The 288,358-nt window shown below is 44.5% G+C and overlaps 6 protein-coding genes and 1 long non-coding RNA gene across 44 annotated transcripts in view; 3 read left to right on the top strand and 4 right to left on the bottom strand.

The window, feature by feature from the left end:
• Positions 1 to 9,377, bottom strand: part of LOC118369862 (E3 ubiquitin-protein ligase MARCHF8-like) — a 196,065-nt gene extending 186,688 nt beyond the window's left edge. For 3 of the 7 annotated variants that reach the window (XM_052498748.1, XM_052498750.1, XM_052498751.1), the window contains exon 1: positions 9,004 to 9,267. The gene's annotated coding sequence lies outside the window, so the exon portion shown is untranslated. The other 4 variants (XM_052498749.1, XM_052498756.1, XM_052498754.1 and 1 more) reach the window with 4 other exon arrangements.
• A 19,929-nt stretch (positions 9,378 to 29,306) lies between these two features.
• LOC118369861 (AN1-type zinc finger protein 4-like) lies at positions 29,307 to 92,804 on the bottom strand. Of its 12 annotated transcripts, none has more exons than XM_035754625.2 (13): positions 92,767 to 92,804; positions 92,567 to 92,666; positions 92,332 to 92,391; positions 90,874 to 91,183; positions 81,159 to 81,234; positions 80,132 to 80,199; positions 53,548 to 53,737; positions 52,962 to 53,115; positions 49,968 to 51,245; positions 49,561 to 49,612; positions 47,876 to 48,018; positions 35,281 to 35,398; positions 29,307 to 32,273 (listed from the first exon to the last, which is right to left on the bottom strand). In XM_035754625.2, exons 4-13 carry the CDS (start codon positions 91,055 to 91,057, stop codon positions 32,089 to 32,091), a joined length of 2,448 nt encoding a protein of 815 aa, XP_035610518.1. In that variant the 5' UTR covers positions 91,058 to 91,183; positions 92,332 to 92,391; positions 92,567 to 92,666; positions 92,767 to 92,804; the 3' UTR covers positions 29,307 to 32,088. The 12 variants fall into 12 exon arrangements, with proteins under 12 accessions (XP_035610518.1, XP_035610514.1, XP_035610516.1 ...); XM_035754621.2 differs by having other exon boundaries at positions 92,332 to 92,417; positions 92,767 to 92,783; XM_035754623.2 differs by having other exon boundaries at positions 92,332 to 92,413; positions 92,767 to 92,782.
• A 3,506-nt stretch (positions 92,805 to 96,310) lies between these two features.
• LOC118369859 (WASH complex subunit 2C-like) lies at positions 96,311 to 120,502 on the bottom strand. Of its 12 annotated transcripts, none has more exons than XM_035754616.2 (28): positions 120,126 to 120,502; positions 119,538 to 119,681; positions 119,080 to 119,244; positions 118,519 to 118,596; positions 118,243 to 118,413; positions 117,837 to 117,930; positions 117,602 to 117,663; positions 117,018 to 117,110; positions 116,660 to 116,762; positions 111,168 to 111,301; positions 110,893 to 110,947; positions 110,600 to 110,653; positions 109,916 to 110,095; positions 108,835 to 108,974; positions 107,377 to 107,475; positions 105,860 to 105,952; positions 105,665 to 105,766; positions 104,653 to 104,804; positions 104,388 to 104,511; positions 102,500 to 102,736; positions 102,128 to 102,307; positions 101,904 to 102,035; positions 101,597 to 101,731; positions 101,429 to 101,512; positions 99,909 to 100,064; positions 99,112 to 99,786; positions 97,271 to 97,399; positions 96,311 to 97,057 (listed from the first exon to the last, which is right to left on the bottom strand). In XM_035754616.2, the coding sequence occupies exons 1-28, from the start codon at positions 120,183 to 120,185 to the stop codon at positions 97,031 to 97,033; spliced, it is 3,858 nt and encodes a 1,285-aa protein (XP_035610509.1). In that variant the 5' UTR covers positions 120,186 to 120,502; the 3' UTR covers positions 96,311 to 97,030. The 12 variants fall into 12 exon arrangements, with proteins under 12 accessions (XP_035610509.1, XP_035610501.1, XP_035610498.1 ...); XM_035754608.2 differs by having other exon boundaries at positions 97,237 to 97,399; positions 117,018 to 117,107; positions 120,126 to 120,501; XM_035754605.2 differs by having other exon boundaries at positions 97,237 to 97,399; positions 120,126 to 120,500.
• Positions 120,503 to 134,015: 13,513 nt separating this feature from the next.
• LOC118369858 (annexin A11-like) lies at positions 134,016 to 155,442 on the top strand. Of its 3 annotated transcripts, none has more exons than XM_035754601.2 (15): positions 134,016 to 134,180; positions 137,102 to 137,406; positions 138,116 to 138,204; positions 138,720 to 139,064; positions 139,338 to 139,425; positions 144,069 to 144,163; positions 145,449 to 145,562; positions 145,849 to 145,939; positions 146,065 to 146,144; positions 146,258 to 146,314; positions 146,515 to 146,608; positions 146,883 to 146,978; positions 153,660 to 153,718; positions 153,946 to 154,068; positions 154,353 to 155,442. In XM_035754601.2, the coding sequence occupies exons 2-15, from the start codon at positions 137,112 to 137,114 to the stop codon at positions 154,410 to 154,412; spliced, it is 1,686 nt and encodes a 561-aa protein (XP_035610494.1). In that variant the 5' UTR covers positions 134,016 to 134,180; positions 137,102 to 137,111; the 3' UTR covers positions 154,413 to 155,442. The 3 variants fall into 3 exon arrangements, with proteins under 3 accessions (XP_035610494.1, XP_035610495.1, XP_035610493.1); XM_035754602.2 differs by lacking the exon at positions 134,016 to 134,180 and adding an exon at positions 134,284 to 134,607 and having other exon boundaries at positions 137,087 to 137,406; XM_035754600.2 differs by lacking the exon at positions 134,016 to 134,180 and adding an exon at positions 134,285 to 134,607.
• Positions 155,443 to 162,412: 6,970 nt separating this feature from the next.
• On the top strand, positions 162,413 to 254,430 carry LOC118369857 (disks large homolog 5-like). Its single transcript, XM_035754599.2, has 34 exons — positions 162,413 to 163,180; positions 186,321 to 186,389; positions 193,804 to 193,981; positions 195,017 to 195,160; positions 201,699 to 201,882; positions 203,566 to 203,825; positions 203,910 to 204,108; positions 204,269 to 204,382; positions 216,570 to 216,800; positions 220,620 to 220,804; positions 221,069 to 221,194; positions 223,642 to 223,774; positions 223,958 to 224,085; positions 224,196 to 224,371; positions 224,533 to 224,636; positions 225,969 to 226,061; positions 227,596 to 228,642; positions 229,137 to 229,257; positions 229,664 to 229,817; positions 230,324 to 230,460; positions 230,569 to 230,658; positions 231,311 to 231,479; positions 232,906 to 233,068; positions 235,095 to 235,228; positions 235,633 to 235,797; positions 235,944 to 236,130; positions 236,798 to 236,946; positions 243,825 to 243,995; positions 244,123 to 244,313; positions 244,408 to 244,551; positions 246,201 to 246,328; positions 246,778 to 246,887; positions 251,552 to 251,661; positions 251,805 to 254,430. Exons 1-34 carry the CDS (start codon positions 162,880 to 162,882, stop codon positions 251,906 to 251,908), a joined length of 6,099 nt encoding a protein of 2,032 aa, XP_035610492.1. The 5' UTR covers positions 162,413 to 162,879; the 3' UTR covers positions 251,909 to 254,430.
• On the bottom strand, positions 210,118 to 216,574 carry LOC127916547 (uncharacterized). Its single transcript, XR_008095263.1, has 2 exons — positions 215,839 to 216,574; positions 210,118 to 210,418 (listed from the first exon to the last, which is right to left on the bottom strand). It is a non-coding gene; the product is annotated as an uncharacterized LOC127916547 (long non-coding RNA).
• Positions 254,431 to 261,905: 7,475 nt separating the features above from the next.
• LOC118369425 (calcium-activated potassium channel subunit alpha-1) overlaps positions 261,906 to 288,358 on the top strand; it is a 388,748-nt gene continuing 362,295 nt past the window's right edge. For 6 of the 8 annotated variants that reach the window (XM_052498740.1, XM_052498739.1, XM_052498737.1 and 3 more), the window contains exon 1: positions 261,907 to 263,042. In XM_052498740.1, coding sequence (XP_052354700.1) covers positions 262,755 to 263,042 — 288 coding nt within the window. In that variant the 5' untranslated portion in view covers positions 261,907 to 262,754. Of the gene's footprint in view, positions 263,043 to 288,358 lie in introns of all 8 variants that reach the window. The other 2 variants (XM_052498738.1, XM_052498744.1) reach the window with 1 other exon arrangement.

The following is a 288,358-nucleotide window of genomic DNA, read 5'->3' as shown; positions in this document are numbered from 1 at the left end:
ATCTCTCCTTTCTCCTGAAGTTTGCACTCGTTCACTACTCCCCAAAAATGTCAAGGATTTAGATTGGTGTAGGCATGGGCTTGAGGGAGTTCCCACCATATTTCTTACATAGTACCAGTCATTTCCTTTCAAATCCATGAAGGGAAGTGAACAAGTGCACACTTCGGGAGATTATCGGGACACAACCACACAGAGGGGTAAGAGGCTGTGTGTGTGTGTGTGTGTGTGTGTGTGTGTGTGTGTGTGTGTGTGTGTGTGTGTGTGTGTGTGTGTGTGTGTGTGTGTGTGTGTGTGTGTGTGTGTGTGTGTGTGTGTGTGTCTGAATCAATATTTCTCTCATTGTCCCCCTAAATGAAATCATGGGAGGGGACTGTGGATCGGTCTTCATTTGACTCACGATATCTCAGACAGCACTGGCCTGATTTTGACTAAACTTGGGTGAAAGATGTCTCTTGCCATAGAGATCCGGCATTTACTAAATTACATTGATTGGACCGAGGTGTGAGCTATAGTAATTTACTGAAATGTGTGAGTCACACCAGAGAGGAAGAGGCAAAGCAGCAGGAGGCGTTTTTTCGCTCACTAAGCAAGGAGTTTTTATGGAGGTCAATGAAGTGTCGAATTTGATTAACAAGAAATGTAATGGCTTATTTGCTACGTGTGGCTTATTTGATTGAATAGAAGTTTCGTAGTTCTTAAGTTGTTTTGAGTGTACTGATGAGTAGGACACGTGACATCAAGGCAACTTTGACAAAAAACACTGTATCGGACTTGTGCCTGTTGTTCACACGCGTACAGTTGAAGTCGGAAGTTTACATACACCATAGCAAAATACATTTAAACTCAGTTTTTTACATTTCCTGACATTTAATCCAAGTAAACATCTCCTGTCTTAGGTCAGTTAGGATCACCACTTTATTTTAAGAATGTGAAATGTCAGAATAATAGTAGAGAGAATAATTTATTTCATCTTTTATTTCTTTCATCACATGGGGGTCAGAAGTTTACATACACTCAATTAGTAGTTGGTAGCATTGCTTTTAAATTGTTTCACTTGGGTCAAACATTTCAGGTAGCCTTCCACAAGCTTCCCACAATAAATTAGGTGAATTTTGTCCCATTCCTCCTGACAGAGCTGGTGTAACTGAGTCAGGTTTGAAAGCCTCCTTGGTCGCAAACGCTTTTTCAGTTCTGCCCACAAATTTTCTATGGGATTGAGGTCAGGGCTTTGTGATGGCCACTCCAATACCTTGACTTTGTTGTCCTTAAGCCATTTTGCCACAACTTTGGAAGTATGCTTGGGGTCATTGTCCATTTGGAAGATCCATTTGCGACCAAGCTTTAACTTCCTGACTGATGTCTTGAGATGTTGCTTCAATATATCCACATCATTTTCCTCCCTCATGACGCCATCTATTTTGTGAAGTGCACCAGTCCCTCCTGAGCAAAGCACCCCCACAACATGATGCTGCCACCCCTATGCTTCCCGGTTGGGGTGGTGTTCTTCGGCTTAAAAGCCTCCCCCTTTTTTCTCCAAACATAACGATGGTCATTATGGCCAAACAGTTCTATTTTTGTTTCATCAGAGCAGAGGACATTTCTCCAAAAAGTACAATCTTCATCCCCATGTGCAGTTGCAAACCATAGATTGGTGGTTTTGGAGCAGTGGCTTCTTCCGAGCTGAGCGGACTTTCAGGTTATGTCGAACCTGTTTCCTCCAGCATCTTCACAAGATCCTTTGCTGTTATTCTGGGATTGATTTGCACTTTTCGCACCAAAGTACGTTCATCTCTAAAGTGTCTCCTTCCTGAGAGGTATGACGGTTGCGTGGTCCCATGGTGTTTATACTTGCGTACTATTGTTTGTACAGATGAACGTGGTACCTTCAGGCATTTGGAAATTGCTCCCAATGATGAACCAGACTTGTGGAGGTCTACATTTTTTTTTCTGAGGTCTTGGCTGATTTCTTCTGATTTTCCCATGATGTCAAGCAAATAGACACTGCGTTTGAAGGTAGGCCCTTCTTTGGACACTGTGTTAACTAACCTCCAGACGAGCATCAATGACATATACAACTCTCCTTCCGTGGCCTCCAACTGCTCTTAAATGCAAGTAAAACTAAATGCATGCTATTCAACCGATCACTGCCCGCACCTGCCCGCCCGTCCAGCATCACTTCTCTGGACGGTTCTGACTTAGAATATGTGGACAATTACAAATACCTAGGTGTCTGGTTAGACTGTAAACTCTCCTTCCAGGCTCATATTAAGCAACTCCATTCCAAAATTAAATCTAGAATCAGCTTCATATTTCCCAACGAAGCGTCCTTCACTCATGCTGCCAAACATACCCTGGTAAATCTAACTATCCTACCGATCCTTATCTTCGGCGATGTCATTTACAAAATAGCCTCCAACACTCTATTCAACAAACTGGATGCAGTCTATCACAGTGCCATCCGTTTTGTCACCAAAGCCCCATATACTACCCACCACTGTGACCTGTATGCTCTCGTTGGCTGGCACTCGCTTCATATTCGTCGCCAAACCCACTGGCTCCAAGTCATCTATAAGTCTTTGCTAGGTAAAGCCCCGCCTTATCTCAGCTCACTGGTTACCATAGCAGCACCCACCCGTAGCACGTGCTCCAGCAGGTATATTTCACTGGTCACCCCCAAAGCCTATTCATCCTTTGGTCGCCTTTCCTTCCAGTTCTCTGCTGCCAATGACTGGAATGCAAAAATCTGAAGCTGGAGACTCATATCTCCCTCACAAATTTTAAGTATCAGCTGTCAGAGCAGCTCACAGATCACTGCACCTGTACATAGCCCATCTGTAAATAGCCCATCCAACTACCGCGTCCCCATATTGATTTAGTTTTTTTTTCTCCTTTGCACCCCAGTATCTCTACTTGCACATTCATCCTCTGCACATCTATCACTCCAGTGTTTAATTGCTAAATTGTAATTACTTCGCCACTACGGCCTATTTATTGCCTTACCTCCCTAATCTTACCTCATTTGCACACACTGTTTATAGATGTTTTCTATTGTGTTACTGACTGTATGTTTGTTTATTCCATGTGTAACTCTGTGTTGTTGTTTGTGTTGCACTGCTTTGCTTTATCTTGGCCAGGTTGCAGTTGTAAATGAGAACTTGTTCTCAACTGGCCTACCTGGTTAAATAAAGGTGAAATAAATAAATAAATAAAAAATGCATCCACAGGTACACCTCCAATTTTTTTCTGAGGTCTTGCCTGATTTCTTTAGATTTTCCCATGATGTCAAGCAAAGAGGCACAAGCAAAGTGTTTGAAGGTTGGCCTTGAAATACATCCACAGGTACACCTCCAATTGACTCAAACGATGTCAATTTGCCTATCAGAAGATTCTAAAGCCATGACATAATTGTCTGGAATTTTCCAAGCTGTTTAAAGGCACAGTCAACTTAGTGTATATAAACTTCTGACCCACTGGAATTGTGATTCAGTGAATTATAAGTGAAATAATCTGTCTGTAAACAATTGTTGGAAAAATGACTTGTGCCATGCAAAGTAGATGTCCTAACCGACTTGCCAAAACTATAGTTTGTTAACAAGAAATTTGTGGAGTGGCTGAAGAAGGGGTTTTAATGACTCCAACCTAAGTGTATGTAAACTTCCGACTTCAACTGTATCTGCCCTCTCATTGGCTAGAAAGGTCCCACCTGATCTTGCCTCCTCACGAATGCCTTCCAGTCTGAGCACCAATCTCTTTATCTAACATTCCAGTCCTTAGCACTTCTTGTCATTGCCTTTCACACTTGATATGGAGTACAGGGAGTGGATTATCTAAAGAGACTGGTACCCAGGCAAACTGACTTTCAATTCAGAATAGATGTATTATTATTATTTTAATTGTTAGAGTAGCCACTTGAGTATCTGGTCAATATAATGGATACTCTGGTCACACGATGGGGGGGGGGGTCACACGATTGTTTCAATCGACATATTTTTCTTGAACAATCAAAAAGGACTGGCTTGAAAGACTAATAGGAGGAATTTGCCCTTGTGTGCACAACTAAGCTTCTTTAGACGGGTGATGAGACACCAGTCTACAGAAAGATGGACAGCGAGAGAGAGCAAGGAGAAAAAAGAGAATGACTTTGAAAGTGGAAAATGAGGAGAGAGAGAGAGAGAGAGAGAGAGAGAGAGAGAGAGAGAGAGAGAGAGAGAACACCCACACAGTAAAACATCTTGTTAACTCAGTTATAAAGACTCATTGACTTTATTAGAGCCTCGGAAAACCCACTGCAAAGTTTTATAGTGTACAACATCCTGCCCTGGCCATGACTTCTGATAAGAGTAAATTCTCTTGATTAGACAAAAATTTCATCAGAGCCTTTGAAACCCCTGGAATGTTTCATAAACAAACCTCTCCTGACTAGAGAGGATATTTTATAGTCTTCACCTGACTAGATTTAATACAGTCCTCTGCTGACCACATTTTATACAGTCCTCTCCTGACTACATTTTATACAGTCCTCTCCTGACCACATTTAATACAGTCCTCTCCTGATTACATTTCATACAGTCCTCTCCTGACCACATTTTATACAGTCCTCTCCTGACCACATTTCATACAGTCCTCTCCTGACTACATTTCATACAGTCCTCTCCTGACCACATTTTATACAGTCCTCTCCTGACCACATTTCATACAGTCCTCTCCTGACCACATTTCATACAGTCCTCTCCTGACTACATTTCATACAGTCCTCTCCTGACTACATTTCATACAGTCCTCTCCTGACCACATTTCATACAGTCCTCTCCTGACTACATTTCATACAGTCCTCTCCTGACTACATTTCATACAGTCCTCTCCTGACTACATTTTATACAGTCCTTTTTTATACAGTCCTCTCCTGACTACATTTCATACAGTCCTCTCCTGACTACATTTTATACAGTCCTCTCCTGACCACATTTTATACAGTCCTCTCCTGACTACATTTTATACAGTCCTCTCCTGACTACATTTTATACAGTCCTCTCCTGACCACATTTTATACAGTCCTCTCCTGACTACATTTTATACAGTCCTCTCCTGACTACATTTTATACAGTCCTCTCCTGACTACATTTTATACAGTCCTCTCCTGACCACATTTTATACAGTCCTCTCCTGACTACATTTTATACAGTCCTCTCCTGACTACATTTTATACAGTCCTCTCCTGACCACATTTTATACAGTCCTCTCCTGACTACATTTTATACAGTCCTCTCCTGACTACATTTTATACAGTCCTCTCCTGACCACATTTTATACAGTCCTCTCCTGACCACATTTTATACAGTCCTCTCCTGACCACATTTTATACAGTCCTCTCCTGACCACATTTTATACAGTCCTCTCCTGACCACATTTTATACAGTCCTCTCCTGACTACATTTTATACAGTCCTCTCCTGACCACATTTAATACAGTCCTCTCCTGACTACATTTTATACAGTCCTCTCCTGACCACATTTTATACAGTCCTCTCCTGACTACATTTTATACAGTCCTCTCCTGACCACATTTAATACAGTCCTCTCCTGACCACATTTAATACAGTCCTCTCCTGACCACATTTAATACAGTCCTCTCCTGACTACATTTTTACAGTCCTCTCCTGACTACATTTTTACAGTCCTCTCCTGACTACATTTTATACAGTCCTCTCCTGACTACATTTCATACAGTCCTCTCCTGACCACATTTTATACAGTCCTCTCCTGACCACATTTTATACAGTCCTCTCCTGACTACATTTTATATGATTGCATTATAATGCCAGGCAGCCATTTCAAATGTACCCCCATGAGTTTACCAGTCAAATTGCCATACAAATGTACCCCCATGAGTTTACCAGTCAAATTGCCATACAAATGCCCGGCCACCCATCTTCAGTCAGCTATTCATTTTTATTTTAACCATTACGATATTTTTGTTTTTTTCATGACGGTATTCATCCATAACTATCAGTTACACAGTTATATGGTAATTGTGCCAACCCTAGAGACAGAGTAAAAAAAAGAAGATTAATAGTTAATTGGATAAAATTACTCTCCTCAAAATGCACCTCTAAGAGAACAAATTATGAATTGATTTCATAGCAGACAGTAGAAGGTCGCTTGGCTTTCTCTCTTCTCCCCTGTCGTTTTTTCACCACGTTCATTGACAGATGTGACAGGACTTTCTCCTGATTTAGCTTCTTAATTGGGAAGCTTAAATATAATTTCTCTCTCTGTCTCTTGACAGGTCTCTCTCCTCTTACGTTTGTAAGGAGGACTGACAGCTTTAACAAAGATAGTCAATTACCAAGATGTCTACCCAATGGAAACCCCTCTCTGATCACACAAGTGTCATGGCAGCTGCACTCATGGACAAACTGCTGCCTGAATACAAACAAATACAATACAAAACAACTGCCTGAGTTGACTTTACTCTATGTTTCTTATGGAAGTACTGGCTTGTTGGACCACTTGGTTTGACTTAAAACCCCTCTGACTATACGGACTGTTGACAATCCATCCCAGAATAGATTAGCTTTAACACAAAGACAGCAAGCTGATACTGTATGGAGAGAACACACAGCTGAAGAGAACAGCAGAGCAAAGCCAGGCCAGATGGGCTGTTCGCCACCCTTTAAGACCAATGGAATAGTCTCAAATAAATAATGCTATGACCCATTATATAACCATCTGCTTTCTGTAAATAGACACAGGACTACATATCCCCACTGCACATTCACACATTCGGTCAAATACATCTTTTTAACCAACAGAAAGCAATCAGAAACTCCACAGTGACGGTGTCCACAGTGACGGTGTCCACAGTGTTTTGAGAAAGCCAACTACAGTATAGCAGGTATTCCCATGATGACAGATAGCAGCAGTACTAGTTACAGTAAGGCCCCACCACAGGAGACATTGTGTTATGCAGGTGTATGGCTGCATGCTACTCAAGATACAAGAGAGCAATAAGAAAAAGAAAGAGGAATGACACCCACCATCTCAGATTGTTCTGAAATCATTTCTGTAGCTAGAAACAGATCGGATTAACATTCCTGAAACATTATTTTGTTGAAATGTAATTTGATCTCAGAGAAATTAAGCTAATTGATTGCACTCAAATTCAACCTTTAAATGTTTAGGATTCACATAATATTCAATAAATATAGTACCCAACATCCGATATTGACCAAACGTCTTCCTACCATTGAGTAAGAGGAATCCAATCAAATGGTCAAAGCCACGGACCCCGACATCAACCCCACCCCAACCACCAGTATACACTATCAGCTCTGTTTGACAAGTAGTATGGAGCTGTGGCTTATAGTATTGCTTCTTCATCATTTGCAATCTATTCCCTGTGAATCTGGTGATGTTTTGAAGCAGCTTGCATTATTTTACCATAAATTAGTGTGAAAGTACCACGGTTTTCCCACTAGATGCCGCTGTTCCTGTTACTGCCGTCACGATGTAACCTGTTGCTGGTGCGATGTAACACACACATACCCTGCCCGTTAAAGTACTGGACTATACTGTACACAGAACACATCATGCTTGTTTATTAGCCTGTTGCAGTACTGTACACAAAACACAGCACACACAAGATTGCCCGCTGGCACACACTTACACATTACATTCACATTTAAGTAATTTAGTAGATGCTCTTATACAGAGCAGCGACTTACACAGGCACACATGGATGCATAGCCTACACGCGAGCAAACACACCTACCTATCTAAAATACAAGGAGTCTGAGAAATTTGTTCAAGAATAAGGATCCAATTGAGGTTGATGAAGTCCAGAGCACTGCAATAAATGCATTGGTGGAAAATTGAGTTATAGGCGGCAGCAAAGAAGAAACACGGATCCAACCGTTCATCATGATGAAGTAATACTGAAGTGAAGAGGAACGAAAACTTGAGAGAGAAGATGATGAGTCCATTTGAGGACATACAGAGAGAGAGAAAGATCTGCTCAGAATAATGATGCCAGATCATAAATGTATCTGCAACATTCACTATTTCCTCTCTCACCATTATCGCTCAAATTAAACCATAAACTAGTTCCTAAACCTGCCCATTCATTGCGTGCTGCGGTAGCATATTCTGCATAAATACTTATCAATGCAATCCAATAGGCTCCTAGGATGTCTAGCAATCCACACACAAATCAAATCACTCTGTGCCCATGAGTCAAGATGGGCTACTACAGCTGCACCCTATCGATCGCATCTCTCTCTCTCCCTGTTCATTACCTACCGGGGACCCGCTCTATGTTTATTACCTACTGGGGACCGGGCAGTTTCGAAAGAGACCGGATGGTGACCAGAATGTCTATGCTGGAACCACATGACCAAGAAAAGAAACACACTCATTAGGCTTTTGTCTATTAATTACATAAGGTACACGATTCGCTATAAACATAATAATTGGAGATATGCTAGGTAAAACGTCAGATCTATACAATGAAACAAACCTTCCCTTTGTAGGCTTGGCTATCGCTCAACAGCAGCGCAGTTTAGGCTCGCGCAGTTTGTGAAGGTTTGATTACAGATAATTAAATATGAAAATGAAAGCTACATTCTCATCCTTTCACCGACCCATAGTTTATCTAATATACTTCTATTTTTATTAATGCGCACGATCCACGAATATGTGATGATAGACTAAAGAACAGCGCAATATTATTCATGTTCTCCTATCCGAGAATATTTCATCTGGATTATCTCACGTTATCACAAATAAAACATTATTCGTGTCAACACTGGAATACATAGTGGTTGCATTCCCAAAGAGGAAATGAATGTGTGACGGAATTATTGTGCAAATTAAATGAAAAACAGCAAGAATACCTATGTAGCCTGGCGCTAGTTGAAATGAATAGCCTATTATGCAGAATAAAGCAGCTGATTCGCTCTGCGTCCACATATCGCTCATATAATATTTTAAGTGATATCACACCCACCGTATTTTTAATACTTCCGTATGTTGTAGAATTGCTGACAGTTATGTATTTCTGTAGGCTACAGCAGCGGTCGTGAAATGCAGATATTAACACAATTTGATGGTTCAAACTAGTCCATCAAGCCACGCGTCGTCTCAGGAAGAATTATTTTATAAAAGGTTACAAGTTACAATGTAGCCAGATAATTTACTGAAGTGCTCCGCGGTGATCAAATGCTCAAATCCCAGTTCAACATGTACGCAACGTGCAGAACAAAACAATGAACACTCACCGCCGCTTTCTCCCGTACTAAATGGCGATGATATTTTGTTTATTTCATAGCCCCCATCTGCATCTGAATGTACAGTACACTATATGCGTCACTGACTTCCGCGTTAAAATGGAGTGAAAAAAATGTGACGGGTAGAAAAAAAACGTCGTTAAAGGGCAGGCGCTTCAGCAGAGAAGGCGTCAACTCATGTTGCATTGATTGATAAGGGCTGGTCATATTAATGATGAGATATTTTCATGATGATGATGATAAGGATGATTTTCGTTGACTGTTAAAATGTACATACACCTGAAAACTATCCACACTGACTAAGCAAGATATTATTTATTCATTATACAGTATGTTTCTTATATATATAATAATATATGCCATTTAGCAGACGCTTTTATCCAAAGCGACTTACAGTCATGTGTGCATATGTAACAGTATAATTTTAAACCGTCCCCTCGCCCATACCCGGGCGCGAACCAGGGACCTTCTGCACACAACGACAACAGTCACCCTCCGTTACACATACATTCTACGTATGGGTGGTCCCAGGAATCGAACCCACTACCCTGGCGTTACAAGCGCCATGCTCTACCAACTGTGCTTCTTCTTCTAAGACATAATGAATACAGACCATGACTAACCTGACAATGTCACATTTTATTGTAAACCTATCCACCTAAAGAGAGTAGCTATACTGAATAGTGAGTGAATAACCCTCATCTAAAACTTTATCCCCTGTTGACAGAGAGCTCTTGCTCCATCTCTGTGAGGCCTGTCACTGTGTTTGATGTGATTACTGATTCCCAGTCTGTCTTTGTGTGGTTGGGGGCTGGGGCAGGACAACAGGGCCTCTGTGTGTGTCTGGAGTGTGTGGGCACCTCACTGGGACCGGCGGATGCCAAAGGGACGCGCGTGTCTGGGCCACTGAGTGAGTGTGTGTGTACGTGTGGAGTGTGTGTGTGTGTGTGTGGAGTGAGTGTCTGGGCCACTGAGTGAGTGTGTGTGTACATGTGTACGTGTGGAGTGTGTGTGTGTGTGTGTGTGTGGAGTGAGTGTGAGAGAGAGAGAGCTTGAGGGAGAGGGGGGAATAGAGAGAGAAGGAGAGAGGGAAAATTAGGGAGAGTGAGTGAGAGTCATAATGACAGAGAGAATGAGAAGGAGAGAGAGACAGCATGATTAAAAACAGTTATTGTTAAGAACAGAAACAGTGAAATCCAAAGATTTTATTTCAACAAGCTATCTTTCCATTGAGGGCCTCTTACCTCTCTCTCTCTCTCTCTCTCTCTCTCTCTCTCTCTCTCTCTCTCTCTCTCTCTCTCTCTCTCTCTCTCTCTCTCTCTCTCTCTCTCTCTCTCAATTCAATTCAATTCAAGGGCTTTATTGGCATGGGAAACATGTGTTAACATTGCCAAAGCAAGTGAGGTAGACAACATATAAAGTGAAAAACAACAAAAATGAACAGTAAACATTACACATACAGAAGTTTCAAAACAGTAAAGACATTACAAATGTCATATTATATATATATTCAATGTACAAATTCTTTGTGGATCTGTGTGATCTGGGGGAAATATGTATCTCTAATATGGTCATACATTGGGCAGGAGGTTAGGAAGTGCAGCTCTCTCTCTCTCTCTCTCTCTCTCAGACCAAATTAATAACTGCTGTGGCATAGCACACTGTTGTGGTACACAGTATGACTGTGGTATGCCAATGCTCTTATGTGCTTATAAATCCAGTGCACTTTGAGATGGACTGAGGCATGGATTCTTCTGAGTGTTTCCTTGTTTTTCCCTGTTGAATGAATCTGGCAGAGGCATAACACAGTCATGTGTACCACAACAATTTGATATGCCACAGTAGTCATCCATTTGGTCTGAAGGGCAATGGGGGAGAGAGGGAACAGGAGAGGGACAGGGGGAATGAGAGGGGGAGAGAGGGAGAGGGAAAGGGGGAGCGATAACAGTTTGAAATAAGAGTATATACTCTATATACTATAGTGTCTTGTGATTATGTTGAGTTGTCAACCATCTACACACACACACATCTACCCACCCATCTACACACACACGTATCTACACACACGTATCTACACACACGGAAACCTTCACTTTGTCTTTGGGTATTGTTGTGATGTGGTTAGGCTAGGATAAACCTGTCAGACAGGTTGTGCTTAATCATCTTGTTGTCGTCCCCAGACCCCCCTCCCCCACATTTCACTTCCTCCTCACGTTAATATTTGACTCAGCAGAGCACATTCATTCCACAGAGACACATTATCAGGGTGACACACACACACTGCCACATTATCCCGGTGTCATTGTACATTTCTAATTCACCGTTAAAAGGAAGGAAGACAGCTTTTACAGTCTTTGTTTGTTCCGTCTGTTACAGCCAGTTAAGAGGAACTTGACACAGTCATACGGTTGAACAATTCAGAAACAGAAAGTAGAATCGAACAAATTCCTGTTTGTCAGTAAATAAACACTGCATTTCCCAGGCGTGGGTCAGCAGCAGGGGACTCTGGGAATGTTGATACGTAAAGGGAGACTCATTGACAGTATTTTGCCTTTTGGCACTTGGACGAGTTAAATCACTTATGGCTGTCCGTGGCCTACTCCAGCCAAGCACTCCTATCTGCCTGGCCGTGCCAAACCTGGGTGCACTTCTCTTGACTTCAATTCTCTTGACTTCATTTAGCTGGCTATTGACTTGATGTCAAACAATGCATGTATTGCTTTATTCTCAGGAATAGATTTCTATCAAACTTGTTGGTCTTTTGAGAGGTATGATCAATACACTACGTTGGAGGATATTTCTGGCTGTGATTGTTCAATTTTCTCCAAAAGTTGGAGGGAATTTGAAAGTGTGATGATATAATTACAGAATTCTCCTGAACAATAGTAGTAACTAGAACACCAATTGTTAACACTATACTGAAAGCCTGCAGGTATAATGCATTATAATGCAGATACATTATAAGTCTTTCATGAGCCTTTTATAATGTCTTATTACCATCTGATAATGATCCTTTTTTACCAAATCAATACATTAAAGTCGCCCCCACAGAATGTTCTCTATGCAGGTGGAAGGGGCCAAGAAATAGGTAGAGGGAATAGGATGAGGGGTAGGGAGGGACAGTTGTCTCAAATTACAGCTGCCCTGTTTGAGGATATGTGATTCAACACATTAAAGATTCTGAGTGTCGGAACGAGGCGCTAAATGAGGAAAATAGGACAGCAAATTCCAATGTTATGGCTGAATTACCCATTTCAAGTCCCCGGCCAGAGTTGAGCTCTTCATACAGGAGGAGGATGTTAGGCAGGGACAAGAGATTGGTGTCCGTCCATGTGTGTGTGTGTGTGTGTGTGTGTGTGTGTGTGTGTGTGTGTGTGTGTGTGTGTGCGTGCGTGCGTGCGTGCAAGGGACAAGAAGGAGAGACTGGTCCATTGTCACAGCTGATGCCTTTTAAAGGCCACTGATTCTGAGGTCCAATACTAATGAGCACCTCACTTTCTTCCTGCTGGACATGTAGACTATAAGAGCTGGTTCTGTGAACTACGCTGGGATGGTGATTAACCTTTGTTCCACACCTGAACATTGTGTTGCTCATGTTAGCTCCCACTCAGAGCTGACATCTAGGTTTTAGCTCAGTGGGCTAGCATGATCTTGAATTCTGCAGAAAACCTTGGCCAAAATGGAGAAACAACTGAATTGTCCAGATCTTTCATATCAGTGTGGGTGAAATGGAGTAGACAATAGGAGACTAGAGGAAACAAGCAGAGGAGACAAACAGAGGAGATGAGCAGAGGAGACAATAAGAGGAGATGAGGAGAGGAGACAATGAGAGGAGATGAGAAGATGAGGAGAGGAGATGAGTAGAGTAGATAATGAGAGGAGATGAGGAGAGGAGACAATAAAATTACATGAAGAAAGGAGATGAGGCAAGTAGACAAAGAGAGGAGATGAGGAGAGTAGACCATAAGAGGAGATAAGGAGAGTAGATAATGAGAGGAGATGAGGAGAGGAGACAATGAAAGGAAAGGCCTAGAGGAGGCAAATCATTGCTTCTCGATTGCCAATGCAGTCAGTTAACAGTGAATTGAATGCACTTGTGCTCCACTTCTCCTTTCCTGGTGTGTTCTAATATGACTCATTACAACACAGACAATATACCAGAGAATAGTCTAGTTTAATAATTCTAGTCACCATATAAAAGGTAGATAACTGGCTGTTAGACTGTAACAAATGAAAGGATTTTCTAAATTATCATAAAATGAAGAAAAGTAGCCTACTCACTCACATAACAAATGTGGTACATACCTTATGTGCATACCGTGGTACATTTACATTTACATTTAAGTAATTTAGCAGACGCTCTTATCCAGAGCGACTTACAAATTGGTGCATTCACCTTATGACATCCAGTGGAACAGCCACTTTACAATAGTGCATCTAAATATTTTAAGGGGGGAGGGAGGATTACTTTATCCTATCCTAGGTATTCCTTAAAGAGGTGGGGTTTCAGGTGTCTCCGGAAGGTGGTGATTGACTCCGCTGTCCTGGCGTCGTGAGGGAGTTTGTTCCACCATTGGGGAACAAACTGGGGGAACAGATTGTCTATCTGTGAGAAGCTACCCAGGAAAGGGCTGAAAATAGCCCATATTAATATATTGTATGTAGCCTTAGAAAAAAGGTTAATGAACTCAATAACTTGTTAACATCAGATAATATTCTTATATTAGCCATTTCTGAGACTCACTAAGATAATTCCTTTGATCATACAGCAGTAGCAATACAAGGATTTAGCATCTATAGAAGAGACAGAAATGCTTATGGGGGAGGTGTTGCTATTGTCGTGTCTTTGGCTATTTTTTAAAACATTTTTTAACTAGGCAAGTCAGTTAAGAACAAATTCTTATTTTCAATGACGGCCTAGGAACAGTGGGTTAACTGCCTGTTCAGGGGCAGAACGACAGATTTGTACCTTGTCAGCTCGGGGGTTTGAACTTGCAACCTTCTGGTTACTAGTCCAACGCTCTAACCACTAGGCTACCCTGCCGCCCCCAGCTATGCCGGATTATGTGATATGACTTGCTATTCTATAAAATCATTTCTCCGTAATTAATATCACCTGATTGAGCTAATCATGTAAATGTAATTAACTAGAGAGTCGAGCACCACAAAATAATATTTATAGAGCTGATATCTTCCGAATAAACTCTTAAAGACCTAGTAATATTTTACATCCACAGCAGTAAACATTAATCTTCATATTACTTCAGTCTCATCTGAAAGTTGTAAATTCTTGGTTATCTGCAAGAACCCTGGCTAACAATTTGAATCAGCAATACAAAATTGAGATTAATAATTTATTTACTAAATACCTAACTAATCACACAGAATTACACATACACAATTAAATCATCACTTGATTACAAATTACGTTATAAAGGAAAACGTCCCTAGCGGGCGGAAAAGATATGACAGCTTGTTACACAAAGGAAAAGGGCTGGGTTTGAGTGAAAGAGCGGGAAGACTGAGGAACAAAGGTGAAGCTGTGCTATCGTAAATACAGTATCTTTTGCATTCTAAATTACCGCCCATTTGGAAAAGGAAAATGCAATAAATATTTACTCTGAGCTGCGCTTCAGCAGGTTGGTGGTAGATGGAAGGCCGTGGTGCCAAACCGAGTCCTTTGAAGAATGTCTCTGGTTGTCAATTGGATACGTTGTAGTAACATCGTTGTGCGATAGACGGGATACTATGTCTGTTCCTTCCTAACCTGCGTTTGCAGCTGCGGTCGCTAACTCAACAGCTAGGAGCTATCACTTCTGTAGTGAATAAGAGTTCAAAGTTCATACCATTCGCAACCAAAGCATGCTGATGTTGGCTTCGTTCTGAACCATTCTGACATAGGATCATCATCCTACCTCATCGGAACAGGAAGTTCTATTGTCGTCAAGGCTTTATATAGGAAGGGAGAATAGGGAGTGTTTGAAAATTTTTTTCGCCCATGTCTTTTCACAGAGGCGGGCCACTCAGTGAACAGCCCTAACTTGTGAAAACCCACATCTCACATTTTAGAAGCTAAAATCACATTTCATCCCATCACAAATAATTTCATATTCAAACATTTAAATTGAACAACAATTCCATGTGAATCCGATAACTCTGATGTGTAGACTTTCCACTGTAGAGTTTATGTCATCTTATCATTGATGAGAATGTCTTAGATGACAACCGAACTGACATCATATTCATTAAGTACCACCGCATATGTTCAATTGTTCGGATTACCAGAATATAGTTCATTTCCCCCCACCTACTGATGTTCCCAGAATCTCTATGTTAACCAAGGTTTTTTTTATATATAACCTCAGTAGGTTAGAGAGAGGAAAAAGGGGGGAAGAGGTATTTATGACTGTCACAAACCTATCCCCCCAGGCCAACGTCATGACACTATATATACTGTACAAAAATATAAACGCAACATGCAACAATTTCAAAAATTTTAGTGAGTTACAATTCACATAAGGAAATCATTCAATTGAAATAAATAAATTAGGCCCTAATCTATGGATTTCACATGACTGGGCAGGGGTGCAGCCATGGGTGGACCTGAAAGGGCATAGGCCCATCCACTTGGAAGCCAGGACCACCCACTGGGGAGCCAGGCTCAGCCAATCAGAATTAGTTTTTTCCCCACAAAAGAGCTTTATTACAGACAAAAATGTTCCTCAACATTTCTGGGATCTTTTATTTTAGCTCATGAAACAGGGGACCAACACTTTAGATGTTCTGTTTATATTTTTGTTCAGTGTTTATTCAGAGCCATTTCCCTGTAATGCTTAGAGAAGATCTCAAGTCAAGTGTTATTGAAGTGCTGTGGTTGTGGGTTCATCTGCCTCATCTAAAGCCTATTCTTTTGGGGTGTTGCTATAGGCCACCAAGTGCTAACAATCAGTATCTAAATAATGTGTGTATCAAGGCACAAGGCGAGACCCAAATAAAGACACAGGAGGCAGATGGTTGGAGTCTTACAATGTTTATTAATCCAAAGGGGTCGGCAAGAGAATGCTTGTGGACAGGCAAAAAGGTCAAAACCAGATCAGAGTCCAGGAGTGGCAGACAGGCTCATGGTCAAGGCAGGCAGAATGGTCAGGCAGGTGGGTACAAAGTCCAGAAACAGGCAAGGATCAAAACCGGGAGGACTAGAAAACGGAGAATGCAAAAAGCAGGAGAACGGGAAAACGCTGGTTGACTTGGAAACATACAAGACGAACTGGCACAGAGAGACAGGAAACACAGGGATAAATACACTGGGGAAAACAAGAGACACCTGGAGGGGGTGGAGACAATAACGAGGACAGGTAAAACTGATCAGGGTGTGAAAGTGTGTGAAATGCTTGATACTGTTTCCACATACACTACCGTTCAAAAGTTGGTCTTCACTTAGAAATGTCCTTGTTTTGAAAGAAAAGCTTTTTTTGTCCTTTAAAATAACATAAAATTGATCAGAAATACAGTGTAGTCATTGTTAATGTTGTAAATGACTATTGTAGCTGGAAACGGCAGGTTTTTTATGGAATATCTACATAGGCGTACAGAGGCCCATTATCAGCAACCATCACTCCGGTGTTCCAATGGCACATTGTGTTAGCTAATCCAAGTTTATAATTTTAAAAGGCTAATTGGTCATTAGAAAACCATTTTGCAATTATGTTAGCACAGCTGAAAACTGTTGTCCTGATTAAAGAAGCAATAGAACTGGCCTTCTTTAGACTAGTTGAGTGTCTGGAGCATCAGCATTTGTGGGTTCGATTACGGGCTCAAAATGGCCAGAAACAAGTAACTTTCTTCTGAAACTCACCAGTCTATTCTTGTTCTGTGAAATGAAGGCTATTCCATGCGAGAAATTGCCAAGAAACTGAAGATCTCGTACAGCGCTGTGTACTACTCCATTCACAGAACAGCGCAAATTGGCCCTAACCAGAATAGAAAGAGGAGTGGGAGGCCCTGGTGCACAACTGAGCAAGAGGACAAGTACATTAGAGTGTCTAGTTTGAGAAACAGACGCCTCACAGGTCCTCAACTGGCAGCTTCATTAAATAATACCTGCAAAACACCAGTCTCAACGTCAAGAGTGAAAACGTGACTCCAGGATGCTGACCAGAAAAACGAAATCAACTCCATCTTTCATTGAATCAGATGGCTTATTCATCACAAAACCCTTTGATGTTGCCTATTTTTTTAATGATTACTTCATGGCCAAAGTGGGCAAACTTAGGCAGGAAATGCCAACAATGAACAGTGAGCCATTTTATTCATGAATAAGTAAAACAATAATGAAAGAAGTGTTGTAAGTTTGAATTTTATAAAGTTAGTGTGTGAGAGATGGAAAAATTATTGTTATCGATCAATAATGACATATTTTATATTTGAGATTGTTCAAATAGCCACCCATTGCCTTTAAGGCAGCTTTGCACACTCTTAGCATTCTATCAACCAGCTTCACCTGTAATGCTTTTCCAACAGTCTTGAAGTAGTTCCCACATCTGCTGAGCACTTGTTGGCTGCTTTTCCTTCACTTTCGGTCCGTCTCATCCCAAACCATCTCAATTTGGTGGAAGTCGGGGGATTGTGGAGGCCAGGTCATCTGATGCAGCACTCCATTACTCTCCTTCTTGGTAAAATAGCCCTTACACAGCCTGGAGGTGTGTTGGGTCATTGTCCTGTTGAAAAACAAATGATAGTTCCACTAAGCCCAAACCAGATGGGATGGCGCATCACACAGAATGCTGTGGTAGCCATGCTGGTTAATTGTGCCTTGAATTCTAAATAAATCCCAGAGTCACCAGCAAAGCACCCCCACACCATAACACATCCTCATCCATGCTTTACGGTGAGAAATATACATGCAGAGATCATCTGCTCACCCACACCGCGTCTCACAAAAACGCATGGAACTAAAAATCTACAATTTAGACACCAGACCAAAGGACAAATTTCTACTGGTCTGATGTCCACTGCTCGTGTTTTTTTTGGCACAAGCAAGTCTCGTCTTCTTATTGGTGTCCTTTAGTAGTGGTTTCTTTGCAGCAATTTGACCATGAAGGCCTGATTCACACAGTCTCCTCTGAACAGTTGATGTTGAGATGTGTCTGTTACTTCAACTCTGAAGCATTTATTTGGGCTGCAATTTCTGAGGCTGGTAACTCAAATGAACTTATCCTCTGCAGCAGAGGTAACTCTGGGTCTTCCATTCCTGACGCGGTCCTCATCCAGTTTCATCATAGCGCTTGATGGTTTTTTAGGACTGCACTTGAGGCAACTTTCAGAGTTCAGAGAATAGGTCTATCTTCTGTATACTCCCCCCCCCTACCTTATCACAACACAACTGATGGACTCAAATGCATTAACTTCTTCGATATAGGGGGCACTCTTAATTTTTGGATGAAAAACGTTCCCATTTTAAACAAGATATTTTGTCACGAAAAGATGCTCGACTATGCATATAATTGACAGCTTTGGAAAGAAAACACTCTTGATGTTTCCAAAATTGCAAAGATATTGTCTGTGAGTGCCACAGAACTGATGTTACAGAAAAAACCCAGATAAAAATACAACCAGGAAGTGCCGCATTTTTTAAAACCGCCTCATGGCAATGACTCCTTATATAGCTGTGGAGGAGCTAGGAGTCAGCTTAGCCTTTTCCACGTTTTCCCCGAGGTGTCTGCAGCATTGTGACGTATTTGTAGGCATATCATTGGAAGATTGACCCTAAGAGACTACATTTACCAGGTGGTCGCTTGGTGTCCTCCGTTGCAATTATTGCGTAATCTCCAGCTGCAAGTACTTTTCCGTTTGCTACTGAGGAGAAACCCAACTGCCAAGAAGGATTTATCATCGAATAGATATGTGAAAAACACCTTGAGGATGATTCTAAACAACATTTGCCATGTTTCTGTCGATATTATGGAGTTAATTTGGAAAAAAAGTTTGGTGTTGTAGTGAATTAATTTTCATATTTTTTTCTTACATTTACATTTAAGTCATTTAGCAGACGCTCTTATCCAGAGCGACTTACAAAAGTGATGAACAAAACGGAGCGATTTCTCCTGCACAAATAATATTTTTGGAAAAAATGAACATTTGCTATCTAACTGAGAGTCTCCTCATTGAAAAAATCTGAAGTTCTTCAAAAGGTAAATTATTTTATTTGAATGCTTTTCTTAATGATCTGCAGAGAAGAATGGGAGAAACTCCCCAAATACAGGTCTGCCAAGCTTGTAGCGTCATACCCAAGAAGACTCGAGGCTGTAATTGCTGCCAAAGGTGCTTCAACAAAGTACAGAGTAAAGGGTCTGAATACTTATGTGAATGTGATATTTCAGTGTTTTATTATGATTAAATAAGCAAACATTTCTACAAAACAGTTTTTGCCTTGTCATTATGGGGTATTGTGTGTAGATTCATGAGGGGAAAAAAACAATTTAATCAATTTTAGAATAAGCCTGTAACCTAACAAAATGTGGAAAAAGTCAAGAGATCAGAATAATTTACAAAGGCCCTGTTTCTGTCAGCAACCACAGCTAATGAAGTCACTGAAACCCTAAACAAGGAGTTGCAGTCAGTTCTGGAATGGGTGGCCAGTAATAAACTGGTCCTGAACATTCTAAATCTAAGAGAATTGTATTTGGTACAAATCATTCCCTAAGCACTAGACTTCAGCTGAATCTGGTAATGAATGGTGTGGCTGTTGAACAAGTTGAAGAGACTAAATTACTTGGTGTTACCTTAGATTGTAAACTGTTATGGTCAAAACACAGATTCAATGGTTGTAAATCTGGGGAGAGGTCTGTCTATAATAAAGAGATGCTCTGCTTTTTTTGACACCACACTCCACAACGCAAGTCCTTCAGGCTCTAATTTGGTCTCATCTAAATTATTATGGTCAAGTGTTACAAAGAAAAAACAAGTTCAGCTGCAGCTGGTCCAGAACAGATCGGAACGTATTGCTCTTCATTGTAATCAGAGGGCTCATATAAATACAACGCTGCCAGTCTCCCTTGCCTAAGAGTTGAGAGACTGACTGCATCACTTCTTCTTCTTATAAGAAACATTCATGTGTTGAAAATGCCATATTGTTAGCATAGTCAGCTTACAGACAGCTCTGACACACTTACCCCACCAGCCATGCCACTAGGGGTCTTTTCACAGTCCCCAAATACAGAGCAAATTCAAGAAAGCGTACAGTACTATATAGAGCCATGATTGCATGGAAATTGCATATTGCTCAAAAAGGAACAGCAAACCATATACAAAAAAACTGATAAAGCAACACCTCACGGCACAATGCCTCTCCCCCATTTGACCTAGATAGTATGTATCTATTGATACTGTAATGTAGGCTGTGTGTGCTGTTTTTAAAGGTATGTAGTTCTGTCCTTGAGCTGTTCTTGTCTATTAATGTTCTGTAATATGTCATGTTTCATGTTTTGTGTGGACCCCAGGAAGAGTAGCTGCTGCTATCGCAACAGCTAATGGGGATCCTAATAAAAAACTGAAAACTCAACATCAACTAGATTTCAATCGATAGAGAATGTTTCCTACTTTATCTGATATTTTGGAATTCTCCTGGCTTACCTTTTCCTTTGCAAATGCACACATACACGATACACGATACAACATCTAAATTCTGAACTCATGCCAGTAATTAATATGAAACCACTCCAAACAAAGCTCACTTAGGTCACTGGAGGTAATTTATCTATGGTCTTCCTATCGATCTTAGCACAAATTATGGTTAGTCACTTTTCAGTCACAAACCATTGTGCTGGAGGTTGGACATCTTTTATAGTGATGCGTCTCAAATGGCACCCTATTCCCTTTATAGTGCATTACTTTTGACTAGGGCCCATAGGACTCTGGACAAAAGTAGGCCATTATACAGGTAATAGGGTGTTATTTGAGATGCATCATTCTGAAAGACGTGCTTGAGGTTGGACAATGGTTTGTGACTAAAAAGTGACAGTCCAGGGCTGTTCTGACCCGGAGTCCTATTAGAAACAGATTGCCTGCACCCTGCTCTGCATCTGGGGGGGTCGATCAGCCATGTGAATCCATTTATGGAAATAAATGGCCTTTCCCTCATTTTCCCATGAGTGAGATTTGGAGCGGTGTTCTACCTTTCCCACGGTAATCCCGCCTATTTAAATAATGATTTTGTAACAATAGTAAGTTATATGATGTGAGGTTCACAGGTCCTTTCCTTTTCTCTTGCCTAAAATCGACTTGATTCTATTTCTCTTACAGACAGACACACACGGCTGTGACAAGTCATTGAGGTCAAGAGTGTATTACGGAGTTCTTATATCCGCAGATAAGCTCTAGACCCTGTAATGAGATGGAGTTCCCAGCCACTGTATCTCTACTCCAAGCCAAAGGGCATATTGCTGAAATCAGTTTCCTGAATGAGTTGGGACTTATTCCACTTTGGGTAAAAGTTTCCCATAATCACAGATCTAGGATTATTTTACCCATCTCAAATCTTAACCTCAATCATTAGGTGGTAAACACATAACTGAGTTTGGATTACGATGTCCTCCTGTCCTCTTGGATCACGACATTACTCCTGATCTGGGTCAGTGCTAAAAACTGACCCAGATCTAATCTGATTTCAGATTAGAAATATATAATTGCTTATGGATCTCAGTTCAAGACAGTGTGGCAAAATAATGGTCATTAGTCTAATCAAATTGTATTTGTCACATGTGCCGGATACTGTACTTAGCATACCTCCTTATCACTACTGTACTTAGCATACCTCCTTATCACTACTGTACTTAGCATACCTCCTTATCACTACTGTACTTAGCATACCTCCTTATCACTACTGTACTTAGCATACCTCCTTATCACTACTGTAGTTAGCATACCTCCTTATCACTACTGTACTTAGCATACCTCCTTATCACTACTGTACTTAGCATACCTCCTTATCACTACTGTACTTAGCATACCCCCTTATCACTACTGTACTTAGCAAACCTCTTTCCCTCAGCCTACTCTTATCACCCTCATTCGAGTGGTCTTGTAAGTATTTTGTTTTGTACTCAGTACAATCCAGAGGCATCCTGTTCTTCAAGCACAACAGTACTAAAGGGATCTTCTGTCCACATGCCTCTTCTCTTCTAAAAATGTCTCTCTGAACGTTCTGGGATATAAGAGGATGATTGCCTATGCAATGGGCTCTGACAGGTATTATCCAGTTATCCTAGTTCACTAGCTACTAGGTGACCAACTCAGTGGCCTTGTTAGTGTCTGCTCTGAGATTGAAAAGTTGGTGTTTCGATCCCTGGTCAAGTCATACCAAAGACTAAAAATGGGACCTGATTCTTCTGCTTGGCACTCGGCATTAGGGATATTGATTGGGGTTAATGCCCTGCAACAGACTAGCATCATTATCCAGGGGGGGCACTTGTACATCCAGCTGCCACACGCTACAGAAACAGGATATAGGCTCCTTCCTTATGGGTCGTTCTGACTCAGTCAAGGCTTAGTTACTAGGGTACTTGTCAAAAGATGTGAACGATGGGGAACAGGGTGTTGGGCTCTGGTCTTTAATAGTGCAGTACTTAGTAGTATTGCAGTAGAACCTAAATGTTCCCAATGAAGGAAGTTGATATCACCAGTCCACAAGCATCAACAAAACACAATGTATAGGAACTATATAGCGAACAGGGTGACAGAAGTAGTACTCTACATTTCAGACATTGACAGTAGGCCAGGGAGATCCTATATTCTGTGAATTATAGGATATTTAAGCAAATTTGAAATGGTTCCCTATTCCCTATGTAGTACACTCCTTTTCAGAGACTGGAAATGTATTTTATTGTTAAATAGAATACAAAATCATTAACTGATTCATGCCACATAGAACTTCCCCTGCCCAGACCCACCCAGACCCACTTCCTCTGCCCAGACCCACCTGATGTGCAACAAGCTGGCTTTTATTACAGGGTTACTTTGTGATTTTGGCAATGCAGCCCTTTCTCTACTACCCCAGAGTCTGATGAATTCATGGATACCATTTTTATGTCTCTGCATCCAGTATGAAATAAGTTAAAGCTAGTTTTGAAAGCCAATATTAACTAGCGTTAGCGCAAAGACTGGAAATCTGGGATCTATCAGCATGCTAGCAGTTACCAAAAACCTCAAGTCATTGCGCTAATGCTAGCTAGCAACTTCCTTCATACTGCACGCAGACATAAAAATAGTATCAATGAGTTAATCTGTTTGGGAAAGTAGATAAATGGAGAACATCCTAAATGATCCCTTAAACATGAGGAATTTAAGACCTCGCTCTATTATTCATTCTGATGAGGGAAGAGAAGTCAAAAGGAGAACATATTACAGCACACCTTGATATGGAGATGGTGTTTCTTAACTTCTCTAGGGTAGGGGGCTGTATTTGGAATTTTGTATGAAAAGCGTGCCCAAATTAAACTGCCTTCCACTCAGGTCCAGAAGATAGGATATGCATATCATTGGTAGATTTGGATAGAAAACACTTGAAAGTTTCCAAAACTGTTAAATATAGTGTCAATCCTAGCTTTGCAAGTGCCATGCTCTCCCAACCGAGAAAGTACAGCAGATATATGGACGGATATTACAATTCACGTGCCGTTATCATGTAAAATGAACATGTGAAGGTCTTGAGCTACGTCCAAACGTATGTTAACTGCTGAACTTGTAATGGTTACGTTCACATTAGGCATTTATATGTTCCAGTCATTTCTCTTCACAGACAGACAACTGACCAGTTCTTGTATAAAAAAAAAAAACACAACTCATTCAAACATGTTAGCAAACACATGACTGTTTACTGTTACGTTTTCTGCAACAGTTGTGCAATTAGTAAATTATACAAAATCATGTTTTTTTATGGCAATTGGCAGCCACAAAGTGGAATTCTATATGACCGCCGCCCTCCTGCATTACCATAATGTATAGCTGACAAACGTCCATAAATTATACAATTTGCATACTTATGTGAAAGCTGCACTTGTGAAGATGGTAAATTACATTTTAATGGCATCAGACCGAGGCTCTGCATCTGTCCTTGTGCTCCTAGACCTTAGTGCTGATTTTGATACCATCGATCACCACATTCTTTTGGAGAGATTGGAAACCCAAATTGGTCTACACGGACAAGTTCTGGCCTGGTTTAGATCTTATCTGTCAGAAAGATATCAGTTTGTCTCTGTGAATGGTTTGACCTCTGACAAATCAACTGTAAATTTCGGTGTTCCTCAAAGTTCCGTTTTAGGACCACTATTGTTTTCACTATATATTTGACCTCTTGGGGATGTCATTCGAAAACATAATGTTAACTTTCACTGCTATGCGAATGACACACAGCTGTACATTTCAATGAAACATGGTGAAGCCCCAAAATTGCCCTCGCTAGAAGCCTGTGTTTCAGACATAAGGAAGTGGATGGCTGCAAACGTTCTACTTTTAAATTCGGACAAAACAGAGATGCTTGTTCTAGGTCCCGAGAAACAAAGAGATCTTCTGTTGAATCTGACAATTAATCTTGATGGTTGTACAGTCGTCTCAAATAAAACTGTGAAGGACCTTGGCGTTACTCTGGACCCTGATCTCTCTTTTGACAAACATATCAAGACTGTTTCAAGGACAGCTTTTTTTTCCCTACGTAACATTGCAAAAATCAGAAGCTTTCTGTCCAAAAATGATGCAGAAATAGTAATCCATGCTTTTGTTACTTCTAGGTTAGACTACTGCAATGCTCTACTTTCCGGCTACCCGGATAAAGCACTAAATAAACTTCAGTTAGTGCTAAATACGGCTGCTAGAATCCTGACTAGAACCCAAAAATGTGATCATATTACTCCAGTGTTAGCCTCCCTACACTGGCGTCCTGTTAATGCAAGGGCTGATTTCAAGGTTTTACTGCTAACCTACAAAGCATTACATGGGCTTGCGCCTACCTATCTTTCTGATTTGGTCCTGCCGTACATACCTACACGTACGCTACGGTCACAAGATGCAGGCCTCCTCATTGTCCCTAGAATTTCTAAGCAAACAGCTGGAGGCAGGGCTTTCTCCTATAGAGCTTCATTTTTATGGAATGGTCTGCCTACCTATGTGAGAGACGCAGACTCGTTCTCAACCTTTAAGTCTTTACTGAAGACTCATCTCTTCAGTGGGTCATATGATTGAGTGTAGTCTGGCCCAGGAGTGTGAAGGTGAACGGAAAGGCTCTGGAGCAACGAACCGCCCTTGCTGTCTCTGCCTGGCCGGTTCCCCTCTCTTCACTGGAATTCTCTGCCTCTAACCCTATTACAGGGGCTGAGTCACTGGCTTAGTGGTGCTCTTTCATGCCGTTCATTCTCTCTTTCTCTCCGAGGACCTGAGCCCTAGGACCATGCCTCAGGACTACCTGGCATGATGACTACTTGCTGTCCCCAGTCCACCTGGCCGTGCTGCTGCTCCAGTTTCAACTGTTCTGCCTGCGGCTATGGAATCCTGACCTGTTCACCGGACGTGCTACCTGTCCCAGACCTGCTGTTTTCAACTCTCTAGAGACAGTAGGAGTGATAGAGATAGTCTTAATGATCAGCTATGAAAAGCCAACTGACATTTACTCCTGAGGTGCTGACTTGTTGCACCCTCTAAAACCACTGTGATTATTATTATTTGACTATGCTGGTCATCTATGAACATTTGAACATCTTGGCCATGTTCTGTTATAATCTCCACCCGGCAGAGCCAGAAGAGGACTGGCCACCCTTCATAGCCTGGTTCCTCTCTAGGTTTCTTCCTAGGTTTTGGTCTTTCTCTGGAGTTTTTCCTAGTCATTGTGCTTCTACACCTGCATTGCTTGCTGTTTGAGATTTTAGGCTGGGTTTCTGTACAGCACTTTGAGATATCAGGTGATGTACGAAGGGCTATATAAATACATTTGATTTAATAGCTAATCTTGAATTAACATGTAAGTAATTTGTTTTCTACACTGAACAAAAATAAACGCAACATGCAAGATTTTACTGAGTTACAGTTCACAAGGAAATCAGCCAATTAAAATACATTTGTTAGGTCCTAATCTATGGATTTTACATGACTGGGAATACAGATATGAATCTGTTGGCCAGAGATATCATTTTTTTTAAAGTAGGGGCTGGATCAGAAAACCAGTCCGTATCTGATGTGACCACCATTTGCCTCATCCTTCGCATAGAGTTGATCAGGCCTGTGGAATCTTGTCCCACTCCTCAATGGCTGTGCGAAGTTGCTGGATATTGGCGGGAACTAGAACACACTGCCGTACACGTCAATCCAGAGCATCCCAAACATGTTCAATGGGTGACATGTCTGGTGAGTATGCAGGCCAACAATTGTGTACAGATCAGGGGACGCAAACGGCTGAGGGCTCAAAAAGGTGACACGCAAAACATGCAAAAAAATCCATGCTAGGGGGAAATGCAGCTTAACTAATTAAACAAAGAATATGATCTACATGATCAGTCTCTGTGTGTAAAATAACAAGTGGTTAATGTGAACCTAACTCACAGCTAAACAATGTAAAGAAAGCAATCCAATGTTATTTGTTGTTATTTGTTGTCTAGACTTTACTGCAAATGACACTCAAGTCTTGAGAAAAAAACTATACACTAATATTTCAGTTAGCCATGACAGCCTTTATAATAGAACACTTGTGACCTCACACATAAGTATTGCACTTGGGGGAAAAAAAACAAAGTAGAAATAGAATGAAACAGGCATTCTATTTTTGCTCTATTATAGTGTCCACTATAGACGATCATGTTCGCAAGGTACGTGTGCAAAAACTACGTTCACTGAATTAAAAGAAAGTATTGTAGCGACCCGCACAGACAGCTGTGTGTTATGTGTTAGGCTAGGAGGTGGTTGTGTTGTACTGACCAGTACCCGGTGTTCGCGGGGTCCGACCTGTCAATCAACCTGCTATCTGCCAATCACGGGAATGCCTGGAATGTTCTGATGCCGGGCATCCTGGTGGTTGGGCGTGGAGGGGTGGGCAGGGGGTGGAAGTTAAGACCAGGTTCAGCCTTTGTTCTCTCTCTCTTACGACTGGGTTTCACAAGAGAAGGTCACGATTGGCTTGTGGGTTATCTGTCATCTATTTGGCGTGTGCTACGGACCAAACAGTAGCCTGTGTAAAGTTGGTGTAATAAACCGTCAATTCGTTAACTCAAGCCTCTGTCTGGACAATTGTTCATTTATGATCTAGTCAGGTCATTACAGTATAATCCCCATCACACACACGTGTTACTGTCAAATTCAACACAACAAAAACTTTGTCTTTGGGCAACACTGCACATTATTAAAATGGGACACTTTCTGCCTGTGGACATCTGTTCTGCAATGTGCCAGCAAAAGTGAGAAAGAGGGAAAGTGTGTGGTGTTCCTTTCAGCTCTATACTGGCACCAGCTTAAGCCAGGCCCAGCACCAGCTACACTTGATCCCTGAATCCACTTGTTTAAAAAGCAACGCCCAATTTCACCTAATTCTCTCAAGTCTAAAAAAATTCACCATATACGGTAGAGGGAAAACATTAGTTAACAGCTAGTGGTTAGTTCGTTAACATTTCACACAGATTGCCGTGGTCCGTAAGCAACTTGAGTCGTATACCAGTTAATACTATGGTGAATTGGTGAGGTTACTAATGTTCGCTCATCTGATGTTGTAACGTTAGCCATCTGACTTTATTAGCAAGCTAATTTTCACACCATAAACTAAATTATTTGATCTGATAAATTGGCAAATTATGCTCAACATTTATCTGGCTATCTAACAGGGAATTCAATCCAGCTAGCAAGATACTTAAAAATGCTAATACTTGTTCAACCATACTTTCTCCCTCAACTCAAACTTTCCAAATGCCAGTAGTTTTTTGGTTACAGCTCATGAGGTACACTTCCATCACCTTCTCATCCCCGTCTCCGTGGTCAGGCTTCTCACCTAACGTTACCTCTTCGTTATTGTTCATGGGACGCCCTGCTGTAACTGGCAAGCTGACTTTCCAGAATGCGCACTGATGCTGTAGTAAATTGGTTGTCTCTTCTTTCTTCAGGTCACGTGTAGCGCTGCATTCTATTATGTTAATGAATGGCTGAGCCTTGGATACAGCCAGTATTGCTCCAAACTCGCAGCACTCGTTCACTTACAGCCAGTATTAATCCAAACCCCTTGTGTTTGTTGTCCATAGCTTTTGCCTGCTCATGCCATAACCTTGCCGCCAACATGGGGCGCTCTGTTCACAATGTTGACATCAGCAAACAGCTCATCCACATGGATTAATCCCAGTTGAAACTAGGATTCATCCGTGAAGAACACCCTTCTCCAGTGTACCAGTGACCATCGAAGGTGAGCAGTTGCCCACTGAAGTCAGTTACGACACCAAACTGCAGTCAGGTCAAAACCCTGGTGAGGAAGACGAGCATGCTGATGAGCTTCCCTGAAACGATTTCTGACAGTTTGTGCATAAAATCTTTCGGTTGTGCAAACCCACAGTTTCATCAATTGTCTGCGTGGCTGATCTCAGATGATCCTGCAGGTGACGAAGCCGGATGTTGGAGGTCCTGGGCTGGCGTGTTCTACGATTGTGAAGCTGGTCGGACATACTGCCAAATTCTCAAAAAAAAACATTTGTGGCAGCTTATGGTAGAGAAATTAATTCCTCTGGCAACATTTCTGGTGGACATTCCTGCAGTCAGCATGCCAATTGCAAGCTCCCTCAAAACGTGAGACATCTGTGGCATTGTGTGACCAAACTGCACAATTTAGTGTGTCCTTTTATTGTCCCCAGCACAAGGTGCACCTGTGTAATGATCATGCTGTTTAATCAGCTTCTTGATATGCCACACCTGTCAGGTAGATGGATTATCCTTGCAAATGAAAAATGCTCACAAACAGGGATTTAAACAAATATGTGTGCGCAATAAGAGAAATAATATTTTTTTGCATATGAAAAATTTCTGGGATCTTTTATTTCAGCTCATGAAACATGGGACCAACATTTTACATGTTGCGTTTACATTTTTGTTCAGTGTAGTTTCTCATCAACGGGAAGTGTTATACCCTTTAGTAAAATACGTGTTGTAAAGGTGATGCCAGTATGTACAGTTCCAGTCACAAGTTCACACAAGGGTATTTCTTAATGTTTTACAATTTTCAACATTGTAGAATAATTGAGTTTTGATGGCTATGCTGAATCAACACATATGGAATCATGTAGTAACCAAAAAAGTGTTAATAAGGATAGGGGTCAGTATTCGGAAGTTCGGATGACTGACGTGCCCAAAGTAAACTGCCTGTTAGTCAGGCCCAGAAGCTAATATAGGCATATAATTGGATAGAAAACTCTGAAGTTTCTAAAACTGTTAAAATAAGGTCAGAAAGTGTAACAGACAGGGCGCGCTCCTCGTTATTTATCTCCGGTATTGAACACACTATTCTCAGTCTTAAATTGTATAGATTATTTACATATTCGGGTACCTGCGGATTGATTAGAAACGTTGTTTGACTTTACACTAAGTTTATTGGTAACCTTTGGGATTCCTTTGTATGCATTTTGAACGAGTGGAACAGGTGGATTACTCAATCAAACAAGCCAACGAAACTGACTTTTTTGGGATATAAAAGGACTTGATCGAACAAAACGACCATTTGTTGTGTAGCTGGGACACTTGGGATTGCAAACAGAGGAAGATCTTCAAAAGGTAAGTGATTTATTTTAAATGCTATTTCTGACTTTTGTGACGCCTCTGCTGGTTTGGAAAATGTTTTTAATGCTTTTGTATGTGGGGCGATGTCCTCAGAATATTATTATTTATTAGATAATCGCATGGTATGCTTTTGCCGTAAAACCTTTTTGAAATCTGACAAAGCGGCTGGATTAAGAAGTAGTTAAGCTTTTAAATGATGTATGACACTTGTATTTTCATGAATGTTTAATATTACTATTTTTGTATTTTGAATTTCATGCTCTGCAATTTCACCGGATGTTGTCGAAGGGGGCACTAGCGGCACGTCAAGCTCAAAGTTAAACAAATCAAAATATATTTTAAGTAGCCACACTTTTGGCATTCTCTCAACCAGCTTCATGAGGTAGTCACCTGGAATGCATTTCAATTAACATGTGTGCCTTGTTAAAAGTTCATTTGTGGAATTTCTTTCCTTCTTAATGTGTTTGAGACAATCAGTTGTGTTCTGACAAGGTAGGGTTGGTATACAGAAGATAGTATGGACTTTTACCATATTTCAGCTGTTATTGCCATAGTCATATGAAAAGATAAACAACATGGTCAGTCAATCCTGAAAATGTCAAGAACTTTTAAAGTTCAAGTGCAGTCGCAAAAACCATCAAGCGCTATGATGAAACTGGCTCTCGAGGATTGCCACAGGAATGGAAGACCCAGAGTTCCCTCTGCTGCAGAGGATAAGTTCATCAGCGATACCAGTCTCAGAAGTTACAGCCCAAATAAATGCTTCAGAGTTGAAGTAACAGACACATCTCAACATCAACTGTTCAGAGGAGGCTGTGTGAATCAGGCCTTCATGGTCAAATTGCTGCCAATAAAACACTACTAGGAGACAAATAAAAGCAAGACTGGCTTGGGCCAAGAAACACGAGCAATGGACATTTGACTGGTGGAAATCTGTCCATCGAGTCCAAATTGGAGATTTTGGTTCCAACCGCTGTGTCTTTGTAGGTGAACGGATGCATGTGTGGTTCCCTCCATGAAGCATGGAGGAGTTGGTGTGGTGGTGCATTGCTGGAGACCGTGTCAGTGATTTATTGTGGCCTCCATATTCACCCAACCGCAACACAATTGAGATGATTTGGGATGAGTTGGACTGCAGAGTGAAGGAAAAGCAGTCAACAAATGCTCAGCATAATGTGGGAACTCCTTCAAGGCTGTTGGAAAAGCAATCCAGGTGTAGCTGGTTGAGAGAATGCAAAGCTGCCATCAAGGGAAAGGGGGGCTATTTAAAGAATCTAAAATATAGTTTGATTTGTTTAACACTTTTTTGGTGACTACATGATTCCATATGTGATATTTCATAGCTTTGATGTCTTCACTATTATTCTACAATGTAGAAAATAGTACAAATAAAGAAAAACCCTTGAATGAGTAGGTGTGTCCAACCTTTTGACTGGTACTGTATGTGCCCATAGAAGCAGGGGAAAGGAGAGATAGGTACTGGATATAAAAACATTATGATACAGTAAGACAACAAAAACACTTCATTACAAAAAGAAAAACAGCAGCTTTCCCTCAAAAAACGTCAAAGTCAAATATTGGTATATAAATATGATAATTCTAAAGTGCATCTCTCAGAGACTGATCTGCAGTCCTATGTTTAGAAACAATCTGATAAAGCAAAAAATATAAAGATATAACATTATACGCTTGGAGTCATGCACTTCTGTTAAAACATGAAATAGACAGACATTCTGCTTTAAAAACTACAAATGTAATACTGTAATACTACATGCAATACTTTCCTGCTATGGAAAACGATCAAGGTTACTGTATGAGGAAAAGCGGATGAACAGTTCGTTCACATTGTCCAGAGCGAAGGAAACAGCTAGCTACTAAAGTCAATTTGCTAATATTCTGTGTTCTCCGTTTTGTTCACACTTGGCGTTTTGAAGTCGTTAAGTCCATTTAAAAGCACACAGTGGTGATTATGTTCCTTCTTTCTTTTTGTTTTTAAATCATTCAGGTACATCTGTTATTTTCCATCACAGAGGAAGGAGGAGTGCAGGGATAGAGGGGGACATGGGGAGGGGCTCAGATCTTGGGCAACTTGGGAGCGTTGACGATGGGGTTGGTTTCCTGGAGGAAGCGGCGTCCGGCGCTCTTGTAGTTGTACGTGCAGTCATGGGTCTCTGCATAGCGGTGGGTGGCGCAGAAGTTGTTACCACACCTGAGAAAAATAACACAACAGCCCTATTCAGACAGTATGGCTGTGACTGTTCCATTTTAAACCTCCCGAAGTTGGAGGGGATTTGAAAGTGTGATGATATAACAGATTTCTACTGAACAATAGTAATAAGTAGAACACCAATTGGTAACACTATACTGAAAGCCTGCAGCTACAGTGCATTTGGAAAGTATTCAAACCCCTTGATTGTCCACATTTTCATATGTCACAGCCTTATTGTAAAATTGATTAAATTGTTTTCCCCTCAATCTACACACAACACCCCATAATAACAAAACACTTTACAAATGCAGTGTATATCTAGCTTTATTCAGACCTCTATCCCTTCTCCATCGCAGAGGAACTGAAATAGAGACAAAAAAAAGTGTGTGTGATGGTTCGTGCTAGGCAGCTAGGGCTAAGGAGTCATCCAAGGGCACAGTATTGAAAGTTGTTGCATCATCATTTCCAGTATTCCCCTTGACTGCTCTATAGTCCTCTCCTCATCTCCTTTCCTTCATCCTAACTCATAACACCATGGGTGCACCAACTCCTTTCCTTCATCCTAACCCATAACACCATGGGTGCACCATCTCCTTTCCTTCATCCTAACCCATAACACCATGGGTGCACCATCTCCTTTCCTTCATCCTAACCCATAACACCATGGGTGCACCATCTCCTTTCCTTCATCCTAACTCATAACACCATGGGTGCACCATCTCCTTTCCTTCATCCTAACCCATAACACCATGGGTGCACCATCTCCTTTCCTTCATCCTAACTCATAACACCATGGGTGCACCATCTCCTTTCCTTCATCCTAACTCATAACACCATGGGTGCACCATCTCCTTTCCTTCATCCTAACTCATAACACCATGGGTGCACCATCTCCTTTCCTTCATCCTAACTCATAACACCATGGGTGCACCATCTCCTTTCCTTCATCCTAACTCATAACACCATGGGTGCACCATCTCCTTTCCTTCATCCTAACTCATAACACCATGGGTGCACCATCTCCTTTCCTTCATCCTAACTCATAACACCATGGGTGCACCATCTCCTTTCCTTCATCCTAACTCATAACACCATGGGATGGTGCATCTCATTGGTCTAAACTGGATTCCTCCCCTCAAGTTTAAAGTTTTAATGTCACATGCACAAGAACAGTGAAATGCCTTTCTTGCAAGAACTAAACCCAATGCAGTAATCAATATAGTACTAAAAATAACACAAGGTAGAACAAAAACACACAAAGAAAAATAAGAACTAGAGAAAGTAAGCATACTATATACAGGGACCCCTTGCCTTTGTCTTAACGCCTGGAGAAAAAAATTGGGCACCCTCCACATTTAACTATAACTAGCTATATTTTCAGATCAGTTTTCAGATGAAGGGGAAACTACAGACTAGGGGCGTGTTACAACGCAACTGTCCTACTTTCAACCACACACACCAAGTGTAACACTATCACAGTTAGCGCCCAAGTACAATTAGAATCTTTAGCACACAACGTGACTCCAACATCAGACGGTTAAGCGTTATGCCCAGGAGTTTACACAGCTCCAGTTACTCTGTTGCGTCACCACCACACACTGTGTTCTCTAAGCAAGGACAAGGAGCGGGGAGAGGAAGGGAGGAGGAAAAGGAAGAGGGGAGATGGGGAAGAGATAATGGAGTTGTGGTGGTGGAGACTTAAGCCAGCATGTGATATGATGTTGATGACAAACTCCTAGACATGAACAATCCCCCTTCCCCAAAACATGTGTAAATATTGGACTATATATTGTGCCTTCCTGTATTATACTTATGCTAAAACGTTTATTTTATTCCACTGAGACATTATCTTTATGTTCATATTATTATTATCGCATTGTCGAGAAGGAACCTGCAACTAAGCATTTTGTTGGACGGTAAATACCATGTGTATCCTGTACATGCTAGGAATGTACACGGCTACATTTTTTCAGAAAGACGTTAGTATTCATATGCCTCTAACACTGAAAAGACTGTCATTAAATTCAAATATCCATGTGACATACAAGGATATACAATGACATTTCAAATAATGCATTTACTAAAACAAACATTTACATTTTTATGACGTGCATGGTGTGCCCTATAAAAAAAAGACTGGTAGCCAACTGGTAGCCTTCACAGTGTGTAGCTTGTTGTTAATGTTGGCCAATCAAAGTGGCAAAGAGGCTCAATGTGGAGCAAGTGGAGAAGGATGTTCACTAATGCAATCTAATAGATTTTTGGAATAAAAAGTTTCCAATTTGAAGCAGTAGGAGACAATGAGCAACCAGCAGGTAGGCTGTTTAATATGACTGGGGCTGAGAGAAAGCGCAGGATGTGCGCCTGGCTAGCTTGGCTGGCTGGCTAGCTAGCTATAGCTTCTCTAGGTTACAAGACATGCACTATTATATGGGATGATAAATAACATTGTGGCTGCTACTAGTCAGCAAGTCTTGGCTGTAGCCAAATTGCGATGGTGTCTCTCCCCATGCTACACACACACCTCCCAAATATAACATCCGGAGCCAGCTGCAGCAATAGCGCACCATCCTCTCTCCCTCACGCAGCAATTCTCAGGTTAAAAAGTACTTAAAAAATAAATAAACCTATTTTGAATATCCGAATATCTGAAGAATGATACTATACAATGTGAAATTATTTCAAACCCCCCAGCCCTAGTAAATACAACTAATAAAACATCAGTTTCATTCCTGGCATACCTAGTAGAAGGACACACACACACAATTGTTTTATGAAGTGGTTTGTGTGAGAAGTACATTTTATTCATTTGGAAGTATAAATGTCCTTTTAAAAGTCACCAGAACTGAGCTTCTCAATCCTAGTACATACGACTAATGAAACTAACTCCTGGCATACCTAGGACTGGACAGACACACACAAAACAGACAAGTTTGAAATACAATGATTAATGAGGGAGAGAGAGGCAGGTAGGGAGGGAGAATGATAGAAGAATTGAGAGGTGAACCTGCACTCGTAGCTGGTGGCCAGACCAGTCTTCTTGCCACAGAGGAAGCAGTGTTTAGATTTCTTCTTCTTCTTTGCCAGTGGAACCTTGACTGAAGGCAGGTGATATGCAGGGGGGCCTGGAGGGAGGAGACCAGAATAAAAAGATAGAAAGAAAATAACTGAGTAATCAAAATAAAGTAAGCCAAGATCACTGCGGTGATATTAACATCAAATATGTCACTCTTAAATTATGGTGATAGTTAGGAAACTAAACAAGGTAACACATAAAAGAGGCTCTCTCAACTGAATGTCCTCCCTTGGGTCCAGTGAGGGAATTGTGATCACAATCTTACACTCCTCGCAGCAGATAGAAATGATTCCCATGTTAATTAAGTTTACGAGGGCCTCCCGAGTGGAGCAGGCACTGCATCTAAGGCACTGCATCGTGTCAAGAAGCAGTGCAGCTCGGTTGGGATTCAGAGGACGCATGGCTCTCGACCTTCGCCTCTACGAGAACGTACGGGAGTTGCAGCGATGAGACAAGACTAACTACCAATTGGATACCACTAAATTAGGACGAAAAAGGGGTAATATATATAATATATAATATAATAATATAATAATATATGCCATTTAGCAGACGCTTTTATCCAAAGCGACTTACAGTCATGTGTGCATACATTCTACGTATGGGTGGTCCCGGGAATCGAACCCACTACCCTGGCGTTACAAGCGCCATGCTCTACCATCTGAGCTACAGAAGGACCACATATACACACACACAGTTGAAGTAATAAGTTGCCAAATACATTTAAACTCAGGATTTCCACAATTCCTGACACTTAATCCTCGTAAAAATTCCCAGTCTTAGGTCATTTTGGGTCACCAATTCATTTTAATGTGAAATGTCAAAATTATAGGAGAGAGAATGATTTAGTTCAGTTTTTACTTCTTTCATCACATTCACAGTGGGTCAGAAGTTCACATACATTCAATTAGTATTTAGCAGCATTGCCTTTAAATTGTTTAACTTGGGTCAACCATTTTGGGTAGCCTTCCACAAGCTTCCCATAATAAATTGGGTGAAATGTTGGCCCATTCCTCCTGACAGAGCTGGTGTATCTGAGTCAGGTTTGTAGGCCACTCCAATACCTTGACTTTGTTGTCCTTAAGCCATTCATCCCTAAAGCCAACACCTCATTTGGCCGCCTTACGTTCCAGTACTCTGCTGCCTGTGACTGGAACGAATTGCAAAAATCACTGAAGTTGGAGACTTATCTCCCTCACCAACTTCAAACATCTGCTATCTGAGCAGCTAACCGATCGCTGCAGCTGTACATAGTCTATTGGTAAATAGCCCACCCATTTTCACCTATCTCATCCCCATACTGTTTTTATTTATTTACTCTTCTGCACACCAATATCTCTACCTGTACATGACCATCTGATCATTTATCACTCCAGTGTTAATCTGCAAAATTGTAATTATTCGCCTACCTCCTCATGCCTTTTGCACACAATGTATATAGACTCCCCTTTTTTTCTACTGTGTTATTGACTTGTTAATTGTTTACTCCATGTGTAACTCTGTGTTGTCTGTTCACACTGCTATGCTTTATCTTGGCCAGGTCGCAGTTGCAAATGAGAACTTGTTCTCAACTAGCCTACCTGGTTAAATAAAGGTGAAATAAAAATAAATATACATTTTGCCACAACTTTGGACGTATGCTTGGGGTCATTGTCCATTTGGAAGACCCATTTGCGACCAAGCTTTAACTTCCTGACTGATGTCTTGAGATGTTGCTTCAATATATCCACCTAATTTCCTCCCTCATGATGCCATCTATTTTGTGAAGTGCACCAGTCCCTCCTGCAGCAAAGCACCCCCACAACATGGTGCTGCCACCCCCATGCTTCACGGTTGGGATGGTGTTCTTCGGCTTGCAAGCATCCCCCTTTTTCCTCCAGACATAACGATGGTCATTATGGCCAAACAGTTCTATTTTTGTTTCATCAGACCAGAGGGAAAAAATACGATCTTTGTCCCCATGTGCAGTTGCAAACCGTAGTCTGGCTTTTTTTTTATGGTGGATTTGGAGCTGTGGCTTCTTCCTTGCTGAGCGGCCTTTCAGGTTATGTCAATATAGGACTAATTTTACTGTGAATATAGATTATTTTGTACCTTTTTCCTCCACCATCTTCACAGGGTCCTTTGCTGTTGTTTGTGGTGGTTGAAAAACGAGTTTGAATGATTCCAACCTAAGTGTATGTAAACTTCCGACCTCAACTGTACACAAAATGTGCGGTTAAAATAGGCAAAGAACAAACACATACATACATTTCTTTCCACAGGGCCGTGGGGTGAGACAGAGATACAGCTTAAACCCTACCCTCTTCAAAATATATATCAACGAATTGGAGAGGGCACTAGAAAAGTCGGCAGCACCCGGCCTCACCCTACTAGAATCTGAAGTCAAATGTCCACCGTTTGCTGATGAGCTGGTGCTTGTGTCACAAACCAAGGAGGGCCTACAGCAGCACCTAGATCTTCTGCACAGATTCAGTCAGACCTGGGCGATGACAGTTAATCTCAGTAAGACCAAAATAATGGTGTTCCAAAAAAGGTCCAGTTGCCAGGACCACAAATACAAATTCCATCTAGACACCATTGCCCTAGAGCACACAAACTATACATACCTTGGCCTAAACATCAAGTACCACAAGTAACTTCCAAAGCTGTGAACGATCTGAGAGACAAGGCAAGAAGGACATTCTATGCCATCAAAAGGAACATCAATTTGACATACCAATTAGGATATGGCTAAAAAAAATACTTGAATCAGTTATAGAACCCATTGCCCTTTAGGGTTGTGAGGTCTGGGGTCAGGTCACCAACCAAGACTTCACAAAATGGGACAAACACCAAATTGAGACTCTGCATGCAGAATTCAGCAAAAATATCAGTGTACAACTTATCAAAATCCAGAAAAGATACGTTAAATTCTATAACCACCTAAAAGGAAGCGATTCCCAAACCTTCCATAACAAAGCCATCACCTACAGAGAGATGCACCTGGAGAAGAGTCCCCTAAGCAAGCTGGTCCCGGGGCTCTGTTCACAAACACAACCCACAGAGCCCCAGGACAGCAACACAATTAGACCCAACCAAATCATGAGAAAACCAACAAATTATTACTTGACACATTGGAAAGTTTTTACTTTTTTTGAGCAAACTAGAATGCTATTTGGCCCTAAACAGAGAGTACACCGTGGCAGAATACCAGACCACTGTGACTGACCCAAACTTAAGGAAAGCTTTGACTATGTACAGACTCAGCGAGCATAGCCTTGCTATTGAGAAAGGCCGACGGAGGCAGACATAGCTCTCAAGAGAAGACAGGCTATGTGCACACTGCTCACAAAATGAGGTGGAAACTGAGCTGCACTTCCTAACCTCCTGCCCAATGTACGACCATATTAGAGACACATATTTCCTTCAGATTACATAGATCCACAAAGAACTCGAAAATAAACCTGATTTTGATAAACTCCCATATATACTGGGTGAAATTCCAGTGTGCCATCGCAGCAGCAAGACTGGTGACCTGTTGCCACAAGAAAGGGGCAACCAGTGAAGAACACCCACCCTTGTAAATACAACCCATATTCATGTTTATTTATTTTCCCTTGTGTACCCTTAACCATTTGTACACTGTTACAACACTGTATATATACATAATATCACATTTGTAATGTCTTTATTGTTTTGAACGTTCTGTATGTGTAATGTTTACAGTTTATTTTTATATCATCTACCTCACTTGCATTGGCAATTTTAACACGTTTCAGACAGACAGACAGTGCCAGAGAAAGTGAGAGCGCAAGACCAGGATAGAGCAAGAATGAGAGAGAGACAGACCGAGATATAGGGGTGAAGCCCAGGCGTAACAGGACCGATATAAACAGAGGTTAGTGTGACACAGCAGACGGGAGAATCTCCCAACCAGGTAGGCAATGGGCCATGAGATTGGATGTTATGTCCTCCTCACTAATCTGCTCTGATATACTATTACAGTATGTACTACACTGTTTCTGCTGCAGTCATTTAGCTGTGGCGGTGTGCCACAGCAAAATCACTGCTGCCACGCTCCCCAAAAAAATGGAATATGAAAAAATGAATTTGTTGAGGCGCACTTTGAAGATGCTAGAACGGTCCACATTTACTTTCCCTCTGCAAACACAAGTAATGACTAGAAAAACCACCCTACTACGGAGTTGTCTGGTGTATCTATTGTCTGGTTTATCTATTTAGTTCAACCACAATATTTGTTGTATTATTTGTTATTTCTTTTCAGGTGGATTAAACTGAAATTGCAAACAACTTTCGATGGCTTGTTAAAAAAAATAACTACACTTTGGAAATTATTTAGTTTTCAAATACCTGAAAGTGAACAGTTGTAATCTGACTAAAGGGACAAAGGCCATTCTTGAACATGGGGTTTCACCTCAAGTTACTCTACAGGTACATTATATTCACTGTGTTAATGCCGAAAAAAAAAAAAAAATGGGACATGCTTACTAAATACAGATACTATAGGCAAGCCCATGCTTCAGACTATTTATTTATAGCCACCATGCTGCAAGCATTTCACTACACCCACAATAACATCTGATTAAATATGTGTATGCAGCCAATAAAATGTGATTGCATCAGTTGGGCTACATGTGATAATGCTTATTGCTAATAGCATACCTAATAATATGGACAATCTATTGGCTATATGCATGGTCCAATATGTTAAAATTGCACTAAGAAGAAGAAATCGCTCTGCAACCATTTAGCAACCATTTCCTGGTTGCTAAAACTATAATAGTTTATGTGACAAAATAAGCTGGTATAGTGTAGAGAATCAATGTACCATCATTGACAAACAGTTGTTTCAGCAGGTTTGTCAAAACTGAAAGTAAAAGATGCAAAAACAACACTTAACAGGAAGCACAGAAATAGCAACACAGAAAAGATCTACCGCTTCGTAGACTTGCTCAAAAGTAGAAAGATAGATCTATAACTCACATTTTTATGTGAATTTGGTCAGGTCGCCCAACAACTTACACATTGCTACTTTAACATAATTTATTGGGATCATTTCTATAGGTGGAAATTCTATTTTAGATGGTGTCAGCATCCTTTTAAATTCACCAGAACTGAGCTTCTCAGTCCTACATAAAATTACTCTGGGGGAGACCCCAGACCACCAAAACAAGGGGAGATGGACCCCTCCTTGAACCGCACCTCGATGACCTTTTCCCCCACTGCTACAAATGTTTCAAGAGGAAACACTGGTACGTTCTCAAAGGCCAGCCACACGAAATGAGCTATTTGAAGAGAATCAGTTTGAGCAAAGTGAGACATAGAATCGCTCATCTTGATTACATAATGAGTTGTTATTTCGGATGCAAGGTCATTTGCAGATTAGTGATCTGTGCAGGCCAACTGCAATGTAGCCGATCTCAAAGATGTACTGCAAGCCTGTCCTTGGCTCATTGCATGGTGTGTATATGTCATTGTGTGTGCACAAACGTGTGTGAACATGATAATTCTCATTTACGTAAGTTCACACACCCCTGAGTTAATACTTTATCGAAGCACCTTTGGCGGCGATGACAGCTTTGATTCTTCTTGGGTATGTCTGTATCAGCTTTGCACATCTGGATTTGGGAATTTTCTCCCATTCTTCCTTGCAGATTTCCTCAAGCTCTGTTAAGTTAATTTTTTTATTTCACCTTTATTTAACCAGATAGGCTCGTTGGGAACAAGTTCTCATTTGCAACAGCAACCTGGCCAAGATAAAGCAAAGCAGTTCGACATAAACAACACCACAGAGTTACACATGAAATAAACACACATACAATCAATAATACAGTAGGAAAATCTATATACAGCATGTGCAAATGAGGTAGGATAAGAGAGCTAAGTCAATAAATAGGCCATGGTGGTGAAGTAATTACAATATAGCAATTAAACAGTGGAATGGTAGAATGTGCAGAAGATGAATGTGCAAGTTGAGATACTGGGGTGCAAAGGAGCAAGATAAATAAATACAGTATGGGGATAAGGTAGATTGGATGGGCTATTTACAGATGAGCTATGTACAGGTGCAGTGATCTGTGAGCTGCTCTGACAGCTGGTGCTTAAAGCTAGTGAAGGAGGTAAGAGTCTCCAGCTTCAAAGATTTTTGCAGATCGTTCCAGTCATTGGCAGCAGAGAACTGGAAGGAAAGGTGGCCAAAGAAAGAATTGGCTTTGGGGTTGACCAGTGATATATACCTGCTGGAGCGCATGCTACGGGTGGGTGCTGCTATGGTGACCAGTGGGCTGAGATAAGGTGAGGTTTTACCTAGCAGAGACTTGTAGATAACCTGGAGCCAGTGGGTTTGGCGACGAGTATGAAACGAGTGCCAGCCAATGAGAGCGTACAGGTCGCAGTGGTGGGTAGTATATGGGGCTTTGTAGACAAAACAGATGGCACTGTGATAGACTGCATCCAATTTGCTGAGTAGAGTGTTGGAGGCTATTTTGTAAATGACATCGCCAAAGTTGAGGATCGGTAGGATGGTCAGTTTTACGAGGGTGTTTGGCAGCATGAGTGAAGGATGCTTTGTTGCAAAATAGAAAGCCAATTCTAGATTTAATTTTGGATTGGAGATGCTTAATACGAGTCTGGAAGGAGAGTTTACAGTCTAGCCAGACACCTAGGTATTTGTAGTTGTCCAGATATTCTTAGTCAGAACCGTCCAGAGTAGTGATGCTGGACGAGCGAGCAGGTGCTGGCAGCGATCGGTTGAAGAGCATGCATTTAGTTTTACTTGCATTTAAGAGCAGTTGGAGGCCACGGAAGGAGAGTTGTATGGCATTGAAGCTCGTCTGGAGGTTAGTTAACACAGTGTCCAATCAAGTACCAGAGGTATACAGAATGGTGTCGTCTGTATAGAGGTGAATCAAAGAATCACCAGCAGCAAGAGCGACATCATTGATGTATACAAAGAAGAGTCGGCCCGAGAATTGAACCCTGTGGCACCCCCATTGAGACTGCCATAGGTCCGGACAACAGGCCCTCCGATTTGACATACTGAACTCTATCGGACAAGTAGTTGGTGAACCAGGCGAGGCAATCATTTGAAAAACCAAGGCTGTTGAATCTGCCAATAAGAATGTTGTGATTTACAGAATCGAAAGCCTTAGCCAGGTCGATGAATACGGCTGCACATTAATGTCTCTTATCGATGGCGGTTTTGATATCGTCTAGGACCTTCAGCGTGGCTGAGGTGCACCCATGACCAAGTTAAATGGGGAGCGGTGGTGAACAGCAATCTTCAAATCTTTTCACACATTTTCAACGGGATTCAAGTTTGGGCTTTGGCTGGGCCACTCAAGGACTTTCACATTCTTGTTCTGAAGCCATTCCAGCGTTGCTTTGGCTGTATGCTTGAGGTCATTGTCCTGTTGGAACATAAATCGTCACCCCAGTCTGAAGTCATTTGCACTCCGAAGCAGGTTCTCATCAAGGATTTTCCTTCATTCATTCATTGTTCCCTCTATCCTTACCTGTCTCCCAGTCCCTGAAAAGCATCCCCATAGCATGATGCTGCCACCACTATGCTTTACGGTATGGATGGTGTTAACCAGGCACAACTCACCACCTGTCTTTCTCCAGACATAGCGCTTTGCATTCAGGATAAAGAGTTACATTTTAGTCTCATCAAGCCACAGAATCTTTCAAAGTCTTTCACATGCCTTTTTGCAAACTCCAGGTGTACTGTTTTGTGCCTTTTTCTCAGGAGTGGCTTCCGTCTGGCCACTCTCCCATAAAGTCCAGATTGGTGATAGGCTGTAGAGACTTGTCTTTCTGGCAGGTTCTCCCATCTCAGCCAAGGAACTCTTGTTCTGTCAGGGTGGTCATTGGGTTCTTGGTCATCTCCCTGACCAATGTGCTTCTTGCCAGGTTGGTCAGTTTGGTCGGACGGCCAGCAATTCCAAACAATGGAATTGGCAACAGTTGGACTTCAAATCGAGTTGTAGAGACATCTCATGGATGATCATGAGCGCAATTTGGAGTGTCATTGCAAATGGTCTGAAAACTTATGTACTGTAAATGCAATATTTCTGGATTTCATTTCACTAAATTTGAAAACATTTCTAAAAACATGTTTTCACGTTGTCATTATGGGTTACTGTGTGTAGTTGGGTTAGGGTAAAATAATATTGAATCCAATTTGAATTCAGGATGTAACACGGCGGCGTGTAACTGGCAGCCCGCAGGCCGCCCACCTTTGGAAGGATCTCAGATCTAGATTTTTTTTAAATATATAAATTTACCAACTCAGTCGGGGTCTCAATTTACTGTTTCCAGTTAGTACATAAGGTGCAACTTCATAATTAGATTTTGCGTTCACTGATACGCAAAACATTTCAAAATAATTAACTACCTTTAATTAGGCAAGTCAGTTAACAACTAATTATTATTTACAATGACAGCCTACCGGAGAACAGTGGGTTAACTGCCTTGTTCAGAGGTAGAACGAAAGATTTTTTTTAACCTTTTCAGCTCGGGGATTCGATCCAGCAACCTTTCAGCTATTGACCAAACGCTCTAACCACCAGACTACCTGGTGTCCCAATTAGCCCATGTCAACTAAAAATGTTTAAATTGCCAAGTTAGTCAGTCTCACTCAGATATTAAAACCGGCAAACATTTCTCTCCGCCCCATCGCAAATTTTTTTTTTTCTTTTTTGGGGGCGGCAGCGTAGCCTAGTGGTTAGAGTGTTGGACTAGTAACTGGAAGGTTGCGAGTTCAAACCCCCGAGCTGACAAGGTACAAATCTGTCGTTCTGCCCCTGAACAGGCAGTTAACCCACTGTTCCCAGGCCGCAAAATGAGTAGAATTGCATGAAATTAGTTAAAAATGGCTAAATATTCTCTCCGCCCCATGTCAAAATGTGTAGAATTGCAGCAAACTGGCTTTAAAATTGCAACACTTTCTCTACACCCCATGGCAAAATGTAGATAATTGCATTAAAATGTACTTGCTGTATGTGTGTGTTCTCAATGGCACTAATCCTAGGTCAGTGAGCTGCTTTGTTACTGTGTACATGCATATACATGTATGTGTGGTGTGTGTCTATGCGCCAATGTATCTGTCTGTAAGCATGCGCCCTCAGTTTGAGACTACCCCTGGGTCGGTCAGAGTGCGGTTCTCTGTCTCTCTGACACTGTGTGTGTGTGTGTGTGTGTGTGTGTGTGTGTGTCCCCGCTCTGTGGCAGTGTGTTGATTGTGGCCACCCACCCTGCCTCACCAGGCCAGAGACACAAAGACAACTGTCTACAGGACAGCATTATACTGCATACTACAGACCCTGTGCTGGGCTACTCGGATACACATGTTGCTTTCACAAAGACTTGGGTTGAAAACGCACCAGCAACCAGCAGCCTTTTCATCTCAATAAAGAGGGTATACATAGTTTTGCCCGACTGGGTGATTCAAGAAATTTGGATGTTCGGATTCTCATGAAATTTGGAATTTCCCTTCCAGATATCTTCCACCAGATTTCCTCATGGATTCAATGAGATTATGATCTGAGAAAGTCTCATTCTGTCTTATTACAGGACAAATAGATATTTCTATTAAGGGATAGATTTTCACTCAAACACCAGTTGTAAATAACCTGATTCAGCTTATCAACAAGCAAATTATTAGAATTAGGTGCACTAGATTAGAGTTGGACCTAGATCCTACATAACGGTAGCTTTCCAGGAACAGGGATGGAGGTTAAATCTAAAGAATGGTAGCTCTCTAGGAACAGGGTTGGAGGGAAAACCTACAGAACGGTACAGTGGTTTGTCCTTTAAAAGGTTTCAGCGTACTGCAGCACAGCTTGCGTGGTGCAGCAGAATTCTATGGCACATTATTTAAGTGCCAACCACTGGTTAGCTAGTTAGTGCTAGTTTGACCACCAGAGGGCATCTTTGAGACACATATGATAGCCTTAAATAGTGGCTGTACTCAAATTTAAAACCTTTTTTTGTAAGAACATGGTATGAGACTGATTTTAAGAAATGTTACTTAATTTGATTAATATTATAGTGTTTCTATTGAAAAAAATATATATGATGCTGTACAACGTGACGGTCAGGAGTAGGCTACAGTACTGGGTTATTTAGCTAAACAAATCCCCGTGTCGTGCGGGCCCGCAGGAGACCGGGGTTCAATTCCCCGACAGGGAGGAAGGAATAGGCTGTCCTTGTAAATAAGACATTGTTCTTAACTGACTTGCCTTGTTAAATAAAGGTTACACAAGAGCATAACATTTCTACACCCTAATTGTAGTCTAACCAATAACCAAACGGAGATTCAGTCTAAATAAAATCTCATTGATTTATCAAGACCAGTCCCCATGCTCGTCTCAGAGCTGCGCGAAATGGTGTTAAAATAGTTTTAGGCTATTGCTTCAAATCCGATTGCTTCTAACTTCAATATGCTCTTTAAATAAATAAGACCTACACCACATTACTCAACACTAGAGAGACTCATGTCGCCTATGGTAGGCCTACTGTATATTGAAAAATATGACGTGACTCTCGCCAATAATTACATTTAGAGGACTGGAGGATTCTTAATTAAAACCAAAAGCTGCCTCATGGGTCTCCCGGTGGCAGCCGGCACGGGTATCTGTAGCAACGCATTTTGCATTGCAATGCAGTGACTTACAAAGCTGCGCCACTGGGGAGGCCCCATCCACAAAGCATCAAAATACAGAGAGGTGTTGGTAAAGGTATTGTCATGACTGCCCTGATCAGGTCAGGTTACAGGAGACCACAACCCTACAGATTATCTCTCAACCCCAACAGAGGAGAAGCGATCTAGGGGTCTGAAGAAATGGGGTGTTTTATGGCCCCTCACGCCCCTGGTAAATCTCAGGCCACAGACAAATTCCTTTGTCCTGTTACTATGAAGAACCAGCCTCAGAACATTAAACAAGAACTAAAGGGACTTTGCAACAATGGTTTTCGTCAGCCACAATGGTGGGCATGACGATAGATGGAATATGAAAATGTATGTCATTTTTGTTTTGTTATTAAAGATTAATAGATTACGTTATTACGAAAACATTGTAATGTGAAGGGTTTTCCTAGTATATGTTTGATGTTTATACATTGTACGTTGTATGGAATGTATCCAAATCAAAGAGAATGTTTTGGGTAATATGAAATGTTAAGTTAGTGGTCTAAAATTGGATTTGAGTCAAATCTGGGCCTTGCCTCATTAACTTGGTACGCCCAGATAATTGCCCTAAAGGCGGCTACGCCCACTTCTGACCCAAGGGTATAAAACCTGTGAGTATAGAATTTACAGAAGGACTACGTGACCCCAGCTGCAGCGAGGTCTAAAAAAGTCAACGAACCCAGAACGCAACGCAAGTTTGAGGACAAAGAGATCCTTTTCTACCCAAGCTACGGATGAGTAGCTGTGTCTAAGCGGGTGAATTCAAGTCGAACCACCTAGCCTCCATCTCCCATCGAATCGTGGTATCTAAAGGGTTTTGTAAAATCGATATTCTGATATTCTTTGAGTTAATTTGGGAAATAGAAAATCAATAAAAACTAGTTTTCCCATGGTGACCCAGATTAACGAGTTAACAATTGCTTGATTCAGTTTATCACGTAATTAGAAACTTGTAATCATTCGATGAGCAACAGTCGTCACATTAACTAATACAACGTCACGACAGTATATTGTCCTGCTAATAGCCCATAATGGGCTATTATAATACTGTACATGGTGTCCAGGTCAGGATAACTAAAACATTTCTTTATTAAAGACTATTAGAAAGAATGTTGGTACTTATTGATTTTGATCCAAAGCCATGAATGAGTGAGTCACTCAGCTTTATGTAGGTGCCGCTAACTGTGCCATCAACTTGATAATATGTAACGATAATTGAGGTTATTTTGTTAAAAAAAAGGAAAAGAAAGTGATAGAAACACTGGGCCAATTGTGCGCCGCCCTATGGGACTCCCAATCACGGTTGGATGCGATACAAAATTATAATACTTTTTGTTGTATTATTTGTTTTGTCTTTAATGGTGGAATAAACTGAAATAGCAAACAATCACGGCCTGGTTGTGATACAGCCAACTTAACTAAGAAATACATTTGACGATAGAATTCTCCCCCTACCCTCCTTCTAGGCAAGTCTATTGTTCAGCTACCTGCTAATAGCCATAAATGCGCTGTACAACGTGACCGTGTGTTTAAAATAGTATTTTCCAGTAAGCAACAATTTATTTACCTTCATTAGGCAACTTCGATCCAATATTTCTGTAAGTCAGTGATATTTATTGCCATAGTAATTCATTGTGGATCCATAACTAAATGAACTTCGGCATTTTGGAAAAGTATTTGTATCATTATTTTATTAACGAAAGCATAAAGATACCATTATTAGTTACATTGTTTTAGTTTGAACGTGCAGACTGGCACTAGGAACAGCGGAAATGTTTCCCAAGTCTGCACCATTATTAGTGCAATGCCCTTTAAAGTGTTGCTCTGTGTTACCGAGTGTGGCGGGGTTGGGGTCCACCGCCTCCCCCTTCCCCATGGGCTAGGTCCGTCTTCTGTGCGCGGCTCTGCGGCCTGTCCCGTGCCCCGTGCCCTCGTGCCTTGAACCTCGTGCGCTTTCAGTGGATACAGCTGGAGAACTGCAAGGCAATCCCATTGTGAGCCACTCGGGAGCCATGACCAATATATATTGTCCTGCTAATAACAGGGTTAATAATATATTCCTGAGAATATCCAAGGAGCTTTATACACTGCTCAAAAAAATAAAGGGAACACTTAAACAACACAATGTAACTCCAAGTCAATCACACTTCTGTGAAATCAAACTGTCCACTTAGGAAGCAACACTGATTGACAATACACTTCACATGCTGTTGTGCAAATGGAGTAGACAACAGGTGGAAATTATAGGCAATTAGCAAGACACCCCCAATAAAGGAGTGGTTCTGTAGGTGGGGACCACAGACCACTTCTCAGTTCCTATGCTTCCTGGCTGATGTTTTGGTCACTTTTGAATGCTGGCGGTGCTTTCACTCTAGTGGTAGCATGAGACAGAGTCTACAACTCACACAAGTGGCTCAGGTAGTGCAGCTCATCCAGGATAACACATCAATGCGAGCTGTGGCAAGGTTTGCTGTGTCTTGTCAGCGTAATGTCCAGGGCATGGAGGCGCTACCAGGAGACAGGCCAGAACATCAGGAGACGTGGGGGAGGCCGTAGGAGGGCAACAACCCAACAGCAGGACCGCTACCTCTGCCTTTGTGCAAGGAGGAGCACTGCCAGAGCCCTGCAAAATGACCTCCAGCAGGCCACAAATGTGCATGTGTCTGCTCAAACGGTCAGAAACAGACTCCAATTCCAGACCTCCATGGGTTGATAAATTTGATTTCCAATGAGAATTTGTGTGTGATTTTGTTGTCAGCACATTCAACTATGTAAAGAAAAAAGTATTTAATAAGAATATTTAATTCATTCAGATCTAGGATGTGTTATTTTAGTGTTCCCTTCATTTTTTGGGGCAGTGTATACTTCTAAATTATTAATAAATCACTGTTTATTTTGGAGAGGATTTCATTTTCAAATAACGTAAAATGAGTGACAAAAAGGCCGTTCTTGAACGTGGAGTGAGACATTGTTAATCATTTGTAAATACAGCCCGTTTGTTGTTTAGAATTTTTGTTCTGTTTGGAGAGGGAGAGAAACTAAAAACCTACAGTCATCTCATGGGTCTTCCAGTTGGTACTACAGTAAGAAGAGTAATCCTAACAAAATAAAATAAAAACCTTAGCGTCACAACAGTTTTAGTAAGTAATACTGAAGTTGTGCACAATTATCAGTTTATATTTAGGTTTATATCACTCTTTCATTGTCAGTTAGAGACACAGTAGCACCCAAAAGCATAATCAGTGCTCTACCTCCCCCTTGCACTGGTTTGGAGCAATGAAGTACTGACACAGGGTACCGTCCTAACCCACAAATGACCTCTAAGTACCACAGCATAATCACACAACTTTTAGTGGAGCAACCACTGTAGCTCTCTAGGAACAGAGTTGGAGAGGCCTACCCTAGTATATAATGCACTACTTCTAATTGGGGCCTCATTTGAAAATGGCATGCTATTCTCTAGTGCAGTACTTGGGACTCCTTTTGAGCAGACCTGGATCCCTGGTTTTACCACTCACCTGGTCTCCTTATTGAACTGGAGCCTCCAGCTGATCCCAGGCTGTTGGGTGCCTGGAACAATGAGAGGTTTCAGACCAAGTCAATATAAGGATATTGACAACGCCTGGGTATCAGTCTGTTTAGCCATCATTCCACTCCTTATCATGCTAAACATTGTTTGGCAATAACACAGTAGGAGTGGAATGTTAGCAAACAAATGTTAGCAAACAGGTTAAATTTCAGACTACGCACAAACTATATAGTGAACAAGTACCTTGTACTGTACCTCACAATACAACACACTATCATTGTGCTGCTTTGATTTGCTCATTTCTATTTAGGCAGTTCATCAAGTCCTTATTTGTGGATAGTAACCATTTTCCTGCCTAGCTGGGTTGCATATCAATAGTCTGTCCTCATGACTCACCATGTAAGAGGCGGTCGCTCTGTGTAGTGGGGACATCCGTCGGATAAGGTCCTCCTGGAGCAGCTGGATGTTGGCTTGTAGGGAGGGGGCCGTAGAGTCTAGCATGCCCAGCCTGGAGGCCCCAACAGCGGGCAGATCCAACCCAAATCCCAGGCTCTGACCCAGGCCTTCCCTGCTGCTGCTGACTGGGGTCCTGGAGGAAGAGGACAGGGAGGCCAGGAGCTCTGTGTTGCTGAGGGACTCGAGAGGATTCATACAGGCCTGGTTGGCCAGCTTGGTGATGCCCCGTGCCTCACTTTTACTCATCTCCGGCCGCTTGCCTGGGGAGTCCATCTTGATGCCTCGCAGATGAGAGCCATGTGGAAGAGAGGAGGGGAGAGGTGGAGCAGGGGAGAAGAGAGTGGTGGGGCGGGAGGAGGGGGGATTGGATTGTAGGGTTGGCGTTACTGAGCCTGTGAATTCAAAGGGTTGTGGTAGTTTCCATCTACTAGAGGGGGAAGATGAAGAGGGGGAAGGAGAGTCAGGTAAATGATCAAGGGTGTTGCCTAGTAACTGTGTCCTCTGACCTTTGCAGGCTAACCTATCAGAACCACCCATAGCCCAGTTGTTTAAAGAGTTCATCCCCTCAGCTTGGGAGAGGAGAGAGGGGGTGGAGGAGAGCTGGCGCTCTGCTCCAAACCCCAGGGCTCCTAGCCCATCCAACCCACCTAAACCCTCCTCTGGCTGGGTAGAGATGTCCAGGATGAGGGGGTCTGTGAGCAGGTTTCTGTACAGAGCTCCAGGCGGTGTGGGCTCCAGCAGGCTTGCAACCTCCTCCAGCAACTCCAGCTCCAGTGCCTCTCCTCTGGAGTCAGGCAGCTCCACTGTCCCCTCTGCCTGCCCCCTGCTGGGGAGTGAGGGGAGCTGCGGATACACACAGTCCCTCATGAGCCTGGTGCTGCCGATGTCCAATCGGGACACTTTAGGAGGGGGCCGGATCGACTTGGGGCTGGTCTCCCATGGCTCCTCTTCCTGAAGCATGTAACAGGACGAGGAAGAGAAATAGGGCGGCGCCTGGCCGTTGATTGACAGGTGGGTGGCGGAGGTAGTAGCAACGGGAGTCGAGGGATTTGCGGATCCCTGGTCCCTGATTGGAGTTAAGTATGAGGTGGAGTGATGGGATTGGTTGATGTGGGGCAGGACACGGAAGAGGCGGTGGTGTCTGGGGAGCCCCAGAAAGTTGCTGCAGGGCCGGGCACTGACAGGTGACAGAGGTTTCAACTTGGCAGACCTCTTAGGCTGGGGGAAGACAGAGAAAGTCATACAGCCCGTTTGAAGGGATCAGTTCGAGCAAGGGGAGGCAGAGAATTACTCATTTTGATAACAAAATGAGTAATTATTTGAGATGCAAGTTGATTTGTAAATCACTGAGTCGTCACCTGGACTTGCATTTAAGGTTTAGGTTGCCGTTAAGCACTTTGCCAATAAAATGTTGGATAATAAAGACTTCCATTCTCTTCTATCCTAACCATGTGTCATGACGTTGGCCTGGGGGGTAGGTTTATGACAGTCATAAATTCCTCTTCCCCCGTTTTTCCTCTCTCTACCCTACTGATGTGACATTTGAAAACCCCTTGGTTAACATAGAGATTCTGGGAACATCAGAAGGTGGGGGGAAATGAACTATATTCTGGTAATCCGACCAATTGAACATATGTGGTGGTACTTAATGAATATGATGTCAGTTCGGTTGTCATCTGAGACATTCTCATCAATGATAAGATGACAAACACTACAGTGGAAAGTCTACACAGAGTTATTGGATTCACATGGAATTGTTGTTCAATTTAAACGTTTGAATATGAAATTATTTGTGATGGGATGAAATGTGATTTTAGCTTCTAAAATGTGAGATTTGGGTTTTCATAAGGTTAGGGCTATGCTCAATCAGTGGCCCGGCCCTGTGAAGGGACATGGGCTAAACGTTTCAGACACCCTTCTTGCTCCACTATATAAAGCCTTGACGAAAATGTAACTATCTGTTCCAAGTCCGTGAGGTCTACAGCCTCTGCGTTAAAAGGACTAACATGTCAACTACAGAACTAAGCCAACCTCAGCGTGAGCTTTGTTTGCGAATGGTATGAACTTTGAACTCTTATTCACTACAGAAGTGATACCTCCTAGCCGTTGAGTTAGCAACAGCAGCTGCAAACGAGGATTAGGAAAGAACAGACAGAGTATCCCGTCTACCACACAACAACGTTACTACAATGTATCCAATTTACTTCCAGAGACATTCTTCAAAGAACAAAAGGACTCGGTTTGGCAACACGGCCTTCCATCTACCACCAACCTACCGAAGGGCAGCTCAAAGAAAATATTTATTGCATTTTCCTTTTCCAAATGGGCAGTAATGTAGAATGCATAAGATACTGTATTTACGATAGCACAGCTTCTCCCTTTGTTACTCAGTCTTCCCGCTCTTTCACTCAAACCCAGACCCTTTTCTTTTGTGTAACCAGCTGTCGTATCTTTTCCGCCCGCTAGGGACGTTTTCCTTTATGACGTAATTTGTAATTAAGGTATGATTCATTCTTTGTTTTTGTATTTCTGTGTGATTAGTTAGGTATTTAGTAAATAAATAATTCAACCCAATTTTGTATTGCTGATTCAACTTGTTAGCCAGGGTTTGTGAAGATAACCAAGAATTTACAACTTTCAGATGAGACTGAATTAAGGTGACGATTAATATTGACTGCTATTGATGTAAAATATTACTAGGTCTTTTTGTTTGGAAGATAACAGCTCTATAAATATTATTTTGTGGTGCCCCGACTCTCTAGTTAATTAAATTTACATGATTAGCTCAATCAGGTAATATTAATTACGGAGAAAGGATTTTATAGAATAGCATGTCATATCACTTAATCCGGCAGAGCCAAAGACACAACACATGTTAATGGATAGAGAGTAATGACATCCTAAGGAAAGAACTAAGAAGTCAAATCCATCTACCTTCTTGTTGATGTTCATGTCCTCCATCTTGGCTTTGAGCAGCTTCATCTTGTTCATGGTGATAGAGTTCTCCAGGGATGGCTGTCCCAGAGCCAAGCCCCCCGTTTCATCGTCGTCGTCCTCCTCTGTGTACATGTTGAACACTGAGCCACCACTGGAACACACATGGACACATATATTAACAACTTGGACAGAAAATGCAAAGATCACACATAGACAGGCCTTTTACGGGGGAATAGATCAACAGCTAACAGATAAATATATCCTGTTCTGAACTGTCCTAAACTACTTTAGTCCACAATGTCGTCACGCATTTACCCATCCTGACATTGACCAGAAATTTGAGGAAGAATATAAACCAGGCCTATTTTTAGACTGTCTCTGTGTAGAACTGTCATTTTAATGACATATTGTTGACATGCTGGCCCTAACCCTAAACAATTTAATTCCCTATGCTTAACCTTTGGACCTGCCACCGACTCTTCCGAATAAAGCACACAGATCTAAGATCTGAGTGGAAAATTATGAAATTGAATTGGAACTGGGAAATTGGTATTGCACTATTCTGAAAGTGGACTGTGCTCACCTGAGTGATTCTGAGACAGGGGTCAGAGTTCCGTCCCCTCGGTCGACGACCCGGAAGAAGCTGAGCTGGTCTCCCTCTCGGTACACCAGAAAAGTGACCTGCTTGCTGCCAGGCAGACTCTTATCCCAGCCCTCCTCCCTGCCTCCCTCCATTACCTCCACCATATCCTTCAATGGGTCCTCAACAGGCACTGAAGGAGAGAGAAATATGCTACATCTGCATTTCTTGCTGTAAGGGGTTTTAGACTGGGTTTCTGTACAACAGTTTGTGACATCGGCTGATGTAAAAAGGGCTTAATAAATCAATTTGATTGAACAAGTCAGCCAGGCAGGCAGCCAGCCACTCAGACACTCAGTCACTCAGCCAGACACTCAGCCAGCCAGCCACTCAGACAGCCAGCCAGCCACTCAGACAGCCAGCCAGCCACTCAGACAGCCAGCCAGCCACCAGACAGCCAGCCAGCCACTCAGACAGCCAGCCAGCCACTCAGACAGCCAGCCAGCCACAGTCAGACAGTCAGCAGTCACTCAGTCAGTCAGCCACTCAGTCAGTCAGTCACAGCCACTCAGTCAGTCAGCCACTCAGTCAGTCAGCCACTCAGTCAGTCAGTCAGTCAGTCAGCCACTCAGTCAGTCAGCCACTCAGTCAGTCAGCCACTCACACTCAGACAGCCAGCCACTCACACTCAGTCAGCCAGCCAGCCACTCAGTCAGCCAGCCAGCCAGCCACTCAGACAGCCAGCCAGCCAGCCACTCAGACAGCCAGCCAGCCACTCAGACAGCCAGCCAGCCACTCAGTCAGCCAGCCAGCCACTCAGTCAGTCAGCCAGCCACTCAGTCAGTCAGCCAGCCACTCAGTCAGTCAGCCAGCCAGCCACTCAGTCAGGCAGCCACTCAGCCACTCAGTCAGACAGCCAGCCAGCCACTCAGCCAGACAGCCAGCCAGCCACTCAGCCAGACAGCCAGCCAGCCACTCAGCCAGCCAGCCACTCAGCCAGCCAGCCACTCAGCCACTCAGCCAGCCAGCCACTCAGCCAGCCAGCCACTCAGCCAGCCAGCCACTCAGCCAGCCAGCCACTCAGCCAGCCAGCCAGCCACTCAGCCAGCCAGCCACTCAGCCAGCCAGCCAGCCACTCAGCCAGCCAGCCAGCCACTCAGCCAGCCAGCCACTCAGTCAGACAGCCACTCAGTCAGACAGCCACTCAGTCAGACAGCCACTCAGTCAGACAGCCACTCAGTCAGACAGCCACTCAGTCAGACAGCCACTCAGTCAGACAGCCAGCCAGCCACCCAGTCAGACAGCCAGCCAGCCACTCAGACAGACAGCCAGCCAGCCACTCAGACAGACAGCCAGCCAGCCACTCAGACAGACAGCCAGCCAGCCACTCAGACAGACAGACAGCCAGCCACTCAGACAGACAGACAGCCAGCCACTCAGACAGACAGCCAGCCAGCCACTCAGACAGACAGTCAGCCAGCCACTCAGACAGACAGTCAGCCAGCCAGTCAGCCAGCCACTCAGACAGACAGTCAGCCAGCCACTCAGACAGACAGTCAGCCAGCCACTCAGACAGACAGACAGCCAGCCACTCAGACAGACAGACAGAGTCAGCCAGCCACTCAGACAGACAGCCAGCCACTCAGACAGACAGCCAGCCACTCAGACAGACAGCCAGCCACTCAGACAGACAGCCAGCCACTCAGACAGACAGCCAGCCACTCAGACAGACAGCCAGCCACTCAGACAGACAGCCAGCCACTCAGACAGACAGCCAGCCACTCAGACAGACAGCCAGCCACTCAGACAGACAGCCAGCCACTCAGACAGCCACAGACAGACAGCCAGCCACTCAGACAGACAGACAGCCACTCAGACAGACAGACAGCCACTCAGACAGACAGACAGCCAGCCAGCCACTCAGACAGACAGACAGCCAGCCAGCCACTCAGACAGACAGTCAGCCAGCCACTCAGACAGACAGTCAGCCAGCCACTCAGACAGACAGTCAGCCAGCCACTCAGACAGACAGTCAGCCAGCCACTCAGACAGACAGTCAGCCAGCCACTCAGACAGACAGTCAGCCAGCCACTCAGACAGACAGACAGACAGTCAGCCAGCCACTCAGACAGACAGACAGACAGTCAGCCAGCCACTCAGACAGACAGACAGCCAGCCACTCAGACAGAGTCAGTCAGCCACTCAGTCAGTCAGTCAGCCAGCCACTCAGTCAGTCAGTCAGCCAGCCACTCAGACAGTCAGTCAGCCAGCCACTCAGACAGTCAGTCAGCCAGCCACTCAGACAGACAGTCAGCCAGCCACTCAGACAGACAGTCAGCCAGCCACTCAGACAGTCAGTCAGCCAGCCACTCAGACAGTCAGTCAGCCAGCCACTCAGACAGACAGACAGAGTCAGCCACTCAGACAGACAGTCAGCCACTCAGACAGACAGCCAGCCACTCAGACAGACAGCCAGCCACTCAGACAGACAGACAGCCAGACAGTCAGCCAGACAGACAGACAGACAGTCAGCCAGCCACTCAGACAGACAGACAGTCAGCCAGCCACTCAGACAGACAGACAGACAGTCAGCCAGCCACTCAGACAGACAGCCAGCCAGCCACTCAGACAGACAGCCAGCCAGCCACTCAGACAGACAGCCAGCCACTCAGACAGACAGCCAGCCACTCAGACAGACAGCCAGTCACTCAGACAGACAGCCAGTCACTCAGACAGACAGACAGCCAGACAGTCAGCCAGCCACTCAGACAGACAGACAGTCAGCCAGCCACTCAGACAGACATACAGTCAGCCAGCCACTCAGACAGACAGACAGTCAGCCAGCCACTCAGACAGACAGCCAGCCAGCCACTCAGACAGACAGCCAGCCAGCCACTCAGACAGACAGCCAGCCACTCAGACAGACAGCCAGCCAGCCACTCAGACAGACAGTCAGCCAGCCACTCAGACAGACAGTCAGCCAGCCACTCAGACAGACAGTCAGCCAGCCACTCAGACAGACAGACAGCCAGCCACTCAGACAGACAGACAGTCAGCCACTCAGACAGACAGTCAGCCAGCCACTCAGACAGACAGTCAGCCAGCCACTCAGACAGACAGTCAGCCAGCCACTCAGACAGACAGTCAGCCAGCCACTCAGACAGTCAGCCAGCCAGCCACTCAGACAGTCAGCCAGTCAGCCACTCAGACAGTCAGCCAGCCAGCCACTCAGACAGTCAGTCAGCCAGCCACTCAGACAGTCCGTCAGCCAGCCACTCAGACAGTCAGTCAGTCAGCCACTGACAGTCAGTCAGCCAGCCACTCAGACAGTCAGTCAGTCAGCCAGCCACTCAGTCAGTCAGCCAGCCACTCAGACAGTCAGTCAGTCAGCCAGCCACTCAGTCAGTCAGTCAGCCAGCCACTCAGTCAGTCAGTCAGTCAGTCAGTCAGTCAGCCAGCCACTCAGTCAGTCAGCCACTCAGTCAGTCAGTCAGCCACTCAGTCAGTCAGTCAGTCAGCCACTCAGTCAGCCACTCAGTCAGCCACTCAGTCAGCCACTCAGTCAGCCAGCCACTCAGTCAGCCAGTCAGCCACTCAGTCAGCCAGCCACTCAGTCAGTCAGCCAGCCACTCAGTCAGCCAGCCAGCCACTCAGTCAGCCAGCCAGCCACTCAGTCAGCCAGCCAGCCACTCAGTCAGCCAGCCAGCCACTCAGTCAGTCAGTCAGTCAGCCACCCAGTCAGTCAGCCAGCCACCCAGTCAGTCAGCCAGCCACTCAGTCAGTCAGCCATTCAGTCAGCCAGACACTCAGACAGTCAGTCAGCCAGCCACTCAGTCAGTCAGCCAGCCAGCCACTCAGTCAGTCAGCCAGCCAGCCAGCCACTCAGTCAGCCAGCCAGCCACTCAGTCAGCCAGCCAGCCACTCAGTCAGCCAGCCAGCCACTCAGTCAGTCAGTCAGCCACTCAGTCAGTCAGTCAGCCAGCCACTCAGTCAGTCAGCCATTCAGACAGTCAGTCAGCCAGCCACTCAGACAGTCAGTCAGTCAGCCACTCAGACAGTCAGTCAGCCAGCCACTCAGTCAGCCAGTCAGCCACTCAGTCAGTCAGCCAGCCACTCAGTCAGTCAGACAGTCAGCCAGCCACTCAGACAGACAGTCAGCCAGCCACTCAGACAGACAGTCAGCCAGCCACTCAGACAGACAGTCAGCCAGCCACTCAGACAGACAGACAGTCAGCCACCAGACAGACAGACAGTCAGCCACTCAGACAGACAGTCAGCCACTCAGACAGACAGCCAGCCACTCAGACAGACAGCCAGCCACTCAGACAGACAGTCAGCCAGCCACTCAGACAGACAGACAGTCAGCCACTCAGACAGACAGTCAGCCAGCCACTCAGACAGACAGTCAGCCAGCCACTCAGACAGACAGTCAGCCAGCCACTCAGACAGTCAGCCAGCCAGCCACTCAGACAGTCAGCCAGCCACTCAGACAGTCAGCCAGCCACTCAGACAGTCAGCCAGCCACTCAGACAGTCAGCCAGCCACTCAGACAGTCAGCCAGCCACTCAGACAGTCAGCCAGCCACTCAGACAGTCAGCCACTCAGACAGTCAGCCACTCAGTCAGCCAGCCACTCAGTCAGCCAGCCACTCAGTCAGCCAGCCACTCAGACAGTCAGTCAGCCAGCCACTCAGACAGTCAGTCAGCCAGCCACTCAGACAGTCAGTCAGCCAGCCACTCAGACAGTCAGTCAGTCAGCCAGCCACTCAGACAGTCAGTCAGCCAGCCACTCAGACAGTCAGTCAGTCAGCCAGCCACTCAGACAGTCAGTCAGTCAGCCAGCCACTCAGTCAGTCAGTCAGTCAGTCAGCCAGCCACTCAGTCAGTCAGTCAGTCAGTCAGCCAGCCACTCAGTCAGCCAGCCACTCAGTCAGCCAGCCACTCAGTCAGCCAGCCACTCAGTCAGCCAGCCACTCAGTCAGCCAGCCACTCAGTCAGCCAGCCACTCAGTCAGCCAGCCACTCAGTCAGCCAGCCACTCAGTCAGCCAGCCACTCAGTCAGCCAGCCACTCAGTCAGCCAGCCACTCAGTCAGCCAGCCAGCCACTCAGTCAGCCAGCCAGCCAGCCAGCCACTCAGTCAGTCAGTCAGTCAGCCACCCAGTCAGTCAGTCAGCCAGTCAGTCAGTCAGCCACCCAGTCAGTCAGTCAGCCATTCAGACATTCAGTCAGCCAGACACTCAGACAGTCAGTCAGCCAGCCACTCAGTCAGTCAGCCATTCAGACAGTCAGTCAGCCAGACACTCAGACAGTCAGTCAGCCAGCCACTCAGTCAGTCAGCCACTCAGTCAGTCAGCCAGCCAGCCACTCACTCCAGTCAGCCAGCCAGCCACTCAGTCAGCCAGCCAGCCACTCAGTCAGCCAGCCAGCCACTCAGTCAGCCAGCCACTCAGTCAGCCAGCCAGCCACTCAGTCAGTCAGTCAGCCAGCCATCCAGTCAGTCAGCCAGCCACTCAGTCAGTCAGCCATTCAGACAGTCAGTCAGCCAGCCACTCAGACAGTCAGTCAGCCAGCCACTCAGACAGTCAGTCAGCCAGCCACTCAGACAGTCAGTCAGTCAGCCAGCCACTCAGTCAGCCAGCCAGCCACTCAGTCAGTCAGTCAGCCAGCCACCCAGTCAGTCAGCCAGCCACTCAGTCAGTCAGCCATTCAGACAGTCAGTCAGTCAGCCACCAGACAGTCAGTCAGCCAGCCACTCAGACAGTCAGTCAGCCAGCCACCAGACAGTCAGTCAGCCAGCCACTCAGACAGTCAGTCAGCCAGCCAGCCAGCCACTCAGTCAGTCAGCCACTCAGTCAGTCAGCCACTCACTCAGACAGACAGTCAGCCAGCCACTCAGACAGACAGTCAGCCAGCCACTCAGACAGACAGTCAGCCAGCCACTCAGACAGTCAGCCAGCCACTCAGACAGTCAGCCAGCCACTCAGACAGTCAGCCAGCCACTCAGACAGACAGCCAGCCACTCAGACAGACAGCCAGCCACTCAGACAGACAGCCAGCCACTCAGACAGACAGCCAGCCACTCAGACAGACAGCCAGCCACTCAGACAGACAGCCAGCCACTCAGACAGACAGCCAGCCACTCAGACAGACAGCCAGCCACTCAGACAGACAGCCAGCCACTCAGACAGACAGCCAGCCACTCAGACAGACAGCCAGCCACTCAGACAGACAGCCAGCCACTCAGACAGACAGCCAGCCACTCAGACAGACAGCCAGCCACTCAGACAGACAGACAGTCAGCCAGCCACTCAGACAGACAGACAGTCAGCCAGCCACTCAGACAGACAGACAGTCAGCCAGCCACTCAGACAGACAGAGTCAGCCAGCCACTCAGTCAGACAGAGTCAGCCAGCCACTCAGACAGAGTCAGCCAGCCACTCAGACAGTCAGCCAGCCACTCAGACAGTCAGCCAGCCACTCAGACAGTCAGCCAGCCACTCAGACAGTCAGCCAGCCACTCAGACAGTCAGCCAGCCACTCAGACAGTCAGCCAGCCACTCAGACAGTCAGCCAGCCACTCAGACAGTCAGTCAGCCACTCAGACAGTCAGCCACTCAGACAGCCAGCCACTCAGACAGTCAGTCAGCCAGCCACTCAGCCAGTCAGTCAGCCAGCCACTCAGCCAGTCAGTCAGCCAGCCACTCAGACAGTCAGTCAGCCAGCCACTCAGCCAGTCAGTCAGTCAGTCAGCCAGCCAGTCAGCCAGCCACTCAGACAGTCAGTCAGTCAGCCAGCCACTCAGACAGTCAGTCAGTCAGCCAGCCACTCAGACAGTCAGTCAGTCAGCCAGCCACTCAGACAGTCAGTCAGTCAGCCAGCCACTCAGTCAGTCAGTCAGTCAGCCAGCCAGTCAGTCAGCCAGCCACTCAGTCAGCCAGCCAGTCAGTCAGCCAGCCACTCAGTCAGCCAGCCAGTCAGTCAGCCAGCCACTCAGTCAGCCAGCCACTCAGTCAGTCAGCCAGCCACTCAGTCAGTCAGTCAGCCACTCAGTCAGTCAGCCAGCCACTCAGTCAGTCAGTCAGCCACTCAGTCAGTCAGTCAGCCACTCAGTCAGTCAGTCAGCCACTCAGTCAGTCAGCCAGCCACTCAGTCAGTCAGCCAGCCACTCAGTCAGCCAGCCAGCCACTCAGTCAGTCAGCCAGCCACTCAGTCAGCCAGTCAGTCAGTCAGCCAGACAGTCAGTCAGCCAGCCACTCAGACAGTCAGTCAGCCAGCCACTCAGACAGTCAGTCAGCCAGCCACTCAGACAGTCAGTCAGCCAGCCACTCAGTCAGTCAGTCAGCCAGCCACTCAGTCAGTCAGCCACTCAGTCAGTCAGCCACTCAGTCAGTCAGCCACTCAGTCAGTCAGCCAGCCAGCCACTCACTCAGTCAGCCAGCCAGCCACTCAGTCAGCCAGCCAGCCAGCCACTCAGTCAGCCAGCCAGCCAGCCACTCAGTCAGCCAGCCAGCCACTCAGTCAGCCAGCCAGCCACTCAGTCAGCCACTCAGTCAGTCAGCCAGCCACTCAGTCAGTCAGCCATTCAGACAGTCAGTCAGCCAGCCACTCAGACAGTCAGTCAGTCAGCCAGCCACTCAGACAGTCAGTCAGTCAGCCAGCCACTCAGACAGTCAGTCAGTCAGCCAGCCACTCAGACAGTCAGTCAGTCAGCCAGCCACTCAGACAGTCAGTCAGCCAGCCACTCAGACAGTCAGTCAGTCAGCCAGCCACTCAGTCAGTCAGTCAGTCAGTCAGCCAGCCACTCAGTCAGTCAGACAGTCAGCCAGCCAGCCACTCAGACAGTCAGTCAGCCAGCCACCCAGTCAGTCAGCCAGCCAGCCAGACAGTCAGTCAGCCAGCCACCAGACAGTCAGTCAGTCAGTCAGCCAGCCACTCAGTCAGCCAGCCACCCAGTCAGTCAGCCAGCCACTCAGTCAGCCAGCCAGCCACTCAGTCAGTCAGCCATTCAGACAGTCAGTCAGCCAGCCACTCAGACAGTCAGTCAGCCAGCCACTCAGACAGTCAGTCAGCCAGCCACTCAGACAGTCAGCCAGCCACTCAGACAGTCAGCCAGCCACTCAGACAGTCAGCCAGCCACTCAGACAGTCAGCCAGCCACTCAGACAGTCAGCCAGCCACTCAGACAGTCAGCCAGCCACTCAGACAGTCAGCCAGCCACTCAGTCAGCCAGCCACTCAGTCAGCCAGCCACTCAGTCAGCCAGCCACTCAGTCAGCCAGCCACTCAGACAGTCAGTCAGCCAGCCACTCAGACAGTCAGTCAGCCAGCCACTCAGACAGTCAGTCAGTCAGCTAGCCAGTCAGTCAGTCAGCCAGCCACTCAGACAGTCAGTCAGTCAGCCAGCCACTCAGACAGTCAGTCAGTCAGCCAGCCACTCAGACAGTCAGTCAGCCAGCCACTCAGACAGTCAGTCAGTCAGCCAGCCACTCAGTCAGTCAGTCAGTCAGTCAGCCAGCCACTCAGTCAGCCAGCCACTCAGTCAGCCAGCCACCAGTCAGCCACTCAGTCAGTCAGCCACTCAGTCAGCCAGCCAGTCAGTCAGCCAGCCACTCAGTCAGCCAGCCACTCAGTCAGCCAGCCACTCAGTCAGCCAGCCACTCAGTCAGCCAGCCACTCAGTCAGCCAGCCACTCAGTCAGCCAGCCACTCAGTCAGCCAGCCACTCAGTCAGCCAGCCACTCAGTCAGCCACTCAGTCAGCCAGCCACTCAGTCAGCCAGCCAGCCAGCCACTCAGTCAGTCAGTCAGTCAGCCACCCAGTCAGTCAGTCAGTCAGTCAGTCAGCCACCCAGTCAGTCAGCCAGCCACTCAGTCAGTCAGCCATTCAGACAGTCAGTCAGCCAGACACTCAGACAGTCAGTCAGCCAGCCACTCAGTCAGTCAGCCATTCAGACAGTCAGTCAGCCAGACACTCAGACAGTCAGTCAGCCAGCCACTCAGTCAGTCAGCCACTCAGTCAGTCAGCCACTCAGTCAGTCAGCCAGCCAGCCAGCCACTCAGTCAGCCAGCCAGCCACTCAGTCAGCCAGCCAGCCACTCAGTCAGCCAGCCAGCCACTCAGTCAGTCAGTCAGCCAGCCACCCAGTCAGTCAGCCAGCCACTCAGACAGTCAGTCAGCCAGCCACTCAGTCAGTCAGCCAGCCACTCAGTCAGCCAGCCAGCCACTCAGTCAGTCAGTCAGCCAGCCACAGACAGTCAGCCAGCCACTCAGACAGTCAGCCATTCAGACAGTCAGTCAGTCAGTCAGCCAGCCACTCAGACAGTCAGTCAGCCAGCCACTCAGACAGTCAGTCAGCCAGCCACTCAGACAGTCAGCCAGCCAGCCACTCAGTCAGTCAGCCACTCAGTCAGACAGCCAGCCAGCCACTCAGACAGACAGTCAGCCAGCCACTCAGACAGACAGTCAGCCAGCCACTCAGACAGACAGTCAGCCAGCCACTCAGACAGACAGTCAGCCAGCCACTCAGACAGACAGTCAGCCAGCCACTCAGACAGACAGTCAGCCAGCCACTCAGACAGACAGTCAGCCAGCCACTCAGACAGACAGTCAGCCAGCCACTCAGACAGACAGTCAGCCAGCCACTCAGACAGACAGTCAGCCAGCCACTCAGACAGACAGCCAGCCACTCAGACAGACAGTCAGCCACTCAGACAGACAGCCAGCCACTCAGCCAGCCACTCAGACAGACAGACAGACAGCCAGCCACTCAGACAGACAGACAGTCAGCCAGCCACTCAGACAGACAGACAGTCAGCCAGCCACTCAGACAGACAGACAGTCAGCCAGCCACTCAGACAGACAGTCAGCCAGCCACTCAGACAGACAGAGTCAGCCAGCCACTCAGACAGACAGAGTCAGCCAGCCACTCAGACAGTCAGCCAGCCACTCAGACAGTCAGCCAGCCACTCAGTCAGTCAGCCAGCCACTCAGTCAGTCAGCCAGCCACTCAGTCAGTCAGCCAGCCACTCAGTCAGTCAGCCAGCCACTCAGTCAGTCAGTCAGCCAGCCACTCAGTCAGTCAGCCAGCCAGCCACCAGCCACTCAGTCAGTCAGCCAGCCACTCAGTCAGTCAGCCAGCCACTCAGTCAGTCAGCCAGCCACTCAGACAGTCAGCCAGCCAGCCACTCAGACAGTCAGCCAGCCACTCAGACAGCCAGCCAGCCACTCAGTCAGCCAGCCAGCCACTCAGTCAGCCAGCCAGCCACTCAGTCAGCCAGCCAGCCACTCAGTCAGCCAGCCAGACAGTCAGTCAGCCAGCCACTCAGACAGTCAGCCACCAGCCACTCAGACAGTCAGCAGCCAGCCACTCAGACAGTCAGCCAGCCACTCAGACAGTCAGTCAGCCAGCCACTCAGTCAGTCAGCCAGCCACTCAGTCAGCCAGCCAGCCACTCAGTCAGTCAGTCCAGCCACTCAGTCAGTCAGCCAGCCACTCAGTCAGCAGCCAGCCACTCAGACAGTCAGCCAGCCACTCAGACAGTCAGCCAGCCACTCAGACAGTCAGCCAGCCACTCAGAGTCAGCCAGCCACTCAGACAGTCAGCCAGCCACTCAGACAGTCAGCCAGCCACTCAGACAGTCAGCCACTCAGACAGTCAGACAGTCCAGCCAGCCACTCAGACAGTCAGTCAGCCAGCCACTCAGACAGTCAGTCAGCCAGCCACTCAGACAGTCAGTCAGTCAGCCAGCCACTCAGCCAGTCAGTCAGCCAGCCAGTCAGTCAGCCAGCCACTCAGACAGTCAGTCAGTCAGCCAGCCACTCAGACAGTCAGTCAGCCAGCCACCACAGTCAGTCAGTCAGCAGTCAGTCAGTCAGCCAGCCAGCCACTCAGTCAGCCAGCCAGCCAGCCAGCCACTCAGTCAGTCAGTCAGTCAGTCAGCCAGCCAGCCACTCAGTCAGCCAGCCAGCCAGCCACTCAGTCAGCCAGCCACTCAGTCAGCCAGCCACTCAGCCAGCCAGCCACTCAGTCAGCCAGCCACTCAGTCAGCCACTCAGCCAGCCACTCAGTCAGTCAGCCAGCCACTCAGTCAGTCAGCCAGCCACTCAGTCAGTCAGCCAGCCACTCAGTCAGTCAGCCAGCCACTCAGTCAGTCAGCCAGCCAGACAGTCAGTCAGCCAGCCACTCAGTCAGTCAGCCAGCCACTCAGACAGTCAGTCAGCCAGCCACTCAGACAGTCAGTCAGCCAGCCACTCAGACAGTCAGTCAGCCAGCCACTCAGACAGTCAGTCAGCCAGCCACTCAGACAGTCAGTCAGTCAGCCAGCCACTCAGACAGTCAGCCAGCCACTCAGACAGTCAGCCAGCCACTCAGACAGTCAGCCAGCCACTCAGACAGTCAGCCAGCCAGCCACTCAGACAGTCAGCCAGCCAGCCACTCAGACAGTCAGTCAGCCAGCCACTCAGACAGTCAGCCAGCCAGCCACTCAGACAGTCAGCCAGCCAGACAGTCAGCCAGCCAGACAGTCAGCCAGCCAGACACTCAGTCAGCCAGCCACTCAGTCAGCCAGCCAGCCACTCAGCCAGCCACTCAGCCAGCCACTCAGTCAGCCAGCCACTCAGTCAGCCAGCCACCAGTCAGCCAGCCACTCAGTCAGCCAGCCACTCAGTCAGCCAGCCACTCAGTCAGCCAGCCACTCAGCCAGCCAGCCAATCAGTCAGTCAGCCACTCAGTCAGTCAGCCACTCAGTCAGTCAGCCAGTCAGTCAGCCACTCAGTCAGTCAGCCACTCAGTCAGTCAGCCACTCAGTCAGTCAGCCAGCAGTCACTCAGTCAGTCAGCCAGCCACTCAGACAGTCAGCCAGCCAGCCACTCAGTCAGTCAGTCAGCCAGCCAGCCACTCAGTCAGAGTCAGTCAGTCAGCCAGCCAGCCACTCAGTCAGTCAGTCAGCCAGCCAGCCACTCAGTCAGTCAGTCAGTCAGCCAGCCACTCAGTCAGTCAGTCAGTCATTCAGTCAGTCAGTCAGCCACTCAGTCACTCAGTCAGTCAGCCACTCAGTCAGTCAGCCACTCAGACACTCAGTCAGCCAGCCAGCCACTCAGTCAGCCAGCCAGCCAGTCAGTCAGCCAGCCAGCCAGCCAGCCAGTCAGTCAGTCAGCCAGCCAGCCACTCAGTCAGTCAGCCAGCCAGCCACTCAGTCAGTCAGCCAGCCAGCCACTCAGTCAGTCAGTCAGTCAGCCACCCAGTCAGTCAGCCAGCCACTCAGTCAGTCAGTCAGTCAGCCACTCAGATGGTCAGTCAGTCAGCCACTCAGACAGTCAGTCAGCCAGCCACTCAGACAGTCAGTCAGCCAGCCACTCAGACAGACAGCCAGCCACTCAGACAGACAGCCAGCCACTCAGACAGACAGCCAGCCACTCAGACAGTCAGCCAGCCACTCAGACAGTCAGCCAGCCACTCAGACAGTCAGCCAGCCACTCAGACAGTCAGCCAGCCACTCAGACAGTCAGCCAGCCACTCAGACAGTCAGCCAGCCACTCAGACAGTCAGCCACTCAGACAGTCAGCCACTCAGACAGCCAGCCACTCAGACAGTCAGTCAGCCAGCCACTCAGACAGTCAGTCAGCCAGCCACTCAGACAGTCAGTCAGCCAGCCACTCAGACAGTCAGTCAGCCAGCCACTCAGACAGTCAGTCAGTCAGCCAGCCACTCAGACAGTCAGCCAGTCAGCCAGACAGCAGTCAGCCAGCCACTCAGACAGTCAGTCAGCAGCCAGCCACTCAGTCAGTCAGCCAGTCAGCCAGCCACTCAGACAGTCAGTCAGCCCAGCCACTCAGTCAGCCAGCCACTCAGTCAGCCAGCCACTCAGACAGCCACTCAGTCAGCCAGCCACTCAGTCAGCCAGCCAGCCACTCAGTCAGCCAGCCACTCAGTCAGCCAGCCACTCAGTCAGCCAGCCACCAGTCACTCAGAGCCAGCCACTCAGTCAGCAGCCAGCCACTCAGTCAGTCAGCCAGCCACTCAGTCAGTCAGCCAGCCACTCAGTCAGTCAGCCAGCCACTCAGTCAGTCAGCCAGCCACTCAGTCAGTCAGCCAGCCACTCAGTCAGTCAGCCAGCCACTCAGTCAGTCAGCCAGCCACTCAGTCAGTCAGTCAGCCAGCCACTCAGTCAGTCAGTCAGCCAGCCACTCAGTCAGTCAGTCAGCCAGCCACTCAGTCAGCCAGTCAGCAGTCAGCCAGCCAGCCAGTCAGTCAGCCAGCCAGCCACTCAGTCAGCCAGCCAGCCAGCCACTCAGTCAGCCAGCCAGCCACTCAGTCAGCCAGCCAGCCACTCAGTCAGCCAGCCAGCCACTCAGTCAGCCAGCCAGCCACTCAGTCAGCCAGCCAGCCAGCCACTCAGTCAGCCAGCCAGCCACTCAGTCAGCCAGCCAGCCACTCAGTCAGCCAGCCAGCCACTCAGTCAGTCAGCCACCCAGTCAGTCAGCCAGCCACTCAGTCAGTTAGCCATTCAGACAGCCAGCCACTCAGACAGTCAGTCAGCCAGCCACTCAGACAGTCAGTCAGCCAGCCACTCAGACAGTCAGTCAGTCAGCCAGCCACTCAGTCAGCCAGCCAGCCACTCAGTCAGTCAGTCAGCCAGCCACCCAGTCAGTCAGCCAGCCACTCAGTCAGTCAGCCATTCAGACAGTCAGTCAGCCAGCCACTCAGACAGTCAGTCAGCCAGCCACTCAGACAGTCAGTCAGCCAGCCACTCAGACAGTCAGTCAGCCAGCCAGCCACAGTCAGTCAGCCAGCCAGCCACTCAGTCAGTCAGCCAGCCAGTCAGCCAGCCACTCAGACAGACAGTCAGCCACTCAGACAGTCAGCCAGCCACTCAGACAGACAGCCAGCCACTCAGACAGACAGCCAGCCACTCAGACAGTCAGCCAGCCACTCAGACAGCAGTCAGCCAGCCACTCAGACAGTCAGCCAGCCACTCAGACAGTCAGCCAGCCACTCAGTCAGTCAGCCAGCCACTCAGACAGTCAGCCAGCCACTCAGACAGACAGCCAGCCACTCAGACAGACAGCCAGCCACTCAGACAGACAGCCAGCCACTCAGACAGACAGCCAGCCACTCAGACAGACAGCCAGCCACTCAGACAGACAGCCAGCCACTCAGACAGACAGACAGTCAGCCAGCCACTCAGACAGACAGACAGTCAGCCAGCCACTCAGACAGACAGCCAGCCACTCAGACAGACAGCCAGCCACTCAGACAGACAGACAGTCAGCCAGCCACTCAGACAGTCAGCCAGCCACTCAGACAGTCAGCCAGCCACTCAGACAGTCAGCCAGCCACTCAGACAGCAGCAGCCACTCAGACAGTCAGCCAGCCACTCAGACAGTCAGTCAGCCAGCCACTCAGACAGTCAGTCAGCCAGCCACTCAGACAGTCAGTCAGCCAGCCACTCAGACAGTCAGTCAGCCAGCCACTCAGACAGTCAGTCAGCCAGCCACTCAGACAGTCAGTCAGTCAGCCAGCCAGTCAGTCAGCCAGCCACTCAGACAGTCAGTCAGTCAGCCAGCCACTCAGACAGTCAGTCAGCCAGCCACTCAGACAGTCAGTCAGCCCAGCCACTCAGACAGTCAGCCAGCCAGCCACTCAGTCAGTCAGTCAGTCAGCCAGCCAGCCAGCCACTCAGTCAGTCAGTCAGTCAGTCAGTCAGCCAGCCAGCCACCAGTCAGTCAGTCAGTCAGCCAGCCAGCCAGCCACTCAGTCAGCCAGCCACTCAGTCAGCCAGCCACTCAGTCAGCCAGCCACTCAGTCAGTCAGCCACTCAGTCAGTCAGCCAGCCACTCAGTCAGTCAGCCAGCCACTCAGTCAGTCAGCCAGCCACTCAGTCAGTCAGCCAGCCACTCAGTCAGTCAGCCAGCCACTCAGTCAGTCAGCCAGCCACTCAGTCAGTCAGCCATTCAGACAGTCAGTCAGCCAGCCACTCAGACAGTCAGTCAGCCACTCAGTCAGTCAGCCACTCAGTCAGTCAGTCAGTCAGCCACTCAGACAGTCAGTCAGTCAGTCAGCCACTCAGACAGTCAGTCAGTCAGTCAGCCAGCAGACAGTCAGTCAGTCAGCCAGCCACTCAGACAGTCAGCCAGCCACTCAGACAGTCAGCCAGCCACTCAGACAGTCAGCCAGCCAGCCACTCAGACAGTCAGCCAGCCAGCCACTCAGACAGTCAGCCAGCCAGCCACTCAGACAGTCAGCCAGCCAGCCACTCAGACAGTCAGCCAGCCAGACAGTCAGCCAGCCACTCAGACAGTCAGCCAGCCACTCAGACAGTCAGCCAGCCACTCAGACAGTCAGCCACTCAGACAGTCAGCCACTCAGACAGCCAGCCACTCAGACAGTCAGCAGCCAGCCACTCAGACAGTCAGTCAGCCAGCCACTCAGACAGTCAGTCAGCCAGCCACTCAGACAGTCAGTCAGCCAGCCACTCAGACAGTCAGTCAGCCAGCCACTCAGACAGTCAGTCAGCCAGCCACTCAGACAGTCAGTCAGTCAGCCAGCCACTCAGCCAGCCACTCAGTCAGCCAGCCACTCAGTCAGTCAGTCAGTCAGCCAGCCACTCAGTCAGCCAGCCACCAGTCAGCCAGCCACTCAGTCAGCCAGCCACTCAGTCAGCCAGCCACTCAGTCAGCCAGCCACTCAGTCAGCCAGCCACTCAGTCAGCCAGCCACTCAGTCAGCCAGCCACTCAGTCAGCCAGCCACTCAGCCACTCAGTCAGCCAGCCACTCAGTCAGTCAGTCAGCCAGCCACTCAGTCAGTCAGCCAGCCACCAGTCAGTCAGCCAGCCACTCAGTCAGTCAGCCAGCCACTCAGTCAGTCAGCCAGCCACTCAGTCAGTCAGCCAGACACTCAGTCAGTCAGCCAGACACTCAGACAGTCAGCCAGACACTCAGTCAGTCAGTCAGCCAGCCACTCAGACAGTCAGTCAGCCAGCCACTCAGTCAGTCAGCCAGCCAGCCACTCAGTCAGTCAGCCACTCAGTCAGCCAGCCACTCAGCCACTCACTCAGCCAGCCAGCCAGCCACAGTCAGCCAGCCAGCCACTCAGTCAGCCAGCCAGCCACTCAGACAGACAGCCAGCCACTCAGTCAGCCAGCCAGCCACTCAGTCAGCCAGCCAGCCAGCCACTCAGTCAGCCAGCCAGCCACTCAGTCAGCCAGCCAGCCACTCAGTCAGCCAGCCAGCCACTCAGTCAGTCAGCCACCCAGTCAGTCAGCCAGCCACCCAGTCAGTCAGACAGTCAGTCAGCCAGCCACTCAGACAGTCAGTCAGCCAGCCACTCAGACAGTCAGTCAGCCAGCCAGCCACTCAGACAGTCAGTCAGTCAGCCAGCCACTCAGACAGCCAGCCAGCCACTCAGTCAGCCACTCAGACAGTCAGTCAGCCAGCCACTCAGACAGTCAGTCAGCCAGCCACTCAGACAGTCAGCCAGCCAGCCACTCAGACAGTCAGCCAGCCACTCAGACAGTCAGCCAGCCACTCAGACAGTCAGCCAGCCACTCAGACAGTCAGCCAGCCACTCAGACAGTCAGCCAGCCACTCAGACCAGCCACTCAGACAGTCAGACAGTCAATCAGCCAGCCACTCAGACAGTCAGTCAGCCAGCCACTCAGACAGTCAGTCAGCCAGCCACTCAGACAGTCAGTCAGCCAGCCACTCAGACAGTCAGTCAGTCAGCCAGCCAGTCAGTCAGCCAGCCACTCAGACAGTCAGTCAGTCAGCCAGCCACTCAGACAGTCAGTCAGCCAGCCACTCAGACAGTCAGTCAGTCAGCCAGCCACTCAGTCAGTCAGTCAGCCAGCCAGCCACTCAGTCAGTCAGTCAGTCAGCCAGCCAGCCACTCAGTCAGTCAGTCAGTCAGTCAGCCAGCCAGCCACTCAGTCAGCCAGCCAGCCACCACTCAGTCAGCCAGCCACTCAGTCAGCCAGCCACTCAGTCAGCCAGCCACTCAGAGCCAGCCACTCAGTCAGTCAGCCACTCAGTCAGTCAGCCACTCAGTCAGTCAGCCAGCCACTCAGTCAGTCAGCCAGCCACTCAGTCAGTCAGCCAGCCACTCAGTCAGTCAGCCAGCCACTCAGTCAGTCAGCCATTCAGACAGTCAGTCAGCCAGCCACTCAGACAGTCAGTCAGCCAGCCACTCAGACAGTCAGTCAGCCACTCAGTCAGTCAGCCAGCCACTCAGTCAGTCAGCCAGCCACTCAGACAGTCAGTCAGTCAGCCAGCCACTCAGACAGTCAGTCAGTCAGCCACTCAGCCACAGTCAGTCAGCCAGCCACTCAGACAGTCAGCCAGCCACTCAGACAGTCAGCCAGCCACTCAGACAGTCAGTCAGCCAGCCACTCAGACAGTCAGCCAGCCAGCCACTCAGACAGTCAGCCAGCCAGCCACTCAGACAGTCAGCCAGCCAGCCACTCAGACAGTCAGTCAGCCAGCCACTCAGACAGTCAGCCAGCCAGACAGTCAGCCAGCCAGACACTCAGTCAGCCAGCCAGACTCACTCAGTCAGCCAGCCAGACACTCAGTCAGCCAGCCACTCAGTCAGCCAGCCACTCAGTCAGCCAGCCACTCAGTCAGCCAGCCACTCAGTCAGCCAGCCACTCAGTCAGTCAGCCAGCCACTCAGTCAGCCAGCCACTCCAGCCAGCCACAGTCAGCCAGCCACTCAGACAGCCAGCCACTCAGTCAGCCAGCCACTCAGTCAGTCAGCCACTCAGTCAGTCAGCCACTCAGACAGTCAGTCAGTCAGTCAGCCACTCAGACAGTCAGCCACTCAGTCAGTCAGTCAGCCACTCAGTCAGTCAGCCAGCCACTCAGACAGTCAGCCAGCCAGCCAGCCACTCAGTCAGTCAGTCAGCCAGCCAGCCACTCAGCCACTCAGTCAGTCAGCCAGCCAGCCAGCCACTCAGTCAGACAGTCAGCCAGCCAGCCACTCAGACAGTCAGCCAGCCAGCCACTCAGACAGTCAGTCAGTCAGCCACTCAGACTCAGTCAGCCAGCCACTCAGACAGTCAGCCAGCCACTCAGTCAGCCAGCCAGCCACTCAGTCAGCCAGCCAGCCACTCAGTCAGCCAGCCAGCCAGCCAGCCACTCAGTCAGTCAGCCAGCCAGCCACTCAGTCAGTCAGTCAGCCAGCCACTCAGTCAGTCAGCCAGCCAGCCACTCAGTCAGTCAGTCAGCCAGCCACACAGTCAGTCAGCCAGCCACTCAGTCAGTCAGTCAGTCAGCCACTCAGATGGTCAGTCAGTCAGCCACTCAGACAGTCAGTCAGCCAGCCACTCAGACAGTCAGTCAGCCAGCCACTCAGACAGTCAGTCAGCCAGCCACTCAGACAGTCAGTCAGTCAGCCAGCCACTCAGACAGTCAGTCAGTCAGCCAGCCAGCCACTCAGACAGTCAGTCAGCCAGCCAGTCAGTCAGTCAGTCAGCCAGTCAGTCAGTCAGTCAGTCAGTCAGCCAGCCAGCCAGTCAGTCAGCCACTCAGCCAGCCAGCCACTCAGTCAGCCAGCCACTCAGTCAGTCAGCCAGCCACTCAGTCAGCCAGCCAGCCACTCAGTCAGCCAGCCACTCAGTCAGCCAGCCACTCAGTCAGTCAGCCACTCAGTCAGTCAGCCAGCCAGCCACTCAGTCAGCCAGCCAGCCACTCAGTCAGCCAGCCAGCCACTCAGTCAGCCAGCCAGCCACTCAGCCAGCCAGCCAGCCACTCAGTCAGCCAGCCACTCAGTCAGCCAGCCAGCCACTCAGTCAGCCAGCCAGCCACTCAGCCAGCCAGCCAGCCAGTCAGCCAGCCAGCCACTCAGTCAGCCAGCCAGCCAGACAGTCAGCCAGCCAGCCACTCAGTCAGTCAGCCAGCCACTCAGTCAGCCAGCCACCCAGTCAGTCAGCCATTCCAGCCAGCCAGCCACTCAGACAGTCAGTCAGCCAGCCACTCAGACAGTCAGTCAGCCAGCCACTCAGACAGTCAGTCAGTCAGCCAGCCACTCAGTCAGCCAGCCAGCCACTCAGTCAGTCAGTCAGTCAGCCACCCAGTCAGTCAGCCAGCCACTCAGTCAGTCAGCCATTCAGACAGTCAGTCAGCCAGCCACTCAGACAGTCAGTCAGCCAGCCACTCAGACAGTCAGTCAGCCAGCCACCACTCAGACAGTCAGTCAGCCAGCCACTCAGACAGTCAGTCAGCCAGCCAGCCACTCAGTCAGTCAGCCAGCCAGCCACAGTCAGTCAGCCAGCCAGTCAGCCAGCCACTCAGTCAGACAGTCAGCCACTCAGACAGTCAGCCAGCCACTCAGACAGACAGCCAGCCACTCAGACAGACAGCCAGCCACTCAGACAGTCAGCCAGCCAGCCACTCAGACAGTCAGCCAGCCACTCAGACAGTCAGCCACTCAGACAGTCAGACAGCCACAGCCAGTCAGCCAGCCACTCAGACAGTCAGCCAGCCACTCAGACAGACAGCCAGCCACTCAGACAGACAGCCAGCCACTCAGACAGACAGCCAGCCACTCAGACAGACAGACCAGCCACTCAGACAGCCAGCCAGCCACTCAGACAGACAGCCAGACAGACAGACAGCCAGCCACTCAGACAGACAGACAGTCAGCCAGCCACTCAGACAGACAGACAGTCAGCCAGCCACTCAGACAGACAGACCAGCCACCACTCAGACAGACAGTCAGCCAGCCACTCAGACAGACAGTCAGCCAGCCACTCAGACAGTCAGCCAGCCAGCCACTCAGACAGTCAGCCAGCCAGCCACTCAGACAGTCAGCCAGCCACTCAGACAGCCAGCCAGCCAGCCACTCAGACAGACAGCCAGCCACTCAGACAGTCAGCCAGCCACTCAGACAGTCAGCCAGCCACTCAGACAGTCAGCCACTCAGACAGCCAGCCACTCAGACAGTCAGTCAGCCAGCCACTCAGACAGTCAGTCAGCCAGCCACTCAGACAGTCAGTCAGCCAGCCACTCAGACAGTCAGTCAGCCAGCCACTCAGACAGTCAGTCAGCCAGCCACTCAGACAGTCAGTCAGTCAGCCAGCCAGTCAGCCAGCCACAGACAGTCAGCCAGCCACTCAGACAGTCAGTCAGCCAGCCACTCAGTCAGTCAGTCAGCCAGCCACTCAGTCAGTCAGTCAGCCAGCCAGCCAGTCAGTCAGTCAGCCAGCCAGCCACTCAGTCAGTCAGTCAGTCAGTCAGCCAGCCATTCAGTCAGCCAGCCAGTCAGTCAGTCAGCCACTCAGTCAGTCAGCCACTCAGTCACTCAGTCAGTCAGTCAGTCACTCAGTCAGTCAGCCAGCCACTCAGTCAGTCAGCCAGCCACTCAGTCAGTCAGCCAGCCACTCAGTCAGTCAGCCAGCCACTCAGTCAGTCAGCCAGCCACTCAGTCAGTCAGCCAGCCACTCAGTCAGTCAGCCAGCCACTCAGTCAGTCAGCCATTCAGACAGTCAGTCAGCCAGCCACTCAGACAGTCAGTCAGCCAGCCACTCAGACAGTCAGTCAGCCAGCCACTCAGACAGTCAGTCAGCCACTCAGTCAGTCAGCCACTCAGACAGTCAGTCAGTCAGCCAGCCACTCAGACAGTCAGTCAGTCAGCCAGCCACTCAGTCAGTCAGTCAGTCAGTCAGCCACTCAGACAGTCAGCCAGCCACTCAGACAGTCAGCCAGCCACTCAGACAGTCAGCCAGCCAGCCACTCAGCCAGTCAGCCAGCCAGCCACTCAGACAGTCAGCCAGCCACTCAGACAGTCAGCCAGCCAGCCACTCAGACAGTCAGCCAGCCAGCCACTCAGACAGTCAGCCAGCCAGCCACTCAGACAGTCAGCCAGCCAGCCACTCAGACAGTCAGCCAGCCAGCCACTCAGACAGTCAGCCAGCCAGCCAGACAGTCAGCCAGCCACTCAGTCAGCCAGCCACTCAGTCAGCCAGCCACTCCAGTCAGAGCCACTCAGTCAGCCAGCCACTCAGTCAGCCAGCCACTCAGTCAGCCAGCCACTCAGTCAGCCAGCCACTCAGTCAGCCAGCCACTCAGTCAGCCAGCCACTCAGTCAGCCAGCCACTCAGTCAGTCAGCCAGCCACTCAGTCAGTCAGCCAGCCACTCAGTCAGTCAGCCAGCCACTCAGTCAGCAGCCAGCCACTCAGTCAGTCAGCCAGCCACTCAGTCAGTCACCAGCCACTCAGTCAGTCAGCCAGCCACTCAGTCAGTCAGCCAGCCACTCAGTCAGTCAGCCAGCCACTCAGTCAGCCAGCCACTCAGTCAGTCAGCCAGCCACTCAGACAGTCAGTCAGCCAGCCAGCCACAGTCAGTCAGTCAGCCAGCCAGCCACTCAGTCAGTCAGTCAGCCAGCCACTCAGTCAGTCAGTCAGTCAGCCAGCCAGCTCAGTCAGTCAGTCAGCCAGCCAGCCACTCAGTCAGTCAGTCAGTCAGCCAGCCACTCAGTCAGTCAGTCAGTCAGTCAGTCAGCCACTCAGTCAGTCAGTCAGTCAGTCAGTCAGTCAGTCCACTCAGTCACTCAGTCAGTCAGCCACTCAGTCAGTCAGCCACTCAGTCACTCAGTCAGCCAGCCAGCCACTCAGTCAGCCAGCCAGCCACTCAGTCAGCCAGCCAGCCAGCCAGCCACTCAGTCAGTCAGCCAGCCAGCCACTCAGTCAGTCAGCCAGCCAGCCACTCAGTCAGCAGCCAGCCAGCCACTCAGTCAGTCAGTCAGTCAGCCACCCAGTCAGTCAGCCAGCCACTCAGTCAGTCAGTCAGCAGCACTCAGATGGTCAGTCAGTCAGCCACTCAGACAGTCAGTCAGCCAGCCACTCAGACAGTCAGTCAGCCAGCCACTCAGACAGTCAGTCAGTCAGCCAGCCACTCAGACAGTCAGTCAGCCAGCCAGCCACTCAGACAGTCAGTCAGCCAGCCAGTCAGTCAGACAGTCAGTCAGTCAGTCAGTCAGCCAGTCAGTCAGTCAGTCAGTCAGTCAGTCAGCCAGCCAGCCAGTCAGCCAGTCAGTCAGTCAGCCACTCAGCCAGCCAGCCACTCAGTCAGCCAGCCACTCAGAGCCAGCCACTCAGTCAGCCAGCCACTCAGTCAGCCAGCCACTCAGTCAGCCAGCCACTCAGTCAGTCAGCCACTCACCAGTCAGCCAGCCAGCCACTCAGTCAGTCAGTCAGCCACTCAGTCAGCCACTCAGTCAGTCAGTCAGCCACTCAGTCAGGCAGCCAGCCAGCCACCCACCAGTCAGCCAGCCAGCCACTCAGTCAGCCAGCCAGCCACTCAGTCAGCCAGCCAGCCACTCAGTCAGCCAGCCAGCCAGTCAGTCAGCCAGCCAGCCACTCAGTCAGCCAGCCAGCCACTCAGTCAGCCAGCCAGCCACTCAGTCAGCCAGCCAGCCACTCAGTCAGCCAGCCACTCAGTCAGTCAGCCATTCAGTCAGTCAGCCACTCAGACAGTCAGTCAGCCAGCCACTCAGACAGTCAGCCACTCAGACAGTCAGTCAGTCAGCCAGCCACTCAGTCAGCCAGCCAGCCACTCAGTCAGTCAGTCAGCCAGCCACTCCAGTCAGTCAGCCAGCCACTCAGTCAGTCAGCCATTCAGACAGTCAGTCAGTCAGCCACTCAGACAGTCAGTCAGCCAGCCACTCAGACAGTCAGTCAGCCAGCCACTCAGACAGTCAGTCAGCCAGCCACTCAGACAGTCAGTCAGCCAGCCAGCCACTCAGTCAGTCAGCCAGCCAGCCACTCAGTCAGTCAGCCAGCCAGTCAGCCAGCCACTCAGACAGACAGTCAGCCACTCAGACAGTCAGCCAGCCACTCAGACAGACAGCCAGCCACTCAGACAGACAGCCAGCCACTCAGACAGTCAGCCAGCCAGCCACTCAGACAGTCAGCCAGCCACTCAGACAGTCAGCCAGCCACTCAGACAGTCAGTCAGTCAGTCAGTCAGTCAGCCAGCCACTCAGACAGACAGCCAGCCACTCAGACAGACAGCCAGCCACTCAGACAGCCAGCCAGCCACTCAGACAGCCAGCCAGCCACTCAGACAGACAGCCAGCCACTCAGACAGACAGCCAGCCACTCAGACAGACAGCCAGCCACTCAGACAGACAGACAGTCAGCCAGCCACTCAGACAGACAGACAGTCAGCCAGCCACTCAGACAGACAGACAGTCAGCCAGCCACTCAGACAGACAGTCAGCCAGCCACTCAGACAGACAGTCAGCCAGCCACTCAGACAGTCAGCCAGCCAGCCACTCAGACAGTCAGCCAGCCACTCAGACAGTCAGCCAGCCAGCCAGCCACTCAGACAGTCAGCCAGCCACTCAGACAGTCAGCCAGCCACTCAGACAGTCAGCCAGCCACTCAGACAGTCAGCCACCAGACAGCCAGCCACTCAGACAGTCAGTCAGCCAGCCACTCAGACAGTCAGTCAGCCAGCCACTCAGACAGTCAGTCAGCCAGCCACTCAGACAGAAGTCAGTCAGCCAGCCACTCAGACAGTCAGTCAGCCAGCCACCAGACAGTCAGTCAGTCAGTCAGTCAGTCAGCCAGCCACTCAGACAGTCAGCCAGCCACTCAGACAGTCAGTCAGCCAGCCACTCAGACAGTCAGTCAGTCAGCCAGCCACTCAGTCAGTCAGTCAGCCAGCCAGCCACTCAGTCAGTCAGTCAGTCAGCCAGCCAGCCACCAGTCAGTCAGTCAGTCAGTCAGCCAGCCAGCCAGCCACTCAGTCAGCCAGCCACTCAGTCAGCCAGCCACTCAGTCAGTCAGCCAGCCACTCAGTCAGTCAGCCAGCCACTCAGTCAGTCAGCCAGCCACTCAGTCAGTCAGCCAGCCACTCAGTCAGTCAGCCAGCCACTCAGTCAGTCAGCCAGCCACTCAGTCAGTCAGCCAGCCACTCAGTCAGTCAGCCATTCAGACAGTCAGTCAGCCAGCCACTCAGACAGTCAGTCAGCCAGCCACTCAGACAGTCAGTCAGCCAGCCACTCAGACAGTCAGTCAGCCAGCCACTCAGACAGTCAGTCAGCCACTCAGTCAGTCAGCCACTCAGACAGTCAGTCAGTCAGTCAGCCACTCAGACAGTCAGTCAGTCAGTCAGCCACTCAGTCAGTCAGTCAGTCAGTCAGCCACTCAGACAGTCAGTCAGTCAGCCAGCCACTCAGACAGTCAGCCAGCCACTCAGACAGTCAGCCAGCCACTCAGACAGTCAGCCAGCCAGCCACTCAGACAGTCAGCCAGCCAGCCACTCAGACAGTCAGCCAGCCAGCCACTCAGACAGTCAGCCAGCCAGCCACTCAGACAGTCAGCCAGCCAGCCACTCAGACAGTCAGCCAGCCAGCCACTCAGACAGTCAGCCAGCCAGCCACTCAGACAGTCAGCCAGCCAGCCACTCAGACAGTCAGCCAGCCAGCCAGACAGTCAGCCAGCCACTCAGTCAGCCAGCCACTCAGTCAGCCAGCCACTCAGTCAGCCAGCCACTCAGTCAGCCAGCCACTCAGTCAGCCAGCCACTCAGTCAGCCAGCCACTCAGTCAGCCAGCCACTCAGTCAGCCAGCCACTCAGTCAGCCAGCCACTCAGTCAGCCAGCCACTCAGTCAGCCAGCCACTCAGTCAGCCAGCCACTCAGTCAGTCAGCCAGCCACTCAGTCAGTCAGCCAGCCACTCAGTCAGTCAGCCAGCCACTCAGTCAGTCAGCCAGCCACTCAGTCAGTCAGCCAGCCACTCAGTCAGTCAGCCAGCCACTCAGTCAGTCAGCCAGCCACTCAGTCAGTCAGCCAGCCACTCAGTCAGTCAGCCAGCCACTCAGTCAGTCAGCCAGCCACTCAGACAGTCAGCCAGCCAGCCAGCCACTCAGTCAGTCAGTCAGCCAGCCAGCCACTCAGTCATTCAGTCAGCCAGCCAGCCACTCAGTCAGTCAGTCAGTCAGTCAGCCAGCCAGCCACTCAGTCAGTCAGTCAGCCAGCCAGCCACTCAGTCAGTCAGTCAGTCAGCCAGCCACTCAGTCAGTCAGTCAGTCAGTCAGTCAGTCAGTCAGCCAGCCAGTCAGCCAGTCAGTCAGTCACTCAGTCACTCAGTCACTCAGTCACTCAGTCAGTCAGCCACTCAGTCACTCAGTCAGTCAGCCACTCAGTCACTCAGTCAGTCAGCCACTCAGTCACTCAGTCAGCCAGCCAGCCACTCAGTCAGCCAGCCAGCCACTCAGTCAGCCAGCCAGCCACTCAGTCAGCCAGCCAGCCACTCAGTCAGTCAGCCAGCCAGCCACTCAGTCAGTCAGCCAGCCAGCCACTCAGTCAGTCAGCCAGCCAGCCACTCAGTCAGTCAGCCAGCCAGCCACTCAGTCAGTCAGCCAGCCAGCCACTCCAGTCAGCCAGCCAGCCAGCCACTCAGTCAGTCAGTCAGTCAGCCACCCAGACAGTCAGTCAGTCAGCCAGACAGTCAGTCAGTCAGCCACTCAGACAGTCAGTCAGTCAGCCACTCAGACAGTCAGTCAGCCAGCCAGTCAGTCAGTCAGCCAGTCAGTCAGTCAGTCAGTCAGTCAGTCAGTCAGTCAGCCAGTCAGTCAGTCAGCCAGTCAGTCAGTCAGCCACTCAGCCAGCCAGCCACTCAGCCAGCCAGCCACTCAGCCAGCCAGCCACTCAGTCAGCCAGCCACTCAGTCAGCCAGCCACTCAGTCAGCCAGCCACTCAGTCAGCCAGCCACTCAGTCAGCCAGCCACTCAGTCAGCCAGCCACTCAGTCAGCCAGCCACTCAGTCAGCCAGCCACTCAGTCAGCCAGCCACTCAGTCAGCCAGCCACTCAGTCAGCCAGCCAGCCACTCAGTCAGCCAGCCAGCCACTCAGTCAGCCAGCCAGCCACTCAGCCAGCCAGCCACTCAGTCAGCCAGCCAGCCACTCAGTCAGCCAGCCAGCCACTCAGTCAGCCAGCCAGCCACTCAGTCAGCCAGCCACTCAGTCAGCCAGCCAGCCACTCAGTCAGCCAGCCACTCAGTCAGCCAGCCAGCCACTCAGTCAGCCAGCCACTCAGTCAGCCAGCCACTCAGTCAGCCAGCCACTCAGTCAGCCAGCCACTCAGTCAGCCAGCCACTCAGTCAGCCAGCCACTCAGTCAGCCAGCCACTCAGTCAGCCAGCCACTCAGTCAGCCAGCCACTCAGTCAGCCAGCCACTCAGTCAGCCAGCCACTCAGTCAGCCAGCCACTCAGTCAGCCAGCCACTCAGTCAGCCAGCCACTCAGTCAGCCAGCCACTCAGTCAGCCAGCCACTCAGTCAGCCAGCCACTCAGTCAGTCAGCCACCAAGTCAGTCAGCCACCAAGTCAGTCAGCCACCAAGTCAGTCAGCCACCAAGTCAGTCAGCCACCAAGTCTTTCATGGACACTGACCAAGATAAAAAAAATAACCAAACACTTCATGGACATTAGGTGTGAGAGTCGAGACTGTTAGGGTAGTGTTCATCAAATCAACATGTTGCTTTAGAGGCTTACAGGACTAGAATAGGTGAATTTACTGTGTGTGAATACTTATGGGTGTACAGTAGTGAAGGCAGAGAAATCCCAACACATCTCCCCCTAGCTACCTACCTCTCCTGGTGTTGATTGGTCCTCCTCTCATGGCTAGCACCAGCTTCAGAGTACAGCCCTCAGCAATACTGCAGAAACACAAATAGACAGACCACAAGATAAATGTCAGCAATGTTGAAGCTGTCCCAAGTCCCTTGGAAGGATCGGTTAAGCTATCATCTTATTGCTTTGCCTTACAGCTAGCTTGATCGTTCAGGCACGGGTGGTGTTCATTAGGGCACGCAGCAGAAAACGTATCATTATCAAAAAACAAATGTGCATTTCCAGGTAGTCTTTCCCTGTTTCAGTTGGTTTTCTTAAGTTTGGTGCCCAATAAACATTGACTGGGAAAACGATAATTATTCCGGAACAAACATCGTTCCTCAATCAGTCAGTCTGCGCTCCAGATGAACTTATGCACACATCTGGGAATTCCATTGGAATTCAAACGGAACGTCCGTTTTATACAAATCCACCCGCTCTCGCCCTCCATTTCTCAGACTTCAAAAGGATGTTTTGTTGTTACTCAGACCTAACTAAACCTCACCGGGGACAGATCATGTGGAAAATTAAGCGACAAGCATTCATGACGCAACCACCATCTGCAATCTGTAGACTGGGTCTGTATCTAATAAAACTGACAACTCACAAACACATTCAATATGTGACTGTAGCCAATTCGGCATCTTTGGTTCATTGATATCAGGGCTTGGGGAGAAAATGTATTCAATACAAGGAGAGTTCATTTCAAAGCATATAGTCAAGTCCTCCACTTCACTAAGTTCAATTAACCACTAATTACAAGATCAAAGTTGATGGTTTGTTTACAGGGCATTACTATATATGAAAATAGGTCCCAGTTAACTGACCAGAGTTGAATTATTATATATATATTTTTTAAGGGTTATGTTAATTAGGGCATGTAACAGGAAACATTTTTAAATGCTTTGGAACATAAAGTTAAAATAACTACTTTTACTTGGTCCAAGTAGACCCTCCCAGTTTCATTCAGTCTGGTGCCATATGAACACGACCTAGTTAAACTCACCTGTAATCATGCAGACAGTACTCATCCTCCAGCTCCAAGTTGTTCCAGATCAGGTGTTGCTGGGCAACAGGGATACCTGGGGGTGGGGGGCACGAGAGAGCGAGCAAGACGACAGAACAGAGAGGTGAGTTTACACAAGATCTCCCTCCAACCTCATAACCAAGTAAGGAATTACCGTACAGAACACCCCTCTCATTTCCACCAACCTTTTAGGCTAACCACACAGGAAGAACTCCAGTACAGAACATCCATGAACAAAAGTACTACAAGACACTGAGAAATCAACTAACTTATGTGGTTAGAAAGTAAAGCAGAGAAAGAAGGTTGTCACCTCATACAAGTACTTGGGAATATGGCTAGACAGTACACTGTCCTTCTCTCAGCACAAAGATGCAGGCTTAAATCTAGACTATCGTAAATCGCTCCTCTTTTACTCCTTCTGCCAAACTAACCCTGATTCAGATAATCATCCAACCTAATCTAGATTACAGAGATGTAATTTATAGATTGGCAGGTAAGGGTGCTCTTGAGCGGCTAGATGTTCTTTATTGTAGTCTCTACCTTCTTGCCCTTTGTGCTGTTGTCTGTGCCCAATCATGTTAAACCATGTTTTGTGTTGCTGCCATGCTGTGTTGTCATGTGTTGCTGCCATGCTGGGTTGTCTTAGGTCTCTTTTTATGTAATCTTGTCTCTTGTCGTGATGTGTGTTTTGTCCTATATTTTCATTTTATTTTAAATCCCAGCCTCCATCCCCGCAGGAGGCCTTTTGGTAGGACGTCATTGTAAAGAAGAATTTGTCCTTAACTGACTTGCCTAGTTAAATAAAGGTTACATAAAAAAAACTATTTAAAAAAGAAGAGCCATAGCCTGACAACTCAATTTGTCCGCTGCTCTGTCAATCGCATCATTGAAGTAGTCTGTGGTGACGAGGGGCATAGTACAAAACAAAGGCCACCAGCTGTTGGATCGTCTAACCAATCAAGAGTATCAAAGCCAATGACATTTTAAAACCACCGCAATACCCACACGTGTTCTGGCCCAACCCATCAGTTTGTGGACCAATCAGAAGGTCCCGAATGTGTTCGCATTTGGTGAAATCGTGGAGGTACTCTGCTCCAGACTCATTGCGGAGAAGAAACTAACGTCTGTAGGCGTGGTGTAATTTTGGACCGTAGCAAGGAGTGTGGGTAGCCAGGCAACAAGAAACATACTTCATTTCTAGTATGGCCAGAAAGTGACGACACTATATTCACAAAGCATTTCAGAGTAGGAGGGCTGAACTTGGATCAGGTACCCCGTCAATATAATCTTATTCAGTATCTTCATAAGATTACATTGCCCAATTTCAGGCACTAGATTTCCTGATAATATGTTCACATTACTTGTTTTATGAATTTCCCACCGTCAGAACACAGAAAAAGTCAGAACACAAAAAAAGACAGTTCTTGGACACTCAGAGGCTTCTCTGTTGAATAAACGTGTCTCTGGCTCCATCCAGTGGGAGGCTGAGTCATTACAATCCATTTTGTCAGGTCAAATAGGCGAGACCCTAAGAAAAGCAGTTCTAACTTCACTGAACAAAAATATAAACGCATAGAGGCACAGAATAAGTTTGAGGAAAAACAAAAAGAAACGAAGGAACTTATTCAAGAAAGATCAAGTGTAATATATTATAAAATAAAGCGAACTGGATGGAATATGGGGAAAAATGCCAATTATTTTTCAATCTTCAATATAGAAATGCTACCAAAAAAAAAAAATGTATTGAAACTTGTTACAAATGGAGTCACGCACAATTCACCGAATGATATTTTGAAAGAGGAAGTAAAGTACTTTAAATAGGTTTTCGTTTAGTTTTGTATGGATTTTTTCCCCCTCCTAATAATAATGTAAAATTAACATCTGTACAGAAAGATACATGTGAAGGCCAAATTGCAGAGGAGAAACTTCTTGATGCAATTAAAGCATTTAAAGCTGGGAAAACTCCAGGGCTGGATGGCATAACAGTGTAAGTATACAAAACTTTGATTTATTTATTATACTCAGAGGACCATTATTAGCATGTTTTAACCACTCCTATATAAATGGTAGATTATCAGACATGCTACAGGGTCTGATATCCTTACTATTGAAACAGGACCCAAGTGGTATATATAAAGATCCAGTCCATTTAAAAAAAATTGGAGACCTCTTTCACTTCAGTGTTGTGATGCAAAAATCCTAGCAAAATTCTTGGCACATAGAATTAAAAAACTATTGTCGGATATTATTCATCCTAATCAGACAGGTTTTTTACATGGACAATAATATAAGCGAAGTACTGGAAACAATAGAACACTATGAAATATCGAGGACACCAGCCCTGGTTTTCATGGCTGATTTTGAAAAGGCTTTTGATAAAGTATGACTGGAGTTTATATATAAATGCCTAGAATATTTACATTATGGGGAATCTCTTATAAAATGGGTTAAAGTTATGTAAAGTAACCCTAGGTGTAAAATAGTAAATAATGGCTACATCTCAGAAAGTGTGAACTATCTAGAGTAAAACAAGGTTGTCCACTATCGGCATATCTATTTATTATTGCCATCGAAATGTTAGCGGTTAAAATTAGATCAAACAATAAAATTAAGGGATTAGAAATCTGTGGCTTAAAAACTAAGGTGTCATTGTACGCTGATGATTAATATTTTCTTTTAAAACCACAATTAGAATCTCTCCACAGACTCAGAGGATCTAGATACTTTTGCTATCCTCTCTGGATTAAAACCAAATGATGATAAGTATTGGATCACAAAAAAATGCAAATGTTACATTACCGTGTAGTTTACCAATTAAATGGTCTGACGGAGATGTGGACATACTCGGTATACAAATCCCAAAAGAAAGAAATTCTCACTCCAATAAATTTTTACAGAAAGTTAGCAAAAATAGATACGATCTTGCTACCATGGAAAGGAAAAACCCTGTCTATTTGTGGTGAAATCACCCTGATTAACTCCTTAGTTATATCACAGTTTACCTATTTGCTTATGGTTTTGCCTACACCTAGTGACCTGCTTTTTAAATTATATGAACAAAAAAAATATTCAATTTGATTTGGAATGGCAAGCCAGACAAAAATTAAAAGGGCCTATTTATATAATGAATATGAATTCGGAGGGCAGAAATGATTAAATATTAAAGCATTAGACCTCTCACTAAAGGCATCAGTTATATTTAAATCCAAACTGGTTCTCTAGTAAATTGGTAGGAATGTCTCATCCTATGTTCAAGAAGGGCCTTTTCCCTTTATTCAGATAACACCTGCTCACTTTCAGGTTGTGTGAAAAGGAAATAATATCGTTATTTTTTAAACAAGCCTTAGAAAGTTGAAAAGACAGAACAAATAATACAACCAATAGTGGATAAACTCAAATATACTAATTGATTTTTTTAAAAACATATTTTTCAAAGAAATGTTTAATAAAGGTATAATTTGTGAATGATATCATAAAAGGATTGATGGAGTTGTCACACATGCAGCTAACACAGACATATGGAAATGTCTGCTCTACCCAAAATTACAACCAACTAATTGCAGCATTACCACAAAAATGGAAGAGGCAAGTAGAAGGGGAAAAAAGTAAGGAACTTGTAGGTCGGCCCTGTATTAAAGAACATAAATGGTTAAAGAAAAGTGTGATAAATAAAAACATATACCAATTTAATTTAAGGACCAAAAAAAAAAAACTGACAGCTGTGCCATATAAATTGCAAAATAGTTGGGAAGAGATGAGCGATGTAGCCATTCCATGGCACATGGTTTATGAATTGATACATAAAACAGCTCCGGATTCACAACTTTTAATTTTTAAATTACTATACAAATTTCTTGCAACCAATAGAATGTTATACATCTGGGGGATTCATTCTTCCCGGCTCTGCAGATTTTGCTGTGAGGAGGCAGAGTCATTAGATCATTTATTTTGGTATTGTCCATATGTAGCTCATTTTTGGTCACAGGTCCAGGAATGGCTGAAGAACTGCAACATGTACCTGCAGCCAACGCCGCATATAGCAATACTGGGTTATTTGAAAAGCCATAATCAAGCAATCAATAATATAATAATTATTTTGGCAAAAATCTTCATTTTTAATTTAAAATCTGTAGAAGCTATGAGAATAGAAAGGTTCGATACTTTTTTCAAGCATCACATCACAGTTAGAAAATAGATGGCAAATAGAAATCCAAAATGGATGGTGTTGAGATAGATGGGAGGGGTTGAATGGAGCTGAAGGAAGGACTAATATAACAAGAATCAATGTAAAACATACGGGGTCTGTAAAATGTATATAGGTTCAGAAATGTTGCGAAATAGCATTTACAAATAGATCTCAAACTGGATGGACAAAAAAACAAACAAAATATAACTACTGTAAAAAAAATAGTCTGTAAAATGTGTATATGTAGAAACTGAAGATAAAAGCCTAAGTGTTATTGTTTATGTGTTTACTCCAATTGGGGGAAGGGTGGTAGGGTTTGCGGGGAATAATAAAGGTATATTCTAAAATAATGTATATATATATATAAGTATGTGTATGTATGCATGTGTATGTATATGGATATATCTAATTACCAAAAAAATATATGGGGGATGGGAAATGATACAGACAATTACATTGATGGAAGCAACATTAAGCTGATCCACCCCTTAAGAATTAAAAAATATATATATATGCGCAATGTGTTGGTCCCATGTTTCAGGAGCTGAAATGGTCCATATGGACAAAATGCTTATTTCTCTCAAATGTGTTTACATCTGTTAGTGAGCATTTCTCCTTTGCAAAAATGATCCATTCACCTGACAGGTGTGGCATATCAATAAGCTGATTAAACAGCATTATCATTGCACCTTGTGCTGGGGACAATAAAAGGCCACTATAAAATGTGCAGTCAGCATGCTGACTGCAGAAAATGTTCACCAGAGCCGTTTCCAGAGAATTGAACGTACATTTTTCTACCATCAGCCGCCTCCAACTTTGTTTTAGAGAATTTGGCAGTACGTCCAACCGGCCTCACATCAACGTGTATGGCGTCGTGTGGGCTAGCGGTTTGCTGATGTCAACGTTGTGAACAGAATGTCCCAGGCCCATTGTTGTGCCATTCATCCGCCGCCATCACCTCATGTCTCAGCCTGATAATGCACAGCCCCATGTCGCAAGGATATGTACACAGTTCCTGGATGCTGAAAATGTCCCAGTTCTTCCTTGGCCTGCATACTCACCAGACACCCATTGAGCATGTGGGATACTCTGGATCGACGTGTACGACAGCGTTTTCCAGTTCCCGAAAATATCCAGAATCTTCACACAGCCATTGAAGAGGAGTGGGACAACATTCAAATCAAATCAAAGTTTGTCACATGCGCCAAATACAACAGGGTGAAAATGCTTATTCCACAGGCCACAATCAACATAATGATCAACTCTATGCGAAGGAGATGTGTCACGATGCATGAGACAAATGGTGGTCACACCAGATACTGACTGGTTTTCTGATTCAGGCACCTACTTTTCTTTTAAGCTATCTGTTACCAACAGCTGCATATGTGTATTCCCAGTCATGTGAAATCCATAGATTAGGGCCTAATGAATTTATTTCAATTGACTGGTTTCCTTCTATGAACGGTAACTCAGTAAAATATTTGAAATTGTTGCATTTATATTTTTGTTCAGTATATACAATTACATTTGCTGTACGATAAATAATGCGACCTACAGGACTCCCTTTTCTTTTTTTTTTTTTTTTTTTTTTGTTACATCGAGCGATAAAGGACATCAGAAGAACTGAGAAAAAGCACCCTTTTCACAGCATGTGAAATCCAAAGGCCATAGCTTTCTGGGTGAGGGAAGAATAACCTAAAAGGCTAAACTGATCTTAGATCAGCACCCATACTCTGCCACTTTATAAATATGGGTCCAGATGTATTATTTGGAGGGAAAACATTGTGGTTATTTGTTGAGAGGTCAGTTTCACACAGTCAACATGTTCCGCTCTAGCAGACAGCCAGGCTAGGATAAACTCTTTCCAGCAGCACCATCACCAAAGACCAGAAAGACGACTCACTCATGCCCCCTACAGGACATAGCATGTTAAAGACAGACTCAGGCCACAATGCAAACTTTACTCTGAAGACCATGAGAGACTAGCACTTGACTTGAGTGTGAAAACACTCACACATTGACATCTCACGAAAGATAAGCTGGGCATAACTAGAGAGCATGACACTTGCAGTGCATAAACAGGCAAGAGTACTCTTCTCTCACTCTACAACCATACTATGGTACTTGAGTTGTGACTTATTTTCCTTCTCTCTACAGCAGAGATTGGAACCTTTGATGGGGTGGTGGCCACTAAAAATACAAACTCATGAGGTGCCGCAGTTAAATCCCCCAGAGAGAAATTAATAAAGTACATTTTGTGCAATTCAACACATTTCACCATGGGGTATGGAGAAAATGTTGCTGTTTAAAAGCTAGTTTGGTACAATTACACACATTTTGCCATAGAGGCAGAGAGAAGATTTAGAATTTTATAACTAATTTTACGCACATTTTTTGATTTTAGTGTTAATTTTTGGCAATTCTACACGTTTTGCCATAGGGTGGAGGGAAATGTTTGCAGTTTTTAATATGATACCCGAGTGAGACTGACTAACAACGTCAATGGGGGCCCTGTCTCTATTTCAACCATGATTAATACAAGTTTACATAGCTGGCCGTTAGACTAATGTTTGCTGACATGGGCTAATTGAGTGGCTATCAGTGACTAACATACTGTAAGAGAAACTGTTTGTGCACAACCAAATTTCTAAATTTCACCTTGTGTATTCTACCTCGCAAAAGTAAGTTTAGAACCCCCAAAGAGTCCCCCACCCCCCAAACAAAAAAATGCCATCCAAGGGCCTTCAAAAAGGGGGCCACATGCCCCCCCCCCGACAGCATATCCCATATGGCACCATACTCCCTATACCGTATAGGGAGTATGATGTAATTTGGGACACAGCCTCTCTCCCTCTTTCCAGCTCTTCTCCCTACACTGAATACACTCGTTGGCCCAGTGAGTGCTGGAGGGAACCCAGTGTTTGTGAGTGGGCCAGAGCAGTGCCATACTACTCTATTGTGAAGAGGCATGCCCAGTCACGCAGCCCTGACTAACACACCCCCCACTGACTGACTGCAAGAGAGCACAACACAGAGAGAGAGGTAGAAATAAAATGAGTAGAACCACAAACATCCTCAGATAGGGAGCAAGACAAAGAAATACAACAAATTGAACACGTTAGCCCAGGGAATCTCAGCATGGTTGCATCGCTATGGAAATGATAGGCATCTACTATCTAATGACAGTCGACATCCAACCTATTTTCAGATGAGTATGAGTAGGATGAGGAGACAAGCAGGAGGCTACTGTAGACTACATGACTGTAAGTCGCTTTGGATAAAAGCGTCTGCTAAATGGCATATATTATTATTATTATTATATTACTGAGATGCATCCAGAGTAGTTCAAAGAGTCTGTCTCCTGACAGAATTGTTTGTCAATCTCAGCTAGAGACTTTCACCTCTCTGTTGTCAGCACTAGTGCCTGTTAGCTATCTCGAACCTGAGCTTCCTGTAAATCAAACTGCAGTTGAAAGGATCTAAATGGCTGTAATTAAAGGATAAAAATTTAAGCAAGGCTTGGGAGGTAGGCCTACCACTGAAGCAAGTGGTAAGCAAGAGCTGCAAGGGACTTACACTTTTACCAAGCTGTGCGTCATTTTGAACTGTACAAAGCCAATTTGTGGTGATCAATATTGTAAGATATGGCATGATCCTGTCAATTATCTTAGAGCATTAGTCAAATAATGGCTATTGCAGATAACTAAATAAAAGATTGAACATATGTGGACAGAAACTACAAAGATTCTTAAAGAGCATTATGTATAAATAGCCATATCAATAGTATTAAATAAGAACATGATTTGTGAGGCGAATCAGTGTCCACAGATTCAGTTACTGGTACCATTTACCACACCACTGACAACCGTAGAGAACATATTGACTCCCCTCTGCCTCTTCTGATAGGCTGTCGTACAATATTAAAACCTGAGGAAGAACATGCATAGCTGCATCATAAACGCCTACTTTATTTTTTACAACCGCCATCACTCTACACACAATCTACATCCCAAACGGCACCCTATTACCCTATGGGCCCTGGTAAAAAAAAAAGTAGTGTACTATGTAGGGAATAGGATGCCATTTGGGACGCAGCTGATGTTCCTCTCCCGAACGCCTCCATCTCCCCGGCTGTACTTCTTCACTACTAAACACACTGGCTCCCAGAGCCTCCCACCTCACCAGGCCCAGCTCAGCTCAGCCGTGGCTGGATTGATGAGGACGTTTGGGGCCTTTAATATCCCAAACGTGCAGTGCTCTATCGAGCTCTCAAGGAAGACGGATGGAGGATGAGGCCGAATAAATGATGAAAGTGAAGTGCTTGGATTAAATAAGGTTTAACGTGTGTGGAAAGCCAACTAGCCAGAGCCCTTGTCTGCTTGGCCGGAGGAGCAGGGTGATATACTAAGTCTGATGCTGTGAGGATATAAATGTTTCTACTAAAACAGAAAGCCATTCTTTGCAATGGAATACATTTGTATCCATCCCTCTTCTTGGCTTAGAAATGTATTTTGCATTGCTTAGCTCATCTTCTGTGCAAGAAGAAGGTGAACATCAACATACCTATTATTCTAGGCAGCCAAGATTAGTATTGCATTGAGTCTATGCTAATTCATAGATAATTTTCAATTGGCCATTTTTCAGGTTGCATTTCACCAGACAGTGTTAGACAGGGAGGGAGCCTATCCTGCTTAAGTAAAGGAAGGGGAAACAGTACAGCCTTGTAGCCTACATGCTGGGTTAGTAAGAGTCACTACTGTACTCCGTGGCGGAGATCTTTGTGGGCTATACTCAGCCTTGTCTCAGGATGGTAAGTTGGTGGTTGAAGATATCCCTCTAGTGGTGTGGGGGCTGTGCTTTGGCAAAGTGGGTGGGGTTATATCCTTCCTGTTTGGCCCTGTCCGGGGGTGTCCTCGGATGGGGCCACAGTGTCTCCTGACCCCTCCTGTCTCAGCCTCCAGTATTTATGCTGCCGTAGTTTGTGTCGGGGGGCTAGGGTCAGTTTGTTATATCTGGAGTAATTCTCCTGTCCTATTCGGTGTCCTGTGTGAATCTAAGTGTGCGTTCTCTAATTCTCTCCTTCTTTCTTTCTCTCTCTCGGAGGACCTGAGCCCTAGGACCATGCCCCAGGACTACCTGACATGATGACTCCTTGCTGTCCCCAGTCCACCTGGCCATGCTGCTGCTCCAGTTTCAACTGTTCTGCCGTACTATTATTTGACCATGCTGGTCATTTATGAACATTTGAACATCTTGGCCATGTTCTGTTATAATCTCCACCCGGCACAGCCAGAAGAGGCCACCCCACATAGCCTGGTTCCTCTCTAGGTTTCTTCCTAGGTTTTGGCCTTTCTAGGGAGTTTTTCCTAGCCACCGTGCTTCTACACCTGCATTGCTTGCTGTTTGGGGTTTTAGGCTGGGTTTCTGTACAGCACTTTGAGATATCAGCTGATGTACGAAGGGCTATATAAATCAAATTTGATTGATTGATACTGTTATATACCGTACCTTCCAGCCTCTGGATCTTGGCCTTGACAGAGATGACAGTCTCGATGGGCGAGACACGCAGCTCAAAGCAGGTCCCCGTCAAAGTTTCGATGAACAGCTCCATGGTCTCGTTGAACGGCAACTTGTACTGGAAGGTCCCCACACTGTCGTCGTTATAGATAGGCGGCTCCTTTCTGTTCGGCATCTTGGTGAGGTCAGGACTGCTTTAGGGGGAGGGGGGGGTGAGAGGGGCGGCGGACCAGGGGAAGGGAGAGGGGGATGGGTGTTCTCCGTTGTCACCACGGTAACACATCATGCAGGAAGCCCCAAGCTGTGGAGAGAGAGAGGTCTCAGTACCTTGACCTTTCTTCTAAGTCCAAGGTCATCCGTTCTGCTCCTCATACAGACACCATGAGGCAAGAGACAAAAACAGTGATTTGTAGCAGTCTAAGGCACTGCATCTCAGTGTTATAGGCGTCACTACAGACCCTGGTTCGATTCCAAGCTGTATCACAACCGGCCGTGATTGGGAGTCGTACAATTGGCCCAGCGTGGTCCGAGTTAGGGTTGGCCATCATTGTAAATAAGAACTGTCTTGCCTAGTTAAATAAAGGGTCAATAAAAATGTAAGTAGGGAAGGAGGGGTGGAGTTGGACATGCCTGTATGAACCTCGTAGGTAAGGAGTCCTTTACTTCCCTGACAACAAACAATCAACTATCAACATGAAACATCTAGGTCCTACATTATGCAAGGAGACCTAACTCCTCTGTTAATACGAGTGAGCAGAATGCAAAGCATTCCATTATGTCATTCGGAAGAAATGCGTATTAAAATATTATCACACCAAGACACACACTGAAATGTCACAAACTCTGTCACCTTAAATAGGCATAGGTCTATATGAGAGCAATAGTTAAGATCAAGAAATTACAGTAAAATTTTAGTGACAGGTGTAAATCTTTATAAGCACCTTCATGAAACATTCTGCAGAGAACAAGGCCCAGGCCACAGCTCCTGGCTGCAATATAGTCAGCTGTTAGCCTATATAAAGCCATTGGGAGGAGTATGTGGTGTCAAACACAGACAACTCTCTGCAGGCACTGTGGCAGGCCTCTTGACAGTTAACCCGTATGTTATGTGACTGCAGTAACATTTACATTTTAAAAGCATGCAAATGCAAAGTTGTGGGCTGATTGATAGGCAAACAACCAGAGATCCCTTTCACACCAACACTGTAAAGACCATGTAAACTGTATTCCCAATGTTTAAGGCTATATTATACCATTTTAACAGTCAGCTGCCCTAAATGTGTGTCAATCGTGAAAACAAAGGGTCTTAATATTTCCTTTATCAGTGGCTTGCTTGTTACACATGGCAAATACTTGACAAAGGATGTTAACTTGAAAGCTATCTAGTTAATACACGACCAGACAGCAAGGTTCTCTGTCTCACCAGAAACCCTAGCGTTTTGAACTCACCTTAGCAGCATCCCAAGACCAGCTGGCAAGAGTACACCGGCGATGGCTGTCGTCCCAAGACTACAAATACTCCATATGTTAGCTAGCTTGACACAATAAAATAGCACAAATGAAAGACAGTAGTAGCGAACTAAATGCATTCATTATTTAGCTAGCGAGCAAGTTCGTTAATCTAACTAAATATGTTGCCGCTAGCTAGCGAGCTAACCAGTTTAGCAACCCAAACAATGGCTACCTTGCTTGGGTCGATGGCTGGCTAGCAAGCTGCTTCGCCTACTCTCCTCTTCAGATTCGACATTGTAGATTAGAATCAAAAGGGTCTGCTTATCTTCATGCTTAAATAGAAAAAGAAACGCTTGAAAGCTTCCCTTATTGCCCATGAACTGTGATAGATTGGTGAACCTTTTAGGTTTTCGTGAACTCTACTCATCTCACCTGTCAAAAAACAGGAGGCTCCTGAACCAGCCCATTGTGACTCTCTTGATTGACAACAAAGGCATCCAATAACGCAACGTGAAAAGTCGAGGTGAACCAATGAGGAGTACACAGACACGGGACCAATATTGTTTAGTCTACTGACCCTTTCTGCTTCAACAGGAACACTGGCTTCAGAGTTACAAATAATGGAATAATGCAAACGGTTGTCTCTCTACATTTCAACAACTGGAAGTGTAAACTTTATATATATATATATATAAACTCTAAGGCTTCATGCCACAATGACTAACACCACAATGACTAACGCCCTGTAGCACTCACATCTGTAATCATGAAGTGCTTTGAACTTGACACACTCCAATTTGCATACCGCCCCAACAGATCAATAGACAACAATGTCAACACTGCTCTCACCTACCTAGATAAGGCGAATATCAATGTGAGAATGCTTTACATTGACTACAGCCCAGCGTTCAGCACCATTGTCCCCTCCAAGCTCATCACCAATCTTAGGACCATGGGACTGATCACCTCCCTCTGCAGCTGGATCCTGGACTTCCAGATGGCCGACCCCAGGTGGTGAGGGTAGGCAACATCACCTCTGCCACGCTGACCCTAGGCACCGGGGCCCACCTGAGGTGTGTGCTTAGTCCACTCTTATCATCACCCAGTGCCTGGGCTTACCTCCGCTGTACCCGCACCCCACCATACCCCTGTCTGTGCATTATGCCCTGAATATATTCTACCATGCCCAGAAATCTGCTCCTTTTATTCTTTGTCCCCAACGCTCTAGGCGACCAGTCTTGATAGCCTTTAGCCGCACCCTCATACTACTCCTCCTCTGTTCCGCGGCTGATGTGGAGGTAAACCCAGGCCCTGCATGTCCCCAGGCACCCTCATTTGTTGACTTCTGTGATCGAAAAAGCCTTTCAAGCCTTTCATGCAGGTCAACATCAGAAGCCTCCTCCCTAAGTTTGTTTTACCCACTGCTTTAGCACACTCTGCCAACCCTGATGTCCTTGCTGTGTCTGAATCCTGGCTTAGGAAGGCCACCAAAAATTCTGAGATTTCCATACCCAACTATAACATTTCCAGGTCCATACCCAAACAGTTCGAACTACTAATTTTTAAAATGACTCTCTCCAGAAATAAGTCTCTCACTGTGGCCGCCTGCTATACCGACCCCCCTCAGCTCCCAGCTGAGCCCTGGACACCATTTGTGAATTGATCGCCCCCCATCTAGCTTCAGCGTTTGTTCTGTTAGGTGACCTAAACTGGGATATGCTTAACACCCTGGCAGTCCTATAATCTAAACTAGATGCCCCCAATCTCACACAAATCATCAAGGAACCCACCATATACAACCCTAAATCTGTAAACAAGGGCACCCTCATAGACGTTATTCTGACCAACTGGCCCTCCAAATACACCTCCGCTGTCTTCAACCAGGATCTCAGCGATCACTGCCTCATTGCTTGTATCCGCTACGGGTCCGCAGTCAAACGACCACCCCTCATCACTGTCAAACACTCCCTAAAACACTTCTGCGAGCAGGCCTTTCTAATCGACCTGGCCCAGGGGGAGGAGTATGTCTTCCCTGTAACGTACAGCGTTGAGACTGCCTGCAATGACACCAAGCTCAGTCCGATGATGCTGTGACACACCGCCCCAGACCTTGACGGACCCTCCACCTCCAAATTGATCCCGCTCCAGAGTACAGGCCTCGGTGTAACGCTCATTCCTTCGACGATAAACGCGAATCCGACCATCACCCCAGGTGAGACAAAACTATGACTCGTCAGTGAGAGCACTTTTTACCAGTCCTGTCTGGTCCAGCGATGGTGGGGTTTGTGCCCATAGCGACGTTGTTGCCGGTGATGTCTGGTGAGGACCTGCCTTACAACAAGCCTACAAGCCCGCAGTCCAGCCTCTCTCAGCCTATTGTGGACAGTCTGAGCACTGATGGAGGAATTTTGCGTTCCTGGTGTAATTCGGACCGTTGTTGTTGCCATCCTGTACCTGTCCCACATGTGTGATGTTCAGATGTGCAGGTGTTGTTACACGTGGCCTGCCACTGCGAGGACGATCAGCTGTCTGCCCTGTTTCCCTGTAGTGCTGTCTTAGCCGTCTCACAGTACAGACATCTGCAGTCCTCATACCTCCTTGCAGCGTGCCTAAGGTTCGTTCACACAGATGAGCAGGGACCCTGTGCATCTTTCTTTTGGGGTTTTCAGTCATTAGAAATGCCTCTTTAAAGTCTTTAAACATGCAAAACAGGAAAGCACCCCTCCCGCCCCCCCCCCCAAAAAAAACTTTTTTTTCCTAAGAATGCGTGTGGCAGAGCCCTGCATGATGGCACTACTGGTTCTCTATCAGGCGGTGTGAATCGAAGTTCCGGAAAATCGCTTCCACATGCCAAGGGGTACTGGTGCATCAATTCTGACACCAACAGACTGCTGAACAGCTTCTATCTATCCCCATGCCACAAGACTGTTAAATAGCTAACAAAATGGCTAGAAGGACTGAGTTGACCCCTGTATTTAATTCTTATTTTGCACTCTCTCTATACACACACTCACAGGGCCCTACACAGTTACACTCCAACACACATACACTCACACACAATATGCACATACATTTATAGACTCTACACACGAACACCCACTCAAATAAAATCATCATATACTGTATGCTGCTGCTACTGTTTATCATATATCCAAATGCCTAGTCACCTTGGCCATATATATATATATGTTTTAACCTTTATTTAACTAAGAAAGTCAGTTAAGAACAAATTCTTATTTTCAATGAGTGCCTAGGAACTGGGGGTTAACTGCCTTGTTCAGGGGCAGAATGACAGATTTTTACCTTGTCAGCTCGTGAATTTGATCGTGGAACCTTTTGGTTACTAGGCCAACGCTCTAACCACTAGGCTACCTGCCTACATCCAGCATCCCTGCACATTATAAATATGGTACTGGTACTGGTACTGACCCTGGGGCGGCAGGGTAGCCTAGTGGTTAGAGTGTTGGACTAGTAACCAAAAGGTTGCAAGTTCAAATCCCCGAGCTGACAAGGTACAAATCTGTCGTTCTGCCCCTGAACAGGCAGTTAACCCACTGTTCCTTGGCCGTCATTGAGAATAAGAATTTGTTCTTAACTGACTTGCCTAGTAAAATAGTCTGCCGACATATTTAATCTTGTTTTTCTTATACGAATTTTTTTTTTTTTTTGTTTCACCTTATTTGTATTACATTATTATTGCATTTTGAGTTTTCAATTAAGGCATGTCACTGTACTTGAGCATGACATTGAAACTTAAATACCATCCGTGATAGATTTTAATTGATCAAGACATAGATGTTCCTTATTATTCTAAAATGTAGCAGAATCCTCTAAATGCACCAGTGCAGTTCGTCAACATTTAAAAGTTGATTAGAGATGGCAGTGAATCTTATGTATTAGTAGAATTGTTATAAAAGGATAGGAACCGTGGAAATGAAGTGCAGATCTTAGAAACAAACTTAGCACACATTTTAAATTTAGCAAAATATAATTGAATTCTTTAAAAAAATAATCTATTGTTATTTATCACAGGCAAAGTTAACAAATGTAACAATTCCATATTAATTGAAAAACAAAAACAATGATTTCATAACGGTGATATGGCACAGCCCGATGGTGACATGTAATCTCAGAATGGCAATGTTAAACCACATACCCAGAACTCAACTACATGTATAAATCATTGACTATTTCTTTATTAGCAGCTGGCCTAATGATGGCAAAGCCCTGCTACCATGGACATTAAATAAAGGCAAATAGTTACAATTCAATCAATCAGAGATGGGTTTAAATTTCCATCCGAGGTTATGCCGATCGATGGATTGCTTTATAGAAATAGTCTCAACATAGAAATAGTCTCTATAAGAACAGTGTTAATATCTCCAACCCCTTTTTCAGTCCTCCAAAACAACAACGTTTTCTGCACAATTGTACAGTTAGTGACAGCATCCCAAATGGCACCCTATTCCCCACATAGTGCACACCCTATGAGCCCTGGTCAAAAGTAATGAACCATCTAGTGAATACGGTGCCATTTGGGACACAGAGTTAGTTAATCAGGAACAGTCCACGGTTCAGTTCCCACCCAGAGCATCGAGAGGGTCATCGAAGATGTTGCCCAAGCCGTCCGTTGCACTGGTGTCCTGGGAGGGAGGGCTTTTCCTGAACTTGGATGGAGGCTGCTTGGCCATTGGCTTCACAGTGCAGGGAGAGAAGACATCATCTGTACAGAGAGAGCATGTCCAGTAGATGTTTCAGTTCAACCTGGTGGCAATGGCATTGTAAGAATGTGTGTGTAAGTATACCCATGTCTGTCGTAAATTTCAACGTGCATGTTGAAAGTTATTGAGGAACAACAAACAATGCAAGATATTCTGAAATATGTGCTCTGCAAACACCCACCCATATCATCATGAAATATGGATTTAGTCTCCACCTTCTTGAACTTCTTCTCTTTTGGTTTTGAAGTGGCCGTCAAATCAGCAAAGATGTCAACTTTGTCGTCAAACAGGCTGGAATCCAGAGATTTGTCTTTGTGAGCTTTGGGGGTCGTCTCCCCTTCATCCTGGACAACAGAATAAGACACATTCAGAAAAAAAAGCAGACACACTTTCCAAGGAATACATGGATTTCCCTCCACCTACTGTTCCAGAGATCGTGACTCTTGGATAAACTGAGGCATAAAACATTAAGAACACCTGCTCTTTCCATGACATACTAACCAGGTGAAAACTATGATCCCTTATTGATGTCACTTGTTAAATCCACTTCAATCAGTGTAGATGAAGGGGAGGAGACGGGTTAAAGAAGGATTTTTAAGCCTTGAGACAATAGAGACATGGATTGTGTATGTGTGCTATTCAGAGGGTGAATGGGTAAGACAAAACATTTAAGTGCCTTTGAACGTGGTATGCTAGTAAATTCCAGGCACACCAGTTCTTGTCAAGAACTGCAACGCTACTGTCTTTACAGTCAACAGTTTCCCATGTGTCTCAAGAATGGTCCACTACCCAAAGGACATCCAGCCAACTTGACCTAACCGTGGGAAGCGCATGTCGACTAAACATTTAAAAAGAAGATGGAAAACTTGCTATAGGATGAAAAATACCTGAGTTTCAGCACAGACACCACCGATTAGTGCTGGCTGACCGAATGCTACCCAGCAATAAAAAAATACTTGCGAATCAAAGTATCGATATAATACCGTTTTCATAACAATCGGAAATCGGTCATTTTGGACGCCGATTTTGTAAACATTTTTTTTTTTTTACACCTTTATTTAATCTTTATTTAACTAGGCAAGTCAGTTAAGAACACATTCTTATTTTCAATGACGGTTAACTACCTTGTTCAGGGGCAGAATGACAGAATTTTACCTTGTCAGCTCAGGGATTCAATGTTAACTAGTCCAACGCTCTAACCACCTGCCTCACGAGGATCCCGCCTGTTCCGCGAATGCAGTAAGAAGCTGGTGTAATGATGTGATGTGAAATGGCTAGCTAGTTAGCGGGGTACACGCTAATAGCGTTTCAAACGTCACTCGTTCTGAGACTTGGAGTAGTTGTTCCCCTTGCTCTGCATGGGTAACGCTGCGTCGAGGGTGGCTGTTGTCATTGAGTTCCTGGTTCGAGCCCAGGTAGGAGCGAGGAGAGGGATGGAAGCTATACTGTTACACTGGCAATACTAAAGTGCCTATAAGAATATCCAATAGTCAAAGGTATATGAAATACAAATGGTAGAGAGCAAAATAGACCTATAATAACTACAACCTAAAACGTCTTACCTGAGAATATTGAAGACTCATGTTAAAAGGAACCACCAGCTTTCAAATGTTCTCATGTACTGAGCAAGGAACTTAAAAATGTTAGCTTTCTTAAATAGCACATATTGCACTTCTAATTTCTTCTCCAACACTTTGTTTTTGCATTATTTAAACCAAATTGAACATGTTTCATTATTTATTTGAGGCTAAATTGATTTTATTGATGTATTATATTAAGTTAAATAAGTGTTCATTCAGTATTGTTGCAATTGTCATTATTACGAATACATTTAATACATTTAAAAAAAATTGTCCGATTAATCGGTATCGGTGTTGAAAAATCATAATCGGTTGACCTCTAAACTGTATCGATATTTCCTCCAACTAGTACGATGAAAAATAAAACTAACATTTCAATGATTGTAAGATATTGTAAATTCCTGGCTGCACAATAAATAAAAAATACAGACAAATTGATTGTTCAAATGACTGACAATATTGATCATGACCAATACCTGGAAGAGGTCCTGTTTGGGTGTAGGGTTGCTCCCTGCAGTAATTCTAGTAGTGGGAGTAGAACTATTTCCCAGCACAAAGATATCCTCTTCATCCTCCTCCTCCAGGAAGGTCTTCGCCGACCTCGGCTTGACCTTCTGGAACAAGTCACCCATGGGGTCGTCAAAGACGGACGGAGGGGTCGCTTCTTTCTCTTCCTTCGGCGTCAACTCACCCTCCGTAGTCTTTGTGGCGAGTTTGGGGACTGGGGCTAGGACAGGGACAGACCCAAACCGGTCAGCCTCGTCGGGAGAGGGCAGCACCTTCACCTTGCTTCCCATAGAAAAGTCTCTCTTTAGAGGGGTGTTGGACACCGGTAGTGTTAGAACTGATGGTGTGACAGAGACATAAGTGAGCGGCGGTTGGGAGGGTAAGGAGGCAGGTAAGAAGGAGGGTAAGCCAGTGGTTGGGGCTTGGTTGGGTAGACTAGGCCGGGGCAGGGTTAAGTTAGATAGTGCAAGGCTAGGCTCGATTGGGTTAAGTAGTGCCAAACTGGGCTGGGTTGGATGAGGTAGGGTTGGGCTGTGTCCGGCCGGGTCCTCTCCCTGGTTTTTCTGGTCCACGGAGCTCTGTGCTGACATCTGCCGTGCTGCCCTGGTCTGGGGCCTGCGGCGGATGGAGCCTTTAGCTCGACCCTACAGGAAGAGAAGACGCATGAAGTCATAACAGGGGCTGATTAAGGAAGGTACAAGGTTTAGCTTTAGGTGTGCTTTGTTTCCCCTACACCACTGTGCCTGACCTCTGACCCTTAACCAACCTTGTTGGCACACTGTAGCACAGACACCTGGACAGGGCGGTCGAAGCTAAGCCCTCCGTTGCTGAGGGACTGGGTCCATGCTGGACTGGGGCTGAGGCCTGAGGAGCTGGGGCTCAGGCCTAGTAGGAGGGCATCAGGGTTGATCACCAGGTTGGTCTGAGAGTGGGGAGGAGGAACACACTTGTTCATCAACTAAAGTCCTTTATAAGAGAGTGTTTATAGCACAGTGAGGTTGTCACATTATAGAATTGGATTTACAAGTAATTTTGTTCATGCAGTTCCTCATGATCATCAGAACAAAGTGGTAGACAGAGGAAAGAGAGAGCCCAAGAATAAAGCAAAAATGTAGACATAGGAATGACATCTATTCATGCAATTTCAGGAAGAAGAAAGGCTGAGCAATCGCTTTCAGTCTGATGGTAAAAAACCAAAACATTATGCGAATCAATCTGACAGTCACGCTGTCGCAGTTTAGCTTTTATACCAGCAGTGGAAAAGACGACATGATTCATGTCAAAGGCTGAGGTTCAAAGATGTCTGGCAGAGAACACATGTTGGACGAATAAACTCTCACTCAGAAAGAATAAAGATAGAGTAAAACATTGAGTGATTTAAAAGAAGAGGTTGTTTACTTGGAGTTTTCCTATCCATGACAAAGGCTCTTTAGATTTTACAGGGCTTCTGTGCAGTTGAACAACATAGATCAGGTAAAAAGCTCCAATGCAGCTGTTTCTCAATATGTCTCAAGTCTCAATATCAAATCATTTATTGGTAACAATTAAATAACTTATTTTTGACCATTTTAATTGAAAAACAAGGAACAAAAAGTGTCTTAGCGAAGAGCAATTTTTCAACAAAGAATTTTGCCAAGACTGTCAGTGCTCCGAGTGTGGAGGGGATAACTAGCTGTTATTGGCAGAGAGGTGTGGAACTCTTTCTCATTGGTCTATTAACTAATTTACCGCCTGGCGATGTCTTCACACCAAAACAGGCTGACATTTCAGGCAGTCTTTTCAAACAGCTCAACACTGAAAGGGCGTTATCATTTTCACAATGTTATGCCAAACGCAGTGTGGAAATATATCTAAAACATAGGAAAAATCACATTTTTGACCTTTAAGTAATCTTGACACAGACAGGAATACCTCAAAGAAATGTAACAGCCTGGATAACATTCCCTTGAAATATACCACAGTGTAACAAGTCTCAACTGAGAGGAGAGAGCATTACTGTCTGTAGATATCCTTCAAATTCTGAAACACTTCAATCATAAACACATTGGCAATCACAGACTGCAGAGCACTAAGGCTGCATTTACACAGGCAGCCCAAATCTGATCCTTAAAATGTTTTTTTTAAATTTTTTTATGTCTTTTCACCAATCAGATCAGCTCTGAAAAAAATCGAGTGTGAAAAGATATGATGCGATTGATCAAAATACCAATTAGTTGAAAAACAAATATTAGAATTGGGTTGCCTTTGTAAACCAGCCTTTGTAAGACTTTGTTTCATCAGCCTTACCTCACTCCCTGTGACTGGTTCTGTGACAGAAGGTTGTGGGGATGGCTCGTCTTTAACGGGTTTACTGGGCTTCGCCGATACTTTCTGAGGTCAAATGAAAGACAAGGACTGAGGGTGAAGTCATGAGTAAATTAATCAAGTTGTTAATGTATTGATTGAATAGGATACCGGCCGAAGAGCTTTGGGATTGACAGAGCTGAAGAGGTCATCTTCATCCTCATCACTAAAAGGTGTTGGGGCTGCCGACCTCACTGAGCTGGGCCTGGACTTCACTGAGCTACTAGCATTACTGGGCCTGAACCTCTGAGACAGGAACACAGCACTTTATCACAAGTACAAGTAATTTATCACTAAAAGTAATAGCAGGTAGTACGCGTCAATGTGCATCCACCCTGGTCCTGGTGAGTGCAGGCTTTTGCTCTCGCCCAACACTAACACCTTTCCCATCTCACCGAGTGCGGTCCCTAGAACTCACCACAAACTTGTCAGGCGTGGCGAAGATGTCAACGTCGGGGTGGTTGTCTCTCTGCTGAGTGTGACTGAAGAGCAGTTCCTCATCCTGGAACACCCCGGTACTGCTCTTGGTATGAGGACGCTCCTCTGCAGGCTAACGCACAGACATAGGATTTACACACATATACAGACAGACGCACGCACACAGGAATTGTAAGTAGTATGAATAAACAAACCGAGACAAACCTTTAGTGTGTTTATGGTAGCTGTTTTGCTAGGTATGTAGATAGGGTCAGTCCAGTCAGCACCCTCCTCATCATCAAACAGACTGACGGTGTTGTTCTTTTTGGACCCCTTTTCCATGGGGGGCGGGCCCTCAGACAGAAAGTCATCACCATCCGTCTCGTCCAATGGGCTCTTAGTCTGCTTGTTAAGTGACAGGAAGATATAAAGAGAGTCTGAGTATAGCACCTTACACTTAGGAGCAGGGCTCCATCTCAATTCACCTTTCCTCTCTCCTTACCTCAATCTCAACCATACTGGAAGAGAATGTCCAAGGTCCGTCCTAGATTTGAGCTTAGGGGGAACTTCTACCCTCAGCCTTATGTAGCGTCTCACCTTGGCTGCTCCCAGTCGGTCTCCCAGCACGTTGATCCCTCCAAACAGACTGACGGCCCCTACTGGCTTCTTCTTACTCTCACTGCACTCTAATAGAGAGGACAGGGGCTGTACCTCAGGACCCTTCGCTGCCCTCTCCTCTGCACGCCTCTTCTCCACTGGGGGAGGAGGTGCCGTCACATCCTCAGGTTTATCTGTGTGGACCCGTGAGGGGCCTGGGGAGGCCACAGCAGCAGCCTAGAGAACAGGGCAAGGGCACAGGAGACAAGGGTATGAACTAAGGGGTGAATGACAAGTTGTTTAAAATTCAATAATACATACATATCACTGCAGGGATGTTACCACACATACATTTCCATGAAGAGTACAACACAAACATGAATTAAAAAAATAGTACTTTACCAAAGAAAGTATGAATAAAAACATTTATTCTATATTTTAATTGTTTGGAATAATAATAGAAAGTAATCAGAACCCTAGACTTATTCCACATTTTGTTAAGTAACAGCCGTATTCTAAAATGTATTACATTGAGAGGATTTTCCTCATCAATCTACACAATATCCCATAATGACAAAGCAAAAACGTTAAGAAAAAAAAAAACTGAAAAATGACATGTACAGAAGTATTCAGACCCTAAGTACTTTGTAAAAACACCTTTGGCAGCGATTACAGCCTTGCGTCTTCTGGGGTATGACGCTACAAGTTCGGCACACCTGTATTTGGGGAGTTTCTCCCATTCTTCTCTGCAGATCCTCTCAAGCTCTGTCAGGTTGGATGGGGAGCGTTGCTGCACAGCTATTTCCAGGTCTCTCCAGAGAAGTTCAATTGGGTTCAAATCCGGGCTCTGGCTGGGCCACTCAAGGACAATCAGAGACTTGTCCTGAAGACACTTCTGCATTGTCTTGGCTGTGTGCTTTGGGTGGTTGTCCTATTGGAAGGAGAACCATCTCACCAGTCTGAGGTCCTTAGCGATATGGAGCGTGTTTTCATGAAGGATCTCTGTGCTTTTTTCCGTTCATCTTTCCCTTGATCCTGACTAGTCTCCCAGTCTGTCGCTGAAAAACATCCACACAGCATGATGCTGCCACCACCATGTTTCACAGTAGGCATGGTACCAGGTTTCCTCCAGACTTGACGCTTGGCATTCAGGCCAAAGAGTTCAATCTTGGTTTCATCAGACAAGATAATCTTGTTTCTCATTGTCTGAGAGTCTTTAGATGTCTTTTGGCAAACTCCAAGCGGGCTGTCATATTCCTTTTACTGAGGTGTGGCTTCAGTCTGGCCACTCTACCATAAAGGCTTGATTGGTAGAGTGCTGCAGATGGTTGTCCTTCTGGAAGGTGCTCCTATTTCCAGAGGTACTCTGGAGCTCTGTCAGTGTGGTGAGTGTCTTTCCAAATCATCTCCAATCAATTGAACTCCAATCAAGTTGCAGACACATCTCAAGGATGATCAATGAAACAGGATGCACCTGAGCTCAATTTCAAGACTCATAGTAAAGGGTCTGAATACTTAAGTAAATGAGGTATTTCTGATTATTTTTATATAAATTATAAAATTATTAAAACAAAACATTTCTAAAAACCTGTTATCACTTTCTCATCTAGGGGTATTGTGTGTAGATTGATTATGGTTTTTATTGACTTAATTCATTTTAGAATAAGGCTGTAACATAACAAAATGTGGAAAAGGGGAAGGGGTCTGAACACTTTGCGAATGCACGGTATTACTGAATTCCATTGTTGCCTCGAAGGCTTTTCATCTTTATGTTATTATTCATGTCAGTGGCTACTTCCCAAAATGGCAACCTATTCCCTATATAGTGCACTATATAGGGAACAGGGTGCCATTTATGACACAGACAGAATCTGTAACCCAGGCTTACTTTAGGGTCAGCTAGAGTAGAGCTGTTGTTGATGGCAGGTTTGAAGACGAAGAGGGATCCCTTATCTTCACCATCCTCAGTCTCATCTTCAAACAGGAGAGACGCTCTCTGTGGCTTCTTCGAACTGCATCAACACAGACATTTACACCCATCAAACCACCACCAAGACCCTAACTAGAGATAGTGATTTCACTTCTTTTTTTAAAATTCTAACGCAACACCTTTTTTAGCACAGTGTCTCTTTTGTTGGGGATATAAAGTTTACCTAAACTCCTTGGTAGCAGCAAAGAGATCGTCATCATCGAACAGGCTGTCGAAAGGATCTGCTTTGACACTGGGTAGACGATAAGGGTTGCTATCACTGGACTTCATCCCTCCAGTCTTTCCTGCACTATGCTTGGAGCTCATCCAATGGTCCTGATACAGACAGAATACAAAGGGTTAAATAGATAGCATGTGTTGAAGTATTAGCGACAACCTTCACTATCAAGCCCGGTTCAAAATCTACCCCTTGCCCCCTACCCGTCTGGTGTTTGCAGATTTGTAGGAATAGGATGGTTGTAAGATATATCTGAAGCTGTGCTGATTGGATGGAGTTGCCATCACCATATTGGCTATGGGAAATTCCACAGTTAGAGTGATGCAGAAACTCAGATCTTACACTTTAAAATATATGTCAAACAAAAACCAATGATTGAAAAGTTACGCAAACCATACAACCCTAAGCCCAAGGACTGTTCTTCAAGTAAATGTGTTTTTGTAAAATGTTCTGTGGAAACTGCTAAAAGTAGTCTTTGTGCATAGAGTTGTATGGTTTATAAAAATAAATATTTACACTACTGGTCAAAAGTTTTAGAACACCTACTATGCCAAGAGTGTGCAAAGCTGCCAAGGCAAAGGGTGGCTACTTTGAAGAATCTTAAATATGAAATATAGTTTGATTTGTTGAACACTTTTTTTGGTCACTACACAATTCCATGTGTTATTTCATAGTTTATGTCTTCACTATTATTCTACAATGTAGAAAATAGTAAAAAATAAAGAAATAGCCTTGAATGAGTAGGTGTTGTAAAACCTTTGACCGGTAGTGTATATATATATATACTTGTTTTACAGAAATTATCACTCAGATAATGTGCAATTGCCCACACACCTGTCCAGTTATTTCAGATCTGTTAATACAAAAATGGGTAGTGGCTACAGAAGGAGGCATTCTTTTCTGAAAGGCTGATGCTACATAAACTTCAGTTCAATAAGGTTCCGTTCCCTCCCATTACCTCGTCATCACTGAAGACGGCACGAGAGACAGGTTTCTTGACTTGTGGTGTGGCATCTTCAGTTTGGCTTGATTTAGACTTCTTCGCAGACACAAACAGATCCTGCATAATGAAAGAAAGTGGTTAGATATGAAGAGGAAGGTACCAATTCATTATATTTTATGGGCCGATATCAGTCATAGCTCATTTTCTCACCTCATCCTCCTCGTCAACAAATATGGACAGAAGAGCTTTGCTCTGAAGTGTCGGTTCAAGCTTGGACTGACTCTTAGGGATGGTTGGACATATCTGTAGAAAGACAGGGACAGAAAGTTGAGGTAAAATCTGTGAAACAAAGTGTGCTCCATGATCACCCTGAAAAATCTACAGGGTTCATACAGTGGCAAGTCAAATTCAAGGACTTAAGTACTTTTTCAATCACTAATATTTATTTTCAAGGACCATCAATCTGTAACTGTTCATATTATGTCATTGTTTCTAGACGCCACCAGATGGCAGTAAATTGAGGAACCCAATGAAGGGAGGGAAAAAGTAGTTTCATCACTACCTTACAAGTTCTACTCAATAATACATTGTTTCACTACATACATGAGTGGTATGTCAGTACTGATGAGGTTCTAATTTGAGTTGTGATGAGCAGAGTTGTGACATGCCTACTGGTGAACACACATTACTACACAACTCCAGCTTAATGACTGTGCTTTTATTCTGCATTTGGGAATCTATTACTTAATAGCTACGAAAAGCGTCTCGTTTCCGACTGGCAGCTTCAGTGTCGCCGGCCGGGAAAAGGGTGGGCTGTGTGAGGAAGACGGCACCTTAACAGCCACCAGAAGGGCAGGAGCACAGCCGTCACGCGATAAAGCGGAATATCGCGAGCACCCCGTGAATGAGGCGATGGGCAAAAAAGCTCTGGAGGAAGTTGCAGAGAAAGTCACAAATGTAGAACTGGCACCAGCGCAGGATGCAGCGTTGTCATGCCCCCTTCATGTGGCTCTTCAGGGGCGATTCACCCATGCTCGCAATGTCAAAGTCTGATGCAGTTTTTTGCACCTTACATGGTGTGGGTTGGTTGGTTCCACTGATGTAGTGGTAAAAAGGTGGGTAAACTAAACAAAAATATAAAATGCAACATGTAAAGTGTTGTTCTCATGTTGAAATAAAAAAAAATAAAAAAATAATAATAAAAAAAAAAAATCCCAGAAATGTTCCATATGGACAAAAGGCAGGATCGAATTTTACCGGCAATTTTGGGGTGGCAGGGTAGCCTAGTGGTTAGAGCGTTGGACTAGTAACTGAAAGGTTGCAAGTTCGAATCCCTGAGCTGACAAGGTACAAATCTGTCGTTCTGCCCCTGAACAGGCACTTAACCCACTGTTCCTAGGCCGTCATTGAAAATAAGAATTTGTTCTTCACTGACTTGCCTAGTAAAATAAAGGTAAAATAAAAAGGTATCAATGTGATGTTTGAGGAAACAAAACTCAGTAGTCTGCCTGGAAAATAATTTGCAAGACCAATAGAATTTTCATGTTGACATATTTTATCATTATCTGTTCTCATCTAATTCAACTACATTCAAGTAATGGACCCTTACTTGAGAATAAGTGTTGAAAAGAAGCACACCTGTGAGTGAGTGAGTTAGAGAGAAAGAGAGAAAAAGAGAAAGAGATATTGCATATAGAGATGATGGATGGATAAAAGAGGATTCCCACCTCCTCTGACTCTTCACTGGTGGAGGGCCGTTGCTTCTTTAGTGTCTCAGTCAGCAGGGTCTTGGTAACAGGACCAAACATGGAGACATCTGCTGGCATCTAAACACAACCAACAACCTCAACCATCATCCTCATCACTGAAACCAACAACCATCATCAGTGCAACATGTAATCATGATACCCAAGTCCACTAAATCAATGATCATGATCACGTATCCCACTTAATATGTAGGGTGTTCACCCATAAAAGTATTAATTAATTCAAGGTTTATACAAATATGTCCATTCAACAGAGAATTGCATCAGAAAAACAGTAGTCTCACCCCCATGTCGCTACCATAGATGGTTTAAAAGTTAGACAATTTACTCTGAGAATTTAGCATGTTTACAGTGAATGGAATGTCATCACAGGCATGATCAACGTGGCCATTGCTCCATAGAACTCTGCTCCGCAGCAGAACATCACTAACAGGCCTCCCGAGCGGCACAGCGGTCTAAAGCACTGCTTCGAAGTGCTAGTGCATACAGATCCGGGTTTGATCCCGGGCTGTGACACAGCCGGCTACGACCAGGAGACCCATGAGGCGTCCGCCGTCGTCCGGGATGTCCTTGTCCCATCCCGCTCTAGTGACTCCTTGTGGCAGGCCGGGCATATGCACGCTGACTTTGGTCGCCAGTTGTACGGCATTTCCTCTGACACATTGGTGCAGCTGGCTTCCAGGTTAAGGGAGCAGTGTGTCAAGAAGCAGTGCGGCTTGGCAGGTTGTGTTTCGGAAGATGCATGGCTCTTGACCTTGGCCTCTCACGAGTCCGTACGAGAGTTGCAGCGATAGGACAATTGGATACCATGAAATTGTGGAGAAAAAGAGGTAAAAAGTCAACTAGTGGCTGCAGGTCAAACGAGTTGAGAAAAAAATGGGCTTTTTCTAAATGAAATCTGCAGTATAAAAACAAAATAGGGACTAAATATGTATTTATTTACAAAGCTAACCTTCCTCCATGAAGACAATATGTTCATGTTTTCGTTGTGTATTTCTGAATCTTTCCCTTTAAAATCGGCATAGAAATGGCACCTCTCAACGTAGATTGGTATCAAGTTGATTTTGATTGGTCTAACCTGCAAAAACACCTCCAAATGGTATCTCCCAATGCTAAATATGGAAGAGATAGACCCAAGAGCAGCGCAGTCAAAACTAGCAACGGTCACAACAAACGAACATTCTTATCTAATCAACAACGTCAAGTATAAGTATACTGAAGTTAAATTGCAGAGAACAATGTAATGATTCATTGTGTGTGATTTATAATGACATGGGACAAAGAAAACAACGTTTTGACACAACTTTCATAGCATCCTCTTGAATTGCCCCATTTTTCTCTACATTCTAAGGTAGTGAGCGGAGTCCCTATGATACAGTATAGGTAAAAACAATGCTCTGTACACGTGTGTATATTCACCTGTTCTTCCTCCTCCACCACCTCCCTCCTGCTCTGTAGAGGGGGCAGAACACCGGAGCTCTCACTGAAGATGTCACCATCCTCATCACCTCCTCCAAACAGATCCACTGTCTTCTTCTGCTTGGATTCCTCCTGTCCAGCTGAACACAGGTAACAACACATTATGAGTGCTTGTGCTAAAGACAGTTATAGTGTGGCAAGATCTAAGATGTGAAACTTACTGCATGAATAAAAATAAGGTGAACACTTGATTCACATACCTAACTGATGTATTGGCGTGATGTCAAAGTAAGATTTTCACTGATATTTTACATTTACATTACATTTACATTTAAGTCATTTAGCAGACGCTCTTATCCAGAGCGACTTACAAATTGGTGCATTCACCTTATGACATCCAGTGGAACAGCCACTTTACAATAGTGCATCTAAATCTTTTAAGGGGGGGGAAGGATTACTTTATCCTATCCTAGGTATTCCTTAAAGAGGTGGGGTTTCAGGTGTCTCCGGAAGGTGGTGATTGACTCCGCTGTCCTGGCGGTGAGGGAGTTTGTTCCACCATTGGGGGCCAGAGCAGCGAACAGTTTTGACTGGGCTGAGCGGGAACTGTACTTCCTCAGTGGTGGGAGGCGAGCAGGCCAGAGGTGGATGAACGCAGTGCCCTTGTTTGGGTGTAGGGCCTGATCAGAGCCTGGAGGTACTGAGGTGCCGTTCCCCTCACAGCTCCGTAGGCAAGCACCATGGTCTTGTAGCGGATGCGAGCTTCAACTGGAAGCCAGTGGAGAGAGCGGAGGAGCGGGGTGACGTGAGAGAACTTGGGAAGGTTGAACACCAGACGGGCTGCGGCGTTCTGGATGAGTTGTAGGGGTTTAATGGCACAGGCAGGGAGCCCAGCCAACAGCGAGTTGCAGTAATCCAGACGGGAGATGACAAGTGCCTGGATTAGGACCTGCGCCGCTTCCTGTGTGAGGCAGGGTCGTACTCTGCGGATGTTGTAGAGCATTTTACGATCATTGATCTCAAGATGGGATCTCGCCCACCATGCTAGCGAGAGAGAGAGGTTACGGTTTGATTGACTTACCAGAGCTGGATTTATTTAGGCTTTCGCCGGTGAAGAAGTGATCCTCCTCATCGTCAAACAGCCCCCCTAAAGCGGTCTTTCTAGGGGCTGATGTCTGAGTCTTGATGGGTTTGGCTGGACTGCCGTTCTCTCTACCCTCCACTGAGTCAGAGTCATTAGGTGTGCCAAACAGGCTGTTCTCTATGGGGAAAGAAGAGGACAGGATAGACTCGTCAAATAAAATCTGGAGAGGATAAAATTGTCAATACCATCACAGAATTGTCAACATAGTACAGTAGACTGTCTGTGGTCATGTATTGTAATATTATTTAGTATGACTAATAAATCCATTTCAGAAAGGCAGAACGGTATCTTCAGAGGCATTATGTTCACAAGCCACAGAAAACTGTCTATCATTTGAGTAACACTGTTATTACGGTTTAATCTTTGAAAGGCCTTGGTTGTCCTTAGGACATGTTTCTATGCGCCCGAATGGCGCAGCGGTCTAAGACAATGCATCTCAGTGCAAGTCCCTGGTTCGAATCCAGGCCGCATCACATCCTGGCTTGATTGGGAGTCCCATAGGGCGGCGTACAGCGTCGTCCAGGTTTGGCCGGTGCAGGCAGTCATTGTAAATAAGATTTTGTTCTTAACTCACTTGCCTAGTTAAATAAAGGTTAAATAAATACATACAAATTGTATTACCTGGGAAAATTGGCACAGCCCCTGAAGGAATCTTCTTAGCAGGCTTGACAGGTTCTGGCAGGAACAAAGGTCAAATTAATAAGGTAACCCACGACAAATAAATTATAAACAGTGACCACAGCCATTACACAAAAGAAACAACATTCTCAATTCACTTAGAAGAAAACATCCTGAAAAGGAAAGCAACCATCTAAACTTGCAGAACAAAAAGAAATGTTGATTGCAAAACATCTAGTGTGTCCTAATGAAAACATCCTTGGTGTTTCAACAGATAGTTGTATGGCTATTATTACCTGTGGTCTTCTTCTCTGCTACAGGCTGTTTAGGTGGATCAGAGAACAGATCCCCCTGGACAACAAACATCATATTATCAGGGTCGCTATGGTTTCAGACAAAACTCATTTAATGTACTCTTCAGGAGCTTTTAAAAGGCTGTAAATTGATTTTGTTTTCTTTGAACGGTTCACTTATTGATTTCTATCCATCATATTATGTGAAACAACAATGGGTAAGTAACATGTAAAAAGTAATACATGGAAGCGACAAAATGGCGTTCATGTGAGCCGACCTCATCATCAAACAGTCCTCTCCCTCGACTGAAGTGACCCCCTTTTCCTCCAAACGGAGAGAAGTCCTCGTCCTCCATCTTGGATGGCCCCAATAACTCCTCGCTGTCATCTTCATCAGCTACAACACAAACAGCTGTCAACAACAAGTCAAAACAAATACTGGTAAACACTGCAATGTCATGACTGCTTGTCAAATGACATTAATTCAGTCACTTTGGAGCGAGACCAACTCCACTAATGCTCTTCTGACTGAAGTGTTATGAATTAACAGTTAGCTTAGCAGGTACAATATAATTGGATACATAGTGTGAGAGATTAGGTGCTTGTACACAATGCGCAGTAAAGAAAACTCTTTTAGATGAGTGCACTGCTGTCCTACCCAGTGGCCTCTCAGCCTTGGGCTCTTTCTTTGCTTTACTGTTCTTCTTACAGGATTCAGAGAAGTGACACGGGGAAGGAAACATGAGCATGCAGAAAGAACAATGACATGTAGTGAAACATGCACATGCAGAAAGAACAATGACATGTAGTGAAACATGAGCATGCAGACAGAACAATGACACGTAGTGAAACATGCACATGCAGACAGAACAATGACATGTAGTGAAACATGAGCATGCAGACAGAACAATGACATGTAGTGAAACATGCACATGCAGACAGAACAATGACATGTAGTGAAACATGAGCATGCAGAAAGAACAATGACATGTAGTGAAACATGAGCATGCAGAAAGAACAATGACATGTATTGAAACATGCACATGCAGAAAGAACAATGACATGTAGTGAAACATGCACATGCAGAAAGAACAATGACATGTAGTGAAACATGAGCATGCAGAAAGAACAATGACATGTAGTGAAACATGCACATGGAGACAGAACAATGACATGTAGTGAAACATGAGCATGCAGAAAGAACAATGACATGTAGTGAAACATGCACATGGAGACAGAACAATGACATGTAGTGAAACATGCACATGGAGACAGAACAATGACATGTAGTGAAACATGCACATGCAGAAAGAACAATGACATGTAGTGAAACATGCACATGCAGACAGAACAATGACATGTAGTGAAACATGCACATGCAGACAGAACAATGACATGTAGTGAAACATGAGCATGCAGAAAGAACAATGACATGTAGTGAAACATGCACATGCAGAAAGAACAATGACATGTAGTGAAACATGCAGACAGAACAATGACATGTAGTGAAACATGCACATGCAGAAAGAACAATGACATGTAGTGAAACATGAGCATGCAGAAAGAACAATGACATGTAGTGAAACATGCACATGCAGAAAGAACAATGACATGTAGTGAAACATGCAGACAGAACAATGACATGTAGTGAAACATGCACATGCAGAAAGAACAATGACATGTAGTGAAACATGAGCATGCAGAAAGAACAATGACATGTAGTGAAACATGAGCATGCAGAAAGAACAATGACATGTAGTGAAACATGCACATGCAGACAGAACAATGACATGTAGTGAAACATGCACATGCAGAAAGAACAATGACATGTAGTGAAACATGCACATGCAGACAGAACAATGACATGTAGTGAAACATGCACATGCAGAAAGAATAATGACATGTAGTGAAACATGCAGACAGAACAATGACATGTAGTGAAACATGCACATGGAGACAGAACAATGACATGTAGTGAAACATGCACATGCAGACAGAACAATGACATGTAGTGAAACATGAGCATGCAGAAAGAACAATGACATGTAGTGAAACATGAGCATGCAGAAAGAACAATGACATGTAGTGAAACATGCACATGCAGAAAGAACAATGACATGTAGTGAAACACGCAGACAGAACAATGACATGTAGTGAAACATGCACATGCAGAAAGAATAATGACATGTAGTGAAACATGCACATGCAGACAGAACAATGACATGTAGTGAAACATGAGCATGCAGAAAGAACAATGACATGTAGTGAAACATGAGCATGCAGAAAGAACAATGACATGTAGTGAAACATGAGCATGCAGAAAGAACAATGACATGTAGTGAAACATGCACATGCAGACAGAACAATGACATGTAGTGAAACATGCACATGCAGACAGAACAATGACATGTAGTGAAACATGCACATGCAGACAGAACAATGACATGTAGTGAAACATGCACATGCAGACAGAACAATGACATGTAGTGAAACATGCACATGCAGAAAGAATAATGACATGTAGTGAAACATGCACATGCAGACAGAACAATGACACGTAGTGAAACATGCACATGCAGAAAGAACAATGACATGTAGTGAAACATGAGCATGCAGAAAGAACAATGACATGTAGTGAAACATGCACATGCAGAAAGAACAATGACATGTAGTGAAACATGCATACAGAACAATGACATGTAGTGAAACATGAGCATGCAGAAAGAACAATGACATGTAGTGAAACATGCACATGGAGACAGAACAATGACATGTAGTGAAACATGCACATGCAGACAGAACAATGACATGTAGTGAAACATGAGCATGCAGAAAGAACAATGACATGTAGTGAAACATGCACATGCAGACAGAACAATGACATGTAGTGAAACATGAGCATGCAGAAAGAACAATGACATGTAGTGAAACATGCAGACAGAACAATGACATGTAGTGAAACATGCACATGCAGACAGAACAATGACATGTAGTGAAACATGCACATGCAGACAGAACAATGACATGTAGTGAAACATGCACATGCAGAAAGAACAATGACATGTAGTGAAACATGAGCATGCAGAAAGAACAATGACATGTAGTGAAACATGCACATGCAGAAAGAACAATGACATGTAGTGAAACATGCACATGCAGAAAGAACAATGACATGTAGTGAAACATGCAGACAGAACAATGACATGTAGTGAAACATGCACATGCAGAAAGAAGAATGACAAGTAGTGAAACATGAGCATGCAGAAAGAACAATGACATGTAGTGAAACATGAGCATGCAGAAAGAACAATGACATGTAGTGAAACATGCACATGCAGACAGAACAATGACATGTAGTGAAACATGCACATGCAGAAAGAACAATGACATGTAGTGAAACATGCACATGCAGACAGAACAATGACATGTAGTGAAACATGCACATGCAGAAAGAATAATGACATGTAGTGAAACATGCAGACAGAACAATGACATGTAGTGAAACATGCACATGCAGAAAGAACAATGACATGTAGTGAAACATGAGCATGCAGAAAGAACAATGACATGTAGTGAAACATGCACATGCAGAAAGAACAATGACATGTAGTGAAACATGAGCATGCAGAAAGAACAATGACATGTAGTGAAACATGAGCATGCAGAAAGAACAATGACATGTAGTGAAACATGAGCATGCAGAAAGAACAATGACATGTAGTGAAACATGAGCATGCAGAAAGAACAATGACATGTAGTGAAACATGCATGCATGCAGACAGAAGACAATGACATGTAGTGAAACATGCACATGCAGAAAGAACAATGACATGTAGTGAAACATGCACATGCAGACAGAACAATGACATGTAGTGAAACATGCACATGCAGACAGAACAATGACACGTAGTGAAACATGCACATGCAGACAGAACAATGACATGTAGTGAAACATGCACATGCAGACAGAACAATGACATGTAGTGAAACATGAGCATGCAGACAGAACAATGACATGTAGTGAAACATGCACATGCAGACAGAACAATGACATGTAGTGAAACATGAGCATGCAGAAAGAACAATGACATGTAGTGAAACATGAGCATGCAGAAAGAACAATGACATGTAGTGAAACATGAGCATGCAGAAAGAACAATGACATGTAGTGAAACATGCACATGCAGACAGAACAATGACATGTAGTGAAACATGCACATGCAGAAAGAATAATGACATGTAGTGAAACATGCACATGCAGACAGAACAATGACACGTAGTGAAACATGAGCATGCAGAAAGAACAATGACATGTAGTGAAACATGAGCATGCAGAAAGAACACTGACATATAGTGAAACATGTGCTGGTGTAATTTGCCAACATTATTTGCATTATGAAATCACATGTAGTATGGCCTACATCATGTGCAAATGTACCAACTGAAAACACATCTTGGAACGTGTATGGAGCAAATAGTGGCCATAATAATAAAAAGAGAGGACAGATACATGAATTTAGGTAGATTGTTATTGAGTGAAGTGTATGATGATTAGTCTGGGTGCCAGACTGTGTTCTGCACAGTCATATGGCATATCAAGATGTTATCCTATATTTTAAGCCTGAATTGAGAATTACAGTGGCCAGAAAAAAGTATGTGAACCCTTCGGAATTACCTGGATTTCTGCATACATTGGTCATCAAATTTGATCAAATCTTCATCTAAGTCACAACAGACAAACATAGTGTGCTTAAACTAATAAGAAAGGAGAAAAAAAGGCACAGCACACCAACATCAAAACCTCACCCATCTGTAAAGTATTGTGGAAGGAGCATCATGGTTTGGGGCTGCTTTGCTGACTCAGGCCTGGACTGCTTGCCATCATTGACGGAAAAAGGAATTCAAGTTTATCAAGACATTCTGCAGGAGAATGTTAGGCTGTCTGCCAATTGAAGCTCAACAGGACAACGACCCAAAACGCAATTCAATCTTCAACAGAAGAAAATACGCCTTCTGGAGTGGCCCAGTCAGAGTACTGACCTCACCCCGATTGAGATGCTGTGGCATGACCTCAAGAGCGGTTCACAAACATCCCCAAGAATATTGCTTAAATGAAAGCGTTTTGTAAAGAGGAATGGTCCTAAATTCCTCCTGATCGTTGTGGAGGTCTGATCCGCAACTACAGAAAACGTTTGTTTGAGGTTACTGCTGCCAAAGGAGGGTCAACCAGTTATTAAATCCAAGGGTTCACATACTTTTTCCAGCCTGCACTGTGAGTGTTTACACAGTGTGTTCAATAAAGACATGAACATGTATCATTGTTTGAGTGTTATTAGTTTAAGCAGACTGTGTTTGTATATTGTTGTGACCTAGATGAAGATCAGATCAAATTTTTTGACCAATTTATGCAGAAATCCAGGTATTTCCAAAGGGTTCACATCCCTTTTCTTGCCACTGTAGATAAAAAAGGCAAGCAATTGTCTGAGGATGGTACTGGACCATCTGACATAAGAAGAAAGGATATTTTGATGAAAAGGCTTTAAATAAAAAGGGTAAAAATCCAGGCATGTCACATTACTGCAAAAGACACAGGGCCATACGATCATAAGTTAGCTAAAGCAGAAACACACTGGTACCCAGGCTAGCATATGAGCTCATACAGTTAACCTTCATAGAAACCATGATATGTTTAACATAAACCAAAACATGGTGGAGGTGATAATGGACGTGCTGAATAGTTTGTAATTCAGGTCATATCAACCCAACATACATGTGCGATCTCCCTCTGGCTTGCTGATAGGTTCCCCTTTGATTCTGGCGGCCAGCTCATCAGCAAAGGATGATGGTCTTGGGTTCTGAATGTGACACAAAGACTTCCGTAAAAGAGAGGTGGAATAGAACATCAATATTCATGTAAGGGGACATGCAATTATCTACAACAAATATTTCACATTTATGTGTACATTCAATAGCGGAGACATGACACAATCATTATGCTCCCTCAAGTCATAAAACAGATGTATTAGCAATGTTGTCTTAGCTGGATAAAGGCTACTTATATTTAATAAATTATCTGTCCATCATATTATTAGTACCAGTCTCCACCAGCAAACCATAATCAAACATACCTTTCTGTCATCATCATCATCATCATCATCTTCGTCCGATTCTCCGAATATGTCTGAATCTCCCTCCTCGTCATCACTCAGCATAGACAACTTCTGAAGGGGAAATCATTCAATGTCATCCATGAGGTTGCAAATAAAATCACAATCCTCACTAAGGTGTATTCATTACCATCATCGCCATAAACAGCAGCATGCTTATGGCCAGTGTCTAGAGTGTAGGTAGGATTCAATCAATCACAATTTTCTGTTGTGTTTCATCATTGATTAAATTGGCAAATACCTCAATCATCCCTTGTCAGAATTGTGCACACAGCGATACAATCCTGTACGTTTGTTATTGTTATCACAGAGATATCAACTAACTGAGTTTGATCCTCAACCCTGACAGTCACAGTGAAATTGACCTTCACCTTCTTCTTAATGGTGCCTGGCCCCTCATTCTGCTCAAAGTCATTGTCTGACTGCTGTTCACATAACTGTATTATCCCTGTGGTGTTTATCTAAATCAAATTGTCAGTATTCTCAACTTATTTTGAGGATAATAATAATGCCAACTTCACACTTCTGGATGAAAAAAGACTTACGTTAGCATCTTTGCCATCTTCGCTCACAATGACGGTGTCGCGATCACTGTCGACTGACATTTCTGTGAAGTAAAGAATGACATCAGTTTCACTTTCTCTCTGAGAAACACGGCTAATGTTAGACGAGAAACACTATGCTTGGAAGAGTGTTGAACACGAACAATATAAACACATGCCAAGAATACACACACTTTCATTCAGTAGAAAGAGTACATGAAGAACAGAGGTGATCTACCTTCACTGGAGAGGTCTCCCAGTCCAACGTCTTCTTGCCCCATAAAGAGCTGAGAGCCAATCAGATATGGTAAAGGCCTGTCCACATACAGGTCCTTCAAACAGAGAGAGGTGGGTTAGAGAAGGAAAGAAGGGGAGGAAGCGGTCAGAGAAAACGTGATTGGTCAATACGGGCAGAATCATTCAAATCAAATGTTAGTCAACAAAAAATAAAAGTGTACATCAGTTGTCAAAGTGCTTAACCTGTCCTACACCCCAAATACAAATCAAAAACAGTGGCATGGAAACATTGGCCATCCTCCCTAGACTAGACTGGGCAGGTACTAATCCTAACGTGATATCTGGAGGCGTGAATAACTTGAATTCTCTCTCTAATCCTGTATGTTTCCAGATGATTCCAAACTCACCTTGGGCTCCAGTATGGGCTCCACTCTGTCTGTGGCCTCCTCGTCCTCCGAGTCAGAGTTTCCTGCCTTGATGTCTAGCTGCTCAAATGCAGAGTCCAGCACCATCAGACCGTAGTTCACTGCTTCCTGGACCTTAGGAATCAGCTGGGCTTCCTTCTGCTCACGAGTCTTCTAATGCGGGGTAATTTAATTTAACTATCCCCGGGGAGGAACTCGCGTTGTCACAGTGCTATACATGCTACAGCACATCAAGGAAGGAGTAGGTAGATTATTTACCTGCTCAGGCAGTCTCTCTAAGGCCTCAGGCTTTGGCACCGCCTCCTCCACCTCCTCATCATCATCATCATACACTCTCTGATGAGGTCAACAGACTCAAATATCAATAACACATCCCACAATCAATACAAGAAGAATGAGTTAGAATCTATCAATGTAACACAGCACCTTGTGATAGTGAACAAAAAGAGGCAGCACCATGAGCAAGCAGATCATTAAACACAAGAGTCATCAGTTCCTCATAGTTCTGTACCGTGTAGCACGATTAATCTTTTCTTCATTTTGTTAAAAGCTTGTGAAGTTTCAAAATATCTGGGAAATGTAAAATACGGCACAACCATCCTCTAAAGAAGAGGGGCACAAAGCTCAACAGAGGAACAAGACATTGGTCGTGTTCTTTTGGGCACACTGTAGTAAAACAAATTTGAAGAAAAAGAAAGTACATCTGGATTACTTATTAGACAAGTCAAGGACAGGTAGTCCTTCCCCTGTTTCAGTCCGTTGTCTTGCATTAAAATGCTCTAATGAAGACGACCATTGTATTTCCAGTCCACAACGTACGTTTTCAATGAATTGTGTGTTGGAGAGCATGAGGAAGTCGTTGAAGACTGTGTGCATGCAACAGTCTGTGGCCTTGGTGTCTCTGATCAGTCCATCCAGCTGCTTCTCTATCTCATGAGTCTTTGACAGCATCCTCTGGGAGAATTCTTGCAGGAAAAGGAAGAGCTGTGGAGGAGGGGATACCAACAACTGTTTAATCTTCATCTATTCGACAGTGTATCTGATTGTTCAGTAGCGGACGTTGTCTTTGCCACAGCGAAAAGGATAGTTAATCTGTTGCATTGCTGTTTACAACGCTATGTGAATGCTCTACCCATAACATGTAGAGTTAGAGGCTGAGAGCCTGCCTGCCAGTCTGTTTCTGCTTCAGCCACCAGATGATACACTGTTAAATGCATTAGAAACAGCTGGGTATTCAGAAACTGAATAATAACTTGGAGATAATAACCAAAGCATACTCCTGAGTCTGCAGCCAGGGACCAGTTGGCACTGGTCTGTCGCATCTCTTCCAAGGTCCAGAGTCTCTCCCACACCTGGCCATCCTTCCCTGTGTGATTGCTCTTGCTGGGGACATTTGCCATGCCAACCAGCAACCCGCTCATCTGAAACAATATTGAAGGATTTATTCAGTGTGAATAACCTGGAGAAAACATTTCATACGAGAGTTCAGCATGGACAATAACAATTTAAAAGTGATCTACTGTTTAGTGCAAACTGAACGCCATCCATTATCTGATTTGTCAAAAATAAACCCAAATTATATCATTTAGGTAACACAGGCATGGGGTTGGCAAATGCCAGCCAGATTAGCTAGCTAGTTTGGTACCCTAGTTAGCAAGCAAACTAGTTTTCGAACATTGTAGATGCAATGCTTCATTGGGAAGTCGCAAACTTTAGCTAAATGTCATTTGGAATGTTAGCTAGGTATAGGACATTAGTTAGTTGAATAAATGTTGATGCACTGCCAGAGACTGGCTGGCTAGCTAGGCAATGATTCATTGAGAGCATACTCTCGCACTTTAAGGGATATTTTTTACTAAACTCACCTTAGTAACTGTTGTAAAAACTGTTGTCCACGTTAGTGAAATATGAGCCCCAAAAGTCATAAAAAGAAACTCGATTATGCTAAACTCAGCCGTTCCTCATTGAGCTTCTGACAGGTCGGCCATATTCTGGCTGGAGGCAATCAGCTGACGGCAGTCACCTGACTCAATGCAACGTTACCACATCAAATTGGCAATAGTAATCAATACATAACAGGTCTTTGTTTGTATGGTATGTAATGTGTATGTTGAATGCATTGTCATGTTATTGAATTGCATGCAGTTTTCCTTAGCTGGAATTATATATTTATTTACTCTAGGCCTCGTCTTATCTTTTGAGAAACACTGCAGTTCATTCATTTTTGTGGACTTTCTACCTCTGACGTCACCCCATTGAAGTTGACGATTCAAACGGTCCAAGGTTAAGGTTAGATAAGGGTTACGGGTAAGGGTAGGGGTTTGTGTAGAGACGTCCCAATGATAACGTCTCAAGGTTAAATAAAAGTTAAATTAAATAAAAAATAACATTGGGTTGTCACTAGTTATCACAGCCACAATGTCGAAATTGGCTATATGGTTCAAATGTATGAATTAAAAAATGAGATTTTTGGCTAGGCATTTTTATTTATTTATTTCCCCTTTATTTAACCAGGTAGGCTAGTTGAGAACAAGTTCTCATTTGCAACTGCGACCTGGCCAAGATAAAGCAACGTAGTTCGACACAACTGATCGAAGAGTGGTACTCAGTGATGTGTTACATTAGCCCCAAACATAATGCTATATATTCAGAACATAAAGTTCTGAACATAAAGTGAATTTCTTTGCCAAATTTTTGGAATTTTACTTTAGTGCCTTATTTTATTTAACCTTTATTTAACCAGGAAGGGCTCATTGAGATTTGACATCGCTTTTTCAATAGCGTCTTGGCCAAGATAGGCAGCACAAAGTCATTACACAATCACAGACAGACAACATGCAAAACTACAAGTAATCGAGTAAAAACAATAGAATTTACAAGAGTATAACAAAATCATAAAACAGCAAATTAAAAACATTGATAGGTCAGGGAATCAGTCTCAAAATCCTTCATCGGTGATTTAAAAACACCAATGGGGACAAGTTCTTCCAGTTGAAAAGTATTTTGTAAGGCGTTCCAAGACGATGGCGCAGAGTACATAAAAGCCCTTTTACCAAATTCAGTTGGGACATTTGGAACAGTTAGCAGGGTAAATTCCAGCAAACAGAGAGAGTACCCACCACATTTCTGAACAGTAAAAATGGCCAAAAATAATGGTAGTTAACCCAAAATGGCTTTGTAAATAAAAATATACCAGTGACAGCCTACGAGTGACTAGAGAAGGCCAGCCAACCCCAGTATACAAAGTGCAGTGGTGCTTAAGGGTTTTGCCGTTTCAAATAAATCTCAAAGCGCCATGGTAAAGGGTGTCAATTGATCTCAAACACTGAGCGGAAGCATTCATATATAAAATATCCCCAGTCGAGTTAAGGCATAAATGTAGCTGATAATAGCCTCCTTCTGGCTTCAAAAGAAAAACAGGTCTTATTCCTAAAATAAAATCCCAACTTCCGTTTATTTTCTTTTGTAAGTTGTTGAATATGCAATTTAAAAGAGAATTTTAACTTCTAAAAATTCCAAGATATTTATATGAGGTTACATTCTCAATCTCATTTCCCTGACAGGTTGTAATAGGAGAAAAGTTCAGAGATCTATTTCTTGCTTTAGAAAACCACATTAGTTTAGTTTTGTCAGTATTGAGGATAAGCTTCAACTGACACAAGGTATGTTGAACAGTATAAAAAGCAGTTTGCAAGTTCTGGAAAGCTTTTGCAAGAGACGAGGCACAACAATAAATAACATTATCATCAGCATAAAAGTGAAGTTGTGCATTTTGCACATTTTTGTCTTAATTATTTATATAAATAGTGAATAAGAGGGGACCAAGTACAGAGCCCTGGGGCACACCATTACAGACAGACAATTTAACAGACATGAGCCCATCAAATTGAGTGCACGTAGTTCTATCAGACAGATAGTTAGCAAACCATGCAACTGCATGCTCCAAAAGACCTACAGTCGACAATCTCTGCCTCAGTATAGCATGATCAACTGTATCAAAAGCCTTAGAGAGATCAATAAAAAGTGAGACACAGTGCTGTTTTTTGTCAAGGGCTTCAGTGATATAATTTACAACCTTCATGGCTGCTGTAATTGTGCTATGCTTCTTCCTGAAGCCTTATTGGCAGATTGCTAAAATAGAGTTAGTATATAAAACATATTTTATTGCAAAAAGGGTGCATGTTTTGGAATACTGTTATTCCGTACAGACTTCCTTCTTTTTACTCTGTCTTTTAGATTAGTATTGTGGAGTAACTGCAATGTTGTTGATCCATCCTCAGTTTTCTCCTATCACAGCCATTAAAAAAGGATCTGACCCTTTTTTTCCAATTTTCGCCTAAAATGACATGACTCAAAATGACCCAAATCTAACTGCCTGTAGCTCAGAACATGAAGCAAGGATATGCACATTCTTGATACCATTTGAAAGGAAACACTTTGAAGTTTGTGGAAATGTGAAGTTATGTAGGAGAATATGACACATTTAATCTGGTAAAAGACAATACAAAGAAAAAACACGTGTTTTTTAAAACCATAATCTTTGAAATGCAAGAGAAAGGCCATAATGTATTATTCCAGCCCAGGCGCACATTTAGATTTTGGCCACTAGATGGCAGCAGGGTATGTTCAAAGGTTTAGACTGATCCAATGAAACATTGCATATTTGTTCAAAATGTTGTATCAAAATCACCCAAATGTGCCTAATTTGTTTATTAATACATTTTCAAGTTCATAATAGTGCACTCTTATCAAACAATAGCATGTTATTCTTTCTTATTTATTGACTCAAGAGATATCATTTCTAAAAACATAATTCCACTTTGACATTATTGTCACGCCTACTCGTGCTCCCCGCTCCAGCGCTCGATGTCGCCGATCTACTAACCACCTGTCACGTTTGTTGTAAGGAAGAGACCAAGGTGCAGCGTTGTACGCTAACCCTAACCCTACATTCTTTATTTAAGAATGAACACTGAACAAACTAACAAAATAACAAAACGAACCGTGACGAACCGTGACGCTAATATGAGTAGTGCAGACAGGCAACTAAACACAAACAAAAAAGGGCAAATGGCCACCTAAATATAATCCCCAATCAGAAACAACGATAAAGAGCTGCGTCTGATTGGGAACCATATCAGGCCACCATAGACATATAACCTAGACCTACAAAAACCCCTAGACAATACAAAAACGACCATACCCACCCTCATCACACCCTGATCTAACCAAAATATAAAGAAAACAGAGATATTAAAGGTCAGAGTGTGACATCACCGGTCCTTACAATCATCATTACGCACACCTGCTCCCCATCGTTACGCACACCGGGACCTCATTATCACCTTGATTACTCTACCTTTATTTAGCCCTCAGTAGCCTCAGTCATCAAGCAGTATTGGTTTTGTTCACGTTCTGTACACTTCTCCTGTTTTGTTTATCTTCATGATTCTCATTATTAAACTCACCTGCATCCTGACTCCCAGCGTATACGTCACAATTATGGGAGTTTGTGTCGAGATCAGAGACCCAAAATCTCAATTTAATGTGGAAAAAGTACTTGCTTTTATTTTTTTGTGGTATCCGATTGGTAGTTACAGTCTTGTCTCATCACTGTAAATCCCGTACGGACTCGGGAGAGGCGAAGGTCGAGAGCCATGAGTCCTCCGAAACACAACCCAACCAAGCCAAGCCACATTGCATCTTGACACAATGCCCACTTAGACCAGAAGCCAGCCGCACCAATATGAGATAGAACAAGGTCATCCCTTCCGGCCAAACCCTCCACTAACCCGGACGATGCTGGGACAGAGCCTGAACTCGAACCCAGAATCTCTAGTGGGACAGCTAGCACTGCGATGCAGTGATTTAGACCACTGCGCCACTCGAGAGGCCCAAGTGTGAATAGAAAGTATTCACACTCGGCACTGAAGGCACTATAGCAGCAAGAGGCAAGGGTTACCTAGCGGTGTATGCACCCACTCCACTAGGGGCTTGGCAGTGTTTTGGGCATTGTTTAAAGGGTTGACTATAGGAGATATTTGTGCTGCGGCGAGTTGGGCATCATTTTTGTGATGTTTTATCGCTCGGATGTCACTGCTCCAAGTGTGCATACAGCTGGTACAGGAGAAAGTCACGAGGCAGTGTGCCGCAATACCCAGACTGCCGCATCTGGCGGGGTCAGGTCTGGGCAGTCTGCCATGGGCTGCCTCATTTAGTATCAGTTAGGGTTGGCTTGGGCAGGATTATATTTCCCCTTAGTATGTTGTACCCAAGTCGACTGACTGAAAGGGAACGTAACGTTATGACTATAACTACTGTTCCCTGAAGAAGAGAAATGAGGTACAACACCTGTTTGGCCCCGAGCCGCCTCTTCCTGGGCTCGGTGAAGAGCGGTATTAAATTGAAGGAATGAATCCGAACCTCGCGCTTATCACCTGTGCAAGGTGGGGCTTCCAGCGAGACGCTGATTTCATTGGCTGCTTCTACTTTTCCAGCACCATTTCTACTTCAACATTTCAACATAAACTAATCAACTATGCTTAGTCTAATACAGTGACAACTAAAGTATACCAAAAACGATCTAGTCCAATCAACCTAAGCTAAATATGATGTGACTTCCTTTCATGGGTAACGATACGCCAGGCCAGCTAGTTAAAATTAGCATAGTACATCTAGCTACATGTTGACATCCATCCTCTCAGGCCAGGGGCACAATGATTGTATGAATTTATGGTTGGATCAGAATTGTCGTTATAATAATTGGCCAGTACTAAGAATGAAGTAAAACCAGAAGTCCAAATCCTTATCTCCATCCATGGCAAATTTTTTGCTAGTTGGCCACCGGAGGACAACAACAAAACTAGATGCAACAATTCAAGTTTTTTTCTGTCAATAATGGTGTTTGGCTTGTGATCTGATTTGCCGGAAGCCAAATCCAAACTAACTTCCCTTGACACTTTCTTTTGGTGCACCAGGACCATTCACAGCTGAGCTCACTCTGTTTAGCTCAACGCTGATTGGCTATTATTTTATTTTTAAAATTGTTGTCACGACACCACACTGCCAGGTCACTGACCTCCTCCCTGTAGGCTGTCCAATCATTGCCAGTGATCAGGGTCCTAAGCTTGGTGAAGCATTAGAGTTCTTGGGAACAGGAATGACGGTGGTCAGCTTAAGACGTGGGGATTATAGACTGGGACAAGGAGAGACTGAAAATGACCGTGAATACGTCTGCCAGCTGATCTGCGCATGTTCTGAGAATGTACCCTGGAATACTGTGAGGCCCCACACAATTCAGCCTCAGAGAGCGAGATCACCCAGTCCTCTGGGTTGGTGGGGGCCCTTACCCTCAGTGGTGTAGAGTACTTAAGCAAAAATACTTTAAAGTACTACTTGCAATAAGTCGTTTTTTGGGGGTATCTGTACTTTACTATTCATATTTTTGACAACGTTTACTTTTACTTCACTACATTCCAAAAGAAAATTTGTACTTTGTATTCCAATTTCATTGACACCCAAAAGAACTTGTTACATTTCGCATGCTTAGCAGGACAGTAAAATGTTCCAATTCCATCAAGAGAACAACCCTTGTCATCTCTACTGCATCTGATCTGGCAGACTCACTAAACACAAATGCTTCATTTTTAAATGATGTCTGTGTGTTGGAGATAGCCCCTGACTAGCCGTAAAAAAAAATTATGGCGTCTGGTTTGCTTAATATAAGGTATTTGAAATTATTTAAACTTTTACTTTTGATACTTAAGTATATTTCAAACCAAATACTTTTAGATTTTTACTCAAGTAGTATTTTACTGGATGACTCACTAACTTGAGTCATTTTCTATTAAGGTATCTTTACTTTTAGTCAAGTATGACAATTAGGTCCTTTTTCCACCAATGCTTGTGCATGGCACGGCGTTGTTGTTGTAGAAGCGTGCATAAAATGTATTGAGTTCGTCTGGTAGAGGAATCTTTGGGCAGATTAAGGCTGGGTTTTCCTTTGTAATCTGTAATGGACTGTATTCCCTGCCTTATGTTGCGGGCTTCTTAGCCTGTGTAATATGATTCCACCTTATTCCTATATTGTCCTTTTGCTCATTTGATGACCCTGCAGAGGTTGTAGTGGGACTTCTTGTACTTATTCCTGTCTTCGGCTGTAGCCTCAGGGTTGACTGTGAAAGCTTTGTGTGCCGTAGCACTGTCCTTGTCACGATCGAGTGTAGAGACGGACCAAGGCGTAGTGTGAATGGAGTTCCACATCTTTATTATGCGAAACTTAAAACAAAACAAGAAACAAACAACGACCGTGCAGTACTGAGGTGCAACATGCACTGACTCAAAAACAAGATCCCACAAATAACCAGTGGGGAAATGGCTGCCTAAATATGATCCCCAATCAGAGACAACGATAAACAGCTGCCTCTGATTGGGAACCATACCAGGCCAACATAGACATGAAACAATCTAGATAACCCACCTTAGTCACACCCTAACCTAACCAACATAGAGAATAAAAGGCTCTCTATGGTCAGGGCGTGACAGTCCCCTCCCCCCCAAAAGATTGGGGCTGTCTTTTGGGCTTTCCATGTGGCCGCGAACCCCGGCATCGTTGCTGTCTTCCCTTCTCTCCTTGCGTCTGTTTCCACGGAAGGCTTTCGTCTCCTGCCATAATTTCTCCCAAGTCCAGGATGTCTTCTCCTCCTTTATCTCCTCCCAAGCCCAGGATACCTTCTCCACCTGGGCACGCTGCTTGGTCCAGTTGTGGTGGGATCTTCTTTCACATTCGTTTGAAGCATACTCGAACCAATGTGCAGCGTGCTGAGTTCCACATCTTTATTTTTGTGAAACTTACAAAACAAAAAGAAAACAAACAACGACCGTGCAGTACTGAGGTGCAACATGCACTGACTCAAAAACAAGATCCCACAAAAAAACAGTGGGGAAATGGCTGCCTAAATATGATCCCCAATCAGAGACAATGATAAACAGCTGCCTCTGATTGGGAACCATACCATGCCAACATAGACATAAAACAACCTAGATAACCCACCCTAGTCACACCCTGACCTAACCAACATATAGAATAAAAGGCTCTCTATGGTCAGGGCGTGACAATCCTTTAGTTTAGTGCCAGCCTCTGTGTTAATCCAGGGCTTTTGATTGGGGAAGCAGCAAACCTTCACTGTGGGGCCAACTTCACCGATACATTTCCTTATGAAGCCAGCGACAGTGGTGGTTAGCTCATCAATATTATCGGCGGAGTCTCTGAACATATTTCAATTAGCGCTAGCAAAGCAGTCCTGTAGAGTAATTTCTGATTCTGATGACCATTTCTCAATGTAGCGAATCACGGGTACTTCCTGTTTGAGCTTCTGCTTGGAAACAGGAAGCAGGAGTACGGAGTCATGATCTGATTTGCAGAATGGTGGACGAGAGAGGGCCCCGTTTGCTTGATTGTGGGTAGAGTCTCAGTGGTGTAGGACTTTATTGTCCCTAGTGGCGAAGGAGATGTGTTGGGCATCACGTGTCTTAATGACACAGAATTAAAACCACCAGCAACAAGAAAAGCAGCCTCTGGGTGCAAGTTTTCCTGCTTGTTTACAGCCTTGTACCGTTTGTTAATTTGCCAGCTTGTTATTTTTATTGTCCTGAGGTGGAACGTATACAACAGTCACAATAACAGCTGAAAACTTCCTTGAGAAGTAGAAGGGTTGGCATTTGACTATCAGGTATTCCAAGATGGGTGAACAATGGGTCGACTGCGCTCGAGTCAGTACACCATTTGTTGTTGATGAAGAGGCAAACCCCTTCCTCTCTTGATTTCCCTGACTCCACTGTCCAGTCTGCTCGGTGAATGGAGAATCCATCCAGTTGGATAGCCATTGTCCAAAAGCCATGTTTCAGAGAAGCAGAGAATATACAGTATTTTGGCGTTACAGTTATGAGAATATACACTTAATATCAAACAGAACATACCCAGAACATGGTTACCATGTTCTCAGAATATACAATATTAATGTTCTAGACACGTTTCATTCAATGTTTCAAGAACACCTTGTCACAGCTATGATTCTGACTCAGATGAGGAGACATGCTCTTGGAACCAACCCCTCTCATCCGAAGACATCAGCACTGCCTGCAGGGTTTTCACTGACAGAGACAGCCATGACCGAGGATGAAAGTCTGCCCTTGTCTCCATTGCTTCCTGCCAGAGAAGTGGTGGTCAACCTGGTCACCAACCTTCTGAAATCAATCCCAGAACAACGGCAAAAGACCTTGTGAAGATGCTGGAGGAAACAGGTACAAAAGTATTTATATCCACAGTAAAACAAGTCCTATATCAACATATAAAAAAAAGCCAGACTACGGTTTGTAACTGCACATGGGGATAACGATCGTACTTTTTGGAGAAATGTCCTCTGGTCTAATGAAACAAAAATAGAACTGTTTGGCCATAATGACCACCGTTATGTTTGGAGGAAAAAGGGAGAGGTTTGCAAGCCGAAGAACACCATCCCAACCATGAAGCACAGGGGTGGCAGCATCATGTTGTGGGGGTGCTTTGCTGCAGGAGGGACTGGTGCACTTCACAAAATAGATGGCATCATGAGGAATATTATGTGGATATATTGAAGCAACATCTCAATACAATAAGTTAATTGGTCGCAAATGGGTCTTCCAAATGGGTCTTCCAAATGGACAATGACCCCAAGCATACTTCCAAAGTTGTGGCAAAATAGCTTAAGGACAACAAAGTCAAGGTATTGGAGTGGCCATCACAAAGCCCTGACCTCAATCCTATAGAAAATTTGTGGGCAGAACTGAAAAGCGTCTGCGAGCAAGGAGGCCTACAAACCTGACTCAATTACACCAGCTCTGTCAGGAGGAATGGAACAAAATTCACCCAACTTATTGTGGGAAGCTTGTGGAAGGCTACCCGAAACATTTGACCCAAGTTAAACAATTTAAAGGCAATGCTACCAAATACTAATTGAGTGTATGTAAACTTCTGACCCACTGGGACTGTGATGAAAGAAATAAAAAGCTGAAATAAATCATTCTCTCTACTATTATTCTGACATTTCACATTCTTAAAATAAAGTGGTGATCCTAACTGACCTACGACAGGGAAATTGTACTAGGATTAAATATCAAGAATTGTGAAAGACTGAGTTTAAATGTATTTGGTGTGAGGTGAATGTAAACGTCCGACTTCAACTGTACATGATGAACTTTAGAAAAACCATGTGATCAAGTCTCCTTCAAGTCGGCTTCTCACCAACTATGCAGCCATCGCCTAGCTAGTGGGAGCATTATTTGTCAACCAATCATTCCGTCTTAACCCCCAAAATATATACACTATATAGCACTTGACAAAATTGTGTTTGGTATGCAGTGGCAACCTATAAAACTGTTCAGTCTTAATATGCTCTAGCCTGGGTGCGTGCTTGTGTGTGTGTGTGTGTGTGTGTGTGTGTGTGTGTGTGTGTGTGTGTGTGTGTGTGTGTGTGTGTGAGAGAGAGAATGAGTGAGATTGTCAACTAAATTAAATGCAAATGGCTTTCAGAACAATTCAAATAAACCCCAAACTATATCCAGTCCTTGAACCTTACATTTACATTTAAGTCATTTAGCAGACGCTCTTATCCAGAGCGACTTACAAATTGGTGCATTCACCTTATGACATCCAGTGGAACAGCCACTTTACAATAGTGCATCTAAATCTTTTAAGGGGGGGTGAGAAGGATTACTTTATCCTATCCTAGGTATTCCTTAAAGAGGTGGGGTTTCAGGTATTCTCACCGGAAGGTGGTGATTGACTCCGCTGTCCTGGCGTCGTGAGGGAGTTTGTTCCACCATTGGGGGGCCAGAGCAGCGAACAGTTTTGACTGGGCTGAGCGGGAACTGTACTTCCTCAGTGGTAGGGAGGCGAGCAGGCCAGAGGTGGATGAACGCAGTGCCCTTGTTTGGGTGTAGGGCCTGATCAGAGCCTGGAGGTACTGAGGTGCCGTTCCCCTCACAGCTCCGTAGGCAAGCACCTTCATAACAATGGCAACTTTGTCTTTATTTACATTGAAGATCAGCCCAAGGTATCTGAATATTGGGAAAAGATGGTTCCCAATTTTACAGACACACCTTTACATCGCCGATAATAATCTTTTGTGGTGACATTTCTTTACAAGAAATGCATACCGCCTATAGCGAGTGCCAAACACTAGTCGCACATTCTGCAAGATTTATTGTCTATTGAACAATTTACAATTAAATACTTCCTACTTACAAAAACAGCAGTAGGAAGTCAGTTAAAGACAGTCATCATAGTTTAGCTCCAGACAAAAAACATATCCTGTTATGCAAGTTCCTTGGTTCCAAAGACGCTGTAGTAGAGACTAGACCGAAGATGGTGGATAAACAAAGATGTACCGTTCAGACCTTTTACCATTGGAAAAACAATTTCACTGTTCAAGTCTGCTTAAAACCTCTTAAGGATCGGACTCTTTTTTTCAATTTCCGCCTAAAATGACATACCCAAATCTAACTGCCTGTAGCTCAGGACCTGAAGCAAGGATATGCATATTCTTGATACCATTTGAAAGGAAACCCTTTGAAGTTTGTGGAAATGTGAAATTAATGTAGGAGAATATTTCGTCTTTGAAATGCAAGAGAAAGGCCACAATGTATTACTCCAGTTTAGGCGCAATTTAGATTTTGTGTATGTGCAACATTTTAGACTGATCAAATGAACCATTGCATTTCTGTTCAAAATGTTGTATCAAGTCTGCCCAAACTGCCTAATTGGTTTATTGATACATTTTCTCGTTCATAACTGTGCGCTCCCCAAAAACAATAGCATTGTATTATGCATTAGCAGCTTGGTCTAGTCTGCTTAGTTCATTATCTGCATTCATTCACCCATTTTTGTGTAATCAGTACTATGTTCCAGCAGAGGGCAGCAGTTCAGCAGTCTTTGGTTAAACTAGTCCATAATTTGTCAGTCACTGTCTGCCACAGAGAGGCATGTTTACATAAACAGCCGTAGGAAGTCAGTTAAAGACAGTCTTATTTAGATTTGATTGGAAAGAAAGCAGATAATGGGCAGGATGTTCATCCAGCGAGAGAGACTACCCCTGACCTAGTCTATAGAGACTACCCCTGACCTAGTCAAAAGAGACTACCCCTGTCCTAGTCTATAGAGACTACCCCTGACAGAGTCGATAGAGACTACCCTTGCCCTAGCCTATAGAGACTCCCTCTTACCTAGTCTACAGACTAACCCTGACCTAGTCCACAGACTAACCCTGACCAAGTCTATAGAGACTACCCCTGACCTAGTCTATAGAGACTACCCATGACCTAGTCTACAGACTACCCCTGACCTAGTCTACAGACTAACCCTGACAAAGTCTATAGACTACCCCTGACCTAGTCTACAGACTAACCCTTCTAACCCTGACCTAGTCTAAAGACATTAACCCTGACCTAGTCTACAGAGACTAACCCTGATCTAGTCTACAGAGACTAACTCTGAGCTAGTCTACAGAGACTAACCTTGACCTCCTAACAAACAGCAGCACATATTCACACTCCCTCTTGTGACATCACAGGGGAATAAGGTAATAGTAAAAGACAATAATAATAATAATAATAAAATAATAATAATAATAATAATAATAATAAAAGACATCACTAAAGATGGTGGATAAATTGTCAGGATTTGGCCAGGGTTGTTCCGGTTTTTGGTCACTAGATGCCCCCATTGTGCCTTTTGACCTTTTGTTTTCCCTTGATCCCCATTATTATTTGCACCTGTGCCTCGTTTCCCCTGATTGTATTTAAACCCTTTGTTTTACTCAGTTCTTTGCTCTGTGTTTGTATGTTAGCACCCAGCCCTAGTACTCTGTGAGCTCTTGTTGATCCCGGTGGACTCTCTGTTTGTTTGTTTGTTTGTTTTTGAGTATCTTTTGAGGCTTTTTGTGCTGTGCCTTCCACCTTGTGGATTTGCCTTTTTGTCTTGGAGGATTGCCTTTGTTCTTGTGGAGTTCCTTTTGAGGTTGTGAAGTTACATGTTTTCCTGAAGATCTTCACTTTTTACTTCATTAAATACACCGTCTCAAGTACTGCTGTGTCTGCCTCATCTTCTGGGTTCTGCTGACTATTCGTGGCTCAGTTGGTTTAGTGACTGTTTCTCACTCCGGAGACCGGGGTTCGTAACCGGGTCCTGACATAAATCAAGATAGTTCACTCAGGCCTTTTACCACTGGGGGAAAAATGTCATTTCCTTTCTGCTTAACGAGGTGGCTCTCCCTTAGACATCAATGTCTGAGTCTGGTCTGCTTAGTTCATTGACTTCAACTGATCCACTGTAAATGAGATATGACTATTCCAGAGTAAATAAAATAGTTCACAATGCTGTGAATGCTGTAATGAAATTTAGGCAGGTCATTCATTATAGGCTAGTGTGGTAATTGGCTAAAGCACATAATGATGCAACTCTGCCTATCCAATTGTACTGTTTTGTGAAAGAACCCAAACTTGTCACACCTTCCACAAGCTTCCAATAATAGATGGGCTAAATAAAATATAGAATATTCGTTACTGTCAAATATTTCTGTGGCTTGAAGGCACAGCAAATTCTGCCCCATGTGGTCGTAGGCCTATTGAAGAACATGGTCGTATATTCATTAGTGCACCTGGTAAAAAATGTTTTGCAACGAAAACGAAAACAAGGATTTCTTATTGGACAAATTCAGGTAGATCCCTCCCCTTTTCGTCCCGTTTGCTTCAGTTTGTTTCCAAGTGAATACGCAGCTCTCCCAGCATGGCTGTCATTATTATTATGTCACAGACACACCCATTGATACGTTATTAGTCAGTGGTGTAAAGTACTTTAGTAAAAATACTTAAAAGTACTACTTAAGTCGCTTTTTTGGGTATCTGTACTTCACTTAACTATTTAAATTTTAGACAAATTTTACTATTACTTCACTACATTCCTGAAGAAAATATTGTACTTTTTACTCCATAAATATTTTCTGACAACGCAAAGTACTCATTTTGAATGCTTAGCAAAACATGACAATTGTGAAATTCACGCACTTTTCAGGAGAACACGTGGTCATCGCTTCTGCCTTAGGTTCTGGCGGGCTCACTAAACATAAATGCAGCTTTTGTAAATCATGTCTAAGTTTTGGATTGTGCCTCTGGCTATCCGTACATTTTAAAAACAAGAAAATGGTGCCGTTTGCTTTGCTTAATTAATGTAAGGAATTTAAAATTATTTATACTTTTACTTCTATTTTTGATACTTAAGTATATTTTAGCAATTTCGTGTACTTTTGATACTTAAGTATATTTACAACCAAATACTTTTAGACTTTTACTCAAGTAGTATTTTACTGGGTGACTTTAACATTTACTTGAGTAACTTTCTATTAAGGTATCTGTCCTTTTATTCAAGTATGACAATTGGGTACATTTTCCACCACTGGTATTAGTAGGCCGGGTAAAGTCTAAAAGTACACCCTGTTAACAAAAATCAACAGCAATTATTGAAGACAAATTAACAGTTGCCAGTTGAATAGAAAAAAAAACGTAAGCCTAAGAGTGTATCATTGTGCTAGCATAGATAACCATAAACTATACTCAATCGATTGCACCATTTTCCCTATGACTAGGTGAATTCTGTCATCATTTGTCACTTTTTCCCTAACATGTCACTGTCATACGTTGGTCCACTCAATCGTGCTCGAGTGTTAGCACTGTGCTGACTGTGGTGTGTCAATTACTGTATGGTGTGTGCCCATGGGTGTTTCTCAATGGAAAATATGAGTCCCACCCACCTTCCTTATATACATACAGGGGTTGTAGCTTGAAAAAGAGCGCAGCGCAGCCAGGACAAGGCGTCTCACGAACCAAAAGTAAGTGGCAAACGAAATGCACTTTTCGGTTAAATGTGACCTAGCCTTGTAGATCAAACATTTCCAATAGCGATCGTGCGCGACTAAGTTTCTTGTAGATGTGTTATTGACACGTCGCTTTCCTCAGAAATATTTAATTTACTAGCGAGCCTTCTTCCTCGAAGGATATGATACGCAATAACAAAATGTCTCACAGAGAACATGATAAACGTAGGCCAAGCTTCTAGGCCTATCGTTATAGACCTATTTGAAACTATGTTTGCGTAATTTGCCTGACAACGCGAAAGGCGGTCTTCCAGAGCTTCGGTAAATTGGCTTGTCTTCTTCTGATTAGTAGGCCTAGTGCAGAAAACCTTTACAACGCAAAATTACAACGAGGAAATACAGAATTTAACGTTTAGCTGGCGCCTGAAAGTCGAACAAAAAGGTACTGATATATTTACATTTTTTACCTTGGTTCGATGTTGACTGATGCACAATATTTTGCTTCTGTCTATTTTGACAGTTACTGTGCTGTCATTTGGTGTAGAGGCAGTCAGTGTAAGGCTATTCCGATAACGTTAGTATAAGCGGCGGCCTATGGCTATTCTCTCATTAATTCAATGTCGAAAATGACATTTAGAATAAGGATGTTTAACTGCCTACAATTATTTATTTCTTCAAATATTGTGTAATAGGCCAATCATGTGGATGGAAGTAAGACTTATTTTTCTTTGGGGTCTACTACATACAGCAAAATAGTTGTTTGAACTTTTGGATAGGCCTGCCTTTACACATTTGAGTCACTCGGTAGTTATTTTCAAACTATCTATTTTTGTATGAGTTCAAGGCCTCAACAGCCAACACCCATCATGTGTATTGTATTGAACACTCCCATCCGCCCAGCAAACATGGTTGGTGTACACAAGGAACCCGAATGGCTACTTATATTTATACAGTCCTTTATAAATGTGTACCGTTCCTCACATTTATCAATAGAACAGGGTCGTTGTAATCGATCAAAGCGATTGTGTCAGTTGGTAGCCTAGTTCTTAAATTAGCCTCTATTTGCCACTGATTTGAGGTTTGGTTATTATACAGTAATAGCCTTTATCGGCTTTAGTGAGTAGGCCGAGCAGGGGTCCTAATCAAATGCTATTTTTGTGTAGATGAGATTTCGTCAGTCACAATTTCACTCCAGTATTACACATGCTTAACGTTAGTTAAAATCTGTAAGCCTCAGGACAAAGATAGAAGGGGAAATACATTGTGTTGAAATTAATATTTTGTACATGGGTTAGATGAGAATCATTCATACGTCTTACTCGTTTCGACAGCGTGGTTGATTCCTGTTTGGACTTTGGCTTTTCCGTAAAAACAGTACGATTTATTATTTCGACATTTTGTGACGTTCGAGCACACATTTTTTTTAGGCTTGTCTACTGCCGCGTTCCCGAGGTAGTCGGAACTAGGAAACTCGAACATTTCCGACTTGTTAACTGGTTGAAGTTAATCACGGGTCGTGTTCAACCAGTTAGCTATAGTTATACAAATCTTTGCCATTGACCCTTCGTCCGTGATTAGGCAACAGTGGGGATTTTTCAAGTGTTTGTCATTCAACGACAGACGACTAGTTTTCATGCAGTTTTCCACTTGAGAAGATATCTAAGATATTGCATAACTAAGACCTCTTCACATCTACTGGCTACAGCGTCTCAAGAGGGACAAACAGTAGTATTGCAGCTTTTTTCTCGTTTTTCAAGCTAAGGTATTTTAAGGTAATATGCGAAAGTCTACTCGAGTTCTGCAAGGAGTAAACCGAATCTATGGATGGATGCCTTTAGGCTGTAGTCTTATACGCATGCACAGTACATTAAATAGGGGGTGACGGTGTAATACCATTGTAGTAAGTCTTTACATCATAAATATTATACTGTATCATCTAAAAGTTAACTTTTTGCTGAGGTGTAGTCGGTGATAAAACATGGTCTGAAACATAATTCATATTTCTCACATGTTCCCTATTCAATCTGAGAGAGAAGCATATCTGTTCTACACTATACATATCTATCTGAACATGTTCTAGCCTAACCTTACATCCTTCTGAACAGGCCACTGATGTAGAACTGTGTTCCTATTCAAATACAGCAGCAGTCTGTCATTCTTTCCCCTGTCCTTAAAATGCAAATTATGAGAAGGGATTATGTACATGGAGCCATGCATGGAACAAGTTGGCATATGAAATGGGAGTATGGGTTTTTCACACAAGGCAGCATAATCATTGTCAAATAACAAGCAGTTGTACTGCCAACACCAAAAGTAACAAAAGCAAAGGTTGGGTCATTTGAAATGTAGTATTTCAGTGTACAGTAAGGCTTTAAATAGGTATTCTCCCATTTTAATACATTATTTCTCAATTACTATTCGAGATACACACTGTATGTATTTCTTCTTCCAGATGGCATTTCTTTGTTCTAGATTTCAGGAAAATACTCAATTTCATGAACATAGTAGTTCCATTTCACACAGTATTACCCAACCCATAAATTGTCCATGTTAACAATTAAGCCATCAGCTTAGGGAACCCAGATTCCCTAAACCTTGGGTCATCCTGAGGAATTCAGCCTTATTTCTCCTCCACAGCTTAACTTCATTGAGGGTGGAGGGGCCCACTGTGTATATGGGCGTGTTTCTAGCTCTGTAGTTGCTATGGACACCACAACACCAACCTGTGTGTTCACGCCACAATTTGAGTCATAAAACTTTGTTTTACAACAAACAGATGAGTGGCACTGACTGTGTGTCCAACTGGCATATTGTGTGTCTGTAAGGCAGGAGGTGTACCTGTCATGACCTGACCAGGAACAGAAAAACTCCTGGCTTTATAAAATGCATTTACACATTAAACAGGCCTTATATTTTGATAGTTTTCCTTATTTCAGACCATAAACCATGAGCTATCCAGGATACCCTCCTCAAGCCGGTGGCTACCCACCCCAAGCTGGAGGCTACCCACCCCAAGCCGGAGGCTACCCACCCCAAGCCGGAGGCTACCCACCCCAAGCCGGAGGCTACCCACCCCAAGCTGGAGGCTACCCACCCCAGGCTGGAGGATACCCACCTCAGGCAGGTGGCTATCCCCCTCAAGCAGGGGGTTACCCCTCTCAGGCTGGAGGTTACCCCCCTCAGGCTGGTGGCTATCCTCCACAGCCTGGAGCTGGAGGGTACCCAGCCATGCCCCCAGCAGGTAAGGCCTCAGCTCAACAGATCATGATTGTCCTAAAATATGCAGACACGTCCAGTATTTCTTACAGGTACAAGGTATATGAAATGTAATGTAATCTAAGGGAGACACAGACAGACAGAAACATAAAGACATGGTCAAGAAAAGAGAATAGGGTACTGCTGGACAGACTCAGAGACTGAGTCCTTCTGTCATCCTGTTTCTCAGGGCCAGAGATCATCATGAGGTTTAGATGTAATGTTGTGATGCATGCGTTGTGTTTTCTAAACAACCTCTGCTGTGCTGAGAGACAACACTCACAGACCAACTAGTGTCTGACACAGTCCTCCCATTCTGTGTGCCCTGAGAATCATTCCATATCTGCTGACTAGAAGCCGAGGTTAGTCACATACATTGGCAAGTGTGAACAGTTCATTGCTAGTCCTGGTGTCTCATTCCAAAGTCAATGTATTTACCTCTCTGGCCTAGCACAATCACCAGACATTTATTGAAACCTTCCTATGAAATCTTAGCACTTCCTATGTTGTTTCTATGTTGTTTTTGGTAACATAATTGATCGATTGATTGTTTAAAAGCATATACAGCCACAACATCATAGCAAACATCACATACTGCATACGTACTATTATAATAATAATCCTATATCAGTTTGTCAGTGATATGCCATAAACTGTTTAGTGACATATTCACCCATCTATGTCACCTGTTGCAGGTAGTTGGGGAGGTGGTGCTGGTTTCCCCACCATAGGTGTTGATAATCTGTCCAACCCTGGATTCAACGCAGGCAATCTTCCAGGCATGGTAAGTTTGGCATGAAAATACATCCATCAAATCACACAGAGAATATTCTCAACATGCCTGTACTTCATCCCCCTTCAGATCATTGCGTTAAATATTTCAGTTAGCATGAATTGCATGGCCAATATTGGAAATCACAACCCAATTATTGACTGGTAAGACTTTTATAAAAAATAATCTGTTGCAGCTTTCTTGTTAACTTTTCTTCAAAATCTCTCTTGCATGACGAAAATAATATGGCTCGTAATTAGCTAAGATACTGCTTCAAAAATGTTATAATTTTCTGCAACCTCCTCTTTCACTGTTGTAATCCTTCATAATTACATGTTTTGTATAATTTCTTTATGTTGCATTGTCTTTGATTTCCTTTGTAATCAAAACACAACAGCAGATGCTGTATTACCAATAATACATGATTGATCATCTGCAAAACAGCTTTTCGTGCATAATAGTTTAAACCAATCAGCGTACTGTCTGTGCAAATTTTTATTGGATGACCATTTCTCTTCCAATCACAGGCCAACCAGATCTCATCATCCATGGGGGGCTTTAACCCCAACCCTGCCATGTTCACCCCTGGTGGGTACCCCCAACATTCCCCCCAGGCCCCTAACCAACAGCCCCATGGCCTGTACCCACAGCCAGGTGGGCAGATGCCCCAGACTCAAGGCCCAGGCATGGGCTACCCAGGCCAGCCCATGCCTGGCTACCCACAGGCACCCTCACCCAACCCCTCCATGCCTGGTTACGGAGGAGGACCAGCGCCTAACCAGCCCATGCCAGGGTACCCTCGTGCCCCGTCGCCCAACCCGTCCATGCCAGGATACGGAGGTGGAGCCATGCCCGTCGCTCCTGCCATCAACGTAAGAGACACTGGGAAGATTTTATCCAATTGTGACAATAGTACTTCAAAAGACTATTTAGGACAGGTATACATCCTGTTAAGTGTCCATACTTCACCCATGGGTTTCAATTTGGATATCTGAGTGCTCTGCAATAATATTGGTATGTTTCTATAGTTTTCTGTTTCTTCTTGAGATATCAATGATTAGAGATTTGACAGGAGTTTTACTGGCAGCTAACACCGAAAGGGTAAAGCAATCTGGAAAATGCCCTCTTCTTCTCTGTTCCTCCAGAGAGGATTCAGGGGAAGCATCAAGGATTATCCAGGAGCAGACCCCCTGAGAGATGTGGAGGTTCTGAGGAAAGCCATGAAGGGCTTTGGTGAGTTGGTTACATAGGCCCAATCAAGAAACAGCTCCTTATACACTATAGGGGTCTAGTGAGTGAGTTAGACCCTCTTCAGAAACAACCCCTGTACCCTTCTATAGGGGTCTAGCGAGTGAGAGACTGTGTCCGAATACCCATACTAGTGTACAACATGCTTAAAGTGCACAATATGTACTCCTAACTGGCTCGAGGTGGGGCAGGGCTGAGTGCGGGTGCATTTTCCAAATGCAACGGACATGTCTCGTATTAACCAGCCTGATAATCTCATTTCCAATTCAATTAATTTCTCTAAACCCTGAATATAATAGGAATGTAGTTTTAGGCCTACTCAGGCTGGTTATAGTCAGACTATTCACACTATACTGTAGACCATATAGCCAATCTATGCTATCTAAAAAAGACTAAAGACAGAAACAGATCATTTGGTTTCATGTCAACATATTCATTAGTTAATAGGCAGAATCTACCACATACCCAAAACTGGAAATGCAAAACTGGAGAAACAGGAAAAAGTGATTAGTGAAACCAAAGTGCTGTAACATATATAAATTACATCAAATAGCCAAGTTCACACCAAAACTTTTCAAATGTTGTAATCAATAGGCTATTGCAAAGAAAACGTGGACAGTCGGGTATATCGCAAATTCTGAACCGCTGGACAGCAGCATAAAACCACTGATCATAGGGAAGGAGATCAGAATGACTGCTAAGGCTTGATCAATAAATTAAATCATTGAAGGTTCAATATGCAGAAATCCCTCCGCCATTTCCTGGTTGCTAAAATTTAAATACAGTGCCTTGCGAAAGTATTCGGCCCCCTTGAACTTTGCGACCTTTTGCCACATTTCAGGCTTCAAACATAAAGATATAAAACTGTATTTTTTTGTGAAGAATCAACAACAAGTGGGACACAATCATGAAGTGGAATGACATTTATTGGATATTTCAAACTTTTTAACAAATCAAAAACGGAAAATTTGGGCGTGCAAAATTATTCAGCCCCCTTAAGTTAATACTTTGTAGCGCCACATTTTGCTGTGATTACAGCTGTAAGTCGCTTGGGGTATGTCTCTATCAGTTTTGCACATCGAGAGACTGAATTTTTTTCCCATTCCTCCTTGCAAAACAGCTCAAGCTCAGTGAGGTTGGATGGAGAGCATTTGTGAACAGCAGTTTTCAGTTCTTTCCACAGATTCTCGATTGGATTCAGGTCTGGACTTTGACTTGGCCATTCTAACACCTGGATATGTTTATTTTTGAACCATTCCATTGTAGATTTTGCTTTATATTTTGGATCATTGTCTTGTTGGAAGACAAATCTCCGTCCCAGTCTCAGGTCTTTTGCAGACTCCATCAGGTTTTCTTCCTGTATTTGGATCCATCCATCTTCCCATCAATTTTAACCATCTTCCCTGTCCCTGCTGAAGAAAAGCAGGCCCAAACCATGATGCTGCCACCACCATGTTTGACAGTGGGGATGGTATGTTCAGGGTGATGAGCTGTGTTGCTTTTACGCCAAACATAACATTTTGCATTGTTGCCAAAAAGTTCAATTTTGGTTTCATCTGACCAGAGCACCTTCTTCCACATGTTTGGTGTGTCTCCCAGGTGGCTTGTGGCAAACTTTAAACGACACTTTTTATGGCTCTCTTCTTGCCGCTCTTCCATAAAGGCCAGATTTGTGCAATATACGACTGATTGTTGTCCTATGGACAGAGTCTCCCACCTCAGCTGTAGATCTCTGCAGTTCATCCAGAGTGATCAGTCTTCTCCTTGTATGAGCTGAAAGTTTAGAGGGACGGCCAGGTCTTGGTAGATTTGCAGTGGTCTGATACTCCTTCCATTTCAATATTATCGCTTGCACAGTGCTCCTTGGGATGTTTAATGCTTGGGAAATCTTTTTGTATCCAAATCCGGCTTTAAACTTCTTCACAACAGTATCTCGGACCTGCCTGGTGTGTTCCTTGTTCTTCATGATGCTCTCTGCGCTTTTAACGGACCTCTGAAACTATCACAGTGCAGGTGCATTTTTACGGAGACTTGATTACACACAGATGGATTGTATTTATCATCATTAGTCATTTAGGTCGACATTGGATCATTCAGAGATCCTCACTGAACTTCTGGAGAGAGTTTGCTGCACTGAACGTAAAGGGGCTGAATAATTTTGCACGCCCAATTTTTCAGTTTTTTATTTGTTAAAAAAGTTTGAAATATCCAATAAATGTCGTTCCACTTCATGATTGTGTCCCACTTATTGTTGATTCTTCACAAAAAACATACAGTTTTATATCTTTATGTTTGATGCCTGAAATGTGGCAAAAGGTCGCAAAGTTCAAGGGGGCCGGATACTTTCGCAAGGCACTGTAATTTCACCTAATTTCAGTTTGTTACAAAACAAGCACTCCGTGTAGAGAATCATTGTACCATCTAAACCTAATATTGTATTTTCAACTGTTTGAAGCTGGTGTACAAAACCCGAAAGGAGAAGACGCAAAAACTAAACTTAAGAACCCTCCTTAGACATTCTTTCAATGCGAAAGACAGATCTATAACTTGGTTGGGTCGCCCAAAAAGTTACATGTTGCAGCTTTAAATAGGTAGCCTAGCCTACAAAACTAAAACAATTAATATGCTCAAATCAAAAGGCGTGATTAACATGACATCAATAACGCAGCCACATCCTGAATCCCTGTGCCGACACATTCAGAAATCAAAAGATGGCTTTTGTATTTAGTTTAAAAGCTCTGACAAAAACCAAGACAAAAAATTAAAAAAACACTTCCCAATTAGAAAACAGAAATACTTCTGTTTTCAAAGATGTAGCCTACCATGCAATACTTGCGATCATTTTAAGAAGAACAAAAACTACATAGCCTACAGTTGAACAAAACCTCAGAAGCTTCTGTCACAGCATTCATTGGAAGAAGAGGAATCGCCAGACCAAAATGCAGCGGGTACGTGTTCATCTTTAATATACTGAACACTAAGATAGAAAATAGGACTCGCCAAAACAGTTCTGCAAGGTGCAACCAACACTAAACAGAAAATAACCACCCACGACTAACAGTGGGAAAACAGGCTACCTAAGTATGGTTCTCAATCAGAGACAACGATAGACAGCTGTCCCTGATTGAGAACCATACCCGGCCAAAACATAGAAATACAAAACCTAGACATACAAACATAGAATGCCCACCCACATCACACCCTGACCAAACAAAAAATAGAAACATACAAAGCAATCTACGGTCAGGGCGTGACAGCTTCGCTATTCGGCATCTTCCCAATTAACATTTTAATGCAATGGTCTAAATCAGCGTCACTCAGTGTTTCTTGGTAGTCTTAAACAAATCTACTTTGAAACAAAAGTTTACACCTCACACACGTGGTTATGGGCCCGGAAGACACATTTCAAGATGAATGCATTCAATTGTACAACTGACTAGGTACCCCTTTCCATGTCACACATAGAGTTGAGATGTATTACATTTGGAGTTTGCATTCCAATATTACACTATAAACTGTACATCACAGAAGGGCGATTTGGTCATTCCACTGCAGGAACGGGTTTTAAGTAGCCTAGTTTAGTTTTTTGGCCACTTGTAGAGAACTAGGGCCTATCACACGCAGCCCACCTCTTCCAATGCATTGTGGAATAGTGTGCATTGCATTTTACTTGATGAAGCTCAGAAATTAGTATACCATCCTGGCATTTAGGGATCCTGAGTGGCGCAGCGGTCTAAGGCACTGCATCGTAATGCAAGAGCCGTCACTGCAAACCCGGCTTAGATCCCGGGCTGTATCACAACCGGCCGTGATCGGGAGTCCCATAGGGCGGCGCACAATTGTCCCAGCATTGTTTGGGTTAGGGGAGGGTTTGGCCGGGGGCTTTACTTGGTCATCAGGGTATGCCGTCATTGTAAATAAGAATTTGTTCTTAACTGACTTGCCTAGTTAAATAAAGGTAAAGTAAAATAAATACATTTAAACCATACTCGATTTTCAAAAATGAACTTACTATAAAACATTCTATTTTCTCATAGTGAAAATGAGCAATGCAGGATTGCGTTGTTTTGCATTATTGGTTGATTTCGAGAGCACATCCCCATATCTGATTATCAACTGTTGTCAAAGCAGAAATTACTATGACATCTGGGCATTTAAAGTATACTCAAAGTTTTTGAAATACATACTATAAAACATTTTTTTTTGCATGCTCAAACAGCCTACTATTTAGGATGCAAGTACACAGCCAGTTAAACCCCATTCAGAAACAACCCCTAGCCCCTTATATAGGGATCTAGTGAGTGAGTTAGATCCAGTCTAATATTGGAACCAGAAACAAAAATTGCATACGTAATGGCCAGCTGTTAGAATAGGCCCTGTCCTGAAACAACCCCTTGCCAGTCCCTTATACAATACACACTAGATTTGAACAGTTTGCATAGGTATAATCAACACTAGCAGTTAAGTTGTCTTCTATTAATGATCATCGATCTTTGAATGAGTTAATTATGTATAAGGACCTGGTAATGTTGTGTGCTCAGATACACTACTTAAAAATGATGTTATAAATCCAAGGGAAATGGATGGGCTGTTTGAATATGTGTTCTGGCTATGGACTTGTCCTACAGGTACTGATGAACAGGCCATCATAGACCTGCTAGGAAGTCGCTCCAACAGACAGCGTGTCCCCATGCTCATGGCCTTCAAAACCTCCTACGGAAAGGTAGCTAATACAGTCATACTGACATTATACTATATTATACTATGTAAGTACAATATACATGTTCTTATAGCTTATTTCTTATTATAGAAAGACAATACAGTGATCATGACCATCATTTTTTTTCTTGTGCATTCTTTTTTGGAAGGTATATGAAAGGAATAGGCATGACTCTCACTCCCATTTAAAAACGTGATACCTTATTTATCTAATTAAGTTTTTAGGGAACAATAAAATAATTGTTGCAGTGTCATAGAATGGTCTGAATATGTTGCCTTGAAGTGAGAGTCAGAGTATATTCTCTAGTGTGTGCCAGTGATATCTAAACAGCAGCTGTTGGCTCTGCCAGTAAACGACTCGCTGAGGGATCTGATACACTCAGACTTTATTAGCTACAGCCATACCCAGAACACAGATGGCACAGCAGTTGAACACAGATGGCACAGCAGTTGAACACACATGGCACAGCAGTTGAACACAGATGGCACAGCAGTTGAACACAGATGGCACAGCAGTTGAACACAGATGGCACAGCAGTTGAACACAGATGGCACAGCAGTTGAACACAGATGGCACAGCAGTTGAACACACATGGCACAGCAGTTGAACACAGATGGCACAGCAGTTGAACACAGATGGCACAGCAGTTGAACACAGATGACATCAGTACTTGAAGTGGACTGAAATAAGTACCTCTACTCATTTGGCCTCTCTAACCCTGTTCTTGGAGAGCCACCCTCCTGGAGATTGTAACTCCAACCCTGTTCCTAGAGAGCCAGCCTCCTGGTGGTTTTCACTCCAACACTGTTCCTAGAGAGCCAGCCTCCTGGTGGTTTTCACTCCAACCCTGTTCCTAGAGAGCCAGCCTCCTGGTGGTTCACTCCAACACTGTTCCTAGAGAGCCAGCCTCCTGGTGGTTTTCACTCCAACCCTGTTCCTAGAGAGCCAGCCTCCTGGTGGTTTTCACTCCAACCCTGTTCCTAGAGAGCCAGCCTCCTGGTGGTTCACTCCAACACTGTTCCTAGAGAGCCAGCCTCCTGGTGGTTCACTCCAACCCTGTTCCTAGAGAGCCAGCCTCCTGGTGGTTCACTGCACTGTACTATATAGACTTACTACCAATATTGTAAAAGAAGTGCCAGTTCTCAAGCAGTACAGAAAATGACGGTGTCTGTATTCAAGTCAGAAAATTCAAGGGGCTTGTTTGCTGTATTGCTGAGCACCGGCCCAACTCAAAGACTGCTTGGATAGCATTGAATTATACCAAGCTTGTATCCCCTTACCTTCCCAGGATCTGGTTAAGGATCTTAAGTCCGAGCTGTCAGGGAACTTTGAGAAGCTGGTGCTAGCCATGTTGAAGACTCCATCCCAGCTTGATGCCTACGAACTGAAGGAAGCCATTAAGGTTTGTGAAAGGGTTTTTATAATCACTGACATATTCCCTCTTCTTAACATGTGTGTGTGTGTGTGTGTGTGTGTGTGTGTGTGTGTGTGTGTGTGTGCGTGCGTGCGTGCGTGCGTGCGTGCGTGCGTGTGTGTGCATGAAAACGAGTAATATTTTGTTTTGTGTTATTTTTGTGTTATTAACTAGCTAAACTAAATTGAAGAACAGAGAAAGACAAATCATACTTGGTATATAATAATATCCCTGTTATAATCACCCAGCCATTCTCTGCTGTATGTTCTGACAGGGCGCAGGGACGGACGAGGCCTGTCTGATAGAGATCCTGTCCTCTCGCTCCAATGCAGAGATCAAAGAGCTCAACCAGGTCTACAAGACAGGTGAGTTACATACAAACACTGTTCAGGGAGACAATGTTAACCAGGAAGTTGTATATTTCCTTTCACAAACACACCACGCCTCTGTTGTATTGGATTGTGGAAGTGGACTGTGTGTGTTATTTCAGAGTATAAGAAGACTCTGGAAGATGCCATCAGTGGGGACACCTCAGGACATTTCCGTAGACTCCTCATCTCTCTGGCCCAGGTACAGCCTATGGCCCATCGATATAGAATAGTGTATACATTCTAAATGCATATACATCTAGGAACAGTACATATAGATGGATGATTCATTATGTATTGTGTTTGTGCTCTCAGGGTAATCGAGATGAAAGAGAGACAGTGGACATCTCTGTAGCTAAACAAGATGCTCAGGTACCGTGTATTGCCATTTCTTATCTATTACGAACCTTGTGACGTCTAATCTACATACTGTAGTATGTCTTCAGCATACGTCGGGCCATGAGTTTTTCATGACCACGTGATTTGGGCAGGAAACCCTGGACTCTACACAACATATTAGAAATCTCTACCTACTCATTGAAAGATGTGTGTATTGTGTGCTCTCTGTCCAGGCTCTGTATGCTGCTGGGGAGAACAAGGTGGGAACTGATGAGTCCAAGTTCAACGCCATCCTGTGTTCTAGGAGCAAACCCCACCTCAGAGCAGGTAACTACAGGGGAGAGGAATAGTACTGTGACGACAGAAGTTAAATATCTATGAAATATAAATTAAATGTATATAAAGTATCAATTACATGTATATGAAATATAAATTAAATGTATATAAAATATCAATTACATGTATATGAAATATAAATTTAATGTATATGACATATCAATTTAAGGTATATGAAATGTCAGTCCTCTTGTGCTCTCCGCTCACCTTGACTCGTAGCTAGAACCTTTGCCGCTACCTTATCCGTATGTGTGTGTGTGTGTAGTGTTCCATGAGTATCAGCAGATGTGTGGCAGAGACCTAGAGAAGAGCATTGACAGAGAAATGTCTGGCGACCTGGAGAGTGGAATGGTGGCCGTGGGTAAGGAAAAACCTTTTGGTTAATAAACACACATGCACTGCCATGCCTATACAGGTCTATCTGGTGTCACACCTACACGTTTCTACACAGGCACATTAACACTACATAGCACCCATAACAACGCACACCACCCACCCACACAACTATGTCTTACTATACTTGTGAGGACATTTTTGGAGCAACAATTGATTCCCATTCAAAGTCATATTTTGGCCTCCCGAGTTGCGCAGCGGTCTAAGGCATTGCATCGCAGTGATAGAGGCGTCACTACAGACCCGGGTTCGATCCCAGGCTGCATCACAACCCGGCCATGATCGGGAGTCCCATAGAGTGCCGCACAATTGGCCCAGCGTCGTCCGGGTTAGGGGAGGGTTTGGCCGGAGGGGGCATTACTTGGCTCATCGCACTCTAGCGACTCCTTGTGGTGCGCCGGACACCTGCAGGCTGACCTCGGTCATCAGGTGAACGGTGTTTCCTCCGACACATTGGTGCGGCTGGCTTCCGGGTTAAGCGGGCGGGTGTTAAGAAGTGCGGTTTGGCGGGTCATGTTTCGGAGGACGCGTGACTCGACCTTTCGCCTCCGGAGCCCGTTGGGGAGTTCCAGCGATGAGACAAGATCGAGAAAAGGGGGGTAAAATATAAATAATAATAATAATTTCCTAACCCTTACCTTAACCCCGAAGCCTAAAATTGCCTTTTTACAAGTGAGGACTGGCAAAATGTCCTCACTTCTCAGAATTTTTGTTGGTTTACTATTCTTGTGACTTCTGGCACTCACAGGTATAGTAAAATGTGTACACACACACACGCACCTACAGTACCAGTCAAAAGTTTGAGTTTTTCATTTTTAAACAAAACTATTTTCTACATTGTAGAATAAAAGTGAAGACACCAAAACTATGAAATAACACATAAGGAAGCATGTAGTAATCAAAAAGTTTTAAACAAATCAAAATATTTTTTATATTTGAGATTCTTCAAAGTAGCCACCCTTTGTCTTGATGACAGCTTTGCACACTCTTGGCATTCTCTCAACCAGCTTCACCTGGAATGCTTTTCCAACATTCTTGAAGGAGTTCCCACATATGCTGACCACTTGTTGGCTGCTTTTCCTTCACTATGTGGTCAAACTCATCCCAAGCCATCTCAATTGGGTTGAGGCCAAATTTATTGAATGTGTTAACACCAATGAGCTTGAAAAGTATTGGGACAGTGATAAATGTTGTGTTGTTTTGGCCCTTTACTCCAGCACTTTGGATTTGAAATGATACAATGACTATGAAGTTCCTGTCCGCTTTAATTTGGGGGCATTTTCATCCATATCGGGTGAACTGTTTAGAAATTACAGCACTTTGTTTACGTAGTCCCCTAATTTTAGGGAATCAAAAGTATAGGGACAAATTCACTTATATGTGTATTAAAGTAGTGAAAAATGTACTATTTAGTCCCATATTCCTAGCACGCAAGGATTACATGGAGTTTGGGACTCTACAAACGTGTTAAATGCATTTGCTGTTTGTTTTGGTTGTGTTTCAGAGTATTTTGTGCCCAATAGAAATTAATGGTAAATAATTTATTGTGTCATTTTGTCACTTTTATTGTAAATAACAATTGAATATGTTTCTCAACACTTCTACATGAATGTGGATGCTACCATGACTACAGATAATCCTTAATGAATCGTGAATAAGTGAGTGAGAAAGTTAAGTGGCATAAATATCATACCACCCCAAAATGCTAACCTCCCCTGTTATTGTAATAGTGAGAGGTTAGCATGTCTTATGGGTATGATATTTGTGCATCTGTAACTTTCTCACTCATACAGGCAAGTGATTTTTTTTGGTCAAAGACTGTAAAATCACCAGAAATTCAGCAAAAAAATGTGTTTAATTTAGGAAATCTGTTCCCAAATCTGTTCCCAAGTCTTCCCACGAAAAAAAAGATGTGATTGGGTCAAATCAAATCAGATTTTATTAGTCGTTATTAGTTGAATACAACAGTTAAATGCTTACTTACAAGTCCCTAACCAACAATGCAGTTTAAAAAATACAAATAAGAATAAGAAATAAAATGAACAAGTAATTAAAGATCAGCAGTGAAATTACAATAGTGAGACTATATACAGGGTGTACTGGTACAGAGTCAATGTGTGGGGGAACCAGTTAGTCGAGGTAATATGTAAGTTATTAAAGTGACAATGCATAGATAATAACAGAGAGTAGCAGTGGTGTAAAAGAGGGGGTGGGGTGGGCAATGCAAATAGTCTGGGTGGCCATTTGATTAGATGTTCAGGAGTCTTATGGCTTGGGGGTAGAAGCTGTTTAGAAGCCTCTTGGACCTAGACTTGGCGCTCCGGTACCGCTTGGTGGTAGCAGTGAAAACAGTCTATGACTTGGGTGGCTGGAGTCTTTGACAATTGTTAGGGCCTTCCTCTGACAACGCCTGGTATAGAGGTCCTGGATGGCAGGAAGCTTGGCCCCAGTGATGTGCTGGGCCGTTCGCACTACCCTCTGTAGTGCTTTGCGGTCAGAGGCCGAGCAGTTGCCATACCAGGCAGTGATGGAACCAGTCAGGATGCTCTCGATGGTGCAGCTGTAGAACCTTTTGAACCTTTAGAACCTTTGTCTTGATCACGTTGAGGGCGAAGGTTGTCCTGGCACCACACGGCCAGGTCTCTGACCTCCTCCCTATAGGCTGTCTTGTCGTTGTCGGTGATCAGGCCTACCACTGTTGTGTCATCGGCAAACTTAATGATGGTGTTGGAGTCATGCCAGGCCGTGCAGGAGGGGATGAGCACACACCCCTTCGGGGCCACAGTGTTGAGGATCAGCGTGGTGGATGTGTTGTTATCTACCCTTACCACCTTGGGCGACCTGTTAGGAAGTCCAGGATCCATTTGCAGAGGGAGGTGTTTAGTCCCAGGGTCCTTAGCTTAGTGATGAGCTTTGAGGGCACTATGGTGTTGAATGCTGAGTTGTAGTCAATGAATAGCATTCTCACATAGGTGTTCCTTTTGTCCAGGTGGGAAAGGGCAGTGTGGAGTGCAATAGAGATGGCATCATCTGTGGATCTGTTAGGGCTGTATGCAAATTGGAGTGGGTCTTGGGTTTCTGGGATGATGGTGTTGATGTGAGCCATGACACCAGCCTTTCAAAGCACTTCATGGCTACTGACGTGTGTATTACGGGTTGGTCGTCATTTAGGCTGGTTACCTTAGTATTCTTGGGCACAGGGACTATGGTGGTCTGCTTAAAACATGTTGGTATTACAGACTCGGACAAGGAGAGGTTGAAAATGTCAGTGAAGACACTTGCCAGTTGGTCAGCGCATGCTCACAGTACACGTCCTGGTAATCCGTCTGTCCCTGCGACCTTGTGAATGTTGACCTGTTTAAAGGTCTTACTCACATCGGCTGTGGAGAGTGTGATCACACAGTCGCCCAGAACAGCTGGTGCTCTCGTGCATGTTTCAGAGTTATTTGCCTCAAAGTGAGCATAGAAGTAGTTTAGCTCGTCTGGTAGGCTTGTGTCACTCGGCAGCTCTCGGCTGTGTTTCCCTTTGTAGTCTGTAATGGTTTGCAAGCCCTGCCACATCAGACGAGCGTCGGAGCCGGTGTAGTACGATTCGATCTTAGTCCTGTATTGACGCTTTGCCTGTTTGATGGTTTGTCGGAGGGCATAGCGGGATTTCTTATAAGCTTCCGGGTTAGAGTCCCGCCCCTTGAAAAAGGCATCTCTAGCCTTTAGCTCAGTGCGGATGTTGTCTGTAATCCATGGCTTCTGGTTGGGGAATGTACGTACGGTCACTGTGGGGACGACGTCATCGATGCACTTATTGATGAAGCCAATGACTGATCTGGTGTACTTCTCAGTGCCATTAATATATTCAATCTGTGCTAGCAAAACTGTAGCTTAGCCTCTGCATCATCTGACCACTTTTTTAATTGACCGAGTCACTGGTCTTTCCTGCTTTAATTGTTGCTTGTTAGCAGGAATCAGGAGGATAGAATTATGGTCAGATTTGCCAAATGGAGAGCGAGGGAGAGCTGTTTGTACACATCTCTGTGTGTGGAGTAAAGGTGGTCTAGAGTTTTGCACATTTAACATTTTGGTCAATTTGGTCAAACAGATTTAAGTTTCCCTGCATTAAAGTCAATGGCCACTAGAAGCGCCGCCTCTGAATGAGTGTTTTCCTGTTTGCTTATGGCAAAATACAGCTCATTGAGTGCGGCCTTAGTGCCAGCATCAGTCTGTGGTGGTATGTTGACAGCTATGAACAATGATGAGTATCTCTAGGTAGATAGTGTGGTCTACAGCTTATCAAGAGATACTCTACCTCAGGCGAGCAAAACCTCGAGACTTCCTTAGATACCAGCTGTTGTTTACAAAAATACATAGTCCGCCGCCCCTTGTCTTACCAGACGCCGCTGTTCTATCCTGCTGATACAGCGTATAACCAACCAGCTGTCTGTTGATAATGCCGTCATTCAGCCACGACTCCGTGAAGCATAAGATATTACAGTAGTTGGTAGTTGTCACGATCGTGACCAAAGCGCAGCGTGGTGTGAATGCATCATTTTAATGGATGATGAAAACAAAGTAAACTGAACAAAACAATAAATGAACAACGACCGTGAAGCTATATACGAAATGTGCTGACACAAGCAACTAACATAGACAATCACCCACAACCCACAATGACAAAACAGGCTACCTAAATATGGTTCCCAATCAGAGACAACGACTAACACCTGCCTCTGATTGAGAACCATATCAGGCCAAACACAGAAACAGACAAACTAGACATCTAACATAGAATGCCCACTCAGATCACACCCTGACCAAACAAAACCTATAAACATACAAAGTAAATTATGGTCAGGGCGTGACAGTAGTTTAATCTTCCTTTTGGGTCGTCAATTTAATTTTCCAATGATTGCATGTTATCTAGTAGAATGGAAGGTAATGGGGGATTATTCGATTGCCTACGGATTCTCTGAGGGCAGCCCGACCTCCGTCCTCTTTTTCTCTGTCTTCTCTTCACGCAAATGACGGGGATTTGGGCCTGTTCCCAGGAAAGCAGTATGTCCTTCATGTCGGGCTCGTTGGACTCGTTAAGGCAAAAAAAAGCTTCTGCTAGTTCGTAGTGAGTAATCGCTGTTCTGATGTCCAGAAGTTATTTTCAGTCATAAGAGACGATAGCAGCAACATTATGTACAGAATAATTGTAAAAAAATAACACTATTTTTAAAAATAAAAACACTTAAAACATCAGCCATCTTCTACGGTGCCATGATACATGTCTCATTGTAATCAAGGTATGAAATTATTGTATTTGAATATGATCTATTTTTGAGCTTAGTAGTGGGAAATTTGCAGTGTACAAATTCTTATAATTCTCTTCTGCCCCCCCGACCATCGTCTCTGACAAAAATCATCCTGCAGCTGAATCTAGTTGTCTACCCCTGCCTTAAGACACTGCATCTAAGTGCAAGAGGCGTCACTGCAGTACCTGGTTGGAATCCAGGCTGCATCACATCCGGCCGTGATGGGGAATCCCATAGGGCGGCATACAATTGGTCCAGCGTCGTCCGGGTTTGGCGGTGTAGGCCGTCATTGTAAATAAGAATTTGTTCTTAACTGACTTGCCTAGTTAAATAAAGGTTAAAAAATACAAAATAAACATAAAAAAATATTAATGCATACGTTTAAATTATATTATGTAAGTTAAACATAAAAATATTTTAAAACAGTTTTATTCAAGTATATATTTTTACAGATTACTAACATTACTGCCCCCACTACAAGAATGAAATACTTAAATAAATACATGCAATTTTGTCCTTGAAACATTTAATTGAAATACTGTAGAATTCCATTCATTCCTATGGAGGACTGCTCCTACTGGGAGTGGCAATATGGCTGACCAGTGACTTCAAAGCCTCTCAATGATCAATACATAGCATCAGCAATCTAGGGTTTATATACATCATTGGTTAACACCCATAACTTACTCATTGTTATTGTTGAAAATGTTATAGAAGATGCTTTAACAATATGTGTTGCCACACTGTTGCTGCCTGAATTAGTAATTGTTGTTGTGTTTTTCCCCACTTGGCTATCATTGCTCAGGTTAATGGTACAGTAACATGCTTTTAGATTCATTTGACTGGATGACATTGTTATCTGACTGTGTATGAAGAGAATATCTCAACCTTACACCCTTGTGATGATGTGGTGTGACGTGTTGTGTGCTTCTTCCATTACGCATGTTCGTCCATACAGAAGTCAGGTTGATGTGATGTTTGAAAATGTATTTCACCGCTCAAACTACAGTCATATTTTCTCTTGTTTTCTTCAACTCTCAAGTTCAGGTTTCAGATAGTACTTTATATACAATATTTTCAGTTGATTCCCTCCCTATCATTTTAAAATGTTTGGTTCGTTTGAGAGTTTCCCTCCCCTCTAATCTGTTTGTGCTCTTGCCAGTTCCATTGCTTTCATCGTCAACCCAAACGTTAGCCATGGCAATGACTGACCTGGAGTTGGCATGCTAGCACTAACAGACTGGTAATCGGGCTGTTATCAGTCCCTCCCTCCATGTAGTTGGGGCTGGTCTAAGGTTTAGTAGGTGATCAGTACATGCTGGGCATTCTAACCCTCTGCTCTCTCCGCGTTCCAGTCAAGTGTATTAAGAACACACCCGCCTACTTTGCAGAGAGACTCTACAAGTCCATGAAGGTAAGACACACTCCCTTGCGGTCTGTCTGTCTGGGCTGATTACGACATACTGTACACAGTACAACAGAAATGTTCACGACTGATAAGTGCACATTGTTTAAGTTCATTACATTTCTACTTTCCCAGTTACAATGAAATGACATTGTTATTACTGTAATTGCTTCTGATAATTGTACTCTTCAAATAAGTTATTAGGTCCAGCCTGACCTGTGTGTTCGTGTTCTCAGGGGGCCGGGACCAAAGACAAAACCCTGATTCGGATCATGGTGACGCGTTCTGAGGTGGACATGCTGGATATCCGTCAGGAATACGTCAAGAACTACGGCAAGTCGCTCTACACAGACATCTCTGTAAGTATCTGTTCTCCTCACCACACACACACACACACACACACACACACACACACACACACACACACACACACACACACACACACACACACACACACACACACACACACACACACACACACACACACACACACACACACACACACACACACACACACACACACACACACACACACACACATACACCTCCAACAATGCTACTGTTATAGAGCAGGTTAGGTATTCTAGCATGATGTTCTCATTTGTTGATGTGTTTGTGTGGTTGTTTTTGTTGTCTATGACAGGGAGACACCTCAGGGGACTATAAGAAACTGCTGTTAAAGCTGTGTGGAGGGAGCGACTAGAGGGAACCCTCAGCTCTCTACGGGATCTCCTCCACACTATATCCATTTACTGACTGGCCTATAATATAATCATTATCATAATATGTGCCATTCTGCCACTCTGTCTGACTTGTCTTCCTCTGCACCACAATCAGCAGTTCTGCATGCCATGCCATCCATTTTTTCAATGCAACTGTTGTCACATGTTATGATATGAGAACATCATGTCCTAAAGCTGTTCCTTTTCTATATTTTTATGAGCAACAAAGTATATATTTTTCAATAAGTTTTCCTTTGGTTGGTATTATATCTTAGTCTATCTGAAAATGCCCTTAAAGGTAGAATGTGCAACATTGATTAGATTTGGAATTTAAATCAATATATATATATTTTTTAAAGATATATTTTATTTTAACCAGCCTGTGCCAATATTATGCGTATCTAATTGTACAAGTTAATTCAGTACTAATTGATTTAGCGTGTTGAATACGTTACTCTGATGAGAATAATTAGCAGCTAAAATACCAAAGTGGTCAGTTTATATTTAAGCAGTTAATGCCCGAGTGGGTGTGATATATGGCCAATATACCACGGCTAAGGGATGTTCTGAAGCAGTACCTGGCTACAGCCCATGATATTTTGGCCATATACCACAAATCCCTGAGATGCCTTATTGCTATTATAAACTTGTTACCAATGTAATTAGAGCAGTGAAAATAAATGTTTTGTCATACACGTGGTATATGGTCTGATATACCACGTCTGTCAGCCAATCTGCATTCGGGGCTTGAACCGCCCAGTTTATAATTGTGTTTATATGGTGTGTGTACACTATCACTGTTGTTTACTTTCCTTTACACTCACTCATGTGTTTTCTGCTGTTTGCTACAAGCATACGTTTCAAGTTTTTAATGGTGCACAAGTACAGTGAAATGTATTTTTCTTTGAGCGTATCTGTCAATATAACTCCAAACGTAAACCTCATTGCATCACAATTCAGTAACGATGCTCTGATGATGACTACATCTGAAAATAAATGTTGAGAAGCACGGCTGCTGTTTCCCCTAGTAATTCCATCCATGCTAATGTTGTGTTGTGTCATACTGTGTTTTAGTCTTGAGGCAAGAAAGAGTACTATTTCCTGTTTCTGCTGCTGTCATGACCCCAGCCCCCTGACATTTTCAACCAATGGCTAGCAAGTAGCTAGCAGGCTTACTTAATTATACACAGAGTATACAAAAAAATTAAGAACACCTGCTCTTTACATGACAGACTGACCAGGTGAAAGATATGATCCCTTATTGATGTCACTTGTTAAATCCACATCAATCAGTGTAGATGAAGGGGAGGAGACGGGTTAAAGAAGGATGTTTAAGCCTTGAGACTCATGAGACATGGATTGTGTATGTGTGCCATTCAGAGGGTGAATGTGCAAGACAACATATTGAAGTGCCTTTGAACGGGTTATGGTAGTAGGTGCCAGGCGCACCGGTTTGTGTCAAGAACTGCAACACTGCAGGGTTTTTTATGCTCAACAGTTTCCTGTGTGTATCAAGAACGGTCCACCACCCAAAAGACATCCAGCCAACTTGACAACTGTGGGAAGCATTGGAGTCAACATGGGCCAGTATTCCTGTGCTTTCGACATCTTGTAGAGTCCATGTCCTGAAGAATTGAGGCTGTTGTGAGGGCTAAACTGGGAGAGGGTTAAAGTCGATATTAGAAAGATGTTCTTAATGTTTTGTACATTCATTGTGAAGGCAACAATATCAACACTGACCTGAATAGGAGAACGTCTGCCATTTATTTGTGACTTGTCAGTGGTTTTGGTTGTTTGCTTTGTTTGAGTCAGGTGGCAGTAGGAGCAGTTAGAGACCTTCCGTTTCCTCTCACTCCACTGGCCCAGATTTATCAGAAAGGCGCACCTTTCCTGTGGCTGGGCCAGTCCCCCATGTTTGTAGTTCAAACTCTTATCTATTCTCTCTCACAACATAAGCAGGGGGGTGGCTACTGATGTGAAAAGCAACAATGGATCCAGGCTTTGAAGGGAAATGTCTCAACTTCATATTCATCATCTCCAGCAACACCCCAACATCAACATATGCGAAAAAATGTGTGTTTCCATGTTTTGCAGTCAAAAAGATAGAGGAAGATAAGTGTTTATGAGGACATCATCTGGTGTGCGTCAGCTGATTTTATTATCCAACTATGAGTAGGCAAAGGTAACTAAAGGTCATAGTTAAGTGAAATCACATGATACACACCGGATGTTGTCATCGGAAACACGTGCTGTTTTCACATATGTTGGGGTGATGCTGGAGATGATAAATATGAAGTAAAACTAATTTAAATTTCTCTTTGACCCTTTTCTTCACACTGGTCTATAAACCCTGTTCCAATACAGAAGACACTGGGACTGGAGTTCAGATAGTCATGAGGCCAATAGTAAAGAAAAAGTGATCAATGTTAATTGGGTGTATTTTTGATTAGAATAATGTTTACAAGATACAATATCCAACAATATCTCAACCTGTCATATATGTTATTTTCATTCTAGCCCTTAGAGGGCAGTAATGTCTTGAAGTTCAGAACATTTCCCAGATTGTGTCCACTGGTTGTATTTTTATTTATAACATTTTTATTAAAACTTTATTTAACTAGGCTAGTAAGTTAAGAAAACACGCTTCTTGCGTTTAGATGCAGTGCCTTAGACCGCTGCGCCACTCGGGAGCCCTAACAAAAAATTGACCCCGGCAGGATTAATTGTTGATAAAAAAGGCTACATGTGTAACTACATTGTAATTACACCGTCTGCATATACACTGAGTTTACAAAACTTTTCCATGATAGACTGACCAGATGAATCCAGGTAAAATCTATGAATCTTTATTGATGTCACTTATTTTATTAACAAGAGGAAAAACATGCGACTGACCTTAACATCAACAACAGCCACATGCACAACAACAGGCAACTGCAGGATAAGTGCGCGTTCGCCTACAGGGAGTTGCCATGAAGGATGGTCTCCCTATAACAACTATTTGTATAGAATCTAAATATATATTTTTGTTTATTAACAGGCAGATGCCGAGCTACCGCAAGCCTATATCTGAGATGTGAGCAGACCCGGGTGCCAGAAGCTCTACGCGCATAGTATCCGTTTTATACAGTTTATTTGCCGGAGAACAAACCGGTTTAAAGCTGTTTTTGCTGGTCGGGCTTTATACGCCCGCTACCTACGTTGAGGAACTCTGCTGCCTCTTCATCATGCGCGACTGTTTGAAGAACAATGCGCACTGCTCCCCACTGCCACAGAGTACACACAACTGAGAAGCCCTATCAATTGTTGATAAAACTGGTCATAGGTGGGTTAAATGCACTTCAATCAGTGTAGATGAATGGAAGGAGACAGGCTAAAGAAGGATTTTTACACCTTGAGACAATTGAAACATGGATTGTGTATTTGTGCTATTCAGAGGGTGAATGGGCAAGACAAAATATTTATGTGCCTTTGAACGAGGTATGGTAGTAGGTGCCAGGCACACCGGTTAGAGTGTGTCAAGGACTGCACCACTGCTGGGTTTTTCACACTCAACAGTTTCACGTGAGTATCAAGAATGGTCCACAACCCAAAGGACATCCAGCCAACTAGAAAAAACCTTGGGAAGCATTGGAGTCAACATGGGCCAGCATAAGTACCTTATGGAGTCCATGCCCTGATGTGTTGAGGCTGTTCTGAGGGCAAAGGGGGTGGTGCAGCGCCATATTAGGAAGGTGTTCTTAATGTTTTGTACACTCAGTGTGTATAGACAGCAGTGCAATTTCCTTTTTCCCCTATTTCCTATTTCCCTTTTTTTTTTGTGAACAAATGTTCTGTGCACTTTCCAAACTGTGAAAGGCAGCAATATGCAACATACCGTCTAGTCTGCCGGAAAGCCACACTAAGTGAAGTGTTTTCTGATTGCCTTATGATTAGGCTAAAGCAATGCATTGAGTGAGTTGTGTAGTTCTGAAAGGATTGGAGGTGTAAGCAATATTGTGAAAATCCCACATAACCAATCGGAGGACAAGGTGGAGTTATTATCATAATGCTATCAAATCCTCTCAGATTTCCACAAGTGTAGGGACTAAGGGTTGTTTCTGGACAGGCTGAATTGCCTCCATAGTTCTTTTAGACAGGCAGCTCAATTCTGATATTCTTTCCACTAATTGGTCTTTTGACCAATCAGATCAGCTCTGAAAAACCTCTGATGTGAAAGATCTGATATGATTGGTCAAAAGACCAATTAGTGGAAAGAATATCAGAATTGGGCTGCCCATCTAAACGCAGCCGTAGTGATTAGTACGTTGAAATTGTATTGAAGCATGAGGACCAGTAGGGGGAACCTCTCCCCCCCTGTAAATAAATGAAACATCTCCACTCTGAGCTGTTGTCAAGTAGAGGCAATACCGAGCTAAAAGAGAACAAATTGAGTCGTCACCAGTCAACACACCAGTCAAGAGATGGCAAAAGTATTTTTTATTAAATAAAGAATAAATTACTATAAACAATACACAAATATATAAATAGTCACCTGAAATGCATTCCAGGTGACTACTTCGGGAAGCTGGTTGAGCCTGAGAGCCTGAGAGTTTGCAAAGCTGTCATCAAGGCAAAGGGTGGCTACTTTGAAGAATCTCAAGTATAAAATATAGTTTGATTTGTTTAAAACTTTTTTGGTTATTACATGATTCCATATGTGTTATTTCATAGTTTTGATGTCTTCCCTATTATTCTACAATGTAGAAAATAGTACAAATAAAGAAAAACCCTTGAATGAGTAGGTGTGTCAAAACCTTTGACTGGTAGTGTTATAAAGTGTTTTGTGTGCTCGAGGGCAACGGTGTCTCGATTAAATTTGTAGTCCTTTTTTGGAACACCATGTCTTTTATTTGTCTTTCTGAGATGTATTGTCAGGGCCCAGGTCTGACAGAATCTGAGCAGAAGATCTAGGTGATACTGTAGGCCCTCCTTGGTTGGTGACAGAAGCACCAGATCATCAGCAAACAGTAGACATTTGACTTCAGATTCTAGTAGGGTGAGACCGGGTGCTGCAGACTATTCTAGTGCCCTCGCCAATTCGTTGATACAGTGCCTTGCGAAAGTATTCGGCCCCCTTGAACTTTGTGACCTTTTGCCACATTTCAGGCTTCAAACATAAAGATATAAAACTGTATTTTTTTGTGAAGAATCAACAACAAGTGGGACACAATCATGAAGTGGAACGACATTTATTGGATATTTCAAACTTTTTTAACAAATCAAAAACTGAAAAATTGGCCGTGCAAAATTATTCAGCCCCTTTACGTTCAGTGCAGCAAACTCTCTCCAGAAGTTCAGTGAGGATCTCTGAATGATCCAATGTCGACCTAAATGACTAATGATGATAAATACAATCCATCTGTGTGTAATCAAGTCTCCGTATAAATGCACCTGCACTGTGATAGTTTCAGAGGTCCGTTAAAAGCGCAGAGAGCATCACGAAGAACAAGGAACACACCAGGCAGGTCCGAGATACTGTTGTGAAGAAGTTTAAAGCCGGATTTGGATACAAAAAGATTTCCCAAAAAACATCCCAAGGAGCACTGTGCAAGTGATAATATTGAAATGGAAGGAGTATCAGACCACTGCAAATCTACCAAGACCTGGCCGTCCCTCTAAACTTTCAGCTCATACAAGGAGAAGACTGATCAGAGATGCAGTCAAGAGGCCCATGATCACTCTGGATGAACTGCAGAGATCTACAGCTGAGGTGGGAGACTCTGTCCATAGGACAACAATCAGTCGTATATTGCACAAATCTGGCCTTTATGGAAGAGTGCCAAGAAGAAAGCCATTTCTTAAAGATATCCATAAAAAGTGTTGTTTAAAGTTTGCCACAAGCCACCTGGGAGACACACCAAACATGTGGAAGAAGGTGCTCTGGTCAGATGAAACCAAAATTGAACTTTTTGGCAACAATGCAAAATGTTATGTTTGGCGTAAAAGCAACACAGCTCATCACCCTGAACACACCACCCCCACTGTCAAACATGGTGGTGGCAGCATCATGGTTTGGGCCTGCTTTTCTTCAGCAGGGACAGGGAAGATGGTTAAAATTGATGGGAAGATGGATGGAGCCAAATACAGGACCATTCTGGAAGAAAACCTGATGGAGTCTGCAAAAGACCTGAGACTGGGACGGAGATTTGTCTTCCAACAAGACAATAATCCAAAACATAAAGCAAAATCTACAATGGAATGGTTAAAAAATAAACATATCCAGGTATTAGAATGGCCAAGTCAAAGTCCAGACCTGAATCCAATCGAGAATCTGTGGAAAGAACTGAAAACTGCTGTTCACAAATGCTCTCCATCCAACCTCACTGAGCTCGAGCTGTTTTGCAAGGAGGAATGGGAAAACATTTCAGTCTCTCGATGTGCAAAACTGATAGAGACATACCCCAAGCGACTTACAGCTGTAATCGCAGCAAAAGGTGACGCTACAAAGTATTAACTTAAGGGGGCTGAATAATTTTGCACTGCCAATTTTTCAGTTTTTGATTTGTTAAAAAAGTTTGAAATATCCAATAAATGTCGTTCCACTTCATGATTGTGTCCCACTTGTTGTTGATTCTTCACAAAAAAATACAGTTTTATATCTTTATGTTTGAAGCCTGAAATGTGGCAAAAGGTCGCAAAGTTCAAGGGGGACGAATACTTTCGCAAGGGACTGTACATATGGGATGAGTAATGCTAGACATGTTAACATCATTATTAAAGTGGCAATATTAATAAAGTGACGAGTGATCCATTAGTGGCCAATGATTTCAAGTCTGTATGAAGGCAGCAGCCTCTCTGTGTAAGTGATGGCATTATTCATCTTCTTGGTTGCTGCCTCCCTTCAATTAATTTTGGCTGCACAACAATGTGTCAGAGACTGAGAAATGTCTCAGTACAGTTGGCACACTGGTAAGAATGGTTCATTCAGTATCACATGTATACATATGTTGACAAAACATTAGAAACACCTTCCTAATATTGATTGCACCCCTTTTGCCCTCAGAACAGCCTCAATTTGTTGGTGCATGGACTCTACAAGGTGTCAAAAACATTCCACACGGATACTGGCCCATGTTGACTCCAATGCTTCCCACAGTTGTGTCAAGTTGGCTGGATGTCCTTTGGGTGGTGGACCATTCTTGATATGCACGTGAAACTGTTGAGCATGAAAAACCCAGCAGCGTTGCAATTCTTGACACACTCAAACCGGTGCGCCTGGCACCTACTACCATACCCAGTTCAAAGGCACTTAAATATTTTGTCTTGCCCATTCACCCTCTGAATGGCACACATCCACAATCCATATGTCTCAAGACTTAAAAATATATTTTTAACCTGTCTCCTTCCCTTCATCTACACCGATTGAAGTGTATGTAACAGGTGACATCAATAAGTGATCATAGCTTTCACCTGGATTCACCTGGTTCGTCTATGTCATGGAAAGAGCAGGTGTTCCTAATGTTTTGTGCGCTGTGTATATTGCTATGTAATTAACCATATTTTTTTTCACAACAAAACCATATGAATTAATATATTCAACGATTTTAATTAATCTAAACATGGTAATTTATATTCATATAAACATTATAAAACATCTCTTCAGTTTCAATTTTAAGTTGTAATGTCACGTGCACAAGTACAGTGAAAATCTCCTCTTCATCTCACCAAAATTGATATATGTTGGATACCAAAAATATTTTCATTGGCTACAACAATGTTTGCTAAGTTGGTTGTCATTACTGCCTCTTCTACAATTTATTTATGCTACAATATATGTATCACAGCAACATTTTTATGCATTTTTTTTAACCCATTCTCATCTTTTCCGCCTTGGTTTTCAGAACGTACGCCCATTGAAAAATCAGGTGTGTCTTGGGGTAAGGCCCGCCCCGTTTTACTTTACATGGCATTGTATGGGAATTTGATTGACAGCAGGCAGCAGCTGCTGAACAGCCCAGACATTGCGCAGGATACAGTATAGCTGGGGAACGGCGAGAGAGTTACGGTAGTTTTCCTAGCACTTGAGTTGGTTTAGTGCATGAAATAAATGACTCTTTGGAAAAAGCTCATGTGTTAGAGCAGGGTTTTTGTCGGAATACGCAAAACTGGATGAAGTTGCCAAACGTAAGTAACCTGGGAAAATGTATGGCTGTTTAGTGCAGTCAACAGTAGGCAACAAATATGGCTTCGTGTGCCTTTTCCTATTTGTTATAAAAAATTGCGGTCCCATGCCATTCTATGTCATGGCTGTTCTGCTGAATTCATACAAGTGACAATTAGGAAGTTAGTTCCTTGTTCGCTTATCGGGCAGGAGGGGGGTCATTTTGGAGAAATAAAGCCAAGGATACGTTAGCTAACCAGTCTGCTAACGTTAGCTAGTTAGCTACCGAACTAAAGCGAACGGCAATGGAGCCAAAGCACAAAGAGTTGTTAGACCAATGCCACCAAAACTTGCTGGACTCAATAACTGACGCAGACCGGCTGATAGAGTTGCTGATACTCTCCGGTACTCTAAGCCAGCTCGACCGCTTCGAACTGGACCAAAACTGCTCTTCCAGCGCGGAGAAAGTGGACCAGCTTTTGAAGATGCTTGTGAACAAGGAAAGCGACCATTTCCTCGAACTGTGTGTGGCCTTGGAGAAGACGTACCCTGAGCTGTATTCTGCACTCTTTACTAACGGCGGTGGACCCGTTGACCATTCGTCTGGTAAGATACCATGCAACACTTTTGCACATCAAAACGTATGATGCTTTCTTGCTACATTCCTCGACACAACATTAGAGATATTGAAGTGCTACTACCTATACCCAAGTCTCATAGTGCACTTACCGGGTGGTCTGCTGTGCAATACTTCTAAAAGCTATTCTACATAAGATAAAACTGTTTCCTTCCAACCCTAGCCACACGATCCTATGACTAGCTATGTCATTCTCATGTTGACATTAGGGGTGTTGATGTGCAGCATTCAAAGCCATATTCAAAGCTATAATACCAGAACTCCAGGTCCTTGTGTGGCCCTTGTGGTTTCTTTCAGGATGGATTTTTTTTGAAGGAGAAATATTGCTGTGGAATGTAAAATGTGATGCTGAAAAGAATGGAACTTTGTTAACATTTTAGGTTGTTACCAAAGTTTGGTTCTGTTTCATCATCACATTGTTCATTACACAGCAACATTTTACCTTCAAATAAGCAAATGATCACCAGCAGAGACATAGAGGCCACAGGCTCTATAACCAAACTCTTATCGCTATTTATTATAGTCCATGTGGACTCTGCTACTGTTTGGCTAGGCAGTAGATGCTAAATGAACACACTTGCCATTCCTCCTTTTGAATGAGGAGCATGAAATATGTATTCCAGAATAACACTTCAGGGACCACCCATATATAGGTAACAACATATCTTCATTACAGTTGCAATGCACATATCATAGCCGCCTTCAAAGTGGGCATATTCTACAATGTATAGGATACAGATGGGGCTGTATCACTGTAGGTATGCTTCCCCCCCCATCAAACTATACTGAACAAAGAGAGTTACAGCTCATATGAGGAAGTAAATTCATTTTGCCCGAATCTATGGATTTCACATGACTGGGAATACAGATATGCATCTGTAGGTCACAGATACCTTTAAAAAAAAGTAGAGGCATGGATCAGAACCAGTATCATTATCTGGTGTGACCACTGTTTTTCCTCATGCAGTGTGACATATCTTCTTCACATAGAGTTGATCAGGCTGTTGATTGTGACCTGTGGAATGTTGTCCCACTGCTCTGTTATGAGGATTAGGGCCTAATGAATTGACTTCTTCATGGATTTTGGCCGGAACTGTAACATGTCATACACTTCAATCCAGAGCATCCTAAACATGCTCAATGGGTGACATGTCTGGTGACAATGCAGGCCATGGACGAACTGGGACATTTTGGGGCAGTGCATTATCATGCTGAAACATGAGGTGATGGAAGTAGATGAATGGCACGACAATGGGCCTGAGTTCCTCGTTACGGTATCTCTGTGCATTCAAATTGCCCTGGGTAAAATACGTTTGTGTTCGTTGTCTGTAGCTTATGCCTGCCTATACCATAACTCCATCGCCAACATGGGGAACTCTGTTCACAACGTTGACATCAGCTAACCGGTTGCCCACACAACACCATAGATGTGGTCTGCGGTTGTGAGGTCTGTGGGACATCCTGCCAAATTCTTAAAATGTATGTTGGGTCGCGGCTTATGGTAAAGCAATGAACATACAATGTTCTTGCAACAGCTCTGGTGGAAATTCCTGCAGTCAGCATGCCAATTGCACGCTCCCTCAACTTGAGAAATCTGTGGCATTCTGTTGTGACAAAACTGTAAAATTTAGTGGCCTTTTATTGTCCACAGCACAAGGTTAACCTGTGTATGACCATGCTGTTTAATCAGCTTCTTGATATGCCATACCTGTCAGGATTATCTTGGCAAAGGAGAATGCTCACTAACAGGGACGTAAACACATTTGTGCACAAAATAGAGAAATAAGCTTTTTGTGAGTATGGAACCTTTCTGGGGTCTTTTCAGCTCATGAAACATAGGACCAACAGTTTACATGTTGCATTTATATTTTTGTTCAGTGTAATTCAAGTGTCCTTTTACTTTAGGTTTATTAAGGGAAATGAAATGCAGTAGCCTATTCTGTGTAGGGCTAAATGTGCACGTAATTTCCCAAGTTGTCATCAATATATTAATATAATGTAATTTGCATTTACTTTTAAATACAAGTGCTTCCTGTCTTTTATATTATACGCTCACAGCCTGACTTGTTTCCATGGATATGCTCTTGTGGCTGACGTGCCCTTTCATATGGACCCTAGCATGATGTGCATGCCTATAACTATGCTTATAAAACCATAACATGGTGTCAGTCGTATTCTCTATTTTCCATTGTACAGTAGATTGCATATAGCCAGTACTATACACCCAGTTATTGTCCTACTAGACCAGTGGTCCCCAGTTACATTCAGTCGTAGTCTGTTTTCAAAAAATATATTGGTGAACCCTGTACTAGACCATTTTTAAAATGTTCAATCTGAATGACAGTCATTCATTCAGCCTGTATGCACTTTCTCTAATGGAGGCTGAAACCAACCGTTCCCAGACAGTTTGAAGGTGGACTACAGTTGACTCTTGATGAATGCACATTGTATATTTGCAAGGGCCCTCAGAGTGTGTTGTCAGGAAAATAACCTCACACTCAACATCAACAAAACAAAGGAGATGATTGTGGACTTCAGGAAACAGCAGAGGGAGCACCCCCCTATCCACATCGATGGGACAGTAGTGGAGAGGGTAGTAAGTTTTAAGTTCCTCGGCGTACACATCACAGAAAAACTGAAATGGTCCATCCACACAGACCGCGTCGTGAAGAAGGCGCAGCAGCGCCTTTTCAACCTCAGGGGGCTGAAGAAATTTGGCTTGTCACCAAAAGCACTCACAAACGTCTACAGATGCACAATCGAGAGCATTGTCTCGGGCTGTATCACCGCCTGGTACGGCAACTGCTCCGCCCACAACCGTAAGGCTCTCCAGAGGGTAGTGAGGTCTGCACAACGCATCACCGGGGGCAAACTACCTGTTCTCCAGGACACCTACACCACCCGATGTCACAGGAAGGCCATAAAGATCATCAAGGACAACAACCACCCGAGCCACTGCCTGTTCACCCCGCTATCTTCCAGAAGGCGAGGTCACTACAGGTGCATCAAAGCAGGGACCGAGAGACTGAAAAACAGCTTCTATCTCAAGGCCATCAGACTGTAAACTGTTACAGACTGTTACATACCCTACATTACTCATCTCAAATGTATATACTGTACTCTATATCATCTACTGCATCTTGCCATCTTTATGTAATACATGTATCACTAGCCACTTTAAACTATGCCACTTTATGTTTATATACCCTACATTACTCAGCTCATATGTATATACTGTACTCGATACCATCTACTGTATCTTGCCTATGCCGTTCTGTACCATCACTCATTCATATATCTTTATGTACATATTCTTCATCCCTTTACACTTGTGTCTATAAGGTAGTAGTTGTGGAATTGTTAGATTACTCATTGGTTATTACTGCATTGTCGGAACTAGAAGCACAAGCATTTCCCTACACTCGCATTAACATCTGCTAACCATGTGACAAATAAAATGTCATTTGATTTGGGATGTGTGTCTTTCCCTTTCTAGAGGATACGTATCTCGATACACTACCGTTCATTTGGGGACACTTAGAAATGTCCTTGATATTGAAAGAAAAGCAAAAAAATTGTCCATTAAAATAACATCAAATTGATCAGAAATACAGTGTAGACATTGTTAATGTTGTAAATTACTATTGTAGCTGGAAACGGCAGAGTTGTTTTAATGGAATATCTACATAGGTGTACAGAGGTCCATTATCAGCAACCATCACTCCTGTGTTCCAATGGCACGTTGTGTTAGCCTTTCAAAATTATAAACTTGGATTAGCTAATTGATCATTAGAAACCCTTTTGCAATTATGTTTGCATAGCTGAAAACTGTTGTCCTGATTTTAAAGAAGCAATAAAATTGGCCGCCTTTAGACTAGCTGAGTATCTGGTGCATTTGTAGGTTCGATTACAAGCTCAAAATGGCCAGAAACAAAAAACTTTCTTCTCAAACTTGTCAGTCTATTCTTGTTCTGAGAAATGAAGGCTATTCCATGTGAGAAATTGCCAAGAAACTGAAGATCTCGTACAACGCTGTGTACTACTCCCTTCACAGAACGGCGCAAACAGGCCCTAACCAGAATAGAAAGAGGAGTGGAAGGACCCGGTGACCAACTTAGCAAGAGGGCAAGTACATTAGAGTGTCTAGTTTGAGAAACAAGACACCTCACAAGTCCTCAACTGGCAGCTTCATTAAATAATACCTGCAAAACACCAGTCTCAACGTCAACAGTGAAGAGGCGACTCCGGGATGCTGGCCTTCTAGGCAGAGTTGCAAAGAAAAAGCCATATCGCAGACTGGCCAATAAAAATGATTAAGATGGGCGAAAGAACAGACACTGGACAGAGGAACTCTGCCTAGAAGGCCAGCATCCCGGAGTCGCCTCTTCACTGTTGACGTTGAGACTGGTGTTTTGCGGTTACTGTTTTAATGTGCAAGATCAGGAACAGGCTGCCTACCTTGCATCGGTCAGCGCTCAAACATGGGCATAGTGACGTTACCCTGTGTATCTGAAAAGGACCATATACAGTTGAAGTCGGAAGTTTACATACACCTTAGCCAAATACATTGAAACTCAGTTGTTCACAATTCCTGACATTTAATCCTAGTAAAAATGCAATGTCTTAGGTCAGTTAGGATCACCACTTTATTTTAAGAATGTGAAATGTCAGAATAATAGTAGAGAGAATAATTTATTTCAGCTTTTATTTCTTTCATCACATTCCCAGTGGGTCAGACGTTCACATACACTCAATTAGTATTTGGTAGCATTGCCTTTAAATTGTTTAACTTGGGTCAAATGTTTTGGGTAGCCTTCCACTAGCTTCCCACAATAAGTTGGGTGAATTTTGTCCCATTCCTCCTAACAGAGCTGGTGTAACTGAGTCAGGTTTGTAGGTCTCCTTGCTCGCACACGCTTTTTCAGTTCTACCCACATATTTTCTATTGGATTGAGGTTAGGGCTTTGTGATGGCCACTCCAATACCTTGACTTTGTTGTTGTCGTTAAGCCATTTTGCCAAAACTTTGGATTTTGATTTTCCCTTGATGTCAAGCAAAGAGGCACTGAGTTTGAAAGTAGGCCTTGAAATACATCCACAGGTACACCTCCAATTGACACAAATTATGTGAAACAGCTTGGAAAATTCCAGAAAATGATGTCATGGCTTGTATGTATGTAAATGAGATGTAGATGTCCTAACTGACTTGCCAAAACTATAGTTTGTGAACAAGACATTTGTTGAGTTGTTGAAAAATAAGTTTTAATGACTCCAACCTAAGTGTATGTAAACTTCCGACTTCAACTGTAGGTCTACTGTTTTGACTACCAAAACTATTGCTGATGGTGAACCTGAACCATCGAACTAGTGCACACTTTGCCAAGGCTACTAATATTCCCTAGGGTTGTTAGGCATGCAAAATCTCTTGTAGATCAATGACTTACAACACAGTTCCATGCTTAGTTTGACACTGAAGGAGAGGTATTTTCGGAAGAACGGGTGATTCTTAACGTTTGAATGGGTTTTCCAGACCTATGCATGCTCCATTTGGCTCGGTTTAGGGTCCGTACACCAATGCTGTTGTATCATTAAACATTTGAATCGGGGACCAATGTGTCTGTGAATTGTTACGTTCCTAATATGCATGCATATACTTTAGTGCATACTCCCTTTTTAGTGTATTGCAGTTCACCGGTATCAAAATGCACTTTTGAATGGTTCATTTAGTCAGTGGCTGTGTGGAGAGAGGGGTCGAGGCGGAGAGGGATGTTTACTTATGGGCCCTTCCCAACAATGCAGAGGGGTGGGGGGAAATAATTATAACACAAGGAATGAGTAACTATAACTCATCACACAGGTGTGTTTCACTCACTGAACCATCTCTGTTAAACTTGCAACATTGGCAATTTGCACATTGCCACCTTTGTTTAATGCTGTAGATGAGCAGTAGCTGGACTGTACGTATGGAACTTCGACTGCGTCACACAAGGCACCCTCTTCCCTTATTTAGTGCACTACTTTTGGCCAAATCCCTATGGGCCCTAGTCAGAAGTAGTGCACTAATATGGGCCCTAGTCAGAAGTAGTGCACTACATAGAGGATATGGTTGCATGTTGTACGCAGTCCGAGTGGGTCCATGGTGGTTATTGACCAGAGCACTAGCTCTACTCTTAACTGCCTGTTGTAAGGTGTCTCTGTGTGACGTGTATTATCATGCCTCTACTGCCCTCTGTATTAACTCCTGCTCCCTCCCGGCTGCTGCTGCCTCAGCACACACACACACGCACACACACACAGGGTGAGCTGTAGTTGAGAGGTATTTTTGAATTCTTTTCATTAAGTGCAGCGATTCAGGCTGACTCGATTCCTGCGTTTAACCAGGCTGGCTGGTGAGAGAACGGAGACGAGTCTCCTAGTTGCTTCAGGCAGAGAAAGAAAGGGAGCGTAGAGAGGATACTTAGCTCGTGTGTGATAGCAACCTGCTCTCAAGCCATCCTCTCATATTCTCATTTCCTCACTGGCAGACTCTCTCCTCCTTTCACTGAGACACACACACAGTGCATGCATCACACCACTGTACAAACACACACAAGACACACCCCTTTGACTTCAAGGCACACACACACTTGCAAGCACGTAGACCGTGAAGGCAGTGGAGGAAGAGCAGCGTTTTGGTTTTCCCTTCTCCAACCCTCCCAATATGGCTGCTGTGGGAAACCGAGAGAAATGTACCTTCATTTAATGCACCGTTACACTAATGGGTTCTCAGATTATGAAAAGCTTTAATAAAGGTTCAAATCCAGGCATGTCACTTTGTGCAAAATGCGGGGCCCTAATGCCACATTTAGTTTATTATGGGAATTCTTTCAATGGGGGTTTTAAATAAATCTGTCAAAACTGCCAATATGACAATTGTATTTTGTCAATTAGAGAATATATAGGCTAAGTAGACCACCGGTATCTTTGCCTTGTATAATAAACTATGCTATAGTATTTCAAGCTGATTTCATTCGCACACATTTGGTGCAATAGGGCTAATCAAAACCAATTTCATGCCTTCTAGTCCCCTGCAGTGCTTTGTGGAGAGACTTCTCCCAGTCCCCGGCAGTGCTTTGTGGAGAGACTTCTCCCAGTCCCCGGCAGTGCTTTGTGGAGAGACTTCTCCCAGTCCCCTGCAGTGCTTTGTGGAGAGACTTCTCCCAGTCCCCTGCAGTGCTTTGTGGAGAGACTTCTCCCTGTCCCCTGCAGTGCTTTGTGGAGAGACTTCTCCCAGTCCCCTGCAGTGCTTTGTGGAGAGACTTCTCCCAGTCCCCTGCAGTGCTTTGTGGAGAGACTTCTCCCAGTCCCCTGCAGTGCTTTGTGGAGAGACTTCTCCCAGTCCCCTGCAGTGCTTTGTGGAGACTTCTCCCAGTCCCCTGCAGTGCTTTGTGGAGAGACTTCTCCCAGTCCCCTGCAGTGCTTTGTGGAGAGACTTCTCCCAGTCCCCTGCAGTGCTTTGTGGAGAGACTTCTCCCAGTCCCCTGCAGTGCTTTGTGGAGAGACTTCTCCCAGTCCCCTGCAGTGCTTTGTGGAGAGACTTCTCCCAGTCCCCTGCAGTGCTTTGTGGAGAGACTTCTCCCAGTCCCCTGCAGTGCTTTGTGGAGAGACTTCTCCCAGTCCCCTGCAGTGCTTTGTGGAGAGACTTCTCCCAGTCCCCTGCAGTGCTTTGTGGAGAGACTTCTCCCAGTCCCCTGCAGTGCTTTGTGGAGAGACTTCTCCCAGTCCCCTGCAGTGCTTTGTGGAGAGACTTCTCCCAGTCCCCTGCAGTGCTTTGTGGAGAGACTTCTCCCAGTCCCCTGCAGTGCTTTGTGGAGAGACTTCTCCCAGTCCCCTGCAGTGCTTTGTGGAGAGACTTCTCCCAGTCCCCTGCAGTGCTTTGTGGAGAGACTTCTCCCAGTCCCTGGCAGTGCTTTGTGGAGAGACTTCTCCCAGTCCCCGGCAGTGCTTTGTGGAGAGACTTCTCCCAGTCCCCGGCAGTGCTTTGTGGAGAGACTTCTCCCAGTCCCCGGCAGTGCTTTGTGGAGAGACTTCTCCCAGTCCCCTGCAGTGCTTTGTGGAGAGACTTCTCCCAGTCCCCTGCAGTGCTTTGTGGAGAGACTTCTCCCAGTCCCCTGCAGTGCTTTGTGGAGAGACTTCTCCCAGTCCCCTGCAGTGCTTTGTGGAGAGACTTCTCCCAGTCCCCTGCAGTGCTTTGTGGAGAGACTTCTCCCAGTCCCCTGCAGTGCTTTGTGGAGAGACTTCTCCCAGTCCCCTGCAGTGCTTTGTGGAGAGACTTCTCCCAGTCCCTGGCAGTGCTTTGTGGAGAGACTTCTCCCAGTGCTTTGTGGAGAGACTTCCCCAGTGCAGTGCTTTGTGGAGAGACTTCTCCCAGTCCCCTGCAGTGCTTTGTGGAGAGACTTGGAGAGACTCCCAGTCCTTTGTGGAGAGACCTGCAGTGCTTTGTGGAGAGACTTCTCCCAGTCCCCTGCAGTGCTTTGTGGAGAGACTTCTCCCAGTCCCCTGCAGTGCTTTGTGGAGAGACTTCTCCCAGTCCCCTGCAGTGCTTTGTGGAGAGACTTCTCCCAGTCCCCTGCAGTGCTTTGTGGAGAGACTTCTCCCAGTCCCTGGCAGTGCTTTGTGGAGATACTTCTCCCAGTCCCCGGCAGTGCTTTGGTGTTTCACCTATAGAGTAGTTCTACCTGTATAGGCCTTTCTCTCCTGACTGACTGACAGACATTGATTTAAACAGACACAAAGAGGAATGAGTTATGCACTGCTCCCTGATAGGAGCTCTCTCTGTGTATTGAAGATGGACCATTGCCTCTGGGCAACTGGGCTACACCTCAACTCTGCTCAGGTGTGTGCAGTGTACTCTGAAAACACCTCTGTTTTTACGCTCTACTGATTTGTGGTGAGCTGAGAGGCAGTCGTTAAGAGAAGGCCTCTCTTTCTGTCTTCTTTTTTCTCTAAGTCCTCTAGCTATCTCACCCACCCTCCCTGTTTCTCTCTTTCTATGCCTTTTATCTCTCAATTTTTAGTCTCTTCCTCAGACTTTGCATCTGTTTTGAAGTGTAGCAGGCCCAAAGTTCCCAATTAGCAGCTTGCTGGTGTGTGTGTGTGTGTGTGTGTGTGTGTGTGTGTGTGTGTGTGTGTGTGTGCGTGCGTGCGTGTGCGTGTGCGTGTGCGTGCGTGTGTGCGTGTGCGTGTGTGTGTGTGCGTGTGTGTGCGTGCGTGCGGACTAGGACAGGACCAGTGGGTCTGTCTGCCTGTCGACCAGTGTCCAACTCCCAGAAGCACATAACTCATTGTGTCCCCATGGTTTATGTCCTGAAACTTTATCACTGCTACTCACTACTCCCAACCCAGTGCTCTTATCTCTCTCCTGGGATCTGACTACTGTAGCGCCAAGCTACAATCGCTCTCTTTCTCCCTCTTTCTCTCACAGCATGTCTCTAGATTAGGCCATCAATCCATCCATCGTACACCCAGCCTGTCTGCTGGATATGATGTAATTTCATAGTCCTTATGTTATACTACATGTCACTGGGCATTTTATTATTGTCTATTGTACTGCCGTGGTGTATCCACTCCAGCATAACGGGTTACAACTAGGGGTGTGAAGTTGGGGTCCTTAACGGTAAGAAAAATGCATAAACAATTCCCCCCCACATAGTTTAAATCTCAGTGAAGTTATCACAGTTAGTGAAGTACCGATATGACATTTTTGGCCAATTCCGATATTTTCTTTGCCCCAAAAAACGATACTGATAACCCATATTTAACATTTTAGCTGCCTTTTAAGCATTCTAGTACAGTTTAATAGTTAACACACACACATGGACACAGCGTTCTAAGTCACTGCATCTCTGTGCAAGAGGCGTCACTACAGTCCCTGGTTGGAATCCAGGCTGTATTACATCCGGCCGTGAATAGGGCGACGCACAATTGTCCCAGAGTTGTCCAGGTTTGGCTGGTGTAGGCCGTCATTGTAAACTGACTTGCCAAGTTAAATAAAGGTTACACACACACACAAACCACAGTGACTAAAAAGTTATTTTGTTGGAATTTACGTATGTCCCCATTACCAGTAAAACATCATCAAAACCAATTTCTTTCACTTACTTCCTGTTCTGTTTCGTTGTTAATTTTCAGTCGTTTCATTCTCAATCAGGGTTTCTTATACTATGGAACGCCTTTTGGGTCTTTGCGTGTCAAATAAGCTTGTTGACCAATCTGGACCTGAATATGACTGCACGTCACATAATAATTTAACACGTTTATACATTTTTTTACCTAGTTATTACACATTGATTACACTCACTCGTATTTCATATGTCACAACGATTCATCAACGTATGCTATGATGCTGGTAAATTTGTCAGTGCTGGTCATAAATAAAAGCTAGCTAGCTCATGGATGCAAACAATGTTTTTCACCATAAACACAGCAAAAATACATCTGTTCCAGTAGCAATAGTTTGCTAGTTAACTCGATAGCAGGTGTCATAATCTAAAATAACCCTAATATATTAGACGGTTCTTATTTGATTAATGGTGGTTGGCCCCATCTATGTGAAGCTAGCCACAATAAAGATTAGCCACAACAGTGGTCTTTGACAGTGATGCAAATGAATAAAAATAGTAGAATTATGCCATAATTGAATAGATCATGCTAAATGAGGTTGGAATGTTATATAAAATCAACAATAGACGATTTGTTAATTTGACAAAAACCTGAACTCACACTGGATGTATTATACTTTACAATTGCGTTGGGGGCATCGTTATTTCACTGAACAGCCTTCCCTATGGATTGTGGATCAATGACATCGGGTATCAGTCTACTCGGTGACACCCAGAGAACATTGTCGTAGCTCTTATTGCGGGACTCTGAAACAACTGTGAATTGAGCCACATTTATTGTCAACCTATGTGTATTGAACACTATTCCAGAGGAAAAACAATACCGTGTGAATGTTTTGAAGTCTGATAACTCAGAGGAGGACTTTGGGGGAAAAAATGTATTGAGTAGACTGATACCCCATTTCATTGATCCCAAATCCTTAGGTAAAGCTGTACAGCGCAATATGAATGTCAATGCACACAATAGGCTGACTGGGGAGGTGATTTCACACAGTCACAGTCCTGCCATAAGAGCTAAAACGCAAATATTTGCATAAACTCTTCAGTTGTGTTCTGTGGGTGTCACCGAGTAGCCTGATACCCCAATTTCATTGCTTCACATTCCAACCTTGTTTAACATCATCTAGTCTAAATATGGCATGATAACACCAATTTGTAACCATCTGCATCACTTTCAAAGAGGTACTTTTTTATTTTGAAGGCAAACTGAAAATTCCACTACTGTGGCAAATCTTATTGTGGCTAGCTTCACAACATAACCCTGTCCGGTCGAGCCTCACTACTGTAGACAGAATAAGTTAGCTGGCTGCTTATAACGTTAGCTTTTGGCAACAGGGTTAAGTAGCTGGCTGGCTATTTATTTTCATGAAATTATCAACTTTTAATAAACAAACAAGTGGCTACTCAGCTAATATTTACTCACAAGGATTCCTAAATCATTGCTGAGAATAATGAAAATGACTGCAGGTTCTACTGGTCATTGTTTTCAGACTGGTTGTATTGGTGCTAGCTACTGGTCCAGCAAGCTAGCTACCGGTCGACGTTGAGGTCGAGCAAATAATGCTTTATTACCAACGCAGTATTGTAAACACATCATTCGTGGTCGGTGTTTGCTTGTTTGCAGACTTTTTGTACAGCTTTGACAGTGCTACTGCACGTGCAAATTTAATGGATTTCATCTTTGAGTTGTCTCGCTGAAATGTTATTATTCTTTAAAATGACTGCTGGAATTGTTGACTGCTCGATCCACACAGCAGACATTGTGGACTAGGTTAGGAATGCTGTGTTGCACGTATAGCACGTATGGCGTCATTACGTCATGTACCTACATTTTATATAGGTATGCACGTCAGCTTTGACATCAGTTATGCACATCGGCGTTCAACTAGACATTGGGCCGATAATGATTTTGGTATCTTTAGTGAATATCGGCCAATTCCGATATCGCGCATCCCTAATCACAATACATTATCTTCTGTGTTATAGCCTAACTAGACTATATGGCTATAAAGTCCTGGGGAAAGATCTGTAATTTAAATAAAGCCAGAGAGGAACAGGCAAACTTTAATCTACTTTGGTAAATTTGTGAGGCATGCTAGACAATTAAAACATGATGAAATGCAGATTACCAAGACGTATGTGCACGGTTCTGCCTGCCCCTCCTTTCTCGCCCTGGCCTGCCCCTCCTTTCTCGCCCTGGCCTGCCCCTCCTTTCTCGCCCTGGCCTGCCCCTCCTTTCTCGCCCTGGCCTGCCCTTCCTTTCTCGCCCTGGCCTGCCCCTCCTTTCTCGCCCTGGCCTGCCCCTCCTTTCTCGCCCTGGCCTGCCCCTCCTTTCTCGCCCTGGCCTGCCCCTCCTTTCTCACCCTGGCCTGCCCCTCCTCTCTCGCCCTGGCCTGCCCCTCCTTCTCGCCCTGGCCTGCCCCTCCTCTCTCGCCCCTGGCCTGCCCCTCCTTTCTCGCCCTGGCCTGCCCCTCCTCTCTCGCCCTGGCCTGCCCCTCCTCCGCCCTGGCCTGCCCCTCCTCTCTCGCCCTGGCCTGCTCCTCCTCTCTCGCCCTGGCCTGCCCCTCTCTCGCCCTGGTTTGCCCCTCCTCTCTCGCCCTGGCCTGCCCCTCCTCTCTCGCCCTGGCCTGCCCCTCCTCTCTCGCCCTGGCCTGCCCCTCCTCTCTCGCCCTGGCCTGCCCCTCCTCTCTCGCCCTGGCCTGCCCCTCTCTCGCCCTGGTTTGCCCCTCCTCTCTCGCCCTGGCCTGCCCCTCCTCTCTCGCCCTGGCCTGCCCCTCCTCTCTCGCCCTGGCCTGCCCCTCCTCTCTCGCCCTGGCCTGCCCCTCCTCTCTCGCCCTGGCCTGCCCCTCCTCTCTCGCCCTGGCCTGCCCCTCCTCTCTCGCCCTGGCCTGCCCCTCCTCTCTCGCCCTGGCCTGCTCCTCCTCTCTCGCCCTGGCCTGCCCCTCCTCTCTCGCCCTGGCCTGCTCCTCCTTTCTCGCCCTGGCCTGCCCCTCCTCTCTCACTCTCTCTCGCTCCCTCTCGCTATCGCTTTGTCCTGCCCCCCCCCTCTCCCTCGCACTGGCCTGCCTGCTCTTTCTTTTTGCTAATGACGGGGCCAGTCTTTCGAGCACACAGGGTAGACTACTCTTCGTTGCGGAGTGGGTGGGGGTGTTTTTGTCTCATAATATGAAATGACAGTAGGCTACTGATTTTATAGCCTATATCGATTCTCTTCACATATAATGGTATATGTCCCCTTGAAAGCGTCTTTGGCTACGGCATGTTTGTTTTTCTGTTTGGGTAGGATCACTACACTTTTTAAACGCAGACACTAAACCTTCTCTGGAGACATGAACAGCATTTTACTTGTCTGTAAAATAATGCCAATTCTGAAGCGGGATTAACTTCCATCACTCGGTAACCAGATCTGTCAGTCCTTGCCTACCTGCGTGCAGACCACTATTTCCTAAAAAAGTTAGTTTAATATCACAACTTACCAAACCATTTAGTGGAAAGAAAGCACATCTAGCTACCCTACCATTAAAAAACTGCATAAACAACACAGCTGGACATCAATCAGCAGTGTTTGTTGTCAGGGAAACAATAGAATATTATATGCCGGAGCACAGTTCTAGGCTGGGGGCCCAAATTCAAAATAGACAGCCCTTTGCCCTAAACCCTCAGCCTTTTGAATGACGTTTTACCTCGCCACGTCCAAGTGTACCTTAGATGTCCCTTGTCCTAGCGGGGGAAGAGTGGTGATCGGAAGGCAATGTCCTTGGTGGTAATCTTGAAATGGAGCTTAAAAACAACCGACCTAAAGCTATTAATATACCTATACCTCTTCACTCGCTAAATCGAGGGCTGAGGGGGCAGCGTTAGTGAATGGTACCGTCTTAAGATTACAATCAAATTGCATCTGGTTTCGACTGGGATTCCCCCATAGGAAAGTGGCTGGTGCTGAGGGGGTAAAAATAACATGTTTGGACTGCAGCCCTACTGTCTGAAAAGGTACAGATGATTCTCATACCGCACTTTTTGAAATTGTCTAAAGTTATCAATTATCCACATGTTTCTTCACTGGGTTCTATTTCTGTAAAGGGTAGATATACAGTTGAAGTCGGAAGTTTACATACACTTAGGTTGGAGTCATTTAAAACTCATTTTTCAACCTCTCCACAAATTTCTTGTTCACAAACTATAGTTTTGGCAAGTTGGTTAGGACATCTACTTTGTGCATGACACAAGTAATTTTCCCAACCATTGTTTACAGACAGATTATTTCACTTCCAGTGGGTCAGAAGTTTACATACACTAAGTTGACTGCCTTGAAACAGCTTGGAAAATTCCAGAAAATGTCATGGCTTTAGAAGCTTCTGATAGGATATTTGAGTCAATTGGTGGTGTACCTATGGATGTATTTCAAGGCCTACCTTCAAACTCAGTGCCTTTTTGCTTGACATCATGGGAAAATCAAAAGAAATCAGCCAAGACTTCAGAAAAAAAGATTGTAGACCTCCAGAAGTCTGGTTCATCCTTGGGAGGAATTTACAAACGTATAAAGGTAACGCGTTCATCTGTACAAACAATAGTACGCAAGTGTAAACACCATGGGACCACGCAGCCGTCATACCGCTCAGGAAGGAGATGCGTTCTGTCTTCTAGAGATGAATGTACTTTGGTGCGAATGGTGCAAATCAATCCCAGAACAACAGCAAATGACCATGTGAAGATGCTGAAGGAAACGGGTACAAAAGTATCTATATCCACATTAAAACGAGTCTTATATCGACATAACCTGAAAGCCCGCTAAGCAAGGAAGAAGCCACTGCTCCAAGACCGCCATTAAAAAAGCCAGACTACGGTTTGCAACTGCACATGGGGACAAAGACTGTACTTTTTGGAGAAATGTCCTCTGGTCTGATGGAACAAAGATGGAACTGTTTGGCCATAATGACCATTGTTAAGTTTGGAGGGCAAAGGGGGAGGCTTGCAAGTAGAAGAACACCATCCCAACCGTGAATCACGGCATCATGTTGTGGGGATGCTTTGCTGCAGGAAGGACTGGTGCACTTCACAAAATAGATGGCATCATGAAGAAGAAAAATGTTGTGGATATATTGAAGCAACATCTCAAGACATCAGTCAGGAACTTAAAGCTTGGTTGCAAATGGGTCTTCCAAATGGGCAATGACCCCAAGCATACTTCCAAAGTTGTGGCAAAATAGCGTAAGGACAACAAAGTCAAGGTATTGGAGTGGCCATCACAAAGCCCTAACCTCAATCCCATAGAATATTTGTGGGCAGAACTGAAAAAGCGTGTGCGAGCAAGGAGGCCTACAAACCTGACTCAGTTACACCAGCTCTGGCAGGAGGAATGGGCCAAGAATTCCCCCCACTTATTGTGGGAAGCTTGTGGAAGGCTACCTGAAACGTTTGACCCAAGTTAAACAATTTAAAGGCAATGCTACCAAATACTAATTGAGTGTATGTAAACTTCTGACCGGGAAGTTTACATACTCACTGGGAATGTGATGAAGAAAGAAATCATTCTTTCTACTATTATTCTGACATTTCACATTCTTAAAATAAAGTGGTGATCCTAACTTACCTAAGACAGGGAATTTTTACTAGGATTAAATGTCAGGAATTGTGAACAACTGAGTTTAAATGTATTTGGCTAAGATGTATGTATACTTCCGACTTCAACTGTACATACCCAGCGTCCGACAGAGCTGCAGGAATGACCCATTATGACCCATTTATGTTGGTTATGTTGTCTTAGTTGTGTCAAGGGGGGCTTATTGGGGAGGGAAGCTGTCCCCTCCAGGTAGGTGGTTGTCCCCCTGTGTGCTGAGGTTGTTGTGCTCTTGTTTAGTTCTGGCATTTAGGTCACCACAAATGAGTACAGTACATTTCCCTGAGACTGGAAATGGTTGATCTCCCCCTCTAGGATGGAGAAGCTGTCATTGTTAAAGCATGGGGATTCTATTGGGGGAATATAGGTAGCACGCGAGGATGTTTTTCTCTAAGATCGTTTCATTATGAATTTCTAGCGAGATGTAAAAATGTTCCTCTCAATCATCTACCACCCCCCCATATCTCTCTGTCGTCTACCGTCCGTCCGTCCCCTTCTCTGTCACTATTCCAATGCAGTCTCTGATGCATGACCAAAGGCCTGTGTTTTCCTCTACTATGTTATGTCATGATAATATGTAGTCTAGACAGGGTGTGTATTAACATTTACCTACCTTGTTCATAAAGGGGTTCTGCTCTCGGCGATAACTCAAGATTATTCAGGATGTACAGATATCATCTGATCACAGTATATTACACAACTTCATGCCCAAGACAAGCTATAGCCTAATGATGACTGTACGCTTGCCAAGTGGTCACAGCATTCTGCTGGTTTCCCTGTCTCCCTGGAAGTCGAGGCTACAGATTGGCTGGAGAATTCACACACCTGGAGAAATTAGTCCGTTGTCAAAAGCCAACGGTGATGTAATCAGCAGGACTGCGGCCCCAGAGGAGCCGAGCAATGCACCTCCGCTATCGAGATTTATGAGCTGCTATCATAGTTGTTTTTAAAAAACTTTGTCTCACTTATGCTGACTTCTAATATTCTTCTGGGTTAAAGCACCACTAGCTTGGCAGATAATAGGCTGTGTGTTCGCTGTAATGCATGTAGTAGCATTACTGGACCAGCTAGACTGCTGCTGTTCAGCATTTCTGCTAGAGGGACAGCGAGCAGCTCCTCTCATTGCGTCCAATATTCAGACTCTTTACCCCAGCCTAGTACCAGATCTATACTTGGTCATTGTTGCGCTCTGAGGCGGCTGATGTTGGATTTGGAGGATAATGGAGGCAACGGGAAAGAGCCTCAGATCCACAAAGTCCCTTCCACCAGGTGGCGGATGAGATATGTTGGCACGATTGCCATATTGCATCTCTATGCCAAAGCCCTTGCTTGGAAGTGTACTTCGCCAGACTGCCAAGAACCTTGCCCTCATCCAGGTCAAGGTGGTGAGACATGGCAGTGATGACACGGTAGTGATGACACCATAGGCCTTGTTGATCTCTGCACCAGACAGGATGCTCTTGCCAGCATACTTGGGGTCCAACATGTATGCTGCGGCGTGTATGGGCTTAAGATAGAAGTCTTCACACTTTTTGATGTATTTCAGAACTGCAGTTTCCTTTGCTTGGAGCAACAGTGAAGTGGGCAGGGCAGTACGGATTTCTTCTCTTACATCTGCAAGCAGAGTCTGAACATCAGACAGGATGGCATTGTCTCCCTCAATCCGTGCAATGGCTACTGCTATAGGTTTCAGGAGTTTCGGACTGCTTACCGCTCTCTCCAAAAATACTTCATCCGGGAGGATCCTCTTGATGGGGCTGTCCATATCGGCAGACTGATATGGCCATTTCTTGGAGAGACTCCTTCCCCTCCAGGAGACTGTTAAACATGATGACAACATCACCCCAACGGGTTTTGCTGGGCAGCTTCAATGTGGTGCCCTTATTCTTCTGTTTGCTAGGTGAGGTAGATTGCTGCTGTAACTTGATGACCCTTCACATAACAAACCATTTCCTTGGCTCTCTTGTAGATTGTATCCGTTGTTTTCAGTGCCATGACGTCCTTGAGGAGCAGATTCAATACTTGAGCAGCACAGCCAATGGGTGTGATGTGAGGGTCGGACTCCTCCCCAGTGACCAAGCAGCCTTCATGTTTCGCAGCATTGTCTGTCACTAGTGCACATACCTTCTCTGGTCCAAGGTCATTGCAGATAAGCTGAAGTCAGTCAATGTAGAGACCGGTGTGTCCATTATCCCTTGTGTCTGTGCTCTTGTAGAATACTGGTTGAGGGGTGGAGATGGTGTAGTTAATTATTCCTTGCCCACAAGCTTTCGGCCACCCATCAGAGATGATTGCAATACAGTCTGCCAACTCTATGATTTGCTTGACCTTCACTTGAACTCTGTTGAACTCTGCATCCAGCAAATGAGTAGATAACGCATGTCTGGTTGGAGGGGTGTATGCTGGGCAAATAACATTCAGAAATCTCTTCCAATACACATTGCCTGTGATCATCAGAGGTGAACCAGTTGCATACACACCTTGAGCAAGACATTCATCATAATTTCTCTGAATACGTTCCTCCATTGAGTAAAAAAAACAAATGATTCCAGGAGGTCTATGAGCTGTTATCGATGATGAATCAGACACCTTATTTTCACCTCGAATAGAAGTAGAGGGACTTCTGTCAGAGGATTCTTGATGTGAGCGCTGAGGGAATTCTGCATTTTGTTGCCTTCTTCACATGCGATTTGGCACAGTATTTGCAAATGTCCACAGCTTCTCCTTCTACATTAGCTGCAGTGAAATGTCTCCACAAAACAGATAGCGCCCTTGGCATTTTCCTGTAAAGACTAGGGGAAAAAATGGTTGAAAAAAACATATACGATTCCATGTACAGATTAATAACTAAGCATTTAGATTAAACAACTCCTTTCGTAAGATACATGTTTTAAAATGAAACATGTATGGAAACAGGTGAATTAACACTCCTCAGTTAGCAGGCTTAAGCAAACTGGGAAAATTAGTCAAAAGTGTGCCTTCAGTGTGCAGCAGACTAGTAGTAGTGTGCAGTTCTCATGTCAGCTAGAACAATGTGAAATCCTCTGTGTTCCCCAGTGGAGCGCAGCAGCAGAGGCCGAGCTTCAGGGAGTGTCAGAAAAGATTAAAAGCCAGTCACCTTTCTTCTACAACAGGCTTGGCGTTGTAAGGGCTATAGCCTACACAGCAGATCTGGGGTAATGGGATTTGATCGATGCCCTCTTGATGTTATCACTCCCTTGGTGAGATTTTTCTGCCATTGAAATCCTTGGGATTTTTTTAGGGTCACCTAATTCAAATTTGTACAACAACGCTTTGTTAACTTAAATGACTTAACTCAGATATAAAGAATGTAGAAACTATAATGGATTTATGTTTTATTATAATATAATAATTGACATTATCAATCACCAAAGTAAAAGCTAGACAGTCAGGGAGAATTGAGAATTCCCAAAACAATGAATTTAGCGGTAGATACTATTTTTGAGCAAAATAACACAGGATTAGCAATAGCAAAATAACACAGGATTAGCAATAGCAAAATAACACAGGATTAGCCAGAGCAAAATAACACAGGATTAGCCAGAGCAAAATAACACAGGATTAGTCAGAGCAAAATAACACAGGATTAGCCAGAGCAAAATAACACAGGATTAGCCAGAGCAAAATAACACAGGATTAGCCAGAGCAAAATAACACTGGATTAGCCAGAGCAAAATAACACAGGATTAGCCAGAGTAAAATAACACAGGATTAGCCAGAGCAAAATGCATAGAATTGCAGGAAGTTTGCTTTAAAACTCAAATGTCTCCACTCCATGCCCACCACCCAAGTCCCTTCTTTGATTCAGAAAAAACCCTGTCTTTGGTGTGTGTCATGACTGGGTTTTAGAGGACACACTTTAACCTGTTTGGGATAGGAGGCCGCATTTTCACTTTCGGATGAAAAGCATGCCCAGAGGAAACTTCCTGCTACTCAGGCCCAGAAGCTAATATATGCATATTATTAGTTGTATTGGATAGAACACTCTGAAGTTTTAAAAACTGTTTGAATGATGTCTGTGAGTATAACAGAACTCATATGGCAGGTGAAAACCTGAGAAAAATCAAACCAGGAAGTGGGAACTTCATCCGCAACGTTATAATCCATTTTGTTGTGACTCAAGCGATACCTCTCCGTCCATTTTACAGGTAACTGCCAGCGTAGGCTAGTGGTTAGAGTGTTGGTCTAGTATCCGAAAGGTTGCTAGATTGAATCCCCGAGCTGACAAGGTACAAATCTGTCGTTCTGCCCCTGAACAAGGCAGTTAACCCACTGTTCCAGGCCGTCATTGAAAATAAGAATTTGTTCTTAACTGACTTGCCTGGTTAAATAAAGGTAAAATAAAAAATACATTAAATAAAGGGAACACTTGTGTAATGAGTGATACAATTTATATTGAAAGCGTGAGGTGCTTACCTTTTTTATTTTGGCAGTTACCTGTAGCAGCAGGCAGGCTACATGGAAAATGAAATGGCTCGAGTAGCGCAAAAGAGAATATAACATTGCAGATAAAGTTCTGAGTGACACAATTCTTTCATGTGTACAACATCTAAAGACCTGCATCACTTTACTGAGAGCTTTGCCATTTCTAAAATTATGTTTGGAGGTGTATTTTGGGGGCCCCCATATACTACACAATGAGGATGAGGAAGTGATTTGCTGTTTTGGGGTAACTTTATCGAAAACATGTGAAATCACAAAGGTGTCTGGACCATTCTATAACATGCCATTTACATAAATAGATTTGGTTGTAAAAAATAAAAATAAAAAACCTTCTCCTTTAATTGCAGTCTTATGCCTGCTTGAAGTGTGACAGAGGCACATCTCAGTTGATCACAATATACTCATTAGACTATAACCAGCTATATGTATATCTGTTTGTCTTCTTAATACTCAAAGGAGCAATAAACAGTATGTCTATATTATGTACTATGGCAAACCTAACTGATTCTTAAAGATGACAACAGCATGGGCTGCTCATTTAGTCTGTACTGAAGTAAAAATTCCAAAGTGGAACACTGAGAATGATGACATTCTAAGAACTCACTCCGCAAAGGGTTAAACTCCTATGTTGCTGATCTGTTGTAGCTGCAGCTAGAGTTGTGATGTCCAGCAGCATGACCTTGTATAGCTCCCTCTATGGATTCCTCTACATGAAAAGGTAGCCTAGTGGTTAAAAGCATTGGGCCAGTAACCGAAAGGTCGCTGGTTCAAATCTCCAAGCCGACTAGGTAAAATCTGTCTGTGCCCTTGAGCAAGGCACTTAACCCTAATTGCTCCTGTAAATCGTTCTAGATTAGAGTCTGCTAAACGACTAAAACGTTTAAAGATCAAATTAAATCTCCCTTGGGCGTAAAGGAGTCTGCATGCTTGAGGTTGGCTAGGCGAACCAAACTAGTGTGCTCGCATACTCCCTTAAAAGACCATCACTTGAAAAACAAGAATAAAGCGGCAATAGTACTGTTTGTCCATTTTGAGATGCCATTGCCAGTATGAACTACAAAAAAAATAGTCAAAATGAATCTAAGAACTCAAATCAGTCATTAGTTTCAGCTTTTTGTCAAGGAGCTCTTAATCATGCAATTTTACATCTAAGATGTTTGGTCCAGTATTTCTCAATGGAAAAAATGTGCTTGAAAACGAGTCGTCTCTCGTTGAGTGACGACAGTCTTTATTGAAGAATCCCTACTGTTGACAAATCACCAACAAAGGGAGTAGACTTCAGTGACTGACTTTGGCTTGCCTTGAGAAAATATTGTGCCCGAACAGCTGAAAAAACCCTTACCTAAGTCCAAAACAAACAACAACGTCATAATATATGCATGACCTTTTTTGGAAATGTTTTTGCTGGGAAGCATGCAGAAAGAAGCCTTTAGAAGTGTGTAGCACTATGCAAATATGGCACCATAGTCCTGAGTGCTGTCTCCATGTGCTGCTTGACCTAGAATGCGATTTTCTCCTTTCTAACTGTGACACTGCTTGACTAGCAGGGCCATACAGGAAATATACATCAAAGCATTGTACTAGTTGCATGGAGAGCGAGAGGGGACATGAATAAAGATGTGTTAATGTTAAGGCAGTGGTCCCGTGGTGGGAACATATATCAGCGGAAATTTCAAGTACGCCACCTATAGTTTTTGATAAAACTCAAACTTTCATTAAAATGCACATACAATATACTGAATTAAAGCTACACTCGTTGTGAATCTAGTTACCGAGTCAGATTTGTAAAATGCTTTTCGGCGAAAGCATGAGAAGCTATTATCTGATAGCATGTATCCCCCAAATACTGCACCGTCACCTAACGACAGATTTTGCGATAGCCGGGGGCTACTCAGAACGCAGAAATAAAATATAACACATTCATTACCTTTGACGAGCTTCTTTCTTGGCACTCCTAGATGTCCCATAAACATCATTTTGGGTATTTTTTCGATTAAATCGGTCCATATATAGCCAAGATATCGATCTATGAAGACTGTGTGATAAACAAAAAAAAATTGCGTTTCATAACGTAACGTCATTTTTTAAAATTAAAAAAGTTGACGATAAACTTTCACAAAACACTTCGAAATACTTTTGTAATGCAACTTTAGGTATTAGTACACGTTAATAAGCGATAAAATGCATCAGGAGGCGATGTAAATTCTATAGGTGTCCGTCGGAACATAATGTCTGCAGAAATCTCAACCAAAACATCCGGTCGGTGACCGGAGGGAATCGGTTCCCTTGTGTCGGTTTGACCAAGAATCAAAGCCGAATCAAATGACAAGACTCTAGACATCGTGTGGAAGCTGTAGGCACTGCAACTTCGGCCTCATTTAATTCGGTTCTTCTTGAACAATTCCTGGAAGTAGCGCATGGATATTTATTTCCATTTTCAGTTATCAGATTTTCCTGCACGTTTCGATGAAACACACGTTCTGTTATAGTCACAGCCGTGATTTAACCAGTTTTAGAAACGTCTGAGTGTTTTCTATCCACACATACTAATCATATGCATATACTATATTCCTGGCATGAATAGCAGGGCGCTGAAATGTTGCGCGATTTTTAGCAAAAAGCTGCTTAAATTCTCGACTTCCCTAACAGGTTTTAAAATCATAAGTACAGGAGAAGATATATTTGTCCATTTTTTTTTCATGCATATTTGTATTGGGTTATGACGCTAACTTTACAATACTAATTCATCGATTGACAAACCAAACCATTTGTTTCAAGAACGACTTCAATGTAAAACACCTGATTTCGTGGTCTTCTTTTTGACTGGTTACTGATTACTCTCTTCTCCACCTCATCACTGTCTCTGCAGGCTCTACATACAGTGTTCTCTCCACCATGCCCTCAGATTCTGAGAGTAGCAGCTCCCTAAGCAGTGTTGGTAAGTATTGGGCCTACAACATTTTCTGTGTGTATTCACCATGCTTCCTTCTTAACACTCACTTAGTGCCAGAGCTTGACAGGGGTCCAAATGACTCAGCATCACTGGGTGTTACGTAAACCCTTAAAGGCCCAACCTGATGCCAAGGATGGCACATAATCCTCCGAGTTCCTGCCTGCGTGGCTCTGCCTGCCGGTCCATCTGTCTCTTGGTCTGGCCCGCTCCTCCTTCTGTTTCTGTTCTGGGAAGTGAGGGAGGGAGGTAGAGGTATAGAGAGATGGGCCTGTCTCTGTCTGTCGGCCTCCCTGACAGGCCTGCTTCTGTTCTGGGATGAGTGGGAAGGAGGTGTAAACTAAAAGAGAGAGGGTGAAGGGACGTAGAGGGGTGTAGGCTTACATGCTGACCAGACACGTTGCATGCGTGAGTGGCGCAAAATAAATGTAGAAATCCATGTTATTCAAATATTGCACCCACACTGCTCGCGCGCGCCAACGAGCGTTTGCGATGCCAAGGGCTAAAATAGAACTCATTTCTATTTCTGACGCAGATTGCGCTGAAAGTCCTGCCTCTCCCATCTTGTCATTGGTTTATAGAAGCAGGTACCCACGTGCCATCTCCTCATTGGTTATACCCACGTGGGTGATTGAAAGATGAACTGTTTTGTCAGTCGTCGTGGTAATACTATGAAGGTTTAGATGCGGTCACCATATAAGTTCAAAGATGAAAAAGCCTGGAAGGAGGAGAGATGACTAGAAACGAATCGGTTGGCCGTTTTATGTGTGGATTAACCTCATAGTCCGTCCCATCCCGCATGCGGTCGCGTTACTACAGCCTCAAGCTCATTACCATAACGCAACGTTAGCGATTTCTAAAAATCGCAAATGAAATGAAATAAATATGCCTGCTCTCAAGCTTATCCTTTTCTTAACAATCCTGTCGTCTCAGATTTTCAAAATATGCTTTAGAACCAGAGAAAATAGCTAGCTTAGCATTTAGCGTTAGCATTTAGCACGCAACATATTCACAAAAACCAGCAAAGGGATCAAATAAAATAATTTACCTTTGAAGAACTTCAGATGTTTCAATGAGGAGACTCTCAGTTACATAGCAGATGTCCAGTTTTTCCTGAAAGATTCTTGTGTAGGACACAACGTTCCGTTTTGTTACTATGCATTTGGCTACCGAAACTAACCGAAAATTCAGTCACCTACACGTCGAACTTTTTTCCGAATTAACTCCATAATATCGACTGAAACATGGAAAACGTTGTTTGAATCAATCCTCAAGGTGTTTTGTCATATCTCTTCATTGAAATGGCAGTCCTAGAAGCCTTCTTTGTTCTCTGATTCGGATGGAAAAATACTGGTAGCTGACTTTTGCGCACCAATTTCCACGCAGACACCGTGCGGGACACTTGGCAATTGTAGTCTCTTATGGTCAATCTTCCAATGATATGCCTACAAATACGTCACAATGCTGCAGACACCTTGGGGAAACGCTAGAAAGTGTCCGTTCATTCCTGTCGCATTCACAGCCATATAAGGCGATCATGGAAAACGTACCTTCAGAAATCCTGTTCATTTCCTGGTCGCTCAAACATCTTGGTTTTGCCTGAAGCTTTTGTTCAACGGCACTCACAGTGAAAATCTTTGCAGTTCTGGAAACGTCAGAGTGTCTTCTTTCCAAAACTATCAATTCCAAGCATAGTCGAGCATCTTTTCGTGACAAAATATTGCGCTTAAAACGGGCACGTCTTTTTATCCAAAAATGAAATACTGCCCCTATAGGAGTAACAGGTTAATTGTCAGAGTAGAGGACCTTGTGCATTTCAGGTAAAATAACAACTCAATGTTTATATCCCAGGACAAATTAGCTAGCAACTGCAAGATGGCTAAATAGGAAAAATTAGATAACAAGTGCAAGCTAACAAGCTAAATTGCCATACATGTTCAAAGCTTTTCGACCTGTCCCCATATTAATTTCAGTGGTTCAGAGTTTGATTTGATATTTTAACTTTTGTCGTGATCACGTTTGGTGTAGGGGGACAAAATAAATGTATGCACGATAGCGCACGCGCGCGCAGCCGGTTTGGGTTCCGTGTTAGTGCTGTGGCGGTTATGACATTTTGTCAGCCGGTGATTGTCAAGCAAATAACTGCCAGTCTCATGGTAATTGACATAAACATGTTTTGAATCTCCTTGCTTCCACACATAGTCTAAAAGCCACTGATACAGACCTTTTTGAATAAATCCATTTAATATAGCCTACACCATCACAATAAATTATTTATTTATTTTAGACCGGTCTAAAGAAACGTGATATAAAGAAATTGTGGTCTATTTCAGAAGAACAAAATATCATACTCTTGAGTTGTCCTGTTCTGGCTACTCCATATGGCTGTGGGCTACACTAGTTCATTTAGCAGACAAGGTTTGCTTAGTATTCCGTGGCATTATTTTATAGTATGAAGAATACAATTGAACATAGCCGAATAAAATAAAAATGATATTTTCTACAAATGGTTTCCGAGGGAGTGCGGACATGCAGCTATTCTGTGTTGAGCGGTTAACAAAGAAACATGTCCTCCTATATGCACAATTTAAGGTTATTTGTGCAACGTTGGGCTATATGTTTGGATTTTTAATGCATTCTAAGGCTGCATGATGCGACTCTAATGATGATTTGAAAAAAGTAGCATGGAAGGCAGTGCAGGCTGTACACACTTCATCAGTCTCTCATTCACACTTGATACTATTCTCAACATGCCTCAAATTTCACGGCGGCGTTCCCCTTGTGTGGCCGTAATGCCTATTTAAAGAAAACATGCTTTTTGCAGCCAGTGGCCGTTTTGCTTTTGGGCTGAATATTATAATTCCCTTCTCTGAGCTGCCGTGCTCCGAAGCACCTCACTCACATGGCTCTCTCAGATATCTCAATTCTTATTAGCCAATGCCTGTCACGTGATTGGTTCCTTCTCACAGGCATCTCAGCTAGAAGTAGACTACAAGTGAAGACTGACACATTGGGGACGCAACTGCACTTCCCTCTTATCAAATTCTGAGGCGCATATTGAAGATGTTTAGCAGAACTGTCCACATTTAGCCTAATGTTCATCAACCAACAAGGTGAGTAAGCCTAACAAACAGCAAAAGTACTAGCCTATGTCATTCTACTATGCCCCATAGTGCAAAAGTTGACATTCTATTGGTTAACTTGTCCTTCTGTGCAATAAATAAATATTCCAAACATGCTTTGGGACAGTTGTGAGATGCTATAGATCCAAAATGAATACAACCACTCGCATCAAACATTTTAAAAGCAATGAGGCTGATGCAACAGATCAGAACGTTTAGCTTAAAATGTTGATGAACTATTAGGCTCTTTCTTCACGTTATAAGTGCAGCAATGTGCTCACGACAGTAGGCTGTAAGCGCGAATGTTCCAAAATGATGTTTTCTCAAAAGTGACCGCAAATGTGATTTATTAATGTAATCCTTTATTATAAAGGTGCATTTTTATGGTAAAAATGATCTTCCCCAAAGTTGAAACTCACGCGCCGACTATGTATGCCAGTTAGGCTCTACACCGACTGTCTTGTCTTACTGCACATTCTGGGCATCATTCACAAGTGACAATACAGCGCTCACAAGTGATAGTCTAATATTGTCACCCATCAGACTATTCTTGATTTAATCGTGTCTTTACATATACTAAATAATATATGTGAGATTTAGTTTTGATTTAGAATGGACCATTATCATGCACCTGTATGGAAACGGGGGCAGTGGGAAAAAATACATGTCATCTATGCACTTAAATAGTGAATGGAGGACGCTTTTCCCCGTGTGGTTTGTCATGCCAGCCATGTAGACTATACTCCTGCTGTAAAGGTAAACAATGTGCTTAATATTAGGAAAGTTGAGAAATAAATATAGTAGGCATAGCCTATAGAAAGCTGTTGGATCCTCTTTTTAATGGAGGAAATCACTGTTTTCTCACGCAATTGCATAACCTATTAAAATGTTGCTCAACATGAGCTCATGGTTCTCATGAACTGTTTGATTTAGATGTTCTATTATATTTGCATTGATTAGAGGGACAATAGAGTGCCAAGTACCAGGCAGTTACCACGTTTAGTAGGCTACTAATGACCAGCATCTGAGCTTGGAGAAGCCTAGTTACCATGACTAAACGACTGCGGTCAAATTCCACATGACCATAACTTGTGACCGAAGGTTTGGCGGTAATACAGTCATCGTAACAGCCCTTGGTAGGCTAACTAAACACGTCCTGTATCACACCGTAGTCATGTTTAGATGATCTAGGTGTTTCCCCTATAGGTGTTCACAAGGAAGAGATGCAAAGACAAGGTAAAGGGATATTTGAAAGTATTAGGATAGACTATTTGCCTCCAGCAGCTTAGTAGAAAAAAACATGCTTTTTTCTTGATCTGTAGGTCAATAAAATGATGGAACAAATTAGAGGTTGACCGATTTACTCGGAATGCCCGATTAATTAGGGCCGATTTCGAGTTTTCATAACAATCTAAAATCGGTATTTTTGGACACCGATTTGGCCGTATTACATTGCACTCCACGAGGAGCCTGCCTGTTACGCAAATGCAGTAAGAAGCCAAGGTAAGTTGCTTGCTATCATTAAACTTATCTTATGAAAAACAATCATTCAATCAATCATAATCACTAGTTAACTACACATGGTTGATGATATTACTCGTTTTTCTAGCGTGTCCTGCGTTGCATATAATCGAACGCGGTGCGCATTCGCGAAAAAGGGCTGTCGTTGCTCCAACGTGTACCTAACCATAAACATCAATGCCTTTCTTAAAATCAATACACAAGTATATATTTTTAAACCTGCATATTTAGTTAATATGCCTGCTAACATGAATTTATTTTAACTAGGGAAATTGTGTCACTTCTCTTGCAACAGAGTCAGGGTATATGCAGCAGTTTGGGCCGCCTGGCTCGTTGCGAACTGTGTGAAGACTATTTCCTAAAAAAGACAGCCAACTTCGCCAACCGGGGGATGATTTAACAAAAGCGAATTTGCGAAAAAAGCACAATCGTTGCACGACTGTACCTAACCATAAACATCAATGCCTTTCTTAAAATCAATACACAGAAGTATATATTTTTAAACCTGCATATTTAGCTAAAAGAAATCCAGGTTAGCAGGCAATATTAACCAGGTGAAATTGTCACTTCTCTGGCGTTCATTGCACGCAGAGTCAGGGTATATGCAGCAGTTTGGGCCGCCTGGCTCGTTGCGAACTGATTTGCCAGAATTTTACGTAATTATGACATAACATTGAAGGTTGTGCAATGTAACAGGAATATTTAAACTTCTGGATGCCACCCGCTTGATAAAATACGTAATGGTTCCGTATTTCACTGAATAAACGTCTTGTTTTCGGAATGATAGTTTCCGGATTCGACCATATTAATGACCTACGGCTCGTATTTCTGTGTGTTATTGTGTTGTAATTAAGTCTATGATTTGATATTTGATAGAGCAGTCTTACTGAGCGATGGTAGGCAGCAGCAGGCTTGTACGCATTCATTCAAACAGCACTTTCGTGCATTTTGCCAGCAGCTCTTCAAAATGCTTCAAGCATTGAGCCTTTTACGACTTCAAGCCTATCAACTCCCGAGATTAGGCTGGTGTAACCGATGTGAAATGGCTAGCTAGTTAGCGGGGTGCGCGCTAATAGCTTTTTCAATTGGTCACTCACTCTGAGACTTGGAGTAGTTGTTCCCCTTGCTCTGCAAGGGCCGCGGCTTTTGTGGAACGATGGGTAACGATGCTTCGAGGGTGGCTGTTGTTGATGTGTTCCTGGTTCGAGCCCAGATAGGGGCGAGGAGGGGGACGGAAGCTATACTGTTACACTGGCAATACTAAAGTGCCTATAAGACCATCCAATTGTCAAAGGTATGTGAAATACAAATGGCATAGAGAGAGCGAGAGAGTCCTATAATAACTACAACCTAAAACTTCTTACCTGGGAATATTGAAGACTCGTGTTAAAAGGAACCACCAGCTTTCATATGTTCTCATGTTCTGAGCAAGGAACTTAAACGTTAGCTTTTTTACATGGCACATATTGCCCTTTTACCTCCTTCTCCAACACTTTTTTGCATTATTTAAACCAAATTGAACACATTTCATTATTTATTTGAGGCTAAATTGATTTTATTGATGTATTATATTAAGGTAAATAAGTGTTTATTCAGTATTGTTGTAATTCTCATTATTACAAATACATTTTAAAAATCGTCCAATTAATCGGTATTGTTTTTTTTTGGTCCTCCAATAATCGGTATCGGCATTGAAAAATCATAATCGGTCGACCTCCAGAACAAATGTCATAATCGTAGCTAAGGGAACAGGGGAAATTATTAATTTCAATGTAGACTATTAATCTTTTATTTTCTAGTTCCTCAATTTACCTTTTTTAAATTGTCTTTTTGTACGACTACACAAATCTGTTGCTTAATGCAACGTGATAAAAGTGCCCCAGAGACTCTGCATAAGCCAGCCAGACAAAAAGTACCGGAAATATGTTTTATCAGATATAAATATTATCTCTAGTATGCTGCTGTCTGAGATTACCAGCATTGTTGCCTTGTGGATCTGAGGCTATTCTTGGAAAATTTGGATATTTTAATGGAAAATATTAGAGGAATTTCATATCAGAATATGCTGTGCTAAAGCAGTTCTTTGATAGTGAATTGGTTGAGAATGTCAAGGACAAGGCCTCAACCACTTTAGGTTTGTTTGTTTCGTCATAGTCTAGACTTGCTGTGTTGCATTTAATCATAATTTTCTGTCCCAGTCTGCTGGTGGTGATAACTGAGTTTTTGAGGAACATTGCACTCATATCCAACATTAATACAGTATTAGGCCAGTCTAGTAGAAGTTGACAAAGTTGCATGAGGTTCAAGTGAGGTTACTCTTTCCTGTTTGTTAGCTGAAATCCTAACTTGGGATTTATGTGCCTTATCTCAGCCTTCACCTGAATAATACATTAATGTCAACTTGCAAGTCTAATTCTTGTTTATGTAAATAACCTGTTTAACTCAGGTCAGATGTGGTAGACCTATGGCCTGTGGTATAACCCTATTTTACCCAGAATGAGACACAGGAGAAGAATCAGATCAAGAATCACTTCAAGTTAGAGGTTATCCAATCAATTCTCGCTGAACTCTAGTGTTCTTCCAATATGAAGGACTGCGCTTATAAAATGTTTTTTTTATAACCGTAGGTATTTCTGTGTTTGGTTGATATTATGATGCAAGCGTCCATTTAATCTTCTCCCAACCCCTCTCCTTCCTGTAACATGAATTCCGGTGGCGGTGAGCTGCTCTTGCCCGTGGTGACATACTCACTGTTGCAGGTTCACCCCCCGGTACCGGCTCAGCCTCGTCTCCGCCCCCAGCCCTCAACGACAACCGGCCAGCTGGTGACAACCTGGACACCATCCTGTTCCAGCTGCGCCAGGTGACCCGTGAGAGGGACGAGCTCCGCAAGCGCCTGGCCCTGGCATCACCCGGCACCACCTTCGACGACTGCAGGTACAGACATCCTCCACCCACCACATGACTGAGGAGACGGAGCAGAGTGGATAGTCTTTATTCTTTATTCTGTAAATCAATGTATTAATCCAACAATTGGTCAAATACAACATCTATATATAAGTAGAGTAGATCATCTTTACTGAATGTCTCTATGCAACAAGTAGTCAAAATGCAAGATTTAGACAGAATACCGTCTAGCTAATCATAAAATTCAAGGAAATCAGCCATTGTTGTGCTGTCCCTAAGCACCTGAACTACATCACACGTGGTCTGCTACAATAGACACTAACATTTTGTTAATTTCGCTCTGTCGGTCATTACTTTCAGGATATTGACCTGTAGGTTTATGATTGGTCATGTTTACAAACATTTTTATGAAGCATTCTCTAGAGGGATGCACAATAGTTAGTTAATCACTCATAGGCAGACGTGCTCTCAGGGAAAAGGGCTACAATCCAATGATTTTAGTCAACAAACTGCTGACACATCTATGAAGAGTAGTCTGAAAGTTGCAAAGTAGCCCTGCCTCTGACTGAGTTTATTTAAGGTCCTATCAAGTCTCTTGCCCTCCCTGTCATCTGGCTTTACGATCAGTACTGTTGACATAAATTGATAGGCAACCATCCTGTTCAGTTTATGAAAGCCCTCGTGAGTTCCGGGTATCAGGTTGTTTAAAACGCAATTCAGAACAGGGAGGGATGCCTGGTGGATTTGAAGTGTAGGAGAGAGAGGTATAGTTTGACATGACTCAGTTATGACATTTTACCATTTTAATTAGAGGTACTTTGCATTTAACCAAATGTACCAAGACAATCAAATTCCAGTCTGCGTGCAAATTAGGAACCGTTCATACAATTTGCTGAGCTCTGCAGCTCTGGGTTGACTCATGGATGCATTTTCCTTTGGGTCCTCTGCATGCCTTGGTTCTATCTAACTCTTATATCTAAACTGACATTGGGCTGCCCTTGTAGACCAGGTCTCAGTTGGTAGTTCTTATATAGTGTAGCATCTTATTGTCTCGTCTCCCCAAAGGCCAAATTCCAAAGCCAGCCATGATTACGAGCGTCTGAAAAACCAGTGTATGGGGGCCATGGCAGATCTCCAGACTCTACAGAACCAACACACCAAGACTCTGAAGAGATGTGAGGAGGCTGTCAAGGAGGCTGACTTCTACCAGTGAGTACCACCATCACATCACTGATTGGGTGGGAGGGTTGGTCGACTGACTGACTGGGTTGTTGAAAGAAAGACGTGTCATGTCTGGGTAGAGATGGACCTTTAGTGGTCCTAGACGACACTTCCCAGCCTAATGTCAGGAATCCTCTGTTCCTCTACTGTTTCTGAATAGACTAATTAGATGGGAATAATGAGAGGTTGTATGGCATCATGGTTTTACTCACTTAGACTGGGGAAGTGCCTGGTGCTGCAATTACACTAATTGAAAGAACATTGATGTGCTAATGATGTGTTTTTATTGAAATGTAATGGGGATTATCTGATTTAAGGAGTTGTAGATCTGCCAACCCTGTTCAACTTTTTAGAGTACCAGACGCGCGCGGCAAATTGGAGATTCAACTCGTGCTTGTAGCACCGCTCAGAATTGGTGTTTACCCCCCCCCCCACGCTCAGTTTGTGAGTCTATAGAAGCATTGCCTCTATAGCTAATACCAGACACTCATTCATTCTTCATCACGCAGTCTCCTAAACTCCCCACTCCATTTCATGCCAAGATGTTTATATTACTTTTAGTTTTATTATACTTCTGTAGTGCTTTTTGTGACGTGGATCACAGTTAGTAATTACAGTTAGTCTATCAGGTTGCGTGATCCTTGTAATGTTTGTTACGTGGAAAATACACCTAATGGATGCAGAATTAAATGTCCATGACACTCGCGCACATGCGACCAGTTATTTTTCGTATTTGCATTTAAATGTCTTTCACTAGCAAATGCGAGTGAACTGCTGGCACTTTAAAACCCACTGAATGTCCATCTGATGTTCGCAAAGGTTAACTTGAAACAATTAGTGTTTACCTTTCCACAACACATGTAGTCGATAAGGGATTTGTCCATGTGTTTACCTACAGCGGACAGTCGGCAAACTCAGAATCACAACAAACAGGAGGGGCAGACACCGGGCAGCTACGTTGAATAATGATGTATTAATCTCCATGTCCGTTGACACACTCTGTACATGTCTGTGTGTTGCAGCTCGAGAATCAGGATGTTAGATTTACTCAGTGGATGGATTTTTTTATTCAAATGTAAAATATAAAATAAAATAAATCCAGCCCTATTCATTTCTGCGTACTTTTAACTCGGATCTCATACCTTCGTACATGGACAGAGAATTGCGTAGTTGTTACGCATAATGCGTCCATGTTGGCAGGTCTATCATTCATAGTCAATTGATAATGGATTGCTATCAAGTTATGTTCTATAGGCCTACCAAATGCTTTAGTCAACTGACAGGATGTGTACCTGTCATGCTTTTAATCACTTACCAGGGTAAAAAAAAATATATTTATTTAACAAGGCAAGTCAGTTAAGAACAAATTCTTATTTACAATGGCGGCCTAGGAACAGCTGCCTGTTCAGGGGCAGAACGACAGATTTTTACCTTGTCAGCTCGGGTATTCCATCTAGCAACCTTTCGGTTACTGGCCCAACGCTCTAACCGCTAGGCTGCCTGCTGCCATAGGTAGCCTATATGTGGTAATCCATGGCATGGAAGGTGTGTGCGTGCATGCAATTAAAGGGATAGTTTGTGGATACCAATTGTATGTCGCTTTTTCCAGTATGCCAAAACAAAGGGGGGTGTAAAAGTAACAGTCAGTATCTGGTGTGGCCACCAGCTGCATTAAGTACTGCAGTGCATCTCCTCCTCATGGACTGTACCAGATTTTCCACCAAGGCACCTGCAAGTTCCCGGACATTTTTGGGGGAATGGCCCTAGCCCTCGCCCTCTGATCCAACAGGTTCCAGATGTGCTCAATGGAATTGAGATCCGGGCTCTTCGCTGGCCATGGCAGAACACTGACATCCCTGTCTTGCAGGAAATCACACACAGAACGAGCAGTATGGCTGGTGGCATTGTCATGCTGGAGGGTCGTGTCAGGATGAGCCTGTAGGAAGGGTATCACATGAGGGAGGATGTCTTCCCATGCACAGTATTGAGATTGCCTGCAATGACAACAAGCTCAGTCCGATGATGCTGTGACTCACCTCCCCAGACCATGACGGAACCTCTCTCCACGATCCCTCTCCAGAGTACATGCCTCGGTGTAACGCTCATTCCTTCGACAATTAACGCAAATCCGACATTCAACCCTGGTGAGACAAAACCGCGACTACATTTACATTTACATTACATTTAAGTCATTTAGCAGACGCTCTTATCCAGAGCGACTTACAAATTGGTGCATACACCTTATGACAACCAGTGGAACAGCCACTTGCATCTAAATCTTGTTGGGGGAGAAGGGGGGTGAGAAGGATTACTTACCCTTATTCCTAGGTATTCCTTGAAGAGGTGGGGTTTCAGGTGTCTCCGGAAGGTGGTGATTGACTCCGCTGTCCTGGCGTCGTGAGGGAGTTTGTTCCACCATTGGGGGGCCAGAGCAGCGAACAGTTTTGACTGGGCTGAGCGGGAACTGTACTTCCTCAGTGGTAGGGAGGCGAGCAGGCCAGAGGTGGATGAACGCAGTGCCCTTGTTTGGGTGTAGGGCCTGATCAGAGCCTGGAGGTACTGAGGTGCCGTCAGTGAAGAGCACTTTTTTCCATTCCTGGTGTAACTCGGGCAGTTGTTGCCATCCTCTACCTGTCCCGCAGGTGTGATGTTTGGATGTACCGATCCTGTGCATGTTTTATTACACGTGGTCTGCCAGTGCAAGGACGATCAGCTGTCCGTCCGGTCTCCCTGTGGCACTGTCTTAGGCGTCTCACAGTATGAACATTGCAATTTATTGCCCTGGCCACATCTGCAGTCCTCATGCCAGCCTGCCCAAGGCACGTTCATGCAGATGAGCATGGACCCTGGGCTTCTTTCTCTTGGTAATTTTCAGAGTCAGTAGATAGGCCTCTTCAGTGTCCTAAGTTTTCATAACTGTGACCTTAATTGCCTACCATCTGTAAGCTGTTATTGTCCCAACGACCGTTCCACAGGTGCATGTTCATTAATTGTTTATGGTTCATTGCACAAGCATGGGGAAACAGTGTTTAAACCCTTTACAATGAAGATCTGTGAAGTTATTTGGATTTTTACAAATCTTTGAAAGACAGGGTCCTGAAAAGGGGACGTTTCTTTTTTTGTTGAGTTTACCTCTAGCTTCTTCATACTGGACACAGAGACATAAAAATGCTATCCATGAGTTCATCTGACTCTGGGGAAGTAGAGACAGGGCTTCATTGCCAAAATCCTGAACTATAATTTTAAGGTGTGTGTGTGTGTGAGGTGAGCAAGAATGAATTAATAAAGCCAAAGTCAAGTATGGGTGGCAGAAATTGAGCTTCAAGTAGACCTATAGATATTCTACAATTTAAATAATGAAGCATGGTGGAGCAACGTTGCCATAGACCTAATATGTTGACCTTTAGGTTATTGGTTAGGCTACAGGGAAATACATTAGCTTATAGATAGGTTACTGTGCCGCTTCAATATATCTAATTGCTTTGTACTACGTAGGTCTATCGATTGCACATATGAAAGTGATGTCAATCTTTAGCCTAATAATCAAACTATTATATCATTTTGTTATCGCAGTTTTCATTGCTTGCTTCGCTTGTTTATAACATTGTAAACGTTTTAGTCTATTTATATTCAACTATTAAGTTTTTGGCGGTCACAGAGACATCTTCATTCTTTGTCTAGCTGAGATCTTCTGTGTGTAAAGTGACAGTGATCTAACAACACACTGAGCTGTTGTAAGAGTGCTCTGAGGCAGGCGTTACCTTACGAGCGATTTCAAGTCCACCGTTAATAAAAAATGGTTTTGGGAAGTGGGCCCAGGACAGGCGTCTGTTTTTATTTATTTTTATCTCACCTTTATTTAACCAGGTAGGCCAGTTGAGAACAAGTTCTCATTTACAACTGCGACCTGGCCAAGATGAAGCAAAGCAGTGCGACAGAAACAACAACACAGAGTTACATGGAATAAACAAGCGTACAGTCAACACAATAGAAAAAAAAGTAAGTTTATATACAGTGTGTGCAAATAGCATGAGGAGTTATGGCAATAAATAGGCCATAGTAGAGAATAATTACAAATTTAGCAGATTAACACTGGAGTGAAAGATGAGCAGATGATGGTGTGTAAGTAGTGATACGAGTGTGCAAAAGAGCAGCAAAGTAAATAAAAACTATTTGGGGATGAGGTAGTAAGATTGGGTGGGCTATTTACAGATGGACTATGTACAGCTGCAGCGATCGGTTAGCTGCTCAGATAGCTGATGTTTAAAGTTAGTGAGGGAAATGTAAGTCCCCAGCTTCAGCGATTTTTACAATTCGTTCCAGTCACTGGCGGCACAGAACTGGAAGGAAAGGTGGCCAAAGGAGGTGTTGGCTTTGGGGATGACCAGTGAGATATACCTGCTGGAGCACGTGCTACGGGTGGGTGTTGTTATCGTGACCAGTGAGCTGAGATAAGGCGGAGCTTTATCTAGCATAGAATTATAGATGACCTGGAGCAGGCTGGTGACGAATATGTAGCGGGGGCCAGCCGATTAGAGCATACAGGTCGCAGTGGTGGGTGGTATAAGGTGCTTTAGTAACAAAGCGGCTGGCACTGTGATAGACTGCATCCAATTTGCTGAGTAGACTATTGGAAGCTATTTTGTAGATGACATCGCCGAAGTCGAGGATCGGTAGGATAGTCAGTTTTACTAGGGTATGTTTGGCAGCGTGAGTGAAGGCGGCTTTGTTGCGACATAGAAAGCCGATTCTAGATTTGATTTTCGGATTGGAGATGTTTGATATGAGTCGGGAAGGAGAGTTTACAGACACCTAGGTATTTGTAGTTGTCCACGTATTCTAGGTCAGAACCGTCCAGTGATGCTAGTCGGGTGGGTGGGTGCGGGCAGCTGAAAAGCATGCATTTGGTTTTACTAGCGTTTAAGAGCATTTGGAGGGCACGGAAGGAGTGTTGTATGGCATTGAAGCTCGTTTGGAGTTTCGTTAACACAGTGTTCAAAGACGGGCCAGATGTATTCAGAATGGTGTCGTCTGCGTAGAGGTGGATCAGGGAATTACCTGCAGCAAGAGCGACATCGTTGATATATACAGAGAAAACAGTCGGCCCGATAATTGAACCCTGTGGTACCCCCATAGAGACTGCCAGAGGTCCGGACAACAGGCCCTCCGATTTTACACACTTAACTCTATCTGCGAAGTCGTTGGTGAGGCAGTCATTTGAGAAACTATGGCTGTTGAGTCTTGGTATAGACCTGGAAAGTATGACAGAATGTTGCAAGCTATCTCTGCAGTAGATTGCAACTCTGCCCCCTTTGGCAGTTCTATCTTGACGGAAAATGTTGTAGTTGGATATGGAAATCTCAGAATTTTTGGTGGCCTTCCTAAGCTAGGATTCAGACATGGCAAGGGCATCGGGGTTGGCGTAGTGTGCTAAAGCAGTGAGAAAAACAAACTGGAGGAGGCTTCTGATGTTAACATGCATGAAACCAATGCTTTTTCGATTACAGAAGTCAACAAATGAGAGTGCCTAGAGACACACATGGCCTAGGTTAGCCTGCACATCACCCGAGGAACAGAGTAGGATGATGGTACGGCTAAAGGCTTGCAAAACTGGTCGTCTGGTGCGTTGTGGACAGAGAATAAAAGAAGCAGATTTCGGGGTGTGCTAGAATAGATTCAGGGTATAATGTGCAGATGGGTATGGTGGGGTGCAGGTACAGTGGAGGTAAGCCCAGGCACTGAGTGATAAGAGAGGTTGCATCTCTGGACATGCTGGTTATACTGGGTGAGAAAACCGCATGTGTGGGAGGTGGGACAAAGGAGGTATCTACGGCATGTTGAGTGGGACTAGGGGCTCCGCAGTAAACTAAAGCAATGATAATTATCATAAACAACAGTATACAAGGCATATTGACATTTGAGTGAGACATAAAGCAATCACAGGTGTTGATTGGGAGAGCTAGCTAAGTCAACAACAACAACAGGTAAAATGGCGATGAATGGACAGCGAGGGTTGGTTAACTACACACAGGGCCTGTGTTCGGGCTAGGGCTGACAGATAAACAAAGGTTAACAAAGTGGAGTACCGTGATAAATTAACAGTCCAGCAGGTATCAGTTTTGTAGCAGTATTGGCACAATAATGGGCTGAGCTTTGATTGGTTCTCTTCAATGTTTTTTTTATTTCCTGGGGGATTGAGACTTCACGTTGTTTAGATTTGAAAATCCAACAGTGTTATGGGAAGGGGGCGGCGCTCGGGAGCTCTGTGTGCGGTTGTCCATGAGGGATTTTTGTGAGACTGAGGAGAACCAAACTTTAAAACAGTAGAGCTGCCTTTTATTATCGACTCCATCGTGCCTACAACACCAAGCAGCCTGGCCAAACTCTGTAGTCAGGAGGACAGTTTGGTGTTAGTCTGACTACCATGTGATCATGGAGAATCTCTATTCTATTCGGACCGTGTTAAGGAATGTGCCATCAGTGTCTTCCCCTCCCCCAGTTTTGACCTCTCCCTCTCGGTCTCCAGTATGCTCCACAGCCGTGTGTTAGGAGACCAGTCTCAGCTGAAGGAGGAGCTGGAGGTGTTGAGGAGAGACCACGCTCAGCTGGTCAGGGAACACAACCACCTGAAGCAGAGCTGTGAGGAGCTCCGCAGGATGCACAGTGATGGCCAGAAGGAGGTGGCTGACATGAGGCTGCAGCAGCAAGAGGTACCATACATTTACATTTACATTTAAGTCATTTAGCAGACGCTCTTATCCAGAGCGACTTACAAATTGGTGCTTTCACCTTATGACATCCAGTGGAACAGCCACTTTACAATAGTGCATCTAAATCTTTTAAGGGGGGTGAGAAGGATTACTTTATCCTATCCTAGGTATTCCTTAAAGAGGTGGGGTTTCAGGTGTCTCCGGAAGGTGGTGATTGACTCCGCTGTCCTGGCGTCGTGAGGGAGTTTGTTCCACCATTGGGGGGCCAGAGCAGCGAACAGTTTTGACTGGGCTGAGCGGGAACTGTACTTCCTCAGTGGTAGGGAGGCGAGCAGGCCAGAGGTGGATGAACGCAGTGCCCTTGTTTGGGTCTAGGGCCTGATCAGAGCCTGGAGGTACTGAGGTGCCGTTCCCCTCACAGCAAGCACCATGGTCTTGGCAAGCACCATGGTCTTGTAGCGGATGCGAGCTTCAACTGGAAGCCAGTGGAGAGAGCGGAGGAGCGGGGTGACGTGAGAGAACTTGGGAAGGTTGAACACCAGACGGGCTGCGGCGTTCTGGATGAGTTGTAGGGGTTTAATGGCACAGGCAGGGAGCCCAGCCAACAGCGAGTTGCAGTAATCCAGACGGGAGATGACAAGTGCCTGGATTAGGACCTGCGCCGCTTCCTGTGTGAGGCAGGGTCGTACTCTGCGGATGTTGTAGAGCATGAACCTACAGGAACGGGCCACCGCCTTGATGTTAGTTGAGAACGACAGGGTGTTGTCCAGGATCACGCCAAGGTTCTTAGCACTCTACCATACACATCCACACACAACCACACAAGGTTGCTGTGACCTATACTTGGCTGCCGGGCTTTCACACATCCACACATCCCGGGAGTAGACTACTGCGGTGGACAGGAGACACACTGCTTGGAGATGCATACGGAGCGCTTCTGTAAAGGGCAGTGTTTAAGGACAATGTCAATGGATCATGTAAATGGTGTGTAGACACATACCCCCCGGTACCTAGTCATCATTCAGAGTTCTGTAGGGTCAGGGGAGGTGTTTGAACTAAGCAGCATATAGGTCTCCATCTCCTGTAAGGCTACAGACATACCTATACATGCTGTGATGTAGTCTGGATCAGTACTGCCCTGGGGTCTCACCTGCTCCCACACTAATTACCACAGAGTTCAGCAATCCTGGAGGTTATTGCATTTTAATGATGAAGAGGTAATTTTACAGGCCGGCAAAATTAAACCTAGTTAGTTACACCATACTATCTAAGGCTGCGTTTACACAGGCAGTCCAATTTTGATATTTTGTCTAATTATTATTAGATCCTTTGCCAATAATCGGGCAAAATATCAGAATTGGGCTGCCTGTATAAACACAGCCTAATGGTCTTGAATAATCCATTCTGCATCTCCTCACTGTCGCCCTCTGCTGATTAACTGGTGTAAAAATGAATCCATGCTCATTCTGGCTTGTTAATGTTTCCTTGTGGCTTGGTGCTTTAGAACAATAACATTGCCACACACTATCAATCTGAAGGAATGCATCTAAAAAAAATGTAATGTGTCAACTGTATATTGTAAACCTGTTAAATTCATAGTTTCACACAGAGACGGGAACTGTGAACATGAAATGTAGGTAAAGTTCTAAAATCATCAGCTGGATGACCGTGTCTTTCCTCCAGGTGATGAGAGAGAACGGTTCCTCAGAGGTTCTCAACAAACTGTACGACACAGCCATGGACAAGCTGGAGGGGGTGAGGAAGGAATATGATTCGCTGAGCAAACGCTACGGTGAGAAAGTTGCCAATCACAACACTGACCTGAGCAGGCTGGAGCAGGCGGAGGAAGAGAACCGACGACTACAGAAACAGATGGACACGTTGCTGAAACAACGAGACAAGGCCATACACTACCAACAACATTGCTCTACGTCTATGAGGAGGTAAACACACACTGCACAATCCACGAGAATAGTTTATACACTACAAACACCTATACAGCACTACACACCTCCTTCTCTCCCCAGGTTTGACTCTGTACAACAGGAGCTGGACAAGTCTTCAGCCCAGAACAAGGTGCTGCAGCGGGAGATGGAGCGGCTGCAGTCGGAGGTGATGCGCTGTAAGAACTTCCAGCTGAAGGCAGTAAAGGACTGTGAGAAGTTCAAGGAGGAGAGAGACTCTGTGTTCAACGAGTACAGGCTCATCATGAGTGAGAGGGACCAGGTCAGAGAGAAATACATTTTACTTCAAAGCCCAGTTTCTTCCTAGTCCTGGACTAAGAAATTACTTTCAATGTATAATCACCATTGAGTATGCTTCTTTTGTCCAGGAATACAATTTTAATACTAAAATATGAAGTGGTTTATTACATTCTGTGGTACAGGTGATCAAGGAGATGGAAAAGCTGCAGATGGCGCTGGAGGCTGCAGAGGCCCGCCTCAAAAACACCTCTTCTGAAAGGATGGTGGCCAGCGAGGAGACGGAGGCTCTCAGACAGGTTCAGATCAATTTAGAATGGAATCAATCAGTACACCAAACAAATCAAACACCTCTGTGAGGTTAATCTATTATTTAATCCATCTATCGATCAGTTTATTACTAGACAGTCAAAACAACTAATCCGAGAGGAGGGTACTGCGTCTCTGACAGGTAATCATCATCATTAGGTTAATCAATTAATATACAGTACCAGTCAAAGGTTTGGACACACCTACTCATTCAATGTTCTTTATTTGCACTATTTTCTACATTGTCGAATAATAGTGAAGACAACAAAACTATGAAATAACACAGAATCATATAGTAACCCAAAAAGTGTTAAACAAATCGAAATACATTTTAGAATTTAGATTCTTCAAAGTAGCCACCCTTTGCCTTGATGATAGCTTTGCACACTCTTGGCATTCTCTCAACCAGCTTCATGAGGAATGCTTTTCCTACAGTTGTGAAGGAGTTCCCACATATGCTGAGCACTTGTTGGCTGCTTTTCCTTCCCTCTGTGGTCCAACTCATCCCAAACCATCTTAATTGGGTTGAGGTCGGGTGATTGTGGAGGCCAGATCATCTGATGCAGCACTCCATCACTCTCCTTGGTCAAATAGCCCTGACACAGCCTGGAGGTGTGTTGGGTCATTGTCCTGTTGAAAAACAAATGATAGTCCCACTAAGCCCAAACCAGATGGGATGGCGTATCACTGCAGAATGCTGTGGTAGTCATACTGGTTAAGTGTGCCTTGAAATCACAGACCGTGTCAGCAGCAAAGCACCATCACACCACCTCCTTCATCCTTCACGGTGGGAACCACACATGCGGAGATCATCCGTTCACCTACTCTGCTTCTCACAAAGACATGGCAGTTCGAACCAAAAATCTCAAATTTGGACTTACAGACCAAAGGACAGATTTCCACCGGTCTAATGTCCATTGCTCGTGTTTCTTGGCCCAAGCAAGTCTCTTCTTCGTAGTGGTTTCTTTGCAGCAATTCGACCATGAAGGCCTGATTCACGCAGTCTCCTCTGAACAGTTGATGTTGAGATGTGTCTGTTATTTGAGCTGTAATTCCTGAGGCTGGTAACGCGAATGAAGTTATCCTCTGCAGCAGAGGTAACTCTGGGTCTTCCATTCCTGTGGCGCTCCTCATAGCGCTTGATGGTTTTTGCGACTACACTTTTAAAAGTTCTTGAAATTTTCCAGATTGACTGACCTTCATGTCTTAAAGTAATGATAGACTAGCTTATTTGTGCTGTTCTTTTCATAATATGGACTTAGCCCTGTTTGGTAAAAGACCATCTTCTGTATACCAACCCTACCTTGTCACAACAACTGATTGGCTCAAACGCATTAAGGAAAGAAATTCCACAGGCACACCTGTTAATTGAAATGCATTCCAGGTGACTACCTCATGAAGCTGTTGAGAGAATGGGAAGAGTGTGCAAAGCGTGGTGCTAGAAGTTGTTATTCTTCAATAACAGACCCCAAAGCAAATCAGATGGAGGAAAATAAGTTTATACTTAAACAGGCGAAATCATGCGGAGGTAGATGTGTACATGCTCCCCTGGCCTCAGTGATTCTCCACAAAACAAAGGGACAGGATCTACTTTGTAATTCAGCCCTAACCTGTACCTATTACAATTCCTTGCAATAAACTGGGCCAATGGTCAAATAACGACTATCCTTTTTCAGGTTGTAGCAATAAGAACGTGCCCCACGTAACTACAAAAAAAAACACTTTCCATTGATTGTTGATTCTAGTCCTCTCGTCCTCTGCATTGTGTATTTATCTTCAACATATTTTTCTCCCCCTAGACCATGAAAACAAAACACATTAACAAATAGACCGTATCAAAAACATTAGCAGTAACAAAATAATTCACATTACACCTTGCATTTCTATAACACACAAAGGCCATATTGTACTTGCTGTTACAATAAGATTTCAAACAAAGTTATAGAAAATAAGTATTAACAGGTGTAATGATGTCCCTTATGATTCCTACTACATCCGCTACTAGGACGAAACACAAAATAAAGAATTGCCAATAGAACAATTTAATATTATTGTCTTGTAGACAAGGTAATTATTCACCAAGTCCTTTAAGTGACCTGCTCTTCCACACTGATATTAGAACTTATGTTCTGGCAGTCTGCCCGTAGTGAGGAATTCTTCTTCTGTTCCACTGGTTGTTAAGGACTTCTCTAATGAGCACTTCACAGGTGATCTTGTAGCATTTCAAGTACAGTCCTGTATCAAGGGATATTGCTTCAGACTGTAGATTCTCATAACCTGTAACAAAGGAAACAAATGTGAAAGTAACATGTCCTGGTTTCAAGAGAAATTGATGTTTCATATAGATTTCCCTAAGTAAGCATGTCGTGATTTTCAGGAAGAAGTTGGACATTTCACCTAGATATCCCTAATATGATGACTGTGGTATACAGCATTGAATCTTATCAGGTTCTGATCATCTTACTAGGCTTCAACAGAGATTGGCCCCCGATTGCTAATCAATCAGTTCTTTATTCTCCGCTTTGTCATCAAAATGGACAACATGTATCCATTTTCCCTGGACTTTAACTGAAGACCTCATTATGAGCAAAACTTGATAAAGACCTTCCCATTTTGGCCCTGATGTCTTATCTTTTTACCATCACCCACTGTCCTGGCATGACATCATGTCCCCCCCTCTGGAGTTATTCCCCACTCTTTTAATTGTCTTTCTATGATTTCTCAAATCAAAATTTGTTGTGTTGTGCAGTTCCTTTCTTAGTAGGGAAGGCTTCAAGCCATTGTGAAAAACGATCAACAATGACCAGCACATCTTTTTAAAATTTTATTTTACCTTTATTTAACCAGGCAAGTCAGTTAAGAACAAATTCTTATTTTCAATGACGGCCTGGGAACAGTGGGTTAAGTGCCTCTCTCAGGGGCAGAACGACAGATTTGTACCTTGTCAGCTCGGGGGTTTGAACTCGCAACCTTCCGGTTACTAGTCCAACGCTCTAGCCACTAGGCTACCCTGCCGCCCTTTGTGTCCTATACAGTTGGGCAGCGTGATATAATCAAGCTGTAGATGTCTGAAGGGTCCTGGTGGGGCAGGCGCTCGTCGTGTCTGTACTTTCACTCGTCCTTTGGTGGTGTTTTCCATACAAATGTTGCAATTCGCCACAACAGCCTCAGCCTCTTTCCGCACACCAGGATTCCACCATTTGCCCACTAAACGATAAACTAACTTGTCCACACCAAAGTGTCCCAAAGAGTGGATCTGTGTCACCAAGGAGGGTCAGGTTGTTTCCACACACCTTGATTGAGTTTGCATCCTGCAGCCATCCATTCCCAACCTTCATCTTTTGGTGCACTGCTTTGCATATCTCTGTGTTGCAATGTATCTCCTAATCAGTTTAGGTGACAGGTGTTCTTTTGGCAGCCGCCTTGGCAGCTCTGTCAGCCAAATCATTACCATTACTCTTGTCTGTAAAGATTTTTCCCATGTGCTTTCATTTTCAAAATTGCAACTTGTCCAGGTAACTGGAAAGTATTCAGTATAGGTGAGAATGTCCATTCTTCACAGGAGCTCCCAGTGATATGACTCCTTTTTTCAAAATCATACCTTGAGTCTATGTAGATATTAGCTGTTTTTCCTTCAGCCTGTTTATGTGCTTCTGTCAAAGCCACCACCTGTGCTGATGTGCCTGTCACTATCACATTGTCCGTTGTAACTGCCCAGCCTGCCTTCCTCACACCCCCCCTCCACAATGTTTAAAACATCTGTGTATAAGAAACTCAGCGTTTTCCAACGGCTGACTCTTAATAAACCCATCAAGCAGCTGATCCAAAACCAACTCACAACAGTCGTGTTAAAGTAATGTGGTATCTGGAGGAAGCATCAGAGTAGCTGGATAACATGGTGTGCCACATTGTATGATGTTAGGAGCGGCCATAGCTTCCTTTGTTTTGTGCAAGGTGGGGCAACACCTGTCAAGCACTCTGGTTCCATATCCAATGTTCCACACTTATTTTTTTTTTTCATAGTCCAAATATGATGGTTCTGAACTGTAGATCCCTGCAGTTGTCTAATTTGCCATGTCACCTTTCCTTCAGAAATGTTTAATGTAGTCAAGTTTCATAATAATATCAAGGCCTAAAATAGGTTGTTCAAATGAGCCTATCCACACCCCTGCATCAATCCCAGTCAGAGTCGCTATCACTGTGAAAGAAAACACAAAACAAATATTTGTATTGTATGAGCCTTTTATCATCACATAAAATAAACATATGTATTGATTGTATAGAGCAGAGGGAACAGTCACTAAGGTGTTCCATTCAACTCCGGCCATTGTGTGTGTGTACACACAAATTACACATTTCATTGCAAAAAAAAAAATATATTTTTATATTTCATAAAACGGCATTAGCACTTATAATAATAATAATAATACCCGTCCAGAAGTATGTCCTGTCCTTGCAGAAACAGCTCCTCAGTTTGTTTGAATCATAACACTCCCAGATTCCTCAAACAAAAAATCTCTCACTTTCACTTTAGAGTTTGACTTCGCTTTACATGATTTATTCACCATGAAATCGTTAACTACAACTTTCCGAAATACAGCTGCGCGTAAAAAGCCTTACAGCAATTCCTCTGATCGTCAAGGCGAGAATGGAGTTCCCTGCGCGTGCGATTACAACCAAGGAATTGTGGTCCAACCCCAAACCATTACATACTGGCGTTTACCTCAGCTCATTGGCTATCTACCCAGCTAGATTTCAAGAAGATCATTGGGCAGAAATATAGTCAATCAATGAAGTCATTTATCGTCGTCGTCAATACTACCCGCAAAAAAAAATGTTATTTGGCTGTGTTGCAAACATCCAGAGGAATGCATTGAAACCCACCATGACTAGATAAACTATTGTTTACAGGGGAGAATCACGCCGAATGCTCCGTAAAAAATTGATAGAGATGGAATTCACAGCACAAACAGTTTACAAAATGTTTTGATTTAGGCTATAAAAATTGATTTTATCTAAGAAAACGGCCCTTCATTTGATCAATGGGACACTCAGGAAGAGAAATAAGAGCAAGATATCAGAATGTAAGTCATAATTTTACCTTCAGATGTGAATGTGTAAAAACTGTCATGCCGGGAAATGTTTCTGTTCTTGATTGCTCTTCTCAAACAAAAGCATGGGGTTTGTTCTCTGTAAAAGCTATTTTAAATTGGAAAACGTAGTTTGATTACCAAGATTCTAATCTTTTGAATGGTGTAAGACACTTGCATTTTCAAGAAAGTTTAATGTTACGAAGTTGTATTTTCAGCTGTCACTCTGAAAATTCCCCTGATGTTAGTCCCTGTACGGGAATCGCAGCCATAACAGGTTTAACTTCTTATGGCTGAGATCCCGTTACCGGGAGCGATATAACAACAACCAGTGATAGTACAGGGCGCCATATTCAAAAGAACAGAAATCTCATAATTAAAATTCCTCAAACATACAATGTATCTTATATCGTTTAAGGTAGTCTTGTTAATCCCACCAGTGTCCGATTTCAAATATTTAACGGGGAAAGCACCCCAAACGATTTTGTTAGGTTAACAACTCAATAAAATACACAGCCAATTTTACCAGCCAAAGAGAGAGAGAGCGAAAGCACAGAGATAAAATTAATCACTAACCTTTGATAATCTTCATCAGATGACACTCATAGGACTTCATGTTACACAATACATGAATGTTTTGTTTGATAAAGTTTATATCAAATCTGAGTTTACATTGGCGTATTAGATTCACTAGTTCCAAAAACATCCAGTGATTTTGCATAGCCACATCATTCAACAGAAATACTCATAAATGTAGATGATAATATAAGTTATACACATTATAGATATACCTCTCCTTAATGCAACCGCTACTACAAAGGTATGCTCCCAGCTCTGCCCACCAATCTTCTGCAGGAAGTAAGCGTAGCAAAACCCATTGGACGGAGCAGAGGGGCGATCACACCCCACCCATAAAAACAGGCACCTCCTAGGTTCCTGAAACAAATAAAAATGTTTTAATAAACAAGCAAACAAAAATATACTATACTCCCTGGGCAGCAAACCACCTAGGTCCACCACAACTCCAGCAACCATGGCACCTGGATGCAAATTAAGAAAAGGAGGAGGGAGACCGAGAGAGACCAAATTGTCGGAGAACAGACACCGTATTAAACAGGACGGCTAAGGAGAAGGCACACGGGACAAAGCATCAGCCAAAAACATTGTCCACCCCTTAATAATTCATTAAGCATATATAAGCATATACTGAATCTGAGTTTAAATGTTTGTTTCTCTAACGACACACGGTAAAACCATTGCCGGATAAGTGTGGCATCAAAGTCAATATCATGATTTACCAAATGGCTACGAGAAGGCATATCTGTAATTAAAGTAGTGAAACTCATGACCAAATTCAGAGCTCGGCACGACAAGGAACATGCAAGTGTCCCAGCAGAGTATCCAATCTACCCAGAGACTCTGAATTCTTTAACCTCTCTCGGGTATGTTAGCGTCCCACCTGGCCAACATCCAGTGAGATTTCAGAGCGCCAAATTCAGATACAGAAAGTCATTATAAAAATTCAGAAAACAAAACATTTTACACGGGTTTAAAGATGAACTTCTTGTGAATCCAACCACTGTCGGATTTAAAAAATGCCTTACAGCGAAGGCAAACCTTACAATTATTTGAGAATGTAGCCCAGCAGACAAACCATTACAAACAGTAACCAGCCAAGTAGAAGAGTTACACAAGTCAGAAATAGAGATAAAAATTTATCCCTTAACTTTGATGATCTTCATATGGTGGTACTCAGAAGACATTAATTTACTCAATAAATGTTTTGTTCAATAAAGTCTCTTTATATCCAAAAACCTCCGTTTTTGTTCGTTTTCTTCAGTAATCCACAGGCTCAAACGCAGTCAAAACAGGCAGATGAAAAATCCAAATTGTATCCGTGAAGTTCATGGAAACATGTCAAACAATGTTTATATTCAATCCTCAGGTTGTTTATATTTAATCCTCAGGTTGTTTTTAGCCTAAATCTATAATATTTCAACCGGACAATAACGTTGTCAATATAAAAGGTAAACAAAGGCACTCTCTCGGTCGCACGCATGAAAAAGCTCTGACACGTCAGGGTCCACGCATTCAGACTGTTCTCACTCCCTCATTTATCAGAATACAAGCCTGAAACCATTTCTAAAGACTGTTGACATCTAGTGGAAGGCATAGGAACTGCAATTTGAGTCCTAAATCAATGGATACTGTAATGGCATTGAATAGAAAACTACAAAACCAACACAAAAACGACTTCCTGAATTCTCTCAGGTTGCCTGCCAAATCAGTTCTGTTATACTCAGACACTATTTTAACAGTTTTGGAAACTTTTTGAGTTTTCTATCCAAATCTACCAGTCATATGCCTATCATATCTTCTGGACCAGAGTAGCAGGCCGTTTAATTTGGGCATGCTTTTCATCCAAAATTCCAAATACTGCCCCTACCCAAGAGAAGTTAACCATCCTTCTAGGACACCATCTGGGCTAAGCGACTAGGTCGTCAAGGCTAAACCCTGTGCTTTCCTGTAAAACTTCTAGCTGCAAGCATCAACCAAGGCAACCCCTCCTCCCAGTCTCGGTACAACTCAGTGTAGTAAGCACGCAACAACAACCTCAAGGTCTGATGGAACCGCTCCAGGGCTCCCTGACTCTGTGCATGATATGCGCTCGCAAGATTGTCTGATGCGAAGTTGGCTTAACACCTGTGCAAACGTGAAATTAGAACCTTGATCACTTAATTTGGGATATTCTGAGAACAGAAATAAACCGAGTCAATGCCTTAACAATAGACTTGGTTGTTATGGTATGGAGAGGATAAGCAGCGGGATAACGGGTCACTGGGCACATCACCGTAAGCAGGTAAATATAACCGGCTTTGGAACAAGGCAATGGGCCAACACAATCAATAGTTAAATGCTCAAAGGGTTGGCTTACTACTGGTATTGGGTACAAAGGTTCTGGCTTTAACGTCTGGTTAGGCTTCCCAGTCAACTGGCAAAGTTTGATAAATGCTGAGACGTCCCTTTTCAGACAAGGCCAAAAGAAATCACACACAATACGGTCATAGGTCTTCCGGACACCCAAATGACCAGCAATATCCCCAATATCCCCTGCAAAACCAAATCACGGAATGTATATGGTACCACAATTTTGAATGACAGGGTCACCCAAAAAGTGGTAACCATGAGGCATCCGTTTCCTCACCAACAATTTGATCCTGTAAGTAGTATCGCTGTACTACACTTGGAACATCATCAGCCGGGAGGACCTGCTCAAACAATAATTTCAGAGTAGGGTCAGCCCGCTGTTCTGCTAACAGGTCACTACAGGAAACAGAAAGGGAAGGTCTGGTCCACAAGTTACAGAATAGTCCGCCACCTCGCTGGTCCCTACACCAGACTCCGACACGGAATCAGCGTGGTTCATTGTACAAGCAGTAAACACTTTGGGGAAACTCAGCACTTTCATCCAGCACCTCTCTGAGATGGCCAGAAGGCATGAAAACCACAGGAGGTGGTTATTTTTCTCACCAGACCCGCCCACCTGCAAGGTCATTTCCTAGAATCACTGCCACTCCTTCGACAGGCAATGAGTGACACACTCCTATGATGACCTCACCTTGTACCAGATCTGTGGAGAGCACAGGTTTGTGTAAAGGGACAGACGATGTGCAAACCTATCCCTCGGATCAAGACACTGCCCTGTATCTGTCTCTGGAGAGAAAGGGAGCACTGACTGAAGAATTAGACTCTGAAGCATCGGTGTCTTGCAGGACGTTAACTGGGACCATCCTTGGTTACCCATCAAGGATACGTAACCCTCCGTAATGAAGAGTGAATAGATGGATGCACTGTCAACCTAATGTTTTTTTTAACTGGTCTTGAGGTGAAACAATTGAATCCCTTAACTTAAAAGCAGGTGCCGCAATGTGGTAGGCCGAACGGGCGCATTGACCCCAGAAGGCCTAGCTTTAACTCTTAAGGACAGGGCATTACTTTTTTCAATGACCTTTACTACGGCAGAAATTGCAGATTTTGCCATGGTCGGATTTCACATGGGAACCACATTCAACCCTTAAGACAAGATTAGGCCCAGTAGTAAAGAATTGTCCCAAAACTCTCCCTGGGACCATCACTGCAAAGAAGGGGTTTCCCGAAGTGACCTTTATGCGTCAGCACATATTCATCAGCCAAAACGGCAGCCTCCGTGGCGGTCTGCACCGTATGCTCATTTATGTGTGTGGCAAGGCAGTCAGAATCTTTTAACTGCTCCAGCACAACTAAACTGCACAACTGCTCGTAGGTTGTAACATCCAATGAAGTGCACCATTGGTTAAACTGGGTGTGCAAATTCCGTGAGAACTCAACATAGGTCTGTCAGCTTTTTTCCAGGTTCTAAACCGCTGGTGATACGCTTCAGGAACTAACTCATAGGTGTGCAACACAGCATCTTTAACTTTGCCATAGTTTTGGCTGTCAAAGTAAAGAGCCGAGTAGGTACACATTGCAACATCAACGTACGGTCGGAGGCCAATTCCTAAAATCTGCTATCCTTTCAAACATTGACAAATAAATATTGGGTTCCTTTTCACTGAATTTCGTCAGAGCCTCAAGTTTCCAGCCAAGTTGAAGGAAAGTTGAGCACGACCTCCGGAGATATCACCGCAACTGTCATTAAGAGACATGCCAGAGAGCTTACCATCTCTGACCAAATCAAAACAGACTTGTTGCAGTGTCAGTTTCACACACTCAGGTTCTTGTTTAAGCCTTTCTACCTCCAACACCTTTTCCAAGGCTTGTTGCTGTTTCAGCCAGTTGTAGCAACAATTGTTCCTTTTGCTTTTCAGAAGATAAAACCGTATTAGGGGAATGGACTTGAACATCTCTTTCAGACATTCATTGTCAATCTCAATTCATAACAATTGGTCTTTAGTATAGCAATCCAGAAGCTCCTCCCTCGGGACTTGAAGAATTTGTCAATGTTAGCCATAGTCTAACAGTCAACAAACTATGGACAAACAACCTGCTCTCGCCCAATTGGGTACACGAAAATAGAAGCACCGGTGTCAACCACACAAGACAAAAAAAACAAAACAAATGGAGCTTCCTCAAGACCTATTACTATCTTAACCCTAGTCTTCATGCAGTTACTGGCAGTGGGTATTTATGTACTTTAGCCTGCTGTCACAGAAAAAGCTCCCAGCAAGCTGGTTACCCCTCACGGTCGCCAGACAAAAGTAACAAAGAGCTAACACTGTCCAACATATCATAATGTCACTAAACCTACCAGGGGAGAAGACCAGTCCAGGTGGTCCGTCCACTGCTAACACAGCACAAACACTAACCTGATGTCCCAACGATGAGCAAAGCAGGATCTCCAACCGGAACAGGGGATGGAGATAAACTGTGATCCTCTCTCAACTGCAGCACAAACCAACACTACTTCTACACCAACCATAGGTGTGTAACCAAAGAAAGTAGCAACTGGCAGTATCCAATTGTCACATACTTTGTACCTTAGTATATAACTTCCAATCAAAGTAGTGCCCACAACACAACCCCATAGACAGAAGGGTTAGCCAAACAACAATCACAAAGCACTTTACTTTGAAATACCACATTAACCAATTAGAAAATGCTACTAAACAAATGCAATTCCAGGGAGTAACTCCAGAAGTCACAGATGAGCCCCCACCTGTTACCTGGCTCAAGATTGTAACAAGCAATGGGAAACCACACAGTAAAGGAATTTATCCCATAAATAAAGTAAACACAGTAATCAGGCATGATGGTCAGTAAATTAGGTGTCAACTGCCAAAGACACAACAAAACAACAAAAGGTATGCATGGGGAGGAATCTCTTCCTGAATGGGGAACCAGTGGTTTTATGCCACAGCTGAGCTTTCACAGGTGTGCCCCATCAGCACTGATTACCCTCCTATCTCCGCCCACCAATCTGTAAATAGCTCATCCAACTACCTACCTCATCCCCATATTTGTTTTTTTCTGCTCTTTTGCACAATAGTATTTCTACTTGCACATCCTCATCTGCACATCTATCACTCCAGTGTTAATTGCTAAATTGTAATTAATTTAACCCTATGGCCTATTTATTGCCTTACCTCCTTACTTCATCTGCTCACACACCATATACAGATTTTCTATTATGTTATTGACTGTTTGTTTATCCCATGTGTAACTCTGTTGTTTGTGTCGCTTTGCTTTGTTGGCCAAGTTGCAGTTGTAAATGAGAACTTGTTCTCAACTGGCCTACCTATACATATCACTCATTGTATGCACTAATTTTAACCAGATTTAAAACAAATATTTTTAAAATTATATTGGTCTTGACTTACCCAGCCAGCACTTATGCCATCAATCAGGAGATTAAGAGTTGACTCCCCAAAGCGGGTTGCGCTCAGCCTTTCTTCTGGATCAACACACAGTTGAGTTTTTCTTGTTGTTGTTCAGACCAATTCATTTCGGGTCACGGCACCAAATGTTAGCAGTTGAAGTTATTCTTCAATAACACAGACCCCAAAACAAATCAGGGGGAGGAAAATATGTTTATTCTTATTCAAAGTGGGACAAATCATGCAGGGATGTGGGTGTACATGCTTACCTGGCCTCAGTGTTTCTCCACAGAACAAAAGGACAGGATGTAGTTTATAACCCAGCCCTAGCCTGTGGTTGACCAATTAGAATTCCTTGCAATAAAACTGGGCCAATGGCCAAATAACAAGTATCTTATTTCAGGTTGGACCAATGAGAACGTGCCACGCATAGCTATGAGTTAAGGACTGACATTACTAACAGATGTTGAACTGAAAACCAACTATTTCCATTGATGCCCTATTACCAAAAACCGCTGTTTCCATTGATCGTTAATTCTAGTCCTCTGCGTTGTGCATTTACGTTAAACATATTCTTACAGTGGCTCTTTTAAGGATTTTGATTTGTTTAACACTTTGTTGGTTACTAGGCTCTCAGACCACTGCCAATTAGCTTAATTTGTCACTGCCGGATCAACCAAGAGATTTTGTGATTGTGTTATGGCGTTAAATCTGATTGAAATGTTTGTTTTTAGGAGCTGAACTCATCGTTGGTGGACCGGGACAGAGCAATCTGTGAGAGGAACGAGCTGTTGGAGAAGTACTGCCACGAGGTGAAGGACAAGGCTGAGGCCCAGAAGGAGTTGAGCCAGGCCTGTAAAGACATCGAGACGGTCCGGGAGGAGAGAGACGTGGCCCGCAAGGAGAGGACAGAGGCTATCATACAGAAAGAACAGCTACTGAGAGAATACTACCAGGCTAGACAGGTAACACACACACAGGTCAGACACATGATGAAGTGACAGCTCCTATCCACAGTTCAGACACATGATGAAGTGACAGCTCCCATTCACAGGTCAGACACATGATGAAGTGACAGCTCCCATTCACAGGTCAGACACATGATGAAGTGACAGCTCCCATTCACAGGTCAGACACATGATGAAGTGACAGCTCCCCTTCACAGGTCAGACACATGATGAAGTGACAGCTCCCATTCACAGGTCAGACACATGATGAAGTGACAGCTCCCATTCACAGGTCAGACACATGATGAAGTGACAGCTCCCATTCACAGGTCAGACACATGATGAAGTGACAGCTCCCATTCACAGGTCAGACACATGATGAAGTGACAGCTCCCATCCACAGGTCAGACACATGATGAAGTGACAGCTCCCATCCACAGGTCAGACACATGATGAAGTGACAGCTCCTATCCACAGGTCAGACACATGAAGTGACAGCTCCCATCCACAGGTCAGACACATGATGAAGTGACAGCTCCCCTTCACAGGTCAGACACATGATGAAGTGACAGCTCCCATCCACAGGTCAGACACATGATGAAGTGACAGCTCCCATCCACAGGTCAGACACATGATGAAGTGACAGCTCCCATCCACAGGTCAGACACATGATGAAGTGACAGCTCCCATCCACAGGTCAGACACATGATGAAGTGACAGCTCCTATCCACAGGTCAGACACATGATGAAGTGACAGCTCCTATCCACAGGTCAGACACATGATGAAGTGACAGCTCCCATCCACAGGTCAGACACATGATGAAGTGACAGCTCCTATCCACAGGTCAGACACATGATGTGACAGCTCCTATCAACAGGTCAGACACATGATGAAGTGACAGCTCCCATCCACAGGTCAGACACATGATGAAGTGACAGCTCCCATTCACAGGTCAAACATGATGAAGTGACAGCTCCTATCCACAGGTCAGACACATGATGAAGTGACAGCTCCTATCCACAGGTCAGACACATGATGAAGTGACAGCTCCTATCCACAGGTCAGACACATGATGAAGTGACAGCTCCCATTCACAGGTCAGACACATGATGAAGTGACAGCTCCTATCCACAGGTCAGACACATGATGAAGTGACAGCTCCCATCCACAGGTCAGACACATGATGAAGTGACAGCTCCTTCACAGGTCAGACACATGATGAAGTGACAGCTCCCATCCACAGGTCAGACACATGATGAAGTGACAGCTCCTATCCACAGGTCAGACACATGATGAAGTGACAGCTCCTATCCACAGGTCAGACACATGAAGTGACAGCTCCCATCCACAGGTCAGACACATGATGAAGTGACAGCTCCCATCCACAGGTCAGACACATGATGAAGTGACAGCTCCCATCCACAGGTCAGACACATGATGAAGTGACAGCTCCCATCCACAGGTCAGACACATGATGAAGTGACAGCTCCCATCCACAGGTCAGACACATGATGAAGTGACAGCTCCCATCCACAGGTCAGACACATGATGAAGTGACAGCTCCCATCCACAGGTCAGACACATGATGAAGTGACAGCTCCCATCCACAGGTCAGACACATGATGAAGTGACAGCTCCTATCCACAGGTCAGACACATGATGAAGTGACAGCTCCTATCCACAGGTCAGACACATGAAGTGACAGCTCCTATCCACAGGTCAGACACATGATGAAGTGACAGCTCCCATCCACAGGTCAGACACATGATGAAGTGACAGCTCCCATCCACAGGTCAGACACATGATGAAGTGACAGCTCCCATCCACAGGTCAGACACATGATGAAGTGACAGCTCCTATCCACAGGTCAGACACATGGTCAGACACATGAGTGACAGCTCCCATCCACAGGTCAGACACATGATGAAGTGACAGCTCCCATCCACAGGTCAGACACATGATGAAGTGACAGCTCCCATCCACAGGTCAGACACATGATGAAGTGACAGCTCCCATCTACAGGTCAGACACATGATGAAGTGACAGCTCCTATCCACAGGTCAGACACATGATGAAGTGACAGCTCCCATCCACAGGTCAGACACATGATGAAGTGACAGCTCCCATCCACAGGTCAGACACATGATGAAGTGACAGCTCCCATCCACAGGTCAGACACATGATGAAGTGACAGCTCCTATCCACAGGTCAGACACATGATGAAGTGACAGCTCCCATCCACAGGTCAGACACATGATGAAGTGACAGCTCCCATCCACAGGTCAGACACATGATGAAGTGACAGCTCCCATCCACAGGTCAGACACATGATGGAGCTTGGAGTATCTCATAAACTGTCAACCATTGGATTATGTTAGTGGAATGACCCTAAAACAGATTTAGTCCCCTAGATTAATGCTGCTGCTGAAACCTCCCTGTTCAGACCACTAGATGGCCCTCCTACTACGGTTTACACTGCGGCAGCGTAGCCTAGTGATTAGAGCGTTGGACTAGTAACCGAAAGGTTGCAAGATCAAATCAAATCCCAAGATAAAATACATTTTAAATAGTCGGGATGCCGACTCAGCGAAATGACATTGCCACGAGCAGCACTGGAGATATTGAGATGAGCGAGATGCAAGACTTCGCTCTCACACAGGCACACACAGTTTCTGCGCATGTGCACATGTTCGCGTCATGCTGTCACAGCGTGGACGCCAGGAGACCAAAACGACTGAGAAGTTGAGCCTCGCTTCAACCCTCTAAATTGACCCACTATGCTGTTTACTTTCTATATCTACGTCGTATCGCTGAGTTCACCTTTAAAATATTGTGTTAGAAATACCAGTTGGAGGATTTCCTCTCTGGTTATTTCCTTCTGATTGTGGGTATTCTCCAACTGGGATTACTGAGAAACCTGGGAACCTTTGGAAAGTTTCTGGAAATTTGGGTTCGATCTGTTGAAGTTGCATGTACTGAAAGTGACTGACTAACTGTGTCTCCTGTGTGTCCTCTTTTCTCTTGTGTCTGTGTCTCCTGTGTGTGCGCGTGTCCGCGTCTCCTGTGTGTCCTCTTTTCTCTTGTGTCTGTGTCTCCTGTGTGTGCGCGTGTCCGCGTCTCCTGTGTGTCCTCTTTTCTCTTGTGTCCGTGTCTCCTGTGTGTGCGTCTCCTGTGTGTCCTCTTTTCTCTTGTCTCTGTGTGTGCGTGTGTCCGCGTCTCCTGTGTGTCCTCTTTTCTCTTGTGTCCGTGTCTCCTGTGTGTGCGTCTCCTGTGTGTCCTCTTTGTCTGTGTCTCCTGTGTCTGTCCGCGTCTCCTCTGTGTCCTCTTTTCTCTTGTGTCTGTGTCTCCTGTGTGTGCGTGTCCGCGTCTCCTGTGTGTCCTCTTTTCTCGTGTCTGTGTCTCCTGTGTGTCCTCTCCTTGTGTCCTCTTGTGTCTGTGTCTCCTGTGTGTGCGCGTGTCCGCGTCTCCTGTGTGTCCTCTTTTCTCTTGTGTCTGTGTGTGTGCGTCTCCTGTGTGTCCTCTTTTCTCTTGTGTCTGTGTCTCCTGTGTGTGCGCGTGTCCGCGTCTCCTGTGTGTCCTCTTTTCTCTTGTGTCCGTGTCTCCTGTGTGTGCGTCTCCTGTGTGTCCTCTTTTCTCTTGTCTCTGTGTGTGCGTGTGTCCGCGTCTCCTGTGTGTGCGTCTCCTGTGTGTCCTCTTTTCTCTTGTGTCTGTGTCTCCTGTGTGTGCGTGTGTCCGCGTCTCCTGTGTGTGCGTCTCCTGTGTGTCCGTGTCTCCTGTGTGTGTGTCCGTGTCTCCTGTGTGTGTGTCCGTGTCTCCTGTGTGTGCGTGTTTGACAGAAACAAGATTCTACCACCCTGGAGATAGAGCGTGTCAACAAGGAGATGGAGGTGTTGCGGAAGCAGTACGAAGCCATGTCCCAGGAGCTGAAGGAGGCCACGCAGGAGGCTGAGGTGGCCAAGTGTCGACGTGACTGGGCCTTCCAGGAGAGAGACAAAATAGTGGCAGAGAGAGAGAGCATACGGTGAGTACAGGGGAGAGAGAAGGGAGGATGGAGAGAGGGAAAAGAAAAGGTGGGGTAGACTCTCTCTTAATTAGTCTTTATTCGATTCCTTGTATCTTCTCTCCTTGCCCCCTTCTGAAAATGCATTGGAGTAAATGGTCAGAGAGGGGGAACCTCGGATCTTCCCCAATGCGTTTTGACATGGCAGCAAGGAGAGGGGATGCAAGGAATATTAACAGACTAAACTGTGCTGATGCTTGACGATGCCATATCCTGCCCCACCAGGACGCTGTGTGATAACCTGCGTAGGGAGAGGGACCGGGCAGTCAGCGATCTGGCCGACGCCCTGCGTAACCTTGACGACATGAGGAAGCAGAAGAACGACTCGTCACGGGAACTGAAAGAATTCAAGTGAGTCCCTGAGTCTTTATACACACACACACACAAGCACTTTCAACTTTCTCATCCCCTCTGTATTGATGTGAACATCTCCCTCTACTGGTCAGTGTGTGACTGCCACTTTAAATTCTTTCTGTTTCTTGTGACTTTGAGAGGTCGACCTCCTTCCTTGTGACGAAGAAGAAAATAGTAAGATTTAGACTTTCAAGTCAACGACCCCCTCTAGGCCTGCCTCATAAGGACATAATGTATCTTAGTGACAGTCAGCCACCGTAGGCCAGTTTCTCCTTCAAACTTTCTTTTACACACTGCAGAATATGATCTTGCTACTGCTTTTTTGACTTGCTGGACTTGCAGCATCTTTAAATGGTAGGTAGCATAAACGCAACTACAATGAATGTATGGATTTGCGTTATTATACGCATCAAAGTTACACCTCACTTTTCTATTTTCCGATCAGAATTCCTGCAGACGTCAGCCTGCAGACGCTAGCCCCGTCAGCCTGCAGACGCTAGCCCCGTCAGCCTGCAGACGCTAGCCCCGTCAGCCTGCAGACGCTAGCCCCGTCAGCCTGCAGACGCTAGCCCCGTCAGCCTGCAGACGCTAGCCCCGTCAGCCTGCAGACGCTAGCCCCGTCAGCCTGCAGACGCTAGCCCGTCAGCCTGCAGACGCTAGCCCGTCAGCCTGCAGACGCTAGCCCGTCAGCCTGCAGACGCTAGCCCCGTCAGCCTGCAGACGCTAGCCCCGTTAGCCTGCAGACGCTAGCCCTTTAGCCTGCAGACGCTAGCCCCTTTAGCCTGCAGACGCTAGCCCCGTTAGCCTGCAGACGCTAGCCCCGTTAGCCTGCAGACCTGCCCGTTAGCCTGCAGACGCTAGCCCCGTTAGCCTGCAGACGCTAGCCCGTCAGCCTGCAGACGCTAGCCCCGTCAGCCTGCAGACGCTAGCCCCGTCAGCCTGCAGACGCTAGCCCCGTCAGCCTGCAGACGCTAGCCCCGTCAGCCTGCAGACGCTAGCCCCGTCAGCCTGCAGACGCTAGCCCCGTCAGCCTGCAGACGCTAGCCCCGTTAGCCTGCAGACGCTAGCCCCGTCAGCCTGCAGACGCTAGCCCCGTCAGCCTGCAGACGCTAGCCCCGTCAGCCTGCAGACGCTAGCCCCGTCAGCCTGCAGACGCTAGCCCCGTCAGCCTGCAGACGCTAGCCCCGTTAGCCTGCAGACGCTAGCCCCGTTAGCCTGCAGACGCTAGCCCCTTTAGCCTGCAGACGCTAGCCCCGTTAGCCTGCAGACGCTAGCCCCGTTAGCCTGCAGACGCTAGCCCCGTCAGCCTGCAGACGCTAGCCCCGTCAGCCTGCAGACGCTAGCCCCGTCAGCCTGCAGACGCTAGCCCCGTCAGCCTGCAGACGCTAGCCCCGTCAGCCTGCAGACGCTAGCCCCGTCAGCCTGCAGACGCTAGCTAGCTAGCCAACCAACCATGGTCAACATGGCTAGTAGGCCAGAGTACAACACCAACTAGTCTAGCACAGGCAGGAACCTACAGAACACACACAAAAAGAGAGAGCAGAGACTTACCGATTGACGGCTGAGTTGGCTACCAAAGAAGGGCCAAGGAGCGATACCCTTCAGAGGGATTGGGAGGAAGGCTCCAAGCAGATGGAAATGATCACAACAGCACAGTCAGCTAGCTACTTTAGCGTGCTAATACTAAGCAAAGGTTGAAAAACTCTGGTAGCCTACTACGCAGAGATCATGTGGGTAATCTGATTGTTTTTTTACATCACACCTCGTGATTGCAGGATTGTAGCTCACCACTGCCAACACTCGTTTTGCAGGGCTAGTGGCTAATGTTAGTCAGCTCTGGGATGTCACTTCATGACTTGTGTGCAGAGGCGTCATGCCCATAGGAGGCACAGGGGTACTTGCCCCCTCAGACTTGTCCTGATTTTTTTTTTGTTGTATATGCTACTAGCCACCTAGCAATTTTCTAAAGTTGGCTTTAGCTAGCCCACATATTTTCCCAACTTCATAACTAGCTACCAAGAACCAATTTCAGGCTAACAATCAAGTTAGTTTAGACAAGATAGCTACTCAATCTTAGCTGGCATGCCTGCTGGCAAGGTTGGTAGACTTTAGAAAAACGAGCAATAACTAAATTTGCTGAGTAAGTCTCACTTTCTTTTGAATGTGTTACCTAGATTTTACCAGAGAAGCAAATGTATTTTGTTTAATAAAGAACCACCAGTCAGGAGGACTCAGACCGATCAAGAGAGAGGCTTAGATATTTGGAAAATGTGACATATTCTCTAGGTAGCATAATGATTATAAATCTAGATGGCAGGAAAAAGCTATTTCAGGTGTTTGAAAAATGTTAAATTCTCCAACTTCCAGATGCTTCGAAACAACACCCAGCCATCCACACATACTTTGTTATCACTTCCTGACCTGTGTCTTGTCACTGTGTTCAGAGAGAAGATGGAGAGCCAGCTGGACAAGGAGGCAAGGTTCTGTCAGCTGATGGCACACAGCTCCCATGATTCGGCTATCGACACAGACTCTCTGGAGTGGGAGACTGAGGTGGTGGAGTTTGAGAAGGACAGGGTCAGTCTAGAGACATCAACTACTCTTATCGATTTAATTGAATTATTATTTGCGTGGATGTATTGATGGCTCGATTGACTGATTTCATACTTTGATAACTTGATTTCCAAATCCTGGTAAATACATTGTCTCTGAACCGATGTATAGAAAACCAGTGTATTAAACTTAGATGTTTTCCTGCAGGATGACATGGATTTGAAGGCACTTGGGTTTGACATAGCAGAAGGGGTAAACGATCCGTATTTACCAGGAGATTGTGGAATATTTGTAACAAGAGTTGACAGAGGAAGTATTGCAGATGGAAGGTTAAGGTAATTCTCCGATTTTTAAAAAACTTTTCCATCAGTTACTTTTAACATTACTCAACACAACCTGTTCTTTCCTCATCTCCAATAACACGTTTTCACTTCCTGCTTTTCAGAGTGAACGATTGGCTGCTGAAGTTAAATGATGTGAATTTGACCAATAAGGACAGGAAGCAGGTGGTGAACGCGGTGCTTAATGGAGGCGGACTGATCAACATGGTGGTGCGCAGGAGGAAGTCTCTGGGAGGGAGGCTGGTCACCCCCATACACATCAACCTAATCGGACACAAAGGTATCAACTTTTTTGACAAACTCTATTTAGAATTAACGTTGGTAATGAGTGTTCTGGCACCTTCCATATTGAACTCTGCCTTATGATGCATCCCTTTTAATAATATTCCATCTAGTGGATATGGCTTTTATATCTTTGTCCTCTATCCTTCTCTAATCCAGACAGCGGTATAGGTCTGGAGAGTGGCGTGTTTGTGACGGCCCTGGTCCAGGGGAGTCCTGCTGCCAGGGAGGGATCTCTGACAGTCGGAGACAGACTTATCGCTGTGAGTCCTTCTTCTCCTACACCTCTGTTCATCCTCCACCTCCTCCCACATCTACTCCTCCTCTTCTTCTCCACCACCTCTTTTCATCCTCCATCTCCTCCCACGTCTACTCCTCCCACGTCTACATCTACTCCTCCTGTTCTACTCCTCTTCTCCTGTTCTACTCCTCTTCTTCTCCTGCTCTATTCCTCTTCTTCTCCTGTTCTACTCCTCTTCTTCTCCTGCAATACTCCTCTTCTTCTCCTGCTCTTCTCCTCCTCTTCTCCTCCTGTTCTTCTAATCCATTATCTTCCAACCTCTCCCTCCTTTTCCTTCACCTGATTTCACCCCTGTTCCATGTATGTCTCTAGTGACTTAGTGGCAGACAGAATCATAGCCAGTCATCACTCTACCTAGCAGAATGACCTGCTCTCTAATCATGATCCACCAACTGCAGCAGAAAGCATAATCCTCCAGATCCTGACGGTGAAGCTCTACTACTTAATAAAGCTACTGGGCTTAATGTCTCCCCACTCACCTCTAATGGCAGACCAGGGCTGTGTCACAGTAGTGCACCCTATTACTCCCTACATGCAGCACTGTTTCTAACCAGAGCACATTAGGCCAAGGTCAAAAGTAATGCACTATATCGGGCTTAGGGTGCCATTTGGGATACACCCAGTTGATACTCTCACCTTAAATAGTAAAGTCAGAGTAGCTGATATGGGAGATGACTGCTCAGTGTTAGTGATTAGCGACTGTTGGATCAGATGCCTGCAGATGTCAATCATGGTTGTGTATCATCTTATACGATGTCCTTGTAGTTGTTAATGAATGTAGCAGGTTATATTTCGCATATACGGTAGATGTTTAATGATGTTAGTAGGGAAAGGACTTGAACGCGCTGACCCTAGAGCGACATGCTGTCAGTGCACAATCTGCATATACTAATGCTCATTACTCCAATGTTTCAGACTAAGCTGTCAGTCCCACAGATGGAATAAACTGCTTCAAACAGTAGTGTTAAATATTCACTAGTCTGACCTCTTTTTAGAAAATACTCTTTTCCCTCCCTGCGCCCCTCTCCCCTCCACAGTATTTTATTATAATTCGCCTCAGTCCTATTCTCATTGAAATGTGTGAATTGCATTTCTGATAGAAGAGCCGCTGGCCCGCGTTTCTGATAGAAGAGCCGCTGCAGCAGGAAGGAAGGCAGAATGCAGTCTCTAGCACTGTTCTTCGGGGACAGAGAATCTCTTAGGGTTAGGTTCATTCTCAACCTAGGAGAACGTGTGTTTGAGAAAGGTGTAGTTTGAGTAGTGTTTTTCTGAGCGTGTCCTCTGTTTTCCCCAGATCAACGGCATCGCTCTGGACAACAAGTCGGTGACGGAGTGCGAGACTCTGCTGAGGAACTGTAGGGACTCTCTAAGCCTCTCTCTCATGAAGGTGAATCTAAACTAGCCCCTTGTACTAAGCTCCTTCAATACGCAGTGGCTTAAAGTTCTCCTCCAGCCAGTGTGGTGCCACATAACGTTCTCATTTAGGATAGGGCTTTGACTTGAAGGTTAATCTAAACTTTACCGCAAACTGGTCTTGCATTTTAGTTATCCTTGAGTCTGCAACAACCTTATTTTATTTGATTCATTTCACCTTTATTTAACCAGGTAGGCTAGTTGAGAGTTCTCATTTACAACTGCGACCTGGCCAAGATAAAGCATAGCAGTGTGAACAGACAACACAGAGTTACACATGGAGTAAACAATAAACAAGTCAATAACACAGAATAAAAAATAAAAAACATTTAAACAAAAAACAGTCTATATACATTGTGTGCAAAAGGCATGAGGAGGTAGGCGAATAATTACAATTTAGCAGATTAACACTGGAGTGATAAATGATCAGATGGTCATGTGCAGGTAGAGATACTGGTGTGCAAAAGAGCAGAAAAGTAAATAAATAAAAACAGTATGGGCATGAGGTAGGTAAACTGGGTGGGCTATTTACCAATGGACTACTGTATGTACAGCTGCAGCGATCGGTTAGCTGCTCAGATAGCAGATGTTTGAAGTTGGTGAGGGAGATAAAAGTCTCCAACTTCAACGATTTTTGCAATTCGTTCCAGTCACAGGCAGCAGAGAACTGGAAGGAAAGGCAGCCAAATGAGGTGTTGGCTTTAGGGATGATCAGTGAGATACACCTGCTGGAGCGTGTGCTACGGGTGGGTGTTGCCATCGTGAACTGAGATAAGGCAGAGCTTTACCTAGCATGGACTTGTAGATGACCTGGAGCCAGTGGGTCTGGCGACGAATATGTAGCGAGGGCCAGCCGACTAGAGCATACAGGTCGCAGTGGTGGGTGGTATAAGGTGCTTTAGTAACAAAATGGATGGCAGTGTGATAAACTGCATCCAGTTTGCCGAGTAGATTATTGGAAGTTATTTTGTAGATGACATCGCCGAAGTCGAGGATCGGTAGGATAGTCAGTTTTACTATGGTAAGTTTGGCGGCGTGAGTGAAGGAGGCTTTGTTGCGAAATAGAAAGCCGATTTTGGATTGGAGATGTTTGATATGAGTCTGGAAGGAGAGTTTACAGTCTAGCCAGACACCTAGGTACTTATAGATGTCCACATATTCTAGGTCGGAACCATCCAGGGTGGTGATGCTAGTCGTGCAGGCAGCGAACGGTTGAAAAGGATGCATTTGGTTTTTACTAGCGTTTAAGAGCCGTTGGAGGCCACGGAAGGAGTGTTGTATGGCATTGAAGCTTGTTTGGAGGTTAGATAGCACAGTGTCCAAGGAAGGGCCAGAAGTATACAGAATGGTGTCGTCTGCGTAGAGGTGGATCAGGGAATCGCCCGCGGCAAGAGCAACATCATTGATATATGCAGGATCAGGATAGTGTAATACTTTTTTTCGGGGGGAAAGTGTTCACTATTCCTAACACACCTCTTTCTCTGTCCTCTATCCTCTTATGTCCCCAGTTCTTTCCTCACAGTTCGTCGGGCCAGAGCATCTTCGAGAGCCTGCGGGAGTCATCGTCCAACGGCCGTCTCTCCGAGGTACTCTCCAGGAACAGCCTCAAACACAACAGCTCCACGCAGACAGACATCTTCTGCCCCGACACAGGAGGGGGGGGTAGTAACGTCAACATCCCTGGAGAGAGGAGGAAGGGTGGGGCAGGTGAACCTGAGGAGGGGACGGGGGTGTACGGGGACATCAGGAAGCCCTTTTCCATGGTGTCTCTCCACTCAACCAGCCTTCGGCCGTCCTCTGACCTCAGTCTGGGTCCCCCAGGCCGCTACGGCTCCAGCGCCTTTCAGGAGTGCTGCTCTGGGTCCCCCTATGCCAGTGCTCCCCCACCCCCCATCACCTATGACCCCTCTAAACCTGCCGACTGCATCACCATGGAGACCACGCTGGAGAGGAAGCAAAGTAGTGGTACCTGGCCCAAGGTGATCGTAGGTGGGATGTCCGTCGCCGTGGATACGACCACAGCGATGACTCCGACCCAACTGTCCATCTTCAAGTCGCCCAAACAGAGGAAGTCTATCTTCAACCCGGATGCCTTCAAACCACGGCCTGAGACTGCGCCCCAGTCTTCCAAGATGGAGTTCCTGTCGTCCAGTCAGCTGGTGGCCCACTCCCCGCAGCCCTCCAAGATGGAGTCTCTCTCCTCCTCCTCTACGGCCACACCCACACCTCCGACTCCGCCCACCCGCAACGATTCGTTCAAATTCAAACACAAACAGCAGAGCAGCTCTGCTTCCGACTGCACGCTTACCTCCGACGGGGGCAAAGGGGAGGCTGTTGCCATGGTTATGGGGGAGAGCAGTGGGGAACGAGAGAGGGACAGGAACGGGAACCACTACTTCCTGGAAGGGAAGGTCCTGACACAGAGGAAGTCATGTGACGAGGACATTGGTCGAACCCGGGGTGAGGAGCCTGAGGTAAAGAGGCCCCGCCCTAAATCTGCCCCAGCGCTCAGACGTAGGATGACCCCCCAGTCCATCACCCTGCCCTCCTTCCAGGTCAGTTTGTTAAAATGTGATGCTATCTATAGTGCTTTTCACAAGGGCCGGTCACAATAGTCTACCCTAAAGGCTTCCTCTCCTCCATCTACAGTGACGTTAAAGAACTGAACAGGTGAAGGCACCCTCTTATGTTGCGTGCACCTTCCAAGACTATGTTTAACATCAACTGTGATCGAGTAGAGGAGAGGATGCCACTTAAGACTATAGAGATGCGTCTTATGTCTCAAAACACAAAGAGAGAAACTGCTTGATACTTCTGCACAGAGTTCCAGGTAATAAGCAGACCATGTCTCACAGTGCTGAGCCAGGGGCTGTGGTCCCGTCCCAACACTCTCAAAAGGCTCCTTTAGTCTCCTCTTCCTTTTTCTGCTCCTGGTTATTGAACTGTGATTGTCATCCCAACACTCTGAAATGGGTTCTTCTCCTTATTCACCTGCTGTTTCTGTTTATCATCATTAAACTAATTGATTTCTGTATCTGTCAATCACAAGAGCTACTCCAATGATGACCACTCTCCAGAGCCCAGAGAGATGCTTCGCTCCTCCCCCAACCGCTTCCACAGACAGAGTGTGGGCTTCGGCTCCACAGTCTACAACGGTACCTTGTCTGCAAGTGAGTCTCTCACACACGCACGCACGCATCAAAAAGAAAAGGGGATACCTAGTCAGTTGTACAATTGAATGCATTCAACTGAAATGCGTCTCCTGCATTTACCCAACCCCTCAATCAGAGAGGTGCGGGGGGCTGCCTTAATCAACATCCATGTCCTCAGAGCCCGGGGAGCAGTTGTTCTTGGGGGTCAACTGCCTTGCTCAAGAGCAGAATGGAAGATTTTTCCACATTGTCCGCTTGGGAATTGGAACCAGCGAATTACTGGCCCAATGCTCTTAACCGTTCCTCCCATCTAACCAGTGTGTTCCTCCCATCTAACCAGTGTGTTCCTCCCATCTAACCAGTGTGTTCCTCCCATCTAACCAGTGTGGTAATGTTCTCAAACCAGTGTGTGTTGTGTTGTCAGATTCGGCCCATCGTGGCCTGGCCCCGTGTCCAGCAGTGACTGCTGTGATGAGGAACCCAGTATACACAGTCCGCAGCCACAGAGTCCACACCAACAACTGTCCCTCTGTCTCCTCCCAGATCTGCCAACACCAGCACAACAACCAACACCACAGGTAACTACCCCAGACAGAATAACTGCCCCGAAAACCAAGATGCCCAGTCATTGTTATGGGGGCAAATGACTGTTTGGTCTAAATTACAGTATAGTGGCTTAAAAATATGATGCCATTGCTGAAGTAGGCAAATAATTCGTAGGAAACAACTTGGTCATCATTATAATGTAGTCAAATTTACTTTAGACAGATGGCAAGGTTGCTATTAGTAAGGAAAGTTTGTTAAAAATACCTAGCAATGCTAATGTTAGCTAGGTTAAATGCTCTCCCCTCAATCTTAGCTAGCTAGCTAACGTTGAACAACATGTGAAGTCTGTGACGACATTACAGTGATGACCAAAGGTTTTTCTACTAATTAGTTGCCTTCTTTTGAAATGTCTTCCGGTTTGAGAATGTATTGAGTTCAGTCGTGCACCAGTCCTCAAGATGCATTTTATAACAATGGCATGCGTAAATGACGCTAAGTGCAACCCATGAGTTATGTAGTTAGAGTGTGTGTGTGTCAGTCCGCAGCACCAGGGTCGTCTGAGCCTGGACCTCAGCCAGAAACGTCCAGCAGCAGACTACTCATCGTCCTCGTCACGCAGCAGCAGCACCTCCCATGGTACCAACTCACTACCCTCCAGTGCTCGCCTGGGCCTTGGTCAGTCAGTCCGTCACCCACGCATGCCACACACACACAACACTCATATTATACAGTACATGCTTACACACACACACACACTCATGGACTTTTCCTCTATTCCATCAGGTTGTTCCAGTAACGTCCAGTACCGGACAGAGAGGATAAAGATCCCCTCCACTCCCCGCTACCCACGGTCCATGCTGGGCTCTGACAGAGGTACATGCATGGATAGAGCAATGAACGGATTAATTTATGCATGGATGGATGATTGAACAAACAAATGGCTGGATGGATGAATGAATGTATTAACTTTTAAGATTCCTGTTCCCTGAATATTGGGCATCTCTACCAATATTTTCTGACGCTTGACCCAATGGGCCTTTAGAGCACTGATTTTCCACTCAACTAAAGAACTTATTCCAAGTCAAACAGCTGACTACGCTCATGTATTCTCGGAGGAGAATGTGACAGCCCTGTTAGCAGCTCATTTAAAGGTGCTGTGATTTACTGCTGAAAGAGGGGGGACAAAAAGAGTCATAACACTAAACTCAGGGAAACACTTGGTTAATCGTATAGATTTTCGGTCCCTCGAAGTTAAAGCTGGGGGTGAACATGCTTGTGTCTGGTATTTCCAACCTGATTACCTCTCTGAGAAATGATACTGGAACTATGGACCAATTCTCTCCCTCTCGTCATACTACCATGTTTGAACTGTTTTGAGCATTTTAATTGTTTTTACTGCGGTTGTAAGAATGACAAACACATTTTCCTTTTGGGATTGATTAAGTACATTCTCATCTCATTTTAAGTTTCTTCCCCTCTCTTCTCCCCCCTCTCCCTTCGTCTCTCCCCGGTCCCTCGCCTCCAGGCTCCCTGTCCCATTCAGAGTGCAGCAGCCCCAGCCTCATCACTCCACCCCACTCACCTCTCAACCTGGAGACGTCCTCCTTTGCTAGCAGCCAATCACAGAGCTCTATCTCCACCCTGCCCAGATTCTCCGTCAGCCCTGTGCCAATAGGAGAGCGGAGGAAAGACCGGTAGGAAGGAAAAGATGAGACAAGTGGGGGAAAAAATAAGAATGATTTTGAAAAGGGCAGGAAGGTGTAAAACCATGTCTGTAGTACCTCCTGCCACCAGCAGTTCTATGTGGTGACTCTGTTCCAGTACTAGAACACATGATTCAATTGGTCAAATAATCACCAAGTACTTTATTTGTTGAATCAGATGTGCATGTACTGGAATAGGCTGAGGGTACTCGATGAGAGGTTTGGCAAAAATACAAATAGGAAGTGTGTGATGCATTGATTATAGATCAGTTATAATGCTGTTGGTAAATGCAGTATGCTGCTGTCATTTCTCTTTGTAGACTGATCCCAGATCTGTTTGTGCTTTAGCCAACTCCCCTGACTATGCCAGTGGAATGACGATGTTAGAAGGATTTGCTAAAGCACACACAGAAGGAACCAGGCTAGTATTCTTGTTTATTTTTCTGTTTTTCTTATCACAGCAGAACTGTTTGGCCTCTGCATATTTTCTATTTTTCACCACCTTGCTGTCTTTCTTCCTCTGCCCTGTCTGCTTTTCTCTCCTCCATCTCCTCCCTCGTTTCTTCTATCTGCCATGTGTGTAAATGTCTCCAGGTCTCTGTACCGTAACAGGTCTTTTCTGAGGATCCCTCTGGCTGCTAGGCCGAGGTTCTCCTCTCTCAGGAGCCTCAGGTTCGTTGGATCCACCTCAGACACAGATGCTCTTACTGTTAACATGCGTGAGATAAAGAGAGAGACCCAGGCTTGTCCAGAAACAACCCCTACGCTGAGGCCTAGTAACAAGGAGAGAGCCCATCGAGATCTGGTCTAGACACCTGGGATGTATAAAGCATGTGTTGTGTGGTATTTCTCAACCCGAACAGCAGTTAGGCCTCAATCCCACCTTCCAGTCAAACAGGTCTGTGCATGCTAGGTTTACAAAGATCCAGAAAACCTGCCCAACTATTCCTCTTGATCCAGATTTGATAGATTGATGTGTGCTGTCTCTCAATTGTGTTCGTTTGATTGGACTTGTTTGAAATTACGTGGCCCCTTGTTTCATGTGTAAAGTCATTCTCACTGAAGCTGCATGCTACTGAAGTTTTGTGAACTTTTGCAGATGGCATGGCATTCTCTGTGTGTTTGGGTGCAATCCTAGTCGTGATGCAGAGTGTGAAGCTACCTCTGGGTCCACCTCACCACCTTTTGCTTTTCTTTGTCTTTTAGCACACTGTATGTCCATTTTATTTTTGACTGTTGGTCCTTCCTGTGAAATATAATATGGCTCTGTGTATGAGCTATGCCTATGTATTGTGAAAATCAACATGTGTGTTTCATAGCACCCTAGTCCCTATGTAGTGCACTACTTTTGTCCAGACCCTTATTGGGGAGTTGACATGTAGCCCTGATGTTTATTCTCATCCCTCCCTCCCATCAGGCCGTACCTGGAGGAACCTCGGAACGTGATCGTTCACAAAGGGGCGGAGCCTCTGGGCATCTCTATCGTCGGTGGCGAGAACGGCGGCATCTTCGTCTCCAAGGTGACGGGAGGCAGCATCGCCCACCAGGCCGGCCTGGAGTACGGTGACCAACTCCTCGAGGTAACTTCCTGTTTAATTTCTTCCTGGCAGGGTTAAGGATCAAATACATTTCAGATCAGGAGGAAATTGTCAATGTGATTCTGTGATGAAGTTTATTCCTATTAATGGAATAAAACATTATAGTAATTTACAGCACCAGTTAAAATTTTGTACACACCTACTAATTCTAGGGTTTTTCTTTATTTTTAATATTTTCTACATTGTCGAATAATTGAAGACAACAAAACTATGAAATAACACATATGGAATCATATAGTAACCCAAAAAGTGTTACACAAATCAAAATATATTTTAGATTTTTCAAAGTAGCCATCCTTTGCCTTGATGACAGCTTTGCACACTCTTGGCATTTTCATTGTTTTAGTTTACAATGGAGCCCCTAGTTCCACTCTTCATACCTCTGATACCTCCTTTGTCCCACCTCCCACACATGTGGTGACCTCACCCATTAAAACCAGCATGTCCAGAGATACAACCTTTCTTATCATCACCCAGTGCCCGGGCTTACCTCCGCTGTACCCGCACCCCACCATATCCCTGTCTGCGCATTATGCCCTGAATATATTCTACCATGCCCAGAAATTTGCTCCTTTTATTCTTTGTCCCCAACGCTCAAGGCGACCAGTTTTGATAGCCTTTAGCCGCACCCTCATACTACTCCTCCTCTGTTCCGCGGGTGATGGGGAGGTAAACCCAGGTACTGCATGTCCCCAGGCACCCTCATTTGTTGACTTCTGTGATCGAAAAAGCCTTGCTTTCATGCATGTCAACATCAGAAGCCTCCTCCCTAAGTTTGTTTTACTCACTGCTTAAGCACACTCTGCTAACCCTGATGTCCTTGCCGTGTCTGAATCCTGGCTTAGGAAGGCCACCAAAAATTCTGAGATTTCCATACCCAACTATAAAATTTTCCGTCAAGATAGAACTGCCAAAGGGGGAGGAGTTGCAATCTACTGCAAAGATAGCCTGCAGAGTTCTGTCCTACTATCCAGGTCCATACCCAAACAGAACTACTAATTAAAAAAATGACTCTCTCCAGAAATAAGTCTCACACTGTTGCCGCCTGCTACCGACCCCTCTCAGCTCCCAGCTGTGCCCTGGACACCATTTGTGAATTGATCGCCCCCCATCTAGCTTCAGAGTTTGTTCTGTTGGCTGACCTAAACTGGGATATGCTTAACACCCCGGCAGTCCTACAATCTAAGCTAGATGCCCTCAATCTCACACAAATCATCAAGGAACCCACCAGGTACAACCCTAAATCTGTAAACAAGGGCACCCTCATAGATGTTATCCTGACCAACTGGCCCTCCAAATACACCTCCGCTGTCTTCAACCAGGATCTCAGCGATCACAGCGATCACTCAGCGATCATTGCCTGTATCCGCTGCGGGTCCGCAGTCAAACGACCACCCCTCATCACTGTCAAATGCTCCCTAAAACACTTCTGCGAGCAGGCCTTTCTAATCGACCTGGCCCGGGTATCCTGGAAGGATATTGACCTCATCCCGTCAGTTGAGGATGCCTAGTCATTCTTTAAAAGTAACTTCCTCACCACCTTAGATAATCATGCTCCGTTCAAAAAATGCAGAACTAAGAACAGATATAGCCCTTGGTTCACTCCAGACCTGACTGCCCTTGACCAGCACAAAAACATCCTGTGGCAGACTGCAATAGCATCGAATAGTAAATGGTTCTCAAGTAGATTACTTGTCACGGTTTTCTAATGGTGAAGGAGAGTCAGGTTCATGCTTCATGCTCAGGTTCATGCTTTTTGGCCTGGTGGGAGAACTGTCAACGAGCCCTTGAGCAGGACATTGACCCTGTATGCTTCTGTGTGTCGCTCTGAATGGAAGTCTGTTGGATGACTTGTATGATGCAGTTGTTGAGCGGCTTCACTGCAAGTTTCGAATATTCAATAATAAAAAATAAAAATAATTATTATTAATGCCTGTAGAATTGAGAAGTGCTGTTTATTTTCAGTGAGGATTTTTCAATAACATCTAAACTTTCTCTTCTCCTCCAGTATAACGGTATTAACCTGCGTAATGCCACAGAGCAGCAGGCCAGGCTGATCATTGGTCAGCAGTGTGACACCATCACCATTATGGCTCAATACAACCCCCACATGTACCAGCTGGGAAACCCCTCACGATCCAGGTAAACAATGACATTTCTTCCCAGTGGTCAATTTACATAAATATACGAGTAATCAAAGATAATGTCAGTCTTTCATACTTCTAAAGGCGTGTAAAATTGACCTAGGACATGCCATGGCAAATCTCGTAGTCATATAAAATATACAGGCCTCATTTACCACTTTTTAAATAGATGGTACCAATATTTAACCTTTATTTAACTAGGCAAGTCAGTTAAGAAAATAAATCTTATTTCCAATGATGGCCTACACCGGCCAAACCCGTCCCAATCACGGCTGGTTGTGATACAGCCTGGATTCAAACCAGGGTGTCTGTAGTGACACCTCTAGCACTGAGATGCAGTGCCTTAGACCGCTGCGTAACTCGGGAGCCCATACTAAGGTTTTTCTCTCTCTGCGTGTGTAGTTCTGGTCTGGAGCCGGTGAGCAGCCAGTTCACGCCCCAGGGCAGTGGAGCCACCACCCCAGACAACCACTCTACTATAGACACTCTGAGTGAACAGGACGAAGGAACACTTACCCCCTCCTCCAAACAGACCACCCCTACAACTAGTTCTCACAGCTTCATCAGGTAACACATACCTCTGTCGGGCCCACATCTGACTGCTCCAGCCTCTCCAACTTCATGTGGATTTGTGTATATTGCAGGGGTTGGGTACCGCAGAAGACACATTTCTGTTTGGTAAGGTATTCGCGTTCTTCGCTTCTCCACTCCAGGGTGTCGTCAGAGGGCAGTCGTAAGGTGTGTGAGCCGCGGGTGGTGACGGTGCTCAGGGCCCAGGGTGCAGAGCTGGGGCTGGGGCTGTGTGGAGGGAACCTCCGGGGGGTCTATGTAAAGAGTCTGGAGAAGGACAGCCCTGCTAGGGGACCAGAGGGCCTGCAGCCTGGGGACCTCATACTGGAGGTAGGTTACATGCACCAGCATGTAGGTGGACACACACACAAGGTCTATCACAACTTTTTTTCATGAGCGAACATTTTTCACTGTGCAGCATCTCTGCCAAAGCCCATCGCTGTTTTCCTCGTCTGTCTTTGTTCCTTTATCGATTGCCCCTCTCCTCTCCTTCTCTCATTGTACACTGTGGTGTACCTACACGGCCAATCTCTATAAGTAGAGTAACTCGCACTGTCCCATTCCTGTCATGCTCCCACTCTGTCACTTTAATCTCTGTTCTTCAAGCAGGCCTAGAGCCTTGTCATCAGAACAGAACTCTGTCCATTTTCCTCCTCTCGCATCCTCCTCCTAATCAATGGACAGACATGCAACCAAAAAAAACAGAGGCTGAAGGAGTCTGTGTTTTACTCTGTGGACCAGCCCAGGGCTTTGAAATTAATGTATTGATTGGTCTAGACACTGCCAAAATGTATCACTCATCTCTCTCACTCCCTATTTCCCTTTCTCTCTCTATCTCACACTCTTGCTCCTTCTCACCCCCCTCTCCCTCTTCTCTCTCCTTTTTCCCTCTCCCCCCCCTCTCCCTCTCATATTATTATTATTTTTTTACATTTCTTTGTGTAATGATGATGTTTACCCAATAAAGGGGTTTGTAAATTCCAATTCTCTATCACAGTATGGGTCAGTAAATATGAAGAACAAGACTGTGGAGGAGATGTATGTAGAGATGCTGAAGCCGGCCGAGACAGTCACTCTCAGAGTCCAACAACGACCTGACGACTTCAACATGGTTAAAGACACACCGGGGGACGGCTTCTATATCAGGTACACACACACACACACACACCTGTCTCCAAAATGCCTGTTTCATGATGCACCAGTGAAGCCCATGGAGAGGAACTCTCTCAACATCTAAAGCAATTATGTCCCACTTCCAGGAGAATCATCCTCTGTTACACTATAGAGATACTGTCTGTCTGTTTATATGTCTGTATGTATATTTTTATATATACACACACACACACACACACACACACACACACACACACACACACACACACACACACACACACACACACACACACACACACATACCGTTCAAAAGGTATATATATATATATATACACACACACACTACCGTTCAAAAGTTTGGGGTCACTTAGAAATGTCCTTGTTTTTGAAAGAAAGAAAAGCACATTCCTCAACTAGCAGCTTCATTAACCTCATAGTCCGCCCCATCCCGCATGCGGTCGCGTTACTACAGCCTCAAGCTCATTACCATAACGCAACGTTAGCGATTTCTAAAAATCGCAAATGAAATGAAATAAATATGCCTGCTCTCAAGCTTATCCTTTTCTTAACAATCTTGTTGTCTCAGATTTTCAAAATATGCTTTAGAACCAGAGAAAATCAATAATTTGTGTAAGAGTGGTGATGGCTAGCTTAGCATTTAGCGTTAGCATTTAGCACGCAACATATTCACAAAAACCAGCAAAGGGATCAAATAAAATAATTTACCTTTGAAGAACTTCAGGTGTTTCAATGAGGAGACTCTGTTACATAGCAGATGTCCAGTTTTTCCTGAAAGATTCTTGTGTAGGACACATCGTTCCGTTTTGTTACTATGCATTTGGCTACCGAAACTAACCGAAAATTCAGTCACCTACACGTCAAACTTTTTCCCGAATTAACTCCATAATATCGACTGAAACATGGAAAACGTTGTTTGAATCAATTTAAGGTGTTTTGTCATATATCATCTCTTCATTGAAATGCCGTCCCTGGAAGCCTGCATTCTTCTCTGATTCGGATGGAAAAATACTGGTAGCTGACTTTTGCGCACCAATTTCCATGCAGACACCGTGCGGGACACTTGGCAATTGTAGTCTCTTATGGTCAATCTTCCAATGATATGCCTACAAATACGTCACAATGCTGCAGACACCTTGGGGAAACGCTAGAAAGTGTCCGTTCATTCCTGTCGCATTTACAGCCATATAAGGCGATCATGGAAAACGTAGCTTCAGAAATCCTGTTCATTTCCTGGGCGCTCAAACATCTTGGTTTTGCCTGAAGCTTTTGTTCAACGGCACTCACAGTGAAAATCTTTGCAGTTCTGGAAACGTCAGAGTGTCTTCTTTCCAAAACTATCAATTCCAAACATAGTCGAGCATCTTTTCGTGACAAAATATTGCGCTTAAAATGGGCACGTCTTTTTATCCAAAAATGAAATAATGCCCCTAGTGGACTAACAGGTTAAATAGTATCTGCAAAACACCACTCTCGAGCAATAGTAGGCACCAGCAGGCTCGTAAGCATTCATTCAAACAGCACTTTCATGCGTTTTGCCAGCATTTCGACGTCAACAGCAAAGAGGTGACTCCGGGATGCTGGTCTTCTACGCAGAGTTGCAAAGAATAAGAAATATCTGTCTGGCCATTAAAAAGAAAACAAGAATGGCAAAAGAACAGACTGGACAGAAGAACTCTGCCTAGAAGGCCAGCATCCCGGAGTTGCCTCTTCACTGTTGACGTCGAAATGCTGGCAAAACGCATGAAAGTGCTGTTTGAATGAATGCTTACGAGCCTGCTGGTGCCTACTATTGCTCAGTCAGACTGCTCTATCAAATCATAGACTTAATTATAGCATAATAACACACGGAAATACGAGCCTTAGGTTATTAATAGGGTCGAATCCGGAAACGATCATTTCGAAAACAAGATGTTTATTCTTTCAGTGAAATACGGAACCGTTCCGTATTTTACCTGTGTCTGTTTCTGCCTGCGTCTGTTTCTGCCTGCGTCTGTATCTGCCTGTCTATATGTCTGTCTATCTTTATTTGTCTGTGTCTCTGTCTGTATCTGTCTGTCTGTCTGTCTGTCTGTCTGTCTGTCTGTCTGTCTGTCTGTGTGTCTGTGTGTCTGTGTGTCTGTGGATATGTCTGTCTCTGTGTCTGTCTACGTCTGAATCTGCCTGTCTCTGTCTACGTCTGAGTCTGCCTGTCTATGTCTCTGTCTACGTCTGAATCTGCCTGTCTCTGTCTACGTCTGTGTCTGCCTGTCTCTGTCTACGTCTGTGTCTGTCTGTCTGTCTACGTCTGAGTCTGCCTGTCTCTGTCTACGTCTGTGTCTGCCTGCCTATGTCTACTAGTCTCAGTCTGCCTGTCTTTGTCTACGTCTGTGTCTGCCTGTCTCTGTCTACGTCTGTGTCTGTCTGTCTCTGTCTACGTCTGAGTCTGCCTGTCTCTGTCTACGTCTGTGTCTGCCTGTCTTTGTCTCGTCTGCCTGTCTTTGTCTACGTCTGTGTCTGCCTGTCTCTGTCTACGTCTGAATCTGCCTGTCTCTGTCTACGTCTGTGTCTGCCTGTCTCTGTCTGTGTCTGCCTGTCTCTGTCTACGTCTGTGTCTGCCTGCCTATGTCTCAGTCTACGTCTGTGTCTGCCTGTCTCTGTCTACGTCTGTGTCTGTCTGTCTCTGTCTACGTCTGAATCTGCCTGTCTCTGTCTACGTCTGAATCTGCCTGTCTCTGTCTGTCTGTGTCTGCCTGTCTCTGTCTACGTCTGCTGCTGTCTCTGTCTACGTCTGTGTCTGCCTGTCTATGTCTCTGTCAACGTCTGAATCTGCCTGTCTCTGTCTACGTCTGTGTCTGCCTGTCTGTCTACGTCTGTGTCTGCCTGTCTCTGTCTCTGTCTGTGTCTGCCTGTCTATGTCTCTGTCTACGTCTGAATCTGCCTGTCTCTGTCTACGTCTGTGTCTGTCTCTGTGTCTGCCTGTCTATGTCTCTGTCTACGTCTGTGTCTGCCTGTCTCTGTCTACGTCTGAATCTGCCTGTCTCTGTCTATGTCTGAATCTGCCTGTCTCTGTCTATGTCTGTGTCTGCCTGTCTATGTCTCTGTCTAAGTCTGAATCTGCCTCTGTCTAAGTCTGAATCTGCCTCTGTCTAAGTCTGAATCTGCCTGTCTCTGTCTACGTCTGAATCTGCCTGTCTCTGTCTACGTCTGTATCTGCCTGTCTACGTCTGTGTCTGCCTGTCTCTGTCTACGTCTGTGTCTGCCTGTCTCTGTCTACGTCTGTGTCTGCCTGTCTCTGTCTACGTCTGTGTCTGCCTGTCTCTGTCTACGTCTGTGTCTGCCTGTCTCTGTCTACGTCTGTGTCTGCCTGTCTCTGTCTACGTCTGTGTCTGCCTGTCTCTGTCTACGTCTGTGTCTGCCTGTCTCTGTCTACGTCTGTGTCTGCCTGTCTCTGTCTACGTCTGAGTCTGCCTGTCTCTGTCTACGTCTACGTCTGAATCTGCCTGTCTATGTCTCTGTCTACGTCTGTGTCTGCCTGTCTTTGTCTACGTCTGTGTCTGCCTGTCTTTGTCTACGTCTGTGTCTGCCTGTCTCTGTCTACGTCTGAATCTGCCTGTCTCTGTCTACGTCTGAGTCTGCCTGTCTCTGTCTACGTCTGAATCTGCCTGTCTCTGTCTACGTCTGTGTCTGCCTGTCTATGTCTCTGTCTACGTCTGAATCTGCCTGTCTCTGTCTACGTCTGTGTCTGCCTGTCTCTGTCTCTGTCTACGTCTGAATCTGCCTGTCTCTGTCTACGTCTGTGTCTGCCTGTCTCTGTCTACGTCTGAATCTGCCTGTCTCTGTCTACGTCTGAATCTGCCTGTCTATGTCTCTGTCTACGTCTGAATCTGCCTGTCTCTGTCTACGTCTGTGTCTGTCTCTGTGTCTGTCTCTGTGTCTGCCTGTCTATGTCTCTGTCTACGTCTGTGTCTGCCTGTCTCTGTCTGCCGTCTGTGTCTGCCTGTCTCTGTCTACGTCTGTGTCTGCCTGTCTCTGTCTACGTCTGAATCTGCCTGTCTCTGTCTGTGTCTGTGTCTGCCTGTCTATGTCTCTGTCTAAGTCTGAATCTGCCTCTGTCTAAGTCTGAATCTGCCTCTGTCTAAGTCTGAATCTGCCTGTCTCTGTCTACGTCTGAATCTGCCTGTCTCTGTCTACGTCTGTATCTGCCTGTCTACGTCTGTGTCTGCCTGTCTCTGTCTACGTCTGTGTCTGCCTGTCTCTGTCTACGTCTGTGTCTGCCTGTCTCTGTCTACGTCTGTGTCTGCCTGTCTCTGTCTACGTCTGTGTCTGCCTGTCTCTGTCTACGTCTGTGTCTGCCTGTCTCTGTCTACGTCTGTGTCTGCCTGTCTCTGTCTACGTCTGTCTCTGCCTGTCTCTGTCTACGTCTGAGTCTGCCTGTCTCTGTCTACGTCTGTGTCTGCCTGTCTCTGTCTACGTCTGAATCTGCCTGTCTCTGTCTCTGTCTACGTCTGAATCTGCCTGTCTATGTCTCTGTCTACGTCTGAATCTGCCTGTCTCTGTCTACGTCTGAATCTGCCTGTCTCTGTCTATGTCTGCCTGTCTATGTCTACGTCTGAATCTGCCTGTCTCTGTCTACGTCTGAGTCTGCCTGTCTATGTCTCTGTCTACGTCTGAATCTGCCTGTCTCTGTCTACGTCTGAATCTGCCTGTCTCTGTCTACGTCTGTGTCTGCCTGTCTATGTCTCTGTCTACGTCTGAATCTGCCTGTCTCTGTCTACGTCTGTGTCTGCCTGTCTCTGTCTACGTCTGAATCTGCCTGTCTCTGTCTACGTCTGAATCTGCCTGTCTATGTCTCTGTCTACGTCTGAATCTGCCTGTCTATGTCTCTGTCTACGTCTGAATCTGCCTGTCTCTGTCTACGTCTGAATCTGCCTGTCTCTGTCTACGTCTGAATCTGCCTGTCTCTGTCTACGTCTGAGTCTGCCTGTCTCTGTCTACGTCTGAATCTGCCTGTCTCTGTCTACGTCTGTGTCTGCCTGTCTATGTCTCTGTCTACGTCTGAATCTGCCTGTCTCTGTCTACGTCTGTGTCTGCCTGTCTCTGTCTACGTCTGAATCTGCCTGTCTCTGTCTACGTCTACGTCTGAATCTGCCTGTCTCTGTCTACGTCTGTGTCTGCCTGTCTCTGTCTACGTCTACGTCTGAATCTGCCTGTCTCTGTCTACGTCTACGTCTGTGTCTGCCTGTCTCTGTCTACGTCTGAATCTGCCTGTCTGGATATGTCTCTGTCTGTCTATAACCTGTCTGTCTGTCTAGCCCCACTACGCAACCGGCTACCATCTAGCCCCACTACGCAACCGGCTACCATCTAGCCCCACTACGCAACCGGCTACCATCTAGCCCCACTACGCAACCGGCTACCATCTAGCCCCACTACGCAACCGGCTACCATCTAGCCCCACTACGCAACCGGCTACCATCTAGCCCCACTACACAAAAAGTACATTTCTCCTTTTCCAGGCATTGTGACATGCCTAGTTAAATAAAATGCAAGCATTTTGAACAAACTGAGCAATCTCAAACACACCCTGTCTGAAACAAAATTCAAGCCTTTACTCATCCCGTACCAAGAATCCTTTAAGGTTATCATCATCATGTCAGATCATACAGAGGGCAATAAAACACTAAATGTGTTTGGTTTTTGATTTCCCCAAGATCACACAGTAGGCAAAATGCCTCCTCTTCAGGGGCTTTAACTACCCGTGGATCTGAGCACAAACTGAGCTTTTTCTTTTTGTTAGGTTCAGACTTACATATGGTTCAGGGGTGTATTTCTCGTTGAGTGTACGTTCTAAGTTTAAGTTGAAACTCAAAATCAACTGCCCATTTTTCCACAAAGGCTTGTCCTTGATTTGGTTAACACCACCTGGTAATTTGTTCCTGTATATACTGCAAATCACTTTCACAAAACATAGATACTCACAACTCTCTGTGGTCTACAAAATGGTTAAGGTCCCAGTAAAACTTTTTTTTGTGATTCTGTGTTCTGGCAAATGTATCAGTCTATTCCATGTCACCTTTTTGCCAAACCACACATGGTTCCCAACCCATATCTCCACAGATGGCCAGGTTTGGAGTCAGTTTGTGAAGACCAAGAAAGCAGCGGATTGCTCTGTTCTGAACATTGTTACAATTAGTATCTCACTATAGAGGTCCTGTCTGTCTACGAATGGTTTACCTTCAGACAGAAAAACAGAGGAGACTTGCCCTCTCCATTAGCCCCTGGTTAAATTCCCATGTAGAGAGTTTGCGTGTGTTCGCATGTGTGTGCACGAGGCAGACCGGGACAGCTCATAGACTACAGGCTGTGGAGGAGAAGGTGTGTGTCGGTCAGTGCAGGTGTTCATTGTTAGAAGTCTGTAAGAAGCTGACTCTGTGTCCCAAATGGTACTCTATTCCCTATATAGTGCACCATTTTGAACTAGGGCCCATTGCCAAGTAGTGCACTTTATAGGGAATAGAGTGCCATTTGGGATGCAACTTGAGTCTCTGCATGGCAGCAGCTGCCTGCCGAAGTCACACAGACCGGGTCAGGATGTCCGCCCCAACACTGACACGGCCTTCACACGCACAGATGCATGCACACACATAGCCCCATCCCTGACAGGGCCTTCACACACAGATTGACACACACAGATATGCTGAGAAAAAGAGCTATGGGGCTCCAACCTCAGTGGGCTAGACTTTAAAGGGGAATAGGTATGAATGCTCGCTCACATAGGAGCACACACACACACACACACACACACACACACACACACACACAGTCACAGTTAACACACACACACTAACCCTCTCTCCATTCCACCCTTCCTCTCGCTCTCCCCCTCGTCGTACTTCCCCCCATCTCTCTAGAGCACTTTATGAGCGGACTGCAGAGGCAGAGCTGGACCTGAGTTTTCAGAAGGATGACATTCTGTATGTGGATGATACTCTACCAATGGGCAGCTTCGGCAGCTGGATGGTCTGGCAGCTGGATGAGAACGCACAGCGGATCCAGAGAGGACAGATCCCCAGCAAATACATGTAAGACACACACACACACTACTAAGTTATTAGCTGATACCAGTCAGTCTCTCCTTATCATTTGGGTAACTTCTGAGTGTCATGATGAGTCGTGTGTGTGTGTGTGTGTGTGTGTGTGTGTGTGCAGGATGGACCAGGAGTTGTACCGACACAGTATGACAGAGCTGAAGGAAGACAAGGACAGTAAGAGTCTGTCTGCTGCCGCCAGGAGATCCTTCTTCAGGAGGAAGCACAAACACAAACGCAGCAGCTCTAAAGACGGCAAGGAACTGGTGGCCCAGGACGCCATTAGCACAGACTCCATACCATTTCTAGAGGGTGAGGACACACACACCTTTACATGGACAGAGTATGAGGCTTCGTGTGTAACGCCACCCCACTGACTGATTGTGTGTGTGTGTCTCCCCCTCAGACTGTGTGAGCCTGGCGTACCAGCGGGTCCAGAAGGTAGTGTGTGTTTCCTCTAGGCCGGTCGTGATCCTCGGCCCTCTCTCAGACCCCGTCAAGGACATGCTGGTTAAAGAGTCCCCCGGGAAGTTCTGCAGATGTGTCCTGGGTGAGTAAAGTACAACAGTACCACAATATAATAGTGGTTGAGTAGAGTACAACATATATATTACGACAATATAATACTAATAATACTGGTTGAGTAGAGTACAACATATATATTACCACAATATAATACTGGTTGAGTTGAGATCAGCACTGTAATCAGATCCCTTAACTTTTTCCACATTTTGTTACATTACAACCTTACCCAATAATACTTTTTAGAATATGACGCTATAAGCTTTGCACACCTGTATTTGGGATGTTTCCCCCATTCTTCTTTGTAGATCCTCCCAAGCTCTGTCAGGTTGGATGGGGAGCGTTACTGCACAGCTATTTTCAGGTCTCCCCAGAGATGTTCAATCGGGTTGAAGTACGGGCTCTGGCTGGGCCACTCAACGATATTCAGCGACTTGTCCCGAAGCCGCTCCTGCTTTGTCTTGGCTGTGTGCTTCTGGTTGTTGTCCTGTTGGAAGGTGAACCTTTGCCCCAGTCTGAGGTCTTGAGCGCTCTGGAGCATCAAGGATCTCTCTATACTTTTCTCCGTTCATCTTTCCCTCGATCCTGACTACTCTCCAAGTGGGCTGACTCCAAACTCCAAGTGGGCTGCCTCCAAACTCCAAGTGGGCTGCCTCCAAACTCCAAGTGGGCTGTCATGTGCCTTTTTACTGAGGCGTGGCTTCTGTCTGGCCACTCTACCATAAAGGTGTAACTGGTAGAGTGCTGCAGAGATGGTTGTCCTTCTGGAAGGTTCTCCTATTTCCACAGAGGAACTCTGGAGCTCTGCCAGAGTGACCATCTGGTTCTTGGTCACCTCCCTGACCAAGGCTCCTCTCCCTCGGTTGCTCAGTTTGGACAGGAGGCCAGCTCTAGTCTTGGTGGTTCCTAACTTCTTCCATTTAAGAATGACTCTGTTCTTGGAGACATTCAATGCTACAGAAATGTTTTGATGGCTTGACACAATCTTGTCTCTGAGCTCTATGGACAATTCCTTCAACCTCATGGCTTGGTGTTTGCTCTGACATGTACTGTGAAGTGTGGGACTTTGTATAGACAGGTGTGTGCCTTTCCAAATCCTATATAATCAATTGAATTTGCCACAAGTGAAATACAATCAAGTTGTAGAAACATCAAGGATGATCAGTGGAAACAGGATGCACCTGAACTCAATTTCGAGTCTCAATTCAAAGGCTCTGAATACTTGTGTAAATAAGCTTTTTCAGTTTTTTGGAATTTGTAATACATTTGCAAACATTTCTAAACCAGTTGTTGCTTTGTCATTGTGGGGTGTTTTGTGTAGATTAATGAGGCTGTAACGTAACAAAATGTGGAAAAAGTCAAGGTCTGAATACTTTCCGAATTCACTGTAGTGCACTACTTTTGACCGCAGCCTTATGTGCCCTGTGGATTGGGTGTCATTTGGGACACATTGTCCTACATGCACTCCAAAAGAAAAGCATACATAATAATATATTATTAAATTATTGCTTATTGATGATTGCTTCTCATTTTATCGAACAGAATGGGGTTTAGACTTATAGAAATACAATAATTGAGTGTAGCCCTTCTTGTCATTTTCTATTTCTTTGGTTAGACTACTGGGTTGTATTCATTAGGATGAACAGTCTCTGACTTCTGTCTTTGTGTTTTCCTCAGAGGTGATGAAGGCATCCCAGCAGGCTATAGAGCGCGGAGTCAAAGACTGCCTCTTCATCGACTACAAACGCAGGAGTGGCCATTTTGATGTGACCACCGTGGCCTCCATCAAGGAGATCACAGAGAAGGTACAACATCAGGGCTGATCTAGCATCAGTATCACCTTTTAGATAATAGTGAAAAATATTGTATGAACAGGGGGGACCTGATCCAAGATAAATACTTCTATATTGTCAGTTTCTCGTCTCTTTTATCAAATTAAAGTGTTCCCATTAGTTATTTCAGAATAAAGTTAGATGTGGTCAATTAAATGCTTTTTTTAATGTCACCTCAAAAGCAGTCTTTAGGTTTTTCATTTCTCACAATTTACAACATTCTGTCTTAATAGACGTCGAGTCTCTTGCATTTGATCCTTTCTGAAAGCAGCAGCAGCAACATCATGTTGGTCCTTTCTGAAAGCAGCAGCAGCATCATGGTGGTCCTTTCTGAAAGCAGCAGCAGCATCATGTTGCTTGTCATCCCAGTTGTTGTACCTAGAACACGACTGAACTGAGATTTCCTCTTCTCCCCCTCTTAGGACTGTCACTGTCTGCTAGACATCGCCCCCCACGCCATTGAGAGGCTGCACAGCGTTCACATCTACCCTATCGTCATCTTCATCCGCTACAAAAACGCCAAGCAGATCAAGTAAGTAGCCAGCTACACCCATCCTCTTCACAGATTTTCAGTGTTCTCATAATTCTAGATCTTTTAAAATGTTATATTCCATTTTACCAGTTCCCAGGTCTGAGATTAAATAATTCCATGGAGACGCGTCTTTAGTGTGTTTTGTCCATTTGTACTTTGTTTGTGTCCGTGCGTGCGTGCGTGCGTCCGTGCGTGCGTGCGTGCGTCCGTGCGTCCGTCCGTGCGTGCGTGCGTGCGTGCGTCCGTGCATGCGTGCGTGCGACGGTGCCCCGGGTGAGTAACTAATTGAAGAAATGAATGGGATGTGAAGGGATTCAGCAAGAACAGTATAATAAGAGTGGTATAACACTAGCACAGTCAAATCCCCAGGCTCCTTCTTGACTACTACCACACGCACACTGACAAATCCCCTGGCTGTATCCCAATGTTATTTGATCACTTCTTCTCCTCCTTGAACAGTCGGTAATGAAAAGGTTGGATAGATTTCCTCTCTACCATGAGATTCCCCCGGCAGACACATTGCTGTGCTGAATAGCTCTGTCTGACCTGTGTGTGGACATGAGTGTTTGAATGAGGGGTGTGTGTCAGTTTACATGAGGAAGATTTCACGCCAGACAACGTGCCTGGGAAGATGTTAACTTACCGGACATCCGTATGCATTCAGATCCAACCTGGCGCAGCCTTAAAAACAACCGATGACAAAAACACTATTCCTTGTGTTTCGATTTGTAGCACATGCAACATTAATATTTTATTGGTTTTTACTTTCCTAAAACAGTAATTGTCCATCTCATGGTTCAACTGTCAGCGATTTGAGCACTAATTGCATCAGGGCATTTCATGCATAGATCAATAGGCTTAGGCATCCACTGTATTGTGTGTGTGTGTGTGTGTGTGTGTGTGTGTGTGTGTGTGTGTGTGTGCATATACAGTTGAAGTTGGAAGTTTACATACACTTAAGTTGGAGTCATTTAAAACTCATTTTTTCAACCACTCCACAAATGTATTTTTAACAAACTATAGTTTTGGCAAGTCGGTTAGGATATCTACTTCATGCATAACACAAGTAATTTTTCCAGCAATTGTTTATAGACAGATAATTTTACTTATAATTCACTGTATCACAATTCCAGTGGGCCAGAAGTTTACATACACTAACTTGACTGTGCCTTTAAACAGCTTGGAAAATTCCACAAAAATTATGTCATGGCTTTAGTAGCTTCTGATGGGCTAATTGACATCATTTGTGTCAATTGGAGGTGTACCTGTGGATGTATTTCAAGGCCTACCTTCAAACTCAGTGCCTCTTTGCTTGACTTCATGGGAAAATCAAAAGAAATCAGCCAAGACCTCAGGGGAAAAAATGTGTAGACCTCCACAAGTTTGGTTCATCCTTGGGAGCAATTTCCAAACACCTGAAGGTACCACCTTCTGTACAAACAATAGTACGCAAGTGTAAACACCATGGGACCACGCAGCCGTCATACCGCTCAGGAAGGAGACGCGTTCTGTCTTCTAGAGATGAACGTACGTTGGTGCGACTGGTGCAAATCAATCCCAGAACAACAGCAAAGGACCTCATGAAGATGCTGGAGGAAACGGGTGCAAAAATATCTATATCCACAGTAAAATGAGTCCTATATTGACATAACCTGAAAGGGTGCTCAGCAAGGAAGAAGCCACTGCTCCAAAACCACCATTAAAAAAAGCCAGACCACGGTTTGCAACTGAAGAAAATGGCTGAACAGAATTAAACAGAACACTTGCGAACTGGTTTAAACCTTCACAATACTCTTTATCCTCTAACTTGTGTTTTACTTCAATGAAAAAGGCTGCATCTTCACAATCAACAGTAGCCTATTCAGAGTTTAGGCTATGATAGACTCTCCTGGACAATTTGGCCCGCTACAATTTTGTCGGCTTTTCATAAATTTCCGGCTAACGGAAACCCTGGTGTGTGTGTGTTTTGCAGGAGTGTTAACTCGAGTGTTGCCCCCCCACACACACCCTTGTGTAATCCCAAACAGCTGGAGATGCTCTTCCACTTTTTTCCCCCCTCCAAACTATTTATGTAATGTCATTTGGTGTAGCCACATTTTCTGTGTGGTAATATCTGTGTAATATTCTGTGTTAGTAGAGGATTCATTCTTGAATTGCGGTGGCATTTGCATCCATTTTTGCCACCATTTTTAAAACACTTTAAAATGGCGTTGTTTCCTCTACTACATATTTTTATGCATTGTTTAAAGATCTTAGGGCACCAAATTGGTTTGTCCCAGGACTGATGAGTAGAGTTGTAGTGACATGGGAATTTAGATGTATCTATTATTTAGAATTCTACAATGTCAACAAAAGTATTTCATATATTTTACTCAGACAAACCTCTTTTCCCAGAAGTTGGCAGTCTTAGGTCCTAAAAATTGTCACACTCCAGCCACCCTAGTCAAAGACTGTTCTCTATGCTACCACATGGTAAACGGTACCAGAGCGCCACGTCTAGGTCCAAGAGGCTTCTAAATAGCTTCCAACAACAAGCCATAAGACTCCTGAGCAGTTAATCAAATGGCTACCCGGACTATTTGCATAGTCACATTACCTCTACCTACATGTACATATTATTTTAGTAAATAATTTAACTTATTTTTCTTAAAACGGCATTGTTGGTTAAGGGCTTGTAAGTAAGCATTTCACTGTAAAGGGCTACACCTGTTGTGTTCGGCACATGTGACAAATACAATTAGATTTCTACTGTGTGATGACACGAACAAGTGAGGGATTTAGGTCCACTCAAGTTATGGTATTAAGACTAAACAGGATGTGCTCTTAGGCCTACAGCTCAATGGGTGGTTATACAAGGCTGCTATACTAAGCCTAATAATGATATTGATAATTACTTATTATAATGATGGTCATAATAGTAATAATAACAATAGGGAGATCAAAAAAAGAGTTATAGGCAATATTATGATGAATGAATTTTTCTGACAATTTGATAGTGTTAACAACACAATAAATGCAGTTCTAACAAAAAGTATATAGTCTTTATTACATCACTACTCTGGACGGTTCTGACTAAGAATATGTGGACAACTACAAATACCTAGGTGTCTGGTTAGACTGTAAACTCTCCTTCCAGACTCATTTTAAGCATCTCCAATCCAAAATTAAATCAAGAATCGGCATCCTATTTCGCAAAACAAAGCATCCTTCACTCATCCTGCCAAACATACCCTCGTAAAACTGACTATCCTACCGATCCTCAACTTCGGCGATGTCATTTACAAAATAGCCTCCAACACTCTACTCAGCAAATTGGATGCAGTCTATCACAGTGCCATCCGTTTTGTCTCAAGCCCCATATACTACCCACCACTGCGACCTGTACGCTCTCGTTGGCTGGCACTCGCTTCATACTCGTTGCCAAACCCACTGGCTCCAGGTTATCTACAAGTCTCTGCTAGGTAAAGCCCCGCCTTATCTCAGCTCACTAGTCTCCACAGCAACACCCGTAGCATGCGCTCCAGCAGGAATATTTCACTGGTCACCCCCAAAGCCAATTCCTCCTTTGGCTGCCTTTCCTTCCTGTTCTCTGCTGCCAATGACTGGAATGAATTGCAAAAATCACTGAAGCTGGAGACTCCTATCTCCCTCACTAGCATCAGCTGTCAGAGCAGTTTACAAATCATTGCACCTGTACATTTGCCCATCTGTAAATAGCCCATCCAACTACCTCATCCCCATATTGATTTGTTTTTTTTTGCTCCTTTGCACCCCAGTATCTCTACTTGCACATTCATCCTCTGCACATATATCACTCCAGTGTTTAATTGCTAAATTGTAATTATTTCGCCACTACGGCCTATTTATTGCCTTACATCCCTAATCTTACCTCATTTGCACACACTGTATATAGACTTTTCTATTCCGTTATTGACCGGACGTTTGTTTATTCCATGTGTAACTCTTTGTTGTTGTTTGTGTCACACTGCTTTGCTTTATTTGTAAATGAGAACTTGTTCTCAACTGGCCTACCTGGTTAAATAAAGGTTTAAATTATTTTTTTAAACAATTCGGCTATTGATTATGTACCTAATTTAAGTTGGTTTCCCCAATTTTCTTAGACAATTCAAGGCAAGGGCTGTTTTCTCATCTCCTCATTCTGCTGATGCCTCCCGCCACATTGTTCTCAACACCAATATGCTGGTTAACTTTGCTATTATGCACATAGCAACATGGTCTAGGAAAAGCATAAGAGCGTCTGCTAAATGACTAAAATGTAAAATGCGCCAATTCAACAGAGCACTGATGTTTCAGCACCGCGGACAGCAATCGCTTGAATTTATGCCAAGGCGTGTTGAAGCTGTTCTGGCGGCTCATCGTGGCCCAAAAACCTATTAAGACACAATGTTGGTGGTTCCTTTATTTTGGCAGTTTACCTGTATGTGTTAGTAATAAGGATGTGTGTTAATACTCTTTATTGGTTTGTCTGTGTTAGTGATGAGGCTGTGTTAATACTCTATTGATTTGTATGTGTTGGTAGTGAGGCTGTGTTAATACTCTTGGTTTGTCTGTGTTAGCGAGGCTGTGTGTTATTACTCTATATTGGTTTGTCTGTGTTGATAGTGAGGCTGTGTTAATACTCTGCGCTGGTTTTCTCTCCTCAGGGAACAGAAGGATCCAGTGTATCTGCGAGACAAGGTCTCTCAAAAACATTCCAAGGAGCAGTTTGAGGTTGCACAGAAGATAGAGCAGGAGTATAGCACATTCTTTACAGGTTGGTATTCGACTCATGTTGCACTGTCTCTGTTTCTCTTTGGCTGTATATGGGGGTGGGTGGATGAGCGTGTGCATACGTGTATGTGGCTTCGTGTGTCATTTTCTAACTTCGTTAACCCTGCTCTTCCTGTATCTTTCCAGGTATTGTCCAGGGCGGCTCTCTGCCCTACATTTGCACTCAGATCATAACTATAGTTGACCAGGAACAGAGTAAGGTCCTGTGGACTCCCCTTGGCTGCCCCTAGAGGGTGGAGGCCACCACTGCACCCTTGGCTGCCCCTAGAGGGTGGAGGCCACCACTGCACCCTTGGCTGCCCCTAGAGGGTGGAGGCCACCACTGCACCCTTCTCCCCTAGAGGGTGGAGGCCACCACTGCACCCTTCTCCCCTAGAGGGTGGAGGCCACCACTGCACCCTTCTCCCCTAGAGGGTGGAGGCCACCACTGCACCCTTCTCCCCTAGAGGGTGGAGGCCACCACTGCACCCTGTTGCACTGCGCCTCTCCACTCACAACAAACACTACAAAACCTTCCACACTATACCAATAGGTACACTACAGTAAGCTACTACACATGTAAGCTAGATATTTTTGTTATTGTTTTTAGGGTGTTGATTTGTACCTTTTTAACCAGAGCCTTTTCTTCTCTGTGTAATCTGTAGCAGGTTGGTAGAACTGACAGGGTGTTACACTTCATTTGGTCTTCTCTAAGGGTTTTAAGGTGGTGATTCTGTAAAGCTGCATTGTAAGCAGTCTTTTACAGTTAAGACATGAGTGTGTATTGCTGTTAAATGTTCTGCTGGAATGTGTTAGACCCCCCTGACCCAGAATCAGCCCTTAAATCAAACCTGTGTATCAAATGACATCACCCTGTTTTACACACCCCATTCAATGACTGACAACTAATAATGTGGAATAATAATAACTGTGTGTGCGTATGAATCGTGTGTACGAGAGAGAGAGTAATATTATTGATGAATTGTAATGACTTTGTTGGTTGGATTGAAACATGGTCTTTGATATTGGTATGAAGTTGACGCCATAGAAACGTTACCTGTAGAACAGACAAACCTCTCCAAGCGATATGTCTTATCGGTCTTCTGTCAAAAATGTTTTATCCAAAAGGCGATTTTGAAAGGGTCAAATCAAACAATATTTTACAGCTTTCAATCATACCAAACTTCGGTGTGCATCACGTGTGTAACTGTGTCAAATTAAATTGTGTGTCTATAGCAAAGCAAAAGCCATGAAAATCACACATGGCAGTAGCGAATGGTGTCTGGTCTATTCGTTGCGTTTCTATGGTTACTGCACGTGAGTGGACAGTTTACGGGCTTTTCGGAAGTGCCTTCCGTCGGAGACAGGCCCCCATTCCTTACCCTTTCCGATCTGATGGAACAGAATAAGTTGAAGCAATATGGCGATAGGACCTCCCCATTGGAAGGCTAGCTGGAGCCATCACCATGCTGTTCACACCCATCTGTTACCTTCAGATCTGCAAACAACATGAAGTTAACACTAGGGTTGCAAAATTCCCTGTAGTTCCAGAAATCCCAGTTGGAGGATTCCTGGAATCGGGAGGTGAATAAGCAGGAAATCCGTAAACCAAGGATTTTATTGAAAGTTCAGAATTTGTCAACCCAAGTTAACACTAGGTCTGCAAACAAACACTTTAGAGCAGGGCTTCCCAAACTCGGTCCTGGGGTCCACCCAGAGCTTGTTTTGGAATGAGACCGTACAGAGCGTATGACAATGGCAAGGTTGTGAGGGTAGGCCAGACGGTGACCACCTCAGAATACACTCCAGGGCTAGACAGACCACTGTGTCTCCATCACATATCTATCTGTCACATATTTAAAGACAATATAGAGAATATATATATATGTTTGTGTGAATGTACATGCTTCATAGGGGCCTATGGACTGTAACAGTATGCAGATGAATGATTCTATAGTACATGTATTTCAACTAGTTCTCAGGCCTGTGGAAGTTCAGTAGTCATGTCTTAGCAGGTATTTGCATGTTTTACTGTTTTTGTCTTTGGTTGTCACCTTTTTTAAATGTACTCACAAACCAGAATGACACCATGGAGCAAATATATATATATTTTTTTCTTATTCCTTAATAAAACCATTTAAATGTTAGTGATATTTTTTTCCATTGTTATTTAATGTATTTTTGTATTTTTATCTTAAGAGGCATAAACACATTCTCCTGCATCCTAATGTGCCAAAATCCAGTACGTCAGTTTGATCTTTTTTATTTCTGTTTTGCACTTGTTATTCTGTGGACCTTAACAAATGGTTCCTAGGTTTCCCAGTAGACATTATAAATAAATAGGTACTATATCATTTTTACCAACTAATTCACATTTTAAATGTATCACATTAGTTCCATACATTTCATTGATGGCCTTTTTATTCTTTAATCATCTTGATTAGAAAACAGACAGACAGAATGCTCCTCCATATTTGCATTCTTGCTGAAAAAGGGACTTAATGCACAGTTTTTCAAAGGAAAATCAGATCTGAAGTTTGACTATTGGGGCTGTATGATAGGCATATTAAGTACAATTGTAATGTACATTTTTTTGTAGTAGGTAGAGATGGTTTAAAATGAGGGATGCCATGTGAAATGGTTGTATTTCTAAGAAGAATGACAAGCTGCCAGGTACTGTTCTGCGGTTTTATTTTCTTTGAAAAATGTGATATGTATCAAATGTTAAGACATGAACATTAGAATAAAAGTCATTTTCTCTATCGCAATGACATGGTTTTGTGTCAGACTCATTACTGGGGACTTACACTTGGCGAGAATATCAGCGACCTAGCTGCATTCATTTTCAATGGAAGAAGATGCGAGGAGACACAGCGACTTAACGGTTGGCGACCAGCGAGCTAGCTACCAGTGTTCAAGGTTCCAAAGGTTTATGCAAATTTCAGCGACGTGACTGCACAACAGCCAATCGGTAGAGTGCAGCTCTTGCAAGAACGCTTTGACATTGGTTGTTAGCCAAACTGCCATTGTGCTGCATGCCGTTAAGGATACATCCACCTGTGGAGATCTCCACGACTTGATCGCTGATTATCTCTGCAAGTGGGAGTCATCAGTTATTTGTGTCTCGCTATCTCTCCCTGTTCTTGAATGAGTTAGTTGGCAACCTTGTTTCATTCAGTACTAGGAAATATTAAACGTAGACCACTTAATATTGTTCAATCATCCCTTTGGAAATAGAATACAGTAGTTTTGCATATTGTTCATTTTGCATTGAAACGGCACCCAACCAGACACTACGCACAGTTACCTAAAGGGCAGCATTGGCCTCTGATGGTCTGGCAGCTGGATGAGAACGCACAGTGGATCCATAGAGGACAGATCCCCAGCAAATACATGTAAGATACACAGCACAGAGGATTATTTTGATTTTGATATAAAGCAGGAAAATGTAGTGTTTCGCATTCTGAAATATGATGCCCCTAAAATTTGCCACCCTTCAGAGATGCACTATAATACAAATATATAATTTAGCTGAACGCAGCAGAGTAAACGACATGGCAGATAAAACCAACATCCATCAATTTTTCTGTGCAGTGAATGAGAAGGCAGCTGTATCTCTCTGGATCACTGTAGAGAGATACGGCTTCTCAGAAATGACAAAGCTTGCCACACATTCCTCTGCATTCAAACCGACATCCCTAACCAAGATGTAATAGTAAAGCAACAATAAACCAGGTTTTCCACTCTTGGCTGACATCACAGAGACAGGACTTTCACCTGTTCAGTCCTCTGACTCCTCTCCCATCAGTGTACAGGATGGGAAGAGAGACTGAATGTTAGAGAAAGGGTCATGTTCTTTTACTGAATGTTCTGGCCAACGGTCTTGCCAACTGTGTCATCAAATGGTCCTACACTGATCATTATAATGGATTTAACAATGAAAATGGCTAAATGTCCCCCCCAAAATTGTATTTGCATTATTATATTCCATTTGGGGAAATTACAATATTCTCATTACTGATAAACTACAGTATCTTCACTGTCAATAGATCCAAGAAACTTAGACACAACATTTCTATACAGTCCAGTACCAGAAATTCACTTTGTGCTGTGTGATTCCCCATTCCATCAAGTTAGGCAGCCTCTAGCTACACCAGGTCTGATTGGTGGATTGGGCTTCCAATGCTCAAGGTCACTTTCTCAAAGCTGTAACTAAGGTCACATGGTCTTCTTCCCATGATGTTCAAAGAGATAACTGGCCTCCAGCTCCCTGGCGTAGTCATTGGGGTGAGAGATCGTCCCATGACCCACCATACCCTCTCCCGTTTGCCAGGCCCTTGGACCAACCCTCAAGTACCGTTATCTTGCTCCCCTTTCTCCCCAAAGTGTGCACTCTTTCACTCCCTATCAAAGATTTGAAAAAATATATTATTCACAATTATGTACGCAATCAGATAGGCTGATGTATTAGCTGGAGGAAGTTTCCCACCATATTCCATGGAATACGAACACTGTTTTTGTTGTCATGGAAAGCTTGGCACCCAAATGGAGACCAGTTTGTCTAATACGTGTACGGAATACATATTATGAACTGTGTCATTCTTCCTCAGAGCTCAACCCTCCCCTAGCCAAGCGTCACACCTCCTCCTCAACTCTCAACCCTGTATTAGTAAAGCCTCATCTTCCTTCCTCTATGGGATGGCACACTATTCTGTGTGAAATCCTGCATAAAGTATTCCTGCATATTTATTGGAAAAATAAACAAATGCATATAGCAGACAAGCTTATGGAACCATGTCTCAACCCTGCATTAGTCAAGCATCACCTACAGTGGGGCAAAAAAGTATTTAGTCAGCCACCAATTGTGCAAGTTCTCCAACTTAAAAATGAGAGAGGCCTGTCATTTTCATCATACACTTCAACTATGACAGACAAAATGAAAAAAAAATCCAGAAAATCACATTGTAGGATTTTTAATGAATTTTTGCAAATTATGGTGGAAAATAAGTATTTGGTCATCTACAAACAAGCTAGATTTCTGGCTCTCACAGACAGAAGTTACAGGTCTGTGAGAGCTGTCGTGGAAGGATCAGTGTCACGCCCTGGTCGAAGTATTTTGTGTTTTTCTTTATGTATTTGGTCAGGCCAGGGTGTGACATGGGTTTTTGTATGTGGTGTGTAGCTTAGTGGGATTGTAGGTTAGTGGGGTGTTCTAGGAGAGTCTATGGCTGTCTGAAGTGGTTCTCAATCAGAGGCAGGTGTTTATCGTTGTCTCTGATTGGGAACCATATTTAGGCAGCCATATTCTTTGGTTGTATTGTGGGTGATTATCCTGAGTGTCTTGATGTCCTTGTGCTGTGTTAGTTGACACATGTATAGGCTGTTTTTGTTTTTTTGGTTTCGTTTATTGTTTTGTAGTGTTTGTGTTTATTCGTGTTTACGTTGTTTGATTAAACATGGATCGCAATATACACGCTGCAATTTGGTCCGACTCTCCTTCACCATATGAAAACCGTGACAATCAGAATTTGTTTAACATTTGTAAGATGTTTAATATTCATCAAAAGTGTGTAAATTACTTCTCATCAGAATGGTATTTTTGTATAATACTGTGGCGAGGTTGCAGTTATCTGTTCTATGTCAAAACTAAGTTGCATGGGCCACAGAGAGGGGAGAGGTCAAAGTGTCATCATGTGTAAACATATTTTACTCCCTACCTTTCCCAGTGGGGAAAGGAGGGTTGGAGTGTCTGGAATCATTCTATGCTCCCTCTAATGTTGTTTCTATCTTAACCTATAGCCTCATTCTCCTCTCCGTGAGTTTGTCCAGGAGGTTGTATTTTGAGTTGGTTGTATCTAAATGACAATTTGATATATGCCTGTTGATTTGGAGGATTGGTTTATGGTTCTGGGGTTTGAGAAAGGAGACAAAGCTGAACGATGAATTGTGTCTATGCTGTCTGACTATGTGTGTCTTTGCGATTAAAGGAACTCAGTTGCATTGTAAGGGGACTCTCAGAGAATTCACTGAGAGACACTGAATTTATCTGAGAGTCACAGGATTGTGATAGAGCTCATATAATTAAAGATGGAGTTTTATAACTAACTCTGACTTGTGTGTGTGGTTTGCTCCCATGATTTCGTAAATAGAGGAAATTTCCATGACAGAGACAGAAATCTTGCTTGTTTGTAGGTGACCAAATACTTATTTTCCACCATAATTTGCAAAAATTAATTAAAAATCATACAATGTGATTTTCTGGATTTTCTTTTAATTTTGTCTGTCATAGTTGAAGTGTATGATGACAATGACAGGCCTCTCATCTTTTTAAATTGGAGAACTTGCACAATTGGTGGCTGACTGTAACGGCGTTCGTCTGTTGAAGGAGAGTCGGACCAAAATGCAGCGTGGTGGTTACTCATGTTCTTTAATGAAGGATTGCGATACATTAAATAACTTATAAATAAACAAAAAAACAACAGCAAAAATCCCAGAACCACAATGGGGGACCTAGTGAATGACCTGCAGAGAGCTGGGACCAAAGTAACAAAGCCTACCATCAGTAACACACTACGCCGCCAGGGACTCAAATGTACCAAAATACCAGCAACAGTGTGTGAAAACCTTGTGAAGACTTACAGAAAACGTTTGACCTCTTGTCATTGCCAACAAAGGGTATATAACAAAGTATTGAGATAAACTTTTGTTATTGACCAAATGCTTATTTTCCACCATAATTTGCAAATAAATTCAGAATAAAATTACAGGCCTCTCTCATCTTTTTAAGTGGGAGAACTTGCACAATTGGTGGCTGACTAAATACTTTTTTGCCCCCCTGTATGTAAAAATCCACGTAAAAAGACAATTACCACTAAATAAGTAAGTCACAACTGTGTCCTCTACATACAGGGCATTCAGAAAGTATTCAATCCCCTTGACTTTTTCCACATTTTGTTAACAGTCTTATTCTGAAATGTATAAATAAAAACAAATCTTCACACAGTACCCCATAAAAACAAAGTGAAAACAGGTTTTGAAAGTTTATGAAATGTATTAAAAATAAAAACAGAAATACCTTATTTACATAAGTATTCAGACCCTCTGCTAGTAGGAGACTCGAAATTGAGCTCAGGTGCGTCCTGTTTCCATTGATCATGCTTGAGATGTTTGGAACCACCAATCTTGGTTTCATCAGACCAGAGAAACGTATTTCTCATAGCCTGAGAGTTTAGGTGCCTTTTATCAAACTCCAAGCGGGCTGTCATGTGCCTTTTACTGAGGAGTGGCTTCCATCTGGTCACTCTACCATAAAGGCCTGATTGGTAGAGAGCTGCAGAGATAGTTGTCCTTCTGGAAGATTCTCCCATCTTCAAAGGAACTCTAGAGCTCTGTCAGTGACCATTTGGTTCTTGGTCACCTCCCTGACCAAGGCCTTTCTCCCCAGATTTCTCAGTTCGGCCGGGCACCCGGCTCTAGGAAGAGTCTTGGTAGTTCCAAACTTCTTCCATTTAAGAATGGAGGCCACTGTGTTTTTGTGGATCTTCAATGCTGCAGAAATGTTTTAGTATTCTTCCCCAGATCTGTGCCTCGACAAAATCCTGTCTCTGAGCTTTACGGACAATTCCTTCGACCTCATGGCTTGGTTTTTGCTCTGACATGCACTGTCAACTGTGGGACCTTATATAGAGAGGTGTGTGCCTTTCCAAATCATCTCCAATCAATTGAATTTACCACAGGTGGACTCCAATCAAGTTGTAGAAATATCTCAAGGATGATCAATGGAAACAGGATCCACCTGAGCTCAATTTCGAGTCTCATAGCAAAGCATCTGAGTAATTATGTAAATAAGATATTTCTCTTTTTTATAAATTTGCAAACATTTCTAAAAAACATGTTTTTCTTTGCCAATATGGGGTTTTGTGTGTCGATTTCTGTCAAAAAAAATATTTCTTCCATTTTGAATAAGGCTGCAATGTAACAAAATGTGGAAAAAGTCAAGGGGTCTGAATACTTTCCGAAACACATGCCGCATTCTACCAGTTGGGAAGTTGGACATTTCTGAGTTTCCTAGTTCCAACTAGCACGTGAACGCAGCATAAAATCTGATTTTAAGAAGAGAAATGCTAGAAATAAGAAGGGTTTATGACTGTGGCTGTGGTAACTAGTGACGACCAGGCCATGGCAGCAGGGGCATTCAAGTAGGCAGGATTTAACACAAAGACGCACCTTGCCCAGCATTCTGGTCTCATAAACTAGATTTAACAAAGTAAATGTAAATCCGGGACACACTCAAATGAGTATGATATGTTAGGATGGTTAGATAAGACAGAAGGTTACCTAAGGCATAAACAAAAGGAGGGTGGTTGGTCGGGTTGGATGTATAATGCGAACGTCTCGTAACCCAAAGGTTGCATGGTTGAATCGCTTCACAAACAACTTTAGCATTTTAGCTGATTAGCATCTTTGCAACTACTTACTACTTTTAGCTACTTCGCAACTACTTAGCATGTTAGCTAATCCTTCCCCTACAACTTTTAGCTAACCCTAATCCTAACCTTAACCCTTTAACCTAACTCCTAACCTCAACCCTACGCTGCCAGATTGTGCCATTTGTGTTTTCGCATTGTGGCAACAGTTTGTGGACTTGAAATATCTTCAGCCATTTGAAAACCCTTTAATCTAACTCATAACCTTAACCAAATTTGTAACATATTTTACATTTAGCATATTCTTAATATATTGTACAAATTGCAATTAGTAACATATACAAATTGTAATCCGTAACATATCATATGAAATGGATGACGGACATCCACAAATGAATACATACCATACGAAACGCAACAGATCATACTAAATGGAGTGTCACGGATTTACGTACAGAATCATTTGAAATGCTCTGAGGCCAGGTTGCAGCTGCCCAGAAAGCCATCCCAAGAAGGCTCAGGGGTCAACCCCCTTGTTTTCATTCAAAGTGAAAACACTACACAAGAAGTGGGGCAGCATAGGGTTGCCCACGACCTGCGGCTACACGTCTCCCTGAAACTGTTGATTGATTTAAATATTTTTGATCTGTGTGTCCTTGGTCTCATCAACCAGGGGAGGACAAGGCATCTGGCATTTCTGGCATACACCAGATGGGCTGGTCCAGTTTTAGCCCCGTGGGACTGTCAAACTTGGATTTTTGTGCAAAAAGGATCCTTATCTGGCTAAAAATGGGGGCCTCAAGGAAAAAAATGAGTCGGTGTGTTAAAAATGACTGGGCCAATGTTTGTCCCAATCAGCCTCTATCATCAACACAGATCAGTTCAACAGTGTAGTTAGTATAGAATATGGTGAAAAGTAATTCAAGGCTTTGACCTCAAAGGACATAGGTAATAGGGGAGGTGTTGAGACAGTGTAGCACACTATGACCTCTGTCAAGACAATGGCACATGGTAGGCCTAGTGTACTTTCCCTGGAAGGGTAAGGTCACTGGTTCAAGTCCCACTCCCAGCTGTGGGTCCTCATGCGCCCTCTGTGACCGTCCTGTCCTGAGACACAGTCTTTCTATAGGCCACTGATACATCCGTCTGTGGGTGGCACCTGTTCCTGTCTTAGCCTCTGTCTAATTGTCTTCAGAATGTAAAGGATAATTGACTGGGGGCAGAATAAGGGCTTTGGCAACTGGAAACACATTATGGTGAATGATTGAAGGATCCTCCTTCGAATGAAGATGAAAATAAGCCAATGTCAGTTACAGATAAGAGAAAATGAGAAAATATAATTATAGTGACAGAGGCCTGTGTAGCAAGGGAAACTCCTATCATCAGGTTCAGTTCTGAGAATTAAAATGGGGACAACTGCTGTGTTGTATGAACTCGATGGAATCATACGTGGCTAATCTAATAACTGTCCTAAAATGGAAGCCTTGGCATTTCAAACCGAAGTTGCTGCTGCATCACAGTACGAGATATTTTCGGCTGCTGTTCAAATGAACATTACAGTCACATATGTAGCTCAGAGACATGTGTCACTTTCAACGTGAATACATTACGCCGAAAGAGCGCAATGTATTGCCCAATGCCGCGTTCAAAACCCCTGAGAACTCGGTAAAAACAAGCTGCGACTGGGGTTTTTCTTTTTTTGAACGGTCATCCAACTCCGAATTCCAAATCGGAAACTCGGTGGCTCCTTCTAGATCTCCGACTTTCCGACCTGACGTCACGACGTCATGACTTTATCTATTTTTTTTCCCGAGTTCTCAGTGGTCTTGAAAGCACAATAGGAACTGACTGAGACAAGTGGCTGGCACTTGGTATAAACACCAGCGCTTGGCGGTATTACTGCTTTCTGACCATCTTTGAGCTACGCACCGCCCCTCCGACCTGTAAATCTCTCTAGCTTTCAGTGGAGCGAGCGGCTCTGACAGGCACTATCAACTGGCCGATCTGCGCGACCCTGGGCTGGATCAAGGGGAAGGAATGGGGACAGTCAGTTGCGAAGGCGACATCACCCGAGCGTTTATATGTCAGAAAGCGAACACTCCGCTAGATGATGTCGTTTGTGTTTTCGCATCGTGGCAACAGTTTGGGGACTTGAAATAGACTGATGGTTTTTGAATGGCAGAAGCTATCGATTAAATTGGTGTTTAGAAAAGTGAAATCAATTTTCCGCTGTTAATCGACCGAATCCCTGGATGGAAGACGACTTGAGAGATCGGACAGAAACTGTTTGAAGAAAACAGCCCTTTTTCAATGTCGCTGCGCCTATCATAATCTGAAACATCATTGGCAGCCTCGACGGCTGCTAGATGAGACAGACCATCTTTGCCATGGCATTGGTCCTGAAAAACTCGGAAAAGCTCTCAAAATGAAAAGCGCTCAACGTTTGTCATTACTGCGGATTTAAATGCCTCTCGCGAATGGACACCGACCGGCTATTTCGGTCCAGTTAGTGCGTGTTGCGTTTTCGACTGTCGTGGAAATCTGAAATAGATTGAAATAAACATACAATTAATTAAGTGCGGGTGAGAATATACAACGCATAGTTTTTCTAAAGCAATATGGCTGGTGAGTGGGGCTGGGGACGCTGGCATAGGCTTTCCAAGGCTCCTAGATGCTAGCTGAGGCGGACGCCACCGTTACCCATGGAAGCGGCAACTCTATGATGAGTAGAAATAACTATTTTAACAAAAATCCGGACTCCTCGATCTCTATGTCCAAGATGGACGTGATCATCCCCTTCTCGCCAGACGTGCCCTGCGACAACAATGGCCAGCGCATGTGGTGGGCATTCCTCGCCTCCTCCATGGTCACGTTTTTCGGGGGTCTCTTCATCATTCTCCTGTGGAGGACCCTCAAATACCTGTGGACCGTCTGCTGCCACTGTAACATCAAAAAGAAGGTAATGACAAACACCTCAACGGTTTGTTATTGATGTGGCGCTCATATTATAATGGCAAGTTGTGCATAATGTCACATTTACGGTGATAGATATTACGCCACTGTCTGTCTTGACACATTTTACTGTCCACCTTATGACCCGACGTTGTCATCTATTGTTTATAAAAGCTCTCCGGCCTGGGCTGGGGTGGTTGATTTACCATGGCATATTGACTTGGAGTCCAATTCGTGTTGTTGCATTAGCCTTCACTGGGATAGTGACTCACCATCAACTTATAGTGTTGATTTACATTTGGTTGAGTTGTCAACTAACGTTTATTCAACGTAAAATCAACAAAACATGTTATTGGATTTAGGTTAAAGGTAGGGTGAAAATAATAGTTGAAGTTTTCCACATTGTTGAAATGATGTGGATACAACGTTGATGCAACCAGTGTTTTCCCAGTGGGATGGCTGAGGAGCTGTCAACTACCCTAGAGCTAGAAAACTTTCACCAACATACAATAACAGGCCAGTCTATGTGGTAGGGGAGTACACCTAATATAGGCTGCAAAATTCTCTATTTTATCTTATTTTATGGTAATATTCCAGGCCCCTGGGAAACCAGTTATTACATGTTTTTCAGTAGAGTTAATACTTAGTATATTTCAGTAGAATCAATTATTGGTATATTTCAGTATTCTGTGTCTGTGAAATGCCGGTGTTGTTGCTTGATGAATGTAACCTGGATGGCTGATCTGAAAATAGACTGTATGGATGCCCCTGCTGTGCTGCCTGCCTAGTTGGTTTGTTCCAGTGCAACAGTAGGCTAGGGGTGGCCCACATAAAGAATGAATCATGTATGAATCACCTGTGGGTAAACGGCTGCTTCAGTTTGCTATCACTCAGTGTTGTATAGGGCACAAGTGGTCCTCTTGTTGGTTTAGCTGGATAGTTCTAGACCTCCGAGGTGGGCACCTCACAGATCAAATCAAATTGCACACGTAATACACCGCTGCAACTCCAAGAGCATTTCATTGTTTTCTCCAGTCTGCACAGATGATGCTGTCGGTTAAAAAAAAACTGTTTTAGGAAGTCAGTCGGTCTCAACTTACTGGGAGCATAATATAATAACATGCAATTTATACATTTGGTGCATCAGGCATTTTCCTCTTATGTCAGTCACTGACAGTCACTAACATTTTCAATTTACAGTAAGTTAGTCTTGCCAGTTATATAAGTGTCCAGGGACACTGACCTCCAGGGACCCCCATTGATTTTGTTAGTCACTCTCACTCAGATATCATATGAACATGGCTTAAGTCATTGCAAAATGTGTATAATTACCAGAAATTAGTTTTAAAATTGCACCCCCCCAAAAAAGGTTGCGAGAGTGAGAAAGAGGACCCTTTCTGCCCCTCTGCAAAGTCCTTCTGGCATAGGGTGGGGGGACGGCCCCTTTCCGCCCCTCTGCAAAGTCCTCCTGGCATAGGGTGGGGGGACGGCCCCTTTCCGCCCATCTCTGTTGGGTGTTGTATTGTGACAGCCAGGGGCATCAGAGGAATGACAGCAGGACAGGCAGAGGGCACTCTTTCCATCCACCCTCCTCCTATCCTCCAGCCTCCACCATCCCTTAATTTCAACTTCAAGTTTTATTTTTCACATGCACAAGTACAGTGTAATACAGAGTTGCCACCCCCTTTGTTGCTATAACAGCCTTCACTCTTCTGGGAAGGCTCTCCACTAGATGTCGGGATATTGCTGCAGGGACTTGCTTCCATTCAGCCACAAGACCATTGGTGAGGTTGGGCACTGATGTTGGGCGATTAGGCCTGGCTCGCAGTCGGCATTCCAATTCATGCCAAAGGTGTTCAATGGGGTTGAGGTCAGGGCTCTGTGCAGGCCAGTCAAGTTCTTCGACACCGATCTCGACAAACCTTTTCTGTATGGACCTAGCTTTGTGCACAGGGGTATTGTCATGCTGAAACAGAAAAGGTCCGTCTGCAAACTGTTGCCACAAATTTGGAAGCACAGAATTGTCTAGAATGTCATCATATGCTATAGCTTTAAGATTTTCCTAGCCCGAACCATGAAAACAACCCCAGACCATTATTCCACCTCCACCAAACTTTACAGTTGACACTGCATTGGGGCAGATAGCGTTCTCCTGGCATCCGCCAAACCCAGATTTGTCCTTCGGACTGCTCGATGATGAAGCGTGATTCATCACTCCAGATAACTAATTTCCACTGATCCAGAGTCCAATGGCGGCTAGCTTTTCCCCACTCCAGCCGACGCTTGGCATTGTACATGGTGATCTTAGGCTTGTGTGCGGCTGCTCGGCCATGGAAAACAATTTCAAGAAGCTCCCGACGAACAGTTATTGTGCTGACGTTGCTTCCAGAGGAACTTTGGAACACGGTAGTGAGTGTTGCAACCTAGGACAGACACATTTTACAAGCTTCAGCACTTCACTGTTCCACTCTGTGAGTTTGTGGTCTACCATTTCCCAGGCTGAGCTGTTGTTGCTCCTAGACGTTTCCACTTCACAATAACAACACTTAGAGCTGTTAACTCTCCTGTGACGATCTGAAGGTTCAGGTTGGGAGTGGGAAGTCGGCTGTTTTATGGTCTGTCATAAAACACGCTGCCCCTATGCTCTGTAGTGTTGGAGATTGGAATGTAAACTGTGGAACACAGAGAAACCCTTGGACATCAAAAGTTTGAATAATGAAATGAATTTTCTATTTTTGATCATGTGGGAGTGGTCTGTGGACACTTAAGGAACAGTCATGTCGAGTGTGTTTCATTTGGTGATCTCATGAAGGACAGGAAACCCACATTACTGTATTTCTGTTTGTCTACACTTTTCAATGATCAGATTTACATATAGATGTTGGATAAAATGAATGAGTAAATATGAACTATTTGTGAAAAGATGTAATGTGATGTTAGCCTTCTAAATTTGAGTATGGATTTTCATATAAAGTTGAACTAGTCAGTGACCATGCCCCCGTGAGGCCAGACATGACATCATGTGTCATGGAATCGTCCCTTTTTCCACAGAGTATAAAACCCACTACCTAAAAAATGTACATGAAGTCAGAGAACGCCGGGACGGAGTCCCCACGTTGGAATGGCTAGAATTCTATAGACTATTAGACTAGAAAACATGCAGCTGACGCAACATGTGAAATGGTTAAGAACAACATGGAGACCATACAGAGTGTAGTGTTGGCTACACGGCTGGAAATGGTTCAACTCTGAGACTATCGATCACTACAGAATAAGAGCAAATCATAGGTGTAGAATTACTAGTCTGCAGCTGGAAATTACATGAGTCTAGTACGAGAATACCGACGTCCGCTGAATAATCTATTCTATGCCACGCCTGGCGTATCCATTACAACAGACACTATCCAGAGCTGCGGAGAAAGTGACAACTACGAAAGACATTGACTTCTGGGGAAGTTAACCAGAGACTCTCTGATAAACTGACTGGCAATACGGACCAGCAATTCCAACAGAGAAGACGACAATTACATACGGATGTAAATATATACGTTGCAATTATTCTCGAATGAGCGGCCGTTCATGTGCAAAGGATTAGCAGTTCAATTAATTTAATTATCAACTGTGTGTAGTGAATCCATTTAGTCTTTCCCACTCTTTTATCTGTCCCCACCCCTTTCCATTATCTACCAAGCCGTCATATGGGTTTAGCCCACTAGGGACATATCAATGCATTGTGTTATTAACCAATATCTATTGTTTGTTTTCTGTATTTCTGTGGTTATTTAGTTAATTAGTAAATAAATAATTAAGCCAATTTGTATATCGATGATTCATCATTTAGGGTTCATGCAGATATCCAAGGGTTTGCGACGTTCAGTAATGAGAACTCATGAGGTAATAATGATACATTCATAGAAGACTAATCGATAAGATATGAAAATATGTGAAGAGTCATTTCGGGAAATAGAGACTCTATAAACATTTTCCCGTGGTGCCCCAACTTCCTAGTAAAAGTTTACATGATTTGTGAAATCACGTAATAATAATTACACAGGGAATAGATTTGATAAAATAGCGGTCTTCACATTTAATGATAGTCCAGACACGACACAGTTGACCAGGGCAGCTCTAGCAGGGCAGACATTTTGAGGAACTGACTTGTTGGAAAGATGGCATCCTATGATGGAGCCACGTTGAAAGTCACTGAGGTCTTCAGTACTGGCCATTCTACTGCCAGTGTTTGTTTATGGAGATTGCATGGCTGTGTGCTTGATTTTATACACTTATCAGCAACGTGTGTTGCTGAAATAGCTGAATCCACTAATTTGAATGCGTGTTCACATGCTTTTCTGGATAAGAGCGTCTGCTAAATGACTTAAATGTAAATGTTTTGTGTGTGTATGTGTATATCCACTTTGTCCTATAGTAGTATGTATGTGGACCTAGACTTGGCTCTCTGGTACCGCTTGCCGTGTGTTAGCAGAGAGAACTGTCTATGACTTGGGTGACTGGAGTCTTGGACCATTTTTTGGGCCTTCCTCTGACACAGGCTTCCTCTTTAGAAGATGACAGATTGTGTTGAACCCCGTAAGCCGATTTTGGGGGATGTGAAACTGGGCATTATGATGTTTGTTAACGTGAAGATGGTGTTTCCCTTCTGGTTAGGAGTAATTAAAGGATAGAAACCTAATTTGAGAAACATGCGTGAAACTACTTCACCATTGAATCGTGCATTGGTCTCAATGGGAAATTCGCGCTAAGATTTGAGTTGCAGTTTCCTGCATCTGAAGTTAGGATTATGCCAGGGAGAGCTATAGGTCTAACAGCTTCTCTTTCCTGTATTCCCTTTGAATTACCAGCGTCAACACATCACCCAGGCCAGCCAGCCAACCAGGCAGCCCAGCTGAAACACAGGGCTTTGTACCTGGGGAGCGGTTCTAACGCAACCATGCCTGACCTGGGTCTCTGGATGGATCACCTGCCTTTCTCAATATAATGTATAAAGATATTCAGGGTGAAGGCAGGGTAGAGTGGTGCTAGTCCTCGGGGGTGACTTTGGGGGGAGGGGTTGGTTTGACACTTGGCCACAGAGGGAACAGGCTTGTTGGGAGCATTAAGGAGGGAAACCGGATCCGTGTTCAGCTGACTGGCGAGGCCGGCTCCGTTGGCATGGTGTTAGTAACGGGATTCAGGGCAGCGGGGGCCTCTGGCACTGGGGATACTGGGCATCAGGGGGAAACTAATGGCTGCGGGGGGGTGATGCGTGTGTGAGGTGGTGTTGCATTTCATGCCCTTACCCCCTCTCTGTACCATCCCTGGGACATGTCCCAATACTGTTAAATGGCTTCCTCTCCATCTATTTTAACCTCATCTCCCTCCCTTCCTGATCACTGGATGGGCACTCAACTCAGGGCTCTCACCTATCACATTCACTCAGGCAGGTGTTTACTGCAGGGGAACATTTTAAAGCTTTTTGGTCACATCCACATGTGCAATAAAGTACAGTGAAATGCTTAACTTGCGAGCTCTTTCCCAACAATGGAGAAAGAAGGTTGTAATATTGATATGAAATAAAACATGTGAAATGTGAGAGAAGAAACAGGATAATGCAGTTCTAAAGCTATATACAGGGGTACCTATTATTTTCTCTTAGTGTCCCAGTGTTGCTGACTTGTACTTCCTACTTTGTACTTCCTACGACCAGACTGGGTGTCTGGGGACTCCATGCAAGGTTTAGACCAGGACACACACACTGGAATGGGAGCAGAGTGCCAGCAGTACATTGGGAGACAGCCTGAGAGGTGGTGCTGCAGTTTGTTTGTTTTTAAAGGGGCACTATGCAGTGATCTCTCCGCCATTTCCTGGTTGGTAAACTTCTAATAGTTCGCCTAATTTCAGATTTTGTGACAAAACAAGCACCTGACCCTTACCAATAAATGCAGTGAGAAATAAAATTGAGAAATAACTTTAAAAAGGTCATAATAAATATCACATGCCTTTTCAAAATGTGCAGTGGTCCATTCATCTGAACTGTGAATGAGTACTGGACAATTTCCTGACCTTTTGCTGTCCACTGTAGCCTACTGTATGTGTTGTCCCTCCCTATGGCCTGGCTGCTACAGTAGGCTGTCAGTGGTTGACTTCGATGCGTTGTGTCATGTGTTGTTGATACTGGAATGGAGTAGGCAGCGTGCCTCCCAGCCATCCAACCAGGGCGTGATAAGTTTCTACTCACTGACACACATGCCCCTCTCTCCTGCTCTGGGAATAACATGCCCCTCTCTCCTGCTCTGGGAATAACATGCCCCTCTCTCCTGCTCTGGGAATAACATGCCCCTCTCTCCTGCTCTGATGTCCTGGGTTAGGATCAGATAAATTTCACCATAAAAAAGCACCTTTATAATAGAAGCATTACATGTATAATGGTATTAGTGGTTACTTTTGATAATGGTGTTTTACGCTTGAACATTCGTGCTTACAGCCTACTGCTGTGAGCACATTGCTGCACTTATAATGTGAAGAAAAAGCCTAATAGTTCATCAACATTTTAAGCTAAACGTTCTGATCTGTTGCGGCAGCCACACCGCGCATTTGTTTTTTGATGCTAGTGGTTGTAGTAATTTTGGATCTGTTTGGAATATTTATTTCTTGCTCAGAATAGAATAGGTCAACTTTTGTACTATGGGGGACAGTAGATTGACCGAGGCTAATGCTTTTGCTCTTCATTAGGCCTACTCATCTTGTTGGCTGACAAAGTAAATATAGACAGTTATCCCAATGTTTTTATTATGCACCTTGGAATTGGATAAGGATGCGCGCAGTTACGATGTGTCTGAGAAACCCATTTTCTTGATGTAGAGCCGTGTGAGTGAGATGCTTTGGAGCTGGCAGCATTTAGGATGGAGGGCAGCAAAGGGCATGGATTTTGTTTAGGGTGCACTATGGCCACACAAAGGGCATGGATTGTTTTAGGGTGCTCATATCCCCTGTCACATCCCCCGTCACATCCCTCGTCACATCCCCCGTCACATCTCCATCACATCCGCCGTCACATCCCCCGTCACAACCCTCGCCACATCCCCGTCACATGCCCCGTCACATGCCCCGTCACATCCCTCGTCACATCCCCGTCACATCTCCATCACATCCCCGTCACATCCCCGTCACAACCCTCGCCACATCCCCGTCGTCACATGCCCCGTCACATCCCCATCACATCCCCGTCACATCCCCCGTCACATCCCCGTCACATCCCCCGTCACATCCCTCGTCACGCCCCCGTCACATCTCCATTACATCCCCCATCACATCCCCGTCACATCTCCATCACATCCCCCGTCACATCTCCATCACATCCCCATCACATCCCCCGTCACATCCCCCGTCACATCTCCATCACATCCCCGTCACATCCCATCACATCTCCCGTCACATCCCCCCGTCACATCTCCATCACATCCTCCCGTCACATCCCCCGTCACATCCCCCCGTCACATCCCCCGTCACATCCCCCGTCACATCCCCGTCACATCTCCATCACATGCCCCGTCACATGCCCCGTCACATGCCCCGTCACATGCCCCGTCACATCCCCCGTCACATCCCCCATCACATGGAGATTTGAGGTCATTTCAGTGGAATGTGCTTATTTAGTATTGGTATTGTCAGTGTTCGCCACAATAGCAGCGCCATTGTCGGTTACTGATACTGTCTAGAGTGCCTCATTCTAAATATCACAGGGGGAATGATGGACTCTGCATGGTCTGTCAGGATATAGGATATGAGACCCATTTTCACCCTCTCAGAAGCATCTCCTGCTAATTGTTCTGTTTGTTTGAGTGAGTCTTAGTTTGTGTGTGTGTGCATATTTGTGTACTGTTAAATAAAAGCTCCTCTATTCTGCCAGCACAGATCAACCCTGAATGCAAGTTGACTAGCTGAGACAGACATATTATGCACAATGCCATCCTGAGTGCCAGTTTGGTCTCGTTGGATCAATGTGCCTATGGAAATGTCCTGTCTGTTCTCTCCGCTATCACACGGGAACACAGTGACCGGACACTGCTGGGACACGCAAAGCAATAGCCTGCTGCTCTCTTCTGGTGCTGCTGCTTATTATTACTAAGCCATAGCCAGCCATCATCCTCTCACACTGCGCCCCCCAGTCTCCCCATTCCCTCCCCCATTCTCAACCCCCTAGCAGCCAGGAAGGGAAGGTAGCAAACCAGTGATCTGCAGAAATCAAAATGCGCTTAACGTCATAATTGGTACTTTGAGCTGTGTGCAGTGATGCAGAGAAAGAGAGTTAAATAGGGCGGGTGAGAGAGAAAGGAAGGAAGGAAGGAAGGAAGAAAGAGAAAGCGGGAGGGATTGGTGGTGGGAAGGAGGGAGGGAGGCAGGCAGGCAGTGTAGAGGACATGACTGTGACCTTCAGGAATCTCAGTGGTGCCACCTCGGCTCTGTTTGCTCAGATATCAGACTAGCTGTGTGACGACAACAGGGCTCTGATGGGTATCTAGCTAGACCCAGAGGGCAAACATGCAGGCTGGGCTGTCATGTAAAAAGAAAAGGAAAAGCTTCACTCTAGTTGCTCCAATGCAATCATTTATTCATCAATGTCAGATTGCATAGTGAATCTGGGGTGATCAGAACAAGAGTTAAGAAAAGCATGGAACTGCTGGCGCTGTTCAACATCACTCTTCCATTGAAAAAATATAATCAATGTGCTGTTTCCAAATAATGATGTTGGACAACATTCATAATTACATTTTTTGAGAGGAATGAGAATTGACAGTTTCTCCATGTAACCCTCATACAAATTATAATATAATAATAATAATAATAATTATCATATGGGCTGTCATGTAAAAACTTTGTTAGCCTCCCATCAACATGCTAACAGCTAACTCGCTAATTGTTAGCCTCATGGCAAGGCAGAAATGCTAGCTGCTAGTGCGACCAGCATGCTAATACGCTTATATCTTGTTTGGCAGCCAGCCAGCTGATTGCTGTTAGCTAAGTGTTGTTAGCCTGATGAGATGGAGTGTTTATGCGGGTGCTCAGGTGACAGACAGCCTGCTAGGGTGGCGTAGATGCTAACCGCTGCACAGTCGCACCGCACAGATAGATTTTTACCTCGACTTCTTCTGACCTTCTCCAAAGTGGCTACACAGAGCCCACACACCAGCTGTCAATTAAAGTTGTTAGGTGCCGGAGAGAAGTGATATTCCAGGAGGTCCAACAGTTGCTCCTTCACCTGTCTGCTTAGGTGTGGCCCACCCAGCTTGCAGACACTTTGCTGAAACGATGTGTCTAGACCTGAGTGAAACGAGGAAGAGCAATAAGAGTCGAGGGGCTTTGTAACATGAACTGTATGAACTGTATTGTATTGAGGGCCATGTGTAGACGGCGTGTATGATCCTGATCACTTAGCACCGGGTTCACTGCTCAGAACTCATTAAAGATGAATGATAAATCAGAGCCGTGTTATTTCGTAACAGCTCCGGCCTACTGAGAGAAGACAAAGCATTAATCGGATCGATGGCTTCAACGCTATTAAGTTTCCTGCCTGCCCCCTATGGGAACCCTTTGGGTGAATAAAGCTTCATCTTAATCTGATGGATAATGAACTGTTCTGAGGCCAACTGGGGATTGGCAGCCATTTTGAAGTACATTCTAGATTTGAAAAGCATATCTTCAATGCAGGATTTTTCTCCACAGTACTTGATCTCTCACAAGGTGGTTGGTGTGAGCTCTGACATGCTGAATCATTCCTTTACGTAGCATTCCTTTTGGGAGCACACCATGTTCAGCATTCCTTTAGGGAGCACACCACGTACAGCATTCCTTTAGGGAGCACACCACGTACAGCATTCCTTTAGGGAGCACACCATGTACAGCATTCCTTTAGGGAGCACACCACGTACAGCATTCCTTTAGGGAGCACACCACGTACAGCATTCCTTTAGGGAGCACACCACGTACAGCATTCCTTTAGGGAGCACACCACGTACAGCATTCCTTTAGGGAGCACACCACGTACAGCATTCCTTTAGGGAGCACACCATGTACAGCATTCCTTTTGGTAGTACACCATGTACAGCATTCCTTTACGTAGCACACCATATACAGCATTCCCTTTGGTAGCACACCATGTACAGCATTCCTTTTGGTAGTACACCATGTACAGCATTCCTTTAGGTAGCACATCATGTACAGCATTCCTTTAGGTAGCACATCATGTACAGCATTAAGTTCACGTGTGTTTTCCAAAGATAATTCATTAACGATGCAACCAATGTTGCTTGTTTCTATCATTGCTCATAATGAGCCTATCCATTAAGGCTGTAATCCTGAAAGCTAAATCATCTCTCTAATAGCGGCCTATTAGAAAGCTGTCTTTAATTCTCCCAATACCACTTAATAGAATGTCTTCTTCTGCAGGCCAGGCCTGCTTAGTTGTTCACTGCTCTATAGATGGGATGTCATAAGGCATGGCTGAGAGAGTGGACTGCCTGGGAGTATGCTCATTCTCTCACACTCAGAACTATATAGATTCTATAGATTGTAGCCATTTAGTACCCTTTATGTGGAACCTTCATCCTGGGATGTTATTTAACACTGAGAACCTACAGGGATGTTCTAGATGGAATACTGAGAACCTGCAGAGATGCCCAGGGACCCTACTCTGGTTCTCACAAAAACAAAGCGGTTGGAACTCATCAGACAAAAGGAAAGATTTCCACCGGTCTGTTTATTTAAATGTTTTATTTGACCTTTATTTAACTAGGCAAGTCAGTTAACAAATTCTTATTTACAACGACGGCCTACCAAAAAGCCTCCTGCGGGGACGGGGCCTGGGATTAAAATAAATAATAAATACATTATAAATACAGAACTTAACACACATCACAACAAGAGAGACAACACTTCATAAAGGGAGACCTAACAGGCTGACTACACTGCTCACGTCGTGTGAGTGTTCCAAAATAAATGTAGAAATCTATATTATTTAATCATTGCACCCACACTGCTCGCGCGCGCCAATGAGTCAGTTCTATTTCTGGCGCAGATCGCGCTGCAAGTCCTGCCTCTCCCATCTCCTCATTGGTTTATAGAAGCAGGTACCCACGTGCCATCTCCTCATTGGTTATACCCACGAGGGTGACTGAAAAATGAACGAGGTCAGTGGCGGTAATGCACCTAACTTATGAAAGTTGCCAATCGCAATATAAAGTCCAGAGAAGAAAAGGCCTGGAAGGAGGAGAGATGACTAGAAATGATTCGGTTGACCTTTTTTTTGTGTGGATTAATTGATGGAGTAGAGGACCTTGTGCATTTCTGGCAAAATAACTCAATATTTATATCCCAGGACAAATTAGCTAGCAACAGCAAGCTAGCTAAATAGGACAAATTAGCTAGCAACAGCAAGATAGCTAAATAGGAAGAATTAGCTAGCAAGTGCAAGCTAGCTAGCTAAATTGCCATTAATGGTGAATGCTTTTGGACCTGTCCCCAAATTAATATAATTGGTTCATTGTTTTGTTTTGATATTTTAACCTGCGTGTCGTGATCGCATTTGGTGTAGGGGGGACAAAATACATTTATACACGATGGCGCACGCGTGCAGCCGGTTTGGGTTCCATGTAAGACAACAACATAGGAAGGCAGCAACACATGACAACTCAGCATGGTAGCACCACAACATAACAACAACATGGTAGCAGCACAAAACATGGTACAAACATTATTGGCCACAGACAACAGCAAGAAGGTAGAAACAACAATACATCACACAAAGCAGCCACAACTGTCAGTAACAGTGTCCATGATTTGAGTTTTCGAATGAAGAGATTGAGAACTGTCTAGTTTGAGTATTTGTTGCAGCTCGTTCCAGTCGCTAGCTGCAGCGAACTGAAAGACGAGCGACCCAGGCATTGTGTGCTTTGGGGACCTTTAACAGAATGTGACTGGCAGAATGGGTGTTGTATGTGGAGGATGAGGGCTGTAATAGGTATCTCAGATAGGGGGGAGTGAGGCTTAAGAAGGTTTTAAAAATAAGCATCATCCAGTGGGCCTTGCGACGGGTTTACAGAGATGACCAGTTTACAGAGGAGTATAGCGTGCAGTGATGTGTCCTATAAGGAGGATTGGTGGCAAATCTGATGCCCGAATGGCAAAGAACATCTAGCCGCTCGAGAGCACACCCTTACCTGCCAATCTACATAATCTCTATAATCTAGCATGGGTAGGATGGTCATCTGAATCAGGGTTAGTTTGGAAGCTGGGGTGAAAGATGAGGGATTAAGTCTAGATTTAACTTTAGCCTGCAGCTTTGATATGTACTGAGAGAAGGACAGTGCACTGTCAAGCCATACTCCCAAGTACGTGTATGAAGTGACGACCTCAAGCGCTAAACCAGGGGTGCACAATTAGAATTCAAAGATGTCCAGTGACTAACATTCTCTCCCCCCAAAGGTCCAAACCATTTAAAATGTCTAACGTGCGCTATGATTTGGGGGCATATGTAGTTCTTGTATATGTGTAGCTAATAAACAAAGTACTACATTTCAACAATATTTATTGCACATTTTCAATGCAGACACATTAAACATGAGGTAAAATAAATGTGGCTTAAGCGTAAATATAAGTACACCTATCACAAATGCTCTCATTTCAAGTAAAACAAGACTGCATCTTCACAAAACATTTGTGCCTGTTTCTGAAAAAAGTGCTTTGATTTTTTAACAAATAACAAACCACAGGTTTATATTTATCTTTCCTACTCTCTCCCACTTCACTTCTCCATCTGTCTTCTTTAGTGAGAGAAATGGGCTGTTGCTTGCCCTGCCAGTCATTTGAACCTTGGCTGGAATGGAGTTGGTGCCATTCTCATGCACAGATGTATAGTTGAAGATTACATACAACTTAGCCAAATAAATTTAAATTAAGTTTTTCACAGTTCCTGACATTTAATCCTAGTAAAAATTCCCTGTATTAGGTCAGTTAGAATCACCACTTTATTTTAAGAATGTGAAATGTCATTACATTTCCAGTGGGTCAGAAGTTTACATACACTGGTAGCATTGCCTTTAAATTGTTTAACTTCCACAAGCTTCCCACAATAAGTTGGATGAATTTTGTCCCATTCCTCCTGACAGAGCTGGTGTAACTGAGTCAAGTTTGTAGACCTCCTTGCTCGCACACACTTTTTCAGTTCTGCCCACAAATGTTCTACAGGATTGAGGTCAGGGCTTTGTGACGGCCACTTGACTTTGTTGTCCTTGAGCCATTTTGCCACAACTTTGGAAGTATGCTTGGGGTCATTGGGGCGGCAGGGTAGCCTAGTGGTTAGTAACCGGAAGGTTGCAAGTTCAAATCCCCGAGCTGACAAGGTACAAATCTGTCGTTCTGCCCCTGAACAGGCAGTTAACCCACTGTTCCTAGGCTGTCATTGAAAATAAGAATTTGTTCTTAACTGACTTGCCTAGTTAAATAAAGGTAAAATAAAAAAATAAAAAATTGTCCATTTGGAAGTTCCATTTGTGACCAAGCTTTAACTTCCTGACTGATGTCTTGAGATGTTGCTTCAATATATCCACATCATTTTCCTCCTTCATGAAGCCATCTATTTTGTGAAGTGCACCAGTCCCTCCTGCAGCAAAGCACCCCCACAACATGATGCTGCCACCCCCGTGCGTCACGGTTGGGATGGTGTCCTTTGGCTTGCAAGCCTCCACCTTTTTCCTCCAAACATTACGATGAGCTCATTAAGGTGTGATGTCTACCAAAAAAGCAACAGTATCCATTTTTCTCTCGTCTTGCAAAAAAATAGAAAACTGTGTTGCCTTCTGACTCCTGAGCTGTACAAGGAATGCTGTTATTTCCTTTCGAATGGACCAAAAGCGTTCCAACACCCTGCCTTCACTGAGCCATCTTACGTTGTTGTGCAGCAGTAGGTCATTTGCATTTGCCTCAACTACTTTCAGGAATTCTCTCAGCAGGCGATGTTGATGAGATGAAGATGCCCTGAGAAAGTTGAGTTTCATCATTGTATTCATCACTTCCGCATACGACTGATGAATGATGCAGTGGTTAGCTGTGAGATCAGGGTTGTCACCTGTGCCACAGCTCCTCTCTCTCTTCCTGTCATGGCAGGGGCCCCATCTGAGGTGATAGAGACCACTTGTTTTAGATCTATCCCCCTCTTTCTCATCATCTCCTTTATGACCATGTATATGTCCTTTCCTCTTTTATATGTTACACCTAACAGTTCTTCACAGAATTCCTTCTTCTCTGTGTGGTAAAATCTAACACACCAGAAGTTGGGCATTATCACTCACATCATGATGTAGGTTCATCAACAGCTAACGCTCTGCATGGTGCACTCCGAATAGCTTCATCACGCTGTGTTATAACATCCTCAGTTAGTAATTTCACTCTTTCTTGCTCTTGTTGTACGTGACATTGGGTTTTGCTTGATCTTTTCACACAGCTCGTATTTTTGGTTACCGTCAAGTAAAGTTTCAGCAACCGCATTCATGAGCTCCACCCCCCCCTTCAGTAAATGGCTTTTGGTGTTGACCCAAAATCCAAGCTATTTTTTTGGTGAACACTTGTTTGCACGTTCTTGGGCAGTGAATGCATGGGAGAGGACTCTGGTGGATCGATCATACTGGGCTTTGAGTTAGTTGTATTTTGCGTGCCCTCACCTCAGACTGATGTGGATATGTTTGCTCAAAAGATCTGTGCTTTGTGTCGTAGTGGCGCTTCACGTTGGCACTTTTTATTAGAGCTATGGTCTCTGAACATCAGGCAGAGTGGTTTGACACTCGCTGCGGGAAGGATAAAGGCATATTTGTCTGTCCACTCCTTTTGAAAGGTCGATTTTCTGTATCGACTTTCCTGACTTTTGCCCACGCCATTCTATAATTTCTCCTCTCGCTTTTGCTTCTCTCTCTGTCTCTCTCTCTGACTTCAGTCCCCTAATAGGCAGTGTAAACATTCGCTTTGATTGGCTGAGTTTCGTGAAGTGATTTAAATAATGCACGTGATTGGACCTTCCCAGGTTTGGGACCTTCCCAGATGCACTGAGCCAGTGCAGTATGTGTACATTGAAAAAAAGTGTTCCTTCATCAGGATTTAATTTAACAATTATTTACTCCGAGCATGCGCTGAGTAAGTGCCTTCACTGACATTTTCAACCTGTCCGAGTCTGTAATACCCACACGTTTTAAGCAGACCACCATAGTGCCTGTGCCCAAGAACACTAAGGTAACCTGTCTAAATGACTACCGACCTGTAGCGCTCACTTCTGTTGCCATGAAGTGCTTTGAAAGGCTAGTCATGGCTCACATCAACACCATCATCCCAGAAATGCTAGACCCACTCCAATTTGCATACCGCGACAATAGATACACAAATGATGCAATCTTTATTGCACTCCACATTGCCCTTTCCCACCTGGACAAACGGAACACCTATATGCGAATGCTATTCAATGACAACAGCTCAGCGTTCAACACCATAGTGCCTTCAAAGCTCATCAATAAGTTAAGGACCCTGGGACTAAACACCTCTTTCTGCAACTGGATCCTGGACTTCCTGACGGGCACATCCGCCACAATGATCCTCAACACAGGGGCCCCTCAGGGGTGTGTGTTCAGCCCCCTCCTGTACTCCCTGTTCACTCATGACTGCACGGCCAGGCACAACTCCAACACATCATTAAATTTGCCGATGATACAACAGTGGTAGGTCTGATCACCGACAACAACGAGACAGCCTATAGGAGGAGGTCAGAGACCTGGCCGTGTGGTGCCAGGACAAAAACCTCTCCCTTAACGTGATCAAGAAGGAGATGATTGTGGACTACAGGGAAAAAAGAGGACAGAGCACGCCCCCATTCTCATTGACGGGGCTGCAGTTGCGCAGGTTGAGGGCTTCAAGCTTCTTGATGTCCAAATCACCAACAAACTAACATGGTCCAAGCACACCAAGACAGTTGTGAAGCGGGCAAAAACCTATACCCCTTCAGGAGACTGAAAAGATTTGTCATGGGTCCTCAGATCCTCAAAAGGTTCTACAACTGCACCATCGAGAGCATTCTGACTGGTTGCATCGCTGCCTGGTATGGCAACTGCTCGGCCTCAGACCGCAAAGCACTACTCTGGGTCTTCCTTTCCTGTGGCGGTCCTGATGAGAGCCAGTTTCATCATTGCGCTTGATCATTTTTGTGCCTGCACTTGAAAACTTTCAAAGTTCTTGACATTTTTCAGATTGACTGACCATCATGTCTTAAAGTAATGATTTATTATTTTGAGCTGTTCTTGCCATAATATGTAATTGGTCTTTTACCAAAGATGACTATATTCTGTATACCACCCTGGAATGAGTAGGTGTGTCCAAACTTTTGACTGGTACTGTATACTGAACAAAAATATAAATTCAACATGTAAAGTGTTGGTTCCATGTTTCATGAGCTGAAATAAAAGATCCCAGAAATGTTCCATATGTACAAATAGCTTATTTATCTAATTGTGTGCAGAAATGTATTTACATCCCTGTTGGTGAGGATTTCTCTTTTGCCAAGATAATCCATCTACAGTGCCTTGCGAAAGTATTCGGCCCCCTTGAACTTTGCGACCTTTTGCCACATTTCATGCTTCAAACATAAAGATATAAAACTGTATTTTTTTTGTGAAGAATCAACAACAAGTGGGACACAATCATGAAGTGGAATGACATTTATTGGATATTTCTAACTTTTTTTAACAAATCAAAAATTGAAAAATTGGGCGTGCAAAATTATTCAGCCCCTTTACTTTCAGTGCAGCAAACTCTCTCCAGAAGTTCAGTGAGGATCTCTGAATGATCCAATGTTGACCTAAATGACTAATGATGATAAATACAATCCACCTGTGTGTAATCAAGTCTCAGTATAAATGCACCTGCGCTGTGATAGTCTGAGGTCTGTTAAAAGCGCAGAGAGCATCATGAAGAACAAGGAACACACCAGGCAGGTCCGAGACACTGTTGTGAAGAAGTTCAAAGCCGGATTTGGATACAAAAAGATTTCCCAAGCTTTAAACATCCCAAGGAGCACTGTGCAAGCGATAATATTGAAATGGAAGGAGTATCAGACCACTGCAAATCTACCAAGACCTGGCCGTCCCTCTAAACTTTCAGCTCATACAAGGAGAAGACTGATCAGAGATGCAGCCAAGAGGCCCATGATCACTCTGGATGAACTGCAGAGATCTACAGCTGAGGTGGGAGACTCTGTCCATAGGACAACAATCAGTCGTATATTGCACAAATCTGGCCTTTATGGAAGAGTGGCAAGAAGAAAGCCATTTCTTAAAGATATCCATAAAAAGTGTAGTTTAAAGTTTGCCACAAGCCACCTGGGAGACACACCAAACATGTGGAAGAAGGTGCTCTGGTCAGATGAAATCAAAATGGAACTTTTTGGCAACAATGCAAAACGTTATGTTTGGCGTAAAAGCAACACAGCTCATCACCCTGAACATACCATCCCCAATGTCAAACATGGTGGTGGCAGCATCATAGTTTGGGCCTGCATTTCTTCAGCAGGGACAGGGAAGATGGTTAAAATTGATGGGAAGATGGATGGAGCCAAATACAGGACCATTCTGGAAGAAAACCTGATGGAGTCTGCAAAAGACCTGAGACTGGGACGGAGATTTGTCTTCCAACAAGACAATGATAAAGCAAAATCTACAATGGAATGGTTCAAAAATAAACATATCCAGGTGTTAGAATGGCCAAGTCAAGACCAGACCTGAATCCAATCGAGAATCTGTGGAAAGAACTGAAAACTGCTGTTCACAAATGCTCTCCATCCAACCTCACTGAGCTCGAGCTGTTTTGAAAGGAGGAATGGGAAAAAATTTCAGTCTCTCGATGTGCAAAACTGATAGAGACATACCCCAAGTGACTTACAGCTGTAATCGTAGCAAAAGGTGGCGCTACAAAATATTAACTTAAGGGGGCTTAAGAGAGTTTGCTGCACTGAAAGTAAAGGGGCTGAATAATTTTGCACGCCCCATTTTTCAGTTTTTGATTTGTTAAAAAAGTTTTAAATATCCAATAAAGGTCGTTCCACTTAAAAAATAGTTTTATATCTTTGTTTGAAGCCTGAAATGTGGCAAAAGGTCGCAAAGTTCAAGGGGGGCGAATACTTTCGCAAGGCATTGTATCTGACAGGTGTGGCATCTCAAGAAGATGATTCAACAGCATGTTCATTACACAGGGGCACCTTCTGCTGGGGACAATAAAAGGCCACTCTAAAATGTGCTGTTTTATCACACAACACGATTCCACAGATGTCTGAAGTTTGCAATTGTCATGCTGACTTCAGGAATCTTCAACAGAGCTGTTGCCAGAGAATTTAGTGTTAATTTCTCTACCATATGCTGCCTCCGTCATTTTAGAGAATTTGCCAGTACGTCCAATCGGCCTCAACCACAGACCACGTGTAACCACGCCAGCCCAGGACTTCCACGTCCGGCTTTTTGACCTGCTGGATTGTCTGAAGAGCGGGGTGTCCCGAAGAGTACTTCTGTCTGTAATAATAAAGCCCTTTTGTGGGAAACAACTCATTCTGGATGGCTGGGCCTGCCTACCCAGTGGGAGGGCCTGATTCCCAAGTGGGTGGGCCTATGCCCTTTCATGCCCACACATGGCTACGCCCCTGCCCAGTCATGTGAAATCCATAGATTAGGGCCTAATGAATATATTTTGATTGACTGAGTCGTTCTATGAACTGTAAACCAGTAAAATAGAATGGGTTCTATCTGGTTTTGGTCCTTTTAAGTTGACACACAGTTTTTCCATCTAATCATTTGCCACAGATGGCACGCTTAACAACGTTCTATACAGAAAAACACTGTAATTAGCTCCAATGACTGTAATTTCCTCCATATTAAAGGGATAGTTTGAGATTTTGCCAATAAAGCCATTTATCTACTTCCCCAGTCTGATGAACAGGAACATCTGCCATGCTAACTGTTCCTGTAGATCTCCAGTCATTGCCAGGTCACAGTTGTAAATGAGAACTTGTTCTCAACTGGCCTACCTGGTTAAATAAAGGTGAAATAAAATACATAAAATTGTGCTGATGCTAGTTAGCATTTGCTCGTGAAACGACCTTTATCTTCCTTCATATGGGACGCAGAGACATAAAAATGGTATCTGCGATGGTATTCGGTTGCAGCTAACGATATTCATTTAAAATAATAATAATAAATATCATATTTTTTACATTTATTTTATTTTACCTTTATTTAACTAGGCAAGTCAGTTAAGAACAAATTCTTATTTTCAATGATGGCCTAGGAACAGTGGGTTAACTGCCTGTTCAGGAGCAGAACGACAGATTTGTACCTTGTCAGCTCGGGGATTTGAACTTGCAACCTTTCGGTTACTAGTCCAACACTCTAACCACTGGCAAACCCCCTGCAGTACGTCCACTGACCCCAGTTTGAAAATCCCTGTTTTTGAACACAGAATATCCCCGTAACAATACAAGGGAAGGCACCTTGTCACTGAATAGCAACTAGCTAGTCTAATCGTCATTTGCATTTACATTAGCATTTCCCCGGTACTACATCTGCTGCTGTTCAAATTAAATCAAAATTGATTTGTCCCATGCGCTGAATACAGAAGGGAAATGTTTACTTACAAGTATTTTCCCAACAAAGCAGTGTTAAAAAGGAAAGAAATAAGGTAATAGAAACAGCATTAAAAAAACAATAACGAAGCTACATACAACGGGTACTGAGTCAATGTACGAGGTAGTTGAGGTAATATGTAAATAGGGGTAAACGTGGCTAGGCAACAGGATAGAGTAGTAGCAGAGTATGTGAAGAGTGTGAGTGTGCATAGTGCCAGTACGACAATATCAGTGCAAAAAAATGGGGGCAATGCAAATAGTCAGGGTGGCGATTTGATGAACTGTTCAGCAGTCTTATGGCTTGGGGGTAGAAGCTGTTCAGGAGCTTTTTGGTCCTAGACTTGGTGCTACGGTACCGCTTGCCGTGCGGTAGCATAGTGAAGTCTATGACATTGTCTTTGACAATGTTTAGGGCCTTCCTCTGACACCGCCTAGTACATAGGTCCTGGACATGTTACAAATCAAATTTGATTTGGTTGCAGGGAGCTCGGCCCAATTTGATGTACTGGGCCGCACGCACTACCCTCTGTAGCGCTTTGCGATTGGATGCCAAGCGGTGATGCAGCCAGTCAAGATGCTCTCAATGGTGCAGCTGTATCACTCTTTTAGGGTCTGAGTGCCCTGACAAATCTTTTCAGCCTCCCGAAGAGGCGTTGTCGTGCCCTCTCCACAACTGTGTTGGTGTTTGGCCCATGATTGGTCCTTAGTGATATGGACACCGAGGGACTTGAAGCTCTCATCCTGCTTCACTAAGGCCTGTCAATGTGAATGGAGGCGTGCTCGGCCCTCGGTTTCCTGTAATCCACAATCACCTCTTTTGTCTTGCTGGTGTTGGAGAGGTTGTTGCCCTGGCACCACAATGCCAGGTTTTTGACGACCTCCCTGTAGGCTGTCTCATCATCGTGCCGTCTGCAAACGTATTGATTGTGTTGGCGTCATGCGTGGACATTCAGTCGTGGATGAACAGGGAGTACCGGAGGGGACTAAGCACGCACTCCTCAGGGGGCCCCCATGTTGAGGGTTGGAGGGCACTATGGTGTTGAACGCTGAGCTGTAGTCAATGAACAGCATTCTCACATAGGTGTTCCTTTTGTCCAGTGTGGAGTGTAATTGAGATTGCGTCATCTGTGGCTCTGTTGTGGCCCAACGGCTTGGAAATGTCTGAACTAATCACAGTACTGTGTGCCTTTTTTTCCCAAACACACAAACCACAGACCACTATGAACTTTCACTATGGACTAAGGTCAATTCTTGTGAACTTGCACATCAGGTCGTCATCTGTGCGAATATTATGCACCTGAATACTGAACGCTCCACAGTGCTGTTCCAGGTGCCTGTTAAAACCTGTGGTTCATTGATTAGGGGTCGGGCCCATGGACTTAGCAGGGGGTGTTTAAGATTCAGGCGCAGTGCTGCCGCTGTCTCCGATGCACAATCCATTAGCCACGCTCGAGCAACAGCAGCACTTGTTTGAATCTCAGTGTTTGGGTAGGATGCATAAAACATTATGGCCACCTGGCCTCTGCTATCCTGCTCACATTGAGGGAGGGATGTGTCATACCACACATATGGTCATTTAGAAACACCCTGGCATTACAATTACTTTTCTGTTTTCTCCTAATGTTTTATTATACAAGCAGGGATAGGTTACATACCAATTTTGTCCTTTTGTTTAAGTCTTTTAGGGTCTAGAGCTATTCTGTTGTCATGAGCATATGACATATATGAGCATATGAGCATATGTGGTAGTGAAGTTTGATCAGGCTTCTGTAGCACTGACAGTGTAGCTCTGTAATTAATGCTGGGGGAATTCACTACCTGTCTGAGACGATGGCTCTGAACACAATGCTTAAATGGTTGCATTGAAACCTGGGGCCTCATTTATCAACTGTGCATAAATTGCTCACAAATTTCTGTTGTACGTAGAGATTATTGGTTTTTATCAAACTGTTTCCATTGCTAAATCAGAGCTCGTAAGTGAGCGTTGCAACCCCGCATGGAAAACTCCATTCACCTTTTTATGGGATCAAAAACGCCTTCATTTGCTGTATGATTTGGAGATGTAGGAACTGGGCCATGACAGTTTCTAAAGCGCATTGAGACATTTGATCATGTTTCTGTAGAGGTGTGGGTAGACAGTTTTAATCTTTTGCAGTTACATCTTTAAACAAAAAATGCATGCTGCCTGTGGCGAATACCAATCACTGTCCTTGCCTTCTGCAAGATTGTCTATTGAACAGTTTGAAAGTAAATGCTACAGTTCACACTTCTATGGAAAAGACAAATTACTGTACAAATTGTGTTAATCAATACATGATTGTGCTTCCATCTCCTGCCTTGGTGTGTACAGTGCATTCAGAAAGTCTTCAGACCACTTCATCAATCTACACACAATACCCCATGATGTTCAACCCTCCAAACTCGTCATTAAGCTGGGTCTCAACTGGGTCCTGGACTTTCTAATGGGCCGCCCCCAGGTGGTGAGGGTAGGAAACAACATCTCCACCCCGCTGATCATCAGCACTGGGGCCCCACAAGGGTGCGTTCTCAGCCCTCTCCTGTACTCCCTGTTCACCCATGACTGAGTGGCCATGCACGTCTCCAACTCAATCATCAAGTTTGCAGACGACACTACAGTGGTAGGCTAGATTACCAACAATGACGAAACGGCCTACAGAGAGGTGAGGGCCCTCGGAGTGTGGTGTCAGGATAATAACCTCACACTCAACGTCAACAAAACAAAGGAGATGATCGTGGACTTCAGGAAACAGCAGAGGGAGCAGCTCCCTATCCCCATCGGCGGGACAGTAGTGGAGAAGGTGGAAAGTTTTAAGTTCCTCTGCGTACACATCACGGACAAACTGAAATGGTCCGCCCACATAGACAGCGTGGTGAAGAAGGCGCAACAGCGCCTCTTCAACCTCAGGAGGCTGAAGAAATTTGTCTTGTCACCAAAAACACTCACAAACTTCTACAGATGCACAATCGAGAGCATCCTGTCCGGCTGTATCACCGCCTGGTAAGGCAACTGCTCCGCCCACAACCGTAAGGCTCTCCAGAGGGTAGTGAGGTCTGCACAACGCATCCCTGGGGGCAAACTAAGAATGCCAAAAAGTCACAGGAATGCCCAAAAGATCATCAAGGACAACAACCACCCGAGCCACTGCCTGTTCATCCCGCTATCATCCAGAAGGCAAGGTCAGTACAGGTGCATGAAATCGGGGACCGAGAGACTGAAAAACAGCTTCTATCTCAAGGCCATCAGACTGTTGAACAGCCACCACTAACATTGAGTGGCTGCTGCCAACATACTGACTCAATTCTCTAGCCACTTTAATAATTAAAAATCGGATGTAATAAATGTAACACTAGTCACTTTAAACAATACCACTTTATATAATGTTTACATAACCTACACTACTCATCTCATATGTATATACTGTACTCTATACCATCTACTGCATCTTGCCTATGCCGCACGGCCATCGCTCATCCATATATTTATATGTACATATTCTTATTCATTCCTTTACACTTGTGTGTGTATAAGGTAGTTGTTATGAAATTGTTAGAATACTTGTTAGATATTACTAGAACTAGAAGCACAAGCATTTAACATCTGCTTACCAAGTGTATGTGACCAATAAAATTAGATTTGAATGACAAAGGGATTTTCTTTTTTTTTTTTGCAAATGTTTTACAAATAAAGAAACAACTTATTTGCAATAGTATTCAGACCCTTTGCTATGAGACTCAAAATTGAGCTCAGGCACATACTGTTTCCATTGATCATCCTTGAGATGTTTCTACAACTTCATTGGAGTCCACCTGTGGAAAGGCAAACACCTGTCTATATAAGGTCCCACAGTTGACAGTGCATGTCAGAGCAAAAACCAAGCCATGAGGTCGAAGGAATTGTCCGTAGAGCTCCGAGACAGGATTATGTCGAGGCAGAGATCGGGGGAAGGATACCAAAAAATGTCTGCAGCATTTTGGGGGGGGGCACAAGAACACAGTGGCCTCCATCATTCTTTAAAATACATATACAGATGTACCCCTTCCCCCCCAATTTCATTATATCCAATTGGTGCAACTCTCGTACGGACTTGGGAGAGGTGAAGGTTGAGAACCATGCGTCCTCCGAAACACGACCCTGCCAAGTCTCACTGCTTCTTAACACACTTAACCCAGAAGCCAGCCGCACCAATGTGATGGAGGAAACATTGTACAGCAGGCGACTGAGATTAGCGTGCATGCAGCCTACCTGCCACAAGGAGTCGCGAGAGGACAAGGACATCCTGGTCGGCCAAACCCTCCCCTAATCCGGATGACACTGGGCAATTGTGCGCCGCCTCATGGGTCTCCCGGTCGCGGCCGGGAGACGAACCAGGGTCTGGAGTGTTACCTCAAGCACTGAGATGCAGTGCCTTAGACACCTGCGCCACTCGGGAGACCCCATCATAAATGGAAGAAGTTTGGAACCACCAAGACTCTTCCTACAGCCGGCCGCCCGGCAAAACTGAGCAATCGGGAGAAGTGCATTAGTCAGGGAAGTGACCAAGAACCTGATGGTCACTGACAGAGTTCCTCTGTAGAGATGGGAGATCCTTCCAGAAGGACAACCATCTCTGCAGCACTCCACCAATCTGGCCTTTTATGGTAGAGTGGCCAGATGGAAGCCACATGACAACCCGCTTGGACTTTGCCAAAAGGGAATGGCTTTCAGACCATGACAAAACAAAATTCTCTGGTCTGATGAAATCAAGATTGATCTCTTTGTCCTGAATGTGAAGCGTCATGTCTGGAGGAAACCTGGCACCGTCCCTACGGTGAAGCATGGTGGTGGCAGCATCATGCTGTGTAGATATTTTTCAGCTGCATGGACTAGGAGACAAGTCAGGATCGAGGGAAAGATTAACGTAGAAAAGTACAGAGATCCTTGAGCGCTCAGGACAATGAGTTCTCCTTCCAACAGGACAATGACCCTAAGCACACAGCCAAGACAATGCATGAGTGGCTTCGGGACAGGTCTCTGAATGTCCTTGAGTGACCCAGCCAGAGCCCATACTTGAACCCGATCAAACATCTCTGGAGAGACCTGAAAATAGCTGTGCAGCGACGCTCCCCATCCAACCTGACAGAGATTGTAGCGTCGCACCCAAGAAGACTCGAAGCTGTAATTTCTGCCAAAGGTGCTTCAACAAGGTACAGAGTAAAGTGTCTGAATACTTGTGTAAGTTTCAGTTTTTAATTTGTATAAATTTGCCAAAATATAAAAATAGACATTTTGCTTTGTCATGAGGTATTGTGTTTAGATTGTTGCGGGTTAAAAACGATTTAATCCATTTTAGAATAAGGCTGTAACAAAATGTGGAAAAAGTTGAGGGGTCTGAGATTAAATAGGCTATGATGTTGCGCTCCTTTTACACAGCAATACTGTAACCCCCCCTCTCTGTCTACTAAGGGACACAGTGGGCAGTGTAAGGCTATGGGCCACTCTGTTTTCGCTCTGCTTGGGCATGATGGACAAAACACTGAACTGTGTTCTGCAGCTGCTCTGCTAAACATTGTCTCAAGCAAACACAAGCACGAGATGTGTGCTGGCACGCTCTCAAAAGCCACAGGCC

This window comes from Oncorhynchus keta, chromosome 36, assembly GCF_023373465.1.
Source record: "Oncorhynchus keta strain PuntledgeMale-10-30-2019 chromosome 36, Oket_V2, whole genome shotgun sequence".
In the NCBI taxonomy this organism is placed as follows: Eukaryota; Metazoa; Chordata; class Actinopteri; order Salmoniformes; family Salmonidae; genus Oncorhynchus; species Oncorhynchus keta.
The sequence above is the reverse complement of the archived record's forward strand: the minus strand, read 5'-3'. Positions and strand labels throughout refer to the sequence as shown.

Bases quoted from the DNA above. Each gene is read 5' to 3' on its own strand.
- LOC118369861 (XM_035754625.2), bottom strand. From the start codon at position 91,057: ATGCCGAACAGAAAGGAGCCGCCTATCTATAACGACGACAGTGTGGGG. The intron at 51,246-52,961 runs GTAGATGGATTT...GTCTTCCCCCAG, and splicing joins ACATGAACATCAACAAGAAG to CCTAAGAGGTCTGCCAAGTT. The intron at 49,613-49,967 runs GTGAGTCATGAG...TCATTGTTCCAG, and splicing joins GAGCGACCGCCTCTTACATG to GCACCCAACAGCCTGGGATC.
- LOC118369859 (XM_035754605.2), bottom strand. From the start codon at position 120,185: ATGACTTTTGGGGCTCATATTTCACTAACGTGGACAACAGTTTTTACA. The intron at 102,036-102,127 runs GTTTGTCTCGGT...TCTGTGCGTTAG, and splicing joins CTACCATAAACACACTAAAG to CCTGCAGAGGAGCGTCCTCA. The intron at 97,400-99,111 runs GTATTGGTCATG...TCTGTTGTCCAG, and splicing joins CCAAACAGGACCTCTTCCAG to GATGAAGGGGAGACGACCCC.
- LOC118369858 (XM_035754601.2), top strand. From the start codon at position 137,112: ATGAGCTATCCAGGATACCCTCCTCAAGCCGGTGGCTACCCACCCCAA. The intron at 145,563-145,848 runs GTTTGTGAAAGG...ATGTTCTGACAG, and splicing joins AACTGAAGGAAGCCATTAAG to GGCGCAGGGACGGACGAGGC. The intron at 145,940-146,064 runs GTGAGTTACATA...GTGTTATTTCAG, and splicing joins CAACCAGGTCTACAAGACAG to AGTATAAGAAGACTCTGGAA.
- LOC118369857 (XM_035754599.2), top strand. From the start codon at position 162,880: ATGGAGCCAAAGCACAAAGAGTTGTTAGACCAATGCCACCAAAACTTG. The intron at 230,659-231,310 runs GTACATGCATGG...CCTCGCCTCCAG, and splicing joins CATGCTGGGCTCTGACAGAG to GCTCCCTGTCCCATTCAGAG. The intron at 244,314-244,407 runs GTGAGGACACAC...TCTCCCCCTCAG, and splicing joins CTCCATACCATTTCTAGAGG to ACTGTGTGAGCCTGGCGTAC.